This window comes from Carettochelys insculpta, chromosome 6 (assembly GCF_033958435.1).
Source record: "Carettochelys insculpta isolate YL-2023 chromosome 6, ASM3395843v1, whole genome shotgun sequence".
Lineage (NCBI taxonomy): Eukaryota > Metazoa > Chordata > Testudines > Carettochelyidae > Carettochelys > Carettochelys insculpta.
Window position 1 is genome coordinate 29,019,320 of NC_134142.1, and position 288,358 is coordinate 29,307,677.

A 288,358-nucleotide genomic window follows, 5' to 3' on the forward strand; every position below is an offset into this window, starting at 1 on the left:
TTTCTCTCTCTCTCTCTCTCTCTCTCTCACACACACACACACACCTCTAATTTACAGAGTCACTGTAAAAGTGCATTGATCAGAAAGCTACCTTACCCTTTTTTCTAACCTTTAAAGTGATTTGTAAATGACTAATCTACTTCGAGACCGGGGAGCCAGGTCTCTTTAAACACCTAGTGCCCCCCTAATTCACTGTATTAATAATACAATGGATAATTTACTTCATTTAAATGTCGGCAAAGATCACTCAAAGCAATTTGAGAGCATGTCCGCTGATGTATATTCCAGCCAATAGAGGGCAGTGGTGCTCATAATTAAGGTAAACAGTCTCAGAGGGTTGGTGGTTTTAGTCTGTACCGTCACAAAACAAAGCAAGCAGTCCATTAGCACCGTAAAGACTAACATTTTTATTTATTAGGTGATGAGCTTTCACAGGAAAGAACCACTTCTTCAGATTCTGGAGCAGAACTGTAGTAATCATTTTAAGGGATGTTCTGAGCTTCCTCAGTGAGTATCCTTGAGATTGCTTCATTAGGGGCTGGCTGGAGTTGGATGTCCTGGTGTCAGACAATACGACTGATAACTGATTGCCGCGGAAGATTTTCTTCAAATAAATAAGGCGTATTTGCTGCATAGTCCATGAGGCCTGCACCTCTCTGGGTGAATTTTTGCTGGAGTAGGCCTGAGGGGAGGGGAGTTTGACGTTGCACTCTCAATATTAATCATTAGCAACCTAGAAAATATTAATACACATATCCCTTGTTTCACGAATACTTTACTTATGAGTACTCACTAAAACATGGGACATACATACCTGTGTTCACAAAATGAGTGAACTTTTCCTGCTTATATGAGCCAGCTGTGGGGTCCCTGGCCGGGGGGCAGGGAGACCCACAGCCCTGCAGCTGGCTCTGTTCCCAACACCCCTGGCCTGCAGCTCCCTGCACACCCTCCAGCCCGGTCCACTCCCAACACCCACCCAGGCCTGGTCCCCGAACCCCCAAGCCCACTGCACCCCTCACAGGTACCTCTGCTGCAGTCCAGAGGATCGAGCTGCCACCTCCTCCACCAGAGCTGCCACCTGGTTTTAATCCTCCCTCCCGCTCATGGCCCAAAACTGCCCCCAGCCCTTAACTCTTTCCAACTCCCCCGCCACCCCAACCCAAGGTTCACTTAGGTCCATTCAAAAGCAGCACCACATGCTGCCACTCCTTCCCCGAGTTAGGAGCACTAGGAACCAGAGACTTTTACATGTATTTAATGGTAATTTAATGTCCCTCTTATGAGTTTTCGCCTACGAGCAGGAAATTGGGAACTGATTGTGCTCATATAGTGAGGGATGAGTGTAAAGGGAACGTCTGTGCTACAAGCACCTCTAGGGCCATGTCTACACTAGCCCCTTCCTTTCTGAAGGGGCATGGTAATGAGCGAGTTGGGAAGATGCTAATGAGGCACTGCCATGAATATGCAGCACCTCATTAGCATAAATGGCAGCCGTGCACAATTCAGAAGTGCCAAAAAGGGACATGATAATTAATGTTACTGGGAAGGTCAGCCAGGATCTTCTGGTCTCCCTGACTCAGACCACAAGAACAAAGGGACATTCAATGAGACTGATAAGTGTCAAGTTCAAATTGTGGGACTAACCTGTAGCAAGCATTATGCTTAGCAGGAAGACTTTGCTGAGTTGCACCCATGATGACTATAATGCTGCTTTACCTTTTTTAGAAAGCCTCTTTGGTCAATCAACCCATTGAGCAGCCACTGAGATCTTTCAATGTACTTGTCTTTACATGGAAAAAACTAAGGTAATGAAAACTGGCAAATGGCAGCTTTGGGCCCTAATCTTTTCAATTTACTTTTTATTTTAATTTTATATTTTAAAAATTGTCTCTGCCAAAGATATTCCCTAGAGCTGTGGTGTCCATCCCATTCTGAAGCAATAGCCGCTGTTATGGCTACTGCTCTAGTGAACTAGCTGCATTATTGTGAAAATGTATTTATTGTTCAAGCCAACTAGCCATACTCAAGCGCACATATAGTCTCACATGTGGCTGGTGGCTAGCATGTTGGACACCGCAGCCCTGAGCAAGAGAGATGGAATTCTCTTATTATTTATAATGCTTAAAGAGGCGCCATCAGGTAAATTAGGCCCCAAACAACTTAGTTTTTGTTTTAAAATAAAAAAAAAATTAAAAACTAGTTTTAATGGAAACGTTTTCAGAACTATTTATGATGGGTGACATCGTTCTTTTATAGGGATTCAAGTAGTTCCACATAATGTCTGAAACCCAAACACTGCAGCATTGTGCTAATGCATGAGACTCCAAAGTGAAAACTGACTGTAGGCATTGGTTGTTTATCTATCCTCATTGTCTGAGCTGGAGGAAATAATTAACATTATGTTTTGTGGGGTTTTATTTTTTGTAAGACAGCACTATAAAACTGGTTCAGTTTTAACGATCTAAGTCCCTGATGCTGCAAACTCTGACCCATGAGGCTAACTTCGTTGCCCTGAGTAAACCTAAGGAAATCTCTGGAAGACTCATTTTAGTAGAGTTTAGCATGTACACAAGTATTTATAAGACTGGAGCCCAACATATTATTAGCAACACACAGCATTACCTCAATTATACCAATAGTGAAGAAACGGGGTATTGAATAGGTGTGAATAAAAGATTTGTAGGTATTTGAGAGAATTTCCAATGTAATAAACAGAGGTTGGGACACATAACCCTGTTGTGGGTAACTAAGAGCTCTAGCTCATGTCTATGCTGTGGAAATTTTCTAATCATCTTTAAAATGGTTTCAGCAAAAATAGACCAGGTCACCTTAAACTATCAAACTGGATTTAAGCTATGCCTCTAACCACTTTTAAACTCAGTTAAACCCGTTCAACAATCTCCCGTGTAGAGAGTCCCTTAAATCAATGAGGTTGTAGAGGAGATGAGTTTAACTTGAAAGAGTTCTTTTGAACTGTGATATCAAAGATTCAACAAGCAAGCCTATCAAATGAGTGTAGGAAGGAAAGCAGGAGATCCACCGATTGCTTGTCATTAGAACCTTGGTGATTGAACTTTAGGTGAGAACTGAATATTAAAATATTTTTAACATCATCATTTATTAGGTGGCTTTGGTTAATGTTCTGTGGTATCAATCTGGATGTAGCACATTTGCCTTGTGATGTCATTGGGCTTTTTTAAAGCTGCTTTGCAATTGGTTAATCACTCCTTCATAAAAGAGGCCTCTCCTGAGCAGGAAATAGGATTGCTGCAGCTGTTGGCCAAGGAGGCTTTGCAAATTTTTGTGTCACAGCACTCCAGGGGCTTAATAATCCTGATGCAGGACAGAGCATAAATGTGTCCTTAGATCTCAGAGGCTGGGTTCATTGATCCAGGGTGTCATGCTTTCATTTGGGCTAGGAAACAATTCCATTTCAGTGCTACAATTACACACACAGAGACATATATTCACTATATGAGGTGCTTGTCCTTTGGGAAAAAATGTATCTGGAAATAGAACTGATATTTTATATTAAGAGTCACTCAACCTTTGGTAATTGGCCTATACTGTATGAGGCCAATGTCAGTTCTTAGTGTGACCAGATGGCCCAGAGTACCTAGGTTGTCCTGTTTTGAGGGGGGCCAATCTGAATACACTGGACACTTCTGTGTGATCTCTGCCCAGTGAGTTTAGGTGCTTTGTTGAAGTAGGGCTGGGTTGAGGAGCAGGATCATGAGATATGCCATGATCTAGAGCTGTGCTTTTTAGTCCATAGATCATGACCCTCTGGGAGCCTCAGTGGCCGGGGGTGGGGTGTGTGTGTGACAAAAGGCAACTGGAGGATTGTGAGGCATTGAAAACATCATTAGAATCTAAAAGCAAAGACACTCTTGCTCCTTCAAAGAGAAGTGGTCTCCGTCAGCCTCTAGAAACACGCACATATATTCTGTAGGCTTCTCCTTGGTATCATTGCTACATGAAAACTTACTTAGATAATAAATGTAAGGGAGTCAAGATTTATTTTAACCTCAGAGGCTGCATCTACACAACCAAGTTATCTCAAAAAAATAGCAGTAATTTTGAAGTAACTTTGGCAGTGTCTAAATGGCACATACACTATTTCATTACTTCAACTGAGCAAACCTCTTTTCCTGAGAAATAATGGCTATTTCGAGATAGACCATAATGAGCTTCAACATCACTATTTCAAAATAGCACTATGGAGCCAGAAATGCTATTTCAAAATGTCATATTTTGAAATAGGGCTATTGTGTATATGTAGCCAGATAAGGGATCACCAACTTAAAAAAGCTTGAGACTCTGGTCTAGAGCAGTGTTTCTCAACCAGTGGTTGGGGGTACACTGAGGTCTTCCAGGGTGCATCAACTCATCTAGATATTTGCCTAGTTTTGCAACAGGCTACGTAAAAACACTTGTAAAATCAGTACAATCTAAAAGTTCATTCAGACAATGACTCGTTTCTGCTGCTTCACGTGTCTTACTTTGAAATATAAGAATGTTATTCCTATTTCAATGCATTTATTTGATGATAAAATGGTAGAAATTCAGCAAGTTTTCAGTAGTAGTCTTCTGTGATATTTTTGCATGTTTCTGTAAGTAAGTAGTTTTTAAGTGAGTTGTAACTTGGTGGTATGCATACCAAATCTGCCTCCTGAAAAGGGTACAGTAATCTGGAAAGGTTGAAGGGCACTTGTTTCAAGACGCCAGATTACTTTAAGTGGTATGCATACCCTTGAGAGCGTACAAGAGAAGTCTCGGGTACTTATCTATCTATCTATTAATTTAGAAAGGGTATTTCATAAAAAAGTTTGAGAAACACTGGTCTAGAGAGGAATGAAACTGTCGAGGAGTTGAGACAGTCCAAGTTCTAATCCTGTCTCAGCTAATGACTACATAAGTAGTTTCACCTCTCTGAAAGCTGAGGTAGAGAGGCATTCTAGCTGCTATTCCAGACCAGCCGTTGCAAAAATGCAATAGCAGTTCCAGTTTTAGACTGCAGCCTGTGCCTTGTCTGGAAATGGAATGGATTAATTTCATCCCACTCCTACTCAGCTTCTCTCACAAAACTCAGTTACTTGGGTTCTATGCAGGGAGGAGTAAATTTCTCTCTTTATCCTGACTGCACAAAGGTGTGTTTTTTTGTTTTGTTTTGTTTTTGTTTCTGTTTTAATTGTGCTGGTCAAAGAAGCAGGCTGTAAATATTTGTGTAGGCTGCTTGGAAACAAATTGCATGTGATTTTGGTAAAAACAATGAGTTCTCATGGAATTTACGTTTCATTTTAGCAGGCTGCTGATGGTGACTGATCAATGCTCAATGGCTGTTATTGTTAGCAGCCTCTCAGTCTCTGGGCAAAACTGAAATGTCAGAAGTTGAAGTCCAGGACTTGAATAAAGCTGGTGCATTTTAATACACAACATTCTATTCTGTGAAAGCCTCGACACTGTGTGTGGTTATAAATTTAGAGTAATTATTTTGAGGAATATTTTCCCTCATGATCCAAAGTATATTAGTTGTCTTGCAGGCACTTTGCACAGATTGTTCCTTTCTATTCCGAATCCTGAGAAATGAGTTGCTCTTCTCTGTGTTTTTCATTCAGATAAAATCTAATTACTTTTTTACTAATGCCACTGATTCCTCAAATGCAGTCGTTCTTAACTTTGTTCATATTGGGATCCTCTTTTCATCCAACTGGTATCTGGTGGGTAGCTGCACTCTGATTTAGCAGTGTGGGAAAGGCAGGGTGGTATTGCCAGTTCCAGGTATTCAAAAATCATGAGTGAAGGCCCTAAAAAAAATCATGGTTTAAAAAAATTATTGGGTTCCCTTTTTTTAACTTTCTGGTGTTTTAGCCTTGGGGGCATATCCAAGGCTTGTTTTCCATCTTCTTTTGCAATTAGAAGGGCTAAAAATGTACTTCTTAAAAACTACAACAGACATTCTCATGATGCCTGGAGCTGGAGCTTCAAGACAACATCAAATATAGCAACACTCTTGATGGAATTGTGAGAAGTGACTACACTGCTGTTGTGACCAAACCCAGCTCAGCAAAGCCAGGCCACTGCGTGGGGCCCATGGCAGCACATTGACAGAGATGCCCAGCTGATGAATGCTGTTTTCAGTTGGAGCACAGGGTCCTCAGGCAGCAGGGCTCAAATCAACTACCTTGTTCGCCTTTCACTATGGCCAGGACTGGCTGTGACTCCCTGACCTTGAAGTCATGACCCCCATGGACCAATGCTAACTGAACATAGAAGTATTAAGTAAGTGCTGTACACACTGAAATATTCTAGAGGGAGTTTGAAGAAGAGTTACAAGGAAGTGGATTTGATATGTCTTAAATATGCCAAAATAAAGAATCTATTTTGTGTCTACTTCTTTAGTCACAATTCAACAACGCCTTTGAATTTGCAGAGATAATAATCTGTCCCTTAAGCAACACAAGCCATCTTGAGGATCACAGAATCACAGAATCATAGGGCTGGAAGGGACCTCAGGAGGTCATCTAGTCCAGCCCCCTGCTTCAAGCAGGATCAACCCCTACTAAGTCATCCCAGCCAGCACCTTGTCCAGCCGGGACTTAAAAACCTCAAGGGATGGAGAATCCACCACCTCTCTAGGCAACGCATTCCAATCTTCACCACTCGCCTGATGAAGTACTTTTTCCTAATATCTAACCTACACCTCTCCCTCTTCAACTTCAGACCATTACTCCTTTTTCTGCCATCTGACACCACTGAGAACAGTTTCTCACCCTCCTTTTTAGAGCTCCTCTTCAGGAAGTTGAAGGCTGCTATTAAATCACCTCTAAGTCTTGTCTTCTGTGAACTAAACAAGCCCAAATCCCTCAGCCTATACTCATAGGTCTTGTGCTCCAGACCCTTAATCATTTTTGTTGCCCTTCGCTGAACCTGCTCCAGCAAATCCACATCCTTTTTATACTGGGGGGCCCAAAACTGGACACAATATTCCAGATGTGGCCTCACCAGTGCCGAATAAAGAGGAATAACTACTTCTCTAGATCTGCTTGAAATGCTCCTCCTAATGCACCCCAGTATGCCATTAGCTTTCTTGTCTACAAGGGCACACTGTTTACTCATATCCAGCCTCTTATCCACCATAACCCACCATCCATCGTACTGCTGCTGAGCCAGTCAGTCCCCAGCCTGTGACGATGTTTGGGATTCTTCTGCCCCAGGTGCAGGACTCTACGCTTCTCCTTATTGAACCGCATCAGATTTCTTTTGGCCCAGTCCTCCAATTTATCCAGGTCCCTCTGGATTCTCTCTCTACCCTCCAACATATCTACCTCTCCCCCTAGTTTTGTGTCATCGGCAAACTTGCTGAGGGTGCAACCCAGTCCCTCATCCAGGTCATTAATAAACATGTTGAATAACACCGGCCCCAGAACTGAGCCTTGCGGCACTCCACTTGAAACAGACCGCCATCCAGATATTGAGCCATTGACACTACCCGTTGGGCCCGACCATCAAGCCAGCTTTCTATCCATCTTATAGTCCAAGGATCCAATCCATATTTCCTTAACTTATGGACAAGAATGTTGTGGGAGACCGTATCAAAAACCTTGCTGAAGTCAAGGTATATCACATTCACTGACTTCCCCATGTCCACCGAGCTTGTTACCTCCTCATAGAAGCTAATCAGATTAGTCAGGCAGGACTTGCCCCTGTTGAATCCATGTTGGATATACTAGATTATTAAACTGTACAATATCTCAGTCAGGTAGATACCACAGAATCTTGGGATTGCAAGGGACCTCAAGAGACCTCCTAGTCTAGTCCTTGCATTGAAGGCCACATGGTTAGCAGCTATATCTTATTTTGTAATTGGGGTAACTTGCGTTCAGAGAGATAAATGACTTACCTGTGATTAGAGATGTGATTTTAGAATCTTTGGCAATATACTAAAGAAATATTTTAAAGCAAAATTTAAACAAAGGTCCTTTAGATTAACATAGTATATTCCGAAACTGACAGGATATACCTGGGGTTGGCAAATGCCTCTTACATGACTTCATTACCAAGTGAATGGCCCTATTCAGTATTCTGCTACAAAGTCCGGCGAGCATTTTCAGGCTTTGTGTTGCTGAAGGTTATAAAATCACATTTCTGAAGATTCCTCATTTCCCTCTCCCTGGCTGTCATTGGGCATAGGGGCACGAGTTTAATAGTAGTGCATAGGGCCCCATACATTCCTAAGGACAGCTCTGATTCCCTGTCTCCGTGCTCACATCTGGAAGGAATTTTGTTTAGGGATAACCCCTCAGGAAAATGTATTTCAGGAAAGGTGCCTGAATTATAAAAGTGAGGCACAAAAGAACTCCACGCAGACAAAAGAACCAGTCTTTGGACCTCCTGAGAGACCTTCACTTGAGAACTGGATCAGCAGTGCTTCTGGGAGCCTGTGGTAAGAATTTTTCCTTCAAGCAAGTGAAGTATGTTAAGTCTTAGCCACTGGGAAGTGCTTTACTTTTACTTCTCTTGTAACCATTTCTGAATTTAATGTTAAATAAACTTGTTTTATTCTTTAATCAAATTCCAATGTTGTGTTTAACCTGAATTGTTAAGGTAACTCCAGTTAGAGTAGTAAACTACTTTACATTCATCCATTACAGGGGCAGTAGACCTCTAATACCTGAACTGTCATGGAGAGAGCTGGACAGTGCAGAACACTCATTTTGGAGGAAAATCCAGGACTGGGAGTGTGTTGGGATCAGCATGCAAGTGGCATCCAAAACTGCTGGAAGCCAGAGCGTGGCTGGAGTGCTGCTGACAGGCTGTTGGGGTCACAGTGACTGGGCCAGTACTGCAGCTATACACAGACACTCAGGGTGTGGCCTGTATGCTGTTTGTGGTAGGCCCTGATTGGGAGCTACAGCTGCAAAACATTGGCTACGTCTACACATGAAGCCTACATCGAAATAGCTTATTTCGATGTAGCAACATCGAAATAGGCTATTTCGATGAATAGCGTCTACACGTCCTCCAGGGCTGGTGCCGTCGATGTTCAACTTCGACGTTGCGCAGCACCACATCGAAATAGGTGCAGCGAGGGAACGTCTACACGCCAAAGTAGCAGACATCGAAATAGGGATGCCAGGCACAGCTGCAGACAGGGTCACAGGGCGGACTAGCGCTTCCGGGGCAACAGCTAGTCGCTCCCTTAAAGGGCCCCTCCCAGACACACTCAGCCTCCACAGCGCACGGTCTGAGGAGCCATAGGCACACAGACCCCGGGCGACGCAGGCATGGACCCCCAGCAGCAGCAGCAGCCAGAGGTCCACCCAGCCCTCCCGGCAGGAGCAGGGCTTGCCCTGATGCATGCCATGCGGGAGGCAGCTGAGCACCTCCTTGCTACACCGGAGGAGGAGCTGCCCCCAGGGCAGCAGGGCTCAACCCCCAACCCTGCAGCACCCCGCCCCCCACCACCACCTCACACACTGCCGCCTGTGGAGCTACCCCACCAGCACCGACTGGTGGGAGCAGCTGGTGCTTGAGGAGTGGGATGGCGACCGCTGGCTCAGGAACTTCAGGATGAGCCGGCAGACATTTATGGAGCTGTGCCAGTGGCTCACCCCCGCACTCAGGCACCAGGACACTGCCATGCGGTGTGCCCTCCCGGTGGAGAAACGGGTCGGCATCGCTGTCTGGAAGCTGGCCACTCCAGACAGCTACCAATCCGTGGGACAGCAGTTTGGTGTTGGCAAGGCCACCGTCGGGGCTGTCCTCATGGAGGTAAGAGAACCCACGGGGGGAGGGCAGGGCAGGGGAGGGGGGCCCAGGCAGAGGAGGGCAGGGGAGGGGAGGGGAGGGGAGGGCAGGGCAGAGGAGGGCGGGGGAAGGCAGGGCAGGGCAGAGGAGGGCAGGGCAGGGGAGGGGAGGGGAGGGCAGGGCAGGGCCACGCACACCCTGCTCACCCCTCATTGGTGCTCTCCCATGTGCTTTCCCTGCAGGTTGTGCGTGCCATCAATGCCATGCTCCTGCACAGGCTCGTGAGGCTGGGGGACCCAGATACCACCATCGCGGCCTTTGCCACCCTGGGCTTCCCCAATTGCTTCGGGGCTCTGGATGGGACTCACATCCCCATCCGCGCCCCGCATCACAGTGGAGGACGCTACATCAATCGCAAGGGCTACCATTCTGTGGTCCTCCAGGCCTTGGTGGACAGCCGGGGCCGTTTCCAGGACATTTATGTGGGCTGGCCTGGCAGCACCCACGACGCCCGGGTTTTCCGGAACTCGGGCCTGTGCCGCCGGCTGGAGGCGGGGACCTACATCGCCCAGTGGGAGATCCCTGGGGGGGACACCACCATGCCCCTCTGTGTCATCGCAGATGCGGCATACCCCCTCCGGCCCTGGCTCATGCACCCGTACACGGGCCATCTCTCTGCTAGCCAGGAGCGCGTCAACCAGCGCCTGAACCACGCGCGCCAGGTGGTGGAACGCTCATTTGGCCGCCTGAAAGGACGCTGGAGATGTCTCCTGACCCACCGGGATGCGGGCCCCACCAACATCCCCCAGATTGTGGGTGCCTGCTGCACCCTGCACAATTTGGTGGAGAGCAAGGGGGAGGCCTTTTTTCAGGGCTGGGCTGTGGAGGCCGGCAGGGCCGACGTGCAGCCACCCGCTGCCCCCAGTCGGCAGGTGGACTCCGAAGGGAGCCGGGTCCGGGAGGCCCTGCGGGCCCGCTTCGATGAGGCCGCAGGGTGAACTCTGCCAGGCCCCCCACTGCCCACCCCTTCCTCCACAACACTCCCTGCCCCAACGCCCACACCATGGAGCACCCAACCACCCCCCCCACCACTTTTCCTGGACAAATGACAGCATGCACTTGTGGCTGAACTTAAACTGCTTCTTCTTTTAGAACTTTTTTTTTTTTAACTATAAATAAAACAAGAACAAACTATATACAACATGTGTGGAACCAAAGTAATATGTACAAATACAACAATAGTAATAAAAAAGTTTGTTCACTAATAAAAAGAAAACCAGGGATGATAAAGGGGAGAACTATTTACATGGGGGGGACGGGGCAAACGGGGGGCACAAATTAATAAGTCCCAACTATATACAAGGGGGGGGGCACGTCCCGGGCCCCTCGCCCCTAAAGTCCAGCACTGGGCGTGGGCGGCTGGGAGCCCCGCCGCGGCTGCAGCCCTGTCCGGGGCTGGCTGGGGGCGGGGTGGACCGGAAGATATGCCCAGCGAGTCTCAGCTGGCTCGAGGGGTCCCTCAGCGCTCTGGCCCTCGGTGGTGGGTGGCAGGGCAACGGCGGACGGGACGGCGACGTGCGGAGCAGCTGGTGGTGCGGCGGGTGGAGCAGGCAGGGCAGGTGCTGCGGCGGCCGGCGTGGCATGGGGGGCCAGGTAGTCCACCAGGTGGTTGAAAGTGTCCATGTAGGCCCCCCATGCCTCTTGGCGCCAGGCCAGAGCCCACTCCTGCAGTTCGACGTGGCATTGCTCCACCCGCAGGCGCTGCTCCGCCACCTCCAGCTGCCGTCGGTGGATGGCCAGCAGCTGGGGGTCCGTCGCCGTCGGCTGGTGGTGGCGTGGGGTCCGCCGTCTAGCCCGCCGTGGGGCCAGTCGGTCCTCGGCCAAGGGGCTTGCCTGGAGCGATGGCCCCGGAGGGGTCTCCAGGACCACTGATGCCTCGCCGGCGCTCTCTTCCGGCCTTTCCGATGGTGCAGCTGCGGGACACAGGAGAGGACGCGGGGAAGAAGAACGGAGACAGGCATTAGTGTGGGCCCCGAGCCGTGGCCTTTGTCCCCCCAGCCCTGTGCTGCAGGTTCCCCATCCCCGTCCCCGGGAGATGCTGCTGTGATGGATGGGGTTCAGGGGTCCCCCTGCACTGCACCCTGTCCCCTGGTGGGAGCGACTCTCACTTCACTCTGCAGGGTCTGACAGGAAAGGTTTCTTAGGCCACAGATGCCCAGTTTCTCCCAGGAGTGACAGCACCAGCTGTCAGAAGAGACAGTCCTTCCAACCCATCCTGGGGAGAAGACCCCAAGGGGTGCCCCTCTGGGATGCAGCTTTCCCCCTCCTCAGGCTGGCTGCCTTCCAGCTCTCCCTTCCCCTAGCCTCTGCCTGTGGCCCCCGCCCTCCCCCCCCAATTCCAAGCCAGCTCGGCTCCTCCCTCCTCTTTGTTCAGGGCAGAGGTGTCACCTGCCAGCTGTAGCCCCAAGGTCATCCTTTGCCCCTGGGAGCTATTCGGCTCTTGTTGCTCATATGTAGCCTGAGTCTCCCTTTTGCACTCCCCCCACTCCATCACATGCTGCTGCTGCTGCTGTTGCTGCTGCTGCTGCTGCGGGGTGTCCCACCCCCTCCTCCCGGGGGCCCCTCGAGGTTCCGCTCCCCCCTGCCCCGGGGATGGGGCATGGCACTGTCGTGCGGGGTGGGGGGGGCAGGGGCTGATGCATTGCTGTGAGGGACATGGCCCTGCTGTCCTTGGGGCCATGGCCATGTGGGCATGTGGAGGGCCCTGGGCACATATCTATTACCCCCCGCCCCTCAACCCCAGGGGTGTACACCAGAGGGGGGTACCTACCTGTCGGTCCACTCCCACGGTCCGGAGATCCCCGGGGGGCGGAGGCCCAGCTGCTGCTCCGGGATGGCAGGAGGAGGATCTGCAGCCCGGATTCTGCAGAGGAGGAGCCCCCCTCCTCCTCCTCCTGCCGCGATGGCCCGGGGGTGGGCTCCGGGGGGGGCCCCCAGGGTGCGGGGCTTACCTCCAGGGCGGACTCCGGCTGAAGGGCCTGCTGGGGCTCGTCGGCCGAAGTATCAAGGGTGGCCGGAGGGGAGGAGGTGTGCCGGGGGCCCAGGATGTCCCTGAGCTCCCTGTAAAAGGGGCAAGTGACGGGGGAGGCCCCAGATCGGCCGGCCGCATCCCGGGCCCGGGCATAACCCTGCCGCAGCTCCTTCACCTTACTCCTGACGTGATCAGGAGTGCAGGCAGGGTGACCCCGGGCAGCCAGGCCGTCGGCCATCCGAGCAAACGCATCCGCGTTCCGCCTCTTGCTCCCCATTACCTGGAGCACCTCCTCCTCGCTCCAGAGCCCCAGCAGGTCCCGCAGCTCGGCCTCCATCCAGGAGGGGCCCCGCTGCCGCTTGCCAGCCTGGCTGCCCGCCTGGCTGGGCTGGCTGCCCTGGCTCCCCTTGGGGGGGGGTCCCCTGGGGGCACTGGGGGGGCTGCCAGGCGGCCATTGAAGGTCCTGTGGCTGCTGAGGGACGTGCAGGCTGGCCGCATGTCTGAGCTGCTGCCTGCACGTTCCCTCAGCTTCCTGCACAGGAAGGGAGGGGGCGGGGACCTTTAAGGGGCCACTCCACGCGGCCACCATTGAGCTGAGGGGCTGGAGAGAGCGTCTCTCAACCCCTCAGCTGATGGCCGCCATGGCAGACCCCGCTATTTCGATGTTGCGGGACGCGGATCAGCTACACGTGCCCTACTTCGATGTTCAACTTTGGAGTAGGGCGCTATTCCCATCCCCTCATGGGGTTAGCGGCTTCGACGTCTCGCCGCCTAACGTCGATGTTAACATCGAAATAGTGCCCAACACATGTAGCCGTGATGGGCGCTATTTCGAAGTTAGTGCTGCTACTTCGAAGTAGTGTGCACGTGTAGACACGGCTATTGTGAGGCATCCTAGATTTCAGGGCGGGTGATGACACAGCCTCTCACTGGTTTGGATTGCACCCCACCACATGATACATGTGAATGAAAATACCTTGCTTCCCAGTGATATAAGAACTCAGCTTTTTCCAGCTATGCCTTAAGGAGTGGGACATTGTCTCCTGGTGGCTGTTATATGAGGCCAAGGTCACAGGGCCAAGCTGTGAAAAGGAAAGACTGAACAATTCATGGTTGTTCTTCCTCTGACTATCCCTGAAGTTCAGGACTATTACTGAGAAACCCAGAAAGCAGAGCAGCACATTCGGTCTCCTCAACTACCTTGGAATATTCCTAGGGCATAGCAAAAGCTTCTTCTGTATGGGAGACTAGAGTCAAAGAGATGCTTTTCTGGAAGTTTAGGGGCTCGCGAGGGGAGGCATGACATAGTTAAAGCTAGCCTGGGTCTCCTCTGGGCAGGTTAGGGAGTACCTCAGGCCTGCAGCTGTCTCACATGGGGGACAGGAGGTCTCAGGGCTGTGGCCAGCCCAGGGCTTCTCCAAGCAGGTTGAGGGATCAGTGTAAAGTAAATAGTTTTTAAAGTTAGAATTGTGTTACTGTTCACCTATGATGGGTCCCCCCCATGCTTTATGAAAATTGAGTTCTGAATATAAACATGGATATAACTCAGAGATGCTTTAGACAAAACACTTAATAACCTATCAATTTTACTGCTATAATCTGCAAGGTCTGCATATCCTATTTTGCTGCATGTATCATTCCTGTATGTGATGTTAGATATGTGATATGTAAGTCTGTTTATAGTTTTAAATGAGCTGATGAGAGCCATTACTGGTGCCCCAGAACCTTAATGACTGGGTGACAGACTTGTAAACAGCCTTGTTTGGCCTGTGAGTCTTGAAGATGGTTGGTACTAGAAAGACATGTGACAATGTCACCTGGTACTGAAAGCTGCTTTGAATCTCGTGTTTTTCATTGAGAAATGTGTGTGTGTAAAACGATAGCTTCCCATTCTCAGGAGAGTCTGTTTAAGCAGTGAGAAGTTAGCAGCTCTTTGTTTTGAGCTGACTTTTGAAACTGCTTGGCATACTACAAGAGGAAACAAACAACTTGGAAGGGTTGGAGACCCAAGTGAGGGTAAAAGTTCATCTTTGACTTGAAGTTCATACCTGAAGTAAGAACTGCTGTTTAGGATAAGAATTTGCATGTGACAAATTTGTTAGTGAAGTTGAGAACTAAATATACATTTTCTTTGCATTTTACAGTAGTAACTTACTTTGCTCTGTCTGTCTTCACTTGTGATCATTTAAACTCTACTGTTTGTACTTAACACTATTGTTTACTATCAGGCCCGGTGTAAATAATTGTTACCTCGGAGAAGCCACCACTGTGCTTCATTGATAAAGACAGCTCACCTTAAAGAATTTTCACTGTGTAAAACTTTTATACGGAGAAAGACAACTTTATTTGGGGCTTTGATCCCTTTTGGGGGCTGATTTCCTGAGTGCTGTGCCCTAGAACTGTGTCCTTCCAGAGCTGATGTGGTTTGGTGTCTGCATTGCTCTGCAGGGGGGCGGCAACCCCAGCCCTGTGCCTCTTTCGGGGGAGACCAGGGGATCTGGCCCAGTAGGACAGGGTGGTGACGAGCCCCAGAGATGAAGAAGGTGAGTGTCAGCACACTGGGGAAGAATCCTCAGGGGACTTTTGTGCCCATGCTCCACCACATCCACCACTACATGAACAGTAGAACTGGAGTGAGGTTGTTGCTTATGATGAAGTTTATTTTCTCTATGCAGATTGTTAATCTGCCAGAGGTGTTTTTGTTCCTTTGCTTCGAAGAGTATTCCTGAAGGGGAGACAGTTCAGCTTTGGAATATACCAGACTTTACCTAGAGTTGGGTATTTTCACCAAATTTCCAAAGAATACCCTAGAATCTCACTACAAGGTCTTCTCCCTCCCCTTTTCAAATTACACAAGATGAACTTTGTTCTTTGATAACAACAAGCCCTATGGGCCAGTGTAAATCATTGATGTTACAGCAGAGATTAATTTGTTCCAGTGCATTTCTCAAGAACAAAATATAAACCTTTTCATTGGAGAGAACTTAGGGTAATTTGCCAAATGGTGTCACCTCCCTCATTATCTGAGGTTTGTGATTTTTTAAAAAATGGTTAAAAATGGGAAAAATACATAATTTCCCCGGGCCCTCTATCCTCTTCTCTACCCCACATCTACATGGAGTTTAATGCAGGTTAAGGGAATTGGGGGAGAGGGGTTGAAATTTGAATGGGATCCTGTTAAAATATTGGCAATGCATCATTTCTACCCACTGTTCCTGGATCATTCATGCACAAATACCAGCTTGTTTACACATAGTTTGACAGGTTGCCATTGTTACACCCACATTTGAAAATGCAAATGTCTGTGTTCTCTGATATTCTCTGCTGCTTTTCCTGATGAAAGGCTAAATCCTGCAGAGCTTGATTCTTGCTTATGCTAAGGTCGTGTGATGGGTCACTGTACACACCATGAAGGGTACTTCCTTGTGATTGTATCTAGGGATTAGCTCTACTCAGATCTGATGCATCCTTCTGTGGCTTTCTCCACACCCTGCTGTCTCTCACTCCATGTAAAACAGAGTAGTCTATCTCTGTGACTTGGCCCATCAGCCATGTTGCTATAGTCTTCCTCTTGTGAGGTATCAGAGTACTTCCACTCTAGCAATCTCAGGCACTTTTCTCAAGTACTGTCGTGATAGTGATATTTCACCTGGGGCCAATAGGGCTGTGGTTACACTAGCAATGTTGCCAACAAAACCCCAGTTTTGTCGACAAAACTGGTGAAATGTTCACACGCACAATGCATTTTTGTTGACAAAACACAGCACTTTCACCAGCAGCGTTCCGCCTCTCAGCCATGAGGCATAACACTGCTGTCAATAGATTCTGTCCACAAAAAAGCTGTATAGATGCTCTGGGGGGGCCTTCTCTCAACAGACGGGGCATCCAGAACAATGGGCAGCCCTGTCTGCTATGCTTCTGGGTGCCTGTTTTGTTGAGAGAGCAGCCAGGCAGTCCTGCTGCTTTGTCGACAGAGCGGCGCACTCTTCCAATTTGTGTGTGGCTGCACTATGTCGACAGAAGTTTTGTCAGGAAATTTCTTCTGACAGTGACTTCTGTCAACAGACCTCTATAGTGTAACCATATCCTACAGGAAAATGGACTGCCCTGTACTCCACGTTCCAGTCCTGGCAACTGTGGACCCTGCTTTCCCTCAGACCATGTTGTTCCATCCCAGGACGCTTTCCTACAACTTCTGGTCCCTAGCTCCTGAGGGTAACTATAGACTATTGAGCCCTGTTGCCTCAAACAGACCTACCAACTCCTAGGCTGAGTCTACACTTGCAAGATCTTTTGCAAGGTTTTTTGAAAGAAGGGGACTCATTTGAAAGGTCCCATGGAGTGTCTACACACAAAAAGTGTTCTTTCGAAAGTACATCGAAAGAATGCATCACTCCTTTCGAAAAATCACTCTTCCTTTCCCGTTTCAGGAAGAACGTCCCACTTTTGAAAGCTTCTTTCAAAAGAAAATGTGTGTAGAAGCTCTGCAGGCCTCTTTTCTTTTTTTTGAAAGACCCTGATTTTTTCAATCCCTGGCCCCTTCTTTCGAAAGACTGGGGGCTGTGTGGATGCTCTCTTTCAAAAGAGCAGATTGCTGTTTTGATCCACTTTTTTGTGTATGGATGCCCTCGTAGGGAGTGACTATAACCTACTTCCCCTCAGTCTTTTTGTTGCTAGATTCCTGTCTTCATAAACTCCGTCCAGCTCCTCCCCAGCTAGATTTCATCAGCAACCTAGGCTTTGGCATGCCCTGGCTTTCCTCCAGGTGCAGCCTATTGGTTAATTGGCCTAATTTGCCTCTTCTGGCCTTGTGTGGAGCGGAGACTCCATCGCTGTCCCCTTTTCAGACCAGGATTAAAAGAAATCAAGCACCAGTCTTCATGCAGGACATGTCTTTGTGAGGGGTGAAGTCATCCCCCTTTGAAATCAATGGCAAAATTCCTACTGGCTTCAGTAGGACCAGGATTTCACTCCAGAAAATTAGGTCACTTTAGACCACAACTATGGGTTATCTAACAGGAGGTTAAACAGGACTAGTATTTGACATTGGTAGCAGCTAGCAAACCCTAGTGGATGCATAAGGGTTAACCATGACCAGCTGATGTAATGTGAACCCTGAGTTCTGTACTGAGGCCTACACTTGCTCATGGTCATGGTTAGCATCATGTTAGTACAACCCCTCATGGTCATGATGTAGCTTTTTGGTGAAAATCACTTAAAAGCAAAAATCTCCACTCCACTAGCCAGTTGTGTCTCAGGAGCACTGCAGGGTTTGATCCCAGCTCTTTCTCCTTTTTAAATAAAAATTGTTTGACGCTGGTTTCTAGAAGGAAGGTTAAGTTAAATAGTGACTTGTTTGAAAATACTTAACTCTGAAGGATGTGGAGTCATTTCACAGTGTATCTTATACTACTAGATCCCCATTTAGCAACATAAGTTTCAGACTCCATCAGCTTTCACTTCTGACATTCCTTGGAAGACAACACTGTTATCAGATAGCGGGCACCTCCCACCACCATATCCATCGAACTGCTTGTTCCAGTTAATGTTGTGGAAAAGAAAGAAGGGAAGAATTTTTCCTTATGATTTTGCTCTCAAATGAGTTTTTTTGACATTGGACACAGAGGTGACTCCATATCTTAAAATAGAAACAAACAGGAGAGAGGTTGAGTTACCTCTGAAGTGAGATGAATGACTGGCAATTTGAAGAATATTTTACATTTCCTGTGCTGTTATAAAGGTCAGGCAGTTTAACAGGAACCTTCTTGTTTATTTGCATATAATGCTCTAGCAGGCCAAGGCATGTTGCTGTATTACAGTGAAGTGCCAAGCATAAATTACATGCAACCCCGGTTTCTGCAGACAGCCTATTACTAAAAATATACAGGTGATTTTCCATAAGACAAGATTGTTTGAAAGCTTTCTAGATTTTGTTTCAAACTGAATAAATCAAGAAATAGCACAAAGCTGCAGTGTTTAAAAAATTAAATACTCAAAGCCCTCTGAGATCTGCTGTTGAAAAGCACTATTTGTGCTATACGTGAGCTAAGTGTTGTTATTAGATTGGATGTGCAGTTAGACTAGACAGGTTATCAACTGTAATGCCTACCCACCCTCATGCATCAGGTCATAAGCTGTTCATGGAGGTCAGTAAGAAGTACCCCATCAATGCATTACAAAGCTTTTCCATCTTCCACCAAAGCATCTTGATTTGGTCATTGTTGGAGATGATAGGGCTGTTTCAGCAGAACAATTCCTCTAATTTTACGAATGACAATGAAGTTAAATATGTGGCTTTGTTTAAAAGAGGGGTAAGAACTGTATTTTCCAATGACAGGTATTTCAGAGGCCAAAGTTGTAGCCCTTCTCAGAAATGTGAACCTCAGAGAATCAAAAATGTTGTTTTAAATTTTCTCCCGTACTTTCCCTCCCCCACACTCCCACTTGTTTTCTGTTTTCTTCAGCCTTCAGGCAGTAAAGATTCTTTCATTTCCTCATACAGACAACACCTCACTGTTCACCCCAGAAGGGTACAATTTAACGGCTCTTGTGGTATGCAGTGAGGTGAAGGGGAGGGCATAAAAATGTTGTCAGAAATCTGGGGGAGGCACATGGCCTCTGATGCATCATCTCTGTTAACTCAGTTATCTCCTCTCCTTGCTGCAGGGAATGTCTGTGCCCTTCAAGATCAAGCAGGATAGATTGAGATGTTGAAAATTACATGTTGAAGACAGTGATTGAGGAATTTGAACATCTTATAAGAGACACCCAGCAACTCCCAAAATGAGGCCTTATTTCTTATGCTTTTGTGGTTTTTAGGGTAGCGTGTAAGGTATTATCCCTAACATACATATATTAAAGTTGTCACTCTTCCTTAAGGTTTGCAACCTTTGTCCTATTCCTAGGGCTCATGCCATTCTAGAACATAAGGAAACAGACTTGTGGGCCATCAAGTCAACCAGTCACACAAGAGTGACAACAAAAATGAGGTCAAAATATAAACAGGTAAGTAAAGCCATTGTATGTATCTGACCAACTGCAGGTATGGTCAACAGATCCACATGGGAAATAAAAGAGTTATGGGCAAAATCCTGAACTCTTTGGATAGTTTTTACTCCAACTCTTGTTGAAATCAGCAGGGAATTTTATCTAGGAAAAGAGCAAGGACTTCAGGATGTGGGTTAGTGAAAACAACTCCAGGTATATAAATTAAGTTTATAGAACTAGCCTTCCATCCTCAAGCAGCCTGAAAATACACTGCATCCAGGATAGAGCAGAACCTCTTCCCCCCTCCCGGGTCCATTAAACAATGCGCATCTTAATACAGTTCATGCCCAAAAAAGATGAATCCTCGAGAAATGGACCAGCAGGAGAATGAGTAATCACTGGAAAACACACCCCTTATTTTAAACTCCAAGTTTATCATGCCAGTCACATTTACGCATATCTGCAAAAATGCCACCTTGCCTGTTCAATAGGTCCTGTTCTCAAGATACGGAATTTATATTTCCATTTTAAAAAAAACAAAGCAGCATCTGAAGAACCCATGAAAGCTCATTATCTAATAAATAAATATGTTAGTCTTTAGGCTACTTCAGAACTGCTTTGTTGTTTTGTTTTGTTTTCGTTTTTGGTGAAGCTGCAGACTAACATAGCTACCTCTCTGAGACATATTTCCATCAGTATATAATCAGCCCTGCATGGCAGCTATTGCTGCCCACACAGGAGTTTAACATTTGCTGCTAAATTGCTGCAAACTGGCCATGACTTCACAGCAATTTAAGACAGAAACAGCTTAATATATTCAGGGTGGTGGCAGCAGCAGCAACTCCTGACACTCTCCTGGCAATCCTGTAAAGAAATAGCCATGACAAGTAGAGAACCATGGTAAATTCCACAAAGGCTATCGAATTGTTAACAGTCTTAATGAATATTAATCACAGTGCAGAGCGGCATGGTGACGTCCTCCGTCACCAGGATCTCCCGTTGGGGGACGAAGGTGCCAGCCCCCATGCGCTGGCAGAGCCCAGAGTTCCGGAAGACCTGGACATCGTGGGTGCAGCCGGTCCAGCCCACACAGATGTCGGTGAACTGGCCCCTCGCGTCCACCAGGGCCTGGAGCACCACCGAATGGTAGCCCTTCCTGTTGATGTACTGGCCGGCGCTGTGTGGTGGGGCATGCATGGGGATATGCGTGCCATCCAAAGTGCCAATGAAGTTCAGAAAGCCCAGGTCCTGGAAGCCGGCAACGGTGTTGTCCAGATCCCCAGGCAGACGACGCTATGGAGCAGCATCGTGTTGATGGCGCTGACGACCTGCTGGGGGAGGAGGGGGGGCACGTGATTTAGTGCAGGTGTGGTGGCCGTCTCCCCCCTGCCTCGGGCCCATTCTGCCCCCCTCCCATCCAGCCCCTGCCCTGTCCAGCCCCCTGCCTCCCTCCCATCCAGCCCCCACCCCATCCAGCCCTCTGCCCCCATCCCATCCGGCCCCTTGCAGCAGTGGGTTCCCCTTGCCCCAGCCCCCCCCCACCTGTGGGGGACACGTGACCCAGCCCCACCTTACCTCCATAAGTACAGACCCAACAGTGGCCTTACCCACCCCAAACTGCTGTCCCACGGAACGGTAGGAGTCCGGGGTGGCCAGCTTCCAGATGGCGATTGCAACCCGTTTCTCCAGGGTGAGGGCTGGCCGCATGCAGGTGTCCTGGTGCCAGAGTGCGGGGGCGAGCCAGCGGCAGATCTCCTCGAAGGTCTGCCTCGACATGCGGAAGTTCCGCAGCCACCTTTCCTCGCCCCACTCCCCTAGCACCATGCGCTCCCACCAGTTGCTGCTGCTTGGGTGGGTCCAGAGGCATCGGGGCACCCGGGGGGGTGCCCAGCAGTGCCCCAGGGGGGAGCCCCACTGCCCCAGGGGGATGGCCCAGCCACCCAATGAGATTGAGTGCAGCTGCGGTGATGGTGCACAGCACTGCCAGCAGGGTGTCCACGATGAGGGCGTCCTCCTGCAGAAGCTGTCGCTGTGCCTCCATCATGGGCACGGGTGGGCTCTGCCAGGCTGAGAAAGGCTGAGTGGCACTTGGCTCGTGCAGAGGGCAAGGCGGAGGGAGGGGCCCTTTAAAGGGGGCGGCTGGCTGCAGCCCTGGAAGGGCTTGTCGGCCATGGGACCCCATCCACGGCGTTTCCTGCCTCCCTTCTTTTGAAAGAGGGCTTGGAGCCATGTGGACACTCTCTTTCGAAAGACCTGCAGCAGCACTTTGAAAGAGTGGATCGAAATGCCAATCTCATAATGGCGGCAGGTGCTCCCTTTCGATGGCTGCTATTTCGACCACCGAACTTCGCTTTTCACCCTTTCGAAAGGGTGCTCACATGTAGACCCAGCTCATGTGTTTTGCCAGAGCTGTTATGACCGGCCACTGCCAGGCCCTTGTTCAGATCCTTCTAGAAGAGCCCCTTCTCCCTGGGCAGCTACAAGAAATGAGTAAGATGTTTACTCAATTACAAATGGAATTAACGTCAGGTATGTGTCCCTTTCCCTATTAAACTACTTTAGTTCTTTGTCCTTTTCATTTGTAAACTCTTCAGGGGAGGGACTGTGTCTCTACCTACAGTCATCTAAATAGTAATTACACTAGTAGTCAGAGCTGGTCTGAGGCCCAAGTGTGGAACGATTGTTTGGTACCACTTATTCTTGTGATTAATAGCTGCCTACTGGTTATTATGCTGATAATTTAGCTTCCCCGCCTTCTTCCATCTGATTCTGACATAGGATAGAAAAAGTTATTAGACTGGCTCTGGGAACAGTACACCATTCCAGAACTGGGTGAAATGGCCTGAGCGCATGGCATCAGTATCCATAGGGCATCTCACAAGCTCTTCAAAATAGTAAGTGACACAACTTGCACATCCTAGTGCAGTTATATTTAAATTGGGAAGTTCCAACACACTAACATTAAAATCTGCAGATCCAGGTCATTTATTAGTCCAGCTAATCAAACTCTCCTACAGATTGAACCCCTCTAGTCCATCTTTCTCTCATCTTGCAAAATCTGTAATCTGGCATGATTTGAGTTAGCCAGAGGACCACTTATCATTGGTGTTATCAAGTTTCCTGTGATCCCATCAAGTTTGTTTTCAGCCACCAGTCCTGACCCTCAGTGTTCTGTGCTGTTATCTAGCTGTAATTTACCCTTAAGTATCTTCTAAGAGTCCAGTAAGCATTGGAAGTGTTGGTAATGCAGTTAAACAATATTGACTTATCAAAACAAAAAAGCAGTCAAGTAGAACTTTAAAGACTAACCAAATAATTTATTAGGTGAGCTTTCGTGAGACAGACCCACTTCTTCAGACCATAGCCAGACCAGAACAGACTCAATATTTACCGCACAGAGGACCAAAAATAGTAATCAAGGTGAGCAAATCAGAGAGTAGAGGGGCAGAAGGCAGGGGTGAGGGGGAGACAAGAATTAGATTAAGCCAAGTATGCAACAAGCCCCTATAATAACCCAGAAAATTCCCATCCCAGTTCAAACCACGTCTTAAAGTGTTGAATTTGAATATAAAAGAGTTCAGCAGCCTCTCTTTCAAGAGCGTTGTGAAAATTCCTCTTCAGTAAGACACAAATTTTTAAGTCATTAACAGAATGGCCCACTCCATTAAAATGCTGGCTGACCGGTTTGTGGATCAGGAGTGTTTTCACATCTGTTTTGTGCCCCTTAACTCTTTGTCTAAGAGAGTTTGAAGTCTGTCCAATATACAAAGCAACTGGGCATTGTTGGCACATAATGGCATATATGATGTTAGCTGAGGAACATGAGAATGTGCCCATGATTCTGTGAATAACCTGGTTAGGTCCAGTGATGGTATCTCCAGAATAGATATGTGGACAAAGCTGGCAGCGGGCTTTGTTGCAAGGAAAAGTTCCAAGACTGGTGCTCCTCCGGTATAGACTATGGTTGTAGATGAGAATCCTCATAAGGTTGGGAGGTTGTCTGTAGGAAAGAACAGGCCTGTCACCTAGGGCCTTCTGGAGTGTGACATCCTGATCAAGGACAGGTTGTAGGTCTTTAATAATGCGTTGCAGTGGTTTGAGTTGTGGGCTGTAGGTAATGACCAGTGGTGTTCTGTTCTTCGCTTTTTTGGGCCTATCTTGGAGTAGGTGGTCTCTGGGTATTCGTCTGGCCTTGTCAATTTGTTTTTTTTATTTCTCCTGGTGGGTAATTCAGGTTTATGAACATTTGGTAAAGATCTTGTAGTTTGTCCTCTGTCAGTAGGATCAGAGCAAATGTGATAGTACCTCAGGGCTTGACTGTAAACAATGGATCTAGTTATGTGTGCAGGATGGAAGCTAGAAGCGTGTAGGTAAGTATAGAGATCAGTGGGTTTCCAGTACAGTGTGGTACCGATCAGGCCATCCTTGATTTATACTGTAGTGTCCAGCAAGTGTTTCTCTCACATGGAGTAATCAAAACATAAGTTGATGGTGGGATGCAGATTGTTAAAGTCTCTGTGGAATTTTTCTAGTCTTTAAAGTGCTACTTGACTGCTTTTTTGTTTTGATAGTATATAGACTAGCACGGCTTTCTCTCTCTTACTATTCAATATTGACTTACTGTGGTCCAGCAAATTCTCTTGTTCGACACTGGTGAGGTCACAAGGATGCTGGACTAGAGAGGTTCAACCTATAGCAGTACTTGGTTGTATTGGTGATTTCTTTTTCAATTATTTAATTTTGTGGGTTTGCAGGAAAGCATAATAATAGTTAATGAGTTATCCATGTTAAACAACTATATATAAAGTGTAAATGCTTTTATTATTTATTTAGGTTTTTATACCAGAGCCATCACTGTAGTAATTAAAATCCTTAATAAGCCTGTCTCCTTGTCCAATAATTCTTCAGTGGCATGATACCTAAAGACCATAAATATCATATGAGACCACAAATAAAGCTCACCAGACTAGCCAGAACAACACAAAGCATGAAGTGCCATATCCATTGTTTATTTTAATTCCCAGTGGCAATTATTTATTTAATAGGATCATGAAAAATTCTTTTGCACATCCCTCCCTCTCCTCCTTTTCTGCTATAGATGTCCTTTGATTTGTGCAGTCTCAGAGGGGTAGCCATGGTAGTTTGTAGCCTCACAAAAACAAACAGCAACAAAAAGCAACAGTTAAGCAGTCCTGTAGCACCTTAAAGACTAACAATTTTATTTATTAGGTAATGAGCTTTGGTGAGTAAGATGCTCTTACCCATGAAAGCTCATTACTTAATAAATAAAATTGTTAGACTTTAAGGTGCTACAGGGCGGCTTGTGCAGGGCCTCTGAGAAGATTATCTTCCTTCCTATATGAAACAGAAAAGACCTTTACTTTTTAGCCAGCGGGCCATGCTGCCCCCGCAAGAAAACTGACTTTTGTGGAGGGGTCGGTGTTGAGCGGAGCAGTGGGACCACGAATGCTCCTAAGGGCTTTTCCACCTGATTTCTGCAGAGCTGGGCGCAGCCTGCGTGTAAGGGGCAGGTTGTGTACTGAGGACTCTTGAAGTCAACGGCACAGCCCGAGAGGGATTTTAGGGGAGAGGAGACGGCGTGCAAGCCGCGCTACAGCGCCGTCCTGGTGGCTGGGAGATGCGCAGCCTGGGCCCCAGCTGCCAGGAGACGCCCTTTGCCCACGGACGACCTACCAGGCGCTGCTGTGCCCCCTTCGGCACTGGGAGCGCCGCACCGCCCCCCGCCCCTTCCTGCGGGGCTGAGTTCCGGACCAGCGACTCCCGCAGGCCCGCGCGGGTGGGTGCGTGGGCGTGTTTCTGTGCCGCCCGGAGCTGTCCTCGCCGGCGGCGCCCCCTGTGGCCCAGGGGCTGCGCAGGGAGGAGGGAGGCGAGGGAACCCGGCAGGGGCGAGGGTGTCCGCGTGAGATCCGCGTCCCAAGCCCGCTCCCCGGCGGTAAATATTAACCAGGTGCCTGTCTCCGGGCGGGTGTCCTCCCGCGCCGGGCGCTGCCCAACCTGCGGCTGCGTCAGCTCAGCGACACCAGGCGGCACCATCACAATAGGCAACTGGGAAACCTCCGGCTTCAGCGCCGGGGATAGAAACTTACTCCGGCCCGGGCTGCGCGGGGAACGGATCGCCCACCCCACGCAGAGCGGGGCAGGGAGCGGCGTGGGCTCCTCGGCGGTGCTCCCCCTTCTCTTGCGCCCGCCGGGCTCCGCTTTCCCTGCCCCTCTGCCGCGGGGGGCCCTGCCGGGCTAGCTGGTGCCCTCGGCTCTCTCCCGGCTCCGGAGCTCGCGGCGCGTGTGCCTTGGGGGAAGGGGCTCCCCGTTTTCCAGGCAGCGCCGTGTCCGGCCCGGCCCGGCCCGGCCCCGCCGGCGCCCCATGGCCGGGCACGAGTGGGACTGGTTTCAGCGGGAGGAGCTGATCGGGCAGATTAGCGACATCCGAGTGCAAAACCTCCAAGGTAAATACCCCTCCCCGCCGAGCGCCTTGCTCCCCTTCGGGGCCGGGAGACTCCGGCTCCGGGCCGCTCCGGCCGTGCGCTGACCCCGGGGCTCCCGGGGAGGCGGGGCGGTGGGATTTGTATTTTCCTTGCTTGGGATCCGGGGGAACAACGCAGCGTTAGCGCCGGGACCGACTGGCTCCCCCGCACGGGGCAGACGGAGCGGTGGGGAGAGCTCGGGGGAGAAGTTTCTGCGGCAGGGTGCAGCGAGCGCCGCGGCTGGGGGGGAATCCCCTGCAAGGGCAGAGCCGTGGCAGAGAGCCCAGCTAGGCAGGGTCCGACTCTCCCCTAGCGGAAGGAAACCAGCGGGAGAGGGCGGGGCGGTGTGGGAGAGGTAGGAGGGGGGCTGGGAAAGTTGCGGAGGTGTTTGCAGGAGGGTGTGACTTGCAGGCAGCCTCTGCTTCACGCCCCAGCCCCACTCCTGAGGGAGCCGCCGCTACGCTCTGCTTCCTCTGGGGGGACCTACGTTTTGGGGAAGGCTGGAAGGGTTTAAGGGGTGATACCACGAAGGAGGGGGCCACGTGCTGAACAGCAGGAGGCTACGTAGGCAATCGGCCTGGCAGAATGCTGGGGTGCCTTTGTTTTAACCGTGGGCAGAGGCGGCCCTAACATCCATGTGAAGTCGTTTATATAGAAGATAATTAACAAATAATGAACTAACTCTGTGTTTTGGGGCCAGCAGAGATGCAAGTAAATGGGTGCACTCTAGGGGGCAGCTTGGGCAGGAGCTGGCCAAGCTATGGCAAAAGCCAGCATGGAGCTAGTTAAAGAGCTGGCAGAAACCCGGGTTGCAGTAGAACAGTACCTGTAAGAATTATTCAGTTACTTTCATCTTCAGGAGCTAGGGATCATAACACAGAGTCTGAAACTTTGGAGCAAGTTCTGCTCTTAATTTCTCCCTCTCCCGTTTTTGGAGTAACTCTGCTGAACGAATTGTTGGGCAAAAGTCAGCATGGTTTCTGCAGAGGGAAGTCGTGTCTGTCTAATCTATTAGAATTCTTTGAAGGGGTTAATAAACATGCGGACAAGGGGCACCCAGTGGACATAATATACCTAGATTTCCAGAAAGCCTTTGACACGGTCCCACACCAAAGGCTTTTATGTAAATTAGGTGGTCATGGGATAGGAGGAAAGGTCCTTTCATGGATCGGGAATTGGTTAAAAGACAGAAAACAAAGGGTGGGAATAAATGGTAAATTTTCACAATGGAGGGGGGTAACTAGTGGTGTTCCCCAGGGCTCAGTCCTGGGACCGATCCTGTTCAACTTGTTCATCAATGATCTGGAAAATGAGGTAAGCAGTGAGGTGGCAAAGTTTGCAGATGACACCAAGTTGTTCAGGACAGTCAAAACCAAAAGGGATTGTGAAGAACTACAAAAAGATCTCAGCAAACTGAGTGATTGGGCAGCAAAATGGCAAATGAAATTTAATGTGGGTAAGTGTAAGGTAATGCATGTTGGAAAAAATAACCCAAATTACACGTACTACATGATGGGGTCAAATTTAGCTACGACAGATCAGGAAAGGGATCTTGGAGTTATAGTGGATAGTTCTCTGAAGACATCCACGCAGTGTGCAGCGGCAGTTAGTAAGGCAAATAGGATGTTAGGAATTATTAAAAAAGGGATCGATAATAAGACAAAAGATATCATACTTCCCCTATATAAAACTATGGTACGCCCACATCTCGAGTACTGCGTGCAGATGTGGTCTCCTCACCTCAAAAAAGATATATTGGCATTAGAAAAGGTTCAGAAAAGGGCGACTAAGATGATTAGGGGCTTGGAAAGGGTCCCATATGGGGAGAGGCTAGAGAGACTGGGACTTTTCAGTTTGGAAAAGAGGCGATTGAGGGGCGATATGATAGAGGTATATAAAATCATGAATGGTGTGGAGAAAGTGAATATAGAAAAATTATTTACCTTTTCCCATAATACAAGAACTAGGGGACACCAAATGAAATTGATGGGTAGTGGGTTCAAAACTAATAAAAGGAAATTTTTCTTCACTCAGCGCACAGTCAACCTGTGGAACTCCTTGCCCGAGGCGGCTGTGAAGGCCAGGACTCTATTAGGGTTTAAAAAAGAGCTTGATAAATTTTTGCAGGTCAGGTCCATAAATGGCTATTAGCCAGGGATAAAGTATGGTGCCCTAGCCTTCATAACAAGGGCAGGAGATGGATGGCAGGAGATAAATCACTTGTCTTCTGTTCTCCTTCTCTGGGGCGCCTGGCATTGGCCACCGTCGGCAGATGGGATGCTGGGCTTGATGGACCTTTGGTCTGACCCAGTATGGCCATTCTTATGTTCTTATGTTCTTATGAACGCAATATGATCCCCTCAGATTAAGATTAGGGTAGCTGTATAGAATTTAGCCAACTACCTGATTAAAAGTGTGTATACTCCCTTGTGAGTTTTTGTGGAATGAACATGGACAGAGCTGACATACTATCAGATACTTAGGCTTTCTTGCTGGGGTACTAGCTACATAGAGATGTAACTATTAGAGTTAAATAGTACAGTCCTGATTAAATGATTTTTTTCCCGAAATTGCATTTACCCTTCTCGTTACTTGTGGTTAGCACAGATAATGTGAACTCTGTAGCAATAAAGAGCAGGTCTGGTGTGTAGAGACAGGAAAATAATTTGATGTAACCTGCCAAATATATTAATCAACAATTTGCATTAAAACTGATATATAAACTCTGTCTTCTAGTAAAGTACAGTAAACCCCCAATTTAAATGTAGGTTGCGTTCCTGGGCAACCACATGTAACTCAAATTTTGCACAAGTCAGGGGAGCTGGAAAATTGACCAGCTCTCAGGACTGGTGGGGAGCCCGGAACCAGGCAGCAGCCTGGCTCCTGGGACTGGCTGGGAGCTGCAAACCAGGCAGCAGCCTGGATCCAGGCTCCTCTCCTTGCAGGATCTGGGAAACTGACCAGCGCAGCTGTTGTCTGGTTCCCAGCTCCCCACCACTCACAATTTCAACTCACGTTAATCCAAGTAACGTGCAAGTCAAAATCGTATAAGCAGGGGTTTTACTGGGAAAAGGCTTGGATTATAGGCCGTTATTTCTTGCAGCTGATGCTTAATTATATTAACGTAATACACTGTGTGCCTGGAAGAGAGGTTGCATTTGCTGGAAGGTGGTTTTATTACATTTTTAATTTACCTGAGAGGAGACCAAACATCAGCTTGTTAGCTGTCCATTTGTGTTAATTAGAGATGGGTTCCTTTGCACATGTTGCTCTGCATGTGCAGTGTCCCAGCGTTCAGATTTTGAACGTATTCAAATTTGGGGAGGTTGCAGTTGGGTTAGTTTCCAGTTTTAGCAATCCTTCATTATTACATTGTTGCAGTATTTCACCTACTCTTTGGTTCTCTCTCTCCTTCTGATGTTGATTAGCACAGGCAGTCTGAATCTCTTTTCCAAAACTCCCCTGAATTACCCAATGTTATAACAGTCCAAAACTATAGGGTAAAGTGATGAGATTTTTCCCTAAATTCACTGGTTTCTTTTGAGGAGAAGATGCCATAAAAGGTGAATTAACATGTGTCATCCCTTCTTTTCTTTACCTCCTAATCATTGGTTTAAGAAGGAATTAAACTTCGTTATCATCTGTGAAACGTAAGGGTACTTTGATACAGGGACACACAATTTTGAAGAGCCATCTCTCTTAAAATTCCTACTCTCATGCCCAGATAACAGCCTATCCTGCAGGAGCAAATTCCACTGGATACCTCTGAGTGCACAAAAAAACACCTTCCCTTCTTACAAGAGAAATTCTGAATATTGGTTGTCATCTCTCTTAACATATCCCTGTAAGATATTTGAAGGACACACCTTAGCTATAGAAGCGGGGAAAGGCACTAAATGAGAATATGTACACTGGTGTAAATCTATAAAGTAGCATGTATATATCACTTTTAAATCATACACCTCATATAACTTTATAAAAGGGAATAAGATTTATTATCTACATTTTTGAGATGACAAGGACTTGGAACTCAGATTTTAAGAGATTTGCTCAGCATCACTCAAGAACTTTGTACTTGTGGTTTATGATTGCACTTGTGGTTGATCCAGGAATAAAGCCTGAGTGCTTAAAAGATGCTTCAGGGCCTATATTCCATTGATCTAAAGGGAAGTTAGATTCCTAAATACTTTGAGGATCAGGGCATGTCTCCTGCCTTTCGGTCTAGTGCCATAGCCACCACAACATGCTGCCTTTAGCGGAGAATAAATTTTTTTTTTTAAAAAGCAGGATGTTGATTTCAGTTACATATATGTCCGAGAACAAAATTTGGCTCTTGGTTTATAAATCTCATTTCCAAATCTAAATTTTTTTGAGCACCAGCATTATGTCAATTGTTGAATCTATAGACTCCTGTAAATATTCTAAAGAGTTTATGGATTCATGATCCGTATCTGTGGAACAAATACGCTATTTCAATCTGCATTGATACACCTTTTGTCTATTTCAGTAGTCCCTGTCTTGTTTTTTCGCATAGGGATGAATGTTTTTATTGTCGCATGGCTTGAAAATGGTTTGTTTTGTGCACAATCTTGAGCTTCAATGAAGTCAGTGGGAGTTTTGCCCTAAACTTCAAATGCAGGCTCATGCTGTTTCACTGCAGAAAAGGTTGTTTTTTTTTCCTTTTAGCCAATGTAATTCAACTTTATTTTGTACTTCTGTTGTAACTCAATTGAAACTTTGTACTTATGGTTTATGATTGCATCAGAATCTCTCTCTGTCTCTGGTTTTATAATTCACTATGATGCTATTTGCATGTTAAAATTCCCTATGCAAGTTAAAATTGTAGTAGGCCATCCACTGCTTAGTTTGCAATGAATGAGGTGTTGGGGTTCAGGCAATTTTTTTGACTTTCATAACTGATGTAGCAAGCCCAGAGGAGCCTGTGCTAGCAGACGAATCATGTTTGTATAATGTTCCGATGATGCCCAGAAAGAGTCCAGTTCCTGTGCCTCCTCTCCACCTACCTAGGGCTCTGGGAGTGAGGGAGCTTGAGTGCGGGAGGGGTACAGGCTTTGGGAGGGAGTTCGGGTGCTAGTTGCAGGCTCTGGGCTGGGGAAGAACATTGGGGTTCAGAAGGAGGTGGGGTGCAGGCTCTGCGAGAGAGTTTGGGTGTGGGAGGGAGTATTGGCTCTGGACTGGGGTAGGGGATTGGGGTACCAAAGAGGGTGTGGGGCTCTGGCATTGGATTGAGGAGTTCGGGGTGCAGTGGGACAGACTGCCCTGGGGCTGAGGTCCAGAGCAGAGGATCCCCCCTCCAGCACTCTCTCCCGAGCAGCAGTGAGCTCTGGAAGAGGGTCCTCCCTCCCTCCCTCTCTCCCTTTGGCATGACAATTACCTAAGGGACCCCCCGGCCATCCCAGCAAGACACTCATCCAACACCCTTTTCCTCCCAGGCTTCTGCTCAAAGTCCAGCCAGGATAAGCCATCTCCCTCTGGGGTCGACTCAGTCACCTGCAAGGAGCATAAGGGACTACCATGTGCCTTGTCCTCCTGCAGGCACGGCAGCTGCCTTGGCCTGTCTCTGGCACTGCTCGCTCGTAGCCGTCCATGGCAGCAGCTGACAAGGAGGGTGCAGTGTGGTATTGCCAGGGGCAGCTGCCTGCTTCCCAGGGCAGGCAGGGGCAAGTGAGCTGAGGCATGTGGGACAGCAGGTGGGGCCAGAAGGTGCTCCAGGGGCAGTGTGTATGTTGCGGTGGGGGTGGGGGGGGACAGGCAGGGCCAGGGGAGAGACCTGGCCCTGAACATTGGTGGAGCTGGGCCCTTGGGCTCAGAATATTCCTGGAGTCTGGGCACCACAGACTCTTATAACTCGCTGCCCCTGGGGTCTATTAACTGCCAGGCCTAGAGGTGCTGGGGCTTAGCCCTCGCAAGCCATGGCAGAAGTTAAGCACTGAGGCTGTGCCCGTTCCTGGAATTGATCTTCTTTCTTTTTATTCAGCTTCTACAGTGGTGTAGTTCCACTGAGTTCAATAATTATTCTCCCTTTATACATTGGTGTGCGACCAGAATTAGGCCTGATAACTTCACACTTGAGTTAAAAATTAATTGAGGTATATCACAGTGTGTGAACATCCTTGCTGTTTTATGAATAGCTCAGAGCTGACACAGCCCTTGGTGAAAGCTGCTAAGCACTGAACCGTGGTATAGAAGAAATAAGCGCCGGTTTTAAAAACAGAGCTGCAGGCTGGATGTTTAGATGGGGCCATATGCTGATGGGTTTTTACATTTCCTTTTTATTAAAAATGTTATCATTTTTTAAAAATAGGAAGTGATAATAAAAGGTCAACTCAGCTAAATTTTGCTCACAGCTACCAGAGTAGATAGGAGGACTGGGAGTGATTTCAGGGCATACAGTCAGAAGAGTGATAATGTGGGGAAAGTAAAAGGAATAAGTAACAGAATACTTGACGTACAAATCACTGAAGCTCCTCTCCAATTTCTTGTTATGATGCAGCTAGGTGCCTTTGTTACATTTATATCTTTGTGCTGCTTGATCAATTCATAAAGTTGCTGTAGCATATTCCTCTAAGCACTGAAAAGCAAAGAAAAAATGCACTGTATGTCTGAGCACAACATAAAGCAGTAGAATGCTCAACAATTAATTTTCAGCCAAGAGAAGATACTTATTTTTATCACAACAGCAAGAACATTTTGTTACAATGTATGAATATTTTAAAATCTTCCCAACAGAAAGGTTAGATTAGGCCCTTTCCAAAACGGCCAAATGAGTGAGCGTGCTCATCTGCCTAGCTTTGTTCACTAGAATGAAGCAACATCTGTTAAAGAAAATAATTCCTGAAAGAATATTTTTGACTGTGGTCCACTGCTCTGTAAGAGTCTGAGTTCTGTATGTTATACTGTATATGTCTTTTCCTACATACTTTAGAATTATATATGTACAAAAACAAGCAGTCCTGTAGCACCTTAAAGACGAACACATTTATTTATTAGGGGACACTTTTCTAGTCAAAGGTTTTACGCATCCTTAGGTAGTTAGTACTGTAGCAGTTACTGAAAGCTGTGCTCTCAATTTCTTATGATTTTACACTACATATAATACCTGGATAGTAGTAGGGTTGCATGGTTGTTAAGATGTGAGATGAATGGACCAGGAATCAGAACTCATGGATCCTTTTCCTCAGGCTGCAACCAATTCAGGTTCTGATCCTAGTGAAATCCATGAAAAATTTTCTGTTGACTTTCGTAGGCTTTGGGTCAGCCCCTCAATAACTAATTTTGGGTAAGTCATTTAGAACCACTTTATCAAGTGTGCACTAATATTGGGTGTTTTGGGTAATCAACTTTAGACCCACGAGCTACTTTTCAATGGTCCATAACTCCTTTTGTGGCTAATATGAACTTCATATGCCCCAGACTTCTAAATAATGAGGCCTTATGTGTCTCAAGTCAGAAGCCTAAAACCAGAGATTTTCAGAATTAGTGGATTGTTTTTGAAAATGTTGACCTTTGTCTTTGTTTACCAATATGCACATTGGGTATAGCAATAGCTACATTGGTCACCCTTAAAAATAGTCTGAGGGGCAGCCGTGTTAGTCTGTAGCTTCACAAATGACAAACTGTCTGTGGCACATTAGAGATTAACACATTTATTAGGGTGATGAGCTTTTGTGAGTAAAACAAAATTTATCAGATGAAAATGGAGAGTAAAAAACAGAATCCGGGGTTTATATAGTGGGGATGGGGGTGGGGTAGGAAGAAGCGGGGAAGAAGAGAGGCGGGGGAAAATACTTAAAACTTCTTGTAGTTACTACTGTTTATAACAATGTGCGTTTCAGGTACAGGGAATGTATCTCAAACACACAGAACTTTTCTTTTTACAGTGGAACTCCTTGTAGAGTGAAATACTCAGCATGAGTGAGAAATCTGGGACTTAGTATTTGTGAAGTACATGGAAAAGCTTGGATGAAAGTGCTGTAGAACTGCAAAGTAACATTATTATTCCATACAAAAACTAAGTTAAACTGTACCTCTCAATCTGGGAAAGCCTAAATGTAGGACGCTGTAGATGACAAAGACCCAAATTGAGAGATTTAAAAAAGTGTTAATACAGGAAACTTAAAATTTAGTGGATTAATTCCTCTAATGTAAACATCTCTATAATTTCAATTTCATACTTTCAGCTGTAAACATGAAGGAAAACTATCTTGGTACAATATGTAGGAAACTCTGGCATTAAAAAGTGAGGTCTTTTGAAATTAGAGACATGTAAGCAGTGTGAGTTGAGAGAAATAAGATTGCACGTTTAATTACTCATTAGCCAGGAGCTGACAAAGTCAAGACCTCTCTGTTCCAAGTAATCCAAAATGCAGAGGGAGGCTGGGTTTACACTCGCTGCAGAAGATCGAACACTTATATTATGTTGACCCTGGAACTTCTTTTGAGCGGCATGGTGTTAATCAAAGTTGACAGGAGGAGCACTCCTGTCAACTTTCTGCTGTGAAGACAGGCATGGAAGTCGATGGCTGCAAAGTTGATTTTTGGTTCTCAGTTGGCATACCAAAAACTGCGTAGCAGCCATCGACCTTCCAGGTAAGTGTAGATGCAGCCGGACTGATTAACTCTATCAAGTTACATGTAAAACTGATGTGGTGTCTTCTCTACTGGGTCATGGGTTCAATATTTATTCACATGGAGGAATATCACCTGCTTAGGCCCAAGCTTAAGGATGTGCCGAGCTTTAAGCAAGAGGATATTCTGTTTATGACAGTCGCCAGTACCGTGTCCTGTTTCTTCCCATGTAGACTTTCCATGCAAATTTTGACAAGACCCAACACTACTCACTCCTCTTACCAGACCTGGTGAGGTCACCCACATAAATAGTTGGGCTGTCATTAGGACAGCATCAAAGTCACATTTTTAAACAACAAATATTACAAAACTCAAAGCACCGTATTGAAACCGAAAGAGATTTAGAACGCTAATTTACTTGTCACTCTTTCTGGTACTTTTTTTACATTTTTGCTTTTCTAGTTAGTGTACACAGAAGTACAGGCCAGTGAATTTCAGTTACATTTAAAGACAACTGTGAGGCTGATTTGCTTTCATGTTCTCAAGTGTTCAAATAACTGTACAGTGTTTGTATTTGCAAACACTAAAAAGGAATATTTAAAAAATCCTTTCAGTTGGAATTAAGGGAAAGCCCCTAAATTTGCTGCTTTATCTGACCTAACATTGTCCTTTCAAATACCAGTGTGGTTATGTGCAACAGTGATCAAAGTTAGAACTGTTATGGGGCAGATGTTAAGGGTAGATCAGTTGAAGGAATGGGAGGGAAAAAAAAAATCCACAGAATATTATCTTTTCCTTCATTTTTAAGTTAAATGGATTTTCAGAATTCACATGGAGAAGAATATCACATAAGCAGTCACATGTGTATCAAATATGGTGTGGTAAATGAAGTCACTGGAACATTTTGATAAGTAACAAACTTACATGCGGTTGCTTATCTGTGTCTTGATTTTTACCTATCTCCAGTTAAATACAGTGACTGCAGGTTACTATAAGAATCACTAGAATTGCAAGATGGATTTGACTTCATCATAGTTGCCCTACACTTCTGTACCAAACAGCTGAGTTACAGTTTAGAACTATGCTTTGGGGCTTCAAACTAACAACCACAACTTTAAGCTCCTTCACAGCAGCTTGTAAGAACAAAAGCCAAGATTTCTGCAGAGTAAGAGCTTATGAGGATTTAATTCTGGAAGCAGACAGGATTTCTCATTCTGCAGTCAGAAATCCCAGCTGAGATCCTGGTGAACCCGAAAAGGTTTGATCAATACAGTAGATCCTTGCTTTGCGCGAACTCAATTTACACGTTTTTATATTAACGCAAGTCGAGTCTGTTTGATGGTAGGACCCAAGATATAATCATTAGTACTTAGGAGATGCTGCTAGCTGGGCTGAACTTATACTGATATACACAAAAATACTGAAGGGACTGATTCTGTCTTCACAGGGCTTTTATGCTGGAATGACTCCAGAGTTTCCACCCAGTAACTTTATAAAATCTGAATTATGTTGAATTCATTTCTATACAGTCTTGCACATTTGTTTGTGGTCTTGCAGATTTGTTTGCTTACCAAACATCTGCATAACTTCTCCCCTTCTCCTCACACTGGACTTTGATCAAATTGAAATATTTGCATTTCAGGCTAGGCATTTTTCTTTTTCAGGTAGCTTGTTTACGGATTACCTGGATCTTAGGTTTGGTCAGCTGCCAAAAATATTGCTGTCCCTATTTTTTATCTTGACATAATTAACCATCTGTGTAGAGAAGGAACTTTGTCCTGTGCTTCTGCCATTTGGTGTCATTTACAAAGAACGTAAGGTGGAACACCTGTGTGACCAGGAGACTCATGTAAAATTTCCTGGTTAGCCAGACCTTCAGTCTGATCCATGCATGTGGGCTCCGCCACTGTTGAGGTGCCTCACTCATTTCAATGAAACTCCACACATATTAGACTTTTCTGAGTTCTGTTGAAGCCAGTAGAGTATTTTCCAGGCGTAGGGCCCTGCTGAGATAGATCGTAATGTTGAAGCCTCAATATGCACTGGAATTTTAAATACAAGATCAATAGTTTGTCTTGTGGGCAATTAGGAGGGTAATTCTGAGCATTCAGCCTCAAGTCATTATATTTCCCTTGTCTGTACCAGGCTTGTGGTTGTGCCAGAAAACAACATTCTTCAACTTTGGAGGCTTTGTACACAGTGGGCCTGGTTCAATGTCTTTCCCTTCTTGGTCTGTCTGAATACATCCCCTCTGGGGCCAGGCCTTGTGCTTGTACAGTCCTGGGTTTAAATTGCCATTGTTCGCTCACTCTTAAATGAAGCTCTAGGTCACAGTGCCCTTTGTATTGACAATACTTAGTGGCTACGTCTACGCTGGAGAGAAAAAGCAGTCAAGTAGCACTTTAAAGACTAGCAAAATGGTTTATTAGGTGAGCTTTCGTGGGACAGACCCACTTCTTCAGACCATAGCCAGACCAGAACAGACTCAATATTTAAAGCACAGAGAACCAAAAACAGTAAGCAAGGAGGACAAATCAGAAAAAGATAATCAAGGTGAGCAAATCAGAGAGTGGAGGAGTCGGGGGGGAGGCCAAGAATTAGATTGAGCCAAGTATGCAGACAAGCCCCTATAGTGACTCAGAAAGTTCCCATCACGATTTAAACCATGTGTTAATGCGCCGAATTTGAATATAAAAGCCAGCTCAGATGTTTCTCTTTCCAAAACGGTGCGATTATTCCTTTTCTGTGGCACACATACCTTGAGGTCATTGACAGAATGCCCCATTCCATTAAAATGTTGACTAACTGGTTTGTGGATCTGGAGTGTTTTGATGTCTGTTTTGTGCCCATTGACCCTTTGTCTAAGGGAGTTAGAAGTCTGTCCAATATACAAAGCACCTGGGCATTGTTGGCACATGATGGCATATATGATGTTTTATATATGTTTTATATATAAAATTTATAAAACATCATATATGCCATCATGTGCCAACAATGCCCAGGTGCTTTGTATATTGGACAGACTTCTAACTCCCTTAGACAAAGGGTCAATGGGCACAAAACAGACATCAAAACACTCCAGATCCACAAACCAGTTAGTCAACATTTTAATGGAATGGGGCATTCTGTCAATGACCTCAAGGTATGTGTGCCACAGAAAAGGAATAATCGCACCGTTTTGGAAAGAGAAACATCTGAGCTGGCTTTTATATTCAAATTCGGCGCATTAACACATGGTTTAAATCGTGATGGGAACTTTCTGAGTCACTATAGGGGCTTGTCTGCATACTTGGCTCAATCTAATTCTTGGCCTCCCCCCCGACTCCTCCACTCTCTGATTTGCTCACCTTGATTATCTTTTTCTGATTTGTCCTCCTTGCTTACTGTTTTTGGTTCTCTGTGCTTTAAATATTGAGTCTGTTCTGGTCTGGCTATGGTCTGAAGAAGTGGGTCTGTCCCACGAAAGCTCACCTAATAAACCATTTTGCTAGTCTTTTTAAAGTGCTACCTGACTGCTTTTTGTTTTGGTAGTGTATAGACTAGCACGGCTTCCTCTTTGTTACTACGCTAGAGAGGTTTGTAGACAAAACTGCGGAGCATCTACATACACAATGTGTTTTGTTAACAGAATTGTGACAAAAAAGCTGTGTAGACGCTCTGGGGGCCCTTTTGTTGACAGAGCGGGTCATAATATGATTTGGTTTTATGTGTAGACACAACCTCTCAACAAAAGTTTTGTAGGAATATCTCTTCCCACAGTAACTTCTGTGGATGGAAGCTTTTAGTGTAGACATAGCCACTGAATTCAGCACCTGTGGCTCTTCCTTGCAAGAGTCTGAGTGGTGGTGAATATAGACACTGGATAGTCCTCCTAAAACAAAGTATTGTGAGGAGGAAGGTTTGCAATAGGGACAAGGAATTGTAGACATGGGTGTCTATCTCACCCAAAAGCTTGCCATCCCTGCCTGGAAGTTACCTGGCTTCTTCAGATACCTCAGCAGGGTGTCCAGTATCTTCATCTGGTTCCCCCGAACAACTTCCACCAGAAAATGGCTTTTTAAAATCTGCCAGTTCTTTTGATCTCCAGCATGCATGGCCTTTTCTTGTCCTGATGCCATCTCTTACCCATGCTTTGATGTTGCTAAGCTGTCTCTCCACCACAGCCACTCTTTTTGTTTCATACCTGTTTTTTCGCTCTGGTCCTATATTAAGAAAAACTACATATTCATTCAGTAAACACCTCAGTGGTGAGGTCAACATATGGTATTCATCAATTACTACTGAGCAGCTCCAATTCAGACACAGCCACTACTTCCATTGATTTCAAGGGGCTTTCAATTAAGCTTTGTGTGTGCAACCAAAGTGTAGCTACTGCTTTTATGCATGGATTCTATTCATTTTGTGCACTGAAGGGTACATAGAATTCTATGTCATTTCTGTCTCAGTCATTGTAAAGAAATTCCCCATTGATATCAGTGGGTGTTCTGCATATGAAATGAAGATAGAATGTGGTTAGAGGGCCCAGTTCTCTTCTCTCACTGCTACAAAGATGGAGTAATTCTACTATCAGCTGGGTTACTCCAGTGGAAAATCAGTGTGAGAGAAGAGTTAGGTACCCACTGTTCAAAGTCCTTTTCAAATAAAAAATAACTTCCGTGCATGGTTAATTCTGTTTGGAAAAACTAATTCCCAATTAGAATGGTCCCTATACCCAGCACTTTCTAGTCTTTTATTGGCATTGATTATAAATTCTTTCTTTATTACGTGAATTGGGGTGATATTTTATTTATAAACATTATGTATTTATTAATTTATAGAGTCCCCACTTCAGAAATAGTATCCGGGACTCTTCATGCAAGGCTCAAATTGGGGTGAATGCCCAAAGACAGTACCAAGGCAACTAAAGTGGGCAAACAGGAAAAATATGTTCTTAGAGGGAACAGCTAGTATAAGGAGGGACAGCAAAATGCCCCAGAGTACACTGACTGTCAGGGAGGCCTCATCAGTCACAGGCTTGAAGACAGCTCAGCACCTTCAGTTTCATGGATGTTGAACCAAAAAGACTCTGCCCCATTCAGCGAGAACTCTGGGACAGTGAAAATAGATAACCCACTGACCTCTGGCAGTTTTTGGAATTGAACACGTAAGTATTTCTAGCTTAGGCTCTTAAAATAATATCCAAAATATCTTTGGTTTTCTGGGATAGTGCAGTCTAGTGGATTAGTCAGAAGCCTGGAGTCAGAAAACCTTCTTGGGTTCTTGTCCAGGCACTGCTTGAACTTCCTGTGTGTGGCCTTGGGTGTCTGTCTGCCTTACTTTTCCCATCTGGAATTTAATGATTATAATTTCCTGCTTCACAGAGGTTTTATAAGAATTAATTAGCTAATATTTGTAATGTAGTGAAGGTGCAAGGCACTGCACTAAGTGTTATTCCTAAGAGTTTTTGGTGAGTACATGGTGCAAAATGTAAACTCTTGCTTACAAATAGAACATTATCTGATAAATGAAGTAAAACTTCCAGAAACTTAACATTCCACCAGTCTGACAGGGTATTTTGTACCCTTACTGTTCCACTTGTTTAGCTAGGGATTTACTAGGCCTGATTCTGCTGTAAAACCTGAGCGGCTTCAGTGGAGTAAGTTGGGATTTATATCAGTGTAACTAGGCACAGAATCTGGCCTCTGCCCTTAAAATGCTGTGTGTCCACTAGGGGATTTCCTGTTCTTGATAGTGAATTTCATTGAATAATATTTAGTTCTTGGGTTGTTTTTTTTTTTTTAAAGACTTTCCGTTGTGGCAGAGTCTTTGAAATATTGAAATAGTTTTGAAATATTGGGACATTTGCATGAGGTTTTCCTTTTTTCTCAGTTTTTGAAACATATTTAGAAGGACATAAAGTTGGAAGGTTAAGAAGAGTTTTTGTTCTGTTCCCTTATAGGAGTTGATACAGTTATTAACCTTGGCTGAGATGACCGAGTATGAATTTTTGTTTAGTAGGCTGAGTTTCTTTCTATGATAGTGCTTTGAAGTATTTCACTCTAGCCTTTCAGGACTTGCATCCACTATGAAATGAAGGATCAAAAGGAAGGGGAGATCTAATTGTGTTCAGAAAACATGCATCAAAAAGAGGTGCCGTGTCTTGGTTGCTAATGTGAGACAACAAAGTTAACATGTCTACTGCATAGTGGTTCATCTGATAGTAGAAATATAACATCATAAAAAATATTGTACTTTCAGAATCTCAAGGTTGTACGAGTTGCATTACTTTCAGTCAGGAAATAATCACATCCCTGCGGACAATGTCCTGTCCCTAAAGAGGAGCAATAGCACTGCACACATCATCTATATCCCTTCTCATGAAGGAGTGAGGTCTCAAGACCTGCAAAGCCAGTGTCTGTCTTCTGACTTTTGAGGTCCTTGCAGATGTGGTGGCATTAGGGTGATGGCCTTTGGCAAAGCCACATGAAAACAGGGACAATGTTTTATTGTAAGAGACTTTTTCTGGGATACATAATTTCTCTTAATTAGATGTAGTTTTCTCTCAAGTGTGCATTTCTGCTGTCCTTTGGTATACAATGCAATAATCATCAGCTTCAATTTTAGTGTTTAAAATGATACTTATGATTTTGAATATATATATATATATATATATATATATATATATATATATATATAGTATATATCTTTTTAAAATCCAGGTAATAAAACTCTTTACATGTGTAATTGAAATTGACTTTAACTTGAAGAATCAGAATCAAATTAACAGAATCAAAAATTAGCTGAATTCTGCAGTCTGTCCAAGGTCTGTTTTACACAAGAAAATATTTCTGTTACTACATTTGAAGGAGGAATGGACGTAATAAATTCCACAAATTGTAAGAAACTGGACAATATATTAGTGCCTATATATGGCAAGCATTTGCTGTTTACTTAGCCATTAGTGAACTTTTCTCTTTCCAGAAGTTTTCTAAGTTCTTCCTAGCATTTTCTTATCTATGTTGCAACTGTAAAAACAGAGGCCTGGGGCTGAGAAAATTCTGAATAATTAACACGATGGTGTAAGAGGCAAAGTCTCAAACAAGCAGCCACATCCAGGATTTTTATTTCAGGTGTGCAATCTGGATAATGTATCAGGAGAACACCTTTATTTTTTGAGCTTTGTGGTTAGATTTTGTCAGGCTGAACTCTACACTGAAAACGAGTATTAATCAACATGAACATTGCTTAGTGCTGCTCTGCCAAGATTTTATTGAAGGCTTCCCTTACTTACGTGACAACTCCATGAAATAAGGGAGTTAAGGAACATCCCTCAAACTATCTAATACGTTTGTTTAGTCTCAAGGGTGCTACAGGACTGCTTGTTGTTGGTGAAGCCATGGGCTAACCTGGCTACCCCTCTGAGACTCCAGGATGGTTGGCTACCCGAGGAGTAATGGTCACAAGTTTTTTATTATAATCCTTGCTCACTCAGAGACTTCTACAGCTGCTCATGCTGCTTCAGCTTCTTGGCTTTGGGGCCAGTGAAGTCCTTGATGATCCTCTGATTTTTTGATGGGCTCAAAGAAGCAACTTGCTGGCTGTCCTACAGGTGGCTTTGGAGTGGGTTGTTTTCCATGCATAGTCAGCCATTGGATTTTATGCTGAAAATCAGTTAGTAGAGCCCAGTAGATATCTGTGGATTTGCAGAGCTCCACTAATTAGTACCTATTGCAGAGGTCATTTTTGTGGTGTAGGTACCTATTGGCAAGGAGCTGAGCTTGGGCCATTAATCAGCCAGGCTGCCAGACAGCCAAGAGAGAAGCTTGGTTAAGATAATTATAAATACAGTTCTCAATTGGTTCTATCACAGTCTCATTTCCTTACCAAAATTCAGAACAATAACAAAGTCCCCAATGAAAGCTCATTATCTGTTAAATAAAATTGTTAGTTTTTAAGATGCTACAGAAGTAGGGTGGTGGGTTGTTGTTTTTTTTTTTGAAGCTCCCCCAGATTCGCTGTAGTCAAAGGAAACAAATTTGCCTTCAACTTGCTCTTGATCTTGCTGACTGTGACAAGAAACCCTATGGTCTGTGCCTATGTCACCCAGTTCATTGGGTGACCCTTTTGATGAGCTGGGTCTCCAGGGTGCCAGCAGCTCTCCTGGGTCAGGCTTGTGGCCTCCAAGTGTACATCTGCACAGCAGTAAGCATCCATGGCTGAGCCAGGTCAGCGGGCTGAGACTACAGCGCTGTAAATTTTCTGTGTAGACATTTGAGCTCGAATCGGAGTAAGGACTCTGGGAACCTGCGGAGGCAGGAGGTGGGGAGAAGGTCTCAGAACCTAAACTTTAGCTGAGACCAAAAGTCTATACAGCAATTTTTAGCACCACAGCTGAAGCTCCAGAACCTGAGTCAGCTGACTGCACCACCCACAGATGATTTAATTTATTCTGCTGTCCAGGATGCTGGGACTGGGCCTTCAGACACCAGCAATCCATGTATCTCTCTCTCTCTGTGAGGCTCCCAGCAGCAAACCCAGCCAAGTGATATTTCTTTTGGAGGCTTGCACTGTATTCCTTCAGGGCACAATGCACCCTGGGGGTATTTGCAGTGGTAATGGGAGTCTTTCCAAGCAAGCTAACAATTTATGAGTCACCTGGGATTTGCAATCTGAAAATCCTTCAGTTAGCAGAGAGAGCGGCAAAGATTGCACCCTAGTCCATCCTGGCTAAACAAGTGCAATGAACCAGCTAAGCTGGTATGGGCCCCATTTCTGGTTCTGGCTCTCTGTTTGTTTATCTGTAGGCTATGTTTAGATGGTCAGGAACTGTAGGCAAAAGATACACAAATTGCGCAAAGCATTTGCGTAGTTTTTGCCAACAGGTCCATTGGGAGAGGCTTTTCTGACATTTGGCTCATCCACACGGAACCAAATATTGGAAAACCGCTCTCTGTCGAGACATCCCTTCTGCCTCAGGGAATGAGGTTTACAGGAATGTCGACAGAACGCTCCCTACCAGCATGTGTCTTCCAACAGATTTGCAGTCTGGATGTGCACTGCATCAACAAAACTTCTGAAGTTGTTTCAACAGAAGCCGGCAGTGTAGATTTTGGCTGCTTCTCAACATGCCGCTTTTGGTTGGAGGTGGCATGGTAATGAGGCAACTCAGAGCAGGCTAATGAGGCACTAATGTTTATATTCAGGACCTCATTAACATAATGGCAACTGTGAATTTTGAAGGGCGGACTTCGAATTGCAGAGTGACAGTGTAGTTGGGGACAGCTTCGAGGTAAGCGTCCTGCTTTGACACTCCCTTACTGCGATCTAGTTCTATGGGAGTAAGGGGATGTCGAAGTGGGGTGCTTATCTCAAAGCTGCCCCCATCTTCACTGTCACTCTGCAATTTGAAGTCTACATTTCAAAATTTGTGTGGCTGCCATTATGCTAATGAGGCACTGAATATGCAGATTAGCACCTCATTAGCCTGCTTCAAATTGACTCATACCAGGCTGCAGAAGCAGCCATAGTCTTAGACCTGATGTCAGCTCTGACTCCCTCCAAGGGCAGCTCTTATTACTGCCACCAGACACCTTCCTTCTTCCCCTCTCCGCTTTGTTCTCCAGCTCAGGTCACATACTCTGCCAGATGGGGATTCCTGCTGTCAGGTGTTGATGGTTCTGTCAACTAGTGGGGAGTTGTCTTTGTCTTTCTGGATGTGGGTGAGTTTCACTCAGTTCTTTAACAATCTCGTCATTCCAGCCAGCCAGGTGACACCAGCTTGTCTTTTCTATAGGGCTGTTGTTGCAGGAGCAGTGTTAATTCTTTTGCATCCACTGGGTAATAATGCAAAGTATAGAAGGAAACTTAGGCCCACACAGGGTTCATAAAAAGGTTACAGAAAATACTCACTCTGCACATTGCCACATTCTAACAGTGCTTTTGATACTCACTAGTTAGCCAAGTTCTGTCTGAGGCACTTACCAGGGTGTACTGAAAAATCACCAATCTTAAGCCTGGTTTAGATCAGTAAGCACAAAATCTTTAAATAATCAATTTTAATCTTATTTTGTATTTGTGCCACTTAATTATTTTCCTGAAGAAGCGTTGATTTTTTTCTGATTGGTAACTGTTAAACCATGTTGATTCACAACCAAATACACTAAATTTGGTACTCATTTTGGTTAACCAAAATGATACCCTGTATCTATATACACTTATTAAAGCAATTATATAATGTAACCTATATTTATTCATATTCTTAATTTTTGCAGTTTTCTGTTGTATCAGAAAATGATGAATAATGCATTCCTCATTTACTAGGTGGTGATTAATTTTTTTTTAATATGTGAGATGTATTACGCTTTATTTGCATACACACTGGAATTCAGTTAAAATCCACAAAAACAACATTTTAAAATCATTTTCATATGTTAAATAAAACTACTTTAAATGTACGGGATAGATAAGAAAAAGTTTATTAAATTCCATTTTGCATTTAAAACAGATTTATTAAAGAAAGGCAGTAGTACCTGCAGTTAGTGACATGAACAGTTTGTGATCACCATGCCCTCGAAACTTTAGGACTAGTAGATCATCTTAAGTCTCATTTTTATTCATTGAATGGACGAGGAAGTCAAACTTTCCTGCTTTTTCAAAACCCTATCAGTGTATTAACTTTAAATCAGCTAGTCATTGTGCTGAATTATTTCAATAAACAAATTAAGAAAATATTTTCTCTGTACTGCCAGAGAGGTTACTGCTGTTAAGAGCAGTTGTAGCACATAAACAGTGATTTCTACCAGTTCTGTAGTTTTACTTTCTTTAAAATTACAGCAGCAAATATTTACTTTAATTTAAAAAAAAAATTTAATAGATCATACTAAGTTTAGGCCTTAACATAGGTGGGCATAGTTTCAAAATTAATTTTAAATAGGTTTATTTCTTTTAAAAATAAGAAAACTGAAAATAAAAAAATACAGTTTTTCTTTTCTTTTTCTTTTCTTTTTAAATAATTGATTTTTATCTACCCTGGTATTTATGTGGCTCCAGTTCCCGTAGCATCTGAGCATCTCATTCTGTTCAATGAGTTTATTCTCACAATACTCTTGTGCGTTTGTGAAGTGTTATCCCCATTTTACAGAAGGGTAACTGTGGCATGGAGAGTGGATATCCATGAAGGGACTTAGGCATTTCAATTCCGATTATCATGGCACCTAACTTTTAGTTACATAGAAAAATCACAGTAACACTACTGCATTCCATAAGACTGCATCTGATGGAGCGGATCTTTGCCCACGAAAACTTATGCTCCAAAATATCTGTTAGTCTGTAAGGTGCCACAGGACTTCTTGTTGTTTTTGAAGGTACAGACTAACTCAGCTACCCCTCTGATACATAAAACCAAGTTAGCTGTGCAGGCTTCCATGCAATAAATGGGGACAAATAGGCACCTGAGACTGCAGTACTCAAAAACCAGAACACTATGCTGGGAGCCTCCTCATCTCACCAATGGAAGATGCTGATGAGGGGGTGTAGATGAAACCCTGGCCCTTTTTCAGTGCTTGGCACCAAAATCTGGGTTGCAGTGCATTACCTGTCTCTGCTTAGTGATGCACAAGTGGAAGTCAGCTGGTTAGGGGACTGAGTTGAGTGCTTGCCCCACTCCATACACTTTGGTTGTGGAATGGTACATGGTGCTGCTGGAAAGGTGACTGCCCCTAAGAAGGGCTTTTTTGTGCTGGTACTTGCCGGTACTGAGTACCGTCACGTCAGCATCGATAGGGTTGGGGATGAGGAGCCAGCTGAGTTCCAGCTCTTCACCCCCACCCCCCCCAAAAAAAGGCACTGCACATCAGTATTCTGCAGGTGCACTTCCTCACTTTGTATGGCTCGCCTCTGGTGGTTTTTCCAATAGATTTACTTCCAGGCATTCATGTAGATGTTCTATCCATATGCATTATGAAGTGCAGTTGTTAGAGATAAGAATTAGGTAGCTAGAGGAGAAGCAAATAAGTTAAATTCTCCCAACTTAAGCCATTTCACATTAGTAAAAAGAAAAAGCTCAGATCAGTATGTGTAAAAAGTTTGGGGTATTTTTTGGTACCATCTGGACACATACATTTTGTGCAACAAATCGCCCCTAATGTAATGACTACAGTATATAATACTGTCTTCCCCTAGTCCATTTCCCATTAACGTAGATTTTTCCACGCAGAGGCTCGATTTGCCATCTGGATATGTGTTATTTGTACAACAGGGTCATGCCTAACATTATGGCTGCATTTTGTGCTGCAGTTTGCAGTGGATTAGCAAACTATACTTTATAAAATGACTCATCTGCCCCAGTCACCTCAGTAAAATATAAGATAGAAGTCTAAAATTGGTAGCTAGTGCATTTTCTTCATGGAGTTTGCAGTTGCACCCTGACTGCTTGTGTAAGGCTTTATTGATGTGTCCCAGCAGTATCTACTGTAGCCTTTGGTAGTTCATAAGTTAGTCTTCTCTATGCAAAGAAATTCCATCCTTGAAAAGAAGAGGTGATGGAATTAACAAGATATATGGCACATAATTTTATGTTGCTCTTATTGTCTATAATTTGCCTACGTTTATGATCTGCATATCACGGCAGTAAACTGTTATCTTGCATGTCTATAAACTGGAAAAACATAATTTTGGTCCTATGCAAATAAGCGCCTGGTCAATTAAATCAAAGTGGGAAATGTTCCGATACTATAGTGAGGTAAAAAAACCCTGAGAAAGCCTAAGAAATAGATTATAACTCATTTCATGTCATGTTACTCCTACATTACACATTAGCTCAATGTCTTATGACATATTTTCAAAGTACAGAAACCAGTCTCCTCCTTTCCAGGAAATAGATTACTTGGATTCTAACCGGACTGATTAACTAAGGCCTTTTGGCTTCGTTTCCTCCCTCTGCTGCTGTCTCACTGTAAGGCTGTGGGCCGCTCACTGAATCCTCCAAATTCAATTTACCAAATATAAATAGAACAAGGGGGAAAGAGGTGAGGGACTGAGAGGTAACTAATTGTTTGTAAAATGCATGAAGATTTTTTGAGAAGGACAGAATAATGTAAAGTATTTTATTTTTTTTTTTGTTTCTTTCCTGTAATCCCAGGATTCTCATACTTCACTGTAACCCCCTTCTGACGACGAAAATTACTATATTACCCCAGAAGGAGGGAGCCCACCCAAACCCAACTGCCCCAGGTGGGGGGCATGAAAGCTGAAGTGTAAGGGCTTCAGCTCCAGGTGAGCGGGGAGGAGGATTTCGACCTGAGCCCTGCTGCTCAGGGCTGAAGCTCATGAGCTTCAGTTTCAGCACCAGACAGTGGGGCCTGGGCCTCAGGCCTGGTCTCCAGCAAGTCTGACCCAGCCCTGACGATCCCATTAAAGTGGAGTTGCGATCCACTGGGGGTTCCTGGCCTACAGTTTGAGACCTGCTGCTCTAATAGGACCAGAACTCCACGAGGTAATCAGGGTGTGGCTCCACTTGTCTTTCAATCCTGGAATAATTTCTCTCATATTTGATAGCTTTATCTATGCCTCTGGCAATTATGTGCTTTTTTCCCCCGCTTATAGTTTGCAGATGGATTCCATCTGAGCCAATTGTTTTAAATTCTCACAAGTTCCCTTGTTCACCTGTCCTGCAGGGTCCTGTGTCTTTCCAGTTTTGCTTCTTTTTGATCCTAGAAAATGAACAGTGTGCTGGCTTCTGGTATTTCTCTCGTTAGCTTTGTAAAGGGTGAGGTCAAAATGTAAACCTCAGTCAGCAATATAAGAATTCTGGTCATACCTGCTTCACAAGTTTCTTGCTCTGTATACGATGTAATGTAACATAAAGCCTGAGTTCGCCCTCATTTTTCACCTCTGTACAGTAGGTGGGTATTTTTGAAAATTTCCCATCATTGCGAAGTGGGTTGTTAACACTGCTGGGCACCCTGTTGAGGTCATTTCACACTGAACCTGTGTAGAAATGTCAGAACATTTTTGAAAGTCATGAGATGTAAGCAGGGCTAAATTCATAGGTGTAGATGGGCGTCAAGTATCAGATCTGGCCGTTGCAGTGATGAGTGTGGGATAAGAACCTGAATAGACTAGAATGGGGAATTTAGACAATCACCACATTGTCTGGAAAAGAGGAGGTTTGGTTTGTTTCCAGACCTGCTGGGTTCAAAGGACTCCCTTTTAGACAGAGCTCTGCTGCTTACATGTTGCTGTCCACTAGAAGGCTACGTCTACACTAGAAGTTACTGTTGGAAGATATATTCTGACAAAACTTGTGTCAACAGATCGCATTTACACATAAAAGCTGATTGATCTTTTGACCCACTCTGTCAACGAAAGGGCCCCCCTGGAGCATCTACATAGCTTTTTTTGTCGATGATTTCTGTAGACAAAATGCATTTTGTGAGTAAAGGCTCTGTGAGTTTTATTGACAAAACCCTCTCAGGCCTCTGAGTGGCGTGGGAGCACCCTCAGCACACATGGGAAGGTGGCCATTGTTACACCTTCTTAAGAGATTAATAGCATCCAAGGCCAGAAAAGCCCACTGTGGTCATTTAATCTGGTCTCCTGTAAAACACAGGCCTGAGTCTTCCCCAAGAATAATTCCTAGAGGAAAATCGTTTTGGAAAACATCCTATATTGATTTTAAAAAGGTCAGTGATGAAGAATCCACCACCATCTTGATAAATTGTTCCAGTGGTTAACTACTCTGTCAACAATTTACCCCTTACTTCTAGTCTGAATTTGTCTAACTTCAGCTTCCAGACATGGACTGTGTTGCATATTTCTCTGCTAGACAGAAGAACTCTTTATTAAATATTTGTTCTGTATGACCTGTAATCAAGTCACCTCTCAACCTTCTCTCTGTCAAGCTCAATAGAGTGAATGACCTCAGTCTCTCACTCTGGCAGGTTTTCTAATCCCAGTCATTTTTATGGCTCTTCTCTGAACCCTCTCCAGTTTATTAACATCCTTTTTGCATTGTGCACACCAGAACTGCACAAACTATTCCAGCAGCCGTCACACCAGTGTCCAACAGAGAGGAACTAACCTCTCTGCTCCTACTTGAGATCCCCTATTGACGAATCCCAGGGTCACATTAGCTCTTTTGTCCACAGCATCACATTGGGAGCTAGTGTTTAGCTGAATGTCTGTAATGACCCCACCTCCATGTTCTTCCCAAAGTCGATGAGGCGGACACAGTGCGTGCTCCTGATACAGCTGTCTCTCTGGTTCTGTTGGCAGATGTTGGGGGAAGGGGCAACTAGTGAAGGAAACAATGGGCAGGCATCAGCCATGTAGCTGCCCTCTCCTCCCCCGTGAAGTGACTTTCCTGTGCCACCTAGGGGAAGGCCTGGACATTGCCTCCTCCAGCCCAGGTCCCACCCTGCCTCTACTCCACCCCCTCTGCCTTTTTGCTCCTGCTCCACCCCTGCCCTGAGAGATGAGGCTGAGAGGACTGCGGGGAACTGACACTCACAGGTGGAGTTGGCCTCCCACACTTCCCAGCGATGGTAGAGGGAGCACAAGAACACAGCTGCAGCCTGCCCCATGTGCCAACTCCATCATCCTGCTTCCCACCGGCGAGTGTGTTGGGGTGGGGGGAGAGGATCTGCCCCTCCTCCGACTGATGCATCTGGGAGCCAGAGGAGCAGAACCAGCTTGCTCTGCTTCCTCTCGCCGTTGCTTGTGAGTGCAGCAGGGCCGGCCACCACTGCAGGTGCCAGACTCCAGACCCTGCTTGTCTCCTCAGTTGCCCAGAGGCTGTGGCCCCTTTTCCCTCTGTCTATGTTGTTTGGGAGGCTTTGTGCCACCTGTGCCCCCACCCCCATGCATCGCCGGGGTAGGAGGAATGGTTGTTCCTCTTTGTCCCTTTTGGGGTGGTTGTGATGTTAGTTGCACACACTCCTTGTGATCACAGACGTGTAATATCAACGATTTGTTCTTGGTCCTGAGTGAGAACATACAGCAGGGCGAGACTTCCCCTCTGCCACCCTCTTCTAGTTTGCACACTCATACAGAGGGTGTATAAAGCCTGACACAGATGAGCACTAATTAAATAGGAGTGTGGAATGGTGTGGAAGAGACTGGAGAAGACCGGTAGTGATTTTGAAGTGACAGGCCAAACATGTTCTTATAACAGACTTTAATATGTTTGGAGGAGGGTTAAGGAAGGGGCACACGCTACAGCTGGAAGCTGTGCCGGTGAAAGCAACACTGAGAGAAACACTGGTTATGGATGCTGAGCGCAGAGCTTCACCTTGCTGGGGCTCTGGAAGGTGTAACAATGGTCACCCTCCCACCTGTGCTGAGGGTGCTCCCACACCACTGCCAGTTCAGAGCTTATGTCATTGCTCAAGGCAGTAACAGCAGAATTATGTATATACTCTAAGTAAAAATAGACTAGGAAAGAAAATGCGGTGTGTTTCCTCTCATTTCTGTCATAACAAGGAATTAATCCAATCTGGAAGTCTGAGCCCTTCTTAAGCCTTGGCACCTGCAAGAGCTATTGTTTAGGCTTCATTTCTGTGTGTATAAAACTGCCTGGATGACCTGATAATAGGTACAGTTATGTCCACAACCTTGAAAAATGCCTCTGGTGTCTGACTCCAAGACAGTAAAATTGATCGGGAAGCTTGCACAAAACTGCAGTTGCAGCCTCAGAAGAGGTCTGCAGGAATAATTAAGACTGAGGCTTTGTCTCTTCGCAGCCACTCAATAATGAGTAGGATGTATTCATGTCGCCCTCTTATTTGTGAGTCTGTTGATTTGCTGATTAATCCGATTCTATGTCACAGGCCTTATCACAGAAGGGGCAGGTGTTGGTAGCTGTTGGAGGAGTGTGGGGCAGTTTTTGCTGCTCTTTTCTTTTTCTCCCCCTTCCCTCGTCTGCAGTGTAGCAGGACTTCTCAAATTGTGCCACCCCCTCACGGATTGCCATTCTCCACTGGGGACAGTCTTGAGCAAGGTTCTGCCAATTGTCAACACTGATGCTGCACTTTTTCAAGTCTACCCTCAGCATGTCCTTATATTGCTTCTTCTGGCCCTCAATGTGCCTCCATCCTTCCTCCAACTCGGAAAACACAATCTGTTTTTAGGAGGCACTGATCAGCCATCCAGATCATGTGACCAGTCAAGTGTTGGTGAATGATAATGGCTTCAACGCTAGTCATGGTCGACTTTTCCAGCACACTAGTGTTCCTATGCCTATCCTCCCAAGAGATGGTTAGGATTCTCCTGAGGCGGCATTGATGACGTTGTTCAAGTGCCTTCAAATGGTGCTTGTATGTTGTCCAGGTTTCACATGTGTATAGTAATGTTGGAATACCACTTTGTGGTATACAAGGAACTTTGTCTTGTGATGGACTTCCCTGTTCTTCAAGATCCTTTTTTTCAGGCAGGTGAAAGCAGAGCTTGCAGGGCTCAGACAATGCTGGACTTCCACCTCAGTGTTGACTTCAGTGGAAAGATGACTTCCAAGGTATGGGAAAGTCTCCACTGCCAAATGAACCACAAAACTTTTGTCATTCACAGGTATTAACTCCCTCCTCCCTAAGACAAAAGTTTTGCCTCTGCAATTGGCAGTGAAAATGGTGTCATCAGGAGCATTCTTCCGTTGACAGTCGAACCTTGCTCATAGGGGTTAGAAGTATGTTATTGGCAAAAGTGCCAACAGCCTTTACACTGCCCAACTTTTAACAGTGGGGTCATATCAACACAGCTGAGTCAGTAACAGTCTTTAGTGCTGACAAAGCCTGAGAAGTCTAGTCTGCAGTTAAAATAGATCAACATCGTTGCCTCCCTCTGGAGTATGAAAACTCCACACCTGGGAGTACCATAACTATGCTGCCCTAACTCCTAGAGCATTTCAACATGGCGACATGTATTTTTACTTAGCCTCATTCTCAGAAATGACTGACTCGTTTTTGTCTGAAATGAACATGAAACAAAATATATAAAAAAAATCTGAGGCAGGCACCCATGACCTCTCAAGGTCCCTTCCAGTTCTATGAGAAGATAGACAGATAGGAAACCAACATGGACAATTTCAGCCTGAATGGTTTAAGTTTACCCAAGTGTATAAGCAACTGAAAACAGGGTCTTCTGATGGAAACTGTTGGGCAAACTTAATAGGTAATGCTACCACTCATCCATTTTACACATTGTTTTACTGTCCTGTAATACTGTGTATTTCAGTTATATAATATTTTGTGTTGTTAAATGGTGATACAGGTACATAGGCATGGGTCAAATTCTGGTATAAATTCAGTCACTGTGGAAAAGAACAGAATAAAGTGTATTCATTTTCTGTTCTAGCAAGATTTATGGCCAACCATGGGGTAAGGTGCTGATCTCAGTTATGACAATATAAATTTGGTGTAACTCAGGGAACACTGTGGAGTTAGCTTCACACCAGAATAACTGAGCTAAGAGTCCAGCCCACATCCTTGCTGTAGATGTTTTTGGAAGGGGGAATTTGTAAGGGAGCACTCTTTAAATGTCAGCTGGTTTAAAGTTTAGAAATGGAAAAATGCATTTTTGTTAAACTAATTCTCAGTCTGATCTTCTTCTAGTTGAAATTGATGGAAGATTTTTGCTCTCAGCATCATGGGAGCAGGACCAAGCCCTTGGTGTCTTAAGTAACAGCAGGCGTATGCTGCAATGGAAGGTCAAATTAAAGTACACAATTCCAGCTACCCTAATTACGTAGCTTGAATCAATGTACATTAATTCGGGCTTCTGTGCCATCTCTGCTCAGGAAGGTTCATTTCTTCTGACTTCCCTTGATCCTAATGAACAGCAGGAGTACTGGTGCTGATGCCGTCACCTTGTGAGTTCAATTTAGTGCATCCCTACCCAGCATGCTAAATTGAACTCCGGAAGATTGACCATGGCAGGGTCACTCTTCCTTGTGGTGAAGACATATGCTAAGTGACGAAAGCTAAAGACTGAGAGAGACAAATGACGGGGAGTGAAGAATGGGAGGACTGATTTAGGTTGGAAAAGGGACCTAATTCTCTCATTTACAGCGGCGTAACTCCATTGACTTGTGTGGGATTACTCCAGATTTACACCAGTGGAACAGAAGAAAATCCAGACCCAGTGATTTAGACATTTCTAGGTAAGGGTTAAGCTCTGCTGCTGCTTAGTGGTGAGAAGGTAAAGGTCACTTTGATTTTCTTTGCTGGTGACAGAGCTGGCAAACGCTAATCCCTTTCTGTCAAAAGAGAGCTGCTTTCCTTCTGTGTGGAGCACTTAGTCAGCCTGTGTTTATGTACAGTATGCAGTGTGCAAACAAAATAGAGCCGAATGCCCGGGGCTCAGCCTAACCCCCCCCCCCACACAAATGCAGCCTTGTTTAGGCAGTTGTACTCTTTATTTTTGTTTCATTTTAGCTGCTTATATTTGTGACTCTTCTGTGGCATTCATAAAAATGATAAAGTCCATATAGTAATCATGCGGGGTTCAGGTTCACTATGTCTGCCCTGGACATTTCCTGTAAGCATGTTTTTGGGAGGCTTGGGATATGTACATGTGGCTGAAACAGAGACGTTCCCTTTTTTTCCCTACTTTCCAACATTTTTTTCCCTGCAGTTCTGTGCTCGTTGTTTTTCATTCCATTTTAGTTCCTTAACTTCTTGCCAAATCTTTTTCTGTGCTAAATGTCTATAAACCTTTAAAGCTGTGCTTATTAGAATTGGGTCAGCTGGCTTGATGTGTCAGCTTTATTTACTTTTAGGGCTGATTCCTTTGCAAGCTGCCTAAATAGACTTCAAAACTCCGTTTTCATTTGCAGGGAGTGGCCTCCAATCTATTACACATGTCCTTAATAGGGGTTAAATGTGTCTTCCAGCCAAATCCTACGTGTTCCCCATCCAGTAAAGGGGAAGTAGGTTGTAAGCAGTGTTCCCTCTAATTTTTCCATCCATGGGTGGAATAAATTTTATGTGCCACCAAGACGTGTGCGTGTGCACCATCAGTAGAAGCAGATGGGGCTCACTATGAGCAGCTCTTGGGGTTCTGCTAATCAGCACCCAAATATCTCCTGAGCAGCCGCCTAAGTGCTCAGTTTAGGGAACACTGGTTGGAAGTACTAGCAGTACTTAGTACTTATTAGCCGCATTTATTCACATGGGCTAACTTTCTGACTGCTGTTTCACTTGTAGATCTCTAAGTATGTTATAAGGGTGAGTGCACATTATTGTCTCAGTTTTACAATTTGCCCAAGCCCCAAGGTCATTTGAGCTGTTTTGCATGAGGGGACAGTGTGTTCTGCTGAACAAGAAGTGGCTCTGCCATCTCAGACATCAATATTCTCTTCCTACCTTTGCCACAGACTTCTTAGGAAACTCTGTTTCTCATTTACTGCATTTACCTGTGCACATTCCCAGTAAGCCAAGGGAGCACTCTGCTGCAGGGAATGGAGAAGGGGGATGTTCCAAACATTGGCGTTTCCTCTCATTTGTGACAAGTAGCCAGTCGGAAAGTCAACTGAAGCTATTATCCGATGCTGATTTCCCTTCCAGTTTGAAAGCATAAATCTCTATTTAAAGTTGTCAAAATCAGGCTTATTACAGGGCTGTCTGTGGAACCTTATCCTGGAAAAAAAAACCTAGCTCTAATCCCTACTTAAAACATTCAAGCGCAGAGCTGGGACCAGAATCCTGGTCTTTCAGCACTAATTGTGCAGGCCTCTACCATCTGAGCAGGCTTGTTGACAGGGAGGGGGAAAGGGGCAGTTGCCCCAGGGCCTGGCATTTCAAAGGGGCCCAGAGCTCTGGCTGCTACCATGTCTGTGCCTTTCCCCCTAGCTTTAAGGATAGGGTGGGGGTGTAGTACCATGATCTGAATGGAGCTAAGGGCAACCTGTCCTAGGCCAGGCCCCTTCCACTCTTGGCCCTACCGCTTCCAGGGATGTGGCGTCTGGCCCCTCTCCCACCTTGCTCTGGCGCCAGCGGTGGCTGTTGGCCCCTCTGCATCTGAGATAAAGAAAGTCCTCTTAGGCCAGGTCTGTGCTATTCACTTACACTGGCATAACTACATTGCTTAGGGGTGTGAAAAGCCCACACTCCTGAGCGACATAGTTATACCAGCCTAAGAGCTGTGACACACAGTGCTGTGTCACCAGGAGAGCATCTCCCATTGACATAGCTACTGCCTCTTGTGGAGGTGAATTAACTGCATCGACAGGAGCAGCTCTCCCACTGGCATAGCAGCATCTTTGCTGAAGTGCTCCAGTGGCACAGCTACGGAGACAATATGTTCACCTATCAAATCTTGTACAAAACTCAAGCATTTAATCCCAAGGATTGAATAGTTAAGGATATCATAAGACATTTCCATTCTAATTTCTCATAACCTATACAAGGTTTCTGCATCACCTCAGATTGGATCTTGACCCCATGTGCTGTGTAATACATGTCTGGACTGCTTTGGGGCAGAGGCTTTGTACATTTATTTGTAAATGTTAAACTGAGTATTGGCCTAAACATAAAGTATAATTAGCCCTTAGATTGTAACAGGCTTTCCAGCCTAAAACAGATCCATGGTGCTCCCCAGAATTTCCACTGTTTCAGCTGCAAGAGGTTGGGCATATGACATAAGGAAGGCTTCTGATGCTGTATTTGAACCAATAAACACAGATAAAACATCCTTGTTACAAAAGGAAATAGGTCTTTATCCAGCAAAGAGTATAAATAATTACTTGTATCTAATGACTTTCTGACACAGAACAGTAATTGTAATTTCTCAAGTGCACTAACATGATGCACAGTAATTGATCTGTGTCACCCCTGCTGGTGCACACTGAAATGGGCTGTACAGTTGTGCTGTTTGAAATAATAAGATGTGAAGAGCACTGGGGACCATTATAAATAGATTCCCCATTGCCATGTATTCATTCTTCTGCCATGGTACTCCAACTTCATTGCACCAGGACTCCTTTCTGACAACAAATGTTACTACACTACCTCAAGAGGTGGAACTGGAGCCTGACCTGACCCGAGCCTAGCCACCTCAGCTTGAAGTGGAGGGGAGACAAGGCCAAACCCTGAGCCCCAACAGCTTGGGGTGGGGCAGAGCCAAGCTCTAAGGCCCCAGGCTATCTGTCCAAGGCCCTGCATCCTGACCCTTGCTGCCCAGGGCTGAAACTGGAGCCTGAACTGTGCCATGGGGGTGAGGGCGTGACAGACTTGGTAGGACCCTGCACAATGTTTGGGGCAGCTCTGCACTCGTGGAAGCGTGGGGTTGGGACAGCCAACCCTCCATGCCACCCAGAGTGCACCGCACTGTGCCTCGATCCTCTCCCCCCCACCTGTCCTCTGAGCTTCCTGAAGCACACAGCCCATCACTGTGACAGTGATTTAAAGGGCCCAGTAGCAGCAGCTGGGAGCCCCAAGCCCTTCTGATTTGGGGAACCCTGGGGCAGTTGCCTCTATTGCTCCCCCATGTTGATGCCCCTGCACAGAGGGTTTTGGATTCAGCTTTGGTCCTAGACCCCATGAAGCCTTAGCTACCAGCCCTGGTGACCCCATTAAAATGGGGTTGCAACCAACTGCTCTACCGTAATGAGTAATGTGTGCGTTAGACATTGCTCATTGCAATATACAAGGAGACAGATGGCAAAAAAACCAAACCATTTTTGGACATCAATGTAAAATTCAATAACTGCTAATAACAAGCCCTGAAAAACAGAAGCTGTAAATATATGTCAGGACCAATCCACAAGAAGTGTGGAGCACTTTAGAGTTTATGGGTGGCTGTTTAAAATATTTTTATGATGAAAGTAGATCACTTCACCCTATTCTGCTCTGTAACACCACAGTTTTCCAAAATAAATGCTTACGTCTTCTGTCTTTTGATCTGTTACCTGAAGCTGTATAAGCAGAGCAGTTGTTAGATCCTCTAAATTTCTGATTGTTTTTACTTTCCAAACTCAGATCAGATTTATAACATTTTTAGCAACAGGCACACAGTTATTTCTACTAACACATTGACAGCCAGTGTAGAAAATATGACTAACGAGCGCATGATAAAAATGAATGTAACTTTGTTTTAAATCATCATCTGTTCTTATATTTCTTATTGAATGGTTATTTTCTTTGCCCTAATTACATTCCCAGGGTGGCGTGGCAAGGGTTTGTCGCAGTGACACACATTGGTAGCAGCAGGTAGCCATGCCTCTGATAACTTTTCAGCAGTGACTCTGATTCAACTAGCCAATTAGTGTCAATATCTGGTGGACAAAACAAAGGTAGTTTTCAATGTTTTTCTGTACGAGATAGTGTTTATATTCAGAAATCACATCAAGCTAGCATGTGAAAAAAGTAGCAAGAGAAAACTCCTTCACTTTGGCATTTGGCCCAGTGCTATAACCCTTGGGGCACATCTTCACTCTGGGGTCGATCTTGTGGAGTTCGGTTTGGTGTACCTGGTAGTTGCTCCTGTCCATCTCCTGCACAGGAGATGGCAAGGAAGCTCCAGTTAAGGTTTGTCAACTCCAGCTATGTAACTAACTGGGGTAACTGAGCTGCAGTTAGCCTCTTGTTTCCAGGCAACCAGGTAGTTCTTTACACTCCAGCCCAAGAAAGAGATTCCTTTCTGGGTTTTGCACGTTGGTGTCAGTTGCTCTGAAGGTCACGTTCTTCCATTTTGGCTTTTCCAACTTCCTGTGCAGTGGAATCTGGTTATAATGAATTCTGAGATAAGTCTTACACTGTAAAATACGTTTTATTTTTCCAAGGGCTATGGGAGGAGAGGTGAGGAATAACAAGAACATTATATGATCTTCACAATATTACTGTAAAACAAGCTAGTAGGTATTAGCTTACTGTACAATTGGGAGGCTGAGAGAAAGGAGTTAAATCATTTCCCCAAGGCTATACTGTAAAACAGTGACAGAACTGGGAGTAGAACTCAAGACTGCTTGGCTTATAACAGCGTTAAGTGCCCTGAATTATTTCCTTGTACTGCAAGGTACAAATTCCAGTTCTGAGTGATTTTTCTCTGTGTAGAGTGAATTTGTTTTATAAGGGATGGCAAAAGACTTCATTACTAGGGATATCTGTGGGACTTTGTGGTTTAAGGCAATTCTTAGGATTGGCTCTTTCAATAAGGAGCTGGATCGTGGAACACCATTCACAGGGGTGTCAAACTTCAGGTGAGGGAAGGCAAAAAAGAGATAACAGATTTCCAAGTAGATTAAAGAGTTTGTCTTTTATTGTAAGAACTGAGAAGTAGGGTAAGGAGCCTAGGGCATCTGGATTGGAAGTGGAGTTATAAAGGCCCCATTTTAGGGAATCCAGGTAATCCTGTCATGTAGATCTTTCACTGTGTTGGGGCTCAGGCCTGCTCACATTGACCAATAAAGGCAATCTGTGTAGAACACAGAGGCTGCCCTCTTTGTCTTCCATTAATGGTAACTAAAGATCCCATCAAAATACTATTAATAAGGTCTTATGTTTATTCTAGTGGTGCCTGGAGCCAAACCAAGAATGGGCCCCAATTGTGTTAGGTCCTATGCAAACATAGAGTAGTGGCCAGTCCCTACCCTGAAGAATTTAGTCCTCTTCAGTGTTGCAGAGGTCTCTTGAGATTTTCACAGCTTGGTTGGCTAACCGAATATACCCCTGTTTTTTACAATCTAAATGATATTTTTTGGCAACAAACCTTTTCCCAAGCTACATCTGGCCACAGTGTGGTACATAGCCAGGAAGGAGAGACTTGGGCCTGTGACAAGAGTAATGCCTTTTTGTGAAGAATTAGAGTTGATAAGCTTTTGTTGACATCACTTCCCAGAAAAAAAAACCCTTGCTTTCCTTTGATTGGATTACCTTGTTGCCCAGACTTTGGGCCCGATCCTGCAACATGGGCCACAGGATCAGGCCCTTGCATAACAAACAGACAAATGGTCTCTGTTACAGAATTAGCTTGGAATTGCTTAGGCTGAAGCTTTCCTGAGGGAAGTAAGTGGGTTCTTGTAAGTTTGATTTCTGTTGTCTGTGACTCATATTTCAATAAAATCAAGGCTCAGCCAGATGAGCTCCACCATATTTTTCCATTCTGTTTTTCACAGAGAGCTCTGTTCAGAAAGGGCATTTGGTTTGCTATAGGCAGTGACAATAAGCTTGCCTTGGAATTTCCATAACTATGTCAGAAAGAACAGAAACCAGGACTAGATTGAACTGGGCAGTTCTCATTTTGAGTCAGGAAACAATGTCAGAGCAGATTATGTGAAATCAACAGGAAATTTTCCAGGGAACAGTTTGGGTCTGGGTATGTTTAGTTTATCTGTTCATATTGCTGTGAAATACACAGATCTCCTGCACAGTATATATCAAATGCTCCGATCTTAAATTTGATTAGGAATTTAATTTTATGCATTGGGTGCTGTGCCATTACACAGGGCTACATGCAGATACCAAGGCCTAGCTTCTGGCTACTTCCTGGCAGGGTGCAAAGGACAGGGTTGGATTTCCAATTAGGCACAGTAGGCACATTCTTAGGATGCCAGTGCTCTAGGGGTGCCTAAAAGTTAAAAGTGAGTTAAAAGTTAAAAAGTAAGTGTGTGGGGGGGGTGGGGGAGAGCAGAGTAGAAAGTATCTGCAGGCCCCTCTGTGCTCCTGGAAGGGGAGGGGCCAAGAGTGGACGGGTGGGGCTTAGGGCAGCCCTGAGTGCTGCTTGGAGCAGGTGGCCCAGCGTTCCAACACGGTGGCTATTTAAAGGGCCTGGCACTCCAACTGCTGCAGCTGCTACTGTGGCAGTAGTGGTAGCCAGAGCCCCGGGGCCCTTTGAATTGCCAGGCCCTGGGGCAACGGCCCCTTTCTTGTCTCTCCTATCCCTCCTGTCCCCCCACCCAACATCAGCGAGCCTGCATACAACTTTCCAGAGTGCACATACAAGTCAGTGCACCGGGGGGTGCTGGGAACTGTGGCCAGGCACGAAGGTTGCTGTAGGTGCTGAGAGTGTCTCAGCCTCTTCTCAATCTCAGCTGCCCTACTGCCTCCCGCCTTGCTGAAGAGAGAGCAATGGGACTGGTGCCTCATTCGCTTGCCTGGGAAGAGCTGGAGAGCAGCTAGCAAGTTGGGTGGTGGAGAGGAAAGAAGACACCTATGAACTGCTCACCCTAGGGAGAAGTACAGTTCCTCCCTTGCACCTCCCTTCTGGTGCATGTGGACTTCATCCCATCTCAGGCTGGAAGCACTGTGCACGGTGGAGAGTCTTGAGCCTTTCTGAGGAGCTGCATTTACATTTCTTTTCCTTTCATTTTTTGTGGAAAACATGGAGATAGTCAGTTGTAGGCTGAGTGGCCCTGAAGATGATGTGCTGGGTAGGGTGTAAGGTGTATATCTGGCCCTGATGATGGCGGAAAGCACAAGAGAATGTCATTTCTCTCACACATCCTTGTTCAAGATCTGGTCATTGGGAATGTGCAGGGCATAGTCTCTCCATGAAGGTCCTGTAAGGCAATAAGGAGGTATGCAAGAGCAAGAGTGACATACTACAGCAGTTCTCTCTGGGAATCTCTTGGAGGCGTTGTGATGGTCTGAGTCTGCCGTTCCACTCTACTGCACACTCTCTAAAGCATATGTTGGTGTCTAGCGACAGGGTCAGTATTAACACACCATATATTTGCATGACCCAAGGAATGCCACCCCCACCTCCCTGGGTTGGCAAGTTCTTATTCTCTTGTTGCGTTTACACAGCCAAGTTATTGCAAAATAACAGCAGTTATTTCAAAATAACTTTGGCATTGTCTAAATGACACACATCTTATTAGATAACTGGCTCTGTGGATAGGGGAAAATCAATGGATGTGATTTCTCTTGACTTTAGCAAAGCTTTTGATACGGTCTCCCACAATATTCTTGTCAGCAAGGTGAAGGAATGTGGATTGGATAAATAGACAGTAAGATGGATAGAAAGCTGGCTAGAAGGTTGGGCCCAGAGGGTAGTGATCAACGGCTCGATGTTGGGATGGCAGTCGGTTTCTAGTGGAGTGCCCCAAGGTTCGGTTCTGGGTCCTGTTCTGTTCAATGTATTTATCAATGACCTGGATGAGGGGTTGGATTGCACCCTCAGCAAGTTTGTGGATGACACTAAGCTAGGGGGAGAGGTAGATACGCTGGAGGGTAGGGACAGGGTGCAGGCTGACTTGGACAAATTGGGAGACTGGGCTGCAAGAAATCTGATGAGGTTCAATAAGGACAAGTGCAGAGTCCTGCACTTGGGCTGGAAGAATCCCAAGCATTGTTACGGGCTGGGGTCCGACTGGCTCGGTGGTAGTTTTGCAGAAGTACCCACTGGGAGTTGTAGTTGACGAGAAGCTGGACACGAGTCAACAGTGTGCCATTGTAGCCAAGAAAGGTAATAGCGTATTAGGTTGCATCAAGAGGAGCGTTGCCAGTAGATCCAGAGAAATGATTATTCGGCTTTGATGAGGCCGCATCTGGAGTAGTGTGTCCAGTTCTGGGCCCCTAATTATAGGAGGGATGTGGATACGCTGGAGAGGATCCAGTGGAGGGCAACCAAAATAATTAGGGGGCTGGAGCATATGACTTATGAAGAAAGGCTGAGGGAATTGGGAGTGTTTAGTCTGTGGAAGAGAAGACTGAGGGGAGACTTGATAACAGCCTTCAACTTACTGAAGGGAGGCTGCAGAGAGGCTGGAGAGAGGCTGTTCACAGTGGTCACGGGTGGCAGAACTCAGAACAATGGTCTCAAGTTGAGGTTGGAAAGGTCCAGATTGAACATTAGGAAAAACTTTTTCACTGCGAGGGTGGTAAAGCTCTGGAATGGTCTACCCAGGGAAGTAGTGGAGTCTCCATCCCTGGAGGTGTTTAAGTCTCACCTTGACAAAGCCCTGGTGGGGCTGACCTGATGGGTTTGGCCCTGCTTAGAGCAGGGGGCTGGACTGGATGGCTTTTTTAGGTCTCTTCCAGCTCTATTGTTCTATGATTCTATGATTTTGATTGCGGTAAACCTCATTCCCTGAGAAATAATGCGTCTTTTGCAATAGCCCATAATGGGCCCACTGGCACTATTTTGAAATAGCACCAGGGATCCAGAAATGCTATTTTGAAAGAGGTGGGTGCTGTTTTGAAATGCATTATGCACTTAGCTGTGTTATTTCAAACTATCCATTTAGAAAGATCTTATTTTGAAATAGGGCTGTCATGTAGACATAGCCTAATAGTTCTGTTTAATTCTACCTGTTTTTGCTGCCAAAGGGGATGTGAATGAATATTAATATTCCAAGACAGGAAAACTTTAATGAGTTGTTATTGATAGTTCAAACAATGGCTTTTCTTTCCATTTAACAGCACCGTGAGCTCAGTGTTGGTAGTTAGCTGCCTTAACCCTTCAAAAGAACTAGAGAGGAGTAAACAGAAGTGGCCTTCTGGCCACCTACCTATATTGTCTCAATACTGGTTCATTGCTAATCTGATGTTCAGTAGCTAGGTAGCTCTGCAGGTGAATCTGACCTAGAGAAAGGAAACCTTGAGCAGTCACAGAAACACCCTAAAAAATGGAGTGATAACACGTTACAAACAGCACTGGCTGAACAGCTGATTTTTTTTCTCTGTTCACAACAGTTATAAAACATTAAAAAAAATTGGGGATTTGAATGAAAACCAAAAATTCCAACAAAATTTGGTGATTTGAAGAAGTCAACCAGAAAAATTGTTTCAGGTCAAACAGAATGTTGTCTTTGCCGTGAAACAAGCCCTTTAAACAGAAATGCAAAGAAAATGAAGGGCTAGATTCAGACAATAGCTAAAGAAGAAGCAAATTGGGACCTGTTACTTTAGAGGAAACCTTTGCAACTTGTTATTGAAATGGCCTCCTGATTGAGACACCACTCCTGGACATGCCGGAGATTTTTTTTTTTTTAAAGTTTTTTATGTAGGTATTGAAAACCTTAGTGCTGCTCCTATTCTGGAATGATGGTCAAAACTGTCCATATTCCAGTCATTTGGAAGACTGGTGTTTACTGTTTGTTTCGACATTGCTGGCATCTCTTGTGGTAACTCTGCCTACAAGATTTACCTGTGATCCCAACTGTAAAAAGTATGTGAAAGTTCATAAGATACTACAATAGCCTATGATAAATGTTAAAGAGAAAGGGATACAGTCTGAGTTCCTACAAACAAAAGGCCTACTAATTTAATTCCAGGACTGTGCCAAGATCATACTTGGTAAAGAAGAAGAGTGTAGAACAGAAATTAGTGAATCAAGACTGATATGTTAGAAATTAGGCCTAACTGGTGGACAAAATAATGAGGGAATGGAGCTATTCTACCCATTGCTCCCTTTTGTGATCCTTAAGGATAGAGGGTTTGGGAGAAGACTGTTCCATTAACAAATAATCATGACTACGGGTATGACTACACAGCAGTTTGATTCCAAAATAAGCAGTTCCAGAATAACGCTGCTACACACAAAAATGCATTTTAAAATAGCACTTAGCTATTTCAAAATACATCAGCTAAACACATAAGCTGGGCCTACATGTGAGCACCCCTTTGAAAGGGTGAAAATTGACTTGTGGAGGTCGAAATAGTGGCTGTCGAAAGGGAGTGACCGCATGCGAATAGCGGATCGATGGGCTGCCATGGTCTTTCGAAAGGGAGCATCCACATGGCTCCAAGCTCTCCTTCGAAAGAAGGGAGACAGAAAACGCCACAGATGGGGTCCCCTGGCCAATAAGCCCTTTCAGGGCTGCAGCCAGCTGCTCTCTTAAAGGGCCCCACCCTCTACCCAGCAGAAGCTGAGTGCTGCCCAGCTGTCCCCAGCCTGGTAGAGCCCACTTTTGCTCCAGGATAGAGGCACAGCAGCAGCTTCTGCATAAGGACACCCTCATCCTGGAGACCCTGCTGTCAGTGCTCTGTACTGTTGCCGCAGCTGCCCCCCATCTACTCAGGTGGCTGAGTGGTCCCACGGGGCTGTGGGGTCCCCCCTGCCCAGGACACTGCCGGCTTCCTCCCCGGCTGCCCCGGCACCCCTGGAGCCACCCCAGGAGCACGAACTGGTGAGAGTGTCTGGAACTGGGGGAGCGGAATGGTGAGAGGTGTCTGCAGAACTTCTGCATGTCGAGGCAGACCTTCGAGGAGATCTGCCACTGGCTCGCTCCCGCACTCCGGCACCAGGACACCTGCATGTGGCCAGCCCTCACCCTGGAGAAGTGGGTCATGATCGCCATCTGGAAACTGGCCACCCTGGACTTCTGCCACTCTGTGGGACAACAGTTTGGGATGGGCAAGACCACCTTTGGGGCTGTACTTATGGAGGTAAAGCAGGCCTGGGTCATGCACCAACCATGGGCGGGTGCGGGGCCAGGGCCAGGGGAACCCCAGCTGCAGGGGCCAGGCAAGCAGGCCAGGAGGGGGCAGGCCAGGGCTGGGGACAGGGGACAGGGGGCAGGATGGCCCACCATTTCCTCACAGGGGCGCAAGTCTCTCCCCCCGAGCCCCGATGCAGGTTGTCAGAGCCATCTATGCGATGCTGCTGCACAGGGTCATCTACCTGGAGGGTCTGGATGCCACTGTCATGGGCTTCAAGGACCCGGGCTTCCCGAACTGCTTTGGCATGTTGGATGGCACACACATTCCCATCACATATCAGCCCACAGCACTGGCCAGTATGTCAGCAGAAAGGGCTACCATTTGGTGGTCCTCCAGGCCCTGGTGGATGCTTTGGGCCAGTTCACAGCCATCTACGTGGGCTGGACAGGCTGCACCCACAATGCCCGGGTCTTCTGGAACTCTGGGCTGTGCTGGCATATGGGGGCCAGCACATTCGTCCCCCAGCGGGAGATCCCAGTGGTGGGGGAAAGTTACCATGTCTCTCTGCAAGGTGGCAGATGCAGCCTACTCCCTCCAGGCGTGGCTCCAGCAGCTGTATACAGGACACCGCCGCTCCACCTGGCAGGCATTAACCAGCGCCTCAACCACGCCCACAATGTCGTGGAGCGGGCCTTCAGGCGCCTTAAGGTGGGGTGGAGGTGCCTCCACACACAGTTGGAGGTCAGGGTCCTCAAGGTGATCGGCTCCTGTTGCGTCATCCTCAACATTGTGAAGGGCAAAGGGAACACCTATATACGAGAACCCGGGTGCAGCCCCCATCTGCCAGGCCCACCAGGATGGCCTCTGTGTTAGGGAGGCCCTCAGGCAGGCCTTTGCAGATGGCCACCTATGACCCGCAGCCCCCCCCCATGCACCCCCGTCACCACCACCTACCATCTCTCCCCAAGGAGCAGAGCAGGAGGGGGTGTATGGTAAATAAACATTTATCATCAGCTGGACGGTATGTGCAGCTATGTACAGGTGAGGAGTATATGCTGAGGGGCACCTAACGGGGAGGGGGGTGGGGGAGCTCTGATCCTGGAGAGGGGCAGGAGCTTATTCCGGGGCTGTGGTGGTGGGCTGTGAGACCCGTTGGCCCTGGGATCCCTTGCCTCCCCAGGTGCAGGGTCACCAGCAGAGCAGAGTGGGGTGGAGAGCACTGGCAGGTAAGGCCAGGGTGGGGCGTGGGGGGGTCACTGGGGTGGCCAGGAGCCGGGCAACATTGGCTGCATGTGCCCGGAGCATCGTGCCAATGCCCTCCAGGGTGTTCAGCAGCCTCTTCCCACGCCACCCTCTGCCACTCCAGCTCGGCCTCCGTGAGCCACAGGTGTCACTCGGCCACCTTGGCCTGGAAGGGGCTGGCTGGTCCTCCTCAGCCTGGCAGGGGGCCATCTGGCTGTGTCCCCCACAGAGCGTGGCATGGGGTCGGGCCTTGCCACCCTCAACATCCACCGGGGGTTCTCGGAGACCAGGAACGGTGCTGGCCTCTCCCGGCCCACGGATAGTGCAGCTATATGGAGAGGGGAACAGTATGTTGGTAATGTGCTACAGCCGGGGGGGGGTCTGGCTGTGGGCCATCCCGCCCCGCAAAGTTCCCCCCCCCCCCCAGGGAATCTGCCCCCCATGGGCTGGGCATCCCATCCAATGGCACGGCGGCTGGGGGCTTCTCAGATGGGTGGACCTTCCCAGCTCATGGTGCATGGTCACCAGGAGCTATCCAGCACCGACCGGCCACCACCCCGTGTGCAGCTCACGGTACTGTCCGCTGGAGCAGGTGCTGGCCATCGCTGGCAGGCTGCCATGGTGTGCTGTGTACCACGGTGGGCCAGCATGTATGTGACCCGGGACCACTGGTCCTGTGTGTGGCCAGCTGACTGGTGCATCGCCCCCACCCCACAGATTGGGTGTGCGCTCCATTGCATATGTACCGGAGGATCCCTCGGTGAAATCTGAGGATGCATGGTTCTGTTACCTTCCCGGATGAGTGGGAGGGGATGTAGATCACTAGGTTCCCCTGCTCGCTCAACCACTCAGTGGTCATGTTGGCCCCCAGAGTCCCTGGTCTGGGCTGCTCCTCCTCCTCTGGCTGCGGCTAGTCTGCCAATATGTCCAGGACTGCCGTGGGTGGGGAGTTGTGCCGGGGCCCCAGGATGCTGGGCAGGTAGCTGGGGCTGCCGGGGAGCAGCTGGCCTGGCCTGGGGCCCAGGCCTAGCCCTGCTGCGGTTCTTTGATTTTTCTGTGTACCTGTTCTGTGGTACGCTCCGGGTGGCCCCTCGTAAGGAGGCCCCAGGCCAGGAGAGTGAATGCTGTGGCATTTTGCCACTTGACACCCATCTCATGGAGCACCTCCTCCTCTTTCTAGAGGCCCAGGAGGTCCCAAAGTTCCTGCTCTGTCCAGGAGGGGGCCCTCTCTTCTCGGCGAACCCTGGGAGCCCTGCAAGGGCTTGGAGCAGGGTGGGCCGTTGGGTTCATCTGGGGGCTGTGTGCTGGCCATCATCGCATAGTTCAGAGCATTCAGCTGGAGCTTGTGCGGGGGCTGCTCCTAGCACACTCTCAGCTTCCTGCCATGGGGTTCTTGTGTGCGTGCTGCTTTAAGGTGGCTGGACACAGGGATCATAAAGCCCCGCTGTTGCCGGTAGGAGCAGCCCCCATGCTCCAGGTAACCAGCGCCATGGCAGACCCCTCTTTCAAAAAAGCTCGGTGTGGAGTGTCTACATGTGTACTCTTTCGATTTTAGTTTTTGAAAGGGGACGATCTTCCTGATAAGGGATTGGGGTTCAGATTTTGACGGTTGTGCCCCATTCTTTTGATTTTCTTTCGAAAGAAGGTGTTGCACATGTAGATGCTCGTCCTGTTCTTTTGAAAGAGGGCCACTTATTTTGACATTTCTTGCATGTGTAGACACACTATAGCCTGTGTTTATGCTTGCATTCCTCTTTCAAAGAGGCATGCAAATGAGGGAAATTGAAAATGCAAATGAGATGCAGATTTTCATATCAAAAGAGCTTCTTTCGAAAGAAAAAGAGCAGTTTAGTCGCAGCTCTTGCTGAATAGACCTTGTCAGCCCTGGCCCTCCCTTTAACTGGGACCCCACTCTTTAAATACCCTTCTGGAACCACCCCCCACCACCACTCATGCACCTTATGAAGCAGGTGTTTGCCCATGAAAGCTTATGCTCCAAAATAACTGTTAGTCTATAAGATGCCACAGGACTTCCTATTGTTCTCAAAGATATAGGCTAACATGGCTATCTCTGATATATTTCAAAATAGCAATTATTACCATTTTTGATATGATTTAAGAGACGAAAAAACAATGCATTTTTTTCTCTTTCAAAAACTGTCTCCAGCTAAGGAGAGCGGGGATGTTGCTAAAATGAAAGCCTTGCCTTCCATTTCAAATGGTTTAACTGTTTTTTCATCTTTCTTTTTTCTTTAATAAAAGGTAAAAAGAATTTTTAATGCTGTGTTTGACATGGTACTAAACAGGTGGAGGTCTCTCAGCCAACCTCAAGCCTTTAACGCAGTTTAATATTGTACAATAGCTGGATTATGTTAACACCTTCGGCTCATTTATTCAGTCACCATTAATAGAACACATCTTAACAGTGGATACGGTAATTAAAAAAAATAGAAGTTAGAGCTGCCTCTTACTTTATGTAGTGTATTTGATTCTGGAAGATTTTGGAACTCTTTATAGCATTAAACCTCGATAGAATCTTCAGCTACCAATGGAACACAACTGTCTTAGATCAAACACAGCTGCTGTTTCATAGCAACACTGCATAACACCATTGGACATTGAATGAAGAACATCTCGTCTAATTCATATTATTTTGCAGTAGTAATTCAGGACTGTCCGACATGTGGCTGGGACACAGAACCTCATACCACAAGACTAGGAATATCCTGGGAGAAGGAGAGCTACTTGACAGCGTTTTGTGTCTAGGTCTGAATCTTCTTTTTTCTCTGAAGTTAAAGGTTAGCTTATAATCGAGTTGGAAGTCAAAGGCCAGTCAAACTTGTATGTAACAGTCTTGTTCTGTTAGACTCAGTTCTATACCGATTAGAAGGTCTGACTGTAGTAGAAAGCAAACCTGTTGTGTTGTGGGCCTAGTCTTGAACTTGTTATTCTGTCCTTTTTCAATCCTTATGAATTCAGTCCTCTCATTGAAATCCATCGGAGCTGGACTGTAGGCATCAGGCTTTCACCTGAGTTTGCAGGGCATTGAAAACTCCGGGTTTCAACTTCTAACAGTCTAAAGGGGTTTAAGCTTGAAAAATAGAAGTCTCAATTACCATCTCTAATGGTTTCATTTTATTATTTTTTTTTTTATTTGTACATTCTACCTGGTACATCCTTTCAGACCTTTCAGTGACCAATGTCCAGGATCCATTGATGCTTGAACAACTCCCAGGATATATAATATTCAAAGACATGGATCCCATATGATGCTGCTTTTTAATGAGTATGCAGGGACTAAATCCTGTTACCAAGCAGCCTGGAACACAACATCAGATGCTGCTTGGCAACATAATGGTTAGGTGCCCGAGGGACAGTCTATGTCCTGATTGAAGTGTCACAGTTGAAGTGATTTGAAATAGATAACCTCCCTTCCACTGCATCTGGGTCACATAGCAGTGGCAGAACTATGAATAATTCTCAATTTCCAGCTGATTGTCTGCTAGGGTCTTGTGAGGCCTGCTTTGCATGACACTGAACTCTGCAGCTTCTGGGCAAAGGGATCTAAGCCACAGAAAACAAAATGGAATACAGAGACAGAAATAGAAACAAACAGGGCTATGCACAGAGAGAGATCAAAGACTAACGCAGAAACTAATTAACACTGGTACACAGAAAAATGGATGGAGTAAATGGAAAGAATAACAATGAAAGATCTTGATCGTTTTTCCAGAAAATCATTAGAAAAAGTGCCATTGGTTCTGCAGGAGCAGAAAGGAAATGACATGACCGTTCATTTTTTAAAAAATGATACAACATCCTATTTTTCAGTCATTGTTCCTTTTCTCGATGTATTTGAACAAGATGTTAAGAAAATGAAAGGAAAAAAAATCAGGCGAAAGAAAAAGTTGAAACAGGGAAAAGAACAGTAATGTAAAATAGAATCAGGGTCATTTGCCAGATGGTTTGCTTTTTGGCTGGGGATCTTCAAATGAGATTGGGAAAGGTGAAGAAACTGAGACAAAGGCAGGGCAACTGACTTGCAGAAGACATTCACGTTAATGGCAACACTCATGTGTCCTGACTTTGCTTTGTTCTAACAGTTGGAAGACTACACTGTCTTTCTAAAAATACACATTAGGCAATCTAACTTCTCACCAGGCATCTTACAATTTTCAAGCCTGTGCAAGGGTATCCGTTTAAGAAAGTCTATAATTCTGCAGCCTGAACCAGAGTGTATGTGCATGTGTCCACTTTGAGGGAACTCCTGAGACTGAATAGAGTAAATCAAGGATTCCAAATCTTTCTATTCTTGGACTGCTTTAGTCCTTTCACTGCTCTTGAATGTTAAGCAAATCTCTGTACAAAGGATATCTGCATGCCCTCTGATGATATGTAAATTGTGGTGATGTAGTGATAGAACCAGAAAAGAACATATGGCATTATGGATTCAGGCTAGTTTTGTGGTGCTGAAAGGCTTAATACAAAACGTGTGTCTAAGTTCTCATTCTAGCAGTCTATCTTGCAGGGTTGCTCGGAATTCGGGTTAGGCTTTTGCCATTGTGAAATGAACGTATTATGTTGATGAAGCCTGTTACAGGTGGTTAATAGTTCTCGTTTATAGCACATGCCTGCTTCAGGGTTTACCTCAGAAGTGAAGATTTTGAAGTCCATCTACATTAACAAAGGAGCCTGTAAACAGGGATTTAATATGTATCGGAGGGGTAGCCGTGTTAGTATGGATTTGTAACAGCAATGAAGGGTCCTGTGGCACCTTATAGACTAACAGAAAAGTTTTGAGCATGAGCTTTCGTGAGCACAGACTCACTTCATCAGATGCACTTCATCAGATGGATTTAATATGAAGACTGGTAACTAAAATGCTGCTGCATCAAAGACCAGATTACCATAAACCAAAATACAAATGAGGCATAAAACTGTTAAAGGGCACTACCAGGTAAAACATAAGATTCCTGATTCCCTATTGCTGAAGATGTCTTCACACTTGTAGGGCAACACAAAAGGGTGAAATCCCTGAAACTGGGCCCTTGAGAATATTCTCTGCTCAGGGACCCTCCTCCCCAGCCAGGATTGAAAGTAGAGGTCTGGACAAATCAGAATTTTGTCTATAACCTGTTGGACCCCAATCATTTGTTTCCTGGGCCCACCAGCCCCCAGGAGAACTTGTAAGAGCTGCTCCAGTTGATACTGGGGGTTGGGCAAGCCTCAGCTGCTCCAGAACACAGGAAGTACAAAGGTGACTTAAATCTAACTTTGTCCTTCTCTTTGGGTGCTGCCTGCTGCAGTAATGGGGTAGCTGACAGTAATGGCTGCTCTATTCAAAAGAATCTTAAATTTCCTGTGTAACCAGTCTAATGTCTTAGTTTATTGAAACTGGGAGAAATGTATAATGTTGAATTTACTTTTTGCTGCTTAATTACTTTTTTCGCCTTTTTTTCCCCACTTGGCTAATGAAAAAGGGGTTGTTAGTTTCACCTCTAATTAATTTCACTTTGTGAATTCTGCAAGACATTGTTCACTGATTAGAAAACTTTCAGTGGGCATCTAACATTAATGAAAATGTTTCTAATTCTTTTAATGTATAAATGTCTTATTTTACAAAACCTGCATTTTAGGACTACAGTTAACTCAGTATTTTCCCTTTGATCACACAGGTACCATTATTTTGTAATGCCTCAATTTTGTGCTGCTTCTAACTCTTTGTCTTTTCTTGCACTGCAGAGCAAGGAAAAGCCTGGCAGATAAGATGTGGAAATTATATGCTTGTGATAAGGGCAGGGCTATATTTTAATGAAGTTATGCAAATAGTCTGGCTGTTGCAGCAACTGGGATAGGGAGTAACCAGAGTAACGTGAATTAAGATTTAGGACCCAACAGGAGCAAGACTTGGTGCAGAGCAATACCTAGGGCAGAGGCTTGATTCAGGACTTGGATCCTTGGGAGTGTAAACCACGCACTACTGGGTGTAGTTCATCGTCCCATGTAGTGGCACCTAGACCACTTAGAATGAGAGAGCATGAGTCTCCTTTACAGCCTTAGCTGAGAGCCAGCTGGCTTTTAGTTCACCCATAAGGGGCGCATGAACTAAGCTCCAGAGGTCCCAGGTTCAGTTCTGCTGGTTGGCATTTACACGAGCCTTTGAGAGGCAAAGAATCTATGGGCATGTGTGCCATATGTCCTCTGCAGCTGCTGGACTTAAGAGCAAAATGTAACGCTGGCAGACCAGGTGCCATCTCATGCCAGGGTCCATAGGTCTCGAGGGAACTCTGACTAATACAAAGGTGGAACTGGTTTGACTCACCTGTTTCCTAGTATTACTAAAATAGCTCTTATATATATATATATATAAATAAAAAGTGCTTAGTGTGTCGACTGTTGAATGTTCATGAGTTGCTTCATACGTGAGGCTCATAACGTGTATCCCATATTGTGAGGTCATATATGAGCATCTGCCTTGTAATCTTCTGTAGCCGTGTAAATCACCAGACAGGAAAGAGGCATGAACTAGTATGAAATGCTGTCGTCCAACAGAAAGAGTATTAGATCCTACGCGACTGAGGAAGTCCATCAACAGCAGATGATCTGTTGTGAAACAGAGAGCAAACATGTTTGCTGCTTGCTCTCCCCTTTCCAGCCCTGAAGTGGAAGTGTGCAGGTGAATTCATCCCATCAACTAAGCTGACCCCTCAGAGAAGGAGTTGAAAGGGAGTAAAAATCCCTGATAAAGAGAAACTGTATCTGTTATCCCTCTTGGACTCTCAGTGACAAGGTTTTCTAGGCATAAGCAAGAGATCCCCAGAGCTTACTCTTGGTTAACCCAATGGGACATACAGAGCTTGCTTATTACGGAAGCTTTTTTACTTTTTGAAGCTTAAGATAGAAACTCATTTGTATGTATGTTTATCATTTTAACCTTGTAAATGACTCTTATTTCCTTTTCCTAGTTAATAAATCTTTTGGTGCTTTATTATAGGATTGCCTGCAAGTGTTTCTATCTTTGTTGTGAGATCTAGGTCAGGGGTCTGCAACCAACATAGCAAGAGGAGTCATTTTTTCCAAATTCGTTTATTAAATACATGCTTCAAGAGCCACAATGCATATGAATATGAGACAGCCCTTCATAAATAACGTTAAAGATTTAAACTTATTTTAGGGCAAAGCCTGCCCCCATGACACCAGAATAACATATTTTTGCACAGAGGATCTAGGCCGCATCTACTACATGTGCTTTGAAAGACATTTGTAGAATTAGGGCTTTAAGCAGAACTGTGTCTATAACCAGGCTTACTGCTCCTGTACTAAGTGGTAGCAAATAGTGTTTTCCAAAAAGTAGAAGATTCAGTTAACTGGCAGAACTTATTTTCTCAGAGCTGGTTCAAATCCTTAAGAGCTGTTCGGTGGCAGGGTTATGGCTGCCTAACTGTATGGCCAGTTCTCCTATCTCAGCCTTTTTGACACCAGGGACTGGCTTGCTGCCTTCTTAAATGGTGTCAGGGAGATTTCAGTGATCAACACTGGTCCGTTGGCTGGTTAGTGAGCTACACTGTCCTATAAAACAAGACAACACAGAGTGCATTGCCTTATATACTCACATTGATGCTCTGCATGCATGTCCTGCAGGTGCTCCGAGGGTGAGGGTCTTCACTCCGCACCCTCCCCCCCAGCTGGGCAGCACCATCAGGCCCAGAGGGTAATCGCTGCTTTGCAGAACCAGCGTGCAGTGTGGTCGGAGCAGGGTGGGGACAGGTTGCTGCTTCACACCCAGGGAGCCCAGGGCTAAAGCGGAGTGGTGGAGACACTGCTAGCCTGTCTTCCACGGAGCCGTGAGGGGCTACCACACTGTTGCTGGGGCCAGAGCAGCACGGCTACGGGGAGGGGGATTCAGGAGAAACCCGCAGGAAAAGGAACCAGAAAGGTGGGGGAAAGAGACACCCAAACTGATTGGTACATGTCTAGAGCAGGACCCCGCTCGCTGCAGCCCCTGCACCACCCTCTGCTCGAGCCCAGACGGCACAGCATTAGAACCAGCCACCCCTCCCCCTGCCGCCTTGCCCAGCCGAGCACTGGCCAGCACACCCCTGCCCCTGACTCCTGACCTGGCCAGATGTGGGAGGCGGAGGTGGGAGAGTTGAGTGCTGGCCAGGCTGGAGATAACTGCTATTGTTTCAGTGGCATCAGAGCAGCATCATTAGAGCATCTGGAGCCACAGAGGAGTCAATACCAGGAGCCACAAATGACTCCTTAAAGAGCTGCATGTGGCTCTGGAGCTGCAGGTTACCAACCCTGATGTAGGTGCAACTGATCTGGGGTAAGTGACTGGTCATTTGGGCTACGTCTACACGTGCACGATACATCGAAATAGCTAATTTCGAAGTAGCGACATCGAAATAGCCTATTTCGATGAATAACGTCTACACGTCCTCCAGGGCTGGCAACGTCGATGTTCAACTTCGACGTTGCTCAGCCCAACATCGAAATAGGCGCTGCGAGGGAACGTCTACACGCCAAAGTAGCACACATCGAAATAAGGGAGCCAGGCACAGCTTCAGACAGGGTCACGGGGCGGACTCAACAGCAAGTCGCTCCCTTAAAGGGCCCCTCCCAGACACACTTTCATTAAACAGTGCAAGATACACAGAGCTAACAACTAGTTGCAGACCCTGTATATGCAGCACGGACCCCCAGCTGCAGCAGCAGCAGCCAGAAGCCCTGGGCTAAGGGCTGCTGCACACGGTGACCACAGAGCCCCGCAAGGGCTGGAGAGAGAGTATCTCTCAACCCCCCAGCTGATGGCCGCCATGGAGGACCCCGCTATTTCGATGTTGCGGGACGCGGATCGTCTACACGTCCCTACTTCGATGTTGAACGTCGAAGTAGGGCGCTATTCCCATCCCCTCATGGGGTTAGCGACTTCGACGTCTCGTCGCCTAACGTCGATTTCAACTTCGAAATAGCGCCCAACACGTGTAGCCGCGACGGGCGCTATTTCGAAGTTACTGCTGCTACTTCGAAGTAGCGTGCACGTGTAGACGCAGCTTTGGTACTGGGAATAACATGGATACTGTTATGATTTCTGCTCTGAAGGGCCATCCATCATACAGGCAGACTTACCTGGGTGAGCAGGTAGATCAGAGTATGTTGCAGAGTGTCTGAGACTCATGTCAAGGCTGTTATAGTGCCTATGGAGTTTACACTTCATAACTGGCAGGGATATTCAGTATGGAAGCCCTTGCCTTTGGGATTGGCAGTCCTTGGTCATCCATGGGATCCTGATTTCTCATGGACCCTTCCCTCTCTTTTGGTACTGGGGCTAGCCAGCCAAAAACAAACAAACCTTGATTTTCAGTAAGGAGCTAACAGTCCCTTTACATTGGAAACAAATATATAATAATGGCATTTTAGTCTAGCAGACAAAGGTGTAACACAGTCTAATGGCTGGAAGTTGAAGCAAAGCCAGTGCTTTTCTTTTGTGTTGGTATTTGCTGGTACTGAGTACCAGCACCTCAGCAGCAGCCACAGGACTGACTGGGGGGAGGATGGCAGGGAGCAGGCAGCTAGCTGAATACTGACTCCTTTTTAAAAAAAAAAAAAAAAAAAAAGGCATTGAGTGAGAAGTTCAGAATGGCAATAAGGGGTACAATTTTAATAGTGAGGGTTATTCAGCAAAGATTGTGGTGGATTCTCAATTTATGAAACCCAAACTACATCAATTCTGCTATTTCCATCCTGTACCTGCAACCACACACACCTTTCAATGCTGATTGGCGGTACCCAAGCTATTTCTGTCCTGAACTCCCACACAACTTTGCCAGTGCACTTCAGTTCTGTCAGGCATCACCCTTGGGCCTTTTCTGAGAAGAATGCTGGTTGAATTACATATCATCATAATGTAGAGTGGTTTTGTCACACAAAAAAAATTTACATTAAGGATAAGAGTTCTGAAACCTACTAAGACGAAAATAAATTCAGTTCACTTGTCGCCTTTAAATATGTGGGCAGATGTGGCTTCAGTCATACTTCTGACCCTTCTGGTTTTGTTGGGGTTTTGTTCGTTAGTTTGTTTGTTTTAACATCTAACAGTTATAATAAACAGACCCAGGGTATTGTGTCTTCTGAAAGCCGTTGGGTCTTGACTACTGAAGGCAAGTCTGGGGATTTTGGGCTCAGTACTGCATACTCTGTCTTTGCATTTGCTTAACAAATTGCTAGTACAAGATATGAATAAAGCAACTCAATTTAGAAACATGTTTCCAGGGAAACATTAGTTGCCTTGGAAGTTAACCATGGGGCATGATTCTTGTGTGGCTCTTGGGACAAATGTAAGTTTGACGATTTTCTTTCCTTTTTATAGAAAGCACGTTCTTCTGAGATTTTGGTTTGGTTTTCGTTTTACTGTAAATTTTGAAGGAATTAAGCAGATATGGGGTGCCACTAAGAAAAGGGCTTACAGTATTTTGAATTCAGCATCCTTGCCCCTTTATATAGGTTTTTAAGAGCTTTGTCTGATTCATTTGTTACCTTCCTCTACATAGTTTACAAGATACAGACAGTGTGATTTATGGCCTAGGATAGTTAAGAAACCAGTTCCATTCCTCGCTCTGACCTGAGTTTCTTGTATGACCTTAGGTAGGGGTGGGCAGTAAGTGGTCCACAGGCTGGACACCATTTGCCAGGGAGTGTCCAAAGGCACAACTGCTCGCAGTCCTGTTGGCCATGGATTGCTGTTCCCAGCCGGTGGGATCTGCAGGAAGCTGTACTGCTGGCGCTACCATTTCCGGCAGCTTCTGTTGGCCAGAAACAGTGAACCATGAGAGGAGGTGCTGAGAGTGGATATACCTGTAGACATGCAGGTTAATGAAGTGTGTGTCAGCCTGCCGGAAGCTAACCCTGGCAAATTATGTCCGGCCTACAAGCTACTTATTGCCTTCCTTAGGCATGTCTGTTAACCTCTCTATGCCTTGTTGTTCTCCTCTGTAAAAGGAGTACAGTGATATTCACCTGCATTCCTGAGTTAGGGATTAATTCATTAATACACGTAACCATGACAGCTACCATGGGCCTGGGGCAAGGTGGGCGGGGAGCTAGGCTCCATGCCCTGAAAGGGGTGAGGCCAAGGGCTGTAGGAGTGGACCTGCATGTAACATGTTGGGATTCTAAGATAAAAGATCTGTGGGGAAGCAGTATAAAAGTTTTCCCTTTCGATTTAATTCCTGACTGAAATCAAATGTGAAATTTGCCTATTAGAGACTTGGTGTGAGTCATTCACAATGAGAAATTACCAAGAGAATGTGTGTTTATATTTAAGTGAGCAAAGAAGATGGTCTTCAGCAATAAATATTTGTTAAAATTGCTAACATTATGCTCTTGTCAGGAATATTGTAATTATCTAGTCATTTGTAATTTTCTTATTCAGAAGTTCTATGTTCTTCCTTTCAGTCACTGACAAGAAAAAGACATGTCGATCGCATTAAAAACACACACATAAAAGTGTGGGATTGTATTTTGTTCGAGGAAAGAGATGGTTTTGAAGTGGTATAAATGCCACAATCTCCCAGACTTTAAAATATGCAGTGTGTTGACAGTTGCCAAAAGTAGCACAAGTCACGGGGCTAGTGGCTTTCTCACACAAACAAGTGTGCTAGGTAGGCTCTGGCTCTGTTAAAGTCTGCACCTATGTGTTTAGGATATCAGGTCCAATGGGGGAGGTGGGGAGGGGCAATTTTTTTTGTTTGTTTGAATTAAACTACATTTTTGTAGGAGAACTGAAAACCTTTCATATGCTACTTGTTTAGTGTAGCAATCAGTGTACACTTTTTGTTTTTAAAGGTATATTTTGGACTTTACAAAACACTCCACCTCCCCCCCGCCCCACAAGCATCTAAAAACATCTTTTAAAGATTATAGATTAGCTACTGTGCTCCTGTCTGCGAGAGAAATGACTCTGGACAGTATCCATACTCTATAGCCACTCAAGTGAGTAACATGATCAGGATTTGGCTCTACCTCTACTTGATGCAGTTCTTATCGTTGGAAAAGGCCTGATGTTGGGCAGATGTGTGCTCTCTCTCTCTCTGGGTCAAACTCTCCAAGGAGCTGAGCACATCCTGGGATATCAGCAGAAACAGAAAATGCTCAGCACCACACAGGGATTGCTTAGAACCTTGTGGTGTCATAGCATCCAATCCTGCTCCTGGAGTTTTTCTGGCAGGCTTTTGCCACATTACAAAGTGTGGACAAATGCTCTGGCTCTTTGTGTGTACCTCTGGGTAAATGATCACATTATTTTATATTGGTTCAGAATTTCCTAAGCTGTAGTCACTGACCCACAGTATGTCAAGTATAACAAGAATCTCTCTGAGGGCTTAATCTCCAGTTTGATAATTCCTCTTTACTGAACACTTTGCTCAGCACTGGTCTACACGTGTGTGGGGGGATATTCCTGATATTGCTATTACTGACCATTTAAAAACCAACAAATGAGCCAAACCAATGTGTGTTGTGGCCAAGCACAGCTGTAGGCAGTGGTGTGATTTGAATGGCAGTAAAGCAACACCGGGTGAAGTTATTTTTCAATCAAATTAGGCTTTACCTTACTAATCCAGTGAGACTGGAAAGGCAGTTTTTAGTAAACTCATCACTTTATTAAATGGGAGCCAAAGACAATACAAATCCACTTTTTTTTTTTTTTAAAGGAAAAGGTAAAACTAATGTGACTCTACAGCTATGGAAATAAATTGAAACAAACTGGGCATATTTTCAAAGCCATTATTGCAGCTAAATTGCAGTCATGCTTATTAATGGAGAGATTAACTAAAGGAATAAAAATGCCACTAAAGTTTACAAATGTGAGAAGTTTCACATTTTTCGAAATTTGCACAACCATGTACAGGAACAAATGTTCTCACCCAGTTTCTGTGACAATCTTCTTAGGAATATTTACTCATGTGAAAGGGTAGAACAGTCTGTTTTAAGAGTTTGTTTTAAGAATTTTATGTCTGTGTAAGCTTTATCTAGTTCTTGCAGTATACCTGGGGGGAGGGTATCAGAACCATTTACAGCTAATGTACAGTGCCATGATAGGGCAGGAAAAATTGTGTGTAATTATTCTTTTAAAGGGTAGTAGAGGAATGTAAAACACTTCCCATAAGACTTATTAGGTCAAGGTATGGGAGATGTCATAATAATGTGGAGAAGTAGGGATGATTATCACAGAAATAACATCGGGTATATCACAGAAGTGAGCATCATATGAATTATTGTCTAGCTTCTATCACTTTTGCTGATGTCAAGATCAAGTCTGAATGCTTCCAAGTATTTGTGTATTTAATTTTAGGACGGTCATGAGTGAGGTGAATTATCTTCCTGTTAAAGACAGGGAAACAGAAGCACAGAGAGACCATATGACTTGCCAAAGGTTTCCCAGACAATCTGTAGAACAGATGTGTAGAACTAGGTATTCTGAGCCCCAGTCCAGTGCTTTAATTCCAAAACCATTCCTCTTCTCTTTTAGTAGAAGGTATGTCCATTGAAAACTTTAGAGATGAAAAAACTCTCAACAGTTGGGCAACAGGCGCATCACACCAGAAACCCATCTGCTAATCAACACAGTCCCAGTGGTCTCAGTGTTTCCAATATCCCCCACTCTGTCCATCTTTTGGCTTGTGTTAGATTGTGACAGGCACAGTCTTTTAGTTCTGTTTGTATGGCATTTAGTACAATGAAGTCTGGAATAGTTTTGTAGGCCTATGATAATATGACTAATGCTACTTCCAGAATAGGTGCATCCATACTGGACCTTACCAGGTTAGTCACAGAATCACGGGCACATTCTCATGTTCCTCAACTAACATCATATATGCCATCATGTGCCAACAATGCCCAGATGCTTTGTATATTGGATAGACTTCAAATTCTCTTAGACAAAGAGTTAATGGGCACAAAACAGATAAAAACACTCCTGATCCACAAACCAGTCAGCCAACATTTTAATGGAGTGGGCCATTCTGTTAATGACTTAAGAGTTTGCGTCTTACTGAAGAGGAATTTTCACACTAATTTGGAAAGAGAGACTGCTGAACTCTCTCTTTTATATTTATATTCGACACATTAACACATGGTTTGAACCGTGGTGCGAATTTTCTGGGTCATTATAGGGGCTCTTTTGCATGCTTGGCTTAATCTAATTCTTGACACACACCCTCCCAGCCCCTCTACTCTCTGATTTGCTTACCTTGATAATTTTTTTTCTGATCTGTCAACCTTGATTACTATTTTTGGTTCTCTATGCCTTAAATATTGAGTCTGTTCTGGTATAGCTATGGTCTGAAAAAGTGGGTCTATCCCACGAAAGCTCACCTAATAAATTATTTTGTTAGTCTTTAAAGTGCTACTTGACTGCTTTTTTGTTTTGATAGTATATAGACTAGCATGGCTTTCTCTCTGTTATTAATCAAGAATAGTTAGTCCACTTTAAATTTGCACCCTATTTTATTCTGGATTTACTCTCATGTGTTATTCTTTATTAATTTTCAAAACAGTCCCTAAACTTTTATTTAAATACAAAAATTCATACATTTTTGTCAAGTCTGTGTAAACTGATCCTGTATTGAGTCAGCTGTAGACAGTGACCTGCTGATTCTGTGCTTATCTATTTTAGGCATGATCTGAAACAATGACTGTAAAAGAGGTGATGAGCTTTTGTGGGACAGACCCACTTTTTCAGATCTGGAAATTATGAATTAAGAATTTCCAGATCTGAAGAAGTGGGCCTGTCCCACGAAAGCTCATCATCTAATAAATTATTTTGTTAGTCTTTTAAGTGCTACAGAACTGGGTTTTTTTTGTTTTGTTTTGTTAAGATACAGACTAACACAGCTACCTCTCTGTAAAAGAGGTGTAAGCAACACTCCTTCTCCCATATTCATCTAATTGGGACACTAACTGAAAAAGCTGGAAGATGATTTACTTGTTAATACTTGGCTGGTGAGAAGTTTGATGGAAACATCTAGTAAATGAGCTGTCACACAATCCCTCTCAAAAGCCCTTCCGAGCTGCACTTATTTTTAACTCAAAGCATTCTAAAAATCATGAGATTGGATTAAACATCATCTGATTTCAACTTCCCCATAATTTATTTTTTAAACTGTCATTCTGGTTTTTTTTAGTCTTTTATGGTGTGTTCACACCACAGTTTGAAGATTTTTTCTGCCATCATGGGTTAGGAAATTACTCTGAATAAACAAACAACCCTCCCTCCACCCCTGTGCAAACACACGAAGGAAAGCTGAGATCCTCATGGAATTATATGATTCCAGGAGCTGGGATTTTAAGTAAAATGTTATATATCAATTGACTTGCTGTAAAATCATCAGAGTTGGCTACAGTGTAGCTGCCAAAACCTTCAGTTCCTTGATGACTTGTACAATACAGTTTTGCAATCTCAATTCAGCATGTGCCGTATACTAAATGTGAGGACATTAGAGCTTTGATCAATGCCTAGCTAAAGGCCATGAGACTCCATGCCTTGGAGCTTTCCTTAGTCCAGCTGTTCCAAGTCTTTGAGTGGTTAATCACTTCCTTGTGGTAAGAGGCTGAGCAAAGCAAAGCAGGGGAGGCTGAGTATAAAAAGTGACTTGTTAGATGAACTCAAGAGCTATGAACAGAGGTACCAAACAGGAGAGTTTCAGAGGGAGTAGCTCCAGTTACAGACTCGAGCTAGGGCTACACTGTAACCCTAGCTCGAAATAACTTACACAATTTGCAGTCTGTGAACTACATAACTTATTTCAAGCTCCCTTATTTCAAACCTACTGCAGGCTACAATGTGCTGGGTTCGAAATATGGAGCTATTCTGAGTTTCCTGAGGGTTACCAGGAATGAAACAACATGCTCAAAACAGCCCTGTTATTTTGAACTCAGTGTTTGGCCTTGCAGTTTTTATTTCAGAATACAAATGTGTTCAGACATAGAAACCATAGTAGCCTTAGCCTCAGTGTTTTGAGGTAGCAGGGCCAGGTGAGTGGTGTGTTTGGCCCATCTGGAGGTAGGTTGGTTGTTCTGTGTGTATAAGCTATGTAGCTGTGTGGTAGGCCTCTAAATAAGCCCTGGGTGCTTTGATTAATGCTTTTCTACAGACCTTGTGGCTCTAGCTCTTGTAGCTATGATCTGCTGTTTGAAATTTCTGAGTGGTTAATCACTGGTGGGGGCAGAGCAGTGCTGAGTTCCGCAAGCAAAATTTGATCTAAAAATTGACTTGCTAGGTGAACTTGAGAGCTGAGAACAGAGAGAGCTAAGGGGAGTGTGAGAGGCTTTCCTTCCCAGTTCAGCACAGTGTATGATAACCAGCTGGCAAGTGATGGTACAGTGGTGGTGACCTGCAATGGATGTGTGCCATATGCTCTTTCCCACATAAGAATGGAAAGGACTTCCTGTGCATGAAGTGCAAGTTGGTGACTGTGCTGGAGGAAAGGATTCTTGGGTTGGAGGGGCAAGTTGAGAAGTGGAGGAGTTCTTAGTTTAAGGAATACCACTATCTCTGGTCCAAGGAAGAATGGATTTGGCCACACGGGAATTGGGGAGAGAGTGAGTAGATCAGAGAGAAGGCCTGGTAAGTTTGTAACCACAGGAAGCAAGAGGTCATGACAACATTCTGCATGGTTGGAGACAGAGGAGAACAGGTAGGCTATGGCTACAAGAAGAAGAAAAAATGTAGGAATGTGACATAGCTAGATGTTTCAAATCAATACCAAGTCCTCAATGTGGAAGCTGTGGAAGACACTTCTCAAGCCTCATGAGGTTCAAGGGAGTGGAGAGATGTACAGACACACATGGATGACAGCTTGATCAAACCTGTAAGAAAATGGAGCTTACCTTGCGGGGGAGGAAAAAGTCAGATGATCCTTCTGGAGGATTCAGTGCTCGGAAGAGACAAAAGAGCATTTTACGAGGGAAAGGTGGACAACAGCACATTGTACTGCCTTTCTGGAGCCAAAACTTGTAGGCTTCAGAAGCCTGTAGGTCAGGATCCATATCAGCACTAATGACACTAGGTCATGGACTATCTCAGAGATACTTGATGAATTCAAGGGACTTGGAATCATGCAGAATAAGAATGTCCAAGTGATCTTCTTTGAGACCCATCCAGTCCAATGACCAAAAGAAGACAGGATGCAGAAGATACTGGAGTTGACTCACTGGCTAGGTAAATAAGTGTCAGGTGGAGAGCTTGGGTTCTGCAGAACATTGGTCCCTCTTCTACTGAGGAAGAGGCTATCCAAACTATACAGCTCCCTCTCTCAGTAGGAGAGGTGGACCAATCTCTTTTTGGACAGACTGGCTAGAAGAGTCAAGAGGGGGTTAAACTACCAGAAAAAGGGGGGACATTATGAGCATTTGTTTAGTGCAAAATTATTATGTTCAGCAGAAAATCAAACAGAGAACCAAAGGACATTCCAGTGGTTTGACTCATCCCATCAGGTTTCAGTAATACCAACTATATCAAATGTATGCTTAGAAATGAGCCATTCTTTTGTTTGTTAGCCATGTCCTTTGGTTTCTTGCAGGCCACAGCACTTAGGGGAGGAAGCATGGGGGAGGTATGGGGCAGAGCAGAAGTGACAAGCGGTGGGGAGCGGAGACTAGAAGAAAGCCAATGTTTTTCCAATTTTTAAATAGAGGAAATGGGGTGAAACAGAAAATTATAGGAATATTAGCATGACACTACTCACAGGCAAGATAATGGAGGTGATAATACAGGACTAGATTAATCAAGAACAAAAGGGGGTATTGTAATTAATGCAAAATAATATGGGTTTATTGAAAATAGATCCTGTCAAATTAACTTTATATCTTTCAGATTACAAGCTTAGCTGACCAAGGTGGTAGTGTTGATAACATATTTAGATTACTGTAAGGTATTTGATTTATGCAGCATGGCATTCTGATTAAAAGTAGCAAAGAGGTAGCTATGGTAGCCTGTATTCTAACAAAACAAATCAAAACAAAAAGCAGTCAAGTAGCACTTTAAAGACTAGCAAAATGGTTTATTAGGTGAGCTTTTGTGGGACAGACCCGCTCTTTAAAGTGCTACTTGACTGCTTTTTGTTTTGATAGTGTATAGACTAGCACGGCTTCCTCTTTGTTACTATTCAATATGCAAAACAAATCAGCAATCATGCAGCACTTTAAAGACTAACAAAATAATTTATTAGGTGATGAGCTTCTGTGGGGCAGACCCACTTCCTCAGATCTGGAGATATAACATTTCCAGTATAGCACTGACATTTCTATAATACAGAGATCCAAAAAAAAAATTGAAATAAAAACTGACAAATCAGATACATAGAACTGAAGGGCATGTGTGGGGGGTGTGAAATACTAAGTGTTCTGCCTGAGATCGTTACACATATCAAAGGTAGCAATACTGTCTTTGTAACGCATGAAGTAATTGCTGTCTCTATTAAGGCCAAGATTCAATGTATCAAATTTGAGCCTGAACTCCCTTGCATGTCTCCCTGCGTAATCTGCTGTTAATGTCTCTTCGTTGTAGGATGCATATTCTCTGGTCTTTAGCAGAGCGGCCCACTCCATTGAAATGCTCACTGACTGACGGATGTGTGTTCAGATTCCTAATGTCTGCTCTGTGCCCATTCATTCTATGATGAGGTGATTCTCCAGTTTGTCAATATACATAGCAGAAGAGCATTGCTGGCACATGATGGCATATGTAACATTGGTTGAGGTACAGGAGAATGAGCCCCTGATTTTGTAATTAACCTAGTTAGGTCCAGTGACAGTATCTCCAGAATAAACATGTAGACAAAGTTGGCACCGGGGTTTGTTGAAAGGAAAAGTTCCAGGATTAGAATTACTGTGGTCTGGCTTGTGGTTGCTAGTGAGAATTTTCCTGAAGTTAGGTGTTTGTCTATAGGAGATTAAAAATCTCTCACCTAGGGCCTCTTGGTGTGTAGCATCATGTTCCGGTATAGGTTGTAGGTTTTTAATGATACGTGGCAGGGGTTTGAGCTGGGGGCCATAGGTAATGATTGGATTAGAAGCTGGTTAGCTGATAGTTCTCCAAATATAACTGTAACTGGGGAATCACTGAATGAGATCCTTCAACAATCAGGTTTTGTCCCTATGCTATTTTATGTATATTTTTTTATAAATGATCTGGAAGACAACGTAAAATAATCACTGACAATATTTTCAGATGACAGAATTTGGGGGGATTTGTTCTGCCCTCTTCCCCATCTCTTGTCACTCCTGCTCAGCCCCTTTGCCTTCCCCACTCCACCTCTTCCCAAAAGCTCCCTCCCCAGAGTACTGTGCCTGCAGGGGAGTAGCAGGGCACCTGGTGCCAGCAGCAGGGATACCCCCTCTTTAATCACTGGCAGCAGCAGGAAGTGGAGTGACCCAGATCCAACCTATTTGTTCCCCCAACTCCCAGCTGCATTGCTCCACGTCCCACTGGTGGTGAGCACAGTGGATGGTTACGCTCCTTCACCAAGTCCTGTCTCCTGAGCAATGTGGCTTGGAGCTGGGGCAGTAGAGCAGGCTGGGGCTGGGTCACTTCGCTACCTGTTACTGCTGGTGAGTTCAGAGGTGGGTCCAACCTCTGTAACTAGTGCCAGGCCCCCTGCAGGACCCTCCAAAGTCTGGGGCTGAGGCGGTTGCTTCAGAGTGTCGAATAGATGGGGTAGAAGCCAGCCAATGGCCTCGTGCCCTTCCCCCTCAAAGATTTGGGGGACCCATGACCCCTCATACCTCCCGTGTATCACCCCAGCAGTTAGATTGCAGAGAACTAAAAGAGGAGCCAGAAGACTACAACATATCAAAATGAGACAACCACTTAACCCATGGGTAAAGGCATAGTTCTACCTGTTGGTACAGGTGACTCCCAGACCATGATACCAGTCTGTATTTTGCATAGAAAAGGACTAGGTGGCCTGATAACATTTTAACTGGTAAATCCACAAGTTCTGTCAGTCACTCCCTCTTCCTCTGCTGTCAGTAGTATAGATTTATTCTACATCTGCTTCTTTGGCCTGGTCTATGCTAGGGATTAAAGTCAATCCCAAGATATGCAATTCTTGCCACACCATTAGTGTAGCTAGAATCAACGTTTCAGGATCGACTTTATTCCCTAGTGTAGATCAGGGCTCTTCAAGCTAATGCCAACGTCCCTTTCTCCACACGATAACGTGGAGTACTAGGTCCAATGGCTGAGCCCAGAGAGATCAGTTTTGCTGCATCTTCAGACACATGGCAAAATCAATCTCCAGAGGTCCCTTCCAGTCCTACGGTTCTATGATTCTGTGATGACCTGCCCCCTTCCGATAAGTATAGACATACCCTTTGTTATTTTTTTTCTCTAACTTCTCTGATCACATGGGGATTGATTATATACCTTCCTTTCAGCCAACAGGCATGCTTTAGGAATTTTTCATATTCTGAGATCTGAATTCTTGCCTTCTCTATTTCTGTTTCTAGACTGCTACATGATAATGTCTGTGAATTCACTGTTCCTACTTCTGCATAAACTCTTTTCGCACTTTGGCAGTCATTTTTCTTCAAGTTTTTTCATTAACACATCAGCCAAGGGAGTGGCTTGTCATCTATGAGACAAGCCTCTCTCTCTCTCTCTCTCTCTCTCTCTCTCTCTCTAAATTAACCCTAACCCCAAATAATTATGATGTGTTCTAAATAGTTATCTCCATTCTTCTTTGCTCATACAGGACTTTTGCCTAACCCTGCACATGGAATAAATATATCTTTATTCTGATTTTTTTCAGAAATACCTTTTTTCTGTGGGAGAGATCATTGAAATTGATACATTTTCCAGAATGTTTTGGTTTCATCAAAAATGGCATTTTCCATGTACAAAGTTTGGACAAATAATTTCTGACCAGCATTGGTAGAGGGCCCCTGGAGCCTCACATTAGATATCTTTTTTCATTATTTAAATCTGTGTATAGAAATATATAAAAACAGCATGTGATCTATTGCAGCAGCAGTGCAGCTTACTACCAAACAAAGATCCAGATTTGAGATTCAAATTTAGGACCCAGGTCTCTCCTCCTGATTCATGTGAGGGAAGTACTGGGCTTTTGATCTCATGGAGTTGGCCACTTCTGGGCATGTTTCAGAGTCAGTGCTCTCAGTACTTATTGAAAAATTCCTGTGCTGCATGAATGATCTCTCTACTCACCTTGGTTTAAGATTCCAGCATGCACCAGAGTGAACACAGGGTACTCATGGCTAATCAGTAATTTATCAGAAAGGCTTGCCTTTATAAAGATAAAATAATAGTAGTTTGTATTTGCATAGTGCTTTTCATCTAAGTATCTTCATGTTGATTCAAAATATTACCTCCAATAGCCCCCTTAGAGTTAAGGGAGCTGTTATCCCCATTTTTCAGGGAAATAATTTGAGGTCCTGAGAAAATCAATGACTCACTGTATTGCCTCTGACAAATCAGTAGGTCAGCCCAGCATAAGTCAGGATTACTGACTCCCAGTTCCATGCTCTGTCCACTAAGTAACACTTCTTTTTTCTAATATATACAGCTTCTTTTACAATGTCCTCTTAGCTTAATACTTTCAGTATTCCCAGGATTTATACTGGCAAATAACTGCAAAAAATTTTTTTTCTTTCAGGAAAATGGCAAATTTTTAAAGAGTATCCTCTGGCTCCCATTAGATTTCTGCCTGTACAGTAGTACATCTGATGATGGGTCGCTGTGACAGTTCAGGTTCTGGTGGTGGTTTCAGCTGTGTCATGCCAGTTTATGGTACAGTTTTATAAGTTTTAAAAATGGTACTTGCAATTGTTATTGATTCTGTTGGCCTGCCCTTTCTCTCCCATTAGAGATCATAGTGCAGCTCAAGTCTTAGAGCACTATATTTTTCTCTTTCAGTAATGATGTGCAATCTGTTATATCATGTTTAACCCATGATTCACAAAGCTTTTGCTTATTTGCTAAAGCTGCAGGATTTGGTGCCAGCTAATACTAATCTCTGTAAATCTCTCAAGCATTTATTTTAGAGTTGTATGTACTTTTACTTGCTTTTAATGTTTGTTTCTTTTCATGCTTTTTCTTCTCTGTCTGAACTGTTTAGTAGTTTTGACAAAGGCCATTAAACTCGGCTCATGAGGCAGGAGAAAATGCAGAGCCCACTGTGATTAGGGGACTCAGCCATCACAGGGTGCAGTCATAGCTCTGAAGTCTCTTCCTTAAGTTTGTTGACAGAGCACATTATGGCTACGTCTACACGTCCTCCAGGGCTGGCAACGTCGATGTTCAACTTCGACGTTGCTCAGCCCAACATCGAAATAGGCACAGCGAGGGAACGTCTACACGCCAAAGTAGCACACATCGAAATAAGGGAGCCAGGCACAGCTGCAGACAGGGTCACGGGGCGGACTCAACAGCAAGTCGCTCCCTTAAAGGGCCCCTCCCAGACACACTTTCATTAAACAGTGCAAGATACACAGAGCCAACAACTAGTTGCAGACCCTGTATATGCAGCACGGACCCCCAGCTGCAGCAGCAGCAGCCAGAAGCCCTGGGCTAAGGGCTGCTGCCCACGGTGACCACAGAGCCCCGCAAGGGCTGGAGAGAGAGTATCTCTCAACCCCCCAGCTGATGGCCGCCATGGAGGACCCCGCTATTTCGATGTTGCGGGACGCGGATCGTCTACACGTCCCTACTTCGATGTTGAACGTCGAAGTAGGGCGCTATTCCCATCCCCTCATGGGGTTAGCGACTTCGACGTCTCGCCGCCTAATGTCGATTTCAACTTCGAAATAGCGCCCAACACGTGTAGACGTGACGGGCGCTATTTCGAAGTTACTGCCGCTACTTCGAAGTAGCGTGCACGTGTAGACGCAGCTTATCAGTGGCAGCTCCAGGTTGGGAATGTAGGCAAGTAATAAATTTAGACAGCCTGGACCCGGAGTTCTGTACACATATAACTTGACTTGGTTTTGCTTGCTTCTTTCATGTCTGTTCCTTTCTTCTAGTGGTGGGATGTTGCATTTCAAAGTTGTGCCATAAATCTTTCAGGTGCTTTAAGTATCAATGGGGTGATGCAGTTCCATTTCTACTGTGCTGTCTTCTATAGTGAAAAATAGCTCTGACAGGGTAACTGTAGCATGTTCAAGTATTGGAGGGGTAGCCATGTTAGTCTGGATCTGTAACAGCAACGAAGGGTCCTGTGGCACCTTATAGACTAACAGAAAAGTTTTGAGCATGAGCTTTCGTGAGCACAGACTCACTTCATCAGATGCTGGTCTTGGAAATCTGCAGGGCCAGGTATAAATAAGCCAGAGCAAGGGTGGGGATAACAAGGTTAGCTCAGTCAGCAAGGATGAGGCTTACTATCAGCAGTTGATCTGGAGGTGTGAACACCAAGGGAGGGAAAGCTGCTTTTGTATTTAGCCAGCCATTCGCAGTCTTTGTTTAAGCCTGAGCTGAGGGCGTGGAATTTGCAGATGAATTGTAGCTCAGAAATTTCTCTTTGGAGTCTGGTCCTGAAATTTCTTTGCTGTAGGATAGCTACTTTTAAGTCTGCTACTGTGTGGCCTGGGAGATTGAAGTGCTCTCCTATGGGTTTTTGTATATTGCCATTTCTGATATCTGATGGAGACTCTGGAGGAATTCCACTGGGACTTCAACAACTTTCACCCCAACATCAACCTCAGCCTGGAACAGTCCACACAGGAGATCCACTTCCTGACTGAGCTAACCTTGTTATCCCCACCCTTGCTCTGGCTTATTTATACCTGGCCCTGCAGATTTCCAAGACCAGCATCTGATGAAGTGAATCTGTGCTCATGAAAGCTCATGCTCAAAACTTTTCTGTTAGTCTATAAGGTGCCACAGGACCCTTCTTTGCTGTAGCATGTTCAACAGGCTCAGAAGTAACTCATCACTCTTCTGTCGGTACTCTTCTTTGCCTGACTTATCATATAGTCATAAAAGACAACTGCAGTTTCTTGAGCACAGGATCCCTACATACAAAAGGAAATCACCTAGCTATGTTTTATGTCTCTTTGGCAATCATCCCATAGACCTTGCCATTGTGTCTTAAAGCTACTACTCTAGGTAAATGAGGTCAGACAAATTCTACTGTTAAATCTGGGCTTTGTACTAGCATCTGATCTTCACTGCTGACTGCTGTTGTGTAGCTTTGTTTATTTTAAACAAGATACATACATGTCACACGTGTTCTCTCTTATATTTTTGAATTTATAGTGTGCATTTATACTATATATAAAAATGGAACTAGACAAAGATAATGTCATCAGTTTTGCTAAGATAAGAACTGTGTCCAATATATGTGTGCAGAGTAACTATCAATTGTCTTTTACTGTCAAGGGAAATGTCACTTTTTTCATTCCTTCCTTTTATCCCTTCTTAAATTGTGGTTTGCTATTAGGAACTGAGTTTCAAACACCCACCAATGTCAGGCTTGATTGAGAGGGCAGTGTTTCTTTGAAAACGTTTTTTTAACTTAAGCTCCTGGCACTGAAAGTGAATTTAAGTGAGTTTGAATGGGGAGCAGATAGTGGCTTAGTATTCTGGTATTGTATGTCCATGCTAGGAGGCATAGAAGTGTGAACAGCAGAGGAAGTGAAGTGAAGCTATTGCTTCATGGGGTAGGAGAATAAAAATGTTTAGGCTGAGCTTGGTGCAGTGCACTGTATAAACTATCAGAAATTGAAGATAAGAAGTTTCTCCCTAGTGAATGTACATCATAGGCCTTATTGTATGTTCAGATAGATGGACACAGTTCCATTGGTTTCTTTTGAATTACTTCTGATCTACCCTAGAGTAAATGAGAGGAAGATCTGCCCCATATCTTTGAATAGGCAGAAAATTCCAGGGGGATACTGGAGTAGGAGAGTTGAGCTTTGTCCTCCAAAGGAACATGTGGTGGTATTTCATAGGAGTTAGAAGAACATGAGCTTCAGACTTATTTAAGATTTAAAAAATGTTGCATAAAATTGTCTGAGAATCTCTGATTCATCCTTCAACATCTGAAAGGACTATTTGATTACTGATTTGCAGTTTTGGTCCTAAACAAAAACTGAAATCAGTCTAAAAATATAGTACAGCATGGAATCTTCTAGAGCTGTGTGAGACCTCTGGATGGCTGTACTCTGTACTCTGCTCTGTACTCTGTGGCATAGCAATACCAGCCTGAGTGTTACAAATTTCTTCGGCTTTCCTTGAATCAAAAGTGCCTCAAACTTTCAACACCTGCCACAGAAGTTTAATAAGTAGCCCAGTAAGTGGGTCATTTTCAACAAACAATTAATTTAACGACATCACCTGGAAGTTCAGTGGGTGCTATTTCAGAGTGGGTAACTTGAGATTGATTTCTAAATTTATATACCAAAGTTAATGTTACCTTTATAAATCCGTATTTTAAGGATTTAATATTTTGTGTTCTCCAAATCACATCAAGCTGCAATCTGGTACACAGAAAGTTCTTAGCGTAGCTGTATTTTTAAAAGAAAATTGATTTTAATACTTTTGGCCGTTGAGAGTTCTCAAGGACACACACACAAGAACAGTTCTGAAACTTATACAGATGAATGTTGTGGGGAGTTTGAATAAAATTCTCATCGAGGGTTTTGGCTCCGCTACTTAGATCTGCACTCCTGTATACTGTATATGGAGCTCCTGTTCATGTCAGTGGGAGAGCTACTCATTGAAGGCAGGCAGAATGTTAGAGTTGGACTCCACCATGCAGATTGCAAAGGAGAATTTTTATGTACTGTCACATGACTTAGCTGTTTACAGCAGTTCTAAAGACTGTATATGACGCAGCAAAAATGTAGCACTTTAAAGACTAACAAAATGATTTATTCCATGACCGAATAAATCATTTTGTTAGTCTTTAAAGTGCTACATTTCTGCTGTTTCGTTTTGTTGGAGTACAGAGTAACAGGGCTACCTCTCTGTTACTATATAACAGGGCTGTAATCCGGGGTAGAGCATGCAGGAAAGTTCCCATCCCTCCTGGGTTAGCCAGGAGTCTTCTGGAATCAGTGTTTCCCTGGTTGCTACTACAGGCATATTTTAAGAAAATGACATGTCATAGTGGAGAAAAAAATCTTCCAGAATAGTTTCAGTCAGAGCTGGCAACCCTAGAACATAATGTGTTAGTGCAATAGCCTGCATTCACAGCTCTGAGTTCAAATGTGATTGGCTCAAAAGTGCAAATAAATGTAATTCTCCTAGGCCGAGTCAATGCTTTACCTTCACATCATTCAACCTTTCTTCATCACTCCATTCATCATCTTGTCCCACATTTGCCTTTGTAACTTCTTTAATTTGGCCTTCTAGCATTTTCATCAATCTTCTGCTATGTTCCCTCCTTCTCTCCTCCCTTAAATCCTTCCTGAAAGACTTCTTCCACTGATCCTTTCCACTCTAATCTTCTTGCACATGCATTTTTGTTCTATAAAGAGTCAAGTAAAACATGACTGCATGACTGCATAGGCATAGTTTGAAGCTTTCTGGGGGGAGGCTCTTGTCAACCCAATGGGACTGGGGGAGGAAATCAGATTTTCCACTTGCTCCCCCAAACTGTGCCCATGACAACTACCTAAATGAATGAGAATCCTAGTCAGTGCTTAAAGTGTATGTATAAGTGGCAGGATGGCAGAAGAGGGGAGTTGCCAGGGATTGCAGGCGGGGCCCGTTTAAAAAAGTAATTCCCGTGTCTCTGATGGATGCACTTTAAGCACTCCCTCACCAAGGCTGTTGCTCCCAGATTAGGATAAAATTCCCCCCATACATATACTTTTTACATGCCACTTCAGATATCAGTCCTGGTCCTCATGTGTTCCAATGACAAGCCCTTGAGTAGAACTTCAGTGGATGTAGCAAGAGAGGTGTTCGGTGTCCCGAGGGCTCTGCTCAGGGTAAGTTTACTCAAGCCAGTTCTTTGTCCTTTGGTTTGCTTCATGATCAGGAAGTTCTCTCTCAGACTTTACAAAATCCAGGAAAGGGAAGTATTTCAAAGAAATAACTACAGAGTGTGAGTGGGATTCAGTTTTGCTGGTTTGTGTTTTAATTATTATCACCCCATCTCTCCATCCCTGACTATATCACCTGACTGGAGGGTTCATATTTTAACGTAATATGCTATCAGGGTCTTTAATAATCAAGACCAGATCGTGAAATGATGTCAATCCATGGTCGTCATGCCGTCATTTAAAAATTAAAACAAAAACAAAGCAAATAAGATACATGTAACTAGAACATATTAAAACAATGTTACAGCTCCACCTTAAATCCATTATAACACAGAAGCTGAAGGAAAATTCTCACAGCTCCCTTAAGCAGGCTTTACTGTGTAGGGTAGCCTATGTTCATACAAACAAAAAAAAAAAACCAAAGCTTTTCACTAGGTCTGCCATTTGCATTGTGTTGGTAATTTTATTTCCCAAGTGAGACAGAACACTTCCTTAAAATAAATAAAAATACACGTTAGCAGAGCTTGTGGGAAGTGGGCTGGTTCAGGAGTCTGATAATGGGATCCTTTCACCCCTGGGGCCACATCTATGCTACAGAAGGGATAGATGCTCTGAGAATGATCCAGCAGCGGTCAATTTAGCAAGTCTAGTGAAAACCTGCCAAATCAGCTGCAGAATGTTCTCCAGTTGACCGAATACTCTGCTCCTGAAGAGAAGAGAGTTCTTTACATAGATGGAGTTGCATACCTTCGGTCCACTTATTGTAGTAATGTAGACATACCCCAAGCTTACTGGTTTAGCTACAACGCAGTTCCGCCATTGTCAAAAGTTGTAATCTGATGGCTGCTTGGTGCCATCAGTTCTGTTCTTAGTGATTTTTTTCATTTGGCCCTATGGTCTTCCTAATTTATAATTTGGGCATGTAATTAGTCTTGTAGAAGAATGTGATTTCTTTAAAATTACATCTAAAAGATTTTAGCTCTGAAATCTGAAGATCCAGTATTTCTCCTTTTCATAATTTGTCAATGTGCTCAACCAATTTATACCATGTATCAAAGGGTTGTTAACAGAAGAAGGAGGACTTTAAAAACAAATCAAAACAGCTGTCTCCACTTACAACAGTGTGGTCACCATTAGCATGCTAATTTCTTGTAGACATCACAGCGGAGATGAATCTTGAAGAGGGATTTGGAAGAGGAGAAAGTAGTGGCCTTAAATATCAGTGCAGGAAAAGATTAAAGGCTGAAATCCTTGCAGAGAAGATGGAGATAGGGCCAGTGTCATTAGCAGACAAGGGGAACCAGAAAAATTGCATTGACTGGTTCTAGTAGGAATCCAGATTTAAACCCCAGAATGCAGTTTAGTTTGCAATCTTCCTTTTGCCATCTGTTTAACAGACATCACCATAGTAGCATGTGTTTTCTGGCTGTGAGTAGCAGGCAGTATAACCTTTTTCTTATAATTAACAAGCACTTAATATCTCTGATCCAATTCCTGCCATTCTCTAGGATGCAGCTGTAGGCCAGAGAGAAATTCCCAAAGTTGCAATAACTCCACTGTTTCTCTGTGGTCTCTAGGGACTTTCCTTCCTTCCTTCAGTTATTGCAAATAACATTTGTACCAAATGTTTGCTGCGGTATGGTATTAAGGAACAGAACTAGTCTATCAGTACTCACTTGGGCACCTCTCCCATTGAGGTGAATGGCAATCTTGCTTGAGAAAGGATTCAAAATCTGCCTTTCTAAAAACAGCAACCACTGCCTTATGAGGCAAAGTTTCACATCTTGAATTTTTGTTTGTCTTTTTTGATAAGGTCAAAGCTGAGCTTGACCCCTCGAAACTCAAGTGTTACACCAACCCCTGAATGCTATAACTTTATTGCCAGCTAACATTATATACCTAAATCCAGCCCTCACAGCAGGCATTCTTCCTTTCCAGCATTTGCACTCGATTTGTGTGCAGGCTGGCCATATGGCGTGTGTAATTATTTTTTTTATAATGCTGTTATTGCTCTCTAGTTGCCCAGTAAACCCAGCACAATATCAGTAGACTGTATATATCGGGGCACAAATCGTAGTCTTGACTGATTTTCTGTGCCTTTGTGCAATGGAAAGTGTAAAGGAAAAAAAGGTTCCATTTGATTTATGGAAACTGTATAAAGTTTATAGAGTCACTCCAACGCTCACAAATGAAGAAGGCTCATACAGAGGGAAGGCTACATCAAAACTGGGAGGTCCACAAAACTAGAGGAGAAAAACACTCAAGGCACATGTCAGTAAATACCTGAGTGGAACTTTCCTCCATTAATTCTGCAAATCAGCATATGGACTACATTAGCTATTTTCCCAATCCAATTCTTTTCCCATCCAATTACCGCTATGCTCTAGCACTCAAATACCACATAGGCAATTAGGTGTCTCGTTCAGGGTCGTCTTCCTCACAGCAGTTCTGTGCCCCGTGATTATTTGTTGTAGAAAGCATGCCCTGAATTTTCATATGATTGTGTGCAAAAGCATGCACAGGCATAAATATAGAAATCATCCATATGCAAGTTGGATTGTCCGTGGTGTGCGCACACCTGTGTGTGTAGGTGCAAGTTGTCACAGGATATAGCTAAATTAGGGATAAGCCATACTGCACCCTCACTTTTGTGGGTCCCTATTTGTAACATTCTGCCTGCATAATATCTTTTATTTACCTTAGGAATAGGGATGCCTAAATTGTTTGGCATAAAATAGAAACTGACCTAAATAAAACTTCTTCTGAGTAAGAAAATGTTAAATTCTTTTCTCCCATCCCACTTTTCCCAACTTTTGTATGCTTCTGGACTCCCTGATGTCATCTGAAGCACAAATTCCACAACACTGTTCTGAGAGTACTTTCTTCTTAACTAGAATTAAAGAACACTAATCTAGTCTCTTAATATCTCCAGCCCTTTTCTAAATCGAACAATACACATCCCTCACTCTGTAGTACAGTCAACACATTTCCCTGACCATATAGAAATGCTGTTTCTGATGCTTGGCTGGTTGTCAAAAGGTAGGAGGCTCTGGAAGGATGGGCCATTGCCCACACTTTACTATAGGGGTAATAAATTATTTTTTGTCAAGATCCAAATTCTTCATCCGGGTGCTATTAAAAGTTCAGAGAAAATAGAAGAACAATAATAAAAGTATAATAGTAAATAAAAAGATATTTCAATGTGTTCAAAAGCATCTGGCAGTCCAGAGTTGGCCCATGGTCCACCTGTGGACTACCCCTGCTTTACAGTATAATAAGACTCTTTATTAATATTTTAAAATCATAAATGTGACCTTGCAGTTTCATGTGTAAAGATCTGCTTAAAATCTGTGCACATATTTTCTGAAATATTGTTGAGGACAAAATCCAATAGCAATCATTAATTTGGCATTTTTTGTAATTTCTAAAGACTGAAAGGGTAATGAATTTTTTATGTAGTCCTACATAAAATCAGGTTTTACAGAAATAAGCTAGTTTAAAAGGTTTGAATGGCTGACAGTGACAGATACAATTCACACTGAAAGTTCTCTTCCTATCTATAACAATAAAAATTGTATATGTCATAAGAGATGATTGACCTTTTAATTAAAATGATCAAAAAGCACAGTATTAAAATATGATTTATGGAAGCTACTGCTTAACCCATAATTAAGATGACCAATAAAAACAATTCAGATTTCCATAGGTCATGATTACCCATGAGGTCGGTTAGCTATTATTTCCTTATTGCTACAGAAACAAAGTGGTATAAATAAATTCGTGATTTGCTCCTCAAGTAAGTTGAAACACAGTGTTTAACTAGTTTAATATGGTATTTTGTCAGCAAGTTGTCAAATTTCCGTACTTTAAATGAAAGCTGAGAACCACTTGAGAATAACAGTGTGCCTGAAATGAAAATATTTCCTCTTTAATTTCTGTCAGTTAAATGAAATTTAAGAATTATTTTTATAATAGTAGGTGAGTAGAAATCAAGCAAAAGTGTGAGATTTTTATGTTGTCCCTTTGGTTCAATATGGAAATGTGCCATTTGCTGAGTCCTTTTATGTTAGATTGTAAACTCTTTGGCTACGTCTACACTAGGACACAACGTCGAAGTAGCCTATTTCGAAGAAAGAACTTCAAAATAGGCTACTTCGACGATTATCGTCTACACGTCCTCCAGGGCTGGCAACTTTGACGTTCAACATCAAAGTAGCCCCGGAGAACATCGAAAAGAGCCTCCCTGGAAGGAAACGCGGAGCGTCCACACACACAAGCCCCCTCTTTCGAAATAAGGGGCCAGGAAAGCCCGCGGAGTGGGTCACAGAGCACACTAGCCCTTTTGAGGCAGCTGCAAGCCGCTCCCTTAAAGGGCCCCTCCCAGACACACTCGGCCTGCACCGCACGAGCAGCCCTGCGTTGGTGATACAAGCCTCGCAGACCTCGAGCCCGCAGACATGGATGTCCGGCAGCAGCTGGAAGCCCTACAAGCCACCTCCCATGGAGCAGGCACCCTTCTAGATGCTGCCCAGGCAGCCGCCCAGCAGCTTCTGGAATGAGAGCCCTCCCCAGGAGCACCAGGAGACGTCCCCGACCATCAGGCCCTCCTCACCCTCCCCCGCTGGGTGCCCTGCCAACTCTGGAGCTACCCCTCCAGCACCGAGTGGTAGGAGCACCTGGTTATGGGGGAATGGAATGATGACCAGTGGCCGTGGAACTTCTGCATGAGCCAGCAGACCTTCATGGAGCTCTGCCAGTGGCTCACCCCCGCACTCAGGCACCATGACACCCGGATGTGGCGCGCCCTCCCCGTCGAGAAAAGGGTCGCAATAGCTGTCTGGAAGCTGGCCACTCCAGACAGCTACCGCTCCGTGGGACAGCAGTTTGGAGTGGGAAAGGCCACAGTCGGGGCTGTCCTCATGGAGGTAAGGAGGCCTGGGGCTGAACCCCCTGCTGGGGAGGGGGGCCTGGGTGAGGGGGGCTGAGGAGGGGGGCCTGGGTGAGGGGGTCACACTCTGCAAACCCTCACAGGCACCCATGTTCCCTCCCCACAGGTGGTGCGTGCACTCAATGCCCTGCTGCTGAAGAGGGTCATCTGAGTTGGGGACCTGGACATGACCGTCAAGGGATTCACCACCATGGGATTCCCCAACTGCTTTGGAGCCCTTGATGGGACCCACATCCCCATCCATGCCCCAGACCACAGAGGTGGCCGCTACATCAACAGGAAGGGCTACCACTCTGTGGTCCTGCAGGCCATGGTTGACAGCTGTGGCCACTTCCAGGACATCTATGTGGGCTGGCCCGGTTCTACCCGTGATGCCCACATTTTCTGGAATTCAGGACTATGCCACCGACTGCAGGCGGGGACCTACATCCCCCAGAGGGAGATCGCTCTGAGGGATACCACCACCATACCCCTCTGCCTTGTGGGGGATGCGGCATACCCCCTCCAGCCCTGGCTTATGCAGCCCTATACAGGCCACCTCTCTGATAGCCAGGAGCGCTACTACGCCCGACTTAACCATGCCTGACAAGCGGTCGAGTGAGCCTTCAGGTGCCTGAAAGGCCGCTGGCATTGCCTCCTGACACGCCTAGACCTGGGCCTCCCAAACATCCTCCAGGTTGTGGGGGCCTGCTGTACACTCCACAACCTGGTGGAAAGCAAGGGGGAGGCCTTTGTGCAGGACGGGGCACAGGAGGCCACAACAGGCTACCCCCAGCCAGCCGCCTCCCCGAGCCGCCAGGCCCACCGGGATGGGGTCCAGGTCCAGGAGGCCCTAAGGGAGTACTTTTGACCAGAGGGCCCAGTGAGTGACGCCCCAGCCATCCCTGCACCCCGCCCCAGCACCCACACCTCACCCTCATCAAAAGCACGCGGGACACAGGTTTTTGGAAAAATAAAACTATCATTATTTTTACAAGAACAAAATTGTCGCCTCTTTTTGGCATATAAATAATATTAGCGAAAATAAAACAGATTCAATGAAAATAATAACTATGCAATTGGGGGACATCTCTAAAAACTATTACAGGGGGGTCAACTATAAATAACTATATACAGGGGTGGGGACAACTATGTACAAGGGGGAGATGTGGGCACGCCACATCGGCCCATCATTCTGGGGCTGGGGTGGACGGGCGCGAGCCCCGCCGCATTCGGCTGGCCGGTTCCCCTGTCAGCCAGGGTCCCCGGCGAGGCTGGCTGGGGGCCGGGGTCCCCACCAAGGCCGGCTGGGGGCCGGGAGCACAGGGAGGTGTGGCTGAGGTGGGTCCTTGGCCCCGGGTGGCTCTTGCTCTGAGGAGCTGATGGGTGGGGCAGCAGGTGGGACAGCAGCAGGCGGGGCGGCGAGGAGGGCAGCACAGACAACACTTGGGGGAGGAAGACGGACCACCAGCTCCTCAAACGTATTGGCCACCCGGTTGAATGTGGCCATGAATTCCCTCCAGGCCTCCCGGCTCCAGGCGGCTTCCCACTCCTCGAATTGGAGCCTCCGCTCCATGAGGTCCACCTGGTGCCGGAGGGCTGCAGCCACCTCCGGGTTATAGGTGGTGGTGGTGCGGCGGTGTCCTCAGTGGGGGTGGGCCCATACTGGGGCAGGAGATGACCCCAGGAGGTGGTGCTCCGGTGGTCTGGGAGGGCTGTCGGGGACCACGGATGGTGCAGCTGCAGAAATAGGGGGAAAGGGAGGCCGTGAGTACCCAGCCTTGACCCATGGCCCGGCCCCCCACCCCCCCAAGGGCCTGTGTCCCCCCCATGCATCCCCCATTGGTGTGTGCAGTGATCCTGTGGGTGGCCCCCTCCAGTGGTCCGCCCCTCTCCCCTCCCACCAGGGGTGGGGCATGGCACTGTCCATGGGTGGAGGTGCTGCTGGGCACTGGTGGCTGTGGCACCATCCCTGTGCTGTAGATTGCCCGGGCCATGTCAGGCTGGGGTGTTGTGGGGATGTGTGGGGCCCCCAGTCAAGTGGTGCCCCTGCCCCATGCTCAGGGGGTCTGTGCCCTGTGGGGTATGTACCTGACGGTGTAGTGCCAGGCTCCGGAGATCGCCAGGCAGCGGACACCCATCTGGAGCTGCGGGATGGGACGTCCAGCACCAGCTCCCCCTTCTCACTGGACCACTCAGTGGCTGAGGTGGAGGGTCCCGGCTCTAGCCATGTGGGGGCAGGGCTGGCCTCTGGACCTGACCCTGTCTCCGAGGCTGGGTGGGGCTCATCGGCCGTGGTGTCAAGGGTGGCTGGGGAGGAGGAGGTGCTCTGGGGGCCCAGGATAGCCCTGAGCTACCAATAATAGGGGCAAGCGGCAGGGGCAGCCCCAGACCGGCTGGCTGAGTCCCGGGCCTGGGTGTAACCCTGCCGCAACTCCTTGACTTTACTCCTGACATGGTCAGGAGTGCGGGCAAGATGACCCCGGGCAGCCAGGCCCTCGGCCAGCCGGGTGAACGCCTCCACGTTCCGCCACTTGCTCCCCATGACGTGCAGCACCTCCTCCTCCCCCCAGAGCCCCAGCAGGTCTCGGAGTTCAGGGTCAGTCCAGGAGGGGCCCCGCTTCCTACCCCACCGGCTGGAGGCCTGGCATCCCTGGGATGGCCTGGAGGGGGAGCTCTGGGGACGCTCGGGTGGCTGGCTGGCTGCCATGATGGTGTTCATCTGGCTGTGCAGAGACCTTGTGGCAGGGCTGCTGCACGCACGCTGCCAGCTTCCTGCTACGGGGTTTCCGGGTCCCTGCAGCTTTAAGAGCCGCGGAGTGCAGAGATCATAGAGCCCCGCAGGGGCTGGACAGGGCGTCTCAACCCCTCAGCTGATTGCCACCATGGAGGACCCCGCTATTTCGAAGTAGCGGGACGCGGATCATCTACACACACCCTACTTCGACATTGAATGTCGAAGTAGGACGCTATTCCCATCTTCTGACGGGAATAGCGAATTCAACATCTCGCCGCTTAACTTCGATTTGAACGTCGAAATAGCACACAGCGCGTGTAGACGCGACGCATGCTATTTCGATGTTGTGCCGGCTACTTCGAAGTAGCCGGCTAGTGTAGACGTAGCGTTTTTGTGGTGAGGACTGTGACTGTCTAAGTAAGTATCCAGCACCTCACAATGGGACACTAGTCTTAACTGGTCTGATACTATCATCATAATCATCGTCATCACCACCACCATCATCAATGACAACAACAAGAACAACAACAACAACAACAACCATGGGCTCAGTGGCCATTGGTGTTTGATGCTTCCCTCACTCTTTCCTTCTATCTTTCCCTGTCCTGTGCGGAGTGTCTTAGTTTCTGTAGACTAGCTCCATGCGAATCTACTCTCTCATCTACCCATTCTCTGTGGGGTCTGCCTCTTCTATTTGATCCATAGTTTTAATTTTCTTTTGGTAGCCAACTTATCATCCCTCCTCCTTCATCCAGGATTGGGACTGGCATGGAACCCCAGAGGCTTCATGGTAGAGTTGCTATCACAATACAAACAATGACTTCTTTGAGGGGAACTGGCATGTTGATGCAAAATACAGTAGCTCAGAGGTTAGAAAGAAGAAAGACTTATCCAATAACATGAATCCAGATGGGAATACTTCCCTAAAAGATGTGTGAATCAAACTTTTTATGAGACACATAGCCCATCATGGTGACCAGTCTTGTATTGTTTCTTTACAATCCCCAGCTGTTATCTTGTGTTTTATACTTAAATAATAAGCCTCTGGAGGCAAGAACCATCATTTGGAGGCCTGGTTCGTTGGTCAGACTCTTAAGTGCTGCTACTGCTAGTGTTAATTTTGGCCAAATCCATGGCTGGTGTAAATTAGTATAACTCAGCTGACATCAGTGGTGTTATGCTGATATACTCTAGCTGAAGATAAGGCCCTTTATCTTTTTCTGCTAAATTTAGCCTGTAAAATTTACTTTTATCCTTACTGAAATACATTTAGTTCATGTTAATTTAGATTTTAAATATGTATAGGTAATAAGCTGGATAATTCAGGATTCTGGTATTTAGAAATGGAAAGCACTGTTGGTTAATCAAGAACATCTCTCACTGAATGCAGGATTCAGCATCCCAATATCAGATAATAAACTCATACAAAAGTAAATCTGTAACAGAAGCTTGCCTCTAAACACCTTTAAAGGGGTAAAGGCTTCATTCTACCCTTTTAATTCACTACAACCAAAAGTTCATTGTTGGTAGTAGTGGCATGTATTTTTATTTTTAAATCAATTGAGTCATAACTGAGGTAGCAATGACTAGACTTTCATGTAATTTCAGGAATGAAAATTTTAAAATGGAGAGAAACTGTAGCATTCCCATGTGGGGACCATGTCCACAACTCCCACTTTTCACTCACATAAAGCACCTAGAGACCTTATTATATTCATTGCACCTCTTCTAGGCTGACACTGTACTTCCAGCAGCAGGCAAACATCTTATTGCAGTGATGGAAAAATATATCATCATAATAGGCATAGTGTTTTGCACCTGTAGGTCTAAATATAATTATTGTTACACTTTTTATCGAGGGGAAGATGGTGGCAAACGGAGATTTAGTTCTGTTTTCAGATGGTGCATGCAAACCCTTGGAAGTATACGCTCCCTTAGCATGTTAGAGTTCTAATAATGCTACAAGATGATATATGTGAGTGGAACCGTGCTTGTACAGAGCCCTATTAACTTGAATGGAGCTCTTTGCACACAGAAGGGTTTATCTTTATGAATCAGCTGCTAGTTTGTGCACCCATGTGATTAAAAATGTAGGTGTAAGTAGTTTGTTGAGGGTCACAAGCTGAGTCCATAGGATTCATGCTGAGTAGCTTTTCCACTTATGATGTTACCATTTTGGATCTATGTGCATCTGATAAAGAGGGTATTTGCCCACAAAAGCTTATGCTCCAAAATATCTGTTAGTCTATAAGGTCCCACAGGACTTCTTGTTGTTTCTGAAGATGCAGAGTAACTCAGCTACCTCTCTGATATTGTTAGCATGCCGGCTGTATCAGAGCTAGCACAGAGGTGCTTCCATGACCTGGGAATTACTCCACCAGCTCACTGTGTAGACATTCCCCATGTGAGAGCCAGGAATCCAAGCTCTCCTGACTCACTATTTTGTGTGATTCACTGGCCATGCAACTTCTTTATTATACATGATTTGATTCTTTTTTTATGTATTTGTAACTGCTGTGAATTTTTCTTTTTTCTGAAAAATAACTCATCTACTTTTTTTTTGTAGTGGAAAGGGAAAATGTGCAGAAGAGAACATTTACCAGGTGGATGAATCTACATTTGGAGAAGGTAAGACCAACAAATAGTTTTGTTCATTATAAAAAAATAAAAACATCTCATATCTCTTCCATAAATACCTGTGTGGTAAGATATATGTACACACATCTGTCTGCTGTAACTTCTTCCTTACCCAGACCTATTTCTTGATTTCATGTGCCTTCTGCTCTTATATTTATATGCCATTACTGCAAAGAGTCTTAGGGTAAAATTCCTATATAAAATGTAGGCATTATTACACTATATTCCTTCTTCTGGACTGGCTCCTTAGGCTATATTGTACTGGAGCCTTGAAAAGAATGATTCTCCAGAAGAGAAAAATGGTTGCCAACAAAAGAATTAAAAATAAAATCACATGTCTGTGATGTGGGGGAAAAGGGGGCATTGGCTGTATGTATCTAAGAACATCACAATGAGAAAAGAGTTTTAAAGGCAGTGCTTTTTTGTGCCAGTACTTGCTGGTACTGAGTACTGGCACCTCTGCAGCCCCAACCATGGAATTAGCTGGGGGCTAGGGGGTGAGGGGAGAGGAAGGAGGGAGGTAGCTGAGGTGGCTGAGTACTGATACCTCTTTTTTGTTTTTCTTTACACAAAAAGGTGTCTTTTAAAATTATCATTAAAAATGGGAGAAATTCAGCATCATTCTGATTTTAAAAGAAAATAAGAGTGAAGTTGAAATGCTTCTTTATTTGGTGGAAAAGGCAGAAGGCATGTGTGGGTGAAAGGCACTTTTTTACTGCTGTGGGATGGTCATTAGGTAATTAAACGTAATTAATTCTTAGTGTTAAGGTGCACAGAAATTTCTGCATGGGAGATTTTTTTGTCCTTTTAAACCTAAAGAAAAACAGGGAAACAAATGCATGTGGTTGGGTTGCTCTGGGCATCACACTGGGAAGTACATAACAGGAATTTGACTGTGTCCTTTTCAAATTGGATTAGCAAATCAAGGTTCAAAATGTCAGGTTTAATATACATGCATTCCTTGGAACACAGCTCAGTCCTTGATCTCAGGTTGTTAATTTAAGTTCCTTGCATTTTACTGTTTGTGGGTTGGTAAATTGAGACCTTAAAAGTGAGGTCTTTTTTGCACTCTGTTGATATTAAAGACCCTGTGGTGTTTTTCATAATTAGCACTTTGTCTCCAGCTCATTTATGTCTTCTCTCACCCTTCTCTCCCACCTCCAATCATGCCACTGCACTGTGGATCTGACTCTGCAGCTCCTACTCACATGGAATAATACTTTCTTGAGTAGTCAAACTGAGAATCAGGCTACTCCGATGAGTAAGTGCTACTCAGTGTGAGAAAATTGAAGAAAACAAATTTATTATTCCTGATGTGGCAACAATGTGCTCAGGGCAACACAGGACACACAACTAGGTCTCTGACCTGAAGAGTCTGCTATCTGCAGGGATTAATCCTTTTCCATTTGGAGTCAATGGCTGAGCTTCAGGAAGTGCAGGGTTGTGTTGCAGGGTGTTGTATTTTTGTGCCATTTTTGGTGTAGCTGCCACACTTACTGAGAGAGTTGCCTGCATGTAAGTGGTGGTATAGGTATGTGATTTATAAAGAGCTTTCAGATAAGTCACTATATTATTTCTTAGGGGGTAGCCATGTTAGTCTGTAGCTTCACAAACAAGTTTCACAGTGACTGTTACGGAATAAATGAAAGGATCTTCATAAATCTCATTGGAAACACAGAATAAGATTAGTAGTGTTGCTTGACTGTGAGATCTTTGGGAACAATCTCTTATAAAAGAAAATGTGTAATTCCTTTGTGAATTAGGCTGTAGGATTTTAAACTAACTGCAGTTGAAGGTTGTCAGAAATGCTTGCAGAGCATCTGGCTTCTGAGAAAGTTTTTTAATTTACAAAAGGAATTAGATCATGAAAAGGCTGCAGGGTGCAGTTAATTCTGCCATGCCAAGCACATGAAGTCTTAGGAGTGTTATGGGCATGAAGAGTGTTTTCTCTGGATTACTTACAAGGTTTTTTTCCCCTCTTCTCCTGCAACAAAGCAAAATGCTCTTTGACAGCAACCCCTGTCTGCTATTGATGATGATGGAAAGATTTCCTGAAACTGGGGATACTAAAGATGGGTATTTTATTGGTTTGCCTTTCAGTTAAGAAAAATTGATTTCAAGGATCTTCCATGACTTGGTGTGTCTTATTTTTCACAGTGCTGATTCATAGACTTTAAGCTCAGAAGAGACCATCATGATCTTCCTGTCTGGCCTGCACATTGCAGGTTGCAAAACCTCACCCTACCACTCCAGACGCCTAACCTCTGGCTGAGTTACTGAAGTCCCCAAATCATGGCTTGAAGACTTCAAGTTACAGCAAACCCATTATTTACATTAGTATAAACCTGCAAGTGACCAATGCCCAATGCTGCCCAGGAAGGCAAAATCCCCCAACGGTCTCTCTGTCAGTCTGAACTGGGGAAAAATTCCTTTCCAACCCCTCAGTTCGACCCTCAGCATGTGGGCAAGTCATACCAGCAAGTTACCTGGGAAAGAATTATCTGTAGCAACTCAGAGCCCTCCCTGTGTTCTGTTACATTGAAGATATTTGCTGCTATCTGTTATAAATCAGCTACATGCCATCACAGGTGGTCTCGGTATACAATCTGCTCCATAAGCTTAGCAAACTCAGTCTTGAAGCCAGTTAAATGTTTTGCCACCATGGGGTCATCTGAGTGTGGGCCCAGTTTTGGGAGAAACTGGTGGCTCACAGCCCCTTTAGTGGAGGAGTTGTAGATGCTTCAGCACATTGCAGGTTTCAACCCTCCTTGCATTTAAAGTTTTATAAAAGAAGTTTTTGGTTCGAAGTGGATTATTGCTATAGAACCTAATATCTTTCTCAGGCCCTCGAGTAGCTCTGAATGGTGGTTTTTGGCTCCATGGGGGGAAGACAGTTCACAAAAAGACCCAGTTCCTAAGTGCCAGAAGCTGTGCTTAATCAAACAGTAGTATGCTGTCCAACCAAAGAAGTGGCTCGTTAGGGATGGATGAGGAACTGATATCCAAACAGAGAGTAATTTCTGCAGCTGTGACTGACTTCTGAGGACTGAGCAGATTTGGCTGTGTGCCTCACAATGTACAAATCATGAGACATATCTGTGGGTGGAAGAAATGGTTCCCTTCAGAAGGCTTTGCAGGAAAATGAGAACTGCTATGTATGAAGTTGCCATGGCATTTTAAATATATTCAGTCTGCTGGGAAGTACAAGGGTACCAAGGGAAACTTTACAGTGTAAGCAATCTAACACTGTCATTGGCCTGGTCAGTAATCCTCCTTATCCCACCGTAAAGCAGGAGAAACAGCACTGCTGTCTCTTATACCAGAAAGAGATCAGAATCTGTCCCAGAGCCTATCAAAACTTACAGAAGTCTATATGACTAAAGTTTGGTCTGTTACACTGATGTAAATCTGAAATAATTATATTGCTCAACATAGTGGCATAATGAGATCAAAATCTGGCCTCAGTTTTAGCTCAGTCCTTTCTTGGGCAAAACTTCCACAGATGCTGATAAGAGTGTTGGCTGAGAAGTGGAGGGATAACTTCAGAGTTGTCCCCAGAGTGGATGGAAACATATCATAGTTATAAATCTGCAGACCAAACCAAGCTGGGAGGTGTTGCATGTGCTTTGGGGGATAGGAATATGGTTCAGAAAGATCTGGAGAAACTGGAGAAATGGTCAGAGGTAAACAGGATGAAATTCAACAAAGACAAATGAAAAGCACTCCCCTTACAAAGGAACAATCATTTTCACACGTGTGAAATAGGAAATGACTGTCTAGGAAGGAGTACTGCAGAAAGGGATCTGGGGGTCATAGTAGACCACAAGCTAAATATGATTCAACAGTGTGACATGGTTGCATAAAAAGCAGGTATCATTCTGGGATGTGTTAACAAGAGTGCTATATGCAAGACCCATGAAATAGGTCTTTCACTGTAATCTGCACTGATTAGGACTCAACTGGAGTATTGTGTCCAGTTCTAGACACCACATTTCAGGAAAAATGTGGAGAAACTGGAGAAGGTCCAAAGGAGAGCAATAAAAATGATAAAAGGTCTAGAAAACATGACCTATGAGAGAAGTGTGAAAGAATTGGGTTGTTTTAGTTTGGAAAAGAGAGGATTGAGAAAGGGACATGATAGGAGCTTTCAAGTACCTAAAACGATCTTACAAGGGGGAGGTAGGAAGATTATTTACTTTAGCCTCTGATAATAGGACAAGAAGCAATGAGCTTAGATTGCAGCAAGGGAGGTTTAATTTGGACATGAGGAAGAACTTTGTAACTGTCAAGGTGGTTAAACACTGAAATAAATTGCTTAGGGAGGTTGTGGAATCTCCACCACTGGAGATTTTTAAGAGCAAGTTGGACAGACACCTGTCAGGGATGATGGAGACAACATCAGGCCTGCTGACCTGGTGGAGAAGGGGGCCAAAGGGGATGGTTGCCCCTAAGGCCCAGGCCCAGCCTTTCAAAGGGTCATGGAGCTCCATCCACCCCTACTGCTAAAGTAGCATCAGTGGCAGCTGGAGCTCTGGGCACCTTTTGAACAGCTGCGGTAGCACAGCTTTGGCTGTGTGAGATTTGGAGTGGTGGCGTGGCCCACTGTTGTGGTCCAATGGTGTTAAGGCCTGAATGCCTTTCTGCCATTGGCCTGTCCTATTCACAATGGAGAGCCAGCCCCCCCACCTCCTGCTGACCTTGCCCCAGGGCCCGCTGTGGCTCTCAATGGCACAGGATGAGACTTGGTCTGGCCTTAAGTGCAGGGGATGGGAATAGAAGACTTCTCAACATGCCTTCTGTAAAAAGCCTCCTAATGCTACAATTTTAGTAGGTACTCCATCGTGTCCGACAATGACGTCTTGAGCTTGCACAGGCTCATCGGTTGTGGACTCGCATGTGGCTGAAGAGTCCAAGCTTTGAACAGAATGAGCGTTCACAGTGGGGGGCAAGGGAAATGTCCTGGCTCTGTTGGTGCGGCCGCTGCTGTTGCTTTCTTCTTCTCACGAGCATCAATGAGGCGTACGCGTTGCTGCTCTTCAAAGTTGTCATGCACGTGTCGTATGAGAGTGTGCCTGCCTGTTCGGTCTTTTGGATACTGCTCTAACTGATCTGGTTTTAAACCAGCATGAGCAATGTTGGCTTTCACGCAGTCTTTATGTCTCTTGTGAGGCCCACCTTGATTCCTTTTGCCGTGGGAAAGTTTACTATAGAGGAGTTGCTTAGGGATTCTCAACTCCTCCATTTGTATGACGTGCCCTGTCCAGTGAAGCTGGGCTTTCAGAATCATGGCTTCGATGCTCATGGTTCCTGCTCTATCCAGGACTTCCACGTTCATAACTCTGCCCTGCCATCGAATGTGCAGTATTGACCTCAGGCTGCGTGTGTGGAAGAGCTCCAGCAGTTTTATATGTTTTCTGTGCAAGGTCCAGGTTTCACAGCCATACAGGAGACTGATCAGGACTACAACCTTGTACACTTTCAGTTTAGTGGACTGTCGGATATTGTGATGATTTCAAATCTTGCGCTCTCAGACATCCTAGCGCCTGGCTGGCCTGGCAGATTCTGGCATTGATTTCTTTGTCAAGGGAGTCATCATTGGCTATCACACTGCCAAGGTGCTTGAACTCCTCCACTGTTTTTAACTCTGTTCCTTCAATAAAGATTGAAGCAGGGAGAGCAGCAGATCCTGGAGCAGGTTACTCGTTAGACCAGCCCTTATGCTGCACATCACATCACTGCACCACAAGAAGCTCAAGGTTGTCAGACCCTCCTTCAACATTGGGAAGCTGCAATATACCGGTCATCGTGAGATATTCACAGCCTGCCTTGATGAAGTGCTGACATCCCATGGACCTCTGACTGGAGATCCAACACAAAAGTGGGGCCAGTTCAAAATCCTGGTGATGGAGTCAGCCAAGTCAACACAAGGACTGAAAAAGAGAGTTCACCAAGCCTGGTTTGATGAAAATGACAAGGCCATCATGAAGATCTTAGAGGAAAAACAGAATGCATTTCTGTTACGGCAAAACGATCAGTGCTACAGTAATGCAAATAATAAAGAAGGAGAAGCTTTGTAAAGTGCCACGTATTTCTTTGAAAAATGATGTTTTGCCAAGTGCTGCTCTTGGCTGATGATCTAGGACTGTCCCACTAACTCTGCTTCTTTTCCTCACAGTGCAATCCTCCTCTGGAAGTGAAAGATTTGTTTGTTGATATTCAAGATGGGAAAATCTTGATGGCTTTGCTGGAGGTCCTTTCTGGGCAAACTCTGGTATGTATATAAGGGTGAAAAATGTGTACATGGTATGGAATTATCTTTGGGAAGGTGCCTTTGCGAACGTGTGATAGGCAAGATTCTCCCTCGCACAGCAGAGAAGGGGAGAGGGTCACATCAGTACAGTTCCCTCATCTTTGGGTTGGTCACCTGTGGTCTAATTCAGTGTTTCTCAACCTTTCTTTATAAAGTACCCTTTAAAAAATGTTAAGTACCCCCAGCCATCTCTCATGTACCCCTAAGGGTAGACATACCACCAGTTGAGAAACGTGGTCCTAAGGTAATCTCAGGTCTTGAAACAAGCGCCATTCAATTGTTCCAGATTACTGTACCCCTTTCAGGAGTCAGATTTGTTTTGCATGCCACCAAGTTACACCTCATTTAAAAACTACTTACTTACAAAACCATGCAAAAATATCACAGAAAACTACTCGTGAAAACTTGCTGACTCTCTACCATTTTATTATCAGATAAATGAATTGGAACAGAAATATTGTACTTACATTTCAGCAAAATCCATATAAAGCAGTAGAAAGTCATTGTCTGAATGAACTCTCAGGTTGTACTGATTTTATAATTTTTTCTGTTGTAGCCTGTTGTAATATTAGACAAATACCTAGATGAGTTCATGTACCTCCCTGGAAGACCTTCATGTACTACCAAGGGCACACGTACTGCTAGTTGAGAAAACTGGTCTAATTTACCATACTGGCATGTAGTCCTTATGGGACTCTACACGGGTGAGAGACCAGTGTAAACTCGTTTACCTCGCAGGATTTTTGTGTGGCTTTCATTAATGTTTTTAAAGTACCTTCAGATCTTCAAACGGAAGGTACAGTGTGGAAGGGGGTAAATATATATTTAGTAGGGCTACATTTTTAATCTATAAATTGTACTTTTATTTTTGGTAGATTTCACTAAATCAAAAATTGGTGGCTAAATGCTTGTGATTTACTTTTCTGAAGTAGCCCTTGGTTTTAGTCCTGATACCTTGGTTCAGATTAGTTTAATCCCTCTGGTATGTGAAGCTATGTGTTTCTAGATTTTGACCTTACTAGCATTTATTACCTTGGAAAACTGTGTATCAAGTTCCCAATGTCTGGAAAATAGAAACATCTGCTATAGACACGAGCAATCAATTACAGATGTTAATCCTGCCCATTTGAACTACTTGGTCGGTCTTTTTGTTTGTACTTGCTAAGTACCAGATTTGCCACTCTTATGTGAACGTAGCACTACTTTGTAAGTGAGAGGAGAAATTGGCCCCATGGTCCAATCGACATTAGAACTGTATTCTCTCATGCAGCTGGTGAAACTTGCAACCGGAATTGGGTATGAAAAGCAAGTGAGTTGTCTGCACACTGCAGTTTTTTGTGTATCACCAATTATGTGTGCCCACACCTACCATTTTGTCTAGCTGGATGAATAGGTTGGGGGAATCTGGGCCACTCTCTCATGCTGCCTCAGCAAGGGATAGAGGTCTTCAAGGCTTGCACACAGAATGGCGTGAGCTCCTTGTGTGGTAATGCATCCTTGGTAGCTTGGAGGAAAGACAGTTGAAAAAACTGGATATTGGTAACTGATGTGCTTGAGTTATCCTGAAGTAAAAAGAAAGTGAGGAACAAGGCATTTCGTTTTATCATGAGTGCCAAGCTCAACCTCTAGCTGTTTGCCTTATGGTAAAATTGGTTTTCATGTGTTTTACCTTGGGATAGCTCATGCTCAATAATTACCTTCAGGTAAATACCAAGGACCTTTTAGCAGTACAAACAAGCCCTAGGTCTCAGGCAAGGGTGAAATGCTATTCATTGTGATGACGATTAACCAAACCTTGACCATGTCGTGTGCGGACATACTATGTTTAGAACCAGTCATGCACTAATTGTAAACTTGGCTAAAATATATAGTATAGATCTGTTTTTCTCAGCACTTTTGATAGTGGGGACTGACTCACTGCTGCTTTAAACTGTGTTGGGGAGATTGCAAGGACCAGCACCAGCCCACCAACAGGTCATTGAGAAATACTGGTGCAGACAAAATCTAACCGATTAACCAACTAAGCTGTGCAATGGTCCTTTTTCATGACTGATCTGTCACTTTGCTAGCCACTGAAATGAGGACAGGGCTAGGGATGGAGGTTGTTCTGTTTTTTGCATCTGCACAGTATCTTAGAGATTCTTGGATTCTCAGACCAAAAGGGACCACTGAGATCAGCTGTGAGCATTATTTCTTCATGTTAAACAAATCACTTTAAAAACCCAGAGTGTTCATCACTAGTCTGCATTTTAAAGCAATATGTATTTCTGTTTTTTAGCTGCATGAATATAAGTCCTCAACCCATCGTATTTTTCGGTTGAACAACATAGCTAAAGCACTTAAATTTCTGGAGGATAGTAACGTAAGTATTTCTAAAGCTGGCTCTCTATTTCATACTTTCCTCCTTATCCGTTGCAAATATAATTACACCTAGTTTTCTGTGCATCATCTTCAAAAGGGGAGTGCCCTGACTGATTGATAGAAGTGTGCCTTGTTTAAGAGCAAGGCTAAAATGCCACACAAAAATGTAGAAAAACACCTACTGAGTCTAAAAACCAAGGACTATGTTTCCATTTTATAATGTAAAAGTTCAACGGGATTAAAGGATCAGGACACCAGTATTAAAAGAAAATAACAAGAAATGCAAGTAATCTTTACTGAACTGATTCTAAATGTCTTGATTTCAGTTATTTCTCTCTTTAATCTTTCATTAAAATATTTTAAGTATCACAAGTTCTGCATTTCTCTAGTAAATTGTTGCAGGAGCTGATCATGGATCCAAGGCAGGATAAAATGAAATCTGGAAAAATTAGATAATATATCTATTTTTGCAATCAAAAGAGTATAGGAGCAGATTTCTTTTCTCACGTTACTTTTACTCCAAGCCAACTGTTGTTCAGCATCCTACCATCAACCTAACTCACACTGCTGGTCCTGTGCCTTTGCCCTCCCAGCAACTGTGCCTCTTTTGCCTGTGTCTTCTGTTTCACTCCAGTGCTGTCCAGGAAGCCTTTCCCTAGACCACTCACTCCTAAATACCAGGCCAAATTTTGCTGTCATTATGCTGGTGTAACCCCATAGATTTGGAAAACAAAAACAAACAAAAAAAAAACCCCTCCAGATTTACAATAGTATTAATGAGACTGGGATCAAGCTCTTTGTATTTAAAAGCAACACATTAGTCGCATGTGCAATAGGTTTCTTCTTAAAAAAAGAAAGAAATTAAACAGAAATTGCCTTGCCACACTGTTTTCTGTGTTAGTCTCTTCCCATGGCTGTATGCACTGGGGATCAACAGCCTTGCTGGGCCCCTGGGTAAAACTGGGAATGGGGTGGCCTGCTCTGCACCCATGGAAGGGACAGAGCCTCAGGCAGAAGGGGTTGGATCAGGGCAGCCAGCCTCACTGCGACCCAAACCGTGGCATATCACACCACTGCAGGCCTTGGCTGCCTGGAGCATGCCACGCCCCACTCTGACAGCAGTTTAAAGCACCTGAAGCAGCAGCCGTGGCTGGGAACTTCAAGCCCTTTGCTCCCCCTCCTCGGCCCCTAGCCAAACCAGCAGGCCTGGCTATATGCTCAGAGTAGTAAACATGAGATTATGAGATTAAGTGGGTTATGTTGCCTCCCGTTAAGTGATAGAACTCAAAACACTACACCATTATGTTAAAGAAAAGAGTTCATGACTATTCGAGTGTATGCAAGTAGAGTGAGATAAGACGAGCCTGCACAACAGGTGTCTTAAAACAAATAATGTTTTAAGATAGCAAATGCAATACCCTAATTATTCTGTGTGTAATGTACATTATACAGATGACAGGGTGTGACCAGGTTATGATAGAGAAAGCCCAGCTCATGCTGTCCTTAGGCCTTATTGGCCATGTCTACACTAGCCCCAAACTTCAAAATGGCCACGCAAATGGCCATTTCGAAGTTTACTAATGAAGCGCTGAAATGCATATTCATGAATGAATGCATATTCAGTATTAATTCCCATGAGCTGATGGGAATAAGGGGACTTCGAAGTCGGCGGGGTCCTTTTGAAAAGGAACCCCGTTGGGACGAGCCGCACGGCGGCGAGGCGCGTCAATTTCGAAGTGCTGCAGCCACCCGCATGCCAATGAAGCGCTGAATATGCATTTCAGTGCTTCATTAGTAAACTTCAAAATAGCCATTTGCGTGGCCATTTCGAAGTTTGGGGCTAGTGTAGACATAGCCATTAAGGCAAAATCCTGTTGCCTTTCATAGGATTTGTTGCCCATGAATATTTTGCCTCAGTAAGGACAGCTGGATCTGCAGACCGTCTCCTCCAGTTCCAGGAATGGAGAGGATCAGGGCTGTGGGAGAAAACTTTGCTTCTGTGGTATTACTCCCTTGCTACAGACCCCATGACAGCTCCTCGGTGGCCACTCTGCAGGGTTAAGCTTTGCAGATTCAGAGATGACTGCCTGGGGAGATGACCCATCTTTGTGAAGTCATCCCTGTCCAGCTCTGCAATAAATGCACGAGTAAACCCATACTGTCTGATAATGATTTCTTGCTTTCTCCTCTGTGCTCTGAAACAGCTCCAGATGGAGAAATTGGAAATAAAAGCTACAGTGGAAACCCAGGATGAGGATGGAGGCACATAGCTTTAAGTGGGTCTCCCAAGATCTGTGGGTTCAGTGGAGAGGGGAAACCTCCATTTTATTCCACAGGATGTGTCAGGCAGAAACTATGTCTGAATTCATTGGTGTTCCAGTCCCTATGGAGGAAAAACCTGCACTAGGAGATGATCTGGCCCTAAAATAAATATACTGCTCCATATCTTAGATTTTGAAACACTGAGAAATGTTGGGACTTCTATAAAACTGTACACTTTTGGACAGTGGTTTCAGACTCACAGATTATCTAAGGATCCCCCTGCCCCCCCGACTCTCCCCACACGCTGTACAATTCAATAATAAACCCAGTGCACAACCACTGTCACGCTGAAAGCACCGCTCATCCCACGCTTCTCCACCCACTGATAGCACTAAATTCTACATATGCTGCTGTCATCACATTCTACGCTCACCCTGTTGCTAAGGGCCATTCTGTGTCATAGCTGTAACTCGCTTACAGAATCTGAAGGGATAACAGGGTGGGTAGAACTTTCCTTAGGCACAATCAGCCTGTTAACCGAGGAGTGCCAATTTGACAGTCAAAGCTGCATTGTTTCCATAAGAGCATACATAGGTGGCTAAAACCTTACAACTGAATGTCATCTTTACAGGAATGGGTTGACAGAGGTAAGCATTAGTGATAGACTGCAGCTGATATTGGAAGCAGTCCAATAGTAAATTCCAGTTGAGAGGACTCACCTTGGACAAGCTGGCATTTAAAAATTCAGTAGGCCTAAAACTTTGTCCCATAGCTTCTATTCTGGGGTTTGAAAGAAAATCTGAACCTTGAAGTATAACAGCTGGAGGGGTTCTCATACTGGGATAGCAAACTATTCTGTAAAGTTTTCCATAAATGATTCTGTAAAGTACAAGTTAAAGTGCTATGTTAATCTAATTTTAATATCAATAAAACTGGGAATAGAGGGGGATGACGAAAATGTTGATACAATGCTTTGGTTATATTGAGCTAGAAGTTCATTTATTAAACTGCAAACGGGGTGGGACCTGTCACAGTTTAGAGTTCAGTAGCATAATGATTAATGTTGTTAAGTGATTCAAACTAATGATATGTAAGTGATAGAGAGAGAGTGTTTATTGGGCTTTAACTCAGCCCAAATTTTCATTACTGACAACTTTCTGGCTTCCTGGCTACTTTGAGATCTGCTAGGATTATACAAACCCATCAGTTATTCTGACTGATTGTGTTGAAGATAGTGAGAGTCTCTTTAAGCCATAAGGTAAAGTGTGGCGGAAGGGAGATATGCATTAAAAAGAAAAGTGAAGTCTTGGGAAGCTTTCTTTTCCTTTGCACAGAAAAGTGATTTCAGATCACATCACCTCCCGCCCCACCTTGTGCTTATGCTGTTTTCTATCCAAGCTGTCTGAATTTTGCCAAGTTCTCATTTGTTGCAATACATGTAGGAAGTGTAATGGAGATGCAGAACTTTAGAGACTTATGGAACCCTACTGAGCCAGCACAAACCTGTTCCAAGTTTGTCTGGAGGAAATACCAGAATGAGAGGGAAGGAGATGCTGGCATTGAAGGGGTAGAAGTAGTGTCAGGGAAGTAGTAGTGGGTGTATTGCTCTGCTACAGGGACTGAGGCTGGAAATTCCTTGAGTAGTGTGGACTAGGATTCACCCATCTTCTTAATGGTGAGAGACAAATCCGGGTCTAGGTAGTGCCATGCTCTCCTTTTTGTCTCTGAAATCCTGGAGAACAAGGTGGGCTGGGACCTGCAACCCCTCATAGCAGCCTAATGGAAAATAGGGAGTCTGTAAAAACAGCATTCTTCCTGCAGTTGAGAGAAAACTGGCAGCCCTGCCAGCCTTTTAAAAAAAGGAGTAGGCCACTGAATATATATGCCTTACGGTGTCTTACTTTTGCAATCTGTTTCTTTGTAACATTGGGGCAGACACCACTGAAGATTGTCCAGAACTGCTGTTGAGACTGTGTGCAGCTATTGATGCCTTTATGGACTGGTTAAAAAAAGTTACCTCGTCAAGGACAATTTTTGTTAGCATATTCAAAGAATTGACTCTTGGGGTGTAAAAGGGTTTTGAGAGTGTCTTACCTTCTGGGTTTGAGCTGATGCATTTTCTACATTTGAACTATGGTTCTTATGTAGTCCATGTAGACATGTCTCCTTACGCTTATCACCCACTTTTCTGTAGGTAAAACTGGTAAGCATTGATGCAGCAGAAATAGCAGACGGAAACTCTTCTCTGGTACTTGGATTAATATGGAATATAATCCTGTTTTTTCAGGTAAAATCATTTATATGCTGTAATCACAAGAGAATTACTTCCATAAAATTATTTGGTTCTAGCAGAATATTGACCTATAATCAGAAAGAGCAGAAAGAAAGTACAGGGGGACTGATTCCCCTGTAATGTACGTGAGTTTTATATCCATGTCTCAACTTTGATCTAGAGGCATCACCTCTAGTAGTGGAGTACAAGTCTAGGAGCCTAACTTCAGCTTCCAGGAGGCACTATGGTCTCTCCCTAGGGTTGAGCATTACTATAGGATGCATGGCAGAGAGGAACTGGGTATCACAGAAGATAACCAGGGGGCGGAGTCCAGAGAGGAGAATGGAGATTGAGGGTCCTAGAACTACAAGTAGTGAAGCAACACAGTGGCTAAAGGCTTTTTTGTGCTCCAGGGCTACAATGGCATACCCCATCACTGAAGGAACTGTGCCTCTGTGTGGTGGTAGCTAGGTCAATGTAGACATTCTTTCATTGACTTAGCCAAATCTATATCAAGTGTTAAATAGACATAGCTGCAATATACAAAAATAGGATATACACGTCCAGCAGACTGTAATAGTAAAACTAATAGGTTATGTGAGGTATTTTGTTTAAAGCATCTTTGAGTTATGCTTAGTCACAAGCCAGTTTTCATGAAGCTTTGGGGTGGGGGACATCACTATTAGCTCACTCACTCTGTCTCTGTAATACTGACATGGCTAAAACAACACTGCATGTATCTTTGCCCATCAGTCTTGAAATCTCTGCTGAGCCAGACAAGAAGGGTGCTGCCAGTTAGGTCTGTTCTCATCAGTGCAGTTGTTGCTGAATTCTTTAATTCACAGACCTATAATTAAACTGCTAGCTGGATTTTAGAAGTAGTTATTGTCCTAAAGGAAACAAAAGACTTACTTTTTCAGAAAGCAGGATTTAGGGTGATTGACTGTCTATATCAAATTAAAATGCCTTGTGTTTTTACCTTTCTCAATACAGATTAAAGAACTGACGGGCAACCTCAATAGGAACTCCTCCTCTTCCAGCCTGTCATCTGGGCCCAGTGGGGCTGACTCAGACACATCTCACCCGAGCACTCCTAATATAGAGAGAAGCATGTCTGTTTCAGTGAAGGATCAGCGCAAAGCAATCAGAGCCCTTTTAACCTGGGTTCAAAGGAAAACCAGAAAGTAAGCCAACCTCCTTTGGCTAGCTAAGAAAAGTCACCATTCTGCCAGCTACGAATAAGCTTGTTTCTGAAGTTAAACCTCATTTCCCCCGGAGCCCTTGGGAGGAATCTTTGATGATAACATATACCATGGAATCTTCCTTGTTTTAGAGTGTCCAAATTTTAGAGGGGACAGTTTACATTTTTGCAAATTTTGAGTGAGAGCCTCAGGTGGTTTAAAGTAACTGGCTTAAATCAGCTGAGTATCAAACCAGCTATCTTTCTTATTTCACAGGGGGTGGACTAGGACGTTGTGGAACTCTAGGCCAGAGCAAGTAGGGGATCCTCTTCACCTCTTCTGCCTGCAGCCCCCCATCCATGCTGCTGCACTTCAGCTGGCAGAGTGGGGCAAGCTCTCATGCCCTGACCTCACTCCTGGGCTGGGGGGTGCAGAGCAGGGCAAACTCCTGCCTCCCAACCCTGCTTCTCAGCTGGAGTGCCAGGCGGGTGGAGCAGGGCGAGTCCCCACACCCTGACCCCATTCCTTGGCAGGCCCTCCAGGTTGTGGGGAGGGGCAGAATGCAGGGCCACCCAATGGGGGGGCAGTTGGCAGTGGCTCTTGGGCATGGGTCCCAGTGGCTTATCCACCACTTATTTTACAATACTGTGTGTTGTGTGTGAACTGCCATCAGTTTGCTTGGCAGTGTGAAAGATGCACATACAGACTCATCCCCTGTCCTGAGGTGTTTGCAAACTATTGAGTGTTAAGTGTAAATCAAAATATTAGCTCTAAATGAAGAATTTCAATCTGGTAATAATTAATATTGAAAAAAGATTTGATTGTATTTAAAGTAATTATTATTGTTGTCATCCTCTCTTTGGTTGCTCTGCTCATTCTAAAGAACTGCTTCTGTATAAGAACTACTGTTTCATGAGTTATGCTTCAGTGGGAGCACTGGATTAAAATCTCCCTTAAACTTCAGTGAAATAGGGATCTCAGTCCCCTGACTTTTGCATATCAAGATATGCTGTAGTAAAAGCAGGTTATGATTTAAAATGAAACATTACTGATGGGGACACTGTCAAGCAGGTTAAGCCAAAAATGTTAGTGTCAAATTGTAGTGCAGAAGTCTGTCTGGATTTCTCATATGGCTCCTGAGTCACAAAGAAATGGTGAAATAAAAGCCAGAGTTCATATGTGGATCAAAACTCACATACCCAAATTAATTTGACAGGTTCAAATCTTTACAGCACACAAGGGAATCCTTGGGCCCACCCAGGGGAGCTGACAGAATTGCCACCCCTTTGGGTAAGAGTGGGGGTACAGCTCCATGCTCCTCCAAGAGCATGGTAGCAGGGGTGGGTCTGCTGGCAGCCAGCCCTTAACACTGCTAAGGCCACAATGTGCCCTGTCCCACCACAACCAGTCTTTAGCACCCCCTGGAACATGCCACATGTGGCTCAAGTGGTGATTCAAAGGTCATTTAGGAGCAGCTGGGAGCCCCCTTTTGAATTATTGGGCCCTGGGACAACTTCTTCCTCCCTTCTTCCCCAGGTCCATTCCCTGTTGGCGGGCCTTGACTCACATTGCAAGTTCAAAATTACGAGGTCATTTCTAGAAATGTACTCCATAAGGCCACTCCCATCCCCAGTTAAACTCTACTGATGTCCATGAAACTGAACCAGGAATGAATTTGGCCCTTGGTTTCATGATCAGCTGCTGCCAGTCCAGAAAGAGGAGGGAGAGTAAGTTCTAATGAAGAAATAATATTTCTAGAACTATGAGGCTGACCAATACCATTGACAAATGTGGGGTGCTAATAGCGAAATTGTAACAAGGCAATCAAAGGCAATGATGCTTTCAGTACCACTCAAAAATGTTGTCTGTAAGGAAATCAGTGACTGGGAAGTTAATTATGTTATTGCTTCTGTAGAAAGAGAAAACAAAGTGCAGTAATAATGAAAATTTGGTTGTATTGTTCTAACCATGAAACTTTCTGAACTCCCTACCTTTGTCGCATTTCACTGTAATTCTTGTAGAAATTAAAAATTAGTCAGTTACATATGCTGGATTTTTTTTTTATCCAGAATGGCACAAATTTTGATATTGAAGGCCAAGTATGTGACTCATTTATGATTTGGTTTTAACATGCTTCTGTGTTGGCTCTTTTCCTGTACTATGGCATTAAAACACTATAGCAAGGCAAAAATCAGTAATTACTTAGACATTTGGCTTTGTAAGTGTTAAATACGATTGCTAGTACTTGTGGGTTTTGTTTTTGTTAATTACTTCCTACGGACAGGTTCATCTCATTTGGTAGCAAACCTGTTGGCTCAACTTAGAGTGAATCTTCAGATGAATGTGCTTCCTACTATCCTAAAGCCAAGAAACTCTTCTGTAACGAGTACCTTTTCTGAAAACTTTCTACCTGGAATAACTTTAGTTATAACTGAGGCATTTTAGAAGACTGCGGGGAGCTGGTGGTTGTTTTTTTAACATTTATTTCTACTGTATATATTTGTCTTTTTTAAATTTAGATATGGTGTTGCAGTTCAAGATTTTGCTAGCAGTTGGCGGAGTGGCCTTGCTTTCTTAGCTATAATAAAAGCAATAGATTCCAGCTTGGTAGACATGAAGCAAGCTTTGGAGAAATCAAATCGGGAAAATTTAGAAGATGCTTTCAGCATAGCACAAGATAATCTTGGTATTCCTAGACTACTGGAGCCGGAAGGTAACACATGCACAACACCTTTCCTTGGAGTATCTGCCAAATGTTAAAGGACTTTTGACTATGTTTATTATGATAGTTCTTACTGACCTCAGTCAGTAAAGGGCAGAGCCATCCCATCCATAGGCCCTGTGATTTTGGTGGGCTCTCAGATGGCTGCCCCATTTGTCCAGTGGATGGGAGCGGGGAAGAGTACCTGAAGCAGGGCGCGTTGGCAGAAGCAAGAGGTGGCAGCAGCAGGGGTTGCCTCCCCTCACCCCTTCCTCCTTGTCAGTCACGGTATGGTGCCAGTGGCAGCCTGTTCTTCTCTGCCACGCTGCTCCTTCCTTGCCCACTGAGCCCCGTTTCTCAGTGGGAATGGAGGCTGGTTCCCACCGCCATGGAGAAGTGGAGCTCAGCAGGCCAGGAGAGCCCGATGCAGTGGGGTGGAGCAGGCTGCTGCTGGCACCACCTCATGAGTATGGGGGAGGTGACCCCCTGCTGCCACTGCCACTTGTCTGTGCTGCAGTGCCCTGCCCCATGTAACCCGGGAGGGGGGCAGGGCCTGTGATATGCAGAGTTGCCCCAGTCCCGCCACCCCCAGGACATTCCTAGCATCAGGTCCTCATGTGCTGGGTGCTGTACACAAGCAGTCCTTGTCCCAAAGCACTTATCTAAAGAGACAAAATGAGCAAAGGGTGGGATAAATGGATTCAGCACACAAGCGAAATGATCAGGTAGATTGTAGTTCCAGTTAGTTTCTCTCTGTTCCTTTTTTATAATTGTCCTTGCCTATTCTAAAATTCCATCTTTTGCTGTTGGCTATTCTGAATGGTCCGACATTTAATTTTCAGTTTGCCTTGTCTCTTCCATTGTTTTCTACGTAAGTAAATGAAACTTCTGCTGGGGCATCTGCCTTTAATCTCTGACTCAAGCCTGACCTGAGATGTGGGACTGAAGACCAAATTAATGGCAAGTAGGCACATGCTGCACTTGCATGCAGCCCCATTGTGTGAGATGGGGTATTCCTGTCTGTCACTCAGCAAAACCACTAGCTGGTGAAGGAGCGGCACTGACATTCTATGGAGGGGACCATCTTAAGGAGGCTGACATTGACCTGGGACTCGTTTGAGCTTGGGGAAGGAGATGGGTGTGAAAGTCTGTGGCTTTTTATAAGACCATGTCTACCTTGAATCATGAAAGTAGGATATGCTTCTGAAGGCCCATTTCTGTACAATTGCTCTTTGGCCGTTCGAAAGTGGCATGCTAATAAATGGCCCAAAATATGCTAATGAGGCGCGGGTGTAAATTCCCCATGCCTCATAAGCATAAGGTCACATGATTTGGAGTCCGGAAGACGTTCTTCCAGACTCCAAAATGCCTTTTAGAAGCGGGGCCCCTGGGGGGGAGGGGTCTTCCGGAAGGAAGTCCTTCTTCCGGAGGCCCCTTGTTCCTGAAAAGTTTGGAGCAGAAGGGGCCTCTGGAAGAAGGACTTCCTTCTGGAAGACCACCCCCAGGGGGCTGCGCTTCTAAACGGCGTTTTGGAGTCCAGAAGAACGTCTTCCAGACTACAAATCATGTGGCCTTATGCTAATGAGGCATGGGGAAATTTGCATCCACACCTCATTAGCATATTTCGGGCTGTTTATGCTTAGAAACGGCCTTTGAGATTCAAGAGCTCAGTGCTTTGTGTTTTTCTTCACAGATATAATGGTTGAGTCACCTGATGAACAATCAATCATGACATATGTGGCACAATTTCTGGAGCATTTCCAAGAGCTAGAAGGGGTATGTTTTTTCTCACAGATAGTAGCATTTTCATAATTTGTCTTGGCTTCTTTGAGGAAGTCAGATATGTGTTCTCATTTTTATCCTCAGGATTATTACAATTTATTTCAAGTGGCTTAAAAACTATTTTACTGATTTGTACTGTGTTTTTTCTGAACTAGTACTTTTTAGGATTTAATTTGGAAACATTAAACAGTTGGGGAGAAAATAAGAGTCAATCCAAACATTAAGCCCAAAGCTGTTTTACAAAGGTTAGGATTAATTCAGAAAACTACTTCCCCACTCCTTTCTTATCCCTGAACCTTAATAAACTTCATCCTTGTGCTAACATTTACTCCAGAATTTCTGACAGTTTGGCAGACGTTGCTAGATAGGTTTTTTTTTCTTTAAATCTCATGAGATCTGTGCTCAGATTGGTGATGTTGTTTAGAAGACAGAGTACCAGATTCAAGAGCATAGAAGTGAAATCATGGCCCCGCTGACGTCCATGGAAAAAACTCCAATTGACTTCAGTGGGACCAAGATTTCACTACATGTCTTACCTTTTGATGATGGTCCAGTTTGGCAGCGTCTACACTGCATCTTCCTTTCAGAAGGGGTATGTAAATACTGTGGATTGGAAATGCTAATGTGGCTCTGATATGAATATTCAACACCTCATTGGCATAATGAAGGCCACCCAGAGCGTCAAAAGTGCTGCTTTTGAACTGAAAACTAGCTGTGTAGATGAGGTTCCTTTGAAAGGAAACTCTGATTTTGAAAGCACCCTTCTTCCTGAGGAGTGTTTTGAGGAGATTCAAAGAAGAAAAACATTCAAAGAGCTGAAAAGAATGAGAGTACAAGAGGAACCACAGAGATTATATTTAGATCTGAACAAGCAGCCAGATACTTCAGGATTCATCTGAACCTCAAGCTTCTTGAGGCTGATCATCATTAATTTAAAGTACATCTTTTTACTATGAAAAGGAGATTCCCGTTTCCCAGGATGCTTGTTCCCCATGAGAAGCAGGGATGATCATTTTCTTGTTCTTTCTGGAATAATATCCAGATAAAAACACAGCTCTTACAAAGTCAAGTTACTTTGCTACTAGGTTTGTGCAGATTTATGTTTAATAAAGTCTTCAGTGCATATTTTGTACTTTTGGCTACTGCTACACCAGTGAGTTTTTTTCAGTAACACTTGCCGCACATCCACACACAAATTACATTTCGTCAACAGTATGTCAGCAAAACTCAGCACTTCCACCGACAACCTTCTGCCTCTCGTATATGAGGAATAGTGCCTTTGTCAACAGATTCTGTCAATTAAAAAAAAAAAAAAAGCTTTGTGGACACTCTCGGGGGACCTTCTGTTGACAGACAGCTTCCAGGACACTGGCCATCCCTGTCTACTGTGCTTCCAGTTGGCTGTATTGTCCAGAGAGTGGCCATGCAGTCCGGCCACTTTGTCGACAGAGTGGATTGCTCTTTCGATCCGCTTTAGCATATGGTCACACTCTGTCAACAGACATTTTGTTGGAATACCTCTTCTGACAGAAATATTGGTTGACAGATGCTTCTAGTGTGGTCGTAGCCTTTGTGTTTTATAGAATTTTTAAGAGCTCATATTTCTTCCTACTTTTTCAATAAACTGCCCAGCTGAGATTGACAATAATAAAAAAAAAAACAGCCTATTAGATCAACGTGATCTGCAGTAGATTTAGTGGACTTGTGGGTTGATTTTAGTTCAGTTTCTGTATTTAATATATATTTTACACAGATCTCCCCATAAAGGCCGCAAGAAGAGGTGAATTGAATTAATGACTGAGAAATGGAATATCCCAAATTCTAATCTGGTTGTGCCAGTGACCTGTGCAGTTAACCTCTTTAATTTGACTTACAAATGGGACAATCGGTACTTGACTAGTTCAAAGGATGATATAAGGGCTCTTCTGTAGCAATTTTAAAATATAAAGTGAAAGCATGAAACAGTAATTTACCTATCTTATCCTTTACAGGAAGATTTTTCAGATCCTGATAAAGAAGTCCCAATTGAAGCCACATATGTCCATATCAAAGATACACCTTCAGAACAAGAGGGCAAGATCTTGATATTGAATGAAAATGGGGAACATGCATATACCACTAACTATAAAAGGAGCCACTCTCCTCCTACAAAGGTTTGTGTCCAGGATTTGCCTGAGGATCTCCAGTCAGAATTGGCTCATGAAGAACTTACTAACAAACTGAATCAGCCATTATCAGATAATTCACAGGGAGTCACAGAAGAATCGTTGGTTTTGTCGTCTGAGGAAGAACCTCTGAGGCCTACCTCTTTGCAGATTATAGGATCTGTCAGTTTTGAATCCAGTTCCTCTTGGGAAGTTCTTAGTGATAAGCTGATTCAGAATGAAGGGAGCATATCTGATGAGCAACTCAATGACAATGATGAACTTTCAGCAACTGTTTTGGCTAAGCAGAAAAGTGCTATTGACGCAGTTGATTCAGAATCATCTTCTAAAGAAGAGCCGACTATGAAGACATCTCCTGAATGCGACAATGAAATTAAGAACACCCTAGTCAATGAAACATGGAATAGTTCTTCTTTGAGCCCATCTCAGGCTTCAGAGGCAAACAAAAATAAATCAACAAATCTAGTAGAAACTGCTGAACCTATAACTTCAACATTTCTACAGGAATGTGCTTCCAAGGATGAGGATATGTGTAAATATGCTTTGCCTCTACTAGATGAAGGGGTACCTAAAAAACTTCTAGAAGAGTATGAGTATCCAAAACCATCACCTGCTTTTCAGACACTACAAGATACCAATTTTTCTTCGAAGGATTCTGATCTCAAAAGTCATCTGGAAGTGTCTTTGTCCTGCAAATCTGAAAATTCAACCCCACCAGTTACAAAAATTCCTGAGAATTGCGAAATTCATAGTGAAGATGGATCTTCAGCTAAAATGTCACCAAATTCTTTGAAAGTATCTGTAATTCCCCATGACCTTTTCTACTACCCACATTACAATGTTCCGATATCAGAAGTTTTGGAAGCTTTTGCTAAGTCCAGTCCTGCCTCTTGTGTTGCTGAAAATAACAGAATCTGTGGTGAGCTATCAGTGAATTACTTGCATGTGGGAGAACCACTGGCACTGAACAATGAAGGAGGTATTTTGGAGCCAAATCTGCAAATCAACCTGAGCGTCTCTTCAGAAGAAACGGATGCTGATGACATGGAAGAAGAGAAAGTGGATCCTGACAGTCCCACCAAGTCCTCCTCTGAAAAAGTCCAGGCTGTCCTACTAGGAAAGAATGTGAAACTCAAGGAAGACAGCAGTATAGCTACAAACCCTGAGGTACTCATCCTGATTTTTAAATTTCAGCCATTTAGTTTTTTATATAAAGTGGTCCCAGCACCTTAATTTGCACTGCAAGACTTTTGAGTAACTGTATTAAATATGCTGTGTCTGTTCTCCCAAAATATTGTTTACCACTGCCCTCTGCTGGGTGGAATGTCAGATTGGCGTGTGTGTGTGCGTGTGTGTGTGTGTGTGTGAGAGAGAGAGAGAGAGAGAGAGAGAGAAAATGAATATTATTCTCATCACAGCTGTGGGTGATATTGTAAGAGCCCTAATACCACTATCCAGATGAGAATTTTTCACTGAATACCAGTAGCTTTTAAAATAACTGTCTAATGCATCTGAGTAGCTGACATTTTTTGACTTACAAACCTTCTGTCATGGGGATGGCTTCTAGGTAATACAGCTGTTGCTGGTAAGGTCCACAGGCATAGTAGGTGCTATAAAAACATGTAAGTGAAGACAATTTCTGCCCTAAAGAATTTAAATCTAAGTGGCTGTACCTGCAAACACTCACTCACTTGAAAAACATTACTGTAGCCACATTACTGTAATTTGAATGGGACTCATCACGCAAATAAAATTCTGGCTTGAACCAGCTGTACTGGTATAGTTACACCGGTATAGCTAAACTGATACACCAATCTAAATCACTATGTAGACACACTTATTATGGAATATGAAAGTATTTTTTCAGTTTGGCTCAAATCCCTTCCAAGATAACAAAAAGTAAACTGGAAAAGGGGCATTTTTATTTTAGCTATATGAGGAATCCATTTAAATTCACAATTTATATTGCTGTAACTTTCATGTACAGACAAACTCTTGCATAGATTATCTGAACTAAACTACAGAGAACCAGTTTGATTTTGTTCAGGGACATGATAGAAAAATCTGAAGTGATCCTTTCCAGGGGCTATGTTTTGCCATGATTTCTTATGCAAAACTCTACTTTGAAAGAAATTAGTTTTATTTAAGAACTGATGGCATGATGTAGCCCAATGTGCCCAATTCAACATTTAAGCAACAACTTGCTTATTAAAAAGCACTATTTTTGTATCCTGTTCAGTGAGCTCTTTATGTATTAAATGCAATTCATTGCTCTGGGGACTAGGAGCAGACATTAGACATCTGAAAGCAGGTTCACAAAAAAGCTGTATTACTTTAGTCATTGTCTAATGGAAAAACCTCTCTTTTTAAACCAGGTAGACCAGTTTGAAGATATGTTGTCTACAATGTTAAGACCAGAAATAACCAGTAAAAGGAAGGGGAAAATGAAGAATGTAATCCAAGCAGAAAGCTTTCAGACTTCAGAAACTGGCACTGTGCAGTTACCTGATACACAAAAAGAAGAAATCATTGGTTATCAGGAATTTTCCCGGTAATTAATTAGCTTTTACGGAACAGAAGTTTTTTTCAATAGCACGTTTCTGCTAACTCTCTTTCCTGTTTCCTTTTAATTCTTGGTCTGTTGCAAGGGAATATATGTGAACAGAAATGGTATTTGTGGTCATTTGGTGAAGATTTTAATCAGAGCTGTCAATCTCAGTAAGAAATCCACTTTTAAAATCCCATCAACTCAGTTTCTACAAGCTTTCTATACAGTAAACACCATTCTAATATCTTTCTTAATTAAATATGCTCAAAAAAGAAAACAAAGCACAAATGGTAATAATTTGGGGTTATATTCTTACTTCTGGGGGATTTTTGCAGCTTCAGCACCTATCAAGATTCTGCTTTTCAGAAATAATTCAAAGTGGGGAGGGGGATTGCCAGTTTTTCATATCATGTCCAGACTTTCCAAAGCATCCTCCAAAATTGCACCTGAACATTTTGTATGCAGAAAAACATGGCTTTGAATGTGTGTTCAAGGCTTTGCGTATCCTGAAGTTGATGTACTCAAAACTGCAGGGGTATTGGTGGAGTGCAAAGCTTCTGTAAAATTTTGACTCTCTGAACTAAAGTATATTTTCATTTACTTTTCAGGGTTAGCTACAGCGATTCCAGTGTTTATCTCCAAAAAAGGATTCCAAATCACACTGAAAAGGTTAGTATGTGGAAAAATTAGTGTTTTCCTTTCGTTACTTCTAAGTGTTTCATAAAATCACAGGCCTCATAAGTGGCAGAATGCTAATTTTAAAAAGTAATTATATATGATTGCTAAAACACAACCACATATAAACCTGTTGATTAAATGAAAGGCATAGCATTTCTGGTTTAAGCACTAAGACATTGGGAATGAAATAAAATCTTTAAAGGAAAATGTGACAATTTGAAATTAAACCTTGTGTCATTAAGTATGTCCACAAAGGAATGATTTTGGGACTACATTGTAAGTTCAATATTTCTGTAGCAGTTAGTGACTCTTCACTGAGGCTGCCATTCTTTGCATGGTGAGTTTTTTTAATTGTTTGGTGACTCTTTCTGCTTTCAGTAAATAGCAAGGAGCGTGATTTCTGGTCTGTATTTTATGTGCTTTAGCTTCCCAACACCCCTTTTTATGACCAATCCTGCAAATTGCTGAGCATTGCAAAAATACCTCAAAGGACTGGGCTTACTGCCTCAAGCCTATAGTGCTTGTTACCTCATGTCACTTCTTTTCCTACTGAAATTATCAGCACAGTAGAAAACAGTGATTGATGTGTTTTGTTCTTTTCTCTCAAGAAGTGCTCCTTACTGCACTTGAATCAGGTTCCAAGTTCATATATGTGGCACAAGGTGGTAATAAATGATGTTTTAGCCACATTACTCCTTCTTGGGTGGGGACTATGGCTTTCCTAAACATGAGTTAAAATGCTGACCGCCCTAAAGTCAATAGGACTTTTGCCACTGATTTCAGTGGAGGCAAGATTTAATGCGCACACTTCATCCATACAACTCGTCTATTCAAAGTGTACTTAAGCAAAAAGAATGTAATCCACTGTGAATAAAAACTATTGGAGGCAACAATGTCTGTGGCTCTTTGTGTTTCACCATTGCTGATATGACACTGAACTGCTGGACACAAGGGGAATATATTAGAGGCCAGATCTCATGTTGTTAGAGCAAAAGTTAGGAAAAAAAAATTGTACATAACTTAAGGTCAGGTTCTGTCTTTGTCACTGCCTTTGATACTTGTTTCAGAGCGATCTGACTCTTTTCATTGTGTTTATGTTTTCAAATATGTAATTCTAGGAAAGTGTTGGCGAAAACAAACAGAAGAACACAGACACGGGTGAAAGCACAAATCTGTTAATTATCAGGTGGGTAGTGTCTTTTTTGTGTCAATCAAGACTTCTAGAATGTTGTACAGGTAGTCTAAAGTGAGATTCAGAACTATTCTGCAGTAGTTGATACTGGTATATATACTTCAGAAATTGATAGGCGCTGGCATGGAAAAGGATTCAGCACAACTCCTCACTGGTCTGAAGTACAGCAGTGGGTAGGTATAGATCCAGAGTGGCAGATTGTCAGCCTTGGCTAGAATCTTCTTTGCACATATCAAAGGAGACTTAGAGCTGCATTCTTTCCATACCTCAGAATTCCCCATGAGCCAACTGCATGTCACCCTGGAGGAAAGGGACATTCCAGGGTGAGGAAGGAGTGGGAGAAGGTGGAGTTAGAATGTAATGTGTTCCAATGATTGTGGGCCAGTGGCACCTAGAGACTGTTCCAGTCATTGCATGGCCTTGTCTATACTGGGACTTCTTTGCACGAGTGCAGCTGCACTGTTGGTAAGGCTTGTACTTGAGGCCAAAGGGGGCTTTGCACTGATTTGAGTAGGGCCAGGATTTAGGTCATAATTAGTGCTCATTGACATTGATTACAGGAAGCATGCAAAAATGCTATTGAAAACAACAGGAGTGTCCTGTTCCCACTTACATGATTGATGGTTTCTTATTTTCTGGAAACTGTGTAAACAATGTCATATTATGATTACTTGCAAAACTCTAGTATGGAATTCACTGCCTTTTGATAGTGAGATTTCCAGTAAGAAGATTTAAAGTAAATCTGGTGAGTTACTCTACAAACAAAAGAGAATGTGGGGATATATATCATAGCATTGAACAAATTGGTAATCGAGTTAAAATTTAAAAAGAAGCACACTCAAGATGCTATGTTCACTTCAGATTTCATTTAAAATGTGTTTCAGAGATCCTTGCAGATTTAATTTTGGTACTCTGAAGGCAGAAATCTCTATCTAACTTCCAAGTAATGGAGGTGTTTTGCCTTACAAGACCTAATGAAATCTCCCAGGTTGAATGACAGTAACAAAATTTGGAGTTGCTCCTATTAGTCCTTAAATTTCATTACCAGTTTTTGAGAACTTTGACCAAATAGCATCAGAGAACCCTCACAACCTCAAGAAAAGATTTCTAACGTATTCTATCAGGCTACATCTACACTAGAGTTTTGTAGACAAAACTGGGGTTTTATGGATAAAACTTGCGGAGCATCTACATACATAATGTATTTTGTCAACAGAATCTGTTGACAAAAAAGCTGTGTAGGTGCTCCAGGAGGCCCTTTCGTCAACAGAGCAGAACAAAAGATCAATCCCCTTTTATGTGTAGACACGATTTGTCAATAGAAATTTTGTCAGAAAATCTCTTCCAACAGTAACTTCTGTAGACCGATACTTCTAGTGTAGACGTAGCCTCGATGTATAGATAAATTGTTCATAACCCATGTAGGCAAGAACTTTCAAAATAAGTGGTTTCCATTAGTCAGGTTTTTAGGTCCTTTTCCAGAGAGCATTTTCAAAAAAGACAAGAGATTGATGAGTGCACCCCTAAGAACTGACACTGTGTAGCCCCTTTATATGCCTCACAGATCTGACTTGCCCTCTAGATAGCTGGACTGTAAGGCCGTGTCTACACTACAGAGTTTTGTTGACCAAACACATGGAGCGTCCATACTACAAATGCTTTCTGTCAAGAAACTGTTGACAGAATTCAGTAGTTTTCTCGGAAGAGTTCTGTCTCTCCTGTACGAGGCATAACACCTCTGTCAACAGAGTCTGTCAAAAAAACAAAATAGTGTAGACGCTCCGGGGGCTGTTCTGTCGACAGAGAGCTGGGCAGTCTGGCCACTCTCTGTCAGCAGAGTGCATCGACAGGGGAGCCTCTGTTAGGTGTGGACGCATTCTGCCTTCAGAGGTTCTGTTGGAAAATATAACCCAGCAGTAACTTCTGTTGACAAAAATCTGTAGTATAGACCCAGCCTCAGAGGTTAATTGAACTACCTTAATATACTAATGCATGTCTTTCTATCAACAATTTATATCAATCCACTGCACATTTACAGTTTTTTTCCCCTCCGAATCCAACCTCTCTCTCATCCATTTTTACAGGAAGAAAAAAGACTTAGAGGCTCCAGAGAATGCCATTCCACCTCCTGGACCTCCCTCTTTAGAGCAACCTGAGTTGTTTTACTTCATTGTTTTCCTCTGGGTGTTGGTCTACTGCTTGTTGCTCCTTCCACATCTTGTTAGCAACAAACTCTGATCCCTGTGAGCGTGGGAGTAATAAAAGACAGCGGCCTGCTTTTTTTTCCATGTGTACTCCTATGAATCGTTTCCTTCAGGTGAAACACAGACAACTGTAGGGCCTGCTTTTAAAGCTGATACAAAGATGAGTCTTAACTTCTTTACTGTTGTGCTATATACAATGTCATAGCACGTTTTGTATTGTGACACTGTGTAGATATATATAGATATATAGAGATATATAAAATATATGAAAATGGGGTGATTTAATATACACAATTTTTGTACATTTGTGCCTTGCTTTATAAAATGCTAAACTAAATAAAATAGACGATTGTTAGCAGAGACACAGATGATCTAGACAGAGCCCCATTCCTCAAAAACGTGTTCTTCAAATAGTTCCTCTGGCTGCACTTATTTACCTGAGGCCATATATCTGGGAAAGAAGAGTCATGTGAACTCCTGTGTCAAAGCACATGGGCAGGGCTCTTTTCTGCATCTCCAGTGGCAATACTTTGGTAGTAGAAGCTTAACTTTCTCCATCCGTTATTCTTCCATCGTGCGTTTTGTTTTCAACTGAAAGTACTTTTCAAACATGTGAGGCCAAATGATGATCTTAGTTCCAGCTTTGACTTCAATGGAATTGCATCGGAGTTGCACCAGTGTAACTGAGAACAGAATTTGGCCCATATTGGCTATGTCTACACTAGCCAAAAATGTCAAAATGGCCATGCAAATGGCCATTTCGAAGTTTACTAATGAAGCACTGAAATACATATTGAGCGCTTCATTAGCATGCGGGTGGCCACAGCAGTTCAAAATTGACATGGCTCACCGCCGCGTGGCTCGTCCAGAGGGGGCTCCTTTGCGAAAGGACCCCACCTACTTCAAAGTCCCCTTATTCCTATGAGCAGATGGAAATAAGGGGACTTCGAAGTAGGCGGGGTCCTTTCGAAAAGGAGATCTGTCTGGACGAGCTGCGCGGGGGCGAGCCATGTCAATTTCGAAGTGCCGCGCCCGCCCACATGCTAATGAAGCGCTGAATATGTATTTCAGTGGTTCAATACTAAACTTCGAAATGGCCATTTGCATGGCCATTTCAAAGTTTTTGGCTAGTGTAGACACAGCCATTGTGTTTTATTTTGCGAGAAACATTGCAAATATAGCAGGATTTATATCTAATAAGAGCCTAAAATGCTACTAAAACACACTATTGCACACACTTCTCCCTCTAGGGACAGAATGAGAGAAGAAAGAATACATGACAGATATGTATTACTGGAAGGCACTCAGAAACTATGGTGATGAGCAAAGAATAGGAGCCCTATACACAACAGAAAAATTTGCCCAAGTTAGTAGTGAAGGAGAACCTAATAAATTTCCATTAGCTGTGTACAAGGGAACATTCTGAGCCTAGATACAGGTGTAGTGATAATTATGAATTTTGTCTTTTCTGTAAGTTTTCCTTTGAATTCAGAATTATTGCTGTCTTCTCATCTCTGAATACTATCAATGTTAGCAGATGGGCTGTGAAAAAAATAAAGATCAAGGCAGCTCCTTACCAGAAAAGATTTAAAGGAAGGAGAGACCTTGATAGAGGATACCTCAGGAAATGCTGACATTTTTTCTTTTTATATACTGCTGTCAAAGGCCATCCACTAAAATTCCTTTCAAGGAGCATCTCTCCATAAAAATGATTAATCATTCACTCCAAGGCAGATTTTTATAGAAGGAGACCACCACGTTGGATCTCTTCCTTCTTTTGATTTATCTATGTCCTTGTCATTTATAAGTTGTATTGAACTTATAACATCACATGAAGGCTCTGCCTTTGAAGACACCAAAAATAATTTTAAAAAACCCAGAGACCGTGTCTACACTAGCCCAAAACTTTGAAAAGGCCATGCAAATGGCCATTTTGAAGTTTACTAATGGAGCACTGAAATTCATATTCAGCGCCTCATTAGAATGCTGGTGGCCACGGCACTTTGAAATTGATGTGGCTCGTCACTGTGCGGCTCGTCCAGATGGGACTCCTTTTCGAAAGGACCCCAGCAACTTTGAAATCCCCTTATTCCTATCTGCTGTTAGGAATAAAGGGATTTTGAAGTTGGTGGGGTCCTTTTGAAAAGGAGCCCCGTCTGGATGAGCCGCATCAATTTTGAAGTGCCGCGGCCGCTGGCATTCTAATGAGGCGCTGAATATGTATTTCAGCGCTTCATGGCCATTTCTACACAGGCCACTTCCAAAGGAGTGTATGCTAATACAGGGAGTGAAATATGCTAATGAGGTGTGGGGAATTTGCATCCCTGCCTCATTAGCATATTTTGCTCCCTGTATTAGCATGCCACTTCTGAAGGAAGTGGCCTGTGTAGAAACAGCCCATTAGAAAACTTTGAAATGGCCATTTGCATGGCCATTTCGAAGTTTTGGGCTAGTGTAGACGTAGCCAGAGTGTCACCAGCCGAGGTAGAGGTGCAACTCAGTAGGCTTACAAGTACTGAGGTCACCGGAGTAAGAAATGACTACTGGAGAAAAGATTGCAGAAAAATAATGGCAGTCTATATTCTTTCTGCTTTCTGAAAATGTCAAATACACATGAAGGAACTTCTATAACGAGACAAAGAGCAAAATTCTGCTTTATGCCTGATCTCATTCTTTTGATTAAAAGCTCAGCATAAAAATGGGCAGTGAAAGAGAAGACAACAGAGATTTTTGCATAGCTTATACTTAGCCTTTAGAATCCAGTATTAGCTTGGGATGCCCTACTTGACAGTAGCAATAACTTTTATCTATGCCACATCTAACGTGTTGTCTACCGCCATAGGCACATTTTGACTTCACTCTATGTTCCTGAGGACACGTGAGCTATGGTTACACTAGAGCCATCTGTTGACAGACGTTTCTATCAGAAGAGTTTTTTCCAACAAAAGTCTGTTGACAGATTGTGGCCATACACAAAAGTGGATTGAAAGAACGATCCACTCTGCTGACAGAAAGCAACCAGACTGTCTGGCTGCTCTCTCAACAAAATGGCTAGCTGGAAGCTCAGTAAACAGTGCTGCCGGATGAACCAGAAATCCTGTCTGTCAACAGAGGGCCCCCTGGAGCATTCACAATGCTATTTTGGCAACAGAAGCTGTTGAGATAGGCGTCATGCCTTGTGGCAGAGAGGCAGAACACTGTTGGAGAAAGTGCTGAGCTTTGTCAGCACACTGTTGACAAAACGCATTTTGTGTGTGGATGCTGGTTTTGTCAACAAAACTCTCTAATGTAGCCATAGCTGTAATATTGCTAGTTCAATTGGAGCTTCCATATATCAGATCTCAAAGTGCTTCCTAAAAAGAGAGGTGTTTCGTGAGCTTGCATTCAACTTGATGGGAATAAATGATATTTGTAATAAGGGGCTATAGGTTTGATTCCCTTTCAGCATGCTATTTTTAGTGCTCATCTTGCATCAAAGCTGTCTGAGGACAGGATGCATAAATGAACCTGAATGTTAAGCAGCTCATTTGCACATGCTTTGAAGTTGTTAAAGAGTTGCTATCTGCTGAGTATTTCCTTAGCTGCCCATTGCATTAAATTATTGTACAGGGTTTTTTTATAAACATGCTACTAACTCTTTTACTAACTCCTCATCTTGGAGTGCAATTAGGGCTAGTGTATAATGCTTCATCGGATGATTGTTTAACATTGGGGGTGAAATCTTGTCTCATTCAAGTCAATAAGTATATTGTCACTGCTATCACTGGAGCCAGGATTTCACCCATAGGGTCTTTCCATGATAAGGACCTTTTAGTCCTTTGCCAAAATCAGCAAGAACAGAGCTGCGTCCAAGCGATAAATCTGAGCTCTGGACTTTACCCATGGTTTGAAAGGAAGTTGTTTCAAAGTTTTGGGTCAGATCTATCTCTCGAAGAGAGATGACAGAATTGAGAAAAATCCCCCTGCATAACTGGCACTTTCCTGGATCTGGAGGAACCCTGGATAATCACAAATAACCTTTCACTGCCTTTGTTTTAGGAGAAAAAGTACCACAAGCCAGACACTGAACAAATTTGTCAGTTGGCCAATAACTGATTTTTGTATTGTGACATTTACTTCACGTAGCTCTAACTGAAGTCCGATGCATTATTTAATGACTAGTGGCTGAAAGCCTGGGTTGCTGCACTCATCTGGCAGCTGAGACAAGTAATCCATCATGTGTGCAATCTCCCTATACAACCAATCAAATTGTTGGATGCAAGTTAGCTGTAGTGGCAGGACAATGATTGGTTGAGTTACTTCTGATGTCATAATGGAGTGGGATTCCTGGCATATCATGGCTATGGGCCATATTGTAACTGTCCACTGCACAGATTTAATTTGTGAAGTCAAAAGGGCTGAGTACTCAAACATTAGATTGTAAAAATAGACCACAAATCCCAATGATAGTTGAACCTGGTGATAGTTTGACCAAGCAAAACAGCCATGCTGGGAGCCATTTCCATATCTTTCCACTGACTCAGATATGTTAGGTTTCAGTGACACAATGAAAATCCTGGAATCTTCATATGTGGAGGGTTGAACCTAGTGCCTTTTCTCTCAGAGGCTCCCTTGGCAAAACATAAGAGAAAATCACTGAACCCACATCCGAAGTGCAGCCAACTCTGTGTAGAGGCATGGCAGCTTTTAACACGCACAATAATGCTATACAGTAATTTAGAGTAAAAGATATTTGTTTAACACTAGCAAGAGGCTCTTTCTGTTCGTGATGAATTACTCAATAAATTAGTTTATCATGCACTTTCTGATTCTTGCAAGAGTCTTGAGTTTCAGGAGAAATCACCTGGGAACTTGGATAGAATCTCCTGTTTCCCAAATCTTCAGAAAGCTGGAATTGTTAGAGCAAAGAAACCAAACATTCCTCCTCCTGCCCCCGCCCCCACCCCAAAATGTGATTTCACCTAAAAGAGCTCATTGGATGTCTCAGAGCAATAAACAAAGTCATCCATAAAGATCATTATGCTAACACAAAATAAGTGACAGAGCTTGATGCCAGTAATATCTGTGAGAGCCTTCCAGAAAGATTTCTTTGCCAGGAAATACATGGCCACGAGGACACCTATGTCATTTTCCAATCCACCCCATTGATTAATATCTACTCAAGCATCAGATTATGCAGATTAAACTTCATATACTCTGTAGGTGTTGTCCTAAGCATTATGGAGTTAATAACAGAACATTCAGATTAAACATAATGCTGTCAAAGCTATCCCATGAATAGAGGTGCGGGGGGAAGGGGAAGATGATAAGAGCCGTGTCTACATGTGCACGCTACTTCGAAGTAGCGGCACTAACTTCGAAATAGCGCCCGTCACGGCTACACGCGCCGGGCGCTATTTCGAAGTTAACTTCGACGTTAGGCGGCGAGACGTCGAAGTCGCTAACCCCATGAGGGGATAGGAATAGCGCCCTACTTCGACGTTCAATGTCGAAGTAGGGACCGCGTAGTCGTTGCGCGTCCCGCAACTTCGAAATAGCGGGGTCCGCCATGGCGGCCATCAGCTGAGGGGTTAAGAGATGCTCTCTCTCCAGCCCCTGCGGGGCTCTATGGTCACCGTGGGCAGCAGCCCTTAGCCAAGGGCTTCTGGCTGCTGCTGCGGCAGCTGGGGATCCATGCTGCAGGCACAGGGTCTGCAACCAGTTGTCGGCTCTGTGGATCTTGTGTTGTTTAGTGCAACTGTGTCTGGGAGGGGCCCTTTAAGGGAGCGGCTTGCTGTTGAGTCCGCCCTGTGACCCTGTCTGCAGCTGTGCCTGGCACCCTTATTTCGATGTGTGCTACTTTGGCGTGTAGACGTTCCCTCGCAGCGCCTATTTCGATGTGGTGCCGCGCAACGGCGAAGTTGAACATCGACGTTGCCAGCCCTGGAGGACGTGTAGACGTTATTCATCGAAATAGCCTATTTCGATGTTGCTACAATCTGTAACCTACTACTCCGCCTTTCTGTGCTAAAATAACAGGGTTGCTAATAGGATAATTCGTCTTGCAGGTCCCTTACAATATGTGTTACTTACTTATGCTAAACTATCTGTTCAATCTTATATTTAGCTGTGACATTGTTACTACCTTTCCCAGACCTGGAGAAGAGCTCTGTGTAGCTCAAAAGCTTGCCTCTCTCACCAGTTTGTCCAACAACAGATATGACCTTTCCCGCCGTGTCTCCCCTTGAAGAATACTCAGTCTATTGGAATTCTCAGCACTGGACACAAATGGCACCCATTTATGCACTCAGATCCCATTAACTACAATGATATATATTTAGGGCTCAATTCTGCTTCTGTTCAAGTCTCTCCCATTGCTTTCTGTAATATAGGCTCAAGCCCTTAATTCCAAATGCAGTCTACTGAAAATGTACAAAGGCGTTTTATTACCAATCAGGTATGTGTAAACTATTGATATGTTGCAACCTGGGAACCTGACCCAGAAATTTTAAGTAAATGGGAATTTTGCCTAAAGATTTCAGGACTAGCCCAGGGTATCTGGTGTTTTAAGAGTTGATGGGCAGTGTCAGCAGCAATAGGAATGGAGGAGATAGAAATGGCGCAATAGAAATGAAGAGAGATTAAAAGTGTGTGATTAGAGCAGAGGACTTGGATTCTCATTTCTGTTCATAGCTGTGTGATATTGACCTAGCAACCAAAGGTTTTAATCAGAGTGTCTAACATTAGACACACAAATCCATATTTAGGGATTTAATTAAGCCCTGAGTCAGAGAAGCTCTTTAGCATACACTTAAATATATGCACATATTTACTTAAGTCCCCTTCCTGAACAGGGATGTGCTCCTGAATTGGGACCTCAGATTTTGTCTCCTAAGTGCCTAAATCCCCTTTGAAAATGATATGTAGGCTTCTAAATCAATTCGGCATTATGACACTGTAATAATACCTGACTACCATTAATAATCTGAGCCTATGTAAAAAGGCTATAATATTTAAAGACAAAATTTCATATCAATTATCTGACAGATTCTTCATGATTTTGCAGTTGAAAAATCAAGTCAATCATATAATTAAACTGAAACTTCATGCTGCTTTTGCCAAATAGATAATGGTCATCATAGTGTGCATGACACATACGAGTTTCCTTTGTATAGCTTTAAAGATACTGTCCTGTTTTAATTACAATAAATATTTTGATGGATTGTGCTCTAAATAGAATTTCTACAGTGTAATTAAAGTGTCTACAGAAAGTTACTGAAATCTTAAAGGTCAGCTAAGAAAAACTGTTTTAAAGATGAAATATTATTTTGTACCACAGTGATTTATTTTATCTATTTTTGACAACTGTACAAGCATTTAGGAGTCTCTATAATTGTATGAATGTTCTGCTTATTAATCGTAAATCATGAGAAAATTAGTATCAAGCCATGTAATTTTATGCCTAATTTACAGGCATGATAAACTAACTGCAAATATGAGTCAGGTGAGTCAATGAACAATAGACTTGAAAAATATGGTGAATGATCATGTAAAATTGTGTATAATATAACTTTTAAAATAGATGCTTTACAGTTTTGGTTTGGTGGTGAAACTTACTGTTAAGGTTGCTAAATACATTGAGCGATGACCCACTTTTTTTCCACTGTATCCTTAGCTTGTTAACAAACTCATCTTTGGGGCTGACATTTTCCATGCATTCCTCAAAATACTGCTTTCATCTAACGAAACTTAAATCCAGAAGAGCTCTGTTGATGTCTGTGAATATTTTCTCATGTTACATGGAAGTAATAGATGTCCCATTGATTTCAGTGGCACTTCAGGCAGGCACAGGAGTTCACCTGTACTGATCCAGTTGTGGGAACAGGACCCTGACGGGGGTGGGGTCTTTCATAAGTGAGCATTTAGCAATGTAATTTAATAGTCAATTGATCTTTGCCAGCTTTAAGGATTTAGGGCTAAGTAAAGTCGACTGTGCAAGGTCAAATTTGGCATTACTCCTCATGAAAAGCAGAAGCACCGAAATCCACCTTAAAGTCAGTGGAACGGACCCAGAAGTGTGGAAGTAAAGTGCTCACAATTATGTCTTTAAGTCCTTGGTTCAGATCTTTAAAATACTTTAAGGGCCTAACTCCCACTGAAATCAGTGCAAGTCAGGTGCCTAAATACCCCTGAGAATCTGGGTCCTTGTGGTTATTTTCCCCATGAATAAACTTTCAGTTTAGAACTCTAGCTTCCCCAACTTGTCTTTTAGTTGAACCTCCTTGATCAGAAATAAATGATGTCTTTAATATTTGCCTCCAAAAGGATTTTAAGGATTGTTTTTCTTCTGCTAAATTTTACTTTAGAAATGATTAAGAATGCCAGTTTTCTCCAGTAATCCAAATGTAAGTGAAGAAATAGGCCAATGTGTTGTTACAACTCCTATTGCATAGGACTAAGCAGTTGTTCTGTCAGAGGATATAATTTATTCTTCCAACCATGAAAAACAGAAGGATGCCCCCTTGTATGCACTAAAAATACCTAATCATTCTGTAGTGTTTAATAATGGGGACAATGCACTGAATGTCAGTCAGAGATTCACCCATGTGAAACGTGATGAAATACTTTGCATCCCATAGCACTTGCCAAACAAAAAGGCAACAAAAATTATTAGAGGTCTGGAACAGCTGCCATATGAGGAGAGAGTAATAAGACTGGAACCTTTTAGCTCAGAAGAGACAACTAAGGGAGATAGGATAGAAGTCTATAAAATCATGACAGGAATGGAGAAAGTAAATAAAGAAGAGTTATTTATTCCTTCCCATAACACAAGAACTAGAGTGTCACCAAATACAATTAATTGGTAGCAGGTTTAAAACAGAAAGAAATTATTCACACAATGCATAGTCGACTTGTGAAACTTTTAGCCAGAGGATGGTATGAAGGCCAAGACTACAACAGGGCTCAAAAAATAGCTACATAACTTCATGGAGGATAGGTCTGTTGGAATAAAGTCTGGATACTGTATGTGAAGCAACTAAGGTTTATTACAACCAGCTGGCGGAGTGATTCTGAACTTGGTTGAGTTTCAGAATGCACCTACAGGCATCAAGTTGTGATTGGTTATATAGAGATCTGATAGACAGAGGAAAGGATAGGAGCAGACGGGAAGGAAATGAGCAATCCACGTGAATTAACAAACAATCTGGGAGTTACAAAGAGTTTCTGTGCACAGTTTACAGAAAATTTTATCTACAAACAACAAGTCCTTTGAAGAATGCAGTCCTCAACATCGATGTATAAAGTGATATCTCATCTGTAATACACTGATGTGTACAGCAGTGATGTCTCGTCTGGCATCCTGATGTAATCTTCGTAGGACATGATCATTCGTGTTATCTCTACAGAATCAAAGCAAGTGGGTAATACAGGATCAAAGCAGAAGTTAGTGAAAGAATCGTGTCAGTCGCCCTTTAACTATAGTCCAATTACCCTCCCCACAGGGTCCCTTCCTGGAATGTGGCTGCCTAGGGACTTGCACATCAACTGGGTTGCCCTCCCCAGATGGCTGAGATTGAGGGGAGCTTACCAGACTCCATTTTGGAACAGTGGCTGTAAGCAAATATCATGGCCTACTTCAAATTTTTATCCTATAGGTCCATCAATAGCTATTAGCCAGGATGGATAGGGATGGTGTTCCTAGCCTTTGTTTGTCAGGAGCTGGGAATGGCACCAGGGAATGGATCATACGAACCTTTTCTGTTCATTGCTTCTGCAGCACCCAGCATTGGTTACTGTCAGAAGACAGAATAGTAGGCTAGATGGACCTTTAGTTTGATGCAGTATGGCCATTCTTATGTTCATTTCAGGTTCTCAAAGTCCTTTACAAATATTAAATAAGACTCACAGTGCCTGAGTTACACAGACGGGTATTGTCATACCCATTTGGTAGATAACGCCACTGAGGCCTGGCATGATTAAGTTATGCAAGGTTACAGAAAATGCCTGGTAGAGCTGGCATAGGACAAATTAGTCAGGATTCCCTTGGCCAATTCCTCAGCTACAACTGGTGAGTGCTTGGCACATCTGAGAAGAAGGGCGGCCAGTCCCAGGCAGCTTTTCCACCACTTCTCTGCTCACTTATTTTTGACTAGGAAACAGGAAGCTGCTTCAGACCCTGGCACAAGTGGAACCGCTACCTATGGCGTTGTTTGGCTGATCCAGGATCACCAATGCACAGCATCCAAGACCAGCCACTATGTCAGGGAGCATGCCGGAAGTGAGAATTATAAAGCCAGCTACATGTCTTCTTGCTACCCAAGGATTCCTCCACAACTGTGTGCTCAGTTGGCTGTTACAGATGTATATGCTTGGCACAGATCAAGTACTGGGGTAAAGGGGCTGAAGCAACGTGCCCCTAGGATTTGGCCACCGCACTTTTGTGCTACACACAGACACAATCTAGCTCATCGACCTATGATTTTATTTACATTATTATGTGGGTACATACCTCTGCACCCCAGGACTGCAGTGTCTGAGTAACAACTTCATTTTTGAAAGGAAATAGTACTTGTTCTCTTTGTACCTGCTCAGTCTGTAGGAGATATAGCCTGTTTATTTAAAGTGGTTTTGTTTTTATGCACAAGTGGGTGTATAAGAAACATCTACCAGTGGGAAAAAAAAGTGAGAGTTACATGTAATTCTTAAAGTGGGCTGGGGAGGGCTCATCTTCATCTCAGATGAAAGCGAATTCCAAATATGAAGTCCAGCTGTTGTGCTTCTTCCTGCCTTCCATGATCAAAGCTCCCCTGTGAATGTAGCTCACAGCTTGTCTCACTACAGAGGCCTTGCCGGCATTGCTAGCCCAGTATACCTACGCCGCCAAGGCTGCCTGGAGATGTAGCTTATGCTGACTAGTGTGCCATCTTAATTAAACCATCTCCCCAAACTCCATAAGCACTGTGGCTGTCTGGGAATATAGTTATGAATATGACATAACTAGAATATACTTTGTGAGAGACTTCATGTGAAGTGTCATTGGAAAAGTTATGATGTACTGAATATGTTTCTCCTATTTGTATGCATGTATCATTTCTGTATCTGCAGTTAGGAAGATTGCCTATAGATTTAGTATCAATGTCCTTATATTGGGAAAAGCCTATTACCAGACACAGCTTGCCTGCCCGTCTAGCATCTTGTGGCCAACGATCTTAAAACGTTTTAAATTAACAACCAATTAGTCCTCAGATTGGCTCCTTGGGTGCTAACCCAGAGGAAGTTAGGGCTTCCTCTGGGTTAGCACCCTGGGGTGAGCCTTTTTGGTCTTTCCCTTCTCTTGTAGTAATTTGTTATCTATCATTTCTAATAGTCAGAGTTCAGTTGTTTAGGGTGCTTCGTTGGTGGGGCCCCGATACAGCAGCTCCTGCATGCTCCTTCTTAAATAGTTTTCAATGAAGGACTCAACTCTAAGGCAGCTATTCCAGTTCCCCACACATATCAGCTCTCAGTGAGTCCTCACTATCTGACTCTTGGCCAACAGACCTTTCAACTACCTCAGAATCCTTTTTTCCCCTTCACCTGATTTACTATCCCTGTTCAGCGGATTCCTCATGTAGCAAATTGATTGTTTTTGAGGACAGATGCTTTCAGTAGAGGAGGAAGTTATAAAATATACAAGTTCTTCAAAGCTCTCATTTTATATACCAACATCACATCCATCTTACCTGGGCTTAGCTTCAGCTGGGTGCTATTCCCTCAGGTTCTGATACCAGCTACTATGCCATGACAAAGAAGGAAAATGGAGCTGTATCTTTTGATATGAGAGAAATAGAACTGGAAGTCTTCTGCATCTAGCTGGTATTTCAGCCCATATTTTCTCAATGGTTTAATATAAAAGTCGTATAATATAATCTAGAACTGAGCACTGTGGGAAGGTTTTTAGGCTTTTAGAGCAAAAAAGAATATCCATTTGCACGTGAAGGCTTTTAGAGCAAAGAAATAATTCCTTTCTGCACTACCTTTTCTGTACCAATGCAGCATTTCCTGGGTTTGATCTGAGGTAGCCTTCAGGCCATTCTTGTGGTTTACTGGGGCGGGGAGACGGGAGTATTTGGCGATACGTCACAAAGATCAAGAAGGATAAGTAGGAATCTGCTGTGTGTGGACATGGAGAAGTAATTTATTAGAGCAACATGTGTATGAGTTCCAAGATCTACAGAATCAGGGCTTTGGATTGAGCAGAGACCATTTTTTCCTATTTGTTTGTATAGTGACTAGCACTATGAAGCCTATATCCTGATTGTGGCCTATAGGTGCTACCATAATATGTTCTTAATTTGAATCCATCAAGTTATGCACATAGCTAACTCATGAATACCTATATTATTACAATTATAGTGGAACACCCATAGGGATACACATCTTGAAGAACTTCAGTTACTGAACAGTGAGAATAATCTTCCCTTTCTTTCCCTCCCCAAATTTCCTCCTACTGTTTATCACACTTCCTGCATCTGGTTTTAAACAAAATTGTAAGCACTCTGAACCAGGAACATGTAATCTAATGTGTTTGTATAGTACTTGGCAACTGATGTCTAGAAGTCTGACTGTGGTCTTGATCTTAAGTGGGGCCTTTGAGTGTGACAACAGTACAAATGATTACAATTATTTTGAATCCTTCCCAAGTTATTGAATGTCACTTTGGGCAAAAACAAGCTTGAGCCTTTTCTGTCTGTCCTGGACTGCTCTTTGCATGTCTTTGTGTTAAGTACCATATGTTTTCTCTCTCTGAGCATGTTGAAAGGAAGAATTCTTTTGGTCAGAGCTTTGTGCATGATCCTCCAGTTGCCCAATGGCATATCAGCTGTTCCTGTGAATTAATTCTTTTTCATATCTCAAATATTTTCATTGTCTTTTCTAGATAACTTTAGAGATGAAGAGGTTTTGAACTCTTTGAAGAATCTCAGCATTTGGCACAAATTCATTCTATGTAATAGTTTCCGAAGGCATTTTCAAAGGCATTTAGACATCTGTCTGTCCCTTTGGTGGATTTCTAGCTTTCACACCCATGTGAGTTGGAAATAATATATGAGTTGAAGGACTGTAGTTTGATTTTTGACAACCAAATCTTGTGTAAGCTAGAAAATGCCACTGTCTCTTTGCCAGTGTATGACATTATATCCTTCTGAACATCCACATTGGCTTTCATGTTGCCACCAACATATGCAAATTAATCATATTAATAAGGGTGATACTATTTCATTCTGGCAGAATGAAATGTAATACAATTTGGCTATTGCTTTCTGAACCTGCTGAATTTTACAGTGCAAAGATAGATGCAGAGGACATAATACAAAGCAACTTGGACATTATGCCATTAAAAGTGATTGCAGTAGATGAGAAGCAAATTACGGAATGAATAATTACTTCAGTGAACCCCAGGCTAAGGTAAGAATGAACTCTGGTAACACTCAGCATGTGGGGAGGAGCAAACTGACAGATCAGCCAGCAGAAGTAGTATGTTTGAGATCAATGATACCTACTGAATTTCTGATGTTAGTAGAAGTCCTGAGATGTAACATTTACTGTACACAAGTGCTGGCAAATCTGTAGGAACACTTCACACTGAGCTTGTGGGAAAATTTTGCTTTCGGTATCTAGGACAGCAATTGCACAAGAAATATGAACTTGTAATGGGTTCAGATCTAGAAGCTGCTCCTAATTGTCACAGTATCTCCTGGTTCTAACAATCCACCTGTAAGAGTGTTAGAGGAAGGCCGGGCAGGGCAGGGGTTAAACAGGGCCTGTTGGCCCAATCAGCCCCACCCCGTTCACCTGCAGCCAATGGTGCAGGCCTGGTGTGGTATAAAAGGAGGGAAGCCAGCCCAGTCTGGGGCTGATCAGCTAAGCGGTAGGTGCTGGCTTTGAGGTAGCAGGGCCCAAGCCAGAGCTGCTAGAGGGAATGGCCTCAGGAACCTCCCCCAGGCACAAAAGTGGGGGAAGCCCCTGACAGGGAACTCCACTCCTGCTGGAGGGGAAACTAGGTTCTCAGGGCCATGCCCACAGACTCTTGGGTGGGGCTGAAGACCAGCACTCCAGGCCCTGACAAGAAGGCCTAGCCACTAGGCCACCCTGTCACCAGTGGCAACTGCTCACACCACCTTCTGGCCTGCTCATCCTCCCTCCCCTGGCCTGCTCAGTATGTATATGGGAGAGGGGGGTGGTAATTGCATGGAATCTCCAGCTTTTGAAATTTTTTGACCAAGTTCTATTCACCGGGCCACCAACTGTTATGAAATCTTTGGGTTCCAATGCTCCACCCCATCTGTGGACATATGATACTTGCTATCAGAATGGCAGTGCAGGTGAAAAGCATATGATGCCCTGTGTGTACTGCATTACATAGGAAGTTTGTCTGGACCCACCACTCTGACTGCTGGGAGAATAGCTGTGGTGGAGGACCACTGTCCAGGCCCCAGCTGTGTTACATACACAGTGCACTACTCCAAAGCTGTGGTTTGTCAACTGAATGCCTCTGCAAAGCACCAACCCATGCAGCTCACAAAGGCTACAGGAAGCTATAGCAAGGAAGTTCTATTATCCAGATGCTGACCAGGCCAAGGTAAATATTTTCTGGGATTTGCATGTTGAATAGTAGCAGAGAGGGAGCCATGCTAGTCTATATACTATCAAAACAAAAAAGCAGTCAAGTAGCACTTTAAAGACTAGCAAAATAATTTATTATGTGAGCTTTCGTGGGACAGACCCACTTCTTCAGACCATAGCCATACCAGAACAGACTCAATATTTAAAGCATACAGAACCAAAACCAGGAATCAAAGTTGACAAATCAGAAAAAAAGTTATCAAGGTGAGCAAATCAGAGAGCGGGGGGTGGGGGGGAGTCAAGAATTCGATTAAGCCAAGTATGCCAAAGAGTCCCCATGATGTCCCAGAAAATTTGCATCCTGGTTCAAACCACGTGTTAATGTGTTGAATTTGAATATGAAAGATTGTTCAGCAGCTGAACTCTTTCATATTCAAATTCAACACATTAAGATGTGGTTTGAACCGGGATGCAAATTTTCCGGGACATTACAGGGGCTCTTTGGCATACTTGGCTTAATCTAATTCTTGACTCCCCCGCCCCTCTGCTCTCTGATTTGCTCACCTTGATAATTTTTTTCTGATTTGCCAACTTTGATTACTGTTTTTGGTTCTCTACGCCTTAAATATATTGAGTCTCAATATTTAAGGCACAGAGAACCAAAAATAGTAATCAAGGTTGACAAATCAGAAAAAAAATGATTAAGGTGAGCAAATTGAAGAGTAGAGGGGCGGGGGGGGGCAGGACTCAAGAATTAGATCAAGTGAAGTATGCAAAAGAGCCCCTATAATGACCCAGAAAATTCGCATCCCAGATCAAACCACGTGTTAATGTGTTGAATTTGAATATAAAAGAGAATTCAGCAGCCTCTCTTTCAAGACTGTTGTGAAAATTCCTCTTCAGTAAGACGCAGACTTTTAAGTCATTAACAGAATGGCCACTCCATTAAAATATTGGCTGACCAGTTTGTGGATCAGGAGTGTGTTTATGTCTGTTTTGTGCCCATTAACTCTTTGTCTGAGAGTTTGAAGTCTGTCCAATATACAAAGCATCTGGGCATTGCTGGCACATGATGGTATATATGATGTTAGTTGAGGAGCATGAGAATGTGCCCGTGATTCTGTGAATAACCTGGTTAGGGCCAGTGATGGCATCTCCAGAATAAATATGTGGACAAAGCTGGCAGCTGGCTTCGTTGCAAGGAAAAGTTCCAGTTCTGGTGTTCCTGCGGTACAGACTGTGGCTGTTGGTGAGAATCCTCATGAGGTTGGGAGGTTGTCTGTAGGAGAGAACAGCCCTGTCACCTAGGGCCTTCTGGAGTGTGGCATCCTGATTAAGGATAGGTTGTAGGTCTTTGATAATGCATTTCAGCGATTTGAGTTGGGGGCTGCAGGTAATGACCAGTGGTGTTCTGTTCTTGGCTTTTTTGGGCCTATCTTGGAGTAGCTGGTCTCTAGGTATTCGTCTGGCCCTGTCAATTTGTTTTTTTAATTCTCCTGGTGGGTAATTCAGGTTTATGAATATTTGGTAAAGATATTGTAGTTTTCAGTCTCTATCAGTAGGATCAGAGCAAATGTGATTTGTACCTCAGGGCTTGACTGCTGGCAAGCGACCAGGGAGCATGCGACCAGGTGCTTGCTAACAGGAGGGAGTTTTGAGAGGGGCTCTCCTGGGGAAAGAGGGGGCAAACTACAGCACCTTTGGGTAAGTGGCTCTGTGGAGTGTGTCAGTGCCTGGGTTTGGGCGTTCTGGGCCTGGGTTTGTCTGTTTATTTAGTGTTTGGAGTGCTGAGCTGTCTGTTTTGTTTGAAAGGCCATGTGCTCAGGCTGGCCATGTGCTCAGGCTGTGTGCCAATTGGCTGAGCGGTAGTCAGAGGGAGGGGCTCTCTCACGTAGGCCAGAGTTCTAAAGCCCTGCCGGCAAGCGACCAGGGAGCATGCGACCAGGGTGGTTGCTAACAGGAGGGAGTTTTGAGAGGGGAGTTTAGAGGGGGGGCTTAGAAGGAGCTAGTTACTTCTTCAGGTGTAAGGGGCAGCATCATCCCCATCTGCTAGCCGGAGCTGAGGGACCCGCTGCAGCATGAGGAGCGGGGGGGCAAGATCAAGGGATGTCAGTGATGGGGAAGTGGTTTGGGGGCGTCTGGTACGGCTGTGAGGATGGCAGCACCCACGGAGGCTGCTTGTGGCATGCTGGCTCAGATTGCATGGCTTCCAGGCCCAGTCCTGCGCTCCCTGCATGCACACGCCGCACCAGATCTGTGGGGCTCCAGGGACAGCCGTAGCCAGATGAAGATTTGGTAGCTTTGGCTGGGACCCAGGGTGCGGCTGGGCTGCGAGATCGGTGCCTTCCTGGAGGACATGGGGCTGCAGCAGCGTGTGGCCAGCTGCAGAGAGGCCAGGGGAAGGGGGACCTGGGGGCAACGAGAACTGATAGGGGGCAGTGTGGTGCAGTCGGGAGACATGGGAGTGGATGGGGGAAAAGGGGACAGCGAGGGAGGATCTGGGGGTGATGGTAGCCGATGAGAGGCAGAGGGGTGGTGAGGAGGGTCCTGGGGAGGCGAGGAGGTTGTCACGGGGAGGTTTGGGGACATGTGGCACCAGGGAGGTGCAAGAGGTAGTGGGACTGTACCCACGTTCTCCATACCCCACTGCCTTGTGGGTTATCCTGGAAAGGAGCAAGGCTAAGGGAGTAAACCCTGACAGAAAATCCAGAGGGGAGTCCTAAGGCGGTTCTGTGCCAACTTCTGGCATTGACCCGGCAACTCCTGCAGCTGAGTTGGTACCAGACGTAGAGGTTATCCTCTCCTTTGGACTATATCAGTAAAGCTGAGAGGGGAACACTGGTGTCTGGGCAGCCCAGGATCCCAACAATTACCCACGCTCGCACCTGGAGAGGTACTCCAGCATCGCTAACAGCGTTCAACCAACACGGGAGATAACAAACACCGGTTATAAGGTCTTGCTCGATTGGCGTAGAGAACGAGCGCCATGGGTTGCCGCCGACGGTGGGAGAGATCATCGCATCTCACTGGACAGTCACCGCCCGCCTCAAGCTGGGCAGCCCCCAGCCAATAGGGTACTGTCCCGCCACAGTTCACCTGCCTCACTGGGTGCGTGAGGCTTAAGGTTCCCAAACCTGACAAGTGACCTGAAATCTGAGCACCAGGCAAACCAATAAGAAAATCAACAAGAAAAGGAAACCATCAAAGTTTTAAGTTTGCTTGCTGGAATGTGCGGACCATGCTGACAGGTCTGACTGAAGATCTTCAGGACATCAGCAACACCCGAAAGACCACTGTCGTCGATGAGGAACTGAAGAGGCTCCAAGTTGACATTGCTGCTCTGCAAGAGACACGTCTCGCAGATTCGGGATCTCTAAAGGAAAAGGACTACACCTTTTTCTGGCAGGGTAAAGCCCGAGAAGAACCCAGGGAGCATAGTGTTGGCTTTGCCATCAGAAACACCCTTCTACAAATGGTGGAATTATTAATGGATGGATCAGAAAGACTCCTTCAGGTCATACTTCAAACTCGCGCCGGTCCTGTCCACCTAATCAGCGCTTACGCCCCAACCCTGCACGCCGCACTGGAAGTAGAAGACAAGTTTTATGACGTGCTTAGTGCTGCCATAGCACAAATACCTGCTCGCAAACAACTGTACATTCTGGGTGACTTCAATGCTAGAGTTGGAGCCGATCGTGACTCGTGGCCTTCCTGCTTAGGCCACTTCGGTGTGGGAAAAATGGATGAAAATGGTCAGCGCCTTCTCGAACTTTGCATGTACCACAATCTGTGCATCACAAACACATTTTTCCAAACCAAGCCACAGCACAGAGTGTCATGGAGACACCCACGCTCAGAAAACTGGCATCAACTAGATGTGGTCATCGCTAGATGTGATAACCTCAGAAACGTCCTTCTGACACGCAGCTATCATAGTGCTGACTGTGATACAGATCACTCGTTAGTTTGCTCCAAACTCAAGGTGATTCCCAAGAAGCTGCACCGCTCTAAACCAACTGGAAGGCCCCACATCGATGCCAGAAAGATGGCTAACTCAGAGAGAGCTGAAAAGTTCAGAGTGACCCTCGAAGAGAATCTGCGCAGCAACCAGGAGGGTGCCGATGTGACATCCAGATGGCAGCATCTGAGGGATACAATGTACAACATGGCCTTGTCGGTGTTTGGAAGAAGAGCTAGAAAACAAATGACTGGTTTGAAGCTAACTCCGATGAGATGATTCCAGCCATCGAAAAAAAGGGTGCTGCGCTCCTGGAGTACAAACGTTCGTCGAACCAGAATACCCTGCAAGCGCTCAGAGCAGCCAGAAAAACAGTACAGTGCCAACAACTACTGGCTCAAGCCATGCAGCAGCATCCAGACCCGTGCTGACTTTGGTAACCTCAGGGGAATGTATGAGAGCATCAAGAAGGCATTAGGACTCACCCAGAACAAGATGGCACCTCTGAAATCCAAATCTGGTGAAGTCATCACTGACAAAGCCAAACAGATGGAGCGCTGGGTCGAGCACTACTCCGAGCTGTACTCATGCGAGCACATTGTGGTTGACTCAGCCCTCGATCTCCTACCAGTAATGGACGAACTGGACCAGGAACCAACTGTGGATGAACTGAAGAAAGCCATCGACAGCATTGCAGTAGGAAAGGCCCCAGGCCAGGATGGTATACCACCAGAGGTAATCAAGTGTACCACAGACACTCTCCTGGAACCCCTACATGAGCTACTGTGCCTGTGCTGGAGAGAAGGAGAGGTTCCACAGGACATGCGTGATGCTAACATCGTAACCTTGTATAAGAACACAGGAGACAGAAGCAACTGCAACGATTACTGTGGAATCTCCCTCCTAAGCATCACTGGTAAACTGTTCGCTCGCGTCATCCTCAGCAGACTCCAGAAGATTGCTGAGAGGGTGTATCCTGAATCACAGTGCGGATTCCGCGCAGAGAGATTGACCGTCAACATGGTCTTGTCTCTGAGGCAGCTGCAGGAGAAATGCAGGGAGCAGAGGAAGCCAGTCTATATTTCCTTCATCGACCTAACCAAGGCCTTCGACTTGGTCAGCAGGGATGGACTGTTCAAACTGCTCCACAAGACAGGTTGTCCGCCACGGTTACTCAAGATGATCCAGTCTTTCCACAAAGACATGAGAGGAACCGTCCAATACAATGGCACATTATCAGATGCTTTCAGCATCAGGAGCGGTGTCAAACAAGGATGCATCCTTGCTCCAACGTTGTTTGGGATCTTCTTTGCACTCCTCCTTAAACACGCCTTTGGATCTTCAACAGAGGGCATCTATTTGCACACAAGATCTGACGGGAAACTGTTTAATCTTGCAAGGCTGAAAGCTAAATCTAAGGTGCGGGAAGTCCTCATCAGAGATATGCTGTTCGCAGACAATGCTGCTGTCATGTCACACACAGAAGACCAGCTTCAGAAGCTGCTGGATCAGTTCTCCAAAGCATGCAAGGACTTCGGGCTTTCCATCAGCCTAAAGACGACAAATGTACTTGCTCAGGATGTTGCTGATTCTCCATCAATCAGCATTGACAACTATATGTTAGAGGTCATCCATGAGTTCGTTTACCTCGGGTCCACCATCACTGACACCCTGTCCTTGGAGACTGAACTAAATAGGAGGATTGGAAAAGCAGCCACAACTCTGTCCAGACTCAGCGAGAGTGTGGAATAACAACAAGCTGTACACTCACACCAAAATGCAAGTCTACAGAGCCTGCATCCTCAGCACCCTCCTTTAAGGCAGCGAGACTTGGACCCTGTACGCCCGCCAGGAAAAGAGGCTGAACGTCTTCCACTTGCGCTACCTCAGGCGCATCCTTGGAATATTGTGGAAGGACAGAGGGTCCAACACTACCGTCCTTGAGCAAGCTGGAATCCCAACCATGCACACCCTCCTCAGACAGCGGCAGCTCCGCTGGTTTGGCCATGTTCACAGGATGAATGATGGAAAGATCCCAAAAGACATCCTGTATGGTGAGCTAGCCTCTGGCAAAAGACCTCCTGGACGCCCCCAGCTGCGCTACAACGATGTGTGCAAGAGAGACCTCAGGGAAGCAGACATCAAGCCAGACAGCTGGGAGGAGCTGGCAGATGACTGCAGCAGATGGAGGCAGGAACTATACAAGGGCCTTCAGAAGAGTGAGTTGAGGATCAGACAGCTAGCAAAGGAGAAGCAAGCCCACAGAAAGCACAGCAAGGACCTGCCAGACACCCATTACATATGCAACAGATGCAGCAAGGACTGTCACTCTTGTGTGGGTCTTCACAGTCACAGCTGACGCTGCAAATGAGGATGCCAAACGGAACTACGAAGGGCGCATTCCATAGTCTACATAGACTGAAGGATGGTACTACTCCTAAATATTGAGTCTGTTCTGGTATGGCTATGGTCTGAAGAAGTGGGTCTGTCCCACGAAAGCTCCCATAATAAATGATTTTGTTAGTCTTTAAAGTGCTACTTGACTGCTTTTTTATTTTCTGGGACTATCACAAAAAGAGTAGACTAGTGGGGGGTACTATGGGACACCAGATGCTTCTGAACAGAATGCACCCCCAAATCCTTCTATTTACTACTTATAATTATTTTCTCTAGAGTCCGGACCTTGCCTATAGCTTGGTCAAGAAATTTAGACCTTGAAAAAAATAACTGACTACCCCTGAACCAGGACACTACTGTTAGTGCAATGACCTCTCCCACCATATGTGCTGGAATTTAGGGTTGGGGGTGCTACAACACCCCATGGCTTGAAGAGATTTCCATCATATGTAGGGTTTATACTTTGGGTCAAAGGCTCTCCGCACACTCCTCCTCCCATTACACTATCCTTGTCCCCTACCACTTCCAAGTTTAACAGGAGGGGCTACCTCTATCCCCCTGATAGCTGCAGAAAGTGAGAAGGGACATCTATGAAGGGTAACTAGGGTGAGCATGTGTCCAGTTTTCAACCAGAACAGCCAGTCAAAAAGGGACTTTGGCAGCTCCAATCAGCACTACTGACTGTACCATTAGAGTCCACTAGGCAGTCATCCGGGGGCACCATGTTGCACCCTAGAAATGGTCCAGCTCTTAGGTGTGGGACCTGCTGTGGCCACCAGCTCCACACTCTCACTGGCCAGTTCCTGCCCAATATAAGCATGGGAGTGGGGAGTAATACTAGCATATGATAGCAATATACCATGGAGCCTCCTATCCCCCCACTCCACTGGAGCCAAACCCCTTGGCCACTTCCAGGATGCAGTGCAGAACCCCAAGATAGGTTGGCAGCCAACCTGCATTAGTGCTGTTGACACCCAAGGTAAGTCTGAGCTCCAACCTCCTTCCCCATTCCTGAGCACCCCCCAACCTCCCCCTCATCCAAAGCCCAACCCCCCAGCCCAAAGGCTGTATCTCCTCCTGGACACCAACCCCCAGGTCCAAGCCACTCCCCAAACCGGCATCAAAACCCCCTCATCCCCAGACCTGACCCAGAGGCTTCACCCCCTGCACCTCAGCTCCTTGCCCCAGCCGCGCCCCCTGTGACACCCTGAACCCGTCACCCCAGCACCCTCACTCCCTCCTGCATTCCCAATCCCTTAGCCCCGCCAGGAGCTCTCTGCTGCACACCCAACTCTCCAGCCCCAGCGCCACTGCATAGCCCGCGCCCCAGCTGGCGCGGGGGGAATGCAGCGGGAGCCGGGCCTGCGGAGGAGGCGGGGCTAAGTTTGGTTTTTGTGCCAATAGAAAGTTGGCAACTGTAAGGGTAGCCTCTCCTGCCCCAGTTGCGCAGGGACGTGAGCGGGGGAGCTGCTCCTGACACACACATACGCGGGCGGGAGGAAGCAGCTGTTGTAGCGCCTCCCGCCGGAGCAGGACTAGGGCAGCTGCGGGCAGTACCAGTGCGTCCCCAAAGGCCGCGCCACGCAGAGTTCAGCAGGGAACCGAGGGAGCGAACGCACGTGAGTCCATGGAAGACTCCGGCCGTCCCACAAGCGTTTGATGTCTCCTGCCCCCTAATTGGACATCCTGTGAACCTTCGACCTCTCACCCCCATTTTTAGTCCAATCGCTTCACTCTTCTCATGAGCTGGGGAGGTGGAGAGTGGGAAATGGGATTCTCAGAGCGCGCGTACGCTGCCTGCGTTGGGGGGGGGGCAGCGGGGGGGGGGGCTCTCGTTGTGGGCGGAGGGCGCGAGGCGGTGCTCTATTTGCGTAGGGCCGGCCTCGCAGGGGAAAGGGAGGGCAGGAGGCTGTCCCAGGCCCAGGTGAATGGAGGAACCTGACAGCTGGGGGGAGTGAGGAGGCGGTGGCGGCGGGGAAACGGCGGCGGGAGCTGCACAATGAGACGCGGCCTGTAGCGGGAGAGCTCTGGGCTGGGTCCAGGCCGGCAGGTAGGCGGCGGTGGCGGCCCTGGCCGGTGGCTTCATGGCGGGCCCGGGCAGCTTCTGCAGGGTGAGCGGCCGCCGCCCTCTCTGGGCATGTGGGCGGATCAGCCCCTTCCCCAACCTCCCTTCTCTCCCGATGGCTGCAACGCCTGGTCCACCTGCCGGAGCCGCGCCGCGTCCATCACAGCCACGTCTGGCGCTGCCTACCCGGGCCCAGACAGCCGCTGGCCAGGGCGCAGGGTCGCCGGCGGGGCCTTACTCCTAGCTCTTCTCGCTGGCTTTGTCCTCTCGCGCCCTGGGCCAGCAGCACTTGGGGCCTGCTGAGGCTTGTGCGCCTGGCTCCCGCGCCCTGCCGAGCCAGCAGACCACAGGTCCCGGGAGCTGCCTCCCAGCGCTCCATAGGGACCACTCGGTAGAGGGGGGCGAGGGGCTCTTGTTGGGGTGTGAGTTGCGGGTGGGAGACGGGGGTAGTTTTAACTTCAGACACTACTCGAGAGTTGTAAGGGTTTTTGTTATCTCCGCCTTCCTTGGACACCTTTCCCAGCTGAAGAGAGCAGGCCCCCGCGGTAAAAAGTAACATTAAAAGGTCCTTCTCCAGCGATTCGTTAAAGTATTTAGCTATTGTAGTGCCACATGCTATAGGAAAGAGAGTCCTACAATAGAAAAGTAAAAAGGTGGCTCATGTATTGATGCAATCTGAAACAAACTTTGGCACGTCTCTGTGTATTGGTTTTCTTCCAAAAGTAGCAGGCCTTCTTTGGTAGAAGATATCTTTGTTGATTCGGGTTAACTTTTGACCTCTTAAAATTCACTTAGGAGTTTTTTTTAAGTTTATATTATCAATTTTTAACATCAAATACTTGTTTAAGCCCAGTGCTGATGCATTCCACTGGGGTGAGAGAGAGAGAGATCTTCCTTTCTCTCTCCCTTCCCCCCCCATCCCATGTGAGCAGATCTTCAATTATATCTTTAGTCATTTACTCAGTATATTTATTAGAATCATAAAATGTACTAATGCTACTCCTCTTTCTCCCGAACTGTTCTGTATTGTTTTTCTCCTTCAGACTGTGATTGTGATAATGCATATCTTTCATATTTGTGACGTGCTGTGTGCAGAAGCAGAGTTGCATACATATTTTTAGTAACTTGGGTCTTTTTTTTGATGGCTTGATATTGTCTTAAAATTGTTTCCTAAAAGAAGGTTCGTTCTTATGTTGTTGGGTAGGACATTAAAGGCTAACGTTAATTTATTTGGTAATATGCTCTCGTGGGTAAGACCTGAAAAGCTGAAGAAATGTGTCTTACCCACGAAAGCTTATTACTGAATAAATTTGTTAGTCTTTAAGGTGCTACAGGATTTCTTGTTTTTTGTGAAACTATTGGAGAACACAGGTAACCCTCAGAGACTATTCCTTATGTTATTGTGAGGGCTCCCCTCCCCCAGGATACTGGGCAGCTCTTGGGTCCTGCTGCTGCTGGTATGCATGTCTCAGAGTAGCCAATGCGTTTGCTGAGCAGCTTTGGGGTCCTTCTACCACCCCCATCAACTAGGAGCGAGGAGGAGGAGGAGGGCTCTAGCTACTTGTGGTGGCTGAGCTGCTACAGGGGAGACTCTGCCAGCAGCTGCTTAGGGGCTACTATCAGTTGTGGGAGGTCCAGCAGCACAGGCCTGTGCTGCCAACAGGCTGGTTTGCTGCAGGGCTCCCGTGCTACCAGAAGTGGCTGGTCAGCTGAGGGGGGCCCCCTGTGTCAGTGGTTGCTGGAAGTCTTGGATTCTCTGAGTTCGGTAATATTTTAACCTTAATAATGGTGCTCAAAATTATTAGATTGCACTAGTGCATGATTCCTCATTCACATATCCTGTGTGCTAGGAACAAGTCCGGTAATAGTGCATTTAAGGCATTGAGCCTGGAAGTCAAAAGTTTGATTCCATATTTTTCCTCGTGTATTTGCTTTTATTATTTAGTAAAGCCTTATATCTAGGGATGTAAAATCTTTTAAAATTAGTTAACTGGTTAAATATCAAGCTTAACTGATTAAACGGAGAGATGGCAGGGGCAGCTGGGCCATGGTGGCCTCTGCCCTCAGTGCTCCTGCAGTGGCCAAGGACCAGAACTGATGCAGTTGGGCTGGTGCAGCCCCTGTCTATGGTGCTCCTGGGCCAGGGCTGCAACAGACTGTAACTTGTGACCCTCATCTGTTTAGGGTGAGGCTTACTGGCTAACCATTTGAACTTTTGGAGCATAAGCATGTCTTTGCCCATGAAAGCTTATGCTCCAAAATATGTTAGTTTATAAGGTGCCACAGGACGACTTGTTCTTCTCGAAGATACAGACTAACACGGCCACCTCTGGTACATTTGAACTTTAACATCCTTATTTATATCCTGCTCAAGAAGTCTGTAAAATGTAATTCCTTCTCATTTTACAGATCGCTAAATTGAGGTTGCTTCAGCAGAATTAGTGGTAGATCAAGAGTCTTACCAGTTCACCCACACTGTCTTTCATTATGTGCTTATTAAATCCATGTTCCTGTCTCTCAGTAAATGCCATACTAAGCACTGGAGATAGTAAATCAGGACTGTTGTATGTTTTTTCTTAGTATAAGAACAGTGGGACACCTGTTGAGACTGAAAGATGGCAAATTTTAAATGATAAATGGAAATACTTTTTCACACAGTATACAATTACCCTGTAGCTCTAACTGCAAGATAATATTGAGAGTAAGAGCTGAAGAAGATTTTAAAAAAGATTGTCCAGCTATATGGATAAGTAGTTATTGTAAAATATGAAGAGTACAGGCAAGTTTTTGGAAGGGATGTAAATCATGAATAGTTTAATTTCCACTTGTTGGGAATAACTACCTATTGTCGGGTTGTTTTCTTGACTTTTGCTTTCTGTAGCTTCTTCTGAAGCACGTGTTACAAGTCACTGTCAGTGACAGAATACTAGAATAGATGGACTGGTAGTCTGATCCAATATGGTGGCACTCTTGTTTCACTTCTGGAGCAGGTGATAGATGGCCTCCAAAATTCTGCTGCTATCTAGCAATTAGTGCGTGACCTACTGATAATTTCTCCTATCTGCTAGTGCTTAGTTCATACAGAGCAGAGTTGTTCTATCTTTTTGGATTGGCACACCTTTTACGAAGTCAAAAACATTGACAATCCTCTAACATTTTTGACTATTTTGTAATAAGTGCATTAATTTTAACAAGACTCTTTGTCTTGTCAGTTTTCAGAGAATAAGGGTATGTGGCAGTGGAAAAATTAAATTTTCTCTGTTTTTAGATGACAATAAAATGGTCTAACTTTAACTCTTCTAGGGGTTGTGACAAACTAGATAAAAATGCTGGCATGGGTAGAGTTACTACTTCAGCTCAAATGATAGAGAGCTATGATGAGCATCTGAAGGGCTGGTATTCTTATGTTGCCGATGACCTGTGTGGGAGAGCCTTATAGTTGCCCATACTTTTAGTTTACTATTTAAAAGATGGTTGGTTAGTGAGGGGCTTTGTTGGGTGGCTTATGAAAGGCGGCTTTGGTTGATGTAAGCAATGCAGCGCGACACTCATCATCTGGAAACTAAAGTGTTCCTTTTTTCCAAATCATACTGACTCAGGTATGACTTTGGCCGATTCAGTAACTTCTCTTTGCTTTTGTTTCTTATGTAATATGGGAGTAATTTTTACCTCTCGTTATAGGGGTACAGAAGAGTTGTTAAAGATGTGACCATAACACATTCTCTTTTTTAAATGTGTAAGCTCTATTATGAACTTTTTGGAGCATGGGTTTGTTTTGGGACAACTGTAGCATTCACTTAAGGCTCAATATCTCGTAGTAGTTAGTAGGTATTTTAAAATGCGTAAGTTCAGAGATGTCAGGGTTTAGTGCAGTGTTGTCTGATATGCTCCCCGTTCACTGCACGTGGGGCTGTGGATTGTGGTAAATGTGGGGCACCTCTCAGGCTGCTACATGTATGCACCCCACCGTGTGACCACAGGAGTGGAGGTGTCTCCTCTGGTCCTGGCGGGCTTGGGCGGTGTTGCTCAGGGCTGGATCACTCTGGAGGTGTGGCTCCAGTCAGTCACAGGGGGCGGGGCAGAGACTGGTGGGAGGGGCATGTGACAGTTGGATCAATTGGTTTTGGACCCCACTGGCTTAGTGGGTAGGCTGCTTACCTGGTACTATCCCTTAGTCTGTCACTGCACTGCTATGTGACCTGGGGCAAGTTAGTTAGCATTGGTTAACCTGTTTTTCCTTCTTCCCTTTGCATGTCCTTTCCATTTATGTTGAGAGCTCTTTGAAGCAGGAGTTGTTTTACTATGTGATCTTTGAAAGTTGAAATTATGATTTACTGTTAATTCTGAGATCAATTCAACTCTCAAATCTGTATGGAGGTATTTCAAATAAGTGTATGCTTTGAATAGATCATTAGAGAGACTTGGTGGTAGTTGGGAAGCCATCAGAAGAAGCTCAGTATGGTGGAATTTGTTGCTGGAGAATGATTAAATGCGGTAGTTACCAGATATTTTCCTGGTGGGATTTTCTGGGAAAGAACTGGGACTGTTGACAGAATTTTGGTGGAGCAGATGCAGGATGTATTTAAGGAAGGTTACAGGCAATTTAGGCCTGCACTTTACCTTGAAGTAGTTAATGCAAAGGAATTGAAGACCAAAAAGATTTGCGGTTCATAAGTATTGGAACGACGTGATTAAGTTCCAAGAGAACAGTAGTTTTCTGTGGCTTACTTAACGTGGTTAGTACTTTACTTGCATCAGACCTGAGATGTGAAATCTGTGTCTTGGTTAATAATGAGTGCTGGGGCAACAATGAAGTCTGTTTAAGGCTGCATTTTACTTAGGCAGAATGGAAGGGGAGTTCAGGTAAGGAAAGTCATGGTTTCAGTAATATTGTTTAGAAGCCTGATTGCCCTTATCTCAGTGAATAAAGGCCTACAGTGTCTTACCAGATAGTGTTTAGTGTATGTTTTGGCTGGGATGAGGAGCAGGTGTTCTTTTTCTGGCAATGTTTCAAGCAATATGCCTGTAACTAATTTAAAAACGGAAGTTGATTGCCAAGAATATTTATAATTTCTAAAACCTTCCATCAGTCCATTCTCTTGCTGCTGCTTACCACCTCTGACTTAATTCTTCTTTCCTACTACACTCATGCTGCATCTCTGCAATGAGAAAAATTAGAATTTAAGACAGTTAGCTTGATGTTACCATGTGACTGTCTTCACTCTGGCTGTGGTTTGATGTTTGTATGAGAGCCTGAGAAACGTCTGTCTGTCTTTGCTATTAGTGCAGTGAGCGAGTCTATCCATCACAAAGAGCTGCGGTAGGGAGTTCATGGTTTTGTGTCTATACTTGGGTTTTTTTCTGTATTGCCTGGTGCCAGTCGCTGCCCCACGTGTCAGCAAGGCTGTTGTGGGGGTCGTGCTTGCATAAAAGGCTGAGAGAACTTCTCAGCTGTTTACATTTGTGCACCCCTTATCCTGTAGGAGCCATGCAGTCAGCGTCTTTCCCACGCTCAGCCATATCACGAGGGTAGCCCTCGACCCAATGAAAGCTCATGCCTGCTGTTTGGTGCTGCCTGGCATCATGGTCAGCACCAATGTCCTGGATTGCATATAGTTGGGGCTCCAAGAGTGGGAAAGAATTTTGTGGGGCAAGTGTCCCCTGGTAGCCAAGATATTCATGGGCTTGCTGCTGGTGGGGGCAGGGGGAATGTCCCCCTGGTGGTTAACGCATTTGAGGGCTTGATGCTGTCGGGTGGGGGAGGAGCATCTCCCCCAGTGGCTAAGATTTTCAGGGGTGGTAGAACATTTCAACTGGCTCTGCGGCTGCAGACTACAGCCCTTTTTTCCAAACCTTTCCTACCTTCTTCATGCTTTGACCCCGCCGAAAAACACAGGGAACAGTGGGTGAAGGGCCAGTTGAGATTCCAGTTTCTGTTATAAATTCAGTGTATGAGATTTCACTGCTGTCCCCCATTTTGGCAATGCCTGTGTAGGGAAGAGGAAAGTCAAATCTTTTTTCCTAGCCTTTTCTATCCTCTTTCTTCTAACATTGCACCCCTTCATGCAGGAAAGAGTGAGTGGAGGGCCAGTTGAGAATACAGACTGTCCCTGTGTTACTTTCAGGGATTAGGTGCAATCGAGGTAGTGGGGACATTCAGTGGATCACCAGTTGAGAACACAGACTATGCACAGAAGCTGTATAATGAACTGGGAAGACAAATACCATCCCTTCAGCAACTTTTTTTCCTAAAACTTTACTATCAACTCTTTCTTCATGCTTTTCATTGTCCCTGTGTTATTTTCAGGGATTGGATGAAATCATGGGAGGCGGAACAGTCAGTGGATGGCCAACTGTGAGAAGCCGTAGACTTGCTGATTTTTTATGAAATACTTGATAATTCAGTTTCAGAGGAAAGATTTCTGTTAACTTTGCCATCTTTGATGATGCCCTAATTTTCCTTCCTTCCTTCCTTCCGACTGGAAAAATGGACATTTGCTTAACAGAAGAGTGGGACGAGGACAATGAAATGTGAGAAGATATCAAATGCCAGTGAGCATACCCAGAATGCTACAGGGATAAGGGAACTGGGGGATATGTTCCCAGAGTGCACTACCGCAACAGTTGATGTTAGCCAATTGAGTCTAGCAGCAAAAAGTTGACTTTGTGAGAAGCATGTGGGGGCTGAGGATAGTTAAAGTCAAATTTATAAATTCTAGAGTTACAAAATTGATATAAATCAAATTTATCTCATAGCGTACATGGAGCCTCAGTCCTATTTCGCTTAATAGTCACAAAGGCTTACCTTTGGAACTCTGTTGACGTGGAAATAAGACCATTAATGCAAGACAGCAGGAAGGAAGATAAGACAGTATGTGTTTCTCAGGAACAGTCAAGTCTGTTATCCCAATCTCTATTTAAAATCCTCATTCATGCTAGAAACTTAATGTGCCCTGATACATAGAATGCCTTCTTTCCTGTAGTCAGATATTTCTGCATTAGTCTCTTTTGCCCCTCTTCCCCTTCTCTCACTTTCCATTTATATATGTACTGTGTTGTTTATTGAGAGATGCTTGATCAGGCTAGTTAGTTGGTACATTCATCTTGAACGTCCTTCATCACAAAAATTGTCCAGGTAAAGCCATGTTTTGGACCAAAGTAACAGTATTGTAAAGACTTCCTGTCTAATATGCCACCTGGGAAGAAGCAATTAGATTAAACAAATTTCTATGTTTGGCTATCTAATTAAAGATTTCAGCACATTCAAAAGCAAGGAGCTAGCAACTTTAAAAATCTAATAAGTTAAATTTGTAAAGGAGTTAAACTCCTGCAGTTTTTTGGTTACTCAAAGAGCCTGAAAACGAGTGGGAACAGAGCGGACTGGATAAAAATCATGGTGCTAGCGTGGCACATCTTGCATTAAGTCTTAAATTGCTAACACGGTTATTTTGTACTTGTTTCTCTAGTTTTCTAGTTGCTAATATAATTTTAGATTTTACATCTTTTGTGAAAAATTTCCACAGATCACAAGATTAAGATCTCATTAATATCCTGACCATGAGAACAGCACAAAATTGATAAGCAAGTAGCCTGCATTACATTTACCAGCATCACCATCTTCTAACACTCTGAATTTTCACATACAGGAAGCTGAACAGCTTCAGCCTGCAGGTACTCTTGTGCTAGCCTTTGTCATTTGAAACTAAACAGACTTGTGCTCCAAAGTAATTTTAGTTGTGTCTTGACAGTGTCAGCCTAGGGGCTGAAGTGTAGGGTTTGAAACCAAACTTAAGACTTCTGTATTCTAAAAGTTTGGCCTCTGTACAAAAATTCACTGGTTTTCTTAGTTTACTCAGTCTAAATAATTTTTAATATAGTAAGGTCTCAGAGTATGTGTGGGTTCTGTTCTGTGCAACCTTGTGTAACTCAGATTTCGTGTAAGTGGGGATCTGGCTTTTTCCACAACAGGAACACATGTTCTGCGGCTGGGGACACAGCAGAAAGGTAAGTCCTGGTCTGGGGGTGGCAGTTGGGGAGGGTTAAGCCTGGGGTGGAGTTGAGCACAGGTGGTGAGCTGGGCTGCAGTGGGGGCAGGGAGTTGAGCCGGAACCAGAGCTGTGCGTGCGTGGTGAGCTAGCAGGGGGTTGTACTGGAGCAGGGTGGGGCTGGTTGGCTGGGCAGGCAGCTTGTGAGCCAAGGGGTTGCACTGGAGCAGCTGGGGTGCAGAGGCAGGTGGGTGGCTTGTGAGCTGGCGGCGGGGTTGGAATGGACCCATGTGGGGCGGGAGGGAGAGGCGAGCGAGCGGCTTGTGAGCCAGGGGTTTCGCAACAGACCTGTGTGGGGGCAAACGAGTGGCTTGTGACCTGGGGGGTTGCACCAGAGCCACAGGGGGAGGGAGTCAGGCAGGTGGCTTGTGAGCTGGCAGGGGGGTTGCCCTGGAGCCATGTGGGGCAGGGGGATGAGCAGGTGGTTTTGAGCCAAGGGGGGGTTGCACTGGAGCCATGGGGGAGGGTGGCGGGGGGGTTGTACCAGAGCCGCACGGTGCGGCGGCTTGAATCGGAGTTGCTTGCGGGCAGTTTAAACTGGGCCAGGGGGTGAGCTAGAGCCATGCGAGAAAGGTGGTAAGCCAGAGCCATTCATGGTCGTGTGGGGTGAGCCGGAGCTGCATGCAGGTGGTGAGCGGCGCTGGCAGGGAGTTGCTCTGGGGCCATGCGGAGCTGAGGGAGGTCAAGCCAAGGTGGGGGAGTCACTTAAGCAGAACTGGAAATCATGGTACACGGTTTACAGTGGGAATTGGGGTCGGACACAAAGAGCGAGGTCGCGTACTCTGAGTTTGTGTATTGAGACCTTAACTGTAGTTAGTGCTACAGCAGTTTTGTTTTGCAGTGACGTATTTCATGCCACTAAAATTTTGAATAAAAATACAGGTTTAGTGCCTGATGCACATAGTTTGCAGCACACTTATTTTTAATCATGTGATTAATCCTCTTGAAGTCAATGGCATTAGTCATGTGAGTAAAACATCACTTGCTCAAGTTTTTGCAGGTCAGGGCCTTCATTTTCATTTGTTTTGTTTTTTGCTAGTAGCCATTTTGTAAAAACCCTTACAGAAGATCCCACTAGTAGCAGTATTTAATGTGTCCCTCCTTGGACCAGAATGCAGCATTTATAATTTAGTTCATCATTAAAAATAGTAGTTGAAATCACCTTGGTTTTAATTGAAGGCATTAGCCATTTTGTGTGTGTGTGTGTGTGTGTGTGTGTGTGTGTGTGTTGGGCTACGTCTACACGTGCCCCAAACTTCGAAATGGCCACGCAAATGGCCATTTCGAAGTTTACTAATGAAGCGCTGAAATGCATATTCAGCGCTTCATTAGCATGCGGGCGGCAGCGGCGCTTCGAAATTGACGAGCCTTGCCGCCGCACGGCGCGTCCAGACGGGGCTCCTTTTCGAAAGGACGCCACCTACTTCGAAGTCCCCTTATTCCCATGAGCTCATGGGAATAAGGGGACTTCGAAGTAGGCGGGGCCCTTTCGAAAAGGAGCCCCGTCTGGACGCGTCGCGTGGCAGCAAGGCGCATCAATTTCGAAGCGCCGCTGCCGCCCGCATGCTAATGAAGCACTGAATATGCATTTCAGCGCTTCATTAGTAAACTTCGAAATGGCCATTTGCGTGGCCATTTTGAAGTTTGGGGCACGTGTAGACACGGCCTGTGTGTGATAAACGATTTCTTCTCTCCTTGATTGCTTTAAGTTCCTATCTTCAGGACCAGCCCAGGATTTTGGAGAATGTCGCTAGTGACAGCAGCGAGTCTGTCCCACAAAAGTTCACCACCTAATAAATTATTTTTAGTCTTTAAAGTGCTACTTGACAGCTTCTTTGTTTTGGCAGAATGTCACTAAAATTCTTTGAGGGTTTTTCTACCCATCTTCTTGTCAAATTGAGTGTCTTTTGTATAAAGAAATTGAAGGGAGGGAATTTTGGATTACCACCAGCTAGCGATGTAAAATCCGATGTAATTGGCCGACTGGTGAAACAGTAAGTTTAACAGATTGAAGTGTGTATGTGTGGTGGGGTGGCCTTCCAGCCCAGCTCTGATGGAGTGGCCCCTTTGCCATACACAGGGACTGCTCTGGCTGGGGCTGGAGCACCTTGGTCTGTGGCACACCTAGCTGGAGCAGCCCTGCCTGAGATGCTGCTGTGGGTGAGGGGTGCTTCAATAATGTACCGCACAGTCTCCATATTGGTGCACATAACACAATTCATTCTGCCCATGGACTGTCTGTGGCACGTTTGGGGCTGAAGTGTTTAGCATGTGGGAGGGGACTCGGGGCTGGGAGAGTGATGGCTTCAGCTGCAGGTGCAAGCTTTGGTATGAAGCTGGGGATGAAGGTTCCAGGCTAGGGCCAAGGCACTTGCCACGTGGGAGTAAGCTCAGAGCAAGAGTTTAGATGGGAGTTAAGGTACAGAAGGGGGCTTGAGGCTGAGGCAGGGGACTGGGGTGCAGGTCACTTATGTGGGGTAGCTAATGTTCTGGTGTGGGGGACAACAAGTGGCACTATACACCACACTGTCCCGTGCTCACCTGCAGGCACTGTCCTTCACAGTTCACATTGACTGTTGTTCCTTTCTTAAACTGCACCTGATGCTGGGTCTGGTGGGCTGTGTGTTTCTTCCACTGCCGTAGTAGCTCTGATCCCTGAGTGGAGCTTATTAGGCAGCCATGCAGTTAAGAGGAAACCTCTATTGTGAGCAAATGGGCACTTAACTCCCGCTTGAAATTAATCATGTTTGAGTCCAAACTATTCACAGAAAAAATAAATATATGGGAAATTTTAAACAGTCGCAACAAGATGAGCTAGGTGGAGATAAATAAAAGTGAAAATCACAAATCCAGGTAATCTTTTAATGATTTACAGATGATAAAAGGGTCTCGTCCCTCTCCTCTCCCAATATTGCAGAAATATTAGTCTTTGTAGTAAAACTGGAAGATAACAGGTCATAAAAAATTCCCAAGCCTTAGTTTTAGGGGGCCTTAAATAGGACTTCACAATGCAGGTTGATTGCACCCTTTAATTCAGGAGAGACTACAGTCTTTATAATACATGAAAAAGAGGTAAATGGGTTACTAGCAAAAACATGGGTGAGACAGGAACCTTTTACCGGAATTCCCTTAAACTAGATTGAGTTACTTGCAGTGTTGTTAATTTGGACATCACGATTGGGATTAAAGCTTGCATAGTTTGTATGGATTGTGATTTCAGTTTGTGTTTTATTATAGGTAGAACGATTGTAGTCAGCTTTACTGACAATACTGGAGCTAGTTTTACAAGTAACCATTAGAGAGTTAACATTTGTAATATTTCACAATTCTCTTGAATGCTTTTTTGTGAAATTTTTATGATTGTGAACCCTGTAAAATGTAGGGCTTTCACATCTCTGAAAACATATGCAGCTGGACTGAAAATCTCCTCCATTTGTTGAAAATTCCTGACTCTTAATGCCATAGGATTAAATAGAAAAAAAATTTCTATGTTGCTAATCAACTTTGAATATTTAATTTTACAGTTAAAGCAGTTTCAACAGCAAGTACAGCTTAATTATAAAGAGAGAAGGAAAAAGTTGTATTTAAACACTTTTGATCTCATTTTATAATAGAGTAATTTATACACTTTTATCTTCAGCATATACTTTACAACATTAACTAAAAATAGTAGGCTCTATGACGAGAAAGGATCACCTTCATCTAGTCTGATTTCTTGCATGTTGAAGGTCACAGGACCTCATCCACCAATTTATTAATAGGCATCTAAACTTGAGATGAGTTACTAAAATCCTCAATTCTTAAGAGCTTCAAATTATATCAAATCCATCCTTTACTCTAATTTAGACCAGCAAATGACCCTTGTCCCATGCAGAGGAAGGCAAAAAAAAAATTCTCTCCTCCTGGTTTTCTGCCACTCTCTGTTCTGGGTGAAAATTCTTTCTCGACCCAAAATATGTCAGTCAGTTATCCAAGGGAGCTAGACCCACCAATCGGCTACCTGGGAAAGAGTCACTGTAGCCATGTTAGTCTGTATCTTCAAAACAAAAAAGCAGTCCTTTCGCTCTTGTAATCACTAAGCCTTCCCGATCTAGTGTCCCAACTGTCCACTGGAGATTCTTGATAGCAGTCGCAGGTGATCCATAGGCTATTGTAGGCAATCTCCTCATACCATCGGCTCTATAAAGTTATCATTCCCTGTTATGGAAGTAGTTAGGTTATTTGCCTTCAAAATCTACACACCTCTTGAATGGCTGTTCCAGAACTGCACTACTTTGTTTAGCAATAGAAACCTTTGTCTGCTTTCAAGCCTAAGCTTATTGTTGTCCAGGATATATCTATTTGTTCTTGTGGGCCTCAGCAGAAATAACTCCTCTTGCTCTTTGATTTTTATTCCTCTCATGTATTTATATACCACAGTCCTCAACATTCATTTTGTTAGGTGAGACAGCCCAAGCTCCTCAAGTCTCATCCTGTAAGGAGGTTTTTCCATTCCCCTGATCATCTTAGTACTCTTCTCTGCACTTATTCTACTTTTGAATTTGTATGTCTTAAACATGGGAAAGCAAAACTGCTGACCAATATTCTACGTGAGGTTTCACCAGTGCCTTGTATAATGGTAATAAAATTTTCCTATTTACGCTGGAAATACTTGACCTTATGCATCCGATTATTGCGTTAACTTTTTTTACAGCAGCATCACGTTGATTTCATAGTCATTCTCCTCTGTTGCTTCCAGCTGGTGTACCCTCAGTTCATAGCAAATACCCTTGTGAGCTCTCAAGCATATGATATGCATCCTAGAATACTCAAGGAGCTGACTGAGAAGGTACACGAGACATTAGCTATTGACTTTGAAAAGTCATGGAAGATGCGAGAGATAACACAATACTGGAAAAGAGCAAATAAACTCTTCATCTATAAAAAAGAAATAACAACCCAAGGAATTGCAGACCAATCCGTTTAATGTTCATACCAGGGAAGATAATGGAGCAAATAACTAAAAAATCCATTTGCAAATCAGATGTTAAAATGGTTAATCAGCAGAGGCTAAAGCAGCGCACTGTGGGCAGGGGGGCTGCTCCATCTCTTGAAACCTGTTGTCCAGCCCAGCAGTTCAAGCCCAGCCAGAGCAGTTCCTGATTGCAGTGGCATGGGGAGTACCACAGGCAAGGGGTGCTCTAGCCTGGGGTGGACTGGAGAAGCCCCCTCACTTGGCCCACTGCCTCCCATTTTAACGTCTAACTAGCAATCTAATTAAACATTATTTTACATCCCTACTGAAAAATATCTAGAAGATAAGGTGATAAATGTCAGCACAGACTTGTAATGAACAAATCATTGCGAACCAACCTGATAGCTTTCTTTGACAGGGTAACAAGACTTGTGGACTGGGGGGAAGTGGCAGATGTGGTATATCTGCGCTTTAGTAAGGCATTTCATATGGTCTTGCATGGCCTTCTCATTAACAACTAGGAAAATACAATCTTGATGGAGCTAATATAAAGTGGGTGCGTAAGGGGTTGGGTAACTGTTCCCAGAGATTATAATCAGTGCATGGGGATGAGGTTTGGGATTGGCTCTAGTTAATATGGAGACATGGGAGTTGGGTCTGAAATGGGAGGGAACAGGAACTATAATAGAAGAGAAATAGGAGGGACTAGGCAGAACTGGGAGGCAAAATCAAATTAATATCTTAGATACTTATATACAAATTCAACAATTATGGGTAATAAGCAGGAAGAACTTGAAATCCTAATGAAATCGTCCAAAGCACGGGACTTGGTGGTGATGGGGAACCTTGGCTATCCAGACATATGTTGGGAACTCACACAGTGGGGCACAGACTAATAAGTTCTTGGACTTCATTGAAGACAACCTTTTATTTCAGAAGCTTGAGAAGGCTACTGGAGGGAAGCTGTTATAGATTTGATTTTAAGAAATAGGGAGGAATGGTTGAGAATTTGAAAGTGGAAGGCAGCTCAGGAGAAAGTTACCATGAAATCATAAAGCTTGTGATTCTGAGGAATGGTGGTAGGGAGAACAGCAAAACAGAGACAGTGGGTTTCGGGAAGATAGTTTGGTAAACTTGGAGAGCTGGTAGGTAAGGTCCCAGGAGAAGCAAAATAGTGGAAAAACAACTGAAGAGAGTTGGCAGTATTTCAAAGTAACATTATTAAGGCCCCAGATGCAATCTATTCCACTGCATAGGAAACATAGAAAGTATGGCAAAAGCTCTGCCATGGCTTAACCAGGAAATCTTTCATGATCTCAAAATCAAAAAGGAGTCATAAAAAGTGGAAACTCGGACAGATTACAAAGGATGAGGATAAGCAGGCAATGCAGGGACAAGTTTAGAAATGCAAAGGCACAAAATAAGTTCAAATGGCCTAGAGACAAAGGGTAACAAGAAAATATTCTATAAGCAAGATGAACACCAAGGATGTGGTAGGTCCACTGTTTGTCAAGGAGGGAGAAACCATATCAGGAAACTTGGAAATGACAGAAATGGTTAATGGCTTCTTTGTTTTGGACATCACCAAGAAGTCTGATGATGAAGAAATGCCTAACATAGTGAATGCTAGTTTGAAGAGGGTAGGCTTAGAAGATAAAATAAAAGAATGAACAAGTTAAAAATTACTTAGAGAAGTTAGATGTCTTCAAGTCACCACAGCCTGATGAAATACATCCCAGACTATTCAGGGAGCTAGTAGCGGAGGTGTTTGAGCCTTTAACTAGCATCTTTGAAAAGTTATGGAAGTTGGGATTCATTCCAGAAGAGTGGAAAAAGGCAAATATAGTGCCCATCTGTAAAAAGGGAAATAAAAACAACCCAGGAAATTACAGACCAGTCCATTTTAACTTCTGTACCAGGAAAGATAATACAGCAAGTAATTAAGGAATTCATCTGGAAGAAAATAAGGTGATGGGTAACAGCCAGCATGGATTTGTAAAGAACAAACCATGCCAAGCCAACCTGATAGCTTTCTTTGGTATGATAACAAGCCTTGTGGGTAAGGGAGAAGCGGTGGGATGTGGTATACCTAGACTTCAACAAGGCATTTGATATGGTCTCACATGATCTTCTTAACCATAAACTGGGCAAATGCAACTTAGATGGGGCCTACTATAAGGTGGTTGGGTAACTGGTTGAATAACCCTTCTCAGAGAATACTTATTAACTTCTCACAATCATGTTGGAAGGGTATAACAAGTGTGGGGTTCTGTAGCAGTCAGTTTTGGGACCAGTTCTGTTCAATATCTTTATCTATAATTTAGATATTGGCATAGAGTACGCTTATTGAGCTTGCAGATGATACCAAGCTTGGAGGGTTTGCAACGACTTTGGAAGATCAGGTCGTAATTCCTAATTCCAAATGGTCTGAACAAACTGGAGAAGTGGTGTGAGGTAAATAGGATTATACTTAATAAGGACAAATGCAAAGTACTCCAGTTAGGAAGGAACACTCAGTTTCACACATACAGAACGGGAAGCGATTGTCTAGAAAGCAGTACTGCAGAAGGGGATCTGGGGATGGTAGTGGACCACAAGCCGAAGGAGTCAACAGTGTGGTGTTGCCAAAAAAAAAAAAAAAAAAGCAAACATGATTCTGGGATGCATTAACAGGAGCATTGTAGGCAAGATAAGAGAAGTCATTGTTCCTCTACTCCACTGTTTGTGCCTCAGCTGGAGTATTGTATCCAGTTTTAGGCACTGCATTTCAAGAAAGATTTGGAGAAGGTCCAGAGAAGAGCAACAAGAATGATTAAGGGTCTAGAGGACATGAGCTGTTAGGGAAGACTGAAATAATTGGGTTTATTCAGTTTAAAAAAAAAAAAAAGACTGGGAAGGGAACATGATGGTGCTTTTCAAATACCTAAAAGAGGTTTACAGGGAGGTGGGAGAAAAATTGTTCTCCTTGGCCTCTGACAATGGGACAAGAGGCAATGAGCTTAAATTGCAGCTAGGGAGGGTTAGGTTGGTCATTAGGAAGAACTTCCTTATTGCCATGATGGTTAAACACTGGAATAAATTGCCTAGGGAGGTTAAGGAGTTGCCATAATTGTAGACTTCTAGGACCAGGTTAGATAAACATGTTTTGGGGTGGTACGTATGATGCTTGGTCCTGCGATAAGTGGAGGGGATTGGATTTGATAAACTCTCAAGTTGTCTTCCGGGTCTATGATTCTGCCGTCTGCTTTATTGCACAGTACCGTGACTGTGAGGCTATACTCCACAATTGGAAGATCATAACACCGTGAGCTTTCTGATTGACAAGTTTGCTGAACGTGCCCGTCCACCTGTTTGGAAAGCAGCTGAATTGAAGATCTAGATCTTGCATAATGGCTAAATTGAAAACTTGAAAAGAAAAAGGACTGATAGGGGTTCATGTCGCTGTTCTCTATTTTTCCCATCCATGTGTGGAATGAATTTTGATGCATGCACAAATATGGAGGTGACGTGTGACAGGGCTGGAGACAAAGTTGTGTGTGTGGGAGGAGACCCAGAGCTGGAGTGTGGAGAAGTGAGGGCAGTCTCGGTTGCAAGCTCTAGGGTGGGTTTGGGGTACAACCTTCTTGAGGCTGCCGCTAGAAGAGAGAACTCTCTGCAGCACCAGTTGAGCTTTGGGGAAAGACTCTTGCCCCGATGCAGCAGTTCCAGGGCTGTGGTGGGGTGGAGAAGCATCTTGCCTGACTGCCCTCACCTGTGATATTTTCCAGGCCCATCTGTGGCCATGTCTCTTGAGTGCAGTGTGCTCATCTGCTCAGCTCTGGTAATTAAGTGCGCTGCCCTTGCAGGTCTGCTGCAAAAGTGAACATAGAGGTAATGTAGATTCATGAGTATTGTTCTCTGTGATAATTTAAGAATCTATCCACTTTCTGTTTACAGGATCTGGGGGAAATAGTAAAATCTTCTAACACAGATCTTTGTGTGAAAACTGCTGCCAAATTTTGTCAGTCTTTAAAATCAGTTAGGTACATAAGGAAACTTTAGTGTCAGTTTTTATTTGGTGTGCAGTGGAATAATGGTGAACAGCACTTCATGGAACTTCAGCATGGAATTTCTTGAATACTTTGAGATAGGTTTTGGAATGAATAATATAATAGTAGGTTGGAGAAAATGGGTAGATTTGATCATTAACATCAACTTAGTTACCCCGTGCAAAGACCATTAACTTGACTGAAGTATTTGCATTCAGCCTTTAAATTATTTCCAGGCGAATAATGCAGTTCTTGGCGTAAAAAAACAAATGGGTAGGCAAAAGACTGCTGTCCGGTTAGTTCCTTTCTGACAGATTATTATCTTTGAGTGTGTGTTTGTGTGTGTGATTTATAAAACCAGTGAATTCTGGTTTTCTTTTTTTCCCCTTTGACAAGGATAAATGCTGCTCCATAATAAATGTTGCTGATCAGCAGCATTTTCTCTGTCAGCAAATAAAAGGTGAATTTGATTAAAGCAAATTCAATAATTTTAGTTGTTTATGATGTTTGTTTTTAATGTGTTTTAATTGCTTACATCTTCCAAGGCATTTTGTTTTTAAATGTTTGCTCTTGAACTTGGAAGGATACTTGGGGCCTGAAGTGAGTTCTGCTGTTGATTTCAATGGCAGAAGGATTGGATCCTTGGTTATTAAAAATCTTTATTGTAGAGTTAATATCATACAGCCAGGGTAGTTGCTGACAGAATTTTAGCCCTACTCTTATGAATAGGTAGTTTGGTGTACATTATGTATGTTTTTAACGCTAGTAATTTCATCTAGTCATGAAACACTTTTTTTATTACTGAAACAGTGTCATGTCTTTTGCGTTACATTTTGTTTTCTAAAGAATAATTTATATTTAAGTATTGCTTATTTTTTTAAAAAACAGTATTTGCTGTTTGATGTGACTATTGGCTGCCAATCAGCCTGAGTTGTCAGACTGCTTTTACTCCTTCTGAATGCTGTCTTTGGTGTTGGATGGGAAGAATGGTGGAGTGGTTTTTCTTTCTTTTTTTTTCCAATTCTGCATGAAGTTGGTGTCAATATTAGAAATGGTTTGACCGACATAGCAATTAGTCAAAATGCTTGTAAGTTTCTGGCCAAGGATTCCAGAGTTTGGAAACAATATTTCAGTGCTCAATTTGAGACATCTCAAAGGGGCCTGATTTTTTGGAGTTTTGAAAATTAGTCTTCTGGCACCCCAAATCAATAGTCACTTTTTGAAGACTCAGCTGTAATTACAAATGATTTTTATATTGCACAAGCAATTAAAAAAAAAAAACTTTAGTTCATCATAGTGCTAAACCAACCTTTGTTCTTAAGCTTTACAGTGTCCTAAATGGTCCTCGATGTAGCAGAGAACCTTTGCAAAAGAAGCAATAATTGTTTGCATTTATTTTAATATAAACCTAATGCATGTTTTAAAGCTTTTAAAGTATGGTGAATATTAAATTTAATTTATTACTAAAACTAAATACTAAAGAGAAACATAGCAAAATTGTTCTTTTTAACTGTAAATCTGATTGGGCTCAGACAGCAATTACTTCAGCAAATAAAACTGAAAATAGGCAAATAGCTTCTGAAGAATTAGAAACAAAATTTCAGACGTTCAGTCTGTATCAGCAGCCAATACAGGATGTGTGATGATTACATTTTGAAGGACCGTGTGCTATTGCCACAGAGCTAAATATTAAAATGCAAGAAAACAGAGTGTCATATGACATGATTGATTTTTTGTGGGAGTTCATGTTAAAGTGTTCTTTTTCTATATTAATTTTTAGGTTACCTAGGGTGAAACAAAATTACAGCCTTGGAAACTCTGGAAAAGCTCAGTAGCAGCATTTGAGGTAAAAATAATCTTTAGGAATGGCTTACCTTTTTAAGAACTGATTAGGGCTAGAAGTTCATATTAAGGTTCATTTTGTATTTTAACTTTTCAGTAAATCTGCGTCTACATGGCCCCTTCCTTTTGAAAGGGGCATGCAAATGAGGTGCAGATTTAAATATCTCATTTGCATATTCCCATGTGATTTAGCTTTTTGTACAGTAAAACCTCAATGTATGTGGCTTCAGGTTGCATGTAACTTGCTTTAACATGAGTTAGGCACAGCTTGAAGCTGCTCTGCAGCCCCTTCTCCCTGCCTTCTCCCAGTCACCTGGCTGTCAGCCTGAGAGCCACACCTCCTGGGGGAAGGACAGGAGAAGGCTTTTAGCTTGCCTAGCTGCCTACACTAGGCAAGCTAGAAGCTGCTCCTCCCCGTCTTCTCCCTGCCGGACAGCTGTGCTGCTGGGGGAAAGCAGGGACAAGCAACCGGGAAACTGACCAGCGGTTTCTTGGGTCCCGCAAGCAGCAGGGAGATGGGAACCAGGAAACTTACCAGCTCTGGTGGGCTGGTCAGTTTCTTCGCTCCTGCAAGGTCAGGGGAGTTGGGATCTCCCTTGCAACTTGCGCAGAAATTTTGAGTTACCTCGGGGTTGCGGGACCACAACCCCTGTGTAACTTGAGTGTTTACTGTAGTAGTTTTTAAATGTCCAGATAAAATCTTGTAATTTCTTTTAATTTCTTGCAGAGCTTTTCCTATTTGAAATATCTTTTACTAATTTTAAACACATTCTGAAACTTTCTTGCTGTTAAACTAAAATACTGGAGGATATGTTGTCACTTTCAGTATTGACTTTACACAGGTCTTGTGTTAACTGAAATATATCTCTGGTTTTGAAAAAATATATGAGACCTTACTACTACTACTACTTTTAACCAAATTGTCCATTCTTTTACAAATTCATTGTATTTTACATTATTTACAGAATTTAACTTTACACTGATTCATTTTTATTTTGTTTGAGAGCAGAAGCTTGCAAATGATGCAGTTAATGTACAAACTGATAACATGATGTCAAAATGCAGTTCAAAGGACGCAAACAAAGAGGTCTCAGAAATTAAAGTGGTAAGTCTTTGCTTCATAATGTGACAAACGGATTATAAATCAGTATGTGTTTCAAATGTGTTCAGTTGAATTTCTTTAAATCTTTAGAACAGTACAGAAAAGGCTTTTTTAGGCTCACAGACAGGGCTATTATAAAATTATTTGAATAATCTGTAAATTAATTTTATGGATGTAAAATTTTTACAAAATAGTACTGTTATTTTGTCCAGACATTCTGATTATGTGAGAGCCAGGTGACTATCCAAAACAATTATAAGTACTTACTGTTAGAGCAGTCATAAAGTACAGAGCTTCAAAAATTTTATGAAATACACTATATTTAGAAATGCTTAACTGATTTTTAAATTTCAGTATTTTTTTTGTTGGAAGGGGTAGAGGGGGTTTAAACATTTCCAGTGTTGCGAACACAAAACAGTATTACACAAGTGAATTAGACCTTAGAACAAATATGATTTTTAGAAAAGGTTGGAGTGGTGGAGTCTAGCCAGCATGCCTATCTACGCTGAAAGAAATACAGGACGTAAACAGCAGAAAAATGTCAGATTTGATTTAAAAACACTTTATTTTAATATGGCAAAAAAAAGTAAGGCTTTGCATTTGACTCTTACTTTTAGCTTCATGTATATCGTTGGCAGAAGAAAACACTGTACAACTAATTTTCATAGCGAGGAGAACGGTGTTTTTAGTGCTCTAGGTTTCACAGTGCAGAATGATACAGTGTTTAATAGCGTGCTTCTATCAGTGCTGCAGTTTAGCTAACTTGGAACTGTGCTCAATTATCTGATGGGGTACATATATGCTGTCCTGAGCCAGGGCTGCACAAATATAAGCATTATATTATCCTAGTGAGCAGTCACACCAGCCTGAGACCACTGAGGCTGGGTGTTTTTCTTACACTGCCTCCTACCCTCTAACAACCCTCCCCAGTATCTCCTCTGTGCTGAGGAGGCTATAGAAAGGGCATTCGTGAAGCCCCAGCTTTACTCCTTCCAGGGGGAATCTTCAGTTGTCTGTTCAGAGCAGATCGAGAGCCCCCCTCCTTTACCCCTTTGGAGAGTGGTACAAAGGGGCTATAATGTGGGCTCATATCTAGCTCTATGTATAGTTTGTTCTGATAAAGTGTGAGCTTTCTTTTCTGAAATTTAAGGACACCTTTTTGTTATTTCTTATGGCCTGGTCTGCATTAGAAATGTTGGCTGGTATCAGTGTCAATTAGGAATGTGGTTATTTTTTTATAACTCTATTTGTGTATTGGCAAAAGTATACATTGTATATACATAAAAGCCCTTTTGCTGGTATAGTTTTTCACTCTGAAACTTGGTATAAGCTGTGCCCGCATAATCACTTTTTTTGATGGTGTAAGTTGCAGCTGTCTTGGAGAGTTTACTGGTGTAACTATAGCAGTCATGTTTTCTAGAGTAGACCTGACTTTCATGTCAGTTCTTGATCTGCTTTCTGATAAGTGATATCGCAGTTTTAACCCAGGATGAAGGACTTCAAAAGTCCTTAATTTGCTGAGATCAAGGTTGAAGTTTTCCACCATTTCAGCAGGTCAGGAAGAATCCATCAGGAACACCAACTGTCAACAATACTACATGGGTTATAGAAGAAGCTCTTCAGAGACAGGTCAGTCAAACATGAGCCTTGAATAAGATCAGAATTATGTCAAATTATTAGAGGCTTTGCTGAGCAATAGCAACTAGTCTTTCATTCTCTCAGGGTATGGCTAGACTGCTCAGAAGATTGACCTGGTCAGGGTCAATCTTCTGGAGTTCAATTCTGCATGTCTGGTAGAGAAGCGCAATATCTAACTATCTGGAGTTGGTGGTTGACCCCTGCACTCCTCAGTATTGCGTGGTGTAAAGGAGCTTTACAGAAGAGTTTCTCCTGTTGACCTCCCTCTGTGAAGATGGCCAGGTAAGTCGATTGCAGAAAAATAGATTCTAGCTACGCAATTGCCATAACTAGAATTATGTATCTACAATCGACTTACCTACCTAGTGTAGACCAAGCCTAAGGATGCTTGCTGAGAAAGCAATATGCTGTTTACGAGTTTTATAGACTGTTTATAAAGGTACACTATCTTTTTTGTTCAGAGTTTGTTATATTTCCCCTTAAAGTGTAGGGTTTTTTGGTTCAAGAAGGGACTTAAAAATAAGGATAAATGACTACACCATACTTCCAGTGAAAGAAACCATGTAGAATTTGTTCCTAGAAGGCTTTTGAGTATTTCAGCTATAGTGCATTCTCTTTGCACTTTTCTTGTGATTTAAAGATTAGGAATCTGAGGTCCCAGACTTTTCTAAGAGAATATTAGAAGACAAAACAAAACTAAAAATGGCTTTCTAGAATGCTTCGAGTGAATTTCAACAAAGAGAAAAAGTTTCATACAGTAGCATTACAGAGGCTGTGGAAATAAGAAAGACCCATTAGGTCATCCAGTCAATCTCCCAATGTCAGTTTGACTAGTTCTTAAGTGTAGTTCTTACAGTTGCAGATGAAAGAAAATTACTTTACACGGAACTCTGAAGTGCTATTCAGGATTCTTAATTTTAGAAATAACTAAGACATCAATTACTGTAGAAAGGAAGAGAGTCCTATTTCAGTGGAAGTGAAACTTTTCCCACTCTGTCTGGTCATTGTTGAGGTTTTCTTCCAAGGCTAGAAAGAGTCTTTCATGGAAAAAAATTCTACTTCTCATGTGAAGAACAAAGGTTAAATTTCTCAAATAGGCTGAAATCTTTGTTAGGGTAAATAATCAGTTATTTTCAGTACTTATGGTTACCAAGTGCATCTTTGATAAAGCAAATGGAAGAGAATACATTTAATACTGTTTTAAAAATTAGCTACTAATGTATGTGCAACTGTTTTGTTAAATATAAGAATTGTGAAAAGTGTGTTGTTTGTAGGCCCCAAATTTGCCAAAGAAAGGGCGGTTTCTGCCTCAAAGATTTTATCGACCCAGATAGCAAATTTAAACATAAATAAGTCATCGAATGTACAAAAACAGGAACAAAATCTTTCCAAATTTTGCAGGAGCTGGCCTGGAATGTCTCCAGTGAATATTTTTGCATTTCACGATTTAATATTTAGTTTCATCTGTTGATGCTCAAGTTGCATTACATTTTCTTCCTTGATAAGCAGCAGATGGAAAATTGGTATCATTTTTCTTTCTGGGTTTTATTTGAAATGATGTATTTGGCTGATATATAAAATAAAATTTGCTTCTAAAAATAACATGGTCTTTGAGCACTTTAGAAAGATGGCAGCTAAGCAGAGAAATTAAATAATTTTTGTGTATTTGATGAGTGACTTGCTTTTAAATTTGCTGCTTATCCCAGTGGATTCATTCATGGAAACGCTTTTTTCGTCAGCATTTGAGACTTGTTTAGAGGGGAAATGAAGTTTGTTGGTAGTGTTAAAGCTAGATATAGAATTAGCCATTAACTTTGTCCTCATTAATGGTTAAAGATTAGTGACTGCTAAAAGAACAGGTTACTTAAAAACTGTTGGCTATGAAAACGCTTATCTTCTGTCGATGAAACAGAAAAATACTAAAATGTTCCCCTGATTCGTGTGTAAGGTACAATAAGCACACAAGAGTGATGTTAAAAACAATCATTAAGTTGCAAAGTCAGGCACTGATAAGATAGGAAATGTTATCAGTAGGATGGCATGTGCAACCTTAATTCAGACCTGTTGTGCTTACATGATCACATAGTGGTTTTTCCATAGACCCCTGCACTCATTTAGTTAACAAGAGTCGTGGTGCTTACTTACTGAGCACCTGTTTGATATTTTGTTTTCTCATTGTGCCCTTATGCCTTTTTTCATTCCATACTATTCAAACCCTACTCTGAACAAAGAATTATTAATTTTATTTTGGTTCCTCTGTCGTTCATTACTATAATATCTATGGGCTTCATAAACATTTATGAATTTTATCATCATCAGTGCTTCTTTGAGGTGACAGGATGGTGGTATCCCTGTTTTACGGGGGGCAGCAGAGGCACGAAGACTAAGGTCACACATTTCCACTAACTGCAGAAGCCTAATTTGAGGTAAATGGAACCAGATTTTTTCCCCAGGTATTTAGCATTTTGTAACACTTTGGCTGTGGCCATGCTTGGCCAAAACTTTGAAATGGCCATGCAGATGGCCATTTCGAAGATTACTAATGAAGCGCTGAATTGAATATTCAACACCTCATTAGCATTAGGATGCTTCCGGCTGCGGCGCTTCAAAAGCACCGCTTTCGAATGCCTGCGGTGTGGCGAGGCTACACGGGGTCCTTTTTGAAAGGACTCCGCATGTTTTGAAATCCCCCTATTCCTCTCAGCGGGGGGAATAAGGGGATTTTGAAATGTGCGGGGTCCTTTTGAAAAGGACCTTTGTATAGCCACGCCACGGGCGTTTGAAAGTGACGCTTTCGAAGTGCTGCGGCTGGAAGCATCCTAATGCTAATGAGGTGCTAAATATTCAATTCAGCGCCTCATTAGTAATCTTCAGAATGGCCATTTGCATGGCCATTTCGAAGTTTTGGCCAAGTGTGGCCACAGCTTTTGTGTTCAAAGCACCGCTTCCAGTCTTTCGAACTTGGCATTTCCTAAATCGAGTGCTTTACTTTGTAACTTCAATATGTTCTTTTAACTTAGGTTTTTGTGTAAAATCTATACAGAAAATTACATATGCTCACCTGCCACTGACATGCAGCCACCTCAAGATTAGAATGTATTCATTTTTAATTGAGGCTATTTATTCAAACTGAAATTACAAAGAAAATATTTAACAGGCAGAGCATATTACTGAAATAGGAAGGTGAGCAGGATTCTGGAGTTAACACATTTTGATTTTCAAATTTTACTATGGAATCTATTGAATGACTGGGCTGGTCAGGACCTTGCTGTCGAAACCATGGTATAACTTTGTACCCAGAGCATTACCGGTTTCCCTAACCTGATCAATACTCTCCATTATTGTGTGTGTGTCTCTGCACTCCCCTTCCCCCCGCCCCCCCGGGGAATAGTTGTAGGCCAACTTGTCACATTCTTTTGCTGGAAAAATTCTGATGAAGTAAACACATTTATGCCTGTTGTTGTTTTCAGTATTTTAGAGAAGGTAGCTGAGGTAATATCTTTAATTGGATCAGTTTTCCAGAATTTTTTCAGCTTGCTTTGTTTAAAGTGGAACCAGCACAACGGTGTTACTTCTCTTATCTTTTAATTGAACATGTTTCTGGACATTGTAAATGGAGACTGTATTAATGGAAGACCAAGTCAAAAGTGTGAACTTTGTTACTTTGTTTTCCGCCTCAGAAATGCAGGGTCTCTGAGGTTTTCATGATGCTGATTAATAATATGCTATCCTTAATTTGAACACGAAGTTGGAAAAAAATATTTAAATATTAGTTTACCTCTTACTTATTTTTACTATTTTGTTCTATAGATATGGGTAAATAAAAGATGAAAATGGGCAAGAAATAAAATTCCAGATAAAGTGTGTGTTTTGCTTCATGCTTTTAATAATATATGATTTTTAGTATCTTCTTTTTGCATAGTAAGCTGTGCTGGAATAAAAATGCAATGAAAGAAACACTGGATGAATGAATGAGCAGCCCTGCTTTGCAATCCCTCAGCATGGCAGGACTGCAGCTTATGACCCCTGCCTCCTCTCCAATGGGTCCTTTTTTTGGCCTGCCATGGCAACAAGAAGCAATTCATGATAACATTTACACGCCAAGAAAATATCAGGTACTAATGACAATACTGTTTTTCATTCAATTCATATTGATTTGAAATGTACTTTCATGATACTGCTTTTCTTGATTTTAGGTACGTTTGTGTTAAGAGCTTTCCATTACAGTGGAGTATCGAGATGTTATTTTTATGAACACTTCTTGTAGTCTTGGTCTTCACAACATTCTCTGGATGCCAAGGAGTTCTTTAGATTGTGCACTGTGTGCAGAAGTGCTTCATTTTGTTTAAGCCTGATGCCTATTCATTTCCTTTGGTGACCCCCTAGCTCTTGTATTATGAGGAGTAAATAGCAAATGTGTATCCTGTGTTAACATGGTGTGTCTCCTTGCCATTCTCTAGTGGCTACGCCGTGGAGAGATTTGAGACTGCTGCTGCTGCCTTTGATATTATTGATCTGGTCTTTTTGTTCAACCCATGAAGCTCTCATTTTTAGATCCAGAGGTCATGTGCAGGAATTAAAACAAAACACCTAATGAAGAATGTAGTAAACATTTATTTAATCAGGAATGTACAGGACCAGCAGTGTGAGATGCAATATGAGTCATGTTGCGTTTCAGAAGCTAGAGCTGATAACTTGTTTCCATGTTTTGAGTGAAATCCAACAATAAATTTGGAGATATGGAGATATGTGTCTCAGAGCTGGAAAGGACCTCAGGAGGTCATCTAGTCCAGTCCCCTGCCTCTTGGCAGGACCAAGCACCATCCAGTTCATGAGACTTAAGTTAGCTTTAAGCAGTACCCTTTGGCTCATCTACAGTTCATGGAGGTACAAAGTCTGTAGACAATTTTTGCTTTTGTTTATTTTTTTAATTACTGATGTGACTAACTTATTCTAGGTTGAACTGCTTGAAGCAGCTTTGGATCATAATACAATAGTCTGTTTAAACACTGGCTCAGGGAAGACTTTTATTGCAGTACTACTCACGAAAGAGCTGTCCTATCAGATCAGGGGGGACTTCAACAAAAGTGGAAAGAGAACTGTTTTCTTGGTCAACTCGGGTAAGGGAAAAATGTTTTTGAGGGTTTATTTATTTGGGAGTATGTGTTTAAAGGAATAATCCTTAATAAAACTTAGGTAAAAATGAAAAGTCTTGTTTGACATGCTTCACAAAATTGCTAGATGGAATTACATTTATTCAATCAGGCATAGTTTCCATAAAGGGCTTGATGGCTTCTTTGCGTTTGTCTACAGTAGGAACTGACTGTGAAATTAGGCACTACATTGAAGTAGCCAGCAGAGAGTCTACACACGTTTTCCCTTACTTCGAAGTAGGGAGCCCAACTTCGAAGTCCTTTCTCCATTCCTGGGAATGGAGTAGTTTAACACCAAAGTAGGGTGTGTGTAGACGCTCAACTTCGAAGTTGCTTACAACTTGCAACTGCGAAGTTATTTTTGTAGGGTAGATGCAGTCTTTGTGTCCTTTACCCCCAGTATTTGTCGTCTAGAAACTTCGCTTTCTGTTTTGCTAGTTCCCAAGACCAGACAAAAAATGAGTGAAGGCCAGTTTACTTTGAGATGTTTTAATTTCTTCATGTAGGATTAGTGCCAAACATGGGATTGTATATTGTGGGCCCCTATGCTTCTCTGTAGGGTGTTTTGAATTTTTGTCTTATGATTGTGTATCTAGTTTAAATTATCTATTTTACACTATTTTAAAGGTGTTATAAAACTCCTTGATACAATGGCACATATGCTTTAGTCTTAAATATTTAAAAATTCTTTGCCATTTTATAATTGAAAACTGAAACTTTTTTTAAGCAAATCAAGTTGCTCATCAAGTGTCAGCCATCAAAACCCATTCAGATCTGAAGGTGGGAGAGTATTCAAGCTTAGAAATAATTGACTCATGGACAAAGGAGAAGTGGAATCAAGAATTTGCTAAACATGAGGTAAGAAAAGTGGGCAATTGTGAATGGTGGGTGAGATGTATGAATGGCCCTCCTTCACCTCAATGAGCTGCTAAACTGGATTACTAGGCAATAAAATGTTAAAAAAAATTGGCTGTTAAAAAGGGATGCACACTGGAAGACATAGTGAAATATACTCATACAAGTTGATGGATTGTGAATTACGTGTTATCAGTAGAGAGTGATTCAAGGGTCATCCTGGATAGTTTTATGAAAACCTCTGCTCAGTGTGGAGTGGCAGGCAGAAAACTGAGCAATATTTGTGGTTATTGCCAACAGCCAATCTTTGTTGCATTTCTCCTTTGTATTTTAGGTTCTGGTTATGACATGCCATGTCATTTTGAATGTTTTGAAAAATGAATACTTATCCCTATCAAACATTAATCTTCTGGTGTTTGATGAGTGCCATCTTGCAATACAGGACCATCCGTATCAAGAAATTATGAGGGTAGGTTGTAATTATTTAAACTTTGTCAACATCTGTCACTTCAATGTGATGTTCAGATCACAAATCAGTTAATGGAAAGCTTGCTGGCTAATTCAACTTAGTGCAAAAAGTTATTAATTAAAATCATTTTTGTGTATTAATCTCAAAAATGAAAATACTTCAGTTCTGGCCACCATTTTCTGACAGTGTAATAGCTTATAGTCAAAGCTATAATACTATTCAAAAATGTCATCTGGTATTTTAAATACTAGCTGAATCTGAGATCTAGGTAGGTATCAGTAATGATGCACCCAGACTGCAGTGACGGAGCAACTGACAGTCTTACTCTGCTATTCTGGGTTACTTCACAGATCTGTGAGAACTGTCCATCATGTCCTCGAATCCTGGGATTAACAGCTTCCATTTTAAATGGGAAATGTGACCCTGCTGAGTTAGAGGAGAAGATTCAGAAACTGGAGAAAATCCTAAAGAGTAATGCTGAAACTGCAACTGATTTGGTGGTCTTAGACAGGTAGGTTTTTAACACACAATTGTTAGTGTGAAATTTACATCTGTTTTCATATCTCATAAGACTAAGGAGAGAACTTTTTAGTAGCTGTGTGTTTTTATGCTCATGGGTATATGCTTATCGATCGATAAAATTATACATAAAAAGCTTCTTTCTGAGTAGTGAGAGCTTTTAAGCATTTTAAAAAGGAGTGATGAAGAACTACTAAAGAAGAGATTTGTGAAGAGCATTAGTTCCTAAAACTGAGAGCTTTTTGGGGCAAGGATTACATCTTAATATATGTTTTGGAAAGTAACTAATATATTATCAGAACTGTCATAACTTGTGGGCTAGGTTGCGGCGGGATTTTGCAACTCCAACTGTGAGGTCTTTCATATTTTGAAATTTTACTATGGCTAGAAAAAAAGGCACATGATTCAGAAATACTACTGTGGATAGGACCATCTTCTGTATGTATGTTTGTATGTATAGTGCCGAGAACATTGTTACCTAAATACAGATTAATAATATGGCTCTTGTTTGACACACAACAGAAGTATGTATGTTCATCAACTTCTGCATCTATAGCCATCAAGGTAATATAATTGGCCCTCTCCCTTGTCTGTCACCAATGGGACATTATAAACATAAGCAGATGCTATAATTAAGACAAAAGATGGTAAAACACTTTCTCCACTAATATACATTTCAAAAGGGGTTGTTGTTTAAACTAAACTTGAAATTCTCTTTTGCAAAGTTCACTTTTTCTTCTCTGAGTGCTGGTCATTTGTGTTTCATGTGCAAGTACCCATGTGCACTACGTGCCTGAGTTCAGTTTAACAAATGCTGTGTCTCTTGGGCTGCATATGAGCAGTTGCTGTCCTCATGCTCCAGATGAAGGACATAAGAGGGAGGGAGAGCTGATGCCTCTAGAGTCCCTTCTCACCCCTGCATACCTGAGTCATTGGAATTCCTTGTGTCCAGATAGTTTCACATTTTTTCTTGTAGTATCCAATGAATAGGTATTGTAAGTGGGCTTTTATGTTAGCATAGGTTAGTTTTTCTAGTAATAGTATAGTTTAGTACAGTAGAGCTTGCTTTTTCCCTTGTGGGAAGACCCTCCCGTCAGTGTGGGAATATGTGCAGAATCTCAGGGCTCACTTGCCTTTGATCCTTTTCCAGGAATGATGACCACCAATACTGCCTCTTTTCTATTTGGATGAGGCATACAATTCTGCAAAGTGCAGTGTCCGATGTTCCTTTTCCCTTGCAGACGCACGCAGCTTGTGAACCTTAGTTGAAGAAACACCTTATGGAGAAAGCCCAATGCCTTTGTGAGAGAGAGACATTTATGGTTACAAGGACTGATCCCTGTCCAGGTCTCCTCCTGAGAGAAGAGATCCCTTTTTCAATACCAAACGTGTGAAGCAAGTCTTTGCATGCTGATTTTAAGGGCCGAAGGCTGCTTAAAACTCCCTATCAGGAGGATAAACATGAAAGGAAAAGGATCCATCTGTTCTGGAGATGGCTCCTTCTACTAAATGTTACAACCAGAACAACACCCCAGAACACTGAGATATAAGGATATTTGTGTTGCGAAGGGATATCTTCTTTCCCTTATCTTCAGTGCCCTCTCCTGTTAGATCTTAATGTCCTGTGAGGAACTGCCACACCAGAGGATAACACATCTGAGCCATCTCCACTCCCACCATCAGGCAGAAGTGTTCAACCTCTGGTACTGTCAAACCAACCAGTGCAACAAGAGCAAGACTTTGGACACCAATGAGTCATGCTCCTGCCAGTCCTTTATCTGAAGGGAATCTGGGCACCCTTGTTTCCACTATGGCTTTCGTAGGAACCAGTGATACCTGATACCATGGGAGCCCCCTCAAGTTGGCCTATTTGGAGCTTTTGGGAGTGTTACAGTAGATATCCTGGATTCATCCAAGAGTACTGCTGCACCTCCCCATTTGGCATTTGCTGGATCTGTCAGAGGAGGAGGAGGAGGAGGAAATTCACCTGGATCGACAGGTATCAGATATACCAATATTCTCTTCTCTGGATGAAGAATCATGCTATATTTGCTGGATGCCCACAGGAATACCAGTCTAGAAATTATCTACTATGGTTATGCCATCAAACTTCATTCCTATTCTTCCTACAAATCCACTTCCTGGTTTCTCTTCAGGGATCACTTCCACAGACTCTCTTCTACACAGAATAGATTCTGTTCTTAAATAATGTGCAATAGAAGAACAGCCACCTCAGTATCAAGAAAGAGGTGTCTGTTCCACGTATTTTTTATTCCCCTAAAAAGATGGGGAGTAGCTACTCACTCATTCTGGATGTTTGACAACTGAACATCTTTATTCAAAATTCAGGATGGCTACACTAGCATCAGTAATCCTTTCCATATATGGGGAGAGTGATTCATAGCTATTGATATGATGGTTGCTTATTTTAATCATTCCCACAGAAAGTAATGCTAAGCCAGGAACATTAACAGGCCTTCCTTTTAGACTAGCAACAGCACCTTGGATACTCCTTTTTTAAGCTTTTAGTCAGTCTCTTTAATTCCAGTATGTTAGATACCTCCTGTCATTGAAGAATTTTGAGTGTCTCTCTCAGCTCACTGAGAGTCCATGTCACACCAACTGATTCTTTCTTTCCTCCAGTTAATGGATGTTCCATTTTTATTTACCCAACAATTGTGAAATTCATAAATGGCTTTTCTACCAGTGGTCATACTTAACTTCACTGGGATCTCAGTCATGTCCTGCTGGTACTCACTGGACCACCACTTAAGTCTTTAGTGATATGTTCTGTTTTCACTTTTCTGTGAAGTTACATTTTTACTTCAGCCAGAAGAATGGGCAGAATAAGAGCATTCATGGTAGACCAACCATGTGCAGTTTTTCACAGGGAGGTTTCCTTTCACCCTCATCCAAAATTCTTCTACTGTAATTGCTGAATTTTTTCAACCAACCAATCTAGTTATCTGTTTTTCTTCCCCAAATCTCTTGTTCCCATTGAAGAGAAAACCCTTCATTCCTTGGATGTCAAATGTGCCCTGACATTGTTTTCAAAGGACCAAGCCAGTGGGAAAAAAATCGCCTAATACTGCCTGTACTTGCAGCCTTTCTGATATAGAAACAGTATCTTCTCAAAGACTCTGTAAGGGACATTCTGATTGCAACAGCATATCCATTCCCCTGATGAAATATGGGAAGGCTGAACAAGACATGAGATTGCTATCAGTACCTCCTGTAGAAGCAAATGTATGTGGAGTGGCTACCTGGAGTTCCAGTCACATGTTCACAAAATATTAGGTTCTACTTTATGGGCAGTGGTGGGGACTGTAGTCCTTCAAGAACTTTTACTGTCAGACTTCTCAAACCCTGTCTCCCCTCTAAATACTGCTCATCAATCATCCACATGTGGATACACATGGGGACCAGCACTTGAAGAAGAAATGACACTTACTTACCTGTAACTGGAAGTTCTTCGAGATGTATATTGTGTAGCTGAAGTCCACTACCTGTCTTCTGTTCTCCACTTTGGAGCCCTTGGAATTCACCCTGAAGAGGAAGAGCTGCAGAGGCATTAGCCCTCATTGTCTCTTATCCTCAATTTGGAACATGAGGACAGCAATTGGTCAACGCTTGATGAGAATATCCATACATGGACACACAGCATGCATGCATCCCCATGTGTGGAATATAAATAGGGACTACATATCTCAAAGAACTTCAGTTACAGGTAAGTAACTCTCATTTCATATATAACATTAACACTCATTCCTGAAAAGCTCAAATATCTGTTTGGCTCCTCCATGGTATATGAATTATGTGTGTAGTTTTTTTTTCAGCTGCTATAACCTAAAGCATTTAAAAATACACCATTTTTGATGTACTGTATGATATCTTTAACTGTGCAATCATTTTCTGCCTTCTGTTTGTTACTACCAAAAAATTAAGAAACTCTCTAAGCAGGAAGGATAGCCAAAACCTGTTTATGTATAGCCTTAGCAGCTAAAAACAACTCTGAACAATTTTTTTTTGTTTGTTTTCTCTCGTTGAAGGTATACTTCTCAGCCATGTGAGATTGTGGTAGATTGTGGACCATATACTGACAAAAGCGGGCTGTATGAAAGATTGTTAAAAGAATTGGATGAAGCACTTAATTTTCTAAATGATTGCAACATATCTGTACATTCAAAAGAGAGAGACTCTACGTTAATTTCTAAACAGGTAAGGACACAATGCCACATATAAAACACAGATTTTTATTGCTTGTTCATTGCTGTCCCTCTTTATTACGGAAACTTTTATTTTAGTTCAGCCAACCCTAACTATCTTAACAAAATTAATTTTAATTTTCTATGACAGGTTGTGGAATTTTCATTTGAATCCAGAGTGAAATCATGGTTCCACTGGTGTTAGTGTGTCCAGGATTTCACACATTAACTCTGTTAGTTTAGAACTTTGTCTGACGTGTGGTTCATGTTTTCTTTTTCATTCTTCATAATTCTGTAACATATATTGGCAATTATTGTTAAGACACACAGGATTTGAATACTGTGACAAACGGGGTGGGGGGAGGAAAAGCAAATTGTGCTTCAGGAAATACTCTGAAAAGTTATCCGCAGGAGATGTCAAAAATAACTTTTCAGGCAGATACTCTGCTTCAGACTCTTGTGCTTGATTTAGTTTCCACATTATTTGGGTGACTTTAGGGACATTTTTTTTTATTACCGAAAGTGGAGAAAGCCACTGGGGCGTGGCTGTTGCAGATTTGATTTTGAGAAATATGGAGGAATTGTTGAGAATGTGAAATGGAAGGTGTGAAAGCTTTGCGACCGGGTGCTCGCGAACAGGGTGCGTGCTAACAGGAGGGAGTTTTGAGAGGCTCTCCTGGAGGAGGAGAAGGAAGGAGCAAACTAAAGCACTTGGGGTAAGTGGCTGCTTATATTAGGGGGTTTTGGGCTTGTGTGTGTTTGTTTGGAGTTTGGAGTGCTGAGCTGAGTGTTTGTTTGAAAGGCCGTGTGCTCAGGCAGGCAGTTGGAAGCTGTGAGTCTTGATTAGGTTTAAATTGAAACACCGTGTGCTGATTGGCTGAGCTGTAGGCAGAGGGAGGAGCTATCAGGGAGGCCGAGCACTTAAACCCCGCTAGTAAGCGACCAGGGAGCTTTGCGACCGGGTGCTCGCGACCAGGGTGCGTGCTAACAGGAGGGAGTTTTGAGAGGGGAGTTTAGAGGGAGCCAGTGCCTTCTGTTGCCCTTAAACTTAAATACTTTATAACACCTCTATCTGAAACATTTAATTAACCCTCATCTATAATTAGAGTAGGAAATGGAGGCAGAAGCCCAGCAGCAGAGTGGGGGCTATCCTGTTTATTGTGTCGAGTGCAGTATGTATGACTACCTACCCTGTGGGTGGGTGGCGTATGTGTGCGCTCGATGCAAGGAGCTCCTGGCCCTCAGAGACCGAGTGCGTGCTTTGGAGGCCAGGGTGGCTGAACTGGAGGAGCTAAGGAAGGCAGAGGTGTTTGTTGATGAGACTTTCCGGGACATAGTAGGGCTGTCCCACCTCCAATCTGACAGTCCTGATGCTGTTACGGAGGATGAAAGGCTCAGGGAAGGAGAGCAGTCAATGGGAGCAGAGGGAAACCATCCCATAGTTGGGACCTCCTTCCAGAGGGGGGGTGTTGTATCCTCTCGTGCCGAGGATACTTCTCCAGGGGAGGGAGCGCCAGCTGTTAGGAAGAAGCAGGTTTTAGTAGCGGGGGATTCGATCACTAGAAATATAGATAGTTGGATTTGTGATGACCGGGAGAACCGTATGGTGACTTGCCTGCCTGGTGCGAAGGTTGCGGATCTCTCGAGGCAGCTAGACAGACTTATGGGCAGTGCTGGGGAGGAGCCGGTCGTCGTGGTACATGTTGGTACCAATGACATTGGGAAGGGTAGAAGAGATGTTCTGGAGGCCAAATTTAGGTTACTAGGAAAGAGACTGAAATCCAGAACATCTATGGTGGCATTCTCTGAAATGCTTCCAGTTCCACGCGCAGGGCCAGATAGACAGGCAGAACTTCAGAGTCTCAATGCGTGGATGAGACGATGGTGTAGGGAAGAGGGGTTTAGATTTATTAGGAACTGGGGACACTTTTGGGGTAGGGGGAGCCTATACAGGAATGATGGGCTCCACCTAAATCAAGGTGGATCCAGACTGCTGGCATTAAACATTAACAAGGTCGTAGAGCAGTTTTTAAACTAAGAGGTGGGGGAAAGCCGATTGGTGCGGGGGAGCACCTGGATCGGACAGAGACTTCTCTTACACGAGGCTCCATAGATAGGGATTCCCTAGAAGTTAGTCAGATAGGGAACGTGGGAAATAATATATGGGCAAGGTCAGTTGTGAAACAATCGCATATAAAAAAATCCAACGCATCTGCGAAAGGCGGACATATAAATAGTGGTAGTTTTTTAACGTGCTTTTACACTAATGCTAGGAGTCTGTCTAATAAGATGGGTGAACTGGAGTACCTCATATCAAAGGAGGAAGTTGACATAATAGGCATCTCAGAAACATGGTGGAATGAGGACAATCAGTGGGACACTATCATACCGGGATATAAATTATATCGGAAAGACAGAACAGGTCGTGCGGGTGGCGGAGTGGTACTATATGTGAAGGATAATATAGAATCAAATGAAGTAAAAATCCTAAAGGAATCAAAATGTTCCATAGAATCATTATGGATAACAATTCATTCCTCTAATATGAATATGGCATTAGGAATATATTACCGACCACCTAACCAGGACAGTGATAGTGATGCTGAAATGATAAGGGAGATTAGAGAGGCTATCAAAATAAAAAACACAGTAATAGGAGATTTCAATTATCCCCATATTGATTGGGTGCATGTCACCTCAGGACGGGATTCAGAGATTAAATTTCTTGATGCCTTAAATGACTGCTTCTTGGAGCAGCTAGTACAGGAACCCACAAGGGGAGAGTCAATTCTCGATCTAGTCTTGACTGGAACGCAGCATCTGGTCCAAGAGGTAACTGTTACTGGACCGCTTGGAAATAGTGACCACAATATAATAACTTTTAATATCCCTGTGTTGGGAAGAACACCGCAGCGGTCAAACACTCTGGCATTTAATTTCAAAAAGGGGAATTACACTAAAATGAGGAAGCTAGTTAAACAGAAACTAAAAGGTAGAGTAATTAAACTAAAATCCCTGGAAGCTGCATGGAAACTGTTTAAAGACACCATACTAGAGGCCCAACTTAAATGTATACCCCAAATAAAAAAACACAGTAAGAGACCTAACAAAGAACCACCGTGGCTAAACAGCCATGTTAAAAAGGCAGTGAGAGAGAAAAGGGCAGCTTTTAAAAAGTGGAAGTCAAATCCTAGTGAGGAAAATAGAAAGGAACATAAACACTCCCAAATTAAGTGTCATAATGTAGTAAGAAAAGCCAAAAAAGATTTTGAGGAACAGCTAGCCAAAAATTCGAAAAACGATAGTAAAATGTTTTTTAAATACATTAGAAGCAGGAAGCCCGCTAAAAAAGCAGTGGGGCCCTTGGACGATAAAGATATAAAAGGAGCGATCAAGGAAGACAGTGCCATTGCGGAGCGGTTAAATGATTTCTTTGCTTCAGTCTTCACAGCTGAGGATGTTGCAGAGGTTCCTAAATCTGAGCCAGCCTTTTTAGGTGACAAATCTGAGGAACTCACTCAGATTGAAGTGACATTAGAGGAGGTTTTGGAGTTAATTGATAAGCTGAATAGTAACAAGTCTCCAGGACCGGACGGCATTCACCCAAGGGTTCTGAAAGAACTCAAATGTGAAATTGCGGAGTTATTAACAGTGGTTTGTAACCTATCCTTTAAATCCACTTTGGTACCAAATGACTGGAAGACGGCCAATATAACGCCAATATTTAAAAAAGGCTCTAGAGGAGACCCTGGCAATTATAGACCGATAAGTTTAACATCAGTACCAGGCAAATTAGTAGAAACACTAGTAAAGAATAAAATTGCAAGGCACATAGAAGAGCACAAATTGTTGGGCAAAAGTCAGCATGGATTCTGTACAGGGAAGTCGTGTCTAACTAATCTATTAGAATTCTTTGAAGGGGTTAATAAACATGCGGACAAGGGGCACCCAGTGGACATAATATACCTAGATTTCCAGAAAGCCTTTGACACGGTCCCACACCAAAGGCTTTTATGGAAATTAGGTGGTCATGGGATAGGAGGAAAGATCCTTTCATGGATTGGGAATTGGTTAAAAGACAGAAAACAAAGGGTGGGAATAAATGGTAAATTTTCACAATGGAGGAGGGTAACTAGTGGTGTTCCCCAGGGGTCAGTCCTGGGACCAATCCTGTTCAACTTGTTCATCAATGATCTAGAAAAAGAGGCAAGCAGTGAGGTGGCCAAGTTTGCAGATGACACCAAGTTGTTCAGGACAGTCAAAAGCAAAAGGGATTGTGAAGAACTACAAAAAGATCTCAGCAAACTGAGTGATTGGGCAGCAAAATGGCAAATGAAATTTAATGTGGGTAAGTATAAGGTAATGCATGTTGGAAAAAATAACCCAAATTACACGTACTACATGATGGGGTCAAATTTAGCTACGACATATCAGGAAAGGGATCTTGGAGTTATAGTGGATAGTTCTCTGAAGACATCCACGCAGTGTGCAGCGGCAGTTAGTAAGGCAAATAGGATGTTAGGAATTATTAAAAAAGGGATCGATAATAAGACAAAAGATATCATACTTCCCCTATATAAAACTATGGTACGCCCACATCTTGAGTACTGCGTGCAGATGTGGTCTCCTCACCTCAAAAAAGATATATTGGCATTAGAAAAGGTTCAGAAAAGGGCGACTAAGATGATTAGGGGCTTGGAAAGGGTCCCATATGGGGAGAGGCTAGAGAGACTGGGACTTTTCAGTTTGGAAAAGAGGCGATTGAGGGGCGATATGATAGAGGTATATAAAATCATGAATGGTGTGGAGAAAGTGAATATAGAAAAATTACCTTTTCCCATAATACAAGAACTAGGGGACACCAAATGAAATTGATGGGTAGTAGGTTCAAAACTAATAAAAGGAAATTTTTCTTCACACAGCGCACAGTCAACCTGTGGAACTCCTTGCCCGAGGAGGCTGTGAAGGCCAGGACTCTATTAGGGTTTAAAAAAGAGCTTGATAAACTTTTGCAGGTTAGGTCCATAAATGGCTACTAGCCAGGGATAAAGTATGGTACCCTAGCCTTCATAACAAGGGCAGGAGATGGATGGCAGGAGATAAATCACTTGATCATTGTCTTCTGTTCTCCTTCTCTGGGGCACCTGGCATTGGCCACCGTTGGCAGATGGGATGCTGGGCTGGATGGACCTTTGGTCTGACCCAGTATGGCCATTCTTATGAAAGTGATCATGAAATAAGAGTTCATAATTCTAAGGATGGCAGGAGAGAGAACAGCAAAATAAAGGCAATCGATTTCATTTAGCAGACTTTGGGAGGTGTGGGTAAAAATCCACAGGAAGCAGGTCTCAGAGGAAAAATAATTGAAGACAGTTGGCAGTTTTCAGAGACACTAAGGACACGAGCAAACTATTCCACTATGTAGGAAAGATAGATGGGAAATATAGCAAGAGACAACCCTGGCTTAGCCAGGAGATTGTAAACTATCTGAAAATCAGAAAAGAGACCCATACAAAATGGAAATTAGATCACATTACAAAGTAAGAATGAGTAATACATGTATATAGGCAAAATTAGAAAGCTCAAGGCAGAAAATGAGATCAAACTTGGTAGAGAGACAAAGGTTAGTAAGAAAACACTCTGCTAATACATTAGAAGCAAGAGGAAGACGTAAGGCAGGGTAGGCCTGTTCCTCAATGAAGAGGGAAAACAATAACAGAAAATGTGGAAATGGCACAGGTGCTTAATAACCTTGTTTAGTTTTGGTTTTTGCCAAGGTGATTGTTGGCAGTTGGATGACTAACATAGTGTACACTAAAGAAAATTGAGTATGTTCAGAAGCTAAAATAGGGAAAGAGAAATTTTACAGTTTACTTAAGCACGTAAGTGTTCTTCAGGTCACCTAGGACTTTTGAGATACATTCTAAAATACTCAGGGAGCTGTCTGGGCTATTGGCTATTATCTTTGAAAAGTCTCACAAGATGGGAGAGATTCCAAAAGAGTAGAAAAGGGCAAATACAAAGGTGCCCATCTGGAAAAAGGAAAATAAGATGATTGGGTGAGAATCCCCCAGAAATTATCCTTAATTTTTTTCTCCATTAGCTTTCTTGGTACAGAACTTAAGTAAATCATTTTGCAAATGTTAGAGATGGTAATGTGATAATTTGTTCTTGACAAATCTGTTTATGTCAAACTGCCTGATAGCTAACAAACCTTGTGGATGGTGGAAAGTGGTAGTGTTTAAGTAGACTACAGGAGGGCTTTTGATAGTCTCTCATGACCACCTCATTAACAAAGTAGGGACATATGGTAAACCCTTGATGTAATGGACTAATGCGGGAGAGGGGTGTCTGTTTAAACCCAAAATTCCATTAAAAAAGAGGGTTTAATGACTACCTGCCAGTCCCTCCCCCTTCCACCCACCAAAAAAAATGCTTGTGACTCACTGCCACCGGAGCTGGAGGCCCTGCTGCGGCCTGGAAGGAGCAGCCAACATCACTGGAGCTGCCATGCGTTCCTTCAACGATGGGGGGTGTGTGGACACGAGTCCTATCTCCCTATGTATGTGCTGCACGCCAGTGGGAGCAGCATGTGGCAGCTTCAGTGTCTGGACGCAATGGCCTCAGCAGCCACAGCAGTGCTAAGTCACCATACATACCTTTTTTGGTGGTGGGGGGAGCAGTTTTGGGATTTTATGGGGCCTGGTTAATCAGGTTTTGGGAGCAATCGGAGGTGGGGCGGCTGGTGGATCTCCATTGTTCCCAAAGTATGCTAAATCGGAGTCCATAAAATCAAGGGTTTACTGTACAATCTAGATGGAGCTACTATAATGTGCATGCCTTTTGAGCGTACAGTGGATGCATAACTGGTTCCCAGAGAGTAGTAATCAATGCTTCACAGTCATGCTGGGAGGGCTTAATGAGTGGGATTCGACAGGGAGCAGTTCTGGGTCCAGTTCATCAATGTGTTTGGCTCCTGAACAGTATTAATTTTATATGTGTAGTTGTTTTTGAGAGATGCTGAGTCTTCAATCTATTTGTTTTTACTATGTTATGCAGTATATAATATCACAAACAGTACATTCATAACACATTAAATATTGGAATAGAGCATATATGTATAATGTTTGCGAATGATACCAAGTTGAGGATTTGAAGGTGCTTTGGAGGATAGGATTACAATTCAAAATGATTTGGACAAACTGAAGAAGTAGGACTGAGTTAATAGGATGCAATTGAACAAGGACCAGTGCAAAGTACTCCATTTAAGAAGGAAAAATCAGTTTCACACGTACGAAGTGGGAAATGCCTGCCTAAGGAGGAGTACAGTGGAAAAGGATCTGGCGTCATAGTGGACCACAAGCTAAATATGTGTCGGTGTAACTCTTTTGGAATGGGTGGAGGGTGAAATGCAGTAAATACGTCCGGTGCATTTATTAGCAGGAAGCTTCTAAGCAAGACACTAGAAGTAATTCTTCCAGTCTACTCTGTGCTAATTCATCCGTGACTGAGTCCATAGAAGAGCAAAAAATGATTAAATGTCCAGAAAATGTGACTTGTGAGGGAAGTTTGAAGGAATTGGGTTTGTTCAGTCTGGAAAAGGGAAGACTGAGAGACTTGATAAGTTTTTTCAGGTACCTAGAAGGCTCTTACAAGGAGGAGGGAGAAAAATTTTTCTCCTTAACCTCTGAAGATAGGAAAGCAAAGAGCTTAAATTGCATCAGAGTAGATTTAGGTTGAACCTTAGGAAAAACTTCCTAACTGACAGGATGGTTAAACACTGGAATAAATTGTCTGGAGGTTATGCAATCTCTGTCATTGGAGATTAAGGGTGGGTTAGACAGACACCCATTGGGGTGGTCAGTAAGGTACGTAAACTTGCTGTGGGTGCAGGGAATTGGACTTGATGCCTTTTGTAGGTTCTATTATTATTCAGTTGCAGGAGTGTTATGTTACCTGCCAAACTGTAGAGAAAGGAACAGAGAGGTAGCCATGTTAGTTTGTCTTCTAACAAAACAAACCAGCAGTCACGTAGCACTTTAAAGACCAACAAAATAAAAATTTAAAGTGCTACATGACTGCTGGTTCCTTTTGTGGAGAAAGGAGTGGATAATCACACATGAATTTGAAAAGAGTTTTGGGAATGCTTATAAACAGTTCAGAAATGGAGAGGCAGAGAAGAAGGGAGAGAGAAGGGGTAATGTTTTTTCGTGGAGTTTGGTAGAGACACAAACCCTCAGGGAGCAATATTTTAACTATTGTGATGCTTCAGTTGTAATGCATCAGGATGTGATGGGTCGTGAATTTTGTTTAATGATTATAGCAGTACCACAACACAGTGTTAGGATGTGCTCTACAATGTTGGTGGCATTTGGCCACTTGACTAAATGATAATGCCTTTCCAAGCAGGTTTAAGCACTTCTGCACTACCCCTATTTAAATAACTGAAATTATTTTTTTCATTTTAACTGTTCTCTCTTTAAAAGATAGGTGTTTTTAATTTCCTTAGTATATTCCTTGACAGAACAGACTTTGAGATTTAGTTAAATAATATATGATGAATTAAGGGCCGCCTTTGTGGATTTTTTTGACAAATTATCAGTAATAGAAAAGTGCCTACAGAAAATATGACCTTGTTTATAAACTTGTTTTCCACCTTAGACTTGGTGTATGATACTGTTAATTTGCTCATTAGTGCATTATAAATTATTATAATTTTAGTATAAACTAGTCAGATTTCTAGATTGCCGTGCCATCAGACTAGAAAATAGCAATTAAATCCTCCTTGTCCAAATACAAAAAAGACAAAATTTAGATTTTAGACGTAGTGGCTGGTCTCTCTGGTGAAGAAGTATATTTTATGATGGTGCTTATGTTTTCTCATCTCGAGTGACTTTTAAAAGAAATAACTGTAGATATATTTTACAAAGAAATCAGTATGATAGTGCTTCTAATGAGGATTATCCTCATACTAGAAATGACAGCCAAAGTTAAAATGAATAAATGATGAATGTATTCTGTTGAACTGGATTTTGAATTCATTTGTAGATACTGTCAGACTGTCGAGCTGTGTTGGTTGTTCTGGGACCCTGGTGTGCAGATAAGGTAGCTGGAATGATGGTGAGAGAGCTACAGAAGTACATCAAACATGAGCAAGAGGAGCTGCACAGGAAATTTTTATTGTTTACAGACACTTTCCTAAGGAAAATACATGCACTCTGTGAAGAGCACTTCTCACCTGCCTCACTTGATCTGAAATTTGTAACCCCAAAAGTAATAAAACTGCTTGAAATCTTGCGCAAATATAAACCTTATGAGCGGCAGCAGTTTGAAAGCGTTGAGTGGTATAATAATAGGAATCAGGATAATTACGTGTCTTGGAGTGATTCTGAAGATGATGATGAGGATGAAGAAATTGAGGAGAAAGAGAAGCCAGAGACAAATTTCCCTTCTCCCTTTACTAATATTTTGTGTGGAATTATTTTTGTGGAAAGGAGATACACAGCAGTCGTCCTTAACAGGTAAAGCTCTTAAAAATGAAAATATTAGAGAATGTAAGATATTGGGAAAGGGGAATATATGTTAGGGTTAGTTAGGAAACTTAAGTGTTGTATTTCAAGAAAGCCACTCTGTGTTGTGTTTCAGAATCAAACAAGAGACCTAGAACTTTTGACCAATAACCAGTATGAGCTTCTGAGTAAAAATTTCAAAAGTACCTCAGTCACTTTGGACAATAGGACTTGGGCTCCTGAACATTTAGGCATTTATAGAAATTTACACAAGACCTTATGTCAATGTGGTTCCAGTTTACTGGAGCCCAAGCTTATAATTGGAAGTTTCTTAGTACGATATTGAAACTTTTGAAGTTTACAATACTCCTTATTTTGTAAAATGTCAAGCCCTAGTGTTTCTCTTCAACAAAAAAAAAAAAGGTGGCCATTGGGGCTGTCATGGTCCCACCCTGGCACTTTGAGTTCAGGTAATAGGGCCAGCTATCCAAATAAAGTACTGCTGGACATGCCTCTGCAGTTTCCAGACACAGAGATTTCCAGATTTCAGTTTTGCTTGAAATCAACCTATAGCCACCAACACCAAGTGTACAAAATCCCCTTTCCTGGAAAGAAATCACTTGAGATCTCCTCTGAGTGCCTGACACCAAAACCTCCAACCTTTTCCAAAGGAGCTGGAAAGAAATAACAAGAGCACCCCACAAAAAAAGGCAGCAAGGACCTGTAAGCTCTCTGGTAACCTGTTTGTGGCCTGACAGGTAATTTTGAGCCTCTCCAGGACATGAAGGATCAACTAGTACTTGTTAACAAAGAAAAAAGGCTTTTATTATTAAAACAGCACTGTCTTTGCAAGCATCAGAAATGGCTTGATGCTCAAAAAAATGAGTTGAAGGAAAACACAGGGATTTTTTCTTTGGCTCCGGTTCTTGGTTCTAGAAAGAGTAAAAGGAACAGATAATCAGCTCAGACAAATTTGCATACTGCCCCTAACAATGAAAACAATAAACCTTACATAACTACCTAAACTTTTCCCTACTCTCAAATTCTGATGAGTCCAGGGGATCTGTTCTGAAAGAGCTCATTTCTTCTCCTTCACCCCTGCAAAGATACCCCTTTTTTCTCTGTGTTTTCTAATAAAGGCGAGGATACCGTGATTCAGTTTCAGGTTTGTTTTTCCACTAGCTCCTTTTTGGCTCTGAAAAACACCCTCTGTAGGAGGCAGTTTAGTTTAACCCTTCCCTGCCTACCTCTCCAGGTAAGTGTAGGCTTCTGTTTCCAGCTCTCATGCATAACAGGAGCATCTGCCAAAAATACTGCAGATGTATAATGCTCTGGTTGCATCAGGTATATTCCTTCTTTTTCCTGAAAAGGCGATCCACTTTAGCTATACATAAACACCACTAATAAGTACTGATTTCCCAAAGTAAACAATGAGTTACTTCAGTAAATAACAAAAATTTTAGTTTTTATTCCTGTTTTTTAAACTGCCAATGTGCTGAAAACTTGCCTAATAAAATTTATCACATGTAATATTTTTACTTAAATTGAAACAAGATTAAACTTTGTCATGGAAGGAAGTAAGGTCCCTTCCAGTCCTAGCATTTGATGATTCTGTGAAGTTATTCCACCCAGCAGAACATATCCTTTTACTCTTCCATGCCCAAGCACACTCACTTTGCCATCTCCATAACTATTGTGCATTACAGCCTCAGTATTGTCCGATATTTTTTTCTCTCTTTTGCTCACTTTTTTTTTTCCTCCAACAATTTTAGTAGCTGGTTGCACTGTAACACATTGAAGGGTTTCATGCAGAAGGCTAGTTCAACAGTGGGATCTGGGAGATTAGTTAAGGGTACAGTGCATGATTTCTTGTGTGTAGGGCTTGTGGGTGAAGTAGAAAGCCATGTACTGATTGGTAACTCCACCTTATATTGCCTTGCTTTGGTGGGTTTGTCAGGCAGAGTGTAGCAACCCCATTTGCTTCCAAATTAAATATTTTCCTGAGATGATTTCTGAAGTTGTTTCTACATCTTAATTAGGGAGAAGAGACAACCTGTGATTATGAAGGAAACATTCTCTTGCTCTTCTTGCAACACTTGGGCATGTACTCTTCTCCATTACAGAGTAAAATCTTACAGAAAAGCCTCCATGGAGGAGTAACCCTTATGTGCAACCACCACTTCATTAATCAAGAGTGCATTCACCAGTCTCTATCAGTCATCAGGCTTGTGTACTCATCCCTTCATTTTCTCCTCCCTCTCTTTAGCTTATCAAATCAATCAGTGAGACTTGAATGAGCCTTCTTTTTATGCTCAGTTTTCAACCTTGTCTCCCATTCCCATCAGTCTTCTGGGTATCCAGTCTGCATTCACCAATAAAGAGTATATGCCCCATCAATCGGGTTTGTGTCCATGCCAAAAAATTTCAGGTATAAAAATGGTGGATAACTTAAAGACCCCAAATCCAAAACTGTCTTTAAATCAAAACCAAAACACTTCTTGTTACATACGGGCTCCTCAGGATCCACCTCTCTACTAATTATTGTGTACATAGACAATATTTTGAGCTATTGGTCAACAAGGAAAAGTTGAGCAGAGCCGCGCCCCCTCCGCCCCCCCCCCCCGCCAAAAAAGAAATTTTTAAAACTATGAAAAGAACCTAACCAGGTTTGAAACATCACACCAACTGGCCTCCTCCATTTAGAGAGAAGCAGGATTTTATGCTAAATCTTAAGCCCATTTTGGAGCAGAATTGTGGAGTCATGTCCATAAATTTTTTTTGTGGGGCCAGTTTTCCCAACTGTGACACATTGGCTGAAGTCTAGAATTGGTACAACTTTATTGCTCATCAGAAGTTTGCAGATCTAATTATCTGTTTGCATCCATAGAGGTGTTTGCAATTGATGCATCTGTGAATTCTGAAGATGTGTATATTAAATCATGTTTGTTTTAAAGATTTGGCCGACCTTTTACAGAAAAGCTTGTAGCAGTTGCACAGTATTGATTTTTCAGTCGGGTAAATGCTTTAACTACATAGTTAATATTCTTCCCTTCTAAAAAGTTTTATTTTACCTACTAGTATTTAATCTTCATTTGGAATTTTCATTTGGGCCTGACCTAAAACACATTAAAGTGAATGAAAAGACTTGCCTTGACTTCTGAATTCTGGATCAGAGGATTTATGATGTATTCTAATTTAATTGAAGTCAGTTAATTTGCTCACTATATAAAAGAGTGTAGAAATACCATCTATAGGAAGAAACAAAGATGAAGATTTTTAGGGTCTGACTTTTTTTTTTTTTTTTTTTAAATCTGGTATATAACTGACCTCCAGATTTTCTATAGCCTTTAATCTATCGCACAGAGTCTTTCAGTGCAGGCAATAAAAACAGATTTTTAGAACCGGGGATCCTGGGTTCATCACCAGTGCAGAGGATTCACTGTGGAGCATTGCACTGTACAAGCAAGTACTGTGATTATACACACAATGTGTCCAAATTGAAAAAATTGCTAGTCACAGTTAGTTGCATTACTTAATCATGAAACTAGTGTTGTATATACAGACTTTTGGCTTTTGTGCCCATAAGAATCAGATTTTTTGTCTCTTTCCCTTCTGGGCCTAAAAGGCTAAAAGAACAGACTTATTTAAAATAAATGCAAAAGGCTGACTTTGTGATCCAAGTTCAGTATTAATTAGAGGAATTTATATAATATAATTTTAATTCCAGTCACTCACTGCAAACATTCAGATTAAGTAAGAGACGTGGTTCTATATTTTACTTAGAATGCTAAAAATCATATTTTTATTCTCATTGCACAAAACATTACAGCAAGCTTCTTAAGTTTAACATATATGAATAGAAAATATCATTTTGTATTATGCAGGTGTTTCTTTAACATAACCTAATAAACTTGCCTTCCAACAAAATTCTCTGTAACAGTGAAACTGTTTCTGTATATCTCTCCTCCTAGTTCCAACTTATTTATTACCCTACAAAGAAGCAAAAGGGGCTTTTAAAGTGTTTTGTACTGTGCTTGTGGAATTACTGTAGTTTCAGTAACTTTGTTAACTTTGAGCACTGAACCTTTATTATACAAATAGTGGATGGGGTCCACCTACACAAAGATGTTTGCAGGTTATGGGATGTTACACTTCATGTTCAAGATGGTTTTTATTTGTGTAAAGGAGTGTGGTAGAAAAACATGCTGTTTATAAATAGAACAAAACACGTGTATCTGTACACATATACATTTTATACATATTGAATGTATTTAACACCAAGTATAGATAAAGGTATAAAGTGTTTGAATACAGAGGTTTGTAACATTTAGAATTGGTGTGAACACTTGGTGCTGGTTTCTGAGGTTTTGTCCTTTGTAGATTTTGACCAAATGACTAGTGAGTTGGGACCCTGACTTTTAGGGTGTCCAGCATGAAGGCTCTAGGGAGATGTGTACACATGGATCAAACCTGCTAGGACCCAAACCTGAATGTCTACACTGATTTTCTTTTTTTAAAAGACCCATAGCTGTAGCCCAAGTCAGATGATGTGGGCCAGCTGCAGCTTTGTTGCAGGTTTCTTACCACTGTGTAGACATACCCTAAGAAGGGCCTTTGTGTTTTAGTTGGAATGCTTGGTGCTACCTGGAAAGTAAGTACCCTTAAAGATGTCTCAGGTGGGACATCAGCAGATTGAGGAATCCCATAATCACTGGTATCTTTTGAAAATGTTAGCCTTTATAGGTATAGACTCTTCCATAATAGACCTAAAGTATGTGCATATATATGCAGTCTAGCTTTGATTATCTCTACAGATGTCTTCACCATAAACTTTGAGTTATAGGGGAAAAATTATGAAGGCCATTTGTATATGGTGGCAAAATATCTGATTACCAAACTTCAAAATATAGGTCTCACAAATGAAAGATTCTTTGATTTTTCTCAGCCAACCTCAACCCCAAAATGTGTATAATATTTTAGGTTGATAAAGGAAGCTGGCAAACAGGATCCAGAGCTGGCCTACATCAGCAGCAATTTTATAACTGGACATGGCATTGGAAAGAATCAGCCTCGCAACAAACAGATGGAAGTAGAATTCAGAAAACAAGAAGAGGTAACTTAAGTGAAAAGAATTCAAAACTACTTCTATATTCAGAATAATTTTATTTTGCAGGCAAAAACGGCGTTCGTTAACTCCTGGAATCTCAGGAAGGATTCTTGTGTGATGGATCTGCACACTTGTTTGTGGTGCAGATGTTTTTACAAAAAGCATGTTTAGAAAATGTGGGCTGTCAAAGTACATAATTGGGTAGAACTAAAAATGGGTCTGTATAACTGGTTTCTTAGCTTGTCACTTCATCAACCCTTCTAATTCTCCTCCAGTGGTGTCTTGACATTTCCTGAGTGCTATGTAGAATATTTGTAATAACAGTACATTTCAGATCTTTGAGTTCACTTTTACGTTTAATCTTTTTTTCACTGAGGGCTGCCTACCTCCTTCCCATACAGGGCTGCCTAGTATAGCACTCAGGGAGCTGACCTTGTCTGTAAAGACAGGAGCAAAAAAAAGCATTGAGTTCTTCAGCTTTTTCCATGTCCTCTGTCACTCGGTTACCTCCCTCTTTCATTTAGTTTCCCATACCTTCCTGACCAGCCTTCTGTTGCTAACATGCCTGCAGAAACTTCTCTTGTTCCTTTTCATATCCCTTGCTAGTCTCAACTCCAATTGTACTTTTGGTTTTCCTCATTACACCCCTGCATGTTTGAGCAATGTATTTATATTCTTCCCTAGTCATCTCTTCAAGTTTCCACTTTTTGTAAGCTTTCTTTTTGCGTTTAAACTCAGATTTTTCTTTTAATCCAGGCCAGTCACCTACCATATTTCCTTTTTGTTTTTTTTTATTTCACATCGGGATGATGTACTCCTGTGTCTTTTTTAATAAGGGATCTTTAAAATCCAGCCATCTCTCCTGGACTCCTTTATCCCTCATGTTAGCGTCCCAGGGGCCCTGCCTATCTGATGCCTGAGCAAGCCAGTCTGCTTTTCTGGAGTGCAAGGTCTGTATTTTGCTGCTTGCCTTTCTTCCTTTGGTCAGCATCCTGAACTCAGCCATCTTGTGATCACTGCTGCCCAATTTGCCACTCACATCTACTTCCCCTACCAATTCCTCCATGTTTGTGAGCAGCAGGTTGAGCTGCGCATGGCCGCTGGTTGGTTTCTTCAGCACTTGCACCAGGAAGTTGTCCCCAGTGCTTTCCAAAACTTTTCTGGATTGTTTGTGTATTGTGCATATTTCTTAATCTTTCTTTTCTTGGTTACTTTTATAGGTACTTCGAAAATTTCGAGCACATGAGACCAACTTACTTATTGCTACTAGTATTGTTGAAGAGGGGGTTGACATACCAAAATGCAATTTGGTGGTTCGTTTTGATTTGCCCACAGAATACCGTTCCTATGTGCAATCCAAAGGAAGAGCCAGAGCACCAATCTCAAATTATATCATGTTAGCAGATACGGACAAAATCAAGAGTTTTGAAGAAGATCTTAAAACCTACAAAGCAATTGAGAAGGTAAGTGTCTAAAGAAACATACTTCTTCATTGCATAGTATTCAAATATAGCCTGTTTCTCATGACATTCTGTTCTGAAAATGTTAAGATCCTCAGAAACAAATGCTCCAAGTCCGTTGATACTAGTGAAACTGAAGCTGAACCCATCGTGGATGATGACGATATCTTTCCACCCTATGTATTGAGGCCAGATGATAGCAGTCCAAGAGTTACAATTAACACTGCGATTGGACACATCAATAGGTATGAGGCAAATTCACTTTGACGTGCTCATTTATAGAAGTTCTCCGTTGACACAACAGGGCACCATAAAGTACGACACTACTGACTTTCCCATAACAGTCCTACAAACACGCTTCAACTCTGTTCTGAATGGGTTCACCTCTGAGTTTGAGAGAGTAGACCTGTAGTCAGATCCATTCAGTATTCATCTCCTACTGCCAACAGGGATACCAATTCTGATAGTTGACGTTAATGATGTGGAATCCCTGTCTAATAAGAACTGCTTGATATATGAACATAACATGATTGGTGTGTACTCCCTTTGCTTAATGCATTGCTGGAAAGTACTAAATTATGTTGATTTGAGCATAAATCAGGGTGGGAGAATATGTGTTGGGTTGGGGCCTACTGACTCATAGACAAATCAGTTGGGGCCCACACAAATGAAAAGGGGGCGGGGGGGGGTTAGGTGGAGTGGCCATCTGTCCCGTTTGGGGCGGGACAGTCCCATATATCAGGCACCATCTGAGCATCCTGATTTATTTTGCAAAAGGGGCTGATTGCCTCGTATTCCACTTTAGTAGGTGTCTGCCCCCAGTTCTGGCTCTACACGGCTGGGGAAACTGGGAGCTGGACCCACCTGGTGGCTCAGCTGCCCCGGACTTGCCTGATGGTGCAGCTGCTGCCCGGCTTCCTCTGCCTAGAGGGAGCCAGGAGCCGAACCCATGCAGCTGCCACCCGGCTTCCCCTGGCTGGCCCTAGCCATACTGGTATCGGTGTGGCTCCAGCCCAGCTTCCCGCAGCTGGTCAAAGCTAGGAGCTTTGCTGGCAGGGCAGCACCTCTGTTCCTGGTGTCCCAAATTGTAGAGTAGACGAGAACCATGCCCTTCCACCCCAGCCTTCCCAGCAGGGTGACAGCTCCCATGTGTCAGCCACTGCCTGATTCCCAGGTTGGGTCCTATTTTGTCTGGGATGGCATCATTCCCCTGTGTCCCATATTTTGTGGGGGAGATAGGGTCACATAGGTATAAGAAGGTTTGAGGGGTGGGATTTGGAACGGAGGGATCAGGATGGGTGTGAGGCATCTGGGAGGGGGCAGGAGCAGGCTGGGTAGACAGTTTGGGGAGGGGAAGGGGTAGGAGGCGGCTGGGAGTGGGGCTATGGATGGGAGGGGGTGCAGGAGCAGTCACGGGTGTGGGGTTTGGGTAACACGGTACAGCTTACCTGGGCATGCACATAGCTCTGAATCCTGTCCCTCTGCTCCCAGGCACCACCCTCCACTGCTCTGATTGGCTGGAATATAGGATGAACCTCTGGACAGTGTGGCCCGCCCAGGCTGATGCCACTCCTTCCTTCCCCTGGGTGGGGGAGCAGCAGCAAGCGGCAGCAGTGCTGTACTGAGCCTTTTCCTTCCCTCCTCTTTCTCCCCCTCTGACCCCCTGGCAGAACCCCTGGTTTAGATTCAGCCCTGGCTTGCCTGATCCAGCCAGTGAGTCTCAGGGCTCTGCATCTCCAACCCTGCCATGGGCTGGAATCTGGGGAGGAGAGCCCGGAGACTTGGGGTCCAGATCCGGGGTAGCCTCAATCTGAATCCAGACAGCTGACTGAGGGTTCCCCACGTCTGTTATAAAAAGTTGTGTGAAATACGGGCCGTCATTTCTGTTTAATAAATTCCACCACTCGGCTATCAAATGGCTGGATACTTAGTTACCTCTTGAGAGAGGCCACATATAATCTTCCCACTCTATATTTCTGAAAGACTGTGAACTGTCTTAAGGGTATTGGATGACTACATTAAATCATTTTACTTCACTTTATTAATATTTGGAAATTCTAGAGAGGACTAAAATCTTTCATATTTTCTGCATTAGTAATTTGAGAGTGTCTGTGAGCTGTACATAGAATCATGCTTTCACGTTTAGGAAGAGAGATTTTTTTAAAATCTATTGTCAAATTAGGTACTGCGCACGATTACCAAGTGATCCATTTACTCATCTGGCTCCTAAGTGTAAAACCCGGGAACTACCTGATAATACATTTTACTCAACTCTTTATCTGCCTATCAACTCACCTCTTCGAGCCGCTATTGTTGTAAGTACTTGGTACAGGGATCGAAATAAGTGAATTATGAATGTATTTTCCATTGGCATTAACTCATAGCCAATACGTACTTTATTCTTTTGCTGTTGCGCACACTGTAACTACTTGCATATTGCATCTGCTTTTTCTTTTTGATAGTCAGTTTTCTCAGCAACTTTTTCATTGTTTTTCCCATAGCCTCAGATATATACACATTTGCCTAGCTGAGTTGCTGTATGTGCTCCAGAATTCTGTGGTGTCATATTTCTTCAAGTTCAAAAACCATCAATGAATTCAATGAGAAATAACAAACAATGTTTGAAGGCGGCTGTTTGTCATATTGGCATCCCCTCAACCTTTATCTGTATTTTTAAATTTAAATAGTAATACAGGTTAAAACTCTCATCTAGCAGCATCCCTCGTCTGGCAGGACCATGGATGTTGCTGGAGGGGAGAGTACCTGGACCAGAGAGCTCCAGCTGTGCCTGGTGCCGGGAGTCCACTCTTTGGAGCCCCTTGAGCAGCCCCAGGTCAAGGAGCCAGGTTGGGGAACCCCACTACTGGGAGCCTGGCTCATGTTGGGAAGCTCCATTGTGGGGAGCCCAGCCCCACTTGGGAGCCTGGTTAGGAGCCCCACTGGTAGGAGCGAGTGGAAGGGAGGGAGCTGGCCTGTGACACCAAGTCCCACCACCAGCTCTACAGCTGCAGAGACCCTCGTCAGAGCCTGGGAGCCGGCAACCCTGTAGCTGTGGGGACCCCGACGGGGGGGAGGGAAAGAGCCTGACTATCCTGAGGGGGACCCCTACAAGAGTGGGAGCAGCTGGCCTGACCTACCCTCATCTGCAAATCCCCATGTTTGGGACCACTCAGGTCCCGAGGGGGTTGGATGAGAGAGGTACAACCTGTACTACATTTCTGCTCTCTTTATAGGCAACATAAGAGTTGATGATGTTTTAAAAATCGGGTACTCTTGTAATGAGTTGTAATGTCTGTTCTGTTTGAGATTATTAAACAATTATAGCATTTATGTTAAATTCTAACTGTTAAAATATATTGGCAGCTAGATACTGTTAAATATGGATTTGAAATATTTTGTGAAATATTTCTAGGGTCCCCCAATGAGTTGTGCAAGACTGGCTGAGAGAGTGGTAGCTCTTGTTTGCTGTGAAAAACTTCACAAAATTGGTAAGAGACTTTGAAAACAACAAACATATCTCTTTTGGTTAAGGAAAAAAAATCTTTATAGTGAGGCTTTTGGAAAGTTGTATGTAAAAACTTCTGCCATATATCGTATGGTAGAAGAGTTTATGGTTTAATTCCTGTAGCACAGTGTTCTCTGTTGTGATCATATCATATATGTAATGAAACAATTTAACATGCATCCTTGTAGAGTTATGGTTATAAAGGGAATATCACCACTTAATTTCTGTGGTTTTAAATGGTAAATTTAATATCAGTTGTGGTAACAGTGGCTGACATGAAATATGCTTTTTATATTGGACAAAAATTAATGTCAGCCAACAAATCGCATTTCAGGGTTCTGATATAATTTGAGCTGTATGTCTCACCCATGAGATTATCACAGAATGACTTTTTAAATTCAGTATAGGCTGAACTGCTCTAATCTGGTGCACTCTTGTCCAGTGACATCCATAATCCAGCATTAATTTAGTTAGTTGGACTACCACTTGTCATGGGTTTGGCCAAGTTTCCTGTGGTCCCAGGAAGTTTGTTTACAGCTATCAGTCCTGGCTCTCGGTGTTCTGTGCTGTTACATAGCTGTAATTTACCTTTAAATGTCTTCTAAGAGCCCAATAAGCAGTGGAAGTATTGGTAATGTGCTAGATAATATTGACTTCCCATGGTCCATTAAATTCTCTCGCTTGGCACCAGTCAGGTCCCAAGGGTGCCGGGCTAGAGAAGTTCAAACAGTAGTAACAAAAGGTATTATGTACATCCCAAAATTTAATGCTTGAAGAGGCAGATTCTCTAGTTAACTATATAATATTTGAGAACTCAGTGTTCTTTACATGCTAGTCCTGATGTGTGTTCCATATGTGAGTATGCATACGCACCTGAATCCAGATAGATCTTGAAAGTAGTGTGAGTTCATCTGCTTCTAAGCCCAGGTTTTTTCTGGGCTCTGCACCAAGGATATAAGGAGGTATGAACTGATCCTTCTTCCTCGAGTGTCCCCGTGGGTGCTCCACGATAGGTGTCGGGCTCGCCCCGGCGCCGCAGGTCGGATCTTTCCAGCAGTTTCTGCCAGACCGCGCATGCGCCGGCGCACACCGCTCCCTTGCACGCTCCCAGCCATGTGCGCGTTCCGGTCCCCGCCAGTTCCTCTCTAACCGCCATCGGCTGCAGATGGAATCCGCTCAGGCTACGGCCAGAGTTAGCGTATTTAATGTTTTTAAAGTGTTTAGAGTTTCTTTTTCAGCCTTTTAGCTTAAGGTAGCTTGTTATTGTTTTCAAAAAAAAAATAAAAAAAAAATAAAAAGTAAAGTTTTACAGCCTTAGTAGCAAGCGGAGCAGCGGAGGCCCAGGGACGTAAGGCCATTAGGCCTCCTGCCGCGGCAGGCTGAGTCCAAGAGGGGAACAGGCACAGAGAAGGTGCTGAGTACCCTATTAAGAACTCAAAGACTCACCACAATGTCCTCTTCAGGATTCAAAAAGTGAGAGTCATGTCGCGAAGCGGTGCCGGCCTCCGATGGGCACAGTCAGGGCATTAGGTGCCTCGGGGAATCTCATGTCACCCAGAAATGCTCCTTCTGCTCAGAGATCACAGCCAGAGCAAGGAAGGACAGAGAGATGCGGCTGAAAATGCTGCTCTTTGGCAAGGCCCTCCAGCCAGAAGCGCCCGAGCGGCCTCAGCAGGAGGGACCCGCAGGGGCCCATAAAAGGAAAGCTGCTTCCCTAGCCCCATCAGCGCAAAAACGGAGGAAGCTTTCACCAACCCGATCCCTGCCGGCAGCCACAGCGAGCGGGACGGGTGGAGCGCATAGCCCCCAGCCGCAGTCACAGCTGAGCGGTGGCGGTGCGGAGACGCACGTGGCAGAGGCTGAGCCTCCGATAATCAAACAGCCGCCCCGCACCGCGGGCAGGGCAGCGGCCAGGCAAGCGCTGGAACCAGCGGCACCGACCCCCGGGGAACCGGCGGTGCAGAGCTCGTAGGCACGCGGCCTGCAGGCACTGGGGGAGACCACCCGCGCGGCACCACAGCGGAGCATGGCGCAGACAGCGGGGCCGAGATCCCTGATGCGGAAAGGGGCAGAGCCAGCCCCACAAGGGAGGGGAAAGGCAGCACAGAAAACCCGGCACCGCAGCCCTTCTCCAGACAGGGCTGCAGGGCTACTCGCTCTAAGCCCTCCACTTATGCTGCGGACTCCAACGAGGCGGCAGGGGTCACCTCCAGTATACCCTGAGCCCCCATCCCCGTTCCTACAGCCAGCATCACCATGGCTCGGACCACCATCGCCCTTCCTGGGCTTTGAACCTCTGGAGTACTGCCACAAATCAGTCTCTCCATTATCTCAATCACCCAGACGATCTCGCTCCCCCAGACGCAGGGGGTATGCGCCTCCAGAGTGGTCCAGGTCTCCATCTCTGGAACAGTGCCCGTGTTGCCATGGTTGCCCCTATCACACGGGGCATAGACACCATAGGCATACTCCCAGGGACAGATCCCCCCAGATGGTTCGATATCCCCGAGGGCAATCGCGGATGGGGACGGAAACGCAGATATCTCAGGGGGAGTTGATTCTGGAACCCCGAGATTTTCCCTTACAAGTATCTAGCGAGAGGATGTACCACCGTCAACAGGACCCAGAGGGGTCCAGAGAGGCTTACCCTAGCGGTTCCTCGCTATCTTCCTCTGACGAGGCCACGGCCCCAGGGGACCTCCATCCCCCGGACGATCTCAAACAGTTCCAAGAGCTGTTTAAAAGGGTGGCCTTCACGCAAGACATCCAAACAGCAGAGGTGCAGGAGAAACACCATAAGCTCCTTAAAAACCTGAGACCTCCGGCCTCTTCCAAAATAGCTATTCCGCTTGATGAAGCAATCATGGAGTCTGCCACCACAATATGTCAGACCCCTGCGTCCACTCCGCCTATAAACAAGAGAGTGGATAAGAAGTACTTCGTCCTAGCGAAGGGCATGGAGTTCCTGTTCAGCCACCCGCAACCAAATTCTCTGGTGGTGGAATCGTCTCAACAGAGGTCGAAAACTTCTCAGTACAAGACGAGGAATGGACAAAGATGCCAAGAAACTAGAGTTGTTCAGCAGAAAGGTCTACTTCTCTACCCTACTGTTGAGAATGGCGAATTACGCAGCGCATCTAGCGAACCATAATTTCGACAACTATTCCAGGCTGACTTCCCTCATGGACTCGCTTCCAGAGGACAAGAAGCTGGTGCTCAAGGCCATCGTGCAGGAAGGCTACACAGCCTCGAGGACAGGAGTTCAGATCGCCCTAGACGTAGCGGATATGGCAGCATGCTCAACAGCTACGGCAGTGGTCATGCGCAGGGAGTCCTGGCTCCAGACATCGGGTATCCCGAGGGATCTGCAGGCGAAGATCGTTGATCTCCCCTTTGACACGCAGAAGCTGTTTGCTGAATCAACTGACTCGGTCCTTCATTCCAGTTAGGACTCAAGAGCTACTCTCAGGACCTTGGGGATTTACACCCCTCCATACAGAAAGAAAAAGTATTACCCCCAACAAAGACGATACCAGTATCAACCACAGCGTCCCCAGTACCACAGGGGCTACGAGTAAGGGCGACATCAACAGCACCAACAGTACAGAACTCCCAGGCGACGTTCTCAACAGAGCCGTGCATCCTCGGGGCAGGGCCAAAGGCCACAAGTTTGACACACAGATCGAGGGCTGCACTATCACTACTATCGCGCAATGTCATCCGAAGCTTACTATTCCACCATCGCCTCCGACCATTCTACGACCAGTGGCAAAAGATCACCACAGACAAATGGGTACTGGAGATCATAGCCACGGGTTACGCGATTCCCTTCCAGTTGCTCCCACCGCCACGACCTCCACCCAGACCCCACCTAAAGGACGCCTCCCACGAAGCAAGACTCAAGCAGGAGGTAGACCATCTTATGCTTATAGGGGCAGTGGAAAGAGTGCCGGAGCAACTCCGAGGGAAAGGGTTCTACTCAAGATACTTCCTCACAGAGAAAAAGACAGGAGGCTGGAGGCCCATCCTAGATCTTCGAGGCCTCAACTGGTACTTGCGCAAGCAATGCTTTCGGATGATCACAGTCGCTTCTATACTTATGGCACTGGACGATGGAGATTGGTTCGCAGCCCTTGACTTACAAGACGCGTATTTCCACATAACTATTCACCCGGCTCACAGGCGTTTTCTCCGGTTTATGGTAGGCAAAGAACATTTTCAGTACAAGGTTCTGCCGTTCGGCCTCTCCTCGGCCCCCAGAGTCTTCACCAAGACCTTGGTAGTGGTGTCAGCCTACCTGCACAGACAAGGGGTGTTTATATTCCCATATCTGGACGACTGCCTACTTGAAAGGGACCTCGAAGGAGGAGGTACTTCGCATGATACGCGTCACAGCAGACACGTTCTCTTCGCTGGGCCTGGTCATCAATCTGGCAAAATCAAAGATAGACCCCGCACAGGATATAGAGTTCATAGGGGCACGTATAAATTTCATCACAGCAAGGGTTTATCTACCAGATGCCCGCTTTTGCGCCATTGGTTCCCTCGTGCAAGTCATCACCTTCAGCCCTACGGTGCCGGTTCTGACGTGCTTACAGCTGCTGGGCCACATGGCAGCAGCAAGGTTTGTGGTACAGAACGCCCGATTGCATATGCGCAGCATGCAGCACTGGCTGGCGAGCATCTACAAACCGGCAGCACACACCGTCCACAGGGTGGTGTTGCCCACGACAGAGGTGCGCAGATCCCTGCAATGGTGGGTGAACCCCAAGAACATGCTAACGGGTGCCCTTTCACCAACCACAAATATCTGTTTTTCTCACTACCGACGCCTCCCACATAGGGTGGGGAGCACACATGGACGAAAAGGTGATACAAGGACCGTGGTCCTCCACGGAACAGTCACTACACATGAACACTGCTTTGAGCTCCAGTATATTTAACGCCTGGAAACACTTTCAAGACCATATACAAGGCAAAGTAGTCGGGATCAGTACAGACAATACCTCCACCATGTTTTATATAAATTGGCAAGGAGGAGCTCGGTCCCGTGCCTTATGTGCGGAAGCAGTCCGATTGTGGAACTGGTGCATCGCCAACAATACAACCTTGAAAGCCTCGTATTTACCAGGCGCTCGCAATGTGAAGGCCGACCAGCTGCGCAGGCACTTCGCACTCACACACGAGTGGCAGATCCGTTCCGGTCTGCTACGACCGATTTTTCACGCATGGGGATTTCCCCAGATAGACCTGTTTGCCACTCAACACAACAAGAAGTGCCCACAATACTGCTCCAGGGCGGGACTGGGACGGGGGTGCCTGGGGGACGCATTCACGATCTCGTGGAGGGGCCCCCTGCTCTACGCATTTCCTCCCACAGTGCTTATCCACAAAGTCTTGCAGAAAGCCAGGAGAGAGAGAGCCCGATGATACTAGTAGTCCCAACGTGGGATCGACAGCAATGGTTCCCCTTACTCCTGCGCGTGTCAGACTGTCCACCGATGCCCCTACCGGTGGCACCGGATCTGCTCACACAAGCCCAGGGGTCCATAGTGCATCCACACCCCGAGGCCTGCGACTGCAAGCATCGTTAGTCCATGGCTCAGCTCCCTAGAGAGCACGTGTACGGAGGGAGTGCAACAAGTCCTAGAAAGTAGCAGGAGGTCTTCCAACAGGAAGACCTATAAGCAAAAATGGACTCGATTCACTGCATGGTGTTCTACCAAGCAGTTAGCCCCCCTTGCTACGCCTATACCTGTAATACGAGAGTACTTACTGGACCTCAAGAGAGGCGGACTCTCCCTATCCTCGTTGAAGGTCCACCTTGCCGCTATATCGGCTTTCAGACAGGAAGAGGAAGGGCACACGTTGTTTGCCCATCCCATAGTTACCAGGTTCCTCAAAGGACTGGTAAACCTATACCCCCCTCGGAAACCGCTTCCACCTTCGTGGAGTTTGGACCTGGTGCTTAATGCGCTAACGGGACCACCATTTGAACCCTTAGCCACGGTTTCCCTCCGTCTCCTTACGATAAAGACCGCCTTCTTGCAATCACGTCAGCTCGCAGGGTGAGCGAGCTTGCGGCAGTTATGGCAATGCCACCCTGCACAGTATTTTCCAAGGAGGCGGTAACCTTACGGCTGCATCTAGCCTTTGTTCCCAAAGTTTCTTCAGAGTTTCATATTAACGAACCTATAGTTTTACCCTCGTTTTATCCAAAGCCTCATAACTCCAACAAAGAGGCGCGCCTACACCTCCTGGACGTGAGGAGGGCGCTGGCTTTCTTTATAGACAGGACTAAGTCCTTCTGGAAAACGGATAGACTCCTAGTCTCTCTCGCTCCCAAATCAAAAGGAGAAGGTCTCTCTTCGCAGAGAATCTCGAAGCACATCGTATCCTGCATAAAAATGTGCTACGAACTTAGAAAGACTCCTTTACTGGCTGCGCCCAGGGCTCACTCCACTAGGGCGGTGGCGGCATCAACAGCCTTTTTCAAGGGCATTGTGCTAAAAGACATTTGCAGAGTGGCGACCTGGTCATCCTATGACACCTTCGCCAAGCATTATGCCCTTCACAGGGTATTCCAAGAGGATACCCGTCTCTCGACAGCGGTCCTCTCGGGGACAAGCTGCACATAAACCGATTTACCCACCTCCTATCTTGGGTTACTGCTGGGTAGTCACCTATCGTGGAGCACCCACGGGGACACTCAAGGAAGAAAGAGAAGTTACTCACCGTAGTAATGATGGTTCTTCGAGATGTGTCCCCGTGGGTGCTCCACCACCCGCCTATCCTCCCCGCTTCGGACCTCTGTTTAGTATTTTTCAGGAGCATCCAAGGCGGTTGGTCAAGGCACTGGCGGGGACCGGATCGCGCACGTGGCCGGGAGCGCGCAAGGGAGTGGCACGCGCTGGCGCATGCGCAGTCCAGCAGAAACTGCTGGAAAGATCCAACCTGCAGCGCCGTGGCGAGCCCGACACCTATCGTGGAGCACCCACGGGGGCATATCTCGAAGAACCATCGTTACTACGGTGAGTAACTTCTCTTTTCTCCAATCCTTCTTACCACTATGCGGCCCTAGTCAATCTTCCAGTGTCTAGAACCATCATCATAATCAACAACCATGGGCTCAGCATCCATTGGTGTCTGATGCCTCTCACTATTTTCTTACATCTTTCTCTGTCCAGTGTGGAGTGACTTAATTTCTGCAGACTGACTCCGCACCAATCTACTATATCATCTACCCATTCTCTGTGAGATCTGCCTCTCCTATTCAAACCATCCTTTATGCTGAATACCAGGGTCTTGATTTTTTTGTTCATCGTTCATTCTGCAGATATGTCTGAATAGCTGTAACTTCCGTTGTATGACCTTTTGCAGTACGTTCTCTTTCAACTGTATCTTCCTATACGGTTTCTCGTTGGTGGCCTTCTGCATCCGTCCTGTTCTCAGGATCTTTCTATAACAAATCCTCTCGAATTCCAATATCCTTCTCTTTGAATGTTTTGTTGTTGCCCATCTCACATCTGTACAACATGGTGCTGAATATATGTTTTCCAGGCGCTCAGCTTCATTCCTAAGCTAATCGCTTTGCATTTCGATATTTTATCCATTGCTTTCAAACTCGCTCTTGCTTTTGCTATTCTAGCCACTATTTCCTTCTCTCAATCTCGATCATGCACTATGTTGCACCCCAGATATGTGAAATTCTGTAGTTCAGTTCCCATTTACACTGAACTTCCTTCCTCTTTCCTTATGTCCAAATACTATTGTTTTTGTTTTATCAATGTTCATAATCAGTTTTTGTACTGCTTCCTTTCCTCGTTTAGCACCTGCTCCATTTTCACGAGCTTCACCTCATCTGCGAACCTCAAGTTGTTAATTCTTTGCCTGTGCACAGATATCCCTTCTACCTCTTCCTTGATATTGTCCATTGCTCTCTCTAGATGTGTGATGAATGTACTTGGCGATATCGGATCTCCCTGTCTCGTACCTCTACTCATTCTAAACTAACTCCCTGCACATTCTCACCGGTGCTTCCGCATTGTCACTGATATCCTTCAACAACCTATCAGTCTGCTATCCACGCCATACAATTCCAATACTGCCCAAGTCACTTTCTGAGCTATATTGTCAAATGCCTTCTGAAAATCAATGAAGCGATTATAGATGTTCTTTCATCGAGCTTACTCCGCTGTCAGTCTTAGTGACAATATCTGCTGTATGGTGATACTTCTCTCTCCTGAATCCCACTTGCTGATCCACTAAATCTTCTTCTATCTGTGATCTTAGTCTCTCCATCAGTATTATCAGTATCAGAACTATCCTCACATCAAATTTTTTTGTAATCTCTGTAAATATGGTTGTATATGCTTTAATTGTTTTTCTGTAACAGAAGTATAGCTTTATTGGGTAGAGAGGCTGTTGTCCCCTCAGTAGGGGGGCGGAAACTATGCCTGAATTTTGGGATTTAAAAACACTCTATCTTGTCCTTTCTCTTTCCTGATCAGTGTTCAACACTAGTATTGTCTTTACTGTCTCAGGAAAGTTCATGTCTTCTCCCCACCTCAGACTCAAGATGGATGAGCAGTTTGACTAAGGAAGCATCTCATGAAGAAAGCCTTGTCAGATTTAGGCTAGGGAGAAATTATAGTACCTCAGCTAGAAGACTTGAGCTGCTCTACTCTAAATTCTGATGTAATTACATCTAAAGACCTGTTGTTCTGGGCGTCTCATAAGAGTGAAGAGAACCCTTTCAAGCATCAAAACAGATCCTCCCCCCCTCTAAATAGTCTTCTCTGAGAAGAGAATCCTTCCAGATCAGGCACGTCTTTGCTTGTCATGCTGCCTGAGCCTACTGACCACAAAGGGAAAGTGAACAGAATGAACTTTTCCATGTTACTGGCTCTGCTACCAACATCACTGCTGTCTTCAACGTCTAAATTTTTGAAGTACCGTCACCTACCAGTAAAGATGAAGAGCACCAGATGGGACCTTTGCCTGCAGCTGTAACTGCATGGTCCTGAAAGTAGCTGCTCACAACTAAGACTGTCATGGCTCCAGTTCCAGCAGAACTGACAGTCAGGTCCTGGTGTACTTGAGAAATGACTGAAACGTACACTACAAAAGAGGATATTTTAGTCCTCCAGGACTCTCAATTTCTTTTACACTTGGACCTGGTCCATTGTTGGCAAAAAAAAAAAAAAAAAAAAAGAAAAAATATTTTGGGATGCATTAACAGTGTAATAAGCAAGACCTGAGAAGTAATTCTTTTGCTGTTCTCTGCTCTGATTAGGCCTCAATTGAAGTACTGTGTCCAGTTCTGGGCACCATGTTACAAGAAAGATGTGGAGAAATTGGAGAGAGTGCAGAGGAGCAACATAATGATTAGAGGTCTAGTGACTCTAGGCAATGCTAAGAACTATGGTAGACGTCAGTAGCAGATCTTCAGATTGCATTAGAAGAGATTTCAAGATATGCAGTACATTATTCTGTTTTTGGTATCCTTGGGAATCTGCATAGACATGAAAAAATCTACTATTCTGAATAACAACATGAATCATTCTACTAGAAGATGTAACCTAGCCACATGGAGTAGTTCCGTATCTGGACACAACAGAACTAGTCCTGGCATTTGTTCTATTTTAAACTATGTCCTCACTTTCAAGCCATCCAAATCTCTGTTTGCTCACTGTGGCCTCATCTAGTAGCATCAGAGCATGCCATCTTGTAACTTTCTTTACTCATTCAGTATCAACCAGGTTCCTTAAAGGTTTGACTGGGACTTACCTACCAGTAATGAAGCCAATGCCACAGTAGAACCTCAGTCTTGTAGAACTAGAACTGATGATGAGGAAGGAAGTCACCTTCATGGTTGCCATTATGTCAAACAGGAAAGCGATTAAGCCCATCATGGATGCATCCTAAGCTACATTTCACAAAAATAAAAAATTTTTTTTTGTCTGGAATTCATCCTCAGTTTCTAAATTCTAAATAGTGGATTCACTTGTTAGTATTTTTCCTAAAGCCTCATGCCTCCAGCATTCTCTTGAGCTTGGATGAGAAATGAGTTTTTTTCTCTAATCAGTTCATCTCTTCCATTAGAGCCAAGAAAGCTTATAGCTTCTCTCAAAGACCCTTAAGGTGACAACCTTGACTTCCAGTAACAGTTTTACAAAGCCCGTATATATTATCCCAAGCCTCTTCTGTTAACATAGCTTTTGGAGCTCCAGTGCTGCAAGCATCTGTATCCCCTTCCTCTTTGAATAGGGACCGGCACACAAAGAAAAGGGGATTACTTACATGTAACTGAAGGTTCTTCAAGATGTTTCTATCTGTACTCCATGACATGCTTTGAATTACAAATGGATTTGTGGAACAGTAGAACCCTGAGATATGTGCACTCCAGTTCTAAGTATGTGAGTTTAACGCAACTCTGAGTGGTGGGGAGCTGACACATGGCTCCAGGCTGTCCGCTGTTCAGGGGAGCAGGGAAACTTACCCGCACTGACGAGTTTCCCAGCTCCTGTCAGCCGAAAGCCTGGATCTTGGATGCCACCACTGACAAGATCAGAGAAACTGAGCACTGCTGCTGTGCTGGTCAGTTTCCTGGTTCCTCCCTAGTTACGTGAAATTTGACTTACCCAGGGTTGCATAAGAATGCAACCTACATGTTAGTCAGGGATCTGCTGTATAGAGATTTGGAGGGTCCCAGGTCTGTGCTTCTCCTTATATCCCCAGTGCAGTGCATTAGGGGAACCAGGGCACAGACACAGACCAATGCACATTATTTGCAAGATTTTTCTTATCTTGGGCTCATGATATTCATGTTTACTCCATGTGGAATACAGTGACCCCACGTCTCAAAGAATTTCCAGTAACAAGTAAGTAACTCCCTTTCCTAAAGAGGACAAAGTAAATTTTCTCTGAGCCATAGAATATGGTCAAAAAATGAAAAATCTTATGCTGACTTCAGATTTATTGCTGTTATTAAACATGTTGCAAGTACTTTTCTTACATAGTGTTTTAAAAACAGAATCCAGTAAAATGTTGTTAATGGTGCACTAAACCAGTACAAAAAAAATCTGTACATCTCAAAAGGAGAAAAAAGTAAGAAATCCTGGGTAGTGGAGATTCATGTGTGGAAGTTAGTCCAATCAAGTAATTCAGTTACAGACTCCCTTTAACTGGTGTAGGAACTTTTTTCCATGTCAGCTTCAGAATGTACTTTAGAATTCTCCCAATATTTTTGCTCAGAACAAATTAGCAACTTTAATTGGTACTAGGTTGTTAAAGCTGTGAATGTGTATCATAATTAGCATGTTCTCACTATTAGTGAGGTTACCCAGATATTATGTAGCCTCTAAGGGCGTGTCTGCACTGTAGTCAGACACCTGTGGCTGGTTTGTCTCAGCTGACTCAAGCTTGCAGGGCTTGGGCTGTGTCATAGCAGTGCAGATGTTCAGGCTTGAGCTACAGCCTAGTCCTTGGGACCTTCCACTCTTGCTGGGAGCTAGAGCTTAGGCTCTAATCTGAGCCCTAACATGCACACCACAGTTACAGTCCCTTAGCTCGGGTCACTGCAAGACTGAGTCAACTGGCATGGGCCATATGCAGTGCTGAGACACCTTCAGCTGCATCTTGCAGGTAATATGGTTTTCATTGAATGAACTCTGCTAATCCATAATACTGGAAGAATTAAAATGTGATTATTCATACAAGTATTCATCTGTGCTCAATAAAATGTAGGTGAACTGGATGATCACTTGATGCCAGTTGGAAAAGAAACGGTTAAGTATGAGGAGGAGCTTGATTTACATGATGAAGAAGAAACCAGTGTTCCAGGTAGACCGGGGTCTACAAAACGAAGGCAATGCTACCCTAAAGCTGTTAGTATCATTCATTGCTGTCCACATCTAAGATTTATATTCTGTTGTTGGCTGGAAAGAAGACACATTTTCTAAGTTTAAATTTCTAACTTGTCTGACAAAGGAGTACTTTCACAATTGAAGGTTTTATTACAAAGGTGTGTTTTTAAACTTTTAGCAGGATGGTCTCCACATTTATAAAATACAAATGGCACTGACTTCTAGCTTCGTGTCCATGTCTCTTTTAAAGAAAAGAGGGTACGTACCAGCTGCAAGAGCAATCAAAATGTTTCTTTCATGATAGATGAGATTCTTTTTTGTTTAAAAAGATTACCTAGTTGCATTTCGTACCATGCATAATTACTGTGTATGTTATAGCCTTCAAAGTTTGCTGATGGAAACAAAAAGAAATCATTAAATTTTAGGCATTTTTTCCGTCTTGGGGCGAATGGGGGTGGGGGGGGAAGGAGGAAGGAAATTTCTAGCGGTACAGATTTGGGTTTTCTCTTCTTCTGTACATCATAAAGAGAGCTCTCTATCCCTGATGGAGTCTTGAAAGACCATCTCGTAGTTTTTTATGTAATGGAACACTTTGTATGGAACATTTTTCACACCTACAAAATAGTAAACCTCACTCTTCTATCAAATAGCAAATACTTTTTCTTAAGGGCAATAATGAGCAGAGAGGTTTCAGCTTTCTTTGTAGGAACCGTGTAGGTCAGTCAAGTGGTGATTATGAATGCACTATGTTCACTTAAATGAAGAGATTAGTTATCCAAACTTCAACCAGTGTCATTTTAGGCAAATTAATTCTATGGCCTCATTCCTCAGCCAAGAAAGATAGGGTGTATATATAGTTTGCCTAATTTTTTGGTGTACATAATTGAAGGTTGAACTTATTTCTCATTCTGGAGTCATACTACTGAGAAAATTTGAATCGTAGCAGTATGAAGAATTGGAAGAATTGTGCAACCTTTATACAAAAACTTATTTCTCAAAAAGCCAGGTCCATAGAGTCTGGACATTAAGGGGATCATCCAGAGACAGAGATGGAAAGTAGCACTCAAAACTTTAATTTTATTGATAGGGAAAATTACACTAGTGGTCTGAAATAGGAGAGACTTATGTTTTTCAGTGTATAATTAACACAATTGTTAATTTAGGAAAACAGTAGTTGCATCAGCAAGCAGGAAGTTCTGGGCATGAAGCATTCTGCTGCCTAGTGACTGTGAGGTCTGGTTTTGCCCCCAACCTGCAAGCAGTCTGAAGACCAGTTATAATGGGTGTTTTTTGTTTTTGTTTTTTTTTTTAAAAAAAAAAAAAAAAAAGAGAGAGAGAGAGAATTCAGGTTAGTTGGGGTACATTTTCAGTTTCTTCCTTTTAGGAACATTACTTCAAAAGCTTTAATAGAATGTAATTTTGTTTTATGGTAATCGCAATAGGTCTTTGGAAATATTTTTCCTAGGAATGAGAATTCATGTGAACTTTGCTGAAAGTCATATTCATGTATTTTTCTCTCTTTGATTGTAGATTCCAGAATGTTTGAGAGATAGTTACCCCAAACCTGATCATCCCTGTTATCTGTATGTAATAGGAATGGTGTTAACTACCCCTTTGCCTGATGAGCTCAACTTTAGGAGGCGAAAGCTGTATCCTCCTGAGGATACAACAAGATGCTTTGGAATACTGACAGCCAAACCTATACCTCAGGTAATGAATTTAATTTTCTATTACCCTTCTGTGCCTGACAGTCCTACCACTGTTCATGACTCAGAGCACTAAGGCAGGCCAGAGACTAGACAAGATATCACCTCTCTGTAGTTGGAGCAACCTTGAAAACGGGGTCTCCAAGTATCCTAGAGTTTTATGTATAGTTATTTCTGCAGCTTAACTTCTTTCTATCAAACTTTTCTCATTGTAATGTTATATTATCTGACTGAGAATGCTAAATGCTTCTTCTAAGACAGGCCATTTCTAACTAGCCTCATGTGAGCTGAAAAAATGGAATATAAGGCTTAGCACAAGCTGAGGAAATGCATCTCTCTGCTTTTCCCAAGCCATGCATTGAGAGGGGAGATCTGTGCTTGTATTGTGCTTAGAACAAATCATCTTCTGTTAGTTCCTCAGAGGGTTTGTTCATACAACACCCATTGTGGCCATGCACTAAGCAGTATCACCAGCACTCAGCGTCTCCTTCACTACCTCTATAGCAGCAGGACTTTGGTATCACAGTTCAGGGCACTTTTTAGAGCCATGCTGCTCCTTTGCTACAGTGCCACCTAGCATTCCTGTCATTCTCTGGGCCACAGTCATTGGTTCCCTCACTCCCAAAGGTCTGCATCTCATTATTGTTAATTGTAATAAATGTTGAGAAATGGAAGTAAAATCTTTCATTCAAGTTCACAGTAGCACAAGGAAAGGGATAATTGTGTTGTTTCTGATTCAGATTTTGATGAAACTTGAAAAAAATAGTTATGGTTCAAATCCAGAAGAAAATATCCCTCCCCTAGCTTCTCTTCACAGGACAGAATGGAATCCTCTGTGAAGCATGAGGATAGCAGTGGCATTCTTATTGATAAGGAAATATAGGGGAATTAAGAAACTCGAGAGAAGCCAGAGTTTTAAAAGGGAACATTGATCAGGTCGCACCTGCTCTCTAGAAAAGGGTCGTTTTCTTTGTAAGGGAATTTAAACTTTTCTGAACAATGAAACTGGCTATCAAAATGATGGCTTCCATTTGCATTTATCTGTAAATTAATGTGTATTAGTATCTAAATCCTGGTTAAACATTAATAGCTGTTCTATAGGAACAGTCCTCTTTTGGAAGTGGTATGTATGTATGTATTTTCTAAAACATCTTTTGAGTAACTAATTTTTTGTCATCTTTTGGTTTCTCTTTACTGCTAAGATTCCTCACTTTCCTGTGTACACGCGTTCTGGAGAGGTTACCATATCTATTGAGCTAAAGAAGTCTGGTTTTATGTTGTCTTTACAAATGCTTGAGCTGATTACAAGACTTCACCAGTACATTTTCTCACATATTCTTCGGCTAGAGAAACCTGCACTAGAGTTCAGACCTACAGAAGCCGATTCAGCCTATTGTGTTCTACCTCTTAATGTTGGTAAGGACTGAATTTCTTTAAATATTCACTTCAATTTATAACAATGACTAATTACTTGATTATTTTGTCAACTTTCACGGTTATATTTTACATCTCAATTAACATAATCACAGAAATATATTTGCAGGTTTGGTTTTTTTAAACCTTTCCTGACCTATTTTTAGTTGTGTGCTTGAAATTCGTACAAAACATCTCACAATAGTACATTTTCTGGTGAACCAGAAAGGATTTAAAAAACAAAATCTGTGTGTGCTGTTGTAAGTGCAAGATTTCATAGGAATAGTGAAGGCACTTGGCTGTATTGACAGGAAATATTCTGCCCAAATCAGTAAGATTTTTTGCAAGTTAAAATAGTACAGCTTTCACTTTAAGAATCCCAGTAAAATAAATGAACTCTGTCCTCTTTTTCAGTTGATGACTCCAGCACTTTGGATATTGACTTTAAGTTTATGGAAGATATTGAAAAATCTGAAGCACGTACAGGCATTCCCAGTACACAGTACACAAAAGAAACTCCATTTATTTTCAAATTGGAAGATTACCAGGATGCAGTTATCATTCCAAGGTAAAGATTGTATTATCTGGGACATTCCATGTGTAGAAAAGGTACCTGTAAAAGCATTTGTCGGATAAATTACATAACCTATATTTAGCATACACAACAAACCAGGTGACATTATTAAATCATTTTGATAAGTTTGTGAAATGATTTATATAGAAATATAATACTGGGATTTTGATATATTGTCACTAGAAGATGTATTACATCCCTGTAAAGAGAAGTGCAAGTCACCACACTGCCAGAAGCTGTGACTTTGCCAGCAGCTAGTTTAACTGGAACTATTTTAGCTTCAGAAGATTGGTAGCAGTCTCTCTAGTTATGTTTCCTTGCTAATGATGTCTTGCCAGAGCTGTCCTATAGACAGTGAAGAATGACCTTTTCGGCACAGCTCCATTACCCACAGCAATCATGTGAGTGATAGCGGACACAAACTGCTGGTGGCCACCAGTGTTTTAACTAGTGTGTCATCTGAGCATGGCTCAGACATAGGGACAAGTCGTAAATTGGCATAAATATCATAATTGCATTGACTTCAGTGAAACTATGACATTTGAGCCCAGCTAAGTGTCTGCCCCATTGTGATTAAAACACAGTGGATGATCTTCACTAGCATCCTCACTGTTGCTATCACCAGTGGAACTGCCTTGGTGGTAGTAACAATGGAAGTCTTAGGAGGTAGGAATGGAAGATTTGAGTTGTATCTAATGAGAATTATTTCCAACTAATAATGAGCAGGCAGGGTGGGGTGGACAATGAATATTTTCTTGTTTGAATCTTAAAAGAGAGAGTGCCTTAAAAATCTCCAAATATTACATGTATTCAGTCTATGTAAACACTTCTATCAGTTACCTTTCTTATTGCCCTAGGTGTTTGACTGCAAGCTCTTTGGGGGCAGGGATTGCCCCTTAACTATGTGTTTGTGCAATGTCCAGAATCATAGCAATAGCCATAATAAATATGCAAGGACTGGCAGGGTAAACAACAGACTTCAGGAAATTTGAACTTAAGCACAGACTTTTCCAAAATTTGGAGGGCGGGGATGGAGGGTGCGCAATAATCAGATTGTTCTGGAAAATAACAACCTTGGTTGTCACTTTGAAATGAGATTGAAAAGATTAAATGCATTATTAGAAATGTTTACTTTTGTTTGTTGAAGCCTAGTCAGATATGAAAATATTTAGATAGGAATTTAACATAACAGACATTAGAAGCTAAGACCCAAACAGCCAAAAAAAGTATACGCAAATCCTATAGTTAAGAATATATCTTGTTGGTTATCCCAATATCTGCAAAATGATGTGTGAACATCACATTTAAACTAATTTTAAAGGGCAGGATTAAATTTAGTGAGTATTCCAGTGCTAGAAAATGGATATTTGAAACTTTTTGTACTCTTGTAAGAAGGGAGGCCATAGAACAGTAATAGCTGATCAGAGCCAGATGGTATTCACCCAAGTTCTGAAGGAACTGCTAGCTATAGCCTGTAATCTATCATTTAAATTAGCTTCTATCGCAAATGATTGAAGCATGGCTCCAGAGGTGATCCCAGGATTTACAGGCTGGTAATCCTAACTTCAGTACTGGACAAACTGCTTGAAACTATATTAAAGAACAGAACTGTCAAGCACTTAGATGAATTTGTTGGAGGGAGCCCACATGGTTTTGTGAGGAGAAATCATGCCTCACCAATCTACTAGAATTGTTTGAGGGGATCAACAGGCATGTGGATAAGGAGGATAATACAGTATTTAGATTTTTCAGAAAACCTTTGACAAGGTTCTTCACCAAAGGCTCTTAGCAAAGTAAGTGGTAATAGGATGAGAAAGAAGGTCCTCTCGTGGTTTGTAACTGTTTAAAATATAGGAAACAAAGCATAGGAATAAATTGTCAACTTTGAGAATAGAGAGAGGTTAATAATGGTGCCCCCATGGATCTGTTCGTGGACTACTCCTTTTGAACATATTCATAAATGATCTGGGAAAAGGGGTAGAGAGTAAGGTAGCAAAATTTGCATGTGATTATAAAATTACTGAGGATAGTTAAGTCCTAGGCAGATTGCAAAGAGCTATAAAAACATATCTCAAACTGGATAACTGGGCAGCAAAATGGCAAATGAAATTCACTGTTGATTAATGCAAACTGGAAAACATATTCTCAACTATACATATAAAATGATGAGGGCTAAGTTAGCTTTTACTACCCAAGAAAGAGATCTTGGAGTCATTGTGGATAGTTGACTAAAAACAGCCCCTCATTGTGTAGTGGCAATCAAAAAAAAAAGTTGAGAAACATTAAGGAAAGGATAGATAAGATTGAAAATATCTAATTGCCTCTTTATAAACCAATAGTATGCTCACATCTTGAATACAGTAAACCCTCAAGATAGGTCTTGGATTAACACATCTGCTGCCCCTGACGGGAGTGGTTTCCTGCTCCTGTCTGGGGTGGCAGCCACAAATCAGGCTGCCATCCCTGATGATAGTGGGAAAACTGCTCCTCTCAGGGCAGCAGCCTGACTTTTCCTGTCAGGGCAGTGGCCACGAATCAGGCTGCCATCCCTGACAGGAGTGGTTTCCCACTCGCCATTTGCAGAGCTGGGAAACTCAGGAGCAGTTTCCTGGCTCCCCTCTACTGGCTGGAGCCAGGAAACTGAACAAGGCTGCTTCCCTGGTCATTTTCTTCTCTGTGCAAGTGGAGGGAGCTGGGAGCCAGCCTGGTTACTGTCTCCCCACTGCTTGTGGAATCTGGGAAACTGACCAGTTGCGACTAAATTTCTATAGTGGTTAATAGAGATATAGTTATTTGTAAAATAAGTACTCAGACAGTCTAAAGTGTATATTGCACTATTTATTAGCCTTTCAAAACTGATACAGACTTTTATTATATTAGGTGTTTTGGGTTCCCATTTATTCAATTTTTTTCCCATTTCTTCAGTTATTTGTACAATAATTGTATATGGTACATGATTTGTTTTCTGTTGTAATGAATATAAGTTCCTATACTACACTCCTCATCATAATCTTTGATTTGGCAAATCTGAGTTTCTGCACAAAGAATTACTTGAGCTATTTAACAACTTAGTATCTGGTCTCCAGTGTAGAATCAGAGCCTTAGGTAGAAAGTTTGTTCAAAGAATGTTTTTCAGTGCTTATCTCTTTTTGATTAGGTATCGAAATTTTGATCAGCCTCATCGATTCTATGTTGCTGATGTATACACTGATCTTACTCCACTCAGTAAATTTCCTTCCCCTGAATATGAAACTTTTGCTGAATATTATAAAACAAAGTATAATCTTGACTTGACCAATCTCAACCAGCCACTGCTGGATGTGGACCACACATCTTCAAGGTGAGGACATGCTGAATACTATAAACCTAGTTTAATTCATATTTCGGTTTTACATCTTACAGGCTTGCAACATTTTTAATCGCATATTTCGTTTTGTTGCAAGCTATGTAATAAAGTAGACAATTTTGAAAATTTTTGGTGTCATTTTTTGGGGAGTCAGTTTATCTTTAAAGGGACCGATTTTCAGAGGGCACAAATACTTTCTAAAAATAAGGCTTTTTAAAAAGTGTTGCTGTTTTAAATGTTTGAAATGATGTTTGAAAACTTTGTTCAATGTGGTTTAATTAAAGGAAATATTTTTTTCAATATATTTTTAGACTTAATCTTTTGACTCCTCGCCATTTGAATCAGAAGGGAAAAGCTCTTCCCCTAAGTAGTGCTGAGAAGAGGAAAGCTAAGTGGGAAAGTCTGCAAAATAAGCAGGTAATGAACTGTTTCAATTCTAAACTGTTTAATTTAGCTTGCATCATTAGCCATATTTTAGAGCTTTTGAGATAATTTTTTAAAAGTAAAACTCTCTCTCTTCTCTAAAGATATTGGTTCCAGAACTCTGTGCTATACATCCTATTCCAGCATCACTGTGGAGAAAAGCAGTTTGTCTCCCCAGCATACTTTATCGTCTGCACTGCCTGTTGACAGCAGAGGAGCTGAGAGCCCAGACAGCCACAGATGCTGGTGTAGGGGTTAAATCGCTTCCTGCAGACTTCAGGTATTTACTGTGCCACACATACAAGTATTACAAATCTTTGAAGAAGTATGTGAAAATTTGCGACTATTTTCAGTAGTGCAAAACTGATTTGTTTTATGTGGCTCATGTGCTTTTTTCAATGGGGCATGTAGCTAGAAAATAATGGACTTAGCTGCAACAATGATCTTTTTTTAAAAAAAAAAAAGCCTTTTTAACTTAGAATTTTTTCAAGCATTCATTTTGTGATATTTTTAATCTAAATCAACATTTGTTTTACAGATATCCTAACTTGGACTTTGGATGGAAGAAGTCCATTGACAGCAAATCCTTCATCTCGATTTCTAGCTCTTCTTTAGCAGAGAATGAAAATTACTGTAAGCACAGCACAATTGTAGTCCCTGAAAATGCTGCACATCTAGGTGCTACTAGAGCCTCCTCTGCAGAAAATCATGACCAAATGTCTGTGAACTATATAAAGTTGCTCAATGAGTCACCCATTAAACTCCAAATTGATGCATCGGTAGAACTTGCAGCAATTAATGGTGTTTCTTGTAATAAAAATCTTGCCAATGGCAATTGTGATTTAGTTAACAGAGACTTTTGCCAAGTAAATCAACTGAATTACTGTGGGCAGGAAATACCCATGCAGCCAACTACCTCATATCCCATTCAGAATTTATACAACAGTGAGAACCAGCCCATGCCCAGTAATGAATGTACTCTACTGAGTAATAAATACCTTGATGGAAATGTTAACAAATCTACCTCAAATGGAAGCCCCAAAATGGCAGTGACCACCAGTACTTCAGAAGCTGTTAAGTTTGCAAAAGACAGTATGGATTCTGAAAAGAACCGCTCCAGTGGATATTCCTCAAAAACTCTTGGCCCAAACCCTGGTCTTATTCTTCAGGCTTTGACTCTTTCAAATGCTAGTGATGGATTCAACCTAGAGCGTCTCGAAATGCTGGGGGATTCATTTTTAAAGCATGCCATCACTACATATTTGTTTTGCACTTATCCAGATGCTCATGAGGGACGCCTGTCATATATGAGAAGTAAAAAAGTGAGTAGCTAATAATCTATCACTATTTTGTTAAACCTAGATCTATAAGAATGTATTGTAACCAAACAGCTGAACAGTGAATAGGCTAAAATGACTAATTTATTCACAGTACCATGAAAATAAACTATATCTGGATTATATCATAAAGCTACTTATATGGACAGACTTCCCAGAACTGTTTAAAAAAAATTATGCCAACATTTTATTTTAACAGTGGGCTGGTGATATATCCTGTTAAAGTAGTGATCAGGAATATTACTGCTTAATAGGATGCATCATGTGTAGATTTTTAGTATTATTCAGGAAGTTATTTTATTTATAAATAAGGCTTAACTTATCACGAAACTATAGATAATAAATGTTAAAAAGTTACTTCTGTTTTCAAGGCATGATTTGGCCTGTCATGCTTATTGTATTAGGAATGCCGCAAAATAACCTCATGAGAACTGGAAGATAGACAGGTTGAACATCTCTAATCTGAAATTCTCTCATTCAGCAACAGCAATAACCTGGCATGATTTTAGTTAGCTGGATGACCACTTGTCATGGTGTGCCCAAGTTTCCCATGGTCTTGTAAAGTTTGTGTACCTCCACCAGTCCTGGATCTCAATGTTCTGTGCTGTAATTTACCCCTTAATGTCTTCTGAGAGCCCAGTAAACAGTGGAAGTGTTGGTAATGTGCTAGATAATATTGACTACCTGTGGTCTGGCAAATTCTCTGGTTCAGCACCAGTCAGGTCCCGAGGGTGCCAGACGAGAGGTGCAACCTGTATTTGTATATAAAATATTCCCATGTATTGTTTTAAATAGATGCATGACTTTCAGAAACATGTTATTTATTTTGAAGGGACAAGAATTTGTTTAGACATAACATCGATTATACTTGTATTCTCATATACTTTTGTATATGTGTATTCATTGAAGTTTCTAAGACTTTTTTTCTTAAAGGTCAGCAATTGTAACTTGTATCGCCTTGGGAAGAAGAAAGGGCTGCCTAGTCGTATGGTGGTATCTATTTTTGATCCACCCGTCAACTGGCTCCCTCCTGGTTATATAGTAAACCAAGACAAGAGTAGCACAGACAAATGGGAGAAAGATGACGTGGTAAGCTCTCATTGAAATAAATTAAGATTTACTATGTTGCTAATATATCACATGGTGGAAGGACAAGAAAATATGCTTTTTTGAAATCATGCTTCAGCAAAATACAGTTTTCTACATCTTAATTTCCTATTTTCTTGTAAATATATGATTGTAATTTATGAAATATGTGGGGAAAAGATTATGATGGAGCGCTTAGGAAGGGCAAATTTGTGGAACAAATTACTGAACATATTTCAGTAATGAAGTATATATTTTAGTGGTATAAGAGTTTAAGAGAACTTCCATTTGTTGTTTTCAGCATACATGTGTGACAGCTCATGTAATCTAAAGTGTTTCTCCCTTCATGCAAATTATGGAATATATGTATAAATGATGTTTTTGACTCCACTTTCTGTAGTGAAGACTGGTGATGGCTAAATATCCTTTTTTTTTGAAAATGAGCTTATCTTTGACAGTATAGGCAGCAGTATAGGTTTTGTGATCTAATTTTTGTCCTGCTTTACCAGGTGCCATAACTCCTATTTTATTTAACCAGTATTTTCTTAGTTGTGTGACTGAGTAAAGGTGGTGAGTGGTTTGAGAAATTTCTCAATAGTAATTAGCTGTTACCAGGTGGCATTTTATCTTTAATGATTAAAGACTGATGATTCCTTTTCTACCGTGGTCTCAAACAGAACCATTTTTCTTTTTGGAAATTTAACTAAAAATAGGCAAGGGCTGAAGAATCTATTTAGTTCCTGTGCAGAGCGAACACAAAAAGATCTTGACTATTTTTGAATGTTTTGTGTGTGTCTCACGTACAATGCAATTCCTATCTCATGTTGTGCAGTTCATCTGCTGATCCTAAAACAAGAGTTATAGCTGACTGTAAACTAATCTTTGGTCCCTAATCTTAAGCCATGATACTGTCAGGGTGATGGATTTCACTTTTGCATGAAATGGTGCCCACTCGCAGAAGAATCAGTATGGCAAATATCAATTAAAAGCTTTGCAGTTTCTTTTTGAAATTGCATTGCAATACTGTACTTGCATATTTCACCCTCTGACCTCTGAAAAAGTCAGAGTAAGAACGGGTGCTTTTCCTTTAAAAATGATAATATTTGGCATACTTAATTTGTAAGTACCTAGAATGTTTGGTTTTTGACTCAGTTCAATTTTGAAGTCCATTCTCTGACTGCAGAGCCACCAGAGGGCACACAGGAGGACTGTTAGAAGCACTGTGACTAAATCTTTATTAAAGAATAAAATCCAATTATTATACTTCTGTACTGTGCTAAAGTTTGATCTCAAAAGACTTTATTACAGCATTCTAAAAATAAAATGTCAGAATAGGGTCTGAAGCTAATAAATTAGTTAGAGGGAAAATGAAAAAGCAGTCATATTGCACTTCAAGAGAATAATTTATTAGGTGATGCGCTTTTGTGGAACAGACCACTTCTTTAGATCTGTAGCCTTACCAGAGCAGACTCAATATATAAAGCACAGAGGTCCAAATATAGTTATCAAGGTGGATAAATCAGAAAAACTGTAATCAAGGTAGGTTGGTCCTTAGGCTGGTAGGTACCAAGTGTGGTCAGTTTCAGTAGTGCAGAATCAAGCATGCAAGCAACTCCATTGACCTTAAGTGCTTTTTTGAGTTGGCTTTGGCAGGCAATGCAATCCTTGGCTATGTCTACACTATGAAATAGTTACATTTAATGAAGTTGACTTTTTAATGCTAAATTTTATAAAGTTGAAGTCAAGTGTCAACAGATGTTCAGAAAAAATCTACTTACCGTGTCTCCATTGCTCACGCCGTCAAATATAGGTAAGGCAATGCCTTGTTGGGTACCTGTCCCATGGTGACTTTTGTCCTATTGCATTCTGGATTTTGTGCTAGTGGCTTATGGGAAAAATGTGCCACAAGTGCTTGTGGGTATCTGATGTTGTCGTCATCCCAGAATGCAAAGTGCACACCCTCCCACCCCTGGAAAACAAACGGGCGGCTGATTTTTCGCCATTTTTTCTGAACATTTTCCAAAGCCTGCCCGTGACTAATGCCGCTGCCCAGCACTAGCATGACTCCTCAGCTGCTTCTAGCCAGTACATCAGTGCGTTATGGCCACTTCCTGGAGTGTCTTGGTGTATTTAAGACAAAGACAGTAGGAGGATGTGGTTGATAAGATGGATGTGGATGAAGGGCATGCATTGGTTGATGAAACTGAAAAATTGGGTACCAGGAATTTAGAAATGTTGGTTGTCTTGGATATATTGCTTACAGGGGAGTGCCATTTCTGGAGGCATGAAACCAGCACTCACTGCTGAGACTACATTGTTTCATTGCCTGGGATGACCAGCAGTGAGTGCAGAACCTCTTCTGCATGGCCAAGCATAAGGCTACTTCCATGGTACTTTGATTTGCTATTCCCACCCTGAAGCACAGCAATATCAGAGCGAGACCTGCTTTGACAGTTCACAAGCAAGTGTCAATAGCTCTGTGGAAGTTTGCAGCACCCAACAGCTACTGGTCAGTGACAAATCAATTCAGCGTAGGCAGATCTACAGTGGGGGCTACAGTGATGCAGGTAGGCCAGTGCAATCTGTCAGCGTCTCATGCAGAAGACCATGACCCTGGAAAATGTCCAGCACATGTTGGACGGCTTTGCTGCCATGGGATTTCCTAACTGCAGTGGGGCAATACATGGAACGCACATCCCCATCATGGCCCTGGACCACCTGGACTCAGAATACATAAACTGCAAGGGGTACTTTTCCATGGTGTTACAGGCATCGGTGGATCACAAGGTGGTTTCGCCTACAGCAGTGTGAGATGGTCAGGAAAAGTGCATGATGCATGCATCTTTAGAAAGCTCTTGGATGGGTCTTCCTTCCCTGACCAGAAAAATCAAGAATGGCAATGTGGAAATGCCCATAGCTATACTGGGTGACCATGCTTATCCTCTGTTTCCTTGCCTCATGAAGCTGTACGCTGGCACCCTGGACCGCAGTCAGGAATATTTCAGCTACAGACTGAGCAAGTGCAGAAGAGCGGTAGAATGTGCCTTTGGCCATTTAGAAACCAGATTCAGGTGCCTTTTGACCCATTGGACCTTTCTGAAGCCAGTGTCCCCACCGTGATTGCAGCATGCTGTATTCTCCATAATATTCTGGGGGGAAGAATTTCATGCTGGCCTGGGTTGCAGAGGCAGATGCCATGAGCAGGGCTTTTGCTCAACCACGTGCAACGCATTCACCAATGCCCATGCAGAGGCAACGGCAGTCAGGGAGGCTTTGAAAAATAGCTTTATGAATGAGGAGACAGCCACGTGATTCTGCTGTATTCAACTGTTACGATACCACCTCTGCCCCCTCAGTGATGTGTGAACCCCACCCCATGTGAACCAATAAATAAGACTGGTTTTCAAAAAGGAATATCTTTATTTAGGGGTGGATGGGTTAAGGTGCAGGAAAAAGAAGGGATATCAAGCATGGTGGAATAGCCTTTTGCAGCGATGAGAGGTCATATGGGTGAAGCGGGAGACTGTCGTGTCCTACCACCACATTTAGGGACCACAGAAAGTGGGGATTGGGCTATGTTGAGAGGAGTCCAGGCAGCAGGGAGTGGAGTCAGCATGCTGAGTCCAGCATGTGGTGTCCCACTGCAGCTCCAGTACAAAATACAGGATCTCCGTTTGCTCTCTGACAGCTGCTGGGAGCTCTGCGGAGTCCTCTTTCCTGTACTGGAACATGCTTTTGTGGGAGTGCAGGATGCTCTGCTGCCATTGCTCTGTCAGCCTTTGGTTAACAACAGTGGCTCTGCAGTCAGCCTTCTCCAGCTGCCGCAGTATAAGGTCCTGTTTGCATTGTTTCCTTTTCCTTGTCATGGCAACCTCATATTCCCCCATTGAAGGTCAAAAATCTAAATACAATTGACACAAAGCTTTTACCCATAGAATGAATGTGTCTCTGTTTGACAATCACTGCACCTTTATTTTTTTTCAATGCCGTTTTGGCTTCTTAAGGATGAAAATGAGTCAGTCACTGCAGAACAGGAGCTATTACTTGTTCAGACCACTTCATTGTGGACATGGTAAGATATTATTGGGTTAAGGGACTATGGGTGGTGAGGGTGGGGTGAGGAGTTGAAAATAAAGCTGTGTGAGCTCTAAAGTGCATGGTAGGAGGAGAGAGGGTTCGATTTGATTCTACCGGACACGTGGTGGGCTGGCCTGTGGATGATCCCTGTGAAATGTAGAGTGCAGGGGGAAAACATCCTTTCACGGTGGCTTCTGATTGATCCTGTGCAGGGAAAAGGCCATTTACAGCAGGGAATGCGTGCTCTGGACATGCTGGTGTCCTGGAGCAGGGTCCACAGAGTCCGGCAGCTGCATCCGGGGGTCAGGGTTCAATTCCACCAGATGCGCAGTGAGCTCACTGGGGAGAGATCTCTGAGAAGAGCAGAGCATGGGGGAAAAAAAACTTTCTCAGCAGCTTCTCATCAAGCCTGCAGTGTGGTGGGAGGGGAGAAGGCCAGGAGAGCCTGCCAGTCACATTGTGCAGCAGGGAAGTCCTGGGAAATGTAAACTTCCAGGGAGCAGTGCGAAAATATCTAATCAAAATTCCTGTGATGCCTTAAATTGTCAAAAGAAACATGACCTGCTAAGACTAACAGTGTGAAAGACAATATGCTTATACTGTGGGAGCACAAGGCTTGAAAATTTGCCAAAATGCTGTGTGGTGTCAGGATTCTATCTTACTGGTTGCCTGGTATGATATCCTATTGTGGAAGCTATAATAAGTCAGGACTCCACAAAAACCTCACTCGAAAAATAAGAGTACCTGGCTGAGACCTTCATGGAGATCTCCAAAAAGGATAAGCGCTCCATCCCCAGAAATATTAACAAGATGTTCTGAGGGGCATAGATCCACCATGCCTGACTGGCAGCCACTTTTAGCAGTTTAAAAAAATGTGCTTCACATAAGCAAACCTATACCCAAACCCAGCCACAACCCTTTTGTAGCATTCTAAAGAAGTACTCACCAGAAAAACTGGTCCCCAGAGGTTCAGGTGTCGATGTTGAGGGGACCTGTTCAAGGTCAACGGTGAAGAGCTCTGTGCTGCCAGGATCAGCTTCATCAGGCCACTGCTGATGACTATTGCCATCCTCCTTCCTTTGGCTCAGCTCTTCTCGACTCCAACCAGGCTCATCAGTACAGCCACCTGAAGAGTCCCAGTTAAGATTGGGGACTGTGGTTGGATCCCTCCCATGAATGGCGGCCAGCTGCTTGTAATACCAGCGTGTCATGCGAGATGACCCAGATTGCCCGTTGGCTTTCCGGACTTTATGAAAGTTCTGCCAGAGCTCCTTCACATTCACCCATCGTTGCTGAGCATCCCAGGAATAACCTTTTCCTATCATGCCCCGTGAAATCTTTTCATAAATGTCTGCATTTCACTTGCAGTCTCAAATTCTGCCAAACACCGACTCCTCTCCCAAACAGCAAGGAGATCAAGGGTCTAGTTATGGGTCTATGCTGGGGCTATCTTGTGCCCATGCGAACTCAGATCAGAAGAACCCTGAGTACGCACGATGGCAAGATAGCTATAGATGTGATGGATGGCTCCTGAGGTTTGCCCCAACGTGTGCTATACATGCCGGTCAGAAAGAATAAATTCAAATACCCAGGCTTCTTGTTACCTACTTACTGCACACCCGGAGAGCAGTGGAGATGAAAGCAGCCAGAATGGATAACTGTGGGGCATTGTAGGATACATGTGGGACACCTCTCGAGGCCAATAGAATTGATTTAAAGAGAGGCTGTATCCACACTAGCATTATTTCAATCTTTTTTAAATTCAAACTTGGAGTTACCCTGACTTGTGTGGTTGATAGAAGAATGTCGACCTTAGCGCTCCCTAAAATCGACCTAATAGCATGTGCAGCGAGGACAGTGACACTGTTAAATTGAGCTAACTGCCTTAAATTCAACTTTATGCTGTAGTGTAGACATAGCCATAGTTAGGTAATATTTTGACATGCGTGTTTGATTTATTCCAATCTGTACAAATTGGGTACCTTTTTCATTAATTGTATCACGAATTTTTCCTCCTTGCAATGACAAATGCACAGATTAGAAACAAAATAAAGCCACAGTGTAACACAATTATATCCATTTCTAATGAGACTAAAATGTAATCCAGGAGATTTTGATTAACTTGAATGCCTTTTAAAAAAATTGAGTCTCTCAATGTATTCCCTTTGGAGGGTTGGTTGGGTTTTTTGTTGGTTTTTTGAGTGGTATTGTTTCACTTAAAGTGCACATTTAATATTTTGTTTAAAAATGCAGTTTTTAATAAATATAGTGGCCATGTCTACACTAGCCAAAAACTTCGAAATGGCCATTTGCATGGCCATTTCGAAGTTTACTAATGAAGTGCTGAAATACATATTCAGCGCCTCACTAGCATGCGGGCAGCCGCGGCACTTTGAAATTGACGCTGCTCGTCCAGATGGGGCTCCTTTTCGAAAGGACCCCGCCTACTTTGAAGATAAGGGGACTTCAAAGTAGGCGGGGTCCTTTCGAAAAGGAGCCCCATCTGGACGAGCAGCGTCAATTTCAAAGTGCCGCGGCTGCCCGCATGCTAGTGAGGCGCTGAATATGTATTTCAGCGCTTCATTAGTAAACTTCGAAATGGCCATGCAAATGGCCATTTCGACGTTTTTGGCTAGTGTGGATGTAGCCATTGTCTTAGTTGAGGTATTTTCTATTCGTGGGCCTGATCTCATGAAATATTTGTAATATTACAAAAAAAATGCATGACAAACTGGCAAAATCTTTTTGGCAAAATAGTGTGCAGAAGTTCTTTTAGAGCTTTAAGTGTCTCAATTTTTGACTAACTTTTTTCAAATACAGTTTGTATTGCATAATCAAAAATTGGTGGGGGTGTGTGGGGGTGTGTGTGTGTGTGTGTGTGAGAGAGAGAGAGAGAGACCGACCGACCTCATCCACATAAACACCAAACGTGGCCGAAGTCTTTTCTGGCTATATAAAAGCACTACATGCTGATTGTCTAAACTTGTTTTCTTTCGTATTTGCCAGTAGACTACAAACTGTTTGACAACATGGAAATACATGGCAGTTTGCTTCTTAGGGAAAAATGATTACAGCAGCACAAGGATAAGAGATTTTTATAATAGTTTGACTGGACCTTTTCTTTAGTTTCATGTATGCTGATAGTGGATGTCCCAAAAGCATTAATATTGGGCAGCATACATATGATTTATCTCAACTAAGGTTTGAAAAAAATCCTGTGTTAAAATTAATAGAAAATGCTGTTCATATTACCATTCCTCATTGTGTATAATAGTATTACTTAGCAGCCGGAGAAGCAAATTTTAGTCCCCTTAATGTTGCCATTTTAAAACTGGGTCTTTCCCAGACCTAGCCTTCGAGCAAGGTAGTTGGCTTGGGCCCCACACTGCAATTGACTGGTACACACTGCCTGCTGGCTGGGCCCTGCAAGCTCTTTGGCCTGACCTGGTTTTTCTCTCCTGTTTTTGATGTGCATAAGTGGGTTTGCTTTATTTTTAAAAGACTTATGTACTAGATCAGGGTGTCCAACCTTTTTTCATCGGGGCCCGCACAGCAGTTTTTACATGTTTGGGGGGCCGAACACAAATAGCCCAAAACCATCACCACCACCTGCCTCCAGACTTAAAACCCTCACAGCTCTAAACCTCCCCCCACCTGCCTCCAGGCTTAACCCCCCCGCCGCACCCTCGCGACCCCAAACTGCTCTCCCCACAGCATCCCAAATCCAAGATTAACTTACCCAGGCATTCCGCGTGCTGCTGCCCCCACTGTTTTTTCACCAGGCCGTTTCCCCTTCACCACAGCGGCATGGCTCCCCCCCCAGCTCTCCTACTCCCCGCCATGGACATCATGGCAGGGGCAGCTCCCAAAGCCCTGCTGTGCTGAAAGAATAGGACACAATTTAATTGGTTTAACAGCCGGATCCCTCCTGCTGGCCATCAAACCAGTTAAACTGAGTTCTACTGCAGTGTTTCTCAACCTTTTATAAAATACTCCTTTAAAAAAAGTGTAATCACCCCCAGTCCCCATAATTTTCAGACATGCAAAATCCACAACCTCCACTCCCCTCCTCCAGAGCCAGGCAGCCCCAACCCTCCACTTCAACCAAATCCCCACCACTGCCACCCCCGGAACCAGCCACCCCCTGCCACTATTATCCAATGCCAGTGACTCAATGGAGCTACTGCTCCTGCCACCATCACCTCTGCCACGCACTTCTCTGCCCAGCACTTGGAGGGAGATGCATGCGCAGAGTATTTTATTGCTCAAAGAGCTGTCTGTGGCTACAGTGCGCATACCCCCTTGCCACTGCTTTACAGGAGCTGGAGGAGGAGTCAGGCACAAGAGGTGGGAGCCCCAAATGGCTTCTTAAAGAGACACATGCTGATCAGGGCTGCACAGCCGCTTTTTAAAAATGGCGCCACTGTCAACTGTGCAGACCAGGTAAAAAGGCTCTATGGGCTGGATTCTGGCCTGCAGGCCTTGTGTTGGACACCCCTGTACTAGTTACAAGTTTAAAAAAAAAAATTATTTTGTATTCCTCTGAAGCATATGTACTCATTGTAAGAAACTATTTAATATATGTTGTAAGAATAAAGACTGTTCTTAGAAAATTTCATTTGGAAATTTCACTGTACTCCAAGGGAATTTTTATTCTTAGAATGAGAATATTAATTGATATGGCTGTTTTCATCTGATTAAACAAGTTAATTGAAGCCCCTTAACAAAAAACAAATGATCATGCTTTAAAGTTAGCGGACAGGGATTATAATTCGAAAATCATTATTTCTTGTGCTTGCAGAGCTATAAACCTTTTTAAAAAATGATTATACCTTCTCCTGCCCCTTCACCTCCATGTCTCATTCTATTTCTTCTTTCAGACAAAAGAAAGCCTGTTGGCTAATGGTAAACTTGATGATGATTATGACGATGAAGAGGATGAAGACCTAATGTGGAGGTTGCCCAAGGAAGAAGCTGACCCTGAGGATGATTTTTTGGAATATGATCAGGAACATATCAAATTCATTGATAATATGTTAATGGGATCTGGGGCATTTGTGAAGAAAATTTCTCTCTCGCCCTTTGCAACCACTGATCCTAGCTATGAATGGAAGGCACCCAAAAAATCATCCCTGGGCAATATTCAGTTTTCTTCTGATTTTGATGATTTTGACTACAGTTCTTGGGATGCTATGTGCTATCTGGATCCTAGCAAGGCTGTTGAAGAGGATGACTTTGTAGTAGGTTTCTGGAATCCATCCGAAGAAAACTGTGGCGTTGACACAGGAAAACAGTCTATTTCGTATGACTTGCATACTGAGCAGTGTATTGCTGACAAAAGCATTGCAGACTGTGTGGAAGCCTTGCTGGGCTGCTATCTGACCAGCTGTGGTGAAAGAGCTGCTCAGCTTTTCCTGTGTTCATTAGGGCTGAAGGTGCTCCCAGTAATGAAAAAAACTGAGTGGAACGGCACTTTGCGTTCTAGCAGGGAGAACTTTAACAGTCAACTGAAAAATCTTTCACCAAGCTGTGTTTCTGCCTCTATAGCCAATTCAGAGTGTTTTCTGTGTAAAGAAATGGAGTATGGCTGTTTAAAGATTCCACCAAGGTGTATGTTTGATCACCCAGATGCTGAAAAAACCCTGAATCACCTGATTTCTGGTTTTGAAAATTTTGAGGAGAAAATTAACTACAGTTTTAAGAATAAGGCTTATCTTCTTCAGGCATTTACTCATGCCTCCTACCATTACAATACCATTACTGGTAAGTTATCTTACTTCATTTCAGTATTAAACTGATAAATAAAATATTAAATAAAGTAAGGATGCCTAGTGCAGGGTTTTTGTTCACAGATCTTTTTATGTGCCAAAATAATTGCCTCTCAGTACAAAATGAATAACAAGAATCCTTTTTTCAGCTGTTTAAGTTGTGTGATTTAACTGTATTGTGCCCTTGTAGCTATTTACAGAGGGAGGAGGTCACAAGCAAGTCACACAATTCCTTAGTTCAAGTGAGTGATACAGGGCACCATAACCCAGGTTTTTATTCTAATTTGTGCAGTCTTTTCATATTTTATCTCTGTGCTATCTCTCTTCAGCTGTGTGTGTTCAAAACTAACCCTCCAGTCAGGAGAGTAACTTAGCAAAGAACCTAAGAAACTGCAGTGCCTCTCTAGAACTAGCATGATGATTTTCAAAGAAATTTTTTTCGAGTAAAAAGCATCACCTTGACCATTTTGCTAAACAAAGACAAGACTATAGTTCATTTATTAGCTACACAGTTCATATGATAGCAGAATACAATTTGTGTAAAACTACATTATTTATATTACACAAATTGTGAACTGGAAAAGCCTCCATATATAATCTTCTTTGACTGCTCACATGTCTATGTCCAGCATATGTTTAAGTAGGTTACTGAATCAAGACCTAAATCTGCAGCTATATGAATTCATGCAGAGTATGTTCTTTAGCTTCTGCTTGCTGAGCGTGCTTGTTTTTAAAAACAAAAGATTATTTCCAGGAGCAAGAGTTCATTGTTTGCAAACTGAGTTTGAATAACTATTATTCTTTATGCCCCAATAGAAACTGCATATCCTAAAACTCAATATTCAGTTGTTCTAAAGTTTTCTAATGACATAGATTTTATCATAGGCTTTTAAATAGCCTGTCTCCACAGAAGTAAATGGAAAACTCTTATGGATTTCACTGAAGCCAATATTTTACCCATAATCTGAATTAGTTTGTTGTTTGTTGGAGTGGTGGAGTTCTGGAATGTTTGGGATCACCTTTAGGGCCGGTTTTGTGGGGTGTATGTGTTGAGTGTCCTCTCCTGTGGAGGATTTGAGGGTGTTGGTACCTAACGGGATCTAGATCTTAAAAAAGGATCACTTTCAGCCTGTTGATGCCTTGACCAAGCATCATGGAGCATCAGGGAAAATGGGCATGATGATTTTCCAGGAGAAACTCCTCTCAATAAACCTTCAGGTCCTAAGTTAAAACAAAGCGTATTGAAATAGATGTCTAACAAAGACTGTATGAAGTATTAAAAATTAGCATAGCATTTTAAAAGTGCCTTTACCTGGGGAAAGAGGTGTTCTTTCATAAACATCAAGGGCTTACCTTTGCTATGGGCTGGGTCAGTGGGGCAGCAATTAATCCATCGGGGGAGGGGGTTGAATGGAATCTAGGAATTTAGATTCCTAGCCACCTAGTTTAATTGTCAGGGCAAAATATTTTTGTGAAACTGGTAATACTAGTGATAAATGTTTCTTTAGAAATAAAAGTTAAAATGTGTCAGGATCCATGTGATAGGTACTGAAAATTATTTAATTCTAGTCATTCATTTTTAAATCTTTGTGTTTTGATTTTTTTTCTTTCCTTAATCCATGTTTCATGCCTTTCAAGATTTATGCAGGCTTTTATTTATACATTATAACCAAAAATCCTAACTCCCTAATTCAAAATAAGAAGCAGCACCTCTGCAAGCAAAGCATCATTGAACATTTAAACTACAAAAAAAAGTCCAAAATAATTTTCTATTTAGACACACACTAATTACAAAAGTGCCCCACTTTTTTATAGTGTGTCAATTTCTTTATGGAACTTCAGAAGCTTGGTTTTCATGTTCTGTTTAGATGACCACAGTTATCACTTTAAGCTGCTTTTTTCAGTCAGTTTTAAGGCATTTGAGCCTTCAGCAAAAGACCATATATTTGCCACCCTTCTGTGAGTATTTGATTCAGAAGAGGCTTCATTACTACATATAATTTGTGAAGCATTTTCTAATTTTTGGAATTGATGTAAACACACTGAACAAACTTTTAAGATAACACTGTAAACAAAATCCAGTAAAAACATAATATGGATATTTATCTTTTGAACATTGGGTATCTTGTGGTATTGACTTAATAAAAAGTATTGACTTCTGTGGGCAAAGCCAAACTTTCTATCTAGAGAAGACAGGAAAGAACGTATTAGTTACATAAACTTGTATTGTGCTTTTTTTTTCTTTTTTGCTTTTTTAAATTATTTCCAATGCTTTCAGATTGTTACCAGCGCTTGGAATTCCTGGGAGATGCGATTTTGGACTACCTCATAACCAAGCACCTTTATGAAGACCCACGGCAACACTCTCCAGGAGTTCTAACTGACCTACGATCCGCACTAGTCAATAATACCATCTTTGCATCATTAGCTGTAAAGTATGACTACCACAAGTACTTCAAAGCTGTCTCTCCCGAGCTGTTCCATGTTATTGATGACTTTGTACAGTTTCAGATGGAAAAGAATGAAATGCAAGGAATGGATTCTGAGGTTAGTAGCATTTGAAAGTATCTGTATTCAGTATGTGATTTTAGTATATCAGAATTCTTAGTACAATATAGATTTTTATATTAGTTTTGAATGCACAGCAGCCAAAGAAGCACATGGATTCCAGGAACATAGTAGTTCATTTAACATAACTGCATATTTTCTTTAAGCATTTTGTACTGACTGGAAGTGTTCAGAATAAATTTTTGGTTGATACCACATTTTTAACCCCTGGGATTGTCTGTGATATCCAGTGTCAGTGATATCACACCTTCATAATTTTACCACAGTTTTCCCCATACCCTTCAGTGGTGGTCTTCAAAACTGAGAGGCCCTGTCTCCCTAGAGGAAAATGTTAGAATCTTTCTTGTGAACAGTTTTAAGAGCAGGTTGATTGAAGATTTGTAAACACAGGCTATGGACTGGCCAAGAAAACAAGGTACAGTGTGTTGCATGTTCATGGACACCTGTTTGACTGGAAAAGGATTAAAGCCAAATCATTTCAGATGGATGCCAGAATATAGTTGTTTAGTAGTCTGATGAAGCGGGTCTTTGCCCACGAAAGCTTATGCTCCAAAATATGTTAGTCTGTCAGGTGCCACAGGATTTCTTGTTCTCGAAGATATAGACTACCTCTGTGATATATATTCTGGCAGTGGCTTTTTGTCTCAGATGATCTGGGTCAGATTCAAACCAGTTACCTAAAGCCAAAGACACTTTTCCTTTTTATTATCAAGCCCCTGAGCCATACAGTCTTCCTTAACTGACAGAGACCAGTCTCAGAGGGGTAGCCGTTTTAGTCTGTATCTGAGAAGAACAACGAGAAGTCCTGTGGCACCTTACAGACTAATGGATTTATTGGAGTATAAGCTTTTGTGGGCAGTCTGTTCCCCAACAAGAAACAGACCTATGGTGAAATTCTGTAGAATTAGTACAAGAGCAATTCAGAAATTATATATGGTATCTGTATATGGTGGCTTTATTTTATTTTTTACACTTGCGTGTTTGAAGAAGGTGTCATAGAAATGCTCAAGAAAGGTACGTAGGACAAGGGCATTAGGAGTTTCATGTTTGAAGATTTTCTTTAAATAAATAAATAAAATTCAGTGTAACAACTCTCTTATCCTTTCAAACAGCTCAGAAGATCTGAAGAGGATGAAGAGAAGGAAGAAGATATTGAAGTACCAAAAGCCATGGGAGATATATTTGAGTCACTAGCTGGTGCCATTTATATGGATAGTGGAATGTCTTTGGAAATGGTTTGGCATGTGTATTATCCTATGATGAGGCCATTAATAGGTAATGTGAGAGCTGTTGTGGGGAAGGAGGTTTTGGTAATTAATTTTCATGTACTGTAAGAGGGGAAAATCAAATTTATTTTTTTTTGTTTTTTTTGAAATATAGAAAAATTTTCTGCAAATGTGCCTCGTTCCCCAGTGCGGGAGCTGCTGGAGATGGAACCAGAGACAGCCAAATTTAGGTAAGAGTAAATTTGCTTAGTAAACATGGCCATACGATGTTTTTTAAACCATTCTTTCTATACTCCTGAGCATTTTTAATGGTTATTGATTGTTTAATCTGTCCTATAATGAACAAAGTTTTTTTTGTTTTGGTTTTTTTGTACTTACTGATTAAGGACATTTTCCAAGTAAAATATAAATATTTAATAGGTTTTATTTTTATATATGTATCCATAGAAAGACCATATGAAGTCTTTTGTCCTACCTTTTGCTTCTAATGCGTGTATGTTTTTGTTTTTTTGCAGTCCTGCAGAAAGAACTTATGATGGAAAGGTCAGAGTAACAGTAGAAGTTGTAGGGAAAGGAAAGTTTAAAGGTGTTGGGAGAAGCTATAGGATTGCCAAATCTGCAGCAGCAAGAAGAGCACTACGAAGCCTCAAAGCAAACCAACCTCAGGTCCCAAACAGCTGAGACGCCTCTTAAAAAAAAAAAAAAAAAAAAAAAAAAATTAAAATCCACACAATTTTTTTAAAGTTAATGTTGAGAGGAGCAAATTGAAGACAGAATTTAAAGTTCGTTTGATAGCAGAATAGCTAACAAAACATTTAATGTGTATAAAATTTTGGAACTAATTGTAGTTATAGTTTCTTGCGCAAACACAATCTTGTCTTCTTTCTCACTTCTTCTGCTTTGTTTAATCACAAGAGTGCTTTAATAATGACATTTAGCTAGTGTTCAAAATAATTGTTGTCAGGGTTTTATTGGTTTATTTTATTGTCAGTACAGCTTTGCTTAGTGTTAGAAGGCCAGGGATCTTAACGCCTAATGCAGATGCTAGATTTATCATGTTATCTTGAAATTCCTCAATCTGTGCACTAGTGCCAGTCATAAAGCAGTTTATAAACAACTGTACAAGATGATTTGGTATATGAGAAAATAAGTGTGCCAGTATTGTCCCCTCCACCTCACCCCACTCTCCCAGAGTCATCTCTGCATCAAGATGACATTCTCAGTCATTATTGCACTTATTTGTTAGGGACAGGTTTTTAGTTGAAATGGCTGGCATATTGGTAGAAATAAATTTCAACTTCCTGATGCCACATAGTCTTGCATAAAAAGGTTCTTGCCTTAAACATAAATAAACCCTCATTAATAATCTTTAATTTCTAATCTTTTTGGAACAAACTTGTTTTACATTCCCTTCATTTTTATTATGCATTTTATGATGATACAGCTCTATATTTACAGTACCACACATTAGTATAGCTGTGACTTAACTTACTACAGGATTATAATAGAAATTGTAGTCATGTATATGTAATGAGGTTATTTTTAACAGTTCAGAGGAGGTGGTTAGTCTCAAGATTTTTTTGATACCACAAACAAAATGGTGTTTGGCTAAAATTCCAGTTTTACACAAACCTGCAAACTAGATAGTTACAACACTTGGAAACAAGTAGTAGTGGATAATTGCACAGTGCAGACTGTTGCTCTAACAAAATAATCTTAGACATATCACACCTAAAATATGCTGCAGATTTTATAATCGATTGGCTACTTATTTAAAAATAGAGCACCTTTTCACTTAATATTGCCACATAAATTTCTTACTGTACTTTTCACAGAGTTGTGTGCATATTTCACTTACCAAAGCTGTGCTGTTAAATGCCATGAAAGCTGATGTTTGAGATAAACTGCCGTAATTTTGATAAATCTGTGATTTAGGTCCTTAATTTAGAGAAACCAGCTTGTAGTTTTTCAGTCTATCTGGGGGGGAAAAAATCATACATTTTTAGGCTTTGCCTGTGTTTCTTTTAAGTAGTTTGTTGTAGGCACTCTTCACTTAAATACCTCAGTTCTCTTCTGTTCTTTTTCTTTTTTGCATGCATTGTTTTCTGTTTTGTTTTTGTTTTTGGTGCTATGTTTATATATTATGCTTGAAATTTTAATTTTTTTGCACTGTAACTATAATACCTCTTAATTTTACCTTTTTTAAAAAGCTGTGGGTCAGTCTTGCACTCCCACCAATATCAGCAGAGGTTTGCTGCAAGTTTGCCCTGTTAATTATGCTTGAAGTTTGAGAAAGCTGAGCAAGGTGTTTTAATGTTTTCCAGCACATTGATCTGAACTTGGTGCTGTTTTATGTGTTTAAATTACAAATAAATACTGTATTTCCTGTGTTGAACACCCAGCTCCCATCCATACACACACACACACTAAATAACAGCAAAAAACCAAACCCTGTCAGCTCTAGCTTTCTAGAAAATAGAAAAAAATAAGTCTTAGTGCAAGGGATGGCCATTAAGCTTCTCTGAAATACAGAAATTTTAATTAGCTTTTGTACCTAAAGTTTTTTTAATATTAAAACAATTCTTACTGAAATCTGGAAACAAATTCCTGGTATTGATACTATAATACAAATGCTATTTTTAAAAATACAATGCATTGTTTTTGTTCTTCAGTCGTTAATGAGGGACAAAGAGTGTCATGGGATGTTTAAAACCGGAAAGTCTTGAAATATATTTAAATTTATTTTACGAAAACAAATGAAAACTTTGAGTAAATTATGACCCCCCACACCATTAAAAATTTACTGGTAACAGTTTCTTCCAGCCTGAAGTCAGGATTCTGCAACATGCTAATGTAAAGTGCTTTATCGCTACTTTGAAAATTCTATGGCACTTGACTCAAGTGTCAGTTTTTAAACTAAGTCACACCACCCCTAAGGCTGAAAAAGACTAAAATGTTAATTCTATTACAATGCATTCTATGCAGTAAAAGCAGCGGGGTGCTCTGTGAACAGTTGAAGAAATAGGTTTCTTTCATGGATATCTGAACGTGATGATTCTCATGATTTGGAGGAAAATCTGTTAGCAGGTTAAAAAAAAATATATATATATAGTATAGAAAAACCAAACTTTTGCTACCAAGTGTTTGATGTAAACAAAATAAACTGAATGCAGTATTATGCTCTGTATTTCAGCAGTGGTGAATGATCCCCTTGTTACTATATAAAGCTTATGAATTGGAAACAGGAAATGTGTAGTGGCTGACTATAAAGTAGTTTCTGCTGCTGATGTGTTTTGAAATGCCGTAACTCTTTTCCAGTGTGACCTCATTGAAATGTTTCATATCCTTCGGGATAGAAAAATCTTCTTTGTTTCCATGCTGCACAACTATGTGTTTCACTCTTCAGTTGATGTGATTGTGATATTGGACAGTGTAAGCTATTAAAGACCTAAATCTGATCATTTGAAGGTTGGGATAGAAATCACTTGGCAACGCTGTAAGCACAAGTGTAAGTGGACTGTTGCAACCCATCTTCAAAAGCAACCACACATACTCCTCATAAATAGTGTGGGGGTTAGTTGGCATGAACCTTGTTTTTGGTATTAGTTCTATTATACTGTACTTTAATCAGTCCTCCTAACTATGCTGCGTTTTTATTTTTATGGCTTTTTTTGCGCTGTTCTATTCATGTAGCACAAATAAGCATTGCACTTGGTACCATGCTTTACCTCATTTCAAGGAAAAAATATACGTACAGAGAGGAAAAATGTGGTCTGGCCTTGCTGCTGTTTTGATTTACTGAATTTGAAAAAGATAATTATAATGCCTGCAATGTGTCATTTACTTGCACAACTTATATAGGTCATTTGTAACGTCTGTGGCATTTTTACTGTGTATGAAAATACAACAAAGACAAGTTATGAGAATCTTGATTGTATTTTAAAGCTATTGTTTTTAATATGTCATTTTTACTGTTACGTGAAGTAATTAATATTAGAATGATCTCTGAACAAACCAATATGTGCACATAGTTTTTGTAGACCAGCCCCCAGCAATTTGATCAAATTTAACTAAAATCTTCCCTTTTTCTGGACATTGAGGGATCCCGAGTGACTTTTGAAATGTTTATTCAGTTTCATGCTGCTAACATTTATCTTTAAAAACTTACTGTTTTTCAGTCTCATTACATGAAACGATGCTGTGACCATAGAGTACAGAATTTGACAAGAATTCAAACCAATGCAAGTACCAGTTCAGAGTATAACACAAAGCCTATTAGAGACAGGACTAGATCCTTCGTTGATGTAAATTGGTGTGGTACCACTGAGGCTTAGAATCATTTCCATTTCCATCAGTTGAGGATATGCCAATAATTGTTCATGTCTGAGTGTTTCCTGTCCTTGTGCTTAAAAATAGTCATCTGGGAGATGTATGCTTATGTGTATAAAAGAGAAAAGGCTTTGGATCATAGTCTTAGCAGCACTTATGAAGCTGAAGATGACAAATTCCTATGTAATTTACTGTGATGTTACACTTGTCTGTATTTGGTCACATCCCATTTACTATTTTTTCCCACTTGAACAGTCTCATTGAAAATCAGTGGATCTGTTATGAGTCCAATGACAAGGATTTTGACTTTTAGTACTTGATTATTGATATATTCATATTTTTCAACCACTTTAATTTTCAAGAAGTTAAAATGGATTTCTTTTTACACTTTGTTTAAAAATATAGAACTGCAGTTTACCACCCAAAGTGTGACCTAAATATCAGCTGTAGCTCCATCAAAATTATGTTGGCAAATATAAGTAGAGGTCATTGTTGTATACTCCACTAGCAGTTAAAATTAACTTCTTTTCAAAGGTAACTTTAAAAATATATAAACTTTACCCAAAAAATCCTTTAGAATTCTCCCCGCTTTAATTTGGATAGTGACCACAGACTATCTAAATTGCTTTGTAGATGACTCACAATACACTGCAGCAGCAAGTTATATAGAAAAAAATGTTTGTGGACAAGAACTGGGAATTGCAGGTGTTCTTATTGTAAATAGCGTGACATAAAAGATGGTTAAAATCAAGTAGAATGAATAATAAAATTTGAACAATAAACCATCACATGCTGCAGCTGTCTTTAAGGGACATAAAATGTAAATTCATTCATACTGTAATCATGCTGCAGAAATTTGCAGCCTGCACCTTATGGATCACAATTACCTTTAATAGTTTTTTTGTAACAATTGTAGCTGATTATATCTCCAATAAAGTTATGGTCTGTTCACTTTGTGTTGTCTTTCTTTAGTTTAATTAGACTGAGCTGTTCAGGAAATATTAATCTAACTGTTGTTACTTTTAAGTTTGAATCTATATAACTTAGCTGTCTTTAAATAATAGGAAGTGATGTTTGTGCACTGTTCCACTCATTCTGCTGGTGGACAGTCAGAAAAATTTCTCAAGGTTTCTTCATAATTATTTAAAACCCCTAATATATATGTCTCTACTCAGGTGTGAAATAACAGCCCTAAAGCCACAATTAGATTTGCACAAAGCCCCCTTGAAGTCAGTGGGACATGCTGTATGCACAAAGGTCTGTCTGCACAGATGGTGTACAACTTGGACCCATATTTTGAAGAAACAAATTTGTAAGCCTGTGCTAATAGAAATATATTGACACATTTTTTTCCCCCATTTGTGGTGGTTCTTTTGGCATCTCACTCATCTGGGATACTGAAAACAGACTAGTTGGGTTTATTCACTAGTTGCAGAGTTAGAGGGAAGAGAAACTTATCAGTCACCAATCAGCGTGCTCTTCCCTTCTAGAAAACTCCGCAGTTTGATCCGCCTCTTGGCGTCAGCAACTGGCAATTTCCAGTCCTCCTCCTCCTCCCTAAACTACAGAGTATAAAGAAACTCGTAATGTCAATGTGGCTCCAACATTTTTCCTTTCTCCTCTGAGAGAGTCCATCTACTTGTGATTTTGTTCTGTGGCAATAAAGTGAATCTTGCTCCAGAGCATGCAGCAACCTCATCTCTATTCCCACTTCAAGATCAGCAAAGTGGAGACACATCGCCTAAGACTTTGTTGCACTCTTTGCTCTCAAGGTGCTCTTCCATCAACATGGCGCATCCCACCAGAAGTGTTTCAGAAATATTCCCTCACCCTTTTACATGAGGACATTTATGGTATAATAAGGCATTCCAATATGTGATTCATTTTTAATTGACCCATAGCTAAATGTGTTCCTGCTTACTATAAAATTCAAGCAATACAACAGTCTTGGAGAGAGGCAATCCAGTGGCCTTTCATATAGTCTGATTTCCTTCTCAGTATTCTGTCTTCCCCTTACCTTACATTGGCTGTGTCTACACTAGCATCCCCCTTTCGAAAGGGGGATGCTAATGAGACACTTGGGGATATGCTAATGAGGCGCTGCAAAGAATATGCAGCACCTCATTAGCATAATGGGGGACACGGCACTTCCAAAGTGCTGCTTTTGATCGTGTGTGGCTTGTCTACACAAGGTCCTTTCCCCGCCCACAACCAAAGAGGAGTAAGGGGATTTCAAAGTGTGCGGGATCTTTTTGAAAAGGATCCCATATAGACGAGCCAAGCATGAGCGCGAGTGGCATTTTTCAAGTGCCATGGCTGCTTTTATGCTAATGAGGTGCTACATATTCATTGCAGCGCCTCATTAGTGTACCCCAAAGTGTCTCATTAGCATCCCCCTTTCGAAGGGGGGTGCTAGTGTAGACATAGCCATTGTGATTTTTACTTGAAACCAATTACTAATGCTGCAGTTTGAGATCATTATCTTACTGCTAACTCAAAAAGTAACTTCCTGAGCCTTTAGGACCCAATCCAATTCCCACTGAAGTCACTGGAGGGACTCCCAGCTGAGCCCTTGCTTATATGTATTTTTAAAACCCTTCATATGAAAATAAATTCCAGGTGCCACATTTTAAAAAGGGCATTTCAGGAAAAAGGCAAATGGTCTGAGAGTTCTGCTGCAGGTGTACTTCTGTCCCCTTCATGGGTTCTGTGGGGGCACTTAACTGGCAATTCCCTGCCATTTATAGTAGCACATATTGCCACTCCTCTGACAGGAGACTTTAACCAAGAGGGCAAAGTTACGCTGCAAGCATTGAAGGCTTTCAAAGCTGGATCTCTGCTACCTGGTAAGCTAAGCATGTGAATATGGCTTGTTTTGTTTTATGCATTCTCCGTAGTGCTTTAGGCCTAAATACTAGTATTTTGAAAGCTGGCTGCTCGCTGCCCTAGCTCCTAGGAGAATGCAGAATAGGAGGCACTAGAGTCTGACCTGCTGGGATAAGCACCAAGAATTTAAGAAGGGGATTTCAGCCTAAACCTGATCTGAGGGAGAGGAACAGGAGCAAGTCATTGCCCTGAGAAAGCTAAGAGGCCTGCGTGGGATCTACAGGGGACCTCAAAGGGGTCAAGGTTCAGTTGCCTTGGAACTGTGACAGCATATGTTGCTAAAGGTTGAAAATCACTGGGGAATGAGAACTGGGCAGGAAAAGTGTCTGTGTAATTCTTGCTAGGTGAATCGGAAATCAGATAACTCAAGGTCACAGCCAGCACTTATCTGGCGAGAATAATTCCTTTATTTGGTTCACTTCTGCATTTGGTTCACTTTGCGTCAAACCATTTCCAATTCTCGGTCTGTTTATAGCTCATGGAGGAATTTCATGGATTCCTTTTAATCAAGTCAGAAGTACTGAGTTATATGAAGAGCAAACAAGATCACCCCTCAGACTGCTGCATTTCTTAAAGTTTAAATAATCTTAAAGTGGCTGTGCATGTTCCCCTGAAGAATATGGCTTTTATACAAGTGCTCGTGCTCTGGGTGTGAAATCCTGGGCCCATTGAAGTCGCATGGAATTTTGTCCAACTTCAGTGGTGCCTGGTTGATAAATTCATATCTCTGTAGGACACGTAGCAGGAGATGTTTGTCGTTGGCCACCTGCTTACAATATTAACCTACAAGCTTTGGTTCTCTTATACCTTTGGCATCCCCACTCCCCCAAACTATGTTCTTCCATTTTCTTAGGTCATTAACTCTTAAGTTATATGGGTGAAATCCTGCTTGCATTGGAGTGGGTGGCAAAACTACTGATTTCACCATCAGCCAGGACTTCCCCATCTGCCTTGATTTCTAAAATCAGCACTATTCACGCAGCTCTCTGCCCCCAGCCTTTAACCCTCTCCAACCCCCCCTCCTGCACAAACCCAATGTTCGTTTACCTTTCAAAAGCAGGGCCCCATGCTGCTGCTCCTTCCCCCAGTTAGGAGTGCTAGGAACCAATCAGAGACTTTAACGTGTTTAATGGTAATTTAGTGTCCCTCTTACGAGTTTGCCTATGAGCAGACAGTTGGGAACCAATTGTGCTCATAGAACAAGGGCTGAGTGTAGTCCTGTGGCATCTAGACTCCTTCATAAAGAAAATCTTATCACCCGTGCTGTCCTGATTGTCTCTGTCCACTGCGACTTCATGGTGAACTCATCTGTATGAGCTTGCTCACAGGTGGACAGGTGTTGAAGGAGAGCTGCTCTGTACAAAACTTTGTCTGCCCCTTTCCAGCTGTGCTCTCACCAGTGGGACTGCAAAGGTGGGAAAATATTCATGAAAATCCTGGCGATTAAAGGAGTAAATGAGGGTTGTAGTTCATCTGCTTCAGGGCTAAAAGTTCGTGGTATTCAACTCCTCAGCCACACCCCCACACCATGTTTATTCTCTGCTTAGAAGTGATCCTTTGCAGGGAGGGTGGGGGCAGAGTGGGGAAGGGGTGAGGCGGTCTGTGCAGGAGGCATGAACACACCCATCACACTCTCCCTCTGCATATGGGCCAGCCACCCATAAGCCTCTTTGCCACGGCCATGAACAAGAAATGCATGATGTTTGGTTCTAGAGTGGGTCTAGGCAAGCACTCATGGAAGATTCCCTTCTCGACTGGCATCCATACTGGGCTTGCACCTTTCCACCTACTCTGCTTCTACACAAGAGCTATATCTACAGTGGGATGCTGTGTCGAAATAGCTTATTTCAACATAGCAAAATTGATATAAGCTATTTTGATGTGTAGCATCCATACATCCTCCAGGGCTGGTGCCGTCAACGTAGGAAAGCGCTACATTGAAATGGGCCCCGCAGGGGTGCGTCTATGCACGAAAGCAGCCCTGATCAGAATAAGGAGGCTAGGAAAGCCTGCACACAGGGTGGACTAGCCCTTCCAGGGCAACAGCAAGCCACTCCTTTAAAGGGTCCCTCCCAGACACACACGGCCTGCACAGCATGAGGCCCACAGAGCCGACAACAGGTTGCAGACCCCGTGCATGCAGCATGGACCCCCAGCTGCAGCAGAAGCCCTCAGGGCCATCTCCGAGGCACGGGCTGCCCTGCTTGGCGCTGCACAGGAGGCTGTCCAGCACTTCCTGGAAGACAAGCTCTCCTCCTCAGGGGATGAAGGAGCCGCCCCAGACCATCATGGGGCCCTCCCAGACACCCCCCCCACACACACCACCAGGCACGCTACCAGCTATGGAGGTACCCCACCAGCACACAGTGCTGGGATCACCTAGTCCCCGAGGAGTGGGATGACAACTCCTGGCTCTGGAATTTCTGGATGAGCGAGCAGACACTCCTTGAGCTCTGCCAGTGGATCACCCCTGCCCTGTGACACCAGGACACCCCCATGCGACATGCCCTCACTGTCAAGAAATGGGTCAGCATCGCTGTCTGGAAACTGGCCACTCCAGACAACTACCAATCCATAGGACAGCAGTTCGGTGTGGGCAAGGCCACCGTTGGGGCTGTCGTCATGGAGGTAAGGAGGCCCAGGGAAGGGGGGAGCCTGGGGGCAGCTCGGGGGGGGGGGCACACGCTGCACACCCCTCACGGCTGCTCATGTCCTCCCCCTGCAGGTGGTCCGTGCACCGAACGCTCTGCTGCTCCACAGACTCCTGTGGCTCGGGGACCTAGATGGGATTTGCTGGCATGGGACACTGCACCTCAGCCACCTCAAGTGGGGCCTCTGTGGATATTTCCATGAAGAAATGCAGGTTTCTGACCTGTATAGTACCTGGGGTTCTTCCAGGTGAGTGCTCCACCACCCACCCTCCTCTCTTCTACTTTGGAGTTCAACAGCTCCACAGTAGAGAGGGAGCTGAAGGCTCCAGGTCCTGCATGCGGCTCTTTAAACAGAGGGAGGGGGTTGCAAGACCAGCCCCACATCTACACAGGACCCAGAGGGTCGTTGCTCTGAAAATTTCCATGCAAAGGCACAGGGACGCACCAATGTCTGGATAGAATACTGGGGGGACACTCATCTCCAAGAACCTCCGTTACTGCACAGGTGAGTAACCATCACATCTTAGCCTAGGCTGCTGCTGCTTACTAAAGAGAAGGGACTCAGGCCTTACAGCAGGAGCAGACTACATTAATGGTCTTTTCCATTAACCAGTTTAAAGTCCCCAGAGAACTGTACTCATGGTGAGTGAGTGTTAACCTTTAGTGGCACATAGACCCAGCACCCTTTACCATGTGAGCTGTATCCTAAGTCGCTGTCTGCAGCAAGCTACCTGACCTGCAGCACAGCAAAATTATTTGGCTCAAATGAGCCATAACTGCTGCTTGTCATTTCAGCTGCCTGATGGAGGTAAGCTCAGCTGATCCAGATCTATCTGAAATGTAACTGTTTGGACAGGGTGGCATACTGCAGAAGGTTATACAATGGAAATTACAGCTATTCAGGCATAGATGCAGAATGAGCATCAAACGAAAAATCAAGACCCTGGTATTCAATACAGTGGATGGTTCAATTAGGAGAGGCAGACCCCACAGAGAATGGGTAGATGATATAGTAGATTGGTGCAGAGCTAGTCTACAGAAACTAAGCCACTCTGCACTGGACAGGGAAAGATGGAAGGAAACAGTGAGAGAAGCCTCAGATACCAACAGGTGCTGAGCCCATGGTGGATAATGATGATGACGATGATGACAGAGTGGAACAATCTAAAGTTCCCTATTGGGAGGTTGATTCTCTTATGAGCTAAATCAGATACCTGAACTTAAAGAAGAGCTTGACTTTGCTAAGAAATCAGAGAGGTTCTGAGCAGCTCTGAAGAGAGGTCAGACTGAAGGTTCAGTGTTGACTTGGGGTTATTTTGGCTTTCATAAACATAAGTACGGAGAAGTGGAATGGGGACAGTGACTAAAATCATAACTCGCCACAGGAAAGCTTGTCAACAGCATGTGAAACAACACTGATGGGCAACTTCTAATGAGATCGGTGACCTGATCATACATCTAGACACTCCTACCATTGTCACTGGGTTATTTTGGGCAATTGAACTATGGGCTCAGCTATCTTTTCCCCAGATTTCTGTTCAGTACATCTCTGCTGCTATACTACTAGTTCTAAATTCTTCAGGCTGGCTTCTCCCCAGATGCAATTAACAGCACATTTTAGGATTTTGGGAGACCCTGTGTGGTGACAATGGGCATTGCAGGCTCTGTTCATTTGTCTGGGAGCTAGAATGCCAAAGATAATACAGGTTTCAAAAAGGTAGCTGTGTTAGTCTGTTTCAGCAAAAAATACAAGGAGTCTGTGGCACTTCAAAAATGAACACGTTTTTTAGGGTGTTAGGACATAACGTTTCCTGAGATGCACCTCACTTCCTCACATGCAAGTCTGACACCATGAACCAAGGACTGAACAGACACCTGGAGTGGTGCTCACATTACAATAGGTAATTTCCCATTCAGGTTTCTCCCACCTTCTCAGTTCTGTTGGAGATGAGCCACATCCGTGCTGAGTTTATTAGCACTGACGTCACACTCCCATCTCTGTATCCCTTCGTTTTCTGTTTTCTCTTCAGCAGCTGAGGAAGTGAGTCGTATCTCACCAAAGCTCATTCCCTGACACCCTCATAAATTTGTTAGACATCATCCAGGATCTGATATGTAGTCATAAGCCCTAACTCCCTGAGGGAGCTTGGACTGCCATACTCCAGGGAGATGTCACCCTTGCTGTGAGAGAGAGAGAGAGAGAGAGAGAGTGTGTGTGTGTGTGTGTGTGCTGCTATCTTCTCTCAGGGTTTACAGCCAACGAGAGCAGAATTAGTGGTTGGGGCTTCCTAGAAGCCTTGCTAATGGTGGCTTTCCAGGCACGGACTTAACATATGCCCCAGTTAACTTGATGACACACCTTCCTTGCCTGTCATGTGGCTTACTTATATTATGTGGTGCTCTTGATTCTTGGATATAATTTTGTTCTTTCCTTGTCCTAAACCAACCCTCTAATCTGCCAGTATGTGTGCCTGCTGTGTACTGTGACTCGGCTCTGTTAGTGCAGTGTTGGGTGTGAGAGCAGCACCATGGGTGAAATACTGTTAAAGCACATATTATACCCCATGGTGATTGGATTCCATGACGAATGAACTAGATCCCTCATGTGTGACTTTGAAAGTGTTTTGGGGTAGAAGGTGCTATTGCACAAGATACTCAACACAATTGGTGATTTTCATACTGTATGTTTAATATAGCAACGTGGTTGTAAATCCAGTGAATTGCTGCAGGTATTTGCTATGCAGTGCATCTTGGTTTTTCACACAAAATGTGAATTATGTGATAGCTGAGTAATATTTCATATTGGACTCCTATGCACTATAATTGGCTTTTGAAATCTTAGTCAATGGCTGAATTGTTTGAGGTCAACCTCATATATAACAAGGTAACTGAAAGTACTGTAGAATGAAGGGGTCTGAAAGTTGGTTTCAGATTTATTCTTTAAAGCCTGCATTTTAAAGAAGCAGAACTCAGGAGCTGAGTATTTGGTCACTGGATTTTGATAGGCATTTATACTCTGACCAGAAGAAGAGTATTTAGACTACAGCAATCAAATAGTTTGGTGAAAATGTGTGTTTAAATGCAATATTATGAATATTAAAAATCATGAAGACATTGTTCTGCAGATATTAATTGCATGTCAGAGAATTTGGCTTTTTGGGAGTATATTTAAAATAAGATACCAAATAAACTTATTCCAAAACCCAGGGCCATAATTTTTTGCTTTTATTTCACCACAAAAACTCTCAAATTTTTACACAGATTTCCATAGTTTTCAAAGAAGAGAGAAGTTAAAACGTTTCTGTATACTGTCTGATTTTACTTGTCACATTTCCTCGTGGGTTGGACTGAGACAGCCTTACTCTGTTCATAAACAATTCTTTTCATGTATTCAAGAAGGGCTGTTGTGGGCCAAATAAATCTACCATTCTGCGAATGGTAAATTCAGCACTTGTTAGTTCTAGTAATGTAGGATTACCACAATTCTTTCCCTTTGTTTATTCTCCTTGCCAAGGTGAGTGCGCTGCTCCTGGTATATGTTGCTCTGTATGCACCACTGTAGTTGTGCCTGACACTTTCCAGCAACCTAAGACTGCAAGTCTGATTTTTCAGAGGTGCTGAGCACTCACAAATCCAGCTGAAGTCAGTGGTCTCAGAGGGTGCTTAGCAGTTCTACAAGTCGCTACAAGCTTTCCATGTCCTGCAAAGCTTAGAGTTCAAAGCATCAAGCTCCTGAGGACACTCCTCTGTCACTGGACTCAGTGGGAGCTACAGACCACTACAGGGCCTCCCAGAATCAGGGCCATTAGTCAGGCCTAGATAACACTCAAAGTGAAGCATTAAAACCTGGTATCTCAAATGAAGGTTTATTTAACACTGTTTCCACTTGATGTGCAAAAGAAACTTGTTTGCAGTTTTCTTCCGTGTGTGTGTGTGTGTGTGTGTGTGTGTGTGTCCTTGGCCCCCAGATGATATGTTTGCATTTTATAATTAATGCTGAAGTTGACTTGAGGCAGATACCAAAGGACAATTTTTTAAACAGATGTTGCAGGTCATTTGTAAGTTATTTGTCAAATAAGTTTCGGCACACAAGCCGTTGCTTTTGCCATTGGAGCCAAAGGTGTGTGCTGCTCACCAGCAGTAATTACAAAGCCAGGGCATTGCGGGGAAAATTCATCTTATTTAAATGTGCTTTAGTGTCACAAAACAGCTTGCTTGGCCACTGGGCAAGTTTTGGTAGACACATTCAGCCTGAGGTTTTTAATTTGTTTGAACTATTCTCTGAAACAGAATTATGCTGGAGTTTACATAAAATGAGAGAATGACATGAAAAGTTCTAAGTTAAGCAGCAAAATATAAAGGCTAATCTTATTTAAAAGTAATATGTGTGTCTTGATTGAGTGCCCAGATACACTCAACTGGGACATTTTAGTGGAATCGGTTCTAAGCTGTTACACTGAGTTATACAGAGTAGGCTTTCCTGAGCTCACATTGCCAGACCTGAAATACTCTTGTGGCTGCATTTAATAAAGAACCGAAAGTCTTGGGTAAGGGGATATGATTTTTTATGACAGAAGGAATGCAAATAACTTTTAGTCTCATTGCCTCGACCGGGTTTGGGCTGATTTGATGGAGTTTAATAATGACTTATAACCTGTGCTGACAATGTGCAGACCCGCACAACGTCATTTCACTCATTTATTCTGCGTGCTGTAAAAACAAAGAGATGGCAAATAAATATATGGAAAGTTCATTGTTTGTCAGAGGGCCCGAGCCAAAAGTTTTCAGTGACCTTTTAAAATATGGTCCCAAGCTAGTACTAAAATGTCTGTCACTCAGCGCACACACTTGCACAATTTGGCCTTTTAACCCATGCATCTTGTTTTTCTCTCTTTCAACTGGTTGTATGAATTTCAAATCAGCTGCAGCTATTTAAGTTTTTGCATTGGAGGATTACTGTAAATTGCAGTCTGACAATTACAATGTACAGCGCACTGGAGAGTTATTAATGGATAGGCCTACTGATGGCCTTTCAGCGCTGACTTGGGCCTGGTGTTCTTCAGTCATAATTAGATCCAGTGGTTGAGGCCTATGTGGATGATGCAAGGGAGGGGGCTGTCTGCGGCACAGCACTTTATCAGAGGAAGATATCAATTGATCATAGATAGTTACTATCGGCAATGTCTAAATCTCTAATTCACCTTCTTCTTAATGACTTGTATTGGCTTAAGAAGCTAAGTTATTTGACAGCATGGAGCTCAGCTGACAAAGACATGCAGGTGGTTTTAATAGAAGATTTCTGTTGCTAGAGATTTCACTAAAGACAGAGCAACAGTTCAACAGACACAATAGAGGCCAGTAAAAAAACAGTCTGTTACACTACTCACAGAGAATACTAATAGGACTGTAGCTGAAGTTAACCACCGCTTCCATTTACTTGGCACTTTTTTTTCTATATAAATCCTGCACAAGGCTTTTCTCTTGGGATTCAGTATTTATTTTAAGGAATGAATTATGTGTGGGCATAAATTATATTTGACAAATGCAAACTTTTTGGAGGAAAAAAATGTAAAACTATTTTTAACAGCCCAACAGAAAACATTTTCCAGCGCATGTAACGCGCCTGAAAAATTAAATATGCGTCTTAGTGTAAAGATTCAAATGGCCAGAAAGAGTTACTACGCTTAGTAAAAGTTGAAAATAATGGTCAGTTATTCAGAATAAAATTAAAATTACAAAGGCTACAGATTGTTCATTTAGATGTGATGTAATGAAAAATAATTTAAAGGCTTGTTTTAAGTCCAGGACAGAGACCATGTGCACCCTTATAGGAAAGCTTTATATGCTCTAAAGCTTGTATTCTGTCTGATATTCACAGTATTTCCTATCTTCTTTTTTTTATATTTGTATTGCATATGCCTATGACAAATGTTCTTAAGAATCTGTTAGCTTTTTCCAGTCATTTTCAGGGAGGTTTAAATCTTGCCTCAGTCTCAGTTTAAAACATATTGAGATTAAATCTGATTGCGTAAATTATTGGCAAAGGTGCAAAAAGTTTGTGTTTTGGAGAGTGCCAAAGTGAATCAAGTTCTTGAGTTTTAGACCTTTTTTTGTAATGCTGCAAACCAAAAGCAGCCTTCAGGTTTTTATTTTTCAAATTGCTACATTTTATGGAGATGCATTTAACATTGTGGAGCTGCCTTTTAACAGGTTTGGAAAGAATAGCGTAGAATAACTATGATATTAAGAAGCCCCTCAGCAAACTATTAAAGCATTGAAAAAATATATACTTGCCTATAGTGCTTTTGCATATTAGGATCTCCAAGTACTTTTCAAGTAAGTATTACTTAAGCTTCATAATGCTCTGCTGCCAATTTTTATTCCTGTTATAAATGGGGAACTGATACATGGAAAAATTAAGTGACTTGTCAGGTCACATAGCAAGTCAGTGGCAAAGTGTAAAATCCTGGCTCCATTCAAGTACATGGCAAAATTTCTATTGACTTCAAGGGAGCCAGGCTTTTCTCAAGAATTTCTGACTCATTTGTTTACTATTTGTGTTCTACTAGCACCTAGGAGGCCAGGTCATGGCCCCATTGTGCTAGGTATTATACAGACATATGTTCTACTCATTAGAATAAGCAGCCATCAGCCAAAACATTAAATCTACATGGTGCTGAATTGTTATTGAAATTCTCATTTTAGGCATCAACACAAAGCTTCAAGTCCTAAAGAGAAATTGGGATCATTATTTCATGGGATCAACAAGGAAATTAATGACCAAAGCAGCAGAAATCTCAAGCTCTATTTATAGATCCTGATTCAACAAAACCTTAAGCACCTACTTGAATACTTCCCTGTTCCACAAATTCTGCATGTGGCAATGGCCCACTAACTCCAACAGATCTTAAGCATGTGCTTAAAGTTAGGCACATGCTTAAGTATTTTGCTTAACTGTGGCTCAAATCTGTCTTTCAAAGGAATATAAAAGCTTGTAATTTCAGGGGCAGGTTGTGAATTTCTAGCTTCTACACCTTAATGATCGTGTCTACACTAGCCCCCCGCTTTCGAAAGGGGAATGCTAATGAGACACTTTGGGATATGCTAATGAGGCAGTGCAATGAAAATGCAGCATCTCATTAGCATAATGGTGGCTGCGGCACTTCGAAAGTGCCGCTTTTGATTGTGCACAGCTCATCTACATGGGATCCTTTTCAAAAGGACCCCCACAGATGTTGAAATCCCCCTTTTCCTATTTGGTTATAGGAATAAAGGGATTTTGATGTCTGTGGGGTCCTTTTCAAAAGGACCCCATGTAGATGAGCTGTGTGCGATCGAAAGTGGTGCTTTCAAAGTACTGTGGCCACCATTATGCTAATGAGGCACTGCATATTCATTTCAGCACCTCATTAGCATCCACCTTTCGAAAAGGGGGTGCTAGTGTAGACATAGCCAATGTGAATAATGATCTTACAAGATGGCCCTTAGAAAACATGTAGATTTTGTAAAAGCTGGTGCATATGGCTGTTGTAAAATTCATAAATCATGATAGGGCATATAGCATCTTGCAATCTGTCCTGCAGATTTGAATTGTGACTAAGAGAGTTGATTGACACATCGAGGAGAGCTGGGTGGAAACGAGCATGGTAGATTGTAAGTTTGTTATCAGCTGATAGGAATAAGGGGATTTTGATGTTTGCAGGGTCCTTTCGAAAAGGACCCCTATGTAGCTGAGCTGCATGTGACCGAAAGCAGCACTTTCGACGTGCCACAGCCAGCAGCATGCTAATGAGGTGCTGAATATACATTTCAGTGCCTCATTGGTATTCTCCAATTTGGCCATTATCATGGCCATTTACAAGTTTTGGCCAACTGTGGCCACAGCCTGTGTGTTACAATGCCGAGCTCAATGAGGCCGAAATATTCAGTCAGGTCTTTGGGCATGACTGTGATGCTTATTATTAATTATTAACCATGATAAAGATGATGGGGGAGTGGATCCACAGCTGCACAGAGGCGGAGTGGATCCTGCATGCTACAGAGGGGGTTCCCCAAGCAACCCAAATAAACCATTGTGTAACCGAGTTGGGATAGACCTGACACTCAGCCAAGCAAGCACTGACTATACTTTGAACAAGCAAAGGCCGAACAGCAAATGAGGATGACATCACAAAAGGAATGAATTTGGGTTCATAGAATCATAGACTCATAGAATACTACAACTGGAAGGGACCACAAGAAGTCATTAAGTCCAGTTCCTTGTCCTTGGGTTTGTGTAATTGTGGCTTTAAAAAAAAAAAGGGAAATTTTTAGTTCCAATTTCAGATGGAGTAACGTTTGTTTGATTGTTTCACCTAGACTCAGCTCAGTGCAAAGGATTTTGTTCATACTGCAAACACACACACACACACACACACTTTGAAGCACAGATCTAAATGGGACTAATTGGGGGATTTCAGCACTAAAGCTGAATATTTTGGCAAGCTCTGAAAGTAGGCAAACAAGGCAGGGTCAGATTTTCTAGTGTCAGTGGTTTACTGTCACAGACCTCCGGGGAGCTAATGTCATGTACCAGCAAAGGGTCTGGCCTCGGATGTTTGTTTCACAGACACCTCTCAAGCAGACACAGCTGATGGGCCCCTGTAATGGGCTGAACAGTGCAAATATACCAATGGACTATTCACATTTTTTGTATCAGCCCTGCTGGTGCTGTAATCTAATTTTGCATAGTCTCATCGAGAAACACTGAGGACATTCTGTCATTTGTGGGAGTAGCATGTGTCTGTGGCATACAATATATTTAATTCTAAAGTTGTTGATGTTAATTCTGCCTTCTCTCTCTCCTGATCTTCTAATTCTGAAGCTGTAATTATTAATTCTTCTCCCCCCCCGCACCTCTTCCTTCCTAATTGTGAGGCTTTCCCCTCCCCCATGTAGAATTTCAGTTTGGCCACTAATAAAACATGTACCAGTTTTTAGGACAGCTGCTTTCCTGTTTAAAACCTGCTAACTTGTGATGGGGCTGATGTATAATGGCTGGTTAGTCAAATGTAATATGCGGTAGGTGACTTCATTGTACCAGAGTGTCTAGGAAACACAATGAAAAATGACTTACTGTACATCTTTACCATACATCTACACCTTGCTCTTCTTCCCAAAGGTAAAAAAGCTTATTAATTCAGTCTTTGGCATAGCTGCTCATATATCAACTGCGGGTCCATCCAGTTGATGACAAAGCAAAGAAAGCAATCAGTTCCACAGCTCCCTGACTTTAAGCAAGGCTGCAAAAAACATTAAAATGAATAACTGTTCCCTGTCTTCATGAGGGCTTCATCTTTTTGTTCCTTTTTCAAACAAGCTCTGTTTGGACTGCTTGGCTGTACTGTTAACTGACAGACACTGTCGAAACATTGGCCATTTTGTTAAACATTGGATTAATATAAGTGTGTTATTTTACTAGCACATCCACAGGGCAATATTCCGCTCTTCAGCTGCAAATTAAAGTGTAAATCAATCCTTTCTTTGTTGTTTTAAAGTAGTAAATGGGCCTCAAAATTAAACTTCAAACAATTCCAGTCTCATAGAATATGCTACAATTTCTAATTATTTCTCTTTCTAAATTCCACCTTTCAGCTGCACAGAAGTTTCCAAGGAATATTATAGCCACAGTTAATGCCACGGTAGGGGATACTTGAGCTCTTGCTCAGTTTAATGCTAGGATCACTAGCACACTGGAAAAAGAACAAACACTTTAATGGTGAGAGGGGTGAAGAAATCATGCCAGAGATCTGCCTTGCTCTGTCAGCTTTGGAGGCACAAAAAAGGATGGATTCTGGGCTTAGCTCCCTAGGAATTTTAGTGTAGGGGAGTTATCATAAAGGATAGTGTGGGTAACTGCTCTTTCAACCCCTTATTAGTGCATAGTCAACACTGCATGACTGCAAAAATCCTCTGCACCAAGAAGTGTTCATCTGTCAGTGTTTTACAAGACACTGGCAGTCGTAGTGCTAGTGCACGCTACAAGGACTTTTGTTTTTTCGGTGAGCTTTTCATGACCCTAAAAATGTTGCCACAAAAGTATTCCAGAGTGTTTAAAAACATTTTGTTTTGAAAATCTGGCCACCTTAGACTATTCTCATTCCTCAATGTAAGAGAGATAAAGGAAACCTCAGTATCTGCTGAGATGGATTAGCTATATAATTGGTTCAAAAATAAGGCAGTTCTTCTCAGGACGATAAGAATAACGTGCTATCTGTGCTAACCACTACTACAGCCTTGACATAAAGGCTTTCCAACAGCCCCATCTAGTCTTTCACAGCAAGGTCAGGCAACTTGTGAGACCTTCCTCTACTCTTCTATGTTTTGCATTTCATCACTTCTGTGCGCTATGTAATAGCTGTCCCAAGTCCTCCATGTGGTGTATGAATATTGACCTCAAAAACCTAGAGTTAAGTGTTCATAAGCTCTCTCTCACTGTCCAATATTAAACAGTGATAGATAGGTTTGGGGTTATTTTAAAAAGAGGCCTTAGTTATAGCCACTTTCTTGGCAAGCACCTAAAAGCATTCATTTAAATTATAATTTTATTAATTAAGCTCAGGAAAAAACAAGAAGTCTAAACAGGCATTATTATCAGAGCAGTGGTTGAGTACAAAACAAACTTATTCAGAACCTAGAGGTGCCAGCTTTCTAATTTTGACCAGAGGTGCTGGACCCCTGCTCTGCCCTAGCCCTTGCCCCCTTCTCCACTCCTTCTCCCAAGCTTCCATTTCTGCCCTGCTTCTTCCCACCCTCTCTCCATTCCCACCGTCCCTTTTCCCAGTCGTGACAGGCAGGAGGTATTGGATGAAAGAGGAGCTGCTCAGTAGGGCTGTCAGTTGTTGCCGAGTGCCCATTCTTTTCTCCGTGCAAGCTCCAGCCCCCAGCGCACCCATGGAATGAGCACTTATGTTAGCTGTAAAACTTTTCTCCTTTTTGAGGCCAAAATGGTCTCTCTCTTATTTTCACAACAACCTCTCCTTGAGGAAATCTTTACTCTCAGTCTTGAGGTGTAGAGAGCATTCACTTGTTCTGTGCCTAACAGACATACACAAGGTGGAATGGATGTGAGACAGAAAAGGAGGTGAAATATGGCCTTTGCCAATGTTTTTGGAATATTACACCACTGGTTACTTATGGGTAGACGCCATTGGCTGGTAGGTTGACCACAACACCTACTGCCTGGTTCCTGTTTTATCTGGCTGAGGACATCATTTGTGATTGGATCTTTTCTTCTTACTCAAGGCAAGTTCGGGTGAATACAGCATAATGGGCTTAATGAATCTGTGAAAAGCCAGGAGAGTTAGTTTGAGGGTAGAAGGAAAGAAACAAGGGGAGGAATCAGAGAATAACACCACAAGGGAAGGGAAAAACAACACAGGGTCTTACCTGTCTCTGCAGTGGTATCCTTATTGACTGGTGGAAGATTGGATGCCATGATAATGTGATGGCTTTCAGTGAACACAAAGTTCTTCAAACTAGGTAAAGGCCAGCTTTATTTTCTTTCAGGAGAAAGTCCTTCCAATGAGCTGATCTGAGTTGCAGTGCTGACAGTCACAGGAATGAGCTGTGATGCAAAGTCGGACAGGAAAGAAGAGGGAGAGTCATACTGAACTCGTCTGAAGTCAGCTGATCAAGTATTTTTCTAAAGCCTTCTTTTAAGGACTCCAAAATGTGATGTCATAAATCATCTGCTTCCTTATTTTGTCCACCAATTAGGTCTAATATCCTTCACACCAATTTTGGTCTATTAACTGCCAGTTCTGCATCTGCTATTTTAAACAAGCATAGTTTCCACAGTCTTTGGATTATATCAATGTGGCCTTTTTTGGTTTAAACAAATCCAGCTTCTTGTGCGGTTATTTTGCACTTGTTATGACATTCAGCATTGTAAACGTTTGACCTATTTTTCATTATTGTTGTAATATATTATGAACACTCACATACTTTCTACACTGGAGCTCAACTTGTAAACCCAAGAGTTACAATGGTATCCAAGGAATTTCTGAAGTTTTAGAGCTTTTCTAATAGCTAACATTAAGAAAGCCTGTGATCTCTGAGGTATAAATCTGAGTGGATGGAAAAGTGTTTTATTATTATTTATATGACATTTGCGCTTATGAGTCTGAGCTCCCATTGTGTTAGATGCTGTAAAAATACTAGACAATGTAGTAGTAAAATGAAAATTCTTCAGCGTTTGTCATATGTATTACGTAAAGAAAGTGAAACCTAATGAGAAAGTGACCATCATAGGAGTATCTTTCTCAGCAGTGTTGTGACAGATTTTTAGGAATCTAGATTTAGATTTTACTGGCAGTAACATGTAAAAAAACTATTCAATATTTAAAGATAACTTTCCTCAGGTACTTGTATTACCCTCCTGACTTACATCAAAAGTAACTAAATGCAACCTATAGAATTTTTGAGTGCCAACGCCTCAACTGTTACTATGCAGATATGCCCCATGCAGACTACAAGTTACAATATGCCATCTTCCATAATTCTGGAATCAAGATAGAACATGGGACCAGTAGTCTGTGATCTTAATGTCTATATTGAACATGAGGGCTTCTGGAATCAGATTTATTATATAAAATTATTTATACTGTATACATAAATATATATAAACTCATGACTTGTGTGGAGAAAGCAAATTAGGAAAAATTATTTACTTGTTCCCGTGAAGGAAGAACTTGGTGTGTGTGCGTAACCAAATGAAATCAATAGGCAGCATGTTTAAAACAAATAAAAGGAAGTATTTCTTCATGCAATGCACAAGCTGCAGAATTCCTTGCCATAGGATGTTGTGAGGACCCAGGCTTTGATGGGGTTGAAAAAGGAGCTAAATAAATTAATGGAGGATGGATTCATCAGTGCCTATTAGCCAGGATGGATAGCAATGCTGTCCTAAGCCTTTGTTTGTCAGAAGCTGGGAATGAACGACAGGGAAGGGATTGCTTGGCGATTACCTATTCTGTTCATTCCTCTAGGACACCTGCCATTGGCCAGTGTTAGAAGACAGGATCCTAGGCTAGATGGACCTGTGGTCTGACCCAGTATGGCTGTTCTTATGTTCTATTTTATTGCAAATCACATTCACTAACCAGGCTTTTTGTCACATTGACAATGCAGCCTTCTTCTGGCACAGCCCAAAAGCCCCTGAGTCTGTAGGAAATAAAGGAAGGTGGGAAGTGTCTTTGACTTGGAGATTCTGAGAGAAAACCCTGGAAATAATTAATTAACCTGTGTCACTCTCTGCAGGGAGTTACTAGGCCAAAAAGACTCTGTGGGTTGATAAAAGATTGGAAATGAATATAACTAATGAGAATTCCAAGTGGAAAAGGTTTCTACCTTCAAGTTCATGAAATGATGGGGGCTAGAGAAACCTGTTCTTGCAGGAAATCATTCCATACCATCTATTCAAAGCTGACAGGCACCTTCCATGGAAGCCTCTGCAAATAGCCACTGATGAAGACAGATCACTGGATTGTGGGTCTCAACGACTACTTTTCTTTGAAATATATCACCTTGGAAATGCTGTCCTGCAGAGACAGTGGCACTTGTTTCATACCTTTCACTGGGAAAGTATTGCTTATTTTCCTGATTTTTTTTAAATTTTGCTTCCAGACCTGTTATTCCATGACACTGTTGTTATTTGAGCAATTCGGCGTCACATCTCAATAGGAAGTCGCTCGTTAGAGAGGAAGAAATGTATATCAGAGAAGCCAGTCTGTTTAGCAAATTAACTCTCCTTACTGCAGTCATAAATGCTATTGGCATTGTTTCTTTAAGGAATCTCAAGATAGTATCATTGCCTTGTCTATGCTGGTGAATACTACTCCATTTTGGTTCTTGAAGTTATAAAAAATATAACACAATACTAAGCTCTGGAATATTACATTGTTACAGCTTGGGAACCGACTAGCTCAGCAGCAGTACGACAGATAGGGACCTAGGGGTTATGGTGGATGAAAGGCTGGATATGAGTAAACAGTGTGCCCTTGTAGCCAAGAAGGCTAACAGCACACTAGAGTGCATTAGGAGGAGCATTTCGAGCAGCTCTAGAGAAGTAGTTATTCCCCTCTATTTGGTACTGGTGAGGCCACATCTTGAATATTGTGTCCAGTTTTGGGGTCCCCAGTATAAAAAGGATGAGGATTTGCTGGAGCAGGTTCAGCGAAGGGCAACAAAAATGATTAAAGGGCTGGAGCACAAGACCTATGAGGACAGGCTGAGGGATTTGGGCTTGTTTAGTTTACAGAAGAGAAGACTTAGGGGTGATTCAATAGCAGCCTTCAACTTCCTGAAGGGGAGCTCTAAAGAGGAGGGTGAGAAACTGTTCTCGGTGGTGTCAGATGGCAGAACAAGAATTAATGGTCTGAAGTGGAAGAGGGAGAGGTATAGGTTAGATATTAGGAAAATCTACTTCACCTGGAGGGCGGTAAAGCATTGGAATGCATTGCCTAGAGAGGTGGTGGAGTCTCCACCCTCAAAGATTTTAAGTCCCATCTGGACAAGGTCCTGGCAGGAATGACTTAGTGGTGGTTGATCCTGCTTGAAGCCGGGGGCTGGACTAGATGACCTCCTGAGGTCCCTTCCAGCCCTATGATTCTATGAATATACAAATTATTTGGAAAAATAAAAGTTAAAAACTGAATTTAAAATGTTGTCATGTAAAAAGAGAACACAAAAGACTTGTATCCTTAGTAAACACATACTGTATCTGAGCCGGGTCTTTTTAAAATGTTGTTGCTCACATGGATAACTTTTCAAAAGCTGAAGTAACTGGCATGCCCCCAGCGCTAGCAAGCATTGGTCATTTGGCTAACAAGGTTCAGTTGGCTAAAATTAAGGAGGTCCAAGAAAGTTCATAACTCTTTAAAGATCAGGTTTGGAATAGTGCTATATTGCAGCTCAGCTTTAAAAAGAAGTGATCTTTCGAGCCACTAAATAGAAATCAGACATTTTCACCCCGCACTAAGCAGAGGAACAGACTTGGTTATAATGGAGCAGCTTCCATCAGGAACCTCTGGATCGCTGCTGGTTGAAGTCCATACTTCTCCTAAGTGAATTTTAATTCACCTGTTGCTGGCAATGGGCTCATCAGCAATCTTGACATGTATTTTATTCTGAGGCCAATCACAAAGCTCATCTGAAATGCCCTGATGAGTAAGATGTATATTCTACTTACGTAGCTATCAAAAGTCTCATTTCTATTCAACCTGACAAAACGTTTTAGTAATGTCAGTTTGGAAGTCACAGTGCAGTCTGATTCAGCTAAGTAGGTACACTCAACTAGCTGAGACTTCTGATACCAAGATGCCAAACTCCCTGAAGTTGGTTGCAGTGGCACATCCTTAGTGTCAGAACTGCATTTAGCTTATTGATGTGATATTACAGGTTCCACAAAACAAATAACTGATGTGTGATTCTTCACTTTGTCATTCATCTTTGATGATTCCAGATTGTAAATTTCTCTCCCTTATACCTCAACCTCTGTATATGTGTTAGTGCCTTTCCCCACTCCTGATTACATCTTCTTTCATGCTTTCCAGCATGCCTACATTCTTTCTTTTTCAAATCCTTGCTTGGGCCTCATTACTTTCATTGTGGTCTGTCTCTTGACCAGTGATTTCTCCACATCCTCCTTAACCTGAATGGTTCCTCCTAGGTCTGCTGTGGCCTGAATAAGAGGCTTCAAGTTACCTGACTCAGGCAGAATCCAGTCTCATCAGTTTCAAAGGATATGCGGTGGTTGCTCAATGCATTGTGGAAACAAGCCTTTACAGACTGCATAAGCTCTTGAGAGAAGAGCTGGTGAGTGTGTCCAAAATTCATACCTGAGATGTAATTCCCAACTTGATGGGGCACCCCTGTGCTAGTGAAACCATCAACAGGTGGATTTGAACCTGGTATCTCTGGAACTTAATGCATGGGCTGGCCTGCTGATGGGAGCATGGGGCAGTTGCTCTGTGGCCTGGCATCTGAAAGGGCCCTAGAGCTACAGCTACCACTGCAATACCAGCAGTGGTCACCAGAGCTCTGGGCCCTTTTGAAACTTCATAGAGCACTATGCCACTGCTCCATGCATGGGGTGTGTGTGGGTGGGGGGCAGGGATGGCTTCCATAAGTCCAGCCGCTCTCACCTTTGGCTCCACAGCTGGGCCCCCTTCCCACCTTGAGCCTCTGTCTACAGTTTGAGCTAAAAGCCAGCTGGCTCTCTGCTACAGCTGTTGAGGAGACTCAGTCTCTCTCTATGTAAGTGGTCTAATTGCCACTACATGGGGCAGTGAACCACACCCAGGAGGTGTGTGGGTTTCACTAGTGCTGCGTGCGCTAACAGGAGCCAGTCATCACTTACCCAGCACCTCAGACAAGCTGTGGCTTGGCCCATCTCCTGTTTCTAGCGTTCTAGCTTGGTCAGCATTAGCATAGGTACATTTTCCTGAGCTGGGTGTCACAGCGCTAGTTCTGTATGTAAACCTGTGGTATCCCAGGTCTTGAACTCAAGTGTGGGAGTCCCCAGAGGACTGCCCTGACTCTGCTGATTGGTCCAACTATATTATTTGAGCCAGGAGAAAGAGTAGGAAATTTTGTCTGAGCAACAAGGTGGCTGCATTGGACCCTGCCTCCTGTGCCCAACCTGGTTTCTGCTCTGATCCTCCCCTGCCCCATCTCCATGATTGCTACATCATGCTTGAGCCTTACCTCTCTTGCTGCCATTATGGCTCATTTCCAAACCTCCATGACCAATCCCTGCTCTGACCCTGGCTTCTGACCTCAACTCTGGCTTGGTAATTAGGCATATGAATTTGGCTCTGACCTTCCTTTTTCATTCCTAGTCTTGACTTGGGCATAACCCCTGGCTTGGATAACTGGCAGTTGTCTCTGGGGCTGACAATTCACTTTGATCACTAACCTGTATGTTTGGTCAGATAACAGCATTTAACATGTTTCTATACTCTCTTACAGGGCCACATAAATAATACACTGTTTATATTTCTTTCTTGTATGCTTTTGTGGAAAACATTTTGACCTGGTTAAAATTTTTCTGTCAAGGTTTTTTTCCTCTAGGGGAAGACACCTTTTTGACTAAAATGACATATTGAAATTTTTCAAGAAATTCAATTTAATTTTGGTGGATAATTCCCCCACTTCCCCCCTTTTGAAATTTGCTTCCTTTTCACTGCAAGTTTTTTCCAGTGGATAACAGAAATCAAGGGAGAGATTTGTCTCTAATCTTTTGCAATTTTTTCACTGAAAATGAAAAATTTCATGGAAATTTTTGAATGGAATGAAAAATAATATTTTCTCTCGAAATTTTGACTAGCTATGTAAACATTACATTTTATACTCATTGGCTGTGTCTTCCAGAAGCGGCGTAGTAATGAGCTAACCGGAAGATGCTAATGGCGTGGATGCAAATTTTCCATGCCTCACTAGCATATCGGCGTGTGGTTCGGAGTCTGGAAGAAGCTGTTCCAGACTCCAAAGTACAAGTGCAGATGTGCGGCCTGTCGGGATCTTCCGGAAGCCCCTTCTTCCCCAAAATTTTGCAATCTGCACCTCATTAGCATCTGCTAGTCAGCTCATTACCATGCCGCTGCTTCCAGAAGAAGCGGCACGTGGAGACGCAGCCATCAATAAATAGCACTTCCAAGATAAATAGCGCTACCAAGATAAACCTCTCCCTGGCAACGTTATGTTTGTTTCTTCCTAACAGGGTGGGTAGAACTTGTCTCTCTTTCCATCTTTGCCTTCTCGTTGCTATTTGGTTCTGTAGCTTGTCTGATATGTTTCGCAGGTGAAGACTCACTTTCCTCATGATATGTGGAGTAGTAAACACAGCTGTACAGACTCTTGCCTTTGTAGTATATGTCTCCCATTTACTTCAGAAAAAACAATCAACTTTGCTTGAGCCTGAGCATACTAGGCAACCATGATATGCATATGATAGTACTGTATATAAAATGAAGTCTTGTTGCACATGACACACCAGAGACCTGGGATGAAGCTGCTCATTATTTCCTGGCTCCTGACGTGGGCCAGAGCTAACAAAGGTTGTATCCCTGCCATGCAGCAGGCACTAGTTTCCATTTAATCCACTGATTACTGTTAAGAGTACTGCTGGATTCAAGGCCAGTACACTCTAGAGGATGTCCTGAAGATACTGCAACTCCTCAAATACAACCCATTCCCATTGAACTGTGTGTTGCTGTACACAGAATGGCTCAGCATTTTATCGGAGGAGTAGCCATGTTAGGCTGCATCTGCAAAAGCAGCGAGGGGTCCTGTGGCACCTTACAGACTAACAGAAATGTATGAGCATAAGCTTTCGTGGGCAAAGACCCACTTCGTCAGATGCAGGGTCTTTGCCCACGAAAGCTTATGCTCATACGTTTCTGTTAGTCTATAAGGTGCCACAGGACTCCTCGTTGCTTCAGCATTTTATGTGCTAGTTGTTCATATCCTTGTCTTGAGGACAGTGGTCTGACTATCCATTTTGCCCTCTTCCACCTGCTTTTTGTTAGAAATCTGGAGAGCTGGTCCTTGGAGTCATTCCTGAGAAACAGCCGGACTAATCAGTCCCAGGGAGTATAAGAAAAAAGCAAGAAGCAGCGAAGTTCTCCAGGACTGGTCGCCCTTCTGAGGATAAAACACCTGAGAAACATTCATTAGGATTAATGTCCTTCAACACCTCTATCTTGTCAGAAGTAATAAAGTCCATGTCAATGAAGCATATGAAAGTAAAGCAGACACATTTCTGCAGCAGGTCAGAGACTGGAAGAGCTCAGGAGAATTCGGAACCAACTAATTGTTAATGCTGCTTGTGCTACTAAAGCCACTCTATGAATTCAAGAACGGAGTACCGAGCAGGACCTCATCTAGTCAAGTTACATATAATTGCTGATAAGAAAGGTATGTTTTCCCTAAAGGTCATCCAAATACCAGTGCTGCCTGGATTTGCTTTGCTTGTGAGATCTAGTAAGGTCACAGCCAAGGTGGTCTAAGTGCAGAATCCAGGTCCACGGACAGGGAAGGCCTGTGGGCAAATGGACAGGAGCCCAGTGTTTCAAAGGGGTCTGGTGCCCTGGCCACGACTGCTACAATAGCAGCAGCAGTGGCTGAGAGCTTCAGGTCCCTCTGAAATGCTGGGGGAGCATCGCTCCACTGCTCCGTGTGGGTTCAGAGGGCTGGTGTGGGATGGCCCAATGCTGTGCATTAAGTGGTGCTGAGGGCTGAACGCCTTTGGCCCCACCCCTTCTACTTCAGGCTCTGCTCCTTTTGGGGTTGTGGATCTGGCCCCCACACACCTTGCCTCTGGGGACTGTCAGCCCCACTGACAGTATGACTGGATATTTCTGGGATGTGTTTTAAACTGTTAATTAAAGTAGAGAGAAACAGGAGGGTGAACCCTGACCACAATAGCGAGGAGGAGGGAGAGGTGCAGGAGAACATTACTTACCCAATCCAGAGAAACGAATAGAGCGCTCCCTGTTTTTAGCAGGAAATTTCAGCGGTATACTTTCCATTCCCCTCATTTTAACCTCTAGCTAAAGCATGAGCAATCCCTTTTACCTAGATTGTTCAGCTAGTTTTCATGGCAAAATAAATAAACCAGACAATCAAAGTGATGGGGACTATTGAAAGAAAAGAATATATGATGTTTATTAAAATTGTCATACAAGTAACATACCTAATAATAATGCATAGATAGAGCAAGTGGGACACATTAGACACACACTGAGTTAATTTTACTTTTTTTTTCTTCCAAATAATTTATCTGATTTTTAAAGCACGATTCAGTTACCCTTATAGCTAGGCAAATAGTCTTCTTTCTATAAGTAATTTAACAATTGTTGCTGAAGGGCGTAAATGTAGTCAGTGGATGAACAGTAGTAGGCATCCTTCAGTCTGCATAGACTATGGATCGCGCCCTTTATAGTTTCAATTGAGGGCTTCATTTACAGTGTCTACTGTGACTATGAAGGCCCACACGAGAGTGACAGTCCTTGCTGTATCTCTTACAGATGTGGTGGGTGTCTGGCAAGTCCTTAGTGTGTTTTCTGTGCACTCACTTCTCCTCTGCTAGCTGTCTGATCCTCATCTCGCCCTTCTGAAGGCCCTTGTGTAACCCCTGCCTCCATCTGCTGCAGTCGTCTGCTAGTTCTTCCCAGTTGTCCAGCTCGATGTCTACCTCTCTGAGGTCTCTCTTGCAGACATCTTTGTAGCGCAACTGGGGGCATCTGGGAGGTCTTTTGCCAGAGGCTAGCTCACCATACAGGATGTCTTTTGGAATCCTTCCATCATTCATCCTGTGGACGTGGCCAAGCCAGCGGAGCCGATGCTGCCTGAGGAGGATGTGCATGGTTGGGATTCCAGCTTGCTCGAGGACGGTGGTGTTGGTCACTCTGTCCTTCCATGATATTCCAAGGATGCGCCTGAGGCAGCGCAATTGGAAGACGTTCAGCCTCTTTTCCTGGCAGGCATCCAGGGTCCAAGTCTCGCTGCCATAAAGGAGGGTGCTGAGGATGCAGGCTCTGTAGACTTGCATTTTGGTGTGAGTGTACAGCTTGTTGTTATTCCACACTCTCTCGCTGAGTCTGGACAGAGTTGTGGCTGCTTTTCCAATCCTCCTATTTAGCTCAGTGTCCAACGACAGGGTGTCAGTGATGGTGGACCCGAGGTAAACGAACTCATGGACGACCTCTAACGTATAGTTGCCAATGCTGATTGATGGGGATTCAGCAACATCCTGACCGAGTACGTTTGTCTTCTTTAGGCTGATGGTAAGCCCAAAGTCCTTGCACGCTTTGGAGAACCGATCCAGCAGTTTTTGAAGCTGGTCTTCTGTGTGAGACACTACAGCAGCATCATCTGCGAACAGCATGTCTCTGATGAGGACTTCCCGCACCTTAGACTTAGCTTTCAGCCTTGCAAGATTAAACAGTTTCCCATCAGATCTTGTGTGCAGCAAGATGCCCTCTGTTGAAGATCCAAAGGCATGCTTCAGGAGGAGTGCGAACAAGATCCTGAACAATGTCGGAGCAAGCACGCATCCTTGTTTGACACTGCTCCTGATTCTGAAAGCATCCGATAGTGCGCCGTCATATTGGATGGTTCCTCTCATGTCTTTGTGGAACGACTGGATCATCTTGAGTAACCGTGGAGGACAGCCTATCTTGTGGAGCAGTTTGAACAGACCATCCCTGCTGACCAAGTCAAAGGCCTTGGTCAGGTCGATGAAGGCTATGTAGAGTGGCTTCCTCTGCTCCCTGCACTTCTCCTGCAGCTGCCTTAGAGAGAAGACCATATCAACGGTAGACCTCTCTGCGCGGAATCCGCACTGCGATTCGGGGTACACCCTCTCAGCAATCTTCTGGAGTCTGCCAAGGATGATGTGAGCGAATAGTTTACCATTGATGCTTAGGAGGGAGATTCCACGGTAGTTGTTGCAGTCGCTTCTGTCTCCTTTGTTCTTATACAACATAACAATGTTAGCGTCGCGCATATCCTGTGGAACCTCACCCTGTTTCCAGCACAGGCACAGTAGCTCATGTAGGGGTTCCAGGAGTGTGTCCGCGGCACACTTGATTACCTCTGGTGGTATACCATCCTGGCCAGGGGCCTTTCCTGCTGCAATGCTGTCGATGGCTCTCTTCAGTTCGTCCACAGTCGGTTCCTGATCCAGTTTGTCCATTAGTGGTAGGAGCTCGACGGCATCGAGGGCTGCGTCAACCACAACGTTCTTGCGTGAGTACAGCTCGGAGTAGTGCTCAACCCAGCGCTCCATCTGTTTGGCTTTGTCAGTGATGACTTCACCAGATTTGGATTTCAGAGGTGCCGTCTTGTTCTGGGTGGGTCCTAATGCCTTCTTCATACCCTCATACATTCCTCTGAGATTACCAAAGTCAGCACAGGTCTGGATGCTGCTGCATAGCTGGAGCCAGTGGTTGTTGGCACAGCGCCTGGCTGTACTGTTATTCTGGCTGCTTTAAGTGCTTGCTGGGTACTCTGGCTTGGTGAGCGTTTGTACTCCAGGAGTGCAGTACGCTTCTTTTCAATGACTGGAATCATCTCATCGAAGTTAACTTCGAAACTGTCGTTCGTGTTTCTAGCTCTTCTTCCAAACACCGACAAGGCCGTGTTGTAAACCGTATCCCTCAGATGTTGCCATTTGGATGTCACATCAGCGCCCCCAGGGCCGCTGTGCAGATTTTCCTGGAGGGTCTCTCTGAACTTTTCAGCTTTCTCCGAGTTTGCCGTCTTTCTGGCGTCAATGTGGGGCCTTCCAGCAGGTTTAGAGTGGTACAGCTTCTTGGGTTTCAGCTTGAGCTTGGAGCAAACTAGCAAGTGATCTGTATCACAGTCAGCACTATGATAGTGAATGAACATTTGATATGATAGTGAATGAACACTATGAGAGTGAATGAACATTTTCCCTTATATTACATGAGCTGTAATGAATTCTCAGTACATAAAGCAGAAAACCAAGAAACCAGCACAAATATTGGGTAGTCAAAATGGATTCTGCTCTTTTAGTAATACATTTGTTTGTGCTGGTGTTTTGGAAATTGCAAGTGTGAATGGTATGTCCAACTGAGACAGAATTCTGGGATAAGTGGATTCCATGTTGACAGGCCGGTATGCATATGGGAAATGTTTAAAACGTTTAGGCTTCAAACATTTGTTTCCATTTCACTCTTGGCATATCTTGTTTTTGTACTTACCGATTATTTGTTAGTAACACCTTGGGCTTCCTCCAGCTTATGCAAACAAATTCATAAATTGAAAGTAGGTAGGCTTTGATTTTTGTCTTCTGTCTTTGGCTCTAATCAGACCATTAAACTGAAAGTGTGCTCCAGTCAAGCTAAGGTTGACCACTTAGTGGTGGTGAACTTAACCCTCTCACTTTGGACTTTGAAATGACTAAGGGACATCATTAGATCCCGTCTGTAATGAAATAGGAAATCATGTTTTGATCACCTCAGAAGCAGCCATGCTGTTGGGGTAATCAAGCAGGGCTTATTTTGTAATGCATGAAAAGGAAAACAAACAAAACTCTTTCTGTGCCCCTCCCCCAAATGACACGCCAGAAATCTGGGAACATGGCAAAATCATGGAAGTCACTGAAATTCTCTCTCTTAACCTAAAAGAAAAGGAAGAAAAAGAAACTGGCCCTTCCCTTCTCTTCAATAAATTAAATAGTCTCCTGCTGCTGGTCAAGTCTCCTTTTCCCTGCGTTCTCATGGGTATTGGTGCAGGCAGCAACTCTCACAATATCATTTCACTTCTCAGCTTCACAGATAGCCATTCTTTTTCCCAACAGCTATGCCTGGCACTTCTAGTTCATGAAAAGTTCAAGGATTTATTAGCTAGAGGAGGCCTGAAATAAGAGACTTTAAGTTCAAGTCCTGCTCTCCAGATAAAATGCTGTCACGACAGGCAGTGCTGTTTGGGGATGTTGTGTTCTATGAAGTAATAAAGCCTGCCCTAGAGACTGCTCTATAGACAACTTAATCTGGGTTAGAAGAAGTCTCCTTCAAGCACTATGTCACAGTAGGACCATTTAACCCTCATTTTATTCTCCCCTTTCTGCCCCCCCCCTTAGGATTTATACTAAGCACATGGTGAATGGTGGGATAAAATATAGTAATTTTCTTTGAAAACTCTACTAGAAAAATACTTGCTGCTCTCTGTGCTCATGAAAGAAAGAAGTCATTCCTTGCAGGTGTAATCATTCTATTTCCATTGGAAGCACACCCAGAGAACCTGCTTGTGATTACATAACCGGTGTGACTGCCCAAAGGAGGAGAACAATTTTGCCAATGGCAGACGAATGAATATGATTTCACGCAGACTCAAGCAAGATGGTTTACTTTCCTAAAGGCACTTACCAGACAAGTCCATCCTAGGCTCTTTCAAGTATTTCCAATAAGGTCACTTCAGTCTCCTTCTCCCATTGCAGAAGTCCCATAGCTGGGTCCCTGGAGATATGACTGCTCACACAGGCTTTCTCAACTTATGGTTGTGTCTGGCCTGTCCTTCACACTCCCAGTTAATCAATACTATGAAAGTTCTGCTTCCAGTGCTGGATAAGTGTGCCTGGGTAAGTGTGCCTTTTGATTTTGTCACCATTCCACAGGGAAAATTACATTTGTTTCATTGGGCAGAAGATGCCGTTAAGATGGCCATGTATTTGACACTCTGGCATTGCAATGAGATGGCAAGGTAAAGCATTTGGTAAGAGATAGACAGTTGTGCAGAACTTGGAGGACAGAATAACTGAAACTATGTGTTTTAAAGTCATGCATGTTTGGCTTGAAAGTCCATAAAGAAAATCTGGTCTTTTAGTTTTCTTCTGCCTTAACCACCAAAAGAGCAATGAAATGAGAGGGGCCGTTATCAAAATCCTCTTGAAATTGATGAGTGTCTCCCATTGATTTCATTTTCTGGAGTAAAAAGAGTCTTTGTAATTTCAAGACCACCTTTAAAACAGCCCTGTCCTTGTTTCTCTATCAGATGGAGCTGTTCGCCAACCAGCTCCTCAATGTGTATTGTGCCAATAAATCCCAAAATTCATTAAAACCAAACAAAGAAATCCAAGGCAGGGAACTACCAGAAGTGGGCTGTTTATTGCTGAATTAATACTCCGATTTAATCAGAAGGACATGCTGCTTCAAGAATGCAGGCATGAATATTTAACATCTTTCAAGGCTCATGCCTGTGGGCACAGAGAGGGCAAAATGCGGAGTGGGGACTGCAAAAAGCTGAATCCCTTCAACACCCTCAGACTCGAGGCCTGTTTGAGAGAAAAATGAGCGAAACAGTGCCTGTTCTGCCTTACTGCTCTAGTCAAGCCTCCAACCAATTCAAGATATTGTATTTCAGTTAAACTCTCTGGCGCCACTTGTCCAAAATGAGGCTCGATTTTGCAAAGTACAGACCAGGCACCACTCCCACTGATCTGAACGGTTTGGTTTGGGACACTATTTTGAAAAAACTGAAAAATAAGGCCTAGCCCCGATCTTTGTCCATGTGAATGGGGAAGAGTGGGAGAGGATCCCATATATCTTTGTTATTAGGGAACTTCTCTCCTCAGGTGGTTAGAACCCTTCATCTAATTTCAAACCTAAGCTTGGTGACCAGTTTATATCCATCTGTTCTTGTGCTCACATTGATGCTCAGCTTAAATAATTCCTCCTCCTCTCTTCTACTTGTTCCTTTGGCTTTTGTGTAGAGAACAATTCTGCGTCTCCTCATCATCTTTCAGTTTAACTAAACAAGCCAAATTCTTTGAGTCTCCTCTCACAAGGTGGGTTTTCCATTCCTTTGATCATCATTGTATTCCCTCTCTGCAGCTGTTCCACTCTGAATTCCCTTTCTTAAACACAAGAGACCAGAACTCTACATAGGAGACCAGATGAGGTTTCACCAGTGTTTTGCATAATGGACGAATACTTCCTTGTTTCTAATACAAATATCTCACCTAATGCATTCTAGAACGTCATTAGCCTTTTTTCATCAATAGCTCATAGTCACGCTGTGGTCAGCGTATACACCCTGGCTGTGTCTAACACTGAGCTCTACCGCTGACAGTCTGATGCCAATAAGCAGTCTTGAAAATGCAAAATGGCATATTTGCATGGCTAATGTGCTTATTCATAAGGCTAATTTGCATTTCACAGCAGAAATCAAGCAGTGTAGACATGGTTCTGCTAGCAAAACCCCCCCTTTGTTGGTGGCCCCTTATGCCTGATTTTTTTCAGGCATCAGGGGTGGCCACCAAAGGGTTTTTTTTGCTGGAAGAACCACATGCACACTGCTTGATTTCTGCTGTGAAACGCAAATTACCCTCATGAATATGCACATTGGCCACATGATATATAAATAAGCCACCATTTTGCATTTTCAAGACTGCTTATTGGCATCAAACTGTTGGCACTAGGGCTCAGTGTAGACTTAGCCCCAGATACTTCTCATCTGTTGCTTCCAACTCATAAGTCCCCAGCTCACAGTAAAAAGTCTTGTTATTAGTTCCTAAATACAGGACTTTTGACTTTGCACTATTAAATCTCATCCTATTTCTATTACTCCAGTTTACGAAGGTCATTCAGATCTTCTTGCTTGATAATCTGGTGCCCTTCTGTATTGGTAATACTTCCCAAGTCTGTGTCATCTGCAGATTTTACTACTGTATTCCTACTTTTTGTGCCACGGTCAATACTAAAGTGTTAAATTTGATTTGTCCCAAGACCAATCCCTGAAGAGTCCTACTACAAACTGCCTGGTTACTGATTTGGAAGCCTGCACTTTTCCTTTTGAGTCCTTTCGCACTGGGCTGCTAAAAATGCCTTGCTAAATTTGGCCTCCGAACCTATGTCCCAGCATAGTCCTGGCCGTTTGTGGTCACTAAATACGATTTTTTTTTTTACTTTTATATGGGCAGAGTGATAACCAGAAGTATTTTTTAATGCAAGTTAGCATCTGTCAACAAGGAAGAAAAATGAAATCTCTATGGCTAGCCAGCTATCCACAGAATGCAAGAGATGGTCGGTACTCCACCGGTGGTCCATGAATCAGAGTCTTGGGACCTTTAGTCTAGTCTGTTACCTCTGACCCAGCCCATAGTAGTCCTGTATGTACCTCCCAAGTGATGCAGCCTCCATCTGTTCCCTAAAGGGACTACTCCACAATCAAAAAATAGCTCTCCTATTGACAGACTTCAGTAAAATCATCTTATTGCTGTTTAATCTTTTAAAATCTGTCTTTCTGTAAGTCAGTCCTTTAGGAATACTTAAGTGAGCTTGCTGCTTTAATTCCGAGTTATACAGTGGCTTTTTTTTAAGACTATATCCTAATGTTTCACAAACATATTTATTTTATTACACTGAAGTCCAGGATATCAAATGTAGAGCTGAACAAATAATGAAGATGTTGGTTTGCTGTAACTCCAAATGATATAAAATAGTTACATTTGGGTCCAGCTGAAAATGATTTTTTTTTTTAAATTTTAAAACAAATCAAAAGTAGTTTCAGGTCACACAATTTACTTCAATATTATTTAAAATGAAACATTTTCATTTTAACAATCCTTTCTGATTTTTTAAAAAATAAAATTTAAAAAAATTGAAAGAGGAAATTTGTACTTAAAATTATTGCAATCACTGAAATTAAACTATTGAATTGGGAGATAGATGGTGGAGGGGTGGTCAGGAACTATTCAGTGAAATAGACATGTATTTGTGAAATGTTTATTCATTGCCCAATCTGCATTTTTTGGTGAAAAAATTTTGGTGGAAAAATGTCACATAGCATTAATTTAAAGCAGCATAATTTGCCACCCAACGTCTTATTTTTTTTTCACATCTACTCAGTTGCATCATCAACTTGTTTCTTATTTCTAACAACCAAATAGCGAATAAAGACTGTCCAGTCACATCCTTTGAAACCCAGTGAAAGTGCCTTGAATTTCTACTGTGATGGTTTCTGACTTGAAAGATAATTCAGATGAGAAATTGTTTTATTTTGACATTTTCTAAACTAAAAATTCCCATTTTCTGATTTGGAGTTATTTTTGTTTACAATTTAAAATAATCAGGCTCTTAAAAAAAAAAAAAAGTCCCAGTCATAACAAAACATTTTATTGACCTAAGCAGAAAAAAAAATGCAAATATTTATCAGATTTTCAATTTTTTGTTCTGATTTTGGATAGCAGTTTGTTTTCAAACTCTCAAAAATATTTTAAATCTTGTTTCATGTAGCATCCACAGTATGCTTGGCACTGAAAAAACAAAAGATGATACTGCCCCCAGCAAAAGGAGTCATCAATCAGTTAACTACCAGATGTGTTACATCACTGAGCAATACGAAATTAACAACATACAAAGATGGATTCTTTATGGTACTTTCAGGAGACAGTTTTCTCTCATTAGAAGGGATATATTACAAGTGGGAAAAAAATGTCAGTGAGTCAAATGATCTTGCTAAAACTTTGCTGAAGTCAATTGAGTTACACCGGGGTTGACTTTAACTCAGTGAGTTTAAGTGTGCGGGTGGGTTTTGCATGTGTAAAAGGACAGAAAATTGATAAAACATGCAGCTCAGTAAATTTGAAGGTCTATAAAAAAATCTCTATTCCATGTTGTTTAAATCTGAAGACAGTATTTCAATCATTAATCCCATCATAAAGTAGGCCAGAGTTTGGCTTCTGCTAAGGCTGCTTTGCCTCCTTCTATCTTGCAATGTAATGATGCTTTCAAGATATCTTAATTGGCCTCCTGGAGATTTCGCTCACTTGCGAGATTCTACTGTGGGTACAGAGCTGATGGGACCACCACTTCTGTGCCACCTCATAAAAACATAATAGCCATACTGGATCAGACCAAAGGTCTATCTAGCCTAGTATTCAGTTTTCTGACAGTGGCCAATGCCAGATGCTGAAGAGGGAGTGAATGGATAAGTAGTCATTGAATGATCCCACTCCTGTCATCCATTTCCAGCCTCTAACGAACGGAGGCTAGGGACACCATTCCCATCCATCCTGGCTAATAGCCACTGATGGACCTAACCCCCATGAATTTATCTAGTTCTTTTTTGAACCCTGTTAAAGTCTTGGTGTTCACAATATCCTCTGGCAAGGAATTCCACAGGCCTACTCTGCAGTGCGTGAAGAAAAATTTACTTTTGTTAGTTTTCAACCCATTACCCATTAATTTCATTTGGTGACCCCTAGTTCTCATGTTATGGAAACACGTAAATAACATTTCCTTATAACAAATCCTAATAGTGAGTGTATCATGACTGGGGAAAAACAAAGCGAGGATGAAAAGTGGCATCCCTTGGCTGATTCCTGCTTGCCAATATAGACCCTGAGGGACCAGTGGAGTATAAGTTAGAGAAACCTTGATCACTGCTTTACTTTGTGCCAGCAATGAAACTGAGGACACTATGCTGTCCCCTCCCTTGAATGGCAGTTGGTTACAATAAATGATGTACCCATAGTTTGTCTCAAAGGATTTACCTGGTTTTGTACGTTACCGTCCAGTAATCATACACCCCTGAGTCATACATCATGTGATTAACAATCCTACTCATGGTATAAACAGAACCTAAACAGAATCTTTGGGAAAGGATACTGCCTTTTAAATGAATCCTGACAACTGTGGAAAATATCATGCCCCCATACAATCCTTCCATAAAACATACACTAATTCATAGAGAACCCCAAACTGTTCCTCTGGATAGTTTGTAAGGTTCTGGTTTCTTATGAATTGGATATATGGATGTAAAGTTATAATCTTATTGTACTCTGCCCTATGTTTCCATTGCTCTGCATAAACAGCAGTTCCCATATAGGATGGAGAAATATTTACAGAATGAAGAAACAAAAACAAACAGATTTACTGTGTTGCAGAAATTTGAAAAAGGCCCAAAGGTAACACACATGTTTAGTGCTCATAATACCTTCTGCTGATGGAAACGGACAGTTTAGATATGACAAATATGGAGCTCCTGATAGAAGCCAGCTTCCCTGACAAAGGTCTCAGTATGACTTTAACATGCAGAAGATGGAGCTCTGTTCAGATAGAAAAGGTTTAGGGATCTCACTATTTAGTAGTTTTTTTGAGGTAACTTCAGTCCTGATGGAAAGTCCCATACTGACAGTGCTGGAGGCAGAAGACTCTTTTGAAACAAGAATTAGTACAGCATGGGATGTGGCAAAACACACTTCTCAAAAGTACTCTGACAACCTGCCCCTAGTTTAAAAGGAGTAGTTCGCTCTCCTTGCCGAGTAGGCCTTGGCTTCTCTACTGAGGCTACCATACTGATGTGATAGGTTGTGGTACAGAGATCAAATTACCTGGCAGCAGGTCTCACAGAGGTCACTAAAGAAATAATTTGGCTTCCAGAATTTTGGTAACTGGTATCATCACTTGAGACATTAATCTGGAGCTAGTCAAAATTTTCACAGTGGAAAGCATTTTTTCCCTAAACAGACTTTTTTCCTCTGAGCAAAAGTTATTGTAAGAAATTGGACTTTTTACCTTTTTACTATTTTTGCAGCATTTTCTATCAATATTTTTATTGCACATAATACCAAAATTAATATCAACATTCTTGGTGACATTTTTCATTTCCTGAAAAAAACCCTATCTTTGACAAAGTAAATATGTCAATAACCATTTCTATAATGAGTCTGATAACATTTACAGAGAGAAATATTTTTTGGCTTTAAACAGCTGTTACAGAATGAGAAACACCTGTGAATGGAGACTCAGCCCAAACTGTAAGAAAATCAAACTTACACACAAAGAGTTCTCCAGTTTTGGAGGAAGACAGATGATGCTTATTGGAGATCCTGTATGCAAAAGAATCAAATTAATGTTTGGTAAGGGCAGACAGACAATGTTCTGATTTCCCATAACCAACATGGTGTAAGCTTCTGAAGCCATCAAGCAAGGATCACACTGGCACTATTGACATGGTTACAGAATATCCTGTACACAGTCAGTGACTTCAGGGAACTCAGAACCATGGCTCTTTTATGCACTTGTTTATAACGTGTGAGGAAAAGCTGAATGATGGGGGACTACAGTCTGAGTGGTATATGCTGGAGGTCCCATTCTGCCAGTATAAAAACATCCTTGAAATATCTGAATATTATAGCTTTCATTTCCTAACTCAAAAAGTGTTGCAGCCAATGTGTCGGAATTCTCTAATAGACCTTATCATAACAACTAAAAAGCAACTGATTATTTATAATGGGGAAGCAGAATAAAATACATAACCGTGTGTGCGTGCGCGTGCTTCTCTTCATGTCCTCTGGGTCCTTGATTCATTTTGTTTTCAGCATTTGAATTTTGTACTATATGTGTGCCTGTATCTTTCCTCTTTTTACCCTCCCCTTAGTGCCTTCCTTGGACTGTCTGAATATAACTTATATTTATATTTAACTGTATATTATAAAATATATATACACACACACGTAATGCTTAAGAAGGGTTAATTTCACAAAGATTTAAACAATAATGAGCCAGATTTTCTTGAAGAAAGAACTTAATCAGAAAAGGAATATTATCTGAAGCTAGGAAATATAGAAAATTGAAAAAGGAAGCAAAAGACACGAAGAGAAATCTATGGCCTTTAGTGTTAAGGACAATAAAAAGTTGACTTTTTAAAGTATATTGGGGGAAAAACCCCATTCTTGACAGTGATATCTATGCATGACTAGATTAAATGGTGGAATTATCAATGATAATACAGAAATGTTGACGTGTTCAATAAATGTCTGTTCTGTGTTTGAGAAAAACCAGATCATATAGCATATGATTACACTCTTTCCATTATTAGTACTTCAGAAAGATGTTAAACAGCAGCTACTAAAGTTCTCTCTCTCTTCCAGCCACTGATGTGGCCACTGCTGGAATCCTGTCTCCAATTCAAGAGGGATGTTGATAAAGTGGAGAGGGTTCATACAAAAGCCAAAAGAGTGAATAAAAGGTTCAGAAACATATCTTACGGCTATAGAATCAAGGAGTTCAATCTATTTAGCTTCACAAAGAGAAGGTTAAGGAACAACTTGATTACAGAGTATATAAGTACCTGCATGGAGGACAAATATTTGATACTATGCTCTTCTGACAGTGGTATAACATAATCCAGTGGAAATCTGGAGCTGGACAAATTCAGACTGGCAATAAGGAATAAATATTTATCAATGAGGTAATCAACCATTGGAACAATTATCGAAGGTTATGGTGAATTCTCCAGTGGTGACAGTTTTAAAATCAAGATGTTTGATGGATGGTATTTATTGTACAGGTGGTCAGACTAGATGGTCACAATGGCCCCTTTGGCCTTGGAATCTGGAAAATACTTGATAAAAATCCATTGATTAAAAATGTCTTCCAATGTCTCTAAAAACCTGCCTTTCAGTCCATTTTCAGCCATCCCGAATGGAAATGATTTCAAGTTTGTTTCTTTTTCTTTTTTTACTTTTTTAGTCTACTGTACTACCAACCTGGGTGGAGTTTGGAGGGCTGGCCCTAAAGGGGAAAAAAGAAGAAGAAATATATTGTGGGGGTGAATCCTGGCCCCATTTAAGTCAGCAAAACTCCCATTGGGTTCAATGGAACCAGGATCTTATCTCTTATTTATTAGTAAACTGAGGAAATCTGTTCTGGACTTTGTGATAAACATGAGATCCCATGATGCCATTTTTAGTGTGTCACTTTTCAGAGGAGAGTGATGTTTTAATACATTTTGCCAGGTGTTTCCATTTAGGCATTTCATATTAATGCTTCTGTTTCTTCTTATCTTCACAGTAAGGCTACACCTCACTTGAGTTCTTCTTCTCCCTTAATAGCAGAGGGTTTGTTTTCTTTTTTCATGTGTGCTAACCTTACAGTGCTGAACATATGATTTCAGTGTAATGAATGCTTGTCAAACTGATTTTTTGGCATCTTTAAAATGGGTGGATGTGTTAAGCAATTTGTGCTAAGATTCAGGCATGATATGACTTAAAAATTACAGTGGGCTCTACGGATGGGCTGAATTAGACAGCTGCTTCTGAATAATCAGGTGTTGGCTGTGGTTGCTGTTCTGCTGGCCGAGGGGATGCTTCAGAATATAGGGGGCTGCCAAATGGATTGTGTTCTTTTGGAAATGATGATGAGTATTGTATGTGTGAATATATATAGAGAAAAATAAATTTCCACATTAGCTAATAGGAAACATTCGCTGATCTTGGTTTTTTTTCTTCATACACCCACCCAGCAGTGCAACTGATAGGATTTATAGCTCTTCTCCTCCTTAAAAGTAGCAATTGTACCCTCAGTAATGCTAATGCATAAATCAGGAGTGAGACAGAATTCTCCTAGAAAATCAGAGCAGTTGGAAAATGAAAATAAAAAAAAAAGTCAAATGCTTTTCCTGCCATTTGATGGTGAAAATTCAAAATTTCCCAGGCAGCTTTAGAGCAGCTCTGCTATGCCTAAAAATACCTAGATCTGCAACTCTAACCTTTGTGACCAGTCCAGGCTGGGACAAGTGCTGGGGTACACAGAAAACCTGAAATTTTACCCTACCTATCTGCCCTCCCAGTGGTGTATCTCTCCAGCTTCTAATCCTTCAGAGCCTCAAGAATGGAACAGCCATTTGAAGCTCCTCAGATACGTGGAATATCCTGGGAGATTCATTAGTGTGGGTGACATAGTCACAGGCAAATGATACCATCATTACTTTCACAGCCTTGTAATTTACTGCACGGGAAACAGAGCCGCGTGTGTGTATAAAAAGAATGGGCTGTGTGTAAAAATTGAGAGTAAAGAGTGGGAGATGTAAAAGAAGGCAAACTAGTCATATGGGTATGTAAGCATAATGTGTGTATTGGTGCACTTCACTATAAGAGTAATGTAATCCCAAGGCCTTTAGCAGGCATTGAGGCATGCTTTTTATCAGTGGCTTTCGTAAGTAAAGATGATATTACAGGTGTGAAGTGACGAGGCTCAATATCTAAAGTGATCTTCCTGGCTACCCCTGAGATTTTCAGTAGGACACATTGCAGCCCTAGCCTCTTAACAGCCCATTATAGAAGCATGACTGGAAAGAATTCAGAAAAGAACTACAAGATTTTTTTCAATGTCTGGAAAACCGTCCTTAGAGGGAAGGTTTAGTATAGTTTATCCAAAAAAAGGTTAAGATGTGATTTCATCAGTCTACAAATGCAAACATCAGGATAAATAAGATAGGGTCTGAAGCTAAAACAGGGAATTACTTAGACAAGTGAGATCTTCAATAAGATGGTGTGATGAAATACATCCTAGAATACATAAAGAGCTGCCCAAAGAGATCTCTGAGCCTTTAGCTATTATGTGTTTGAACTCACAGGGCGACATCCCAGAAGACTGGAAAGGAGCAAATAAAACTGGAGCTTGTTTAAATGCACAGCAATGCAGCACTACAGTAGTTCTACTGCAGCACTTTAGTGATGAAAATACTACATCTGTGGGAGAGCTTTTCTCATTGGCCATGTTAATCCACCTCTGCTAGAGGTGGTAGTTGCATTTATGGGAGAAGCTCTCCCTTTGACAGAGCATGTCTATGTAGGGGATTAGGTTATTATAGCTTTCTGGCTTACGGGTGTGCATTCTTCATGCCCCAAGTGACCTATTTATACTAATGTAAGTCTGTTGTGTAGACCTGGCCTACCCATCTATATGAGGGGAATAAGGACAACCCAGGCAATTATAGACCAGTCAGATTAACATGGGTATCTGGAAAGATAATGGAGCAAATAAACAATCAATTTGTAAGCACCTAAATAATAGTAAGGTGATGAGAACAGTCAGCGTGCATTTGCCAAGAATGTATCATATCAAACCTATCTAATATCCTTAGTTGATAGAGTAACAAGCCTTGTGGAAGGGGAAATGGCAGATGTAGTGTATCTTGATTTTAGTAAGGTTTCTCCGATCAAAACTTGGGAAATATAGCCTAGAAGTGTACCAACTATGAGGCAGGAGCACAAGTGTTGGAAAACCATACACAGAAAGTAGTTATCAGTCATTCACAAGCAAGCTGGAAGGCATATTGTGTGAGGTCCTACAGAAATCTATCCTAGATCCAGCTCTATACAATATCTTTATGAACAGTTTGGATAACAGAATAGTGAGTATACTGTAAAGTGTGCAGATGACGCCAAGGTGGGAGCAGTTACAAGAACTTTGGAGGACAAGATAAGAATTCAAAATGATCTTGAAAAACTGGAGAAATGGTCTGAAATAAATAGGATGAAATTTCATAAGAACAAATGCAATGGACTCGTCTTTGGAAGGAATACTCAATTGCACGAATACAAAAAGGGAAATGACTGCCTAGGAAGCAGTACTGTGGAAAAGGCTCTGGCTGTTCTAGTGGAACACAAACTAAATATGAGTCAATAGTGTAGTAGTATAGCAGAATAAACCCCAGAATGATGATCACTTTTTAGCAGGAGTGTAATAAGCAGGACACTAAAAGTAAAGCTTTCTCTCTACTCCTCACTGAGAAGGCCTCAACTTGAGTATTGCGCCCAGTTCTGGAAACCACACTATTAAGGAAGATGTGAAAAAATTGGAGAAAATCCAGGGGACAGCCAGAAAAATGATTAAAAATCTAGGCTGGCAAACAGGGTACGTGCTAACAGGAGGGAGTTTGGAGAGGCTCTCCTGGAGGAGGAGAAGGAAGGAGCAAACTAAAGCACCTTGGGGTAAGTGGCTGCTTATATTTGGAGGTTTTTGGGCTTGTGTGTTTGTTTGGAGTTTGGAGTTTGTTTGTTTGGAGTGCTGAGCTGAGTGTTTGTTTGTTTGTTTGAAAGGCCGTGTGCTCAGGCAGGCAGGCAGGCAGGCAGTTGGAAGCTGATTAGGTTTGAATTGAAACACCGTGTGCTGATTGGCTGAGCTGTAGGCAGAGGGAGGAGCTATCAGGGAGGCCGAGCACTTAAACCCTGCTAGTAAGCGACCAGGGAGCTTTGCGACCGGGTGCTGGCAAACAGGGTGCGTGCTAACAGGAGGGAGTTTGGAGAGGGGAGTTGAGAGGGGGAGCTTGGAGGGAGCCAGTGACTTCTGTTGCCCTTAAACTAAATCCTTTATAACAACCTCTATCTGAAACATTTATATATATAACTAGAGTAGGAAATGGAGGCAGAAGCCCAGCAGCAGAGTGGGGGCTATCCTGTTTATTGTGTCGAGTGCAGTATGTATGACTACCTACCCTGTGGGCGGGTGGCGTATGTGTGCGCTCGATGCAAGGAGCTCCTGGCCCTCAGAGACCGAGTGCGTGCTTTGGAGGCCAGGGTGGCTGAACTGGAGGAGCTAAGGAAGGCAGAGGTGTTTGTGGATGAGACTTTCCGGGACATAGTAGGGCTGTCCCACCTCCAATCTGACAGTCCTGAGGCTGTTACTGAGGATGAAAGGCTCAGGGAAGGAGAGCAGTCAAGGGGAGCAGAGGGAAACCATCCCGTAGTTGGGACCCTCCTTCCAGAGGGTGATGTTGTATCCTCTCGTGCCGAGGATACTTCTCCGGGGGAGGGAGCGCCAGCTGTTAGGAAGAAGCAGGTTTTAGTAGTGGGGGATTCGATCATTAGAAACATAGATAGTTGGGTTTGTGATGATCGGGAGAACCGTATGGTGACTTGCCTGCCTGGTGCGAAGGTTGCGGATCTCTCGAGGCATCTAGACAGACTTATGGGCAGTGCTGGGGAGGAGCCGGTCGTCGTGGTACATGTTGGTACCAATGACATAGGGAAGGGTAGAAGAGATGTTCTGGAGGCCAAATTTAGGTT

The 288,358-nt window shown here is 43.2% G+C and overlaps 2 protein-coding genes and 1 long non-coding RNA gene across 11 annotated transcripts; all 3 read left to right on the plus strand.

Annotated features, from left to right (window-relative positions):
• Positions 1-463: 463 nt before the first annotated feature.
• LOC142014269 (uncharacterized) lies at positions 464-19,581 on the plus strand. The gene is made up of 3 exons (XR_012645903.1): positions 464-507; positions 15,233-15,327; positions 19,451-19,581. It is a non-coding gene; the product is annotated as an uncharacterized LOC142014269 (long non-coding RNA).
• Positions 19,582-25,710: 6,129 nt separating this feature from the next.
• On the plus strand, positions 25,711-132,102 carry CLMN (calmin). Of its 3 annotated transcripts, XM_074998728.1 has the most exons (14): positions 25,813-26,235; positions 88,052-88,185; positions 103,617-103,678; positions 109,863-109,958; positions 112,276-112,359; positions 116,815-116,907; positions 117,886-118,076; positions 120,593-120,786; positions 122,468-122,550; positions 124,548-125,888; positions 127,097-127,272; positions 127,878-127,938; positions 129,066-129,133; positions 131,224-132,102. In XM_074998728.1, the coding sequence occupies exons 2-14, from the start codon at positions 88,122-88,124 to the stop codon at positions 131,375-131,377; spliced, it is 2,667 nt and encodes an 888-aa protein (XP_074854829.1). In that variant the 5' UTR covers positions 25,813-26,235; positions 88,052-88,121; the 3' UTR covers positions 131,378-132,102. The 3 variants fall into 3 exon arrangements, with proteins under 3 accessions (XP_074854830.1, XP_074854829.1, XP_074854828.1); XM_074998729.1 differs by lacking the exons at positions 25,813-26,235; positions 88,052-88,185 and adding an exon at positions 25,711-25,724; XM_074998727.1 differs by lacking the exon at positions 88,052-88,185.
• A 22,163-nt stretch (positions 132,103-154,265) lies between these two features.
• On the plus strand, positions 154,266-247,389 carry DICER1 (dicer 1, ribonuclease III). 7 transcript variants are annotated; one of them, XM_074996566.1, is made up of 31 exons: positions 154,266-154,331; positions 173,154-173,219; positions 174,225-174,320; positions 175,872-175,946; positions 179,878-180,070; positions 180,913-181,075; positions 181,836-181,966; positions 182,298-182,432; positions 182,783-182,943; positions 187,001-187,169; positions 196,205-196,677; positions 201,646-201,778; positions 202,993-203,235; positions 203,323-203,477; positions 205,415-205,547; positions 206,645-206,720; positions 218,486-218,625; positions 220,135-220,314; positions 221,513-221,726; positions 222,138-222,291; positions 225,455-225,637; positions 225,955-226,060; positions 226,171-226,346; positions 226,605-226,699; positions 227,348-227,388; positions 228,337-228,492; positions 237,447-238,329; positions 240,613-240,881; positions 242,015-242,177; positions 242,283-242,358; positions 242,644-247,389. In XM_074996566.1, exons 5-31 carry the CDS (start codon positions 179,927-179,929, stop codon positions 242,807-242,809), a joined length of 5,118 nt encoding a protein of 1,705 aa, XP_074852667.1. In that variant the 5' UTR covers positions 154,266-154,331; positions 173,154-173,219; positions 174,225-174,320; positions 175,872-175,946; positions 179,878-179,926; the 3' UTR covers positions 242,810-247,389. The 7 variants fall into 7 exon arrangements, 6 of the variants coding, with proteins under 6 accessions (XP_074852667.1, XP_074852666.1, XP_074852665.1 ...); XM_074996565.1 differs by having other exon boundaries at positions 175,869-175,946; positions 179,860-180,070; positions 226,605-227,388; XM_074996564.1 differs by having other exon boundaries at positions 175,869-175,946; positions 226,605-227,388.
• The last annotated feature ends 40,969 nt before the right edge of the window (positions 247,390-288,358 follow it).

Bases quoted from the DNA above. Each gene is read 5' to 3' on its own strand.
- DICER1 (XM_074996565.1), top strand. From the start codon at position 179,927: ATGAGCAGCCCTGCTTTGCAATCCCTCAGCATGGCAGGACTGCAGCTT. The intron at 182,944-187,000 runs GTAGGTTTTTAA...CTCTCGTTGAAG, and splicing joins GATTTGGTGGTCTTAGACAG to GTATACTTCTCAGCCATGTG. The intron at 225,638-225,954 runs GTGAGGACATGC...ATATATTTTTAG, and splicing joins GTGGACCACACATCTTCAAG to ACTTAATCTTTTGACTCCTC.
- CLMN (XM_074998727.1), top strand. From the start codon at position 26,154: ATGGCCGGGCACGAGTGGGACTGGTTTCAGCGGGAGGAGCTGATCGGG. The intron at 116,908-117,885 runs GTAAAATCATTT...TTCTCAATACAG, and splicing joins ATATAATCCTGTTTTTTCAG to ATTAAAGAACTGACGGGCAA. The intron at 129,134-131,223 runs GTGGGTAGTGTC...CCATTTTTACAG, and splicing joins ACAAATCTGTTAATTATCAG to GAAGAAAAAAGACTTAGAGG.